The sequence below is a fragment of the Centropristis striata genome, chromosome 15, assembly GCF_030273125.1.
Source record: "Centropristis striata isolate RG_2023a ecotype Rhode Island chromosome 15, C.striata_1.0, whole genome shotgun sequence".
Classification (NCBI taxonomy): Eukaryota; Metazoa; Chordata; class Actinopteri; order Perciformes; family Serranidae; genus Centropristis; species Centropristis striata.
In genome coordinates, this window is record NC_081531.1 from 12,246,094 (window position 1) to 12,516,084 (window position 269,991).

Below are 269,991 nucleotides of genomic sequence, written 5' to 3' on the forward strand. Positions count from 1 at the left end.
TTGTGTCACCTGGACTGTGTCTGAGACATGAGAGAAAACAGGAAGAGGAGGACAACGCCGCCTTCATGATGCGATTACAGGAAACGCTCGCCTCCCTCAATCACTCTCACTCTGTCTCTCCGTTCCTCTCCTTCAACCTTTTAAGGCTCTCTTTTGCTTTTTTTATAAAGTGATGAAGCAAGCCAGGGAATCAGATCTGGACAGAGGCCAGGCAGAGGCTCCACGTGATCCAACTTGTTTTCAGGCTGAACATCACTTCGGTTCTTCCGTTGTGAAAATAATTTCCAGATGGCAATGATGTAACATTCACCTGAAATCAGTGCAAGACCCAACAACAAAATAAACAACACGTGGACGCAGCGAAGGGCAGAGAAGACTCGCGGTAATGGTTTTACTTCCTGCTGGAAATGTTGCAAGAGTCTGCGAGTCTATCAAAGATAAGCAACAGTTACAATCCACAAGTGGAACACGAGAACCACTTTCCCTCAAGCTGTTGAAAGACATTCATATTAACACCCTGCATTCAGTCGGCTAGTCAAACAAATGTCCAGAAGCCAAACGATTTAAATCTCTCCGCTCGAGGAACAAGAATGCAGCCAGCCCTGTCTCTCTGTCCGTCTGTCTTGGACCGTCTGCTCCCTCAAAAGCTTATCCAAAAAGCAATCAAGCCAATTTTAAAGCCACAATGTCAATGTAATCTCAACCTCCTGAAGGGTAGAGATCTCAGAGCAGCAGTGGCTGTCATGAAGTCTGTCTCGTCAAATGGAAAAGTAGTAGGAAGCAGCAGTGCTACTGTACAACTGTATGTCTCGATGTTATCATTAGTAGACAGAGGTGCAATAGAGCCAGGCTATAGCCCACATCTGGAATGTGAGAGGGAGAAGGAAAGCGAAAGACACAGCAGTGCAAAGCCACAAGAGGAATGTAAGGCCTACCCACTCGCAGTCTTTCCTAAGAACAGGACCCCGGAGAAAAATGTAGCGTTACGGGATATGAGAGGGTAGTTTGCGTCCACAGGGACCTTCGGACGAAGCTGCTTCTGGGAATGATGTCAAAAGTCCAAACGCTGACCCAGTGCAGACGTGTGGGAGGAGAGAGTGAACCTGTGCATGTTTGAGTTCGGGGAAGATTGCTTCACTTTACCCAAAACATTGTTGATTCATGCATGTGTCATTAAAAGGATACTTCATCTTTAACATGCCCAACGTCACACAGAAGCCAGGTCAGCTTCTTTTAAAAAAAAGTAGGATCAGATCAACTTCCTCTCATTAAAGATCAACATCTGTTGTTGGTGCATCCGCAGAGGTAAACTAGCCAATTAGATTCCCACAAATACAACAAGGCCCCTCTTATGTAGTGAGTCAGTCACCTACCTGTGAGAGCGTCATGTGACAGTGCCCCTGGTGAGCCAGCATGTCCTCCTCTTTTCCTCGTTTTTTGACTCAGATTTGTGCCAAACTTTCTTCCTCTTTCCTCCAGCAGAGAAGTGTCGGGGCCTAAGTATGTCTGTATTTGTACCCCATCTCCCCCCTCCTCAACTCACCACCCTTCCAGCAACGTCAGAGGACTCATTTTAACAGGCCAACGTCAGGACTAAAATTACTGCATTGGAATAGAGACTGAGAGGGAGAGAGAGAGAGAGAGAGAGAGAGAGAGAGACTGAGACGAAGTGACGCAAGTGTCCAGGCCATGGGATCCAGCCAGAGCCTGGAAATGAGCTCTGCTGTCTGTCTGACTGAGTGCTGATACATTCTTAAAGCGGTGTCCTCCTGGAGACACTGGTGAGCAACACAATATAAACATTTATAAAAGACACATAGAGGATGACTTCAGTTTCCAGACTTAATCTTACATAATGCCAGGATCTCTGCTGTCCCTGCTGCTGAGACGCTCAGCATAAGGGTGACTGTGCAGAGGTCACATTACTGCAGGTCAACAGGACTTGGTTCACATTCCTGCAAACATGTCGTCATCAAAAGTATCCCAAAAATATCTCACATACGGTAAATGTCCTCAATACATAAATGCAGGTACAGCTGTAAGAGGCATGACATGGAAGGGGACAATGGTGTTTGATTAAATATGGAAGAGGATTAGAGCCATTTAGGAGAAAATTATGAATAAAGTCAACTTTTTGAGTTCTGTAAAGTTGGAAAGATGTTCACAGATTCTCTGTTCCTGTGTCAGTACGTCATCAGAGGAACATTGTTTTAGAGAAACAAACATCTATCCGAACAGTTACTGCAAGCTACAAACTGATTTTCATCAATGTCGTAAAACGATTAATAAACATAATATTTAAGGGTGTAGTAGGACTAAAATCCCCCTACACATTAATGGGATATTCTTGGTAACAGGTTACTACAACTATTGTTTTGGGAAAATCAGCTTTTATGTAATTTATGTGATTTTTTTTAGACATATATTAGACATATTGAGGAAAATCAGGTTGTAGCTCGCAGTCTACTTTGCTGAACTCAAAAGGCACGTTTCCATTAGGTTGTATAGGTGTGTAGGTTGTATGCATATCTGTGTTTCTCAAGCCTGAGACCTGCCTTTGCCCAGTACCTAACCAGTCCCCATCTCAGCTCGCTGGAATGACAAAAATCGATAACATAACGGTTGCTATGGAGACAACCTTACTAGGCCCCGGACAGCAGCAGACAGTCAACAGGTGTCTGTGGGAGGTTGAGGGGGGGCAGGGGAAGTAGAGTCTCGCTGCAGTGCTCATCCAGGAGAATTTATCCAGAACAGCCTTGAGCCAGGGCTGTTTAGGGGTAGATAAGGGTTGCCAGATTAGATTGGAATTTGGGCTTAGGCGAAAGTGGCATCATGCAATTTCCTGCTACCCAGCTTGTCCATATTGTCCATACTGGTCTCCTGATCGATCCAGTCGATTTTCCAGGGCCGTCAGTTTTTCAATGAGTCTTTCCACAGTCTGAGTGCTGACAGCTCTGCCCATCGCATCAATCATCACAGGCAGCCTTATGGGGCTTTGGAAAGCTGTCACCATTGCCAATGCCTAATCCAATCAACAAAAGACCTGTTATCAAGGTTCCGAATAGATAGAGATCTTCAATATCCTCCACAGAAAGAACCGCCAGGCACACGACACGCCACCGCTCCCATGTGTCCATCGTGTAGCCAGCTGCAAATTTCCCGGCAGGGCAGGTGGGCTCCCCCGAACCCAGGCTTCTCGTCGAGAAAATGGTGTCAATTGCCTTGGGAAACCAGTTGATCAAATCCATGATTTTTTAGTGTGGAGAGCAGTGTAGAGAGAGTCTTCCAAAGTATAACACAGAAGACAAGACGGGACAAAAAAGGAGCGAAGCAGGAAAAATAGGGGAGGGAGAGAGGAAAGAAACGTGTGATGGCCTCCTTACAGAGCCAGAGAAGAAGCCGCTATGGGTGTGGCTTGGTAGAGAGGATCCGCCCAACTTCAGCGGTTCTTTCTGAGCCGCTACTAGTCCAACGCTGATTGGATACAGTTGAGGCGGGATATGACGTGTTAAGAACTCGACACGACCACAACATAACAGCGCCATTTTAAAAAAAGATAAACAGAACAGACTGAGACAAGAGAATCGAGAACAAGAAACCAAGAGAAAACCAAGAGAAGATAATGGTCAAAGGGATAAGAAAGGCCGCCGACTGTTTGGACTTGCATCACGGTCAAAATTGTCGCTGAATAGTCACGTAAGTGTCGCATTCGTTAGCCGATATAAGTACCTGTATGGGAACAGAGGCCGAGGGGAACTTACTAGTGGGCGTAGCCAAAACAGCCATTTTCCAAAAAGTACTCATTGCAAACACGCCTAAAGAATTGACTTTATTCTCTACATTTCAACTTTTTTCTCAACATTGTATTTTAACTTTATTCTCATCATTTCGACTGGATAATGAATTTTCTTTTTCCTCCTCTCATTTTTCTTTTTTTTCTTCACAAAATGGCATTATGTTCATCTACACAGAGAGGAGTCTCCTAATAAATAAATACATCCAAATTTGAGCCAAATTCACAGTAAACTCACATTTTCACGTTATCAGTCTAAATATGTAAAGACAGGGGCCTACTGGTTGAAGAACATGCCTTTCTTTACAATGTGTTATGCTGTAACTTTTTTCCGTTGAGTACACTTTTATTAACCTGTTTCTCCACTGATGCAGGGTAAGTGGCAGTGGGTTGAACCAAGATAAAGTTATCATCTTTTTTGCAACCAATTAATATGCAACAAGTAAACCTTTCTTTTTTCCATAGCTCGATTTTCTATCTTCTAAGTGTCACTCTGCCACTCAGATTACAGTTTTGTATCTGTGGCCCCAACAGGAATGAGCACTCTTTCCAGAAAGTTTCTGTCTGTAAACAAAGATACAGGATTGCCTTAAGACTCACACCTAAACACATCCTGACAAGAAAAAGCCAAAGAGATAGCAGTATTGGTGTACGAAGAACGAGAAGACAAACCTAATACTGTGATCACAGACTCACTTTATGGAAGATAAATGATGGCAGTGGTTTAGAATTCATAATTATGCAGGACACACCAAAAGCATTTTCCCCAAACCCTGCCATCTAGATTGTGATAACTTTCAAGATGAACGCACTCAGCTGGAAAATGTATATTTAGATTGGTACTTTGGGGTGTAGACATTTCTCAAAATGGTGAAAATGTCTTTCCTGGATGCATTAATCTTACTATCTATTTTTGCACGCTTTCTGTCTGTCTCGCACTAGCACGACAATAAGCATCAGTGGTGTGCAGGCCGGGTGAATTATTCACCGTGTTGGCCTCGCCTCTGTCTTCTTTTAATGGATACTTCAACCTCGTGTCTCTATAATTCATTCCATACAGCAAATTTACATTTTCCAACCACTCAGACTGTTAAGTGGTAAGAGACGTAAGACTATGTAGAGAATGTGCAGTGAAACAGAGAAAAAGTGGAGAGCATGACCTACTTTTCCCTCACCTGTTCAGCACTGAACTTCTTAGGCCTTTTTTAAAATTATTTTTTTTAAATAGCTGCTTTACCTCTATGTACCAGGAGATGGCAGAATAGGTCAACTATCAGTATACAATGATCTGTTTGGATGCTTTTTGTAGTAACCTTAACACAAGTTATGGTGAAAAACTGAAAAGTGTAAAATTCCTTTGGCACTTTAGTTGGAAAATGCATGAAAACATTGTTATTTTACCATTGTTATGGAGCTGTGAGACACCCCCTCATTATTAAGGTGAAATAATAATAATAATAATTATAATTAAAGTATGCTTTATACACAGACACTTGATACACAACGATGATGTTGTATCACCTTGTAAAAAAAATTATATTGAAAGTGCTAGCATGCCCGCATGTGGAGTCCACTCTCCTTATGACACTGTTTCGCTCTGCACAACATGTGTATGTGACAGGAGTCACTCATTCCACAGAGAGTTATAAAAAGACTTTGCTGCAGTTATCTCAATTGGAATAAACCATGTTGAACTGAGAAGAGGGGTGATACACTGTGTTGTGATAGATTTGCTTTACTGCTTATTGTTTTATTTGATTTGTTCTGTCTTTCAGCTTTTTGTTGTATTCTGTAAAATGATACTTGAGATATAAGTAACTTTTTTCTTTCCGAAGTTGCTCTTTATATTTCAGTGGGGGAAAAAACATAATTGACATGCAGGGGTGGAAGAATTATTCAGATCTCTTAGTTAAGTAAAAGTACTAATACCACACTGTGAAATCACTCCACTACAAGTAAAAAGTCCTGCATTAAAAACTTACTGAGGTAAAAGTACAACAGTATCAGCATCAAATTGTACTTAAAATACCAAAAGTAAAAGTACTTGTTATGCAGAATGGACTCACTCAGGTTGTTTTATATATTCTAAATATATTATTACATTATTTGTATTGATGCTTTTATGTAAGCAGTGTTTTAATTTTGTAAAGAAGGGGCTCATTTAACTACTTAATATACTGTTATAAGATTTAATAAAATAAAAAAAGTCACTTTAAATTGATCGTGTTTTTTTATGTTAAATCTTAAACGTGAAAAGTAACTGAAGCTGATTAAATCTAGTAGAGTAAGAAGTACAACATTTGCCTATAAATGTAGTGAAGTAGAAATAAAAAGTGACATAAAATTGAAATATTCAAGTAAAGTACAAGTACCTCAAAACTGTCCTTAAGTACAGTACTAAAGTAAATGTACTGAGTTAGTTTCCACCACTGTTGGCATGTCTGTGTCAGTCATTATGACTCCTGAAATGTTTAAAAGTACATGGGATGATTTGGAAATATAAATAGGATGAATTATATGCTTGTGTTATATCAATTTGATGTTTTTTAAGTCAAACAAAAATGCAAATGAACCTAAGTGAGAAAATACAATATTTGCCCAATTTAACATGACTTCTGGTATAAACATACTAGTTTCCAGTCTTCTATCCAAATCAGATTCTGAAACATGTAATGAAGTTGCTGTACACCTCAGATACTCCAGTACTTTAATATTGCTGCAGATTATTCATATATTCACTTTTTTAATCATAAGTATATATGAAGAGCTGGACAATATGTTGCTGACTGGGTTTAACAAGCTGTGTCAACCAACTTTGTTGCCTCAGGCTTTATCTTCTGATTATAAGTTTGGACCCGAAATAGCTCTACTAGCACCTGATGTTTGAGATAAATAGCTAATTAACTTTAGTCTAATCTAATCAACTTAGCATATCATTGCAGTCAGCCAGTGTCCTTTTGTTAACAACAGTCCACTTAAATGTTTACAGCCACATTGCATTCAGTGAATAAATGTCATATGTCTTCATGTTAATGCTAGGGCTGGGCGATATGGACCAAAAGTCACATCCCGATATATTCAGGCTGAATATTGATATACGATATTTATCTCAATATTTTTATTGCAAAGTGAGAGCAAACGTTCAGTCAAGGCCAAATATGAGTTTAACTGAACATAAATACTGTATAACAACAGGAGTACCTTTTTTTTTTTTTTTAAGTCAAAGCTCCATGAAGGGCAGATTTAAATAAAAATACATCTTAAATAAAATAGCCTATAAAATAAAATAGGCATTTTTTTTTCTGAAATAGATATATTTATATGAGAAAAGAATATCAAACATTACAAAAGAACTAAATATGACAAACCCTAGTAAGGGCAGCATTTATATATAAAAAAAGAAACTATATCGATATATGCGATATGGTCTAATTCCATATCACATTTAAAAATATATTGTTTTATCTTTCATATTGATATATCGTCCAGCCCTAGTCAATACTCAGCTTGACTATATTTAGGCGTCATTGTCATTCAGTGCAATCATGGTGGTATCTACTGCCTCTACTTATTAATAATCAGTGACATATCTTCCAAAAAACATATCTAATCAGCTTAATTTCCAAAGTATGTCGGTACACAGAAGGAATTTGACTCTGCTGTCCAGTGGCTCTGAATATCCTCCTTCCATACAAACATACAGGAATCCACTCTGCATATTTCAAGACAGATTGCTCCTACAATGATTGTGCTCATTGCAGCGACAGGATATTGTGCTCAGAAATAGTGTAAACCAGACAGTGCCAGTGTCCTGTTTTTATCACTGTAGACCGACTCAGCCAAAGTGCTTTGGGGAGAAGGACATCCTCTGACTCACCATATAGAGGAAACACTTCTGGCTGAGGCACAGGTTGGTCTCTGGCCTTGCTATCTTCCTGTGGGAAGAAGAGGAGAGAGAAAGTAATGAAAGGTTGATTGAAAACTTGAAAAAACTGTGAATCAAGTCTATGAGGAGGAGAGAGATTGGTGTGAACTGTAACAGACCCACACTGCCCTACAAAGCAAAAAGGCAGTAACTACGTAACTAGTAACTACTACGAGTGCAGAACTGAGAAAAATGACTTTAAAGTTATCCTGTAATCTAGCCTAAGTAGTTGTAGGTAGATTATTGGACAAGTGGCTGTTTTGTTACTTTATATTAGCTTATTCTTTGTACATATCAATCCTCATATTTCATTTTATATTTTAACCCTATTTTGCAGTTACTGTATTCTTTCTTTGTATTACTTACCAAAAACGTGGCACCATACCAAGTAAAAAGGCAGTAGATTCTCCAAAATAAAACAAACAATAAACAAAATAATTTTTCGTGAGGATGCCGCGAAATCAGCTGTGTGTGTTCACCATGGAAACAGTAACTTCATTGCGCAGCAACACGGTTATTTTTTTGTTAGGTAAAACATAACAAGAATACAATAATGGATGTTACTGTACTCTTGCTTTGTTTCACTAGGGCTTTTTGCAGTTACTGTACAAACGACTACCATTTTTCTCCAAAACGACACACATTTGAGATAAGATGTTTTGTCACATAACAAAGGATGCCTTGAATGTCATGAAAATGATAATAACTCATTTTTGACCAAAAATGCAGTTACTGCCTTTTTGCTTTGTAGGGCAGCACTGGCAACTGCTTTAAAGCTGCAGATCTATATTTTAGATTCCAGCCTAGATATCTGAATGTCCAGTTGAACCAGAATATATTGTGCTACAGAGAATGCAAACTTGATCTAAAATGTGAAAAACATCCTCTAACTTTACGATGACTTAAGTTTGTCAGCTGTCATTTCCTTTGTGTTTCTAAAGAGGAAATGGAAATATGCATATTTTTAGCTGTCGATAATAAGGTTACTGTTCTCTTAGCAGGAAGCTTTCTGTGGGAGAGGTTGATGAAGAGGATGCAATTAGAATGGGAATAGAAAATCTAATTGACAGCAAGTTGATGGTCATAAAGCATCTTAGCAGTGAATCTGATTAAAGCCATCATCTTTAAATACATTCAGTGACACTAATGTGAATGGAAAGCCTTTCTTTAGTTTACCCCTCTTCAGAGACAAGCCAGATGTCAGTGACATTTAAAGAAACAGCTAAAACTATGCTCTAATAAATGCACTTAGTTTCTGTAAACACTGGCCTCATTGCAGACTCCTTTTATGTTGTAGGATTGGGAAGAAAAATTCTAACATAGATCAACTTTATGAACTCACAGAGGGACAAAGAGTGTGTGATGAACAGAAATTTGACATACGTTTTGATTTTATAGTTTAGAGATTTTGTAAGGCCAGCTATCACTTTTGTTTTTAGTGGGTATTTGACTAATCCAGTTCATTCTGGTTTTGGAGCTCGCCCCTTGCATCTTAGACTTCATACACAAACAACAACAGACCATGACTTCCTGTCAATGGCTATCTCTGTACACCACACTGTGACAGATGGAGAAATGAGCAGGCAAACAGATGCTGTGCTGTGCTTTTGGCAGAGGAAGCAAATCTGAGCTGTTTTCACACAATGACCACAAACACAGCCTGTTTCAATGACATGCATGTAAAAATGCCATCATTCCTTCTTAGTTAGTCTTGAGGAATCTGACACGTCGAGAAAAATAAGTTGTTTGTGGCTTTCCTTTCCCATAACAAGTAAAAACAATGTTTTTTCCTAAGTAAAACATGAAGTACAATCATTTTTGAGGAAAGAAGTTAATAAAAGTTGACCAAACAAATAAAAACGTGTTGCGGTGCAACATGGTACCAACAGAGGGCGCCAGAGAGTAATAGCGGCTTTAATCCAAGGGAGATACCGCTGCACAGAAATCCCCCGCTCTGGTTGAAATGACATCAGCGGCCCCTCCCACCAACCAGGCTCCCGGCCCGCTGCATGCACAGGTTGTGTATGCTCTCAAAGATGTGTCACTCTGCAGATATTTGGCCATACTCATTGACATGCATGCACTCTTCTTCTCTCCTCATTCAGTCTGTGGTCGGGCCTACCTCTTGACCATGCAGCTGCTGACTGGGGAGATCCCCATCACACTGTCACATACACAGCTACATACAAATGTGTAACCCACTTGTATGTGTTTAAAGTATTTGTTTACATTTATATAGGATGCTGATTTCAGCTCGACTTCCACTAGACATTCCTTTACATTTGCTTTTTCCCCGTTTAATGGGGCAGCATCATCAGCTTATAAAATGATCTTCTGAGGCAGAGCTAAAATCTTTCCCCGAAACAATTCTGACTTTATTCTCAGAATTTTGACTAGTATAGATTTAGGCTATCACACCCTCTTCCATATGGAGCCCTGTGATTGACAACATAGCCAGTCAAACTGCCTTTAGGTTGGTTTTAGTGGCATCATCCCTTGGTCAGAGTTGAGCAAAGAGACTTGTGTTCAATCTGATTGGGGACATTCATTGCATGTCATCCATAATTCATCTTATTTTTGGTTATTTTTTTAGCCAACATGACTGTATTGCAATGTCAGTCTGCTGGTCAATACAGCACTTATGTTTAAAAGTGAATATCTTATACATCTAGATTGGCCGTGACATTTTGTGGAGACATTTATGGTGCACAGAGGATGAATCACTCTGAAATTGGACTTCCTATCTTTTTGTGCCACTATGAGACTTTTTGGTTTTAAGTGCAATATCTGGATGGCTATGAATTGCCAGATCCAGGCTAAAGGAGATGAAATGACTACCCTGACTTTTAATTTAGCACCATCAAAATTTTGGTTTGCCCCATGTACCTTTTGACCAAATGCACCAAAATAATGACATTCCTGTCAGCCACAGCTGTACTTTGTGATTAGTGCTAAGAGTGAACTATTAACATGCTAACAGGCTAATATTGCCTGCTTCAGCACTGTCATTGTGAGTGTGTAAGCATGCTGATGTTAGCATTTAGCAACACCTTCACAGAGCTGCTAACGGACTGTAAACTGTATTTGAGTTTGTTGTGTAGCCTCCTTACTAGTGCTGGAATTTACATACTTTTACTATATTAACTGTACTAAAGTAAAGTTTTGTGGTACTTGGAGCCTACTTTAGACTACTTGAGTCTTAAATTTTAAAAGTTGCTGCTTTATACGTTTACTCTGTTACATTTATGAAGTACTTTTAGCTGCACTACTTTTTATATAATCCTGGGCTGACCCACTAAACAAGTATCAAAAAATAGGCTCTACATTAACGAACTACTGCAATAAAATGCTCTTATGTTAGTATTAAAAACATAATAATATAATATTACTATGACTTTTGATACAATAACCATACAATACTGAGGAAACATTTAAGATTCAATACTTTTACTTATAATGGAGTATTTGGATTGTGGAAGCCTCATTTCTACATTGACTTTTGTACTTTTTCTTTCACCACTGGTAATAACATTATATAGCACTAACAGAAGGATCCTTTAGAACAGGGATGGGCAACTTAAATGCTGGAGGGGGCCACAATTTTTCATCGACACTACCACAGGGCCACATATAGGACCATGCACTTAACCAGATATGATGAAACTTCAATTTTAAATATGTTTTCAGTGCAGTAACTTAACATAGTTAATGCTCAAATGCATGTTTAACAGTATAAATAGGAATATCAAAGGTTTGAAGCAAATAAAAAATAACTTACTGTCATTTCTTTTTTTTCAGTGCAAGAACAGCAGACCAACATTAATTGCAAGACGTAATTTTGTGCGTTTTTACACTGCACTTTTAAGATTTCATGCTCAAATGCATGTAGTTATACTGAGGGCCACTTCAAGTGAGAGTGCGGGCCTTTTGCGGCCCCTGGGCCTCCAGTTGCCCATCCCTGCTTTTGAATAAGACGCCTAGTTGAATTGCAAAATTTGAAAGATGCTGCACCTGATGGGACGGAGCAGCCCAAACTCTTTCCAGGAACACCGTCCCAAGAAACGGCATCAGAGTGAGACCTCTTCTCTTTTTACCCTATCTCTGTTTTTAGAGTAGCTCGCCGCACGCCCGCCCCCCGAAAGGGTCAGCTCCCCAGCGCGGCCCTCTCATTGGCCGAGCGAGCCGTCAATCAGAGGATTATCCGTGTCCGGGTAGGTTGATTACGGTCTGCAGCGCTGAGCAGAGCGGGGCTGTGGAGTAGCCGTGCATTTAAAACCGCCCAGGGAAGACACCGCATTTACGAGGCTAGTTTAGTGTTTTTTTGCTGCCTCCGTCCCTCCCTCCTCGCCCCGGCTTCACTCTCTGCGGTCCACAATGAGTTGGTCGAGAGGAATGCAGCACCGGTTTACCTGAGCAAGTGTGTTTCTGTGAAGCCCACCACTACACACTTACTCTGCTGTGACTTTTTATTGCATTTAATTGGATGCCGCGTCGGGCTGTTGCTGCCACCCTGAGAGAAATAGGAGGACTCTTGCTTGTGTCAACTTGAGTGTTTGCCTTTAACTAAAGAATAGGTTATGTAGGTAGGCATTGCTTTTGGATACATCTCCGCCCCGTTGTTTACATGTTGTAATTGGATTTTCCATCATTTCAAGCAGCAGCAGCAGCAGCAGCAGTAGTAGCAGCTCAGAGTTTTCCCTCCTCCTCCTCCTCCTCTTGTTCCTCCGTCTCCTGTGTGGAGCTTTTTTTGTCGGGTCGTCCAGGTTGTGTGAGAAGAAGATGGGACTACCTGCCCTGGAGTTCAGCGACTGCTACCTGGACAGCCCGCAGTTCAGGGACAGACTCAAGTCCCACGAGCTGGAGCTGGACAAGACCAACAAGTTCATCAAGGAGCTGATCAAAGACGGCAAGGCGCTCATCCAGGCTTTAAAAAGTAAGTGATGGTGGGAATGTGTTTGTGTTAATTAACGGACATCTATCCATGCTGTGCATAGTGACAAAAATCTGCCCTGTTGCATGTGGATTTTTCAGAATAAGTCACAGAAGGGTTTGACAAAGTTGAGATGCCTTCAAGGAAAGAGATTTCTCAGAAAGCCTTATCTCAGTTACATTGGCATCACATGAAAAGCTTACACAGTGTGTGTGTGTGTGTGTGTGTGTGTGTGTGTGAGACTGATAAAGCACATAACAGAAGTTCAGAGGCATGGCGGGTGAATTTGAGTGAGCCCTGAAGCTGTCAGCACATTTGTTCCCATCAGCTTACATTATGAAGCATTTAGAGGCAGAGGGAGTTTGCGGTTTACTTTATACTCACACTGTACTGTGTCAAAGGCTGTGATGTTGTTTAATGTTGATAAGGGCTTTCATTACAAGAACGTCCATCCTACCAAACAGTTGTTATAACTGAGGAGGTGGTGACAGGTTTGGGTCTTTTGGTGATGTGAAATGAAAACCAGGACAGGTGGGTGGGTACCAGGCTTCTGAGCAGAGACGCTACATGGAAGGCTAGGTTCCAGCATGAAACTCTTATTGGTTTTATTGTGGTATAATGAGACGAGATATGTTTCAGCAGTTAAATGTGGGGCTGGCACTCATTGTGGGATAATCCAGCTGAACTGGACGTTATCACACTATTAAATAGGCTTTTATCACCGCTTATCATTCTAATGTACGGGCAAGTAGGAGCCTATTCTACCTCCTAGTAGGTTGTTATCAGCCCATCTAATAGCTGGTCGCATTTTTGTTACAATTCACTTTCAGTTTTGTTAGGTTTAGGCACTGAAAAAGACCACAATTTTGTTTGGTTTAGGTTACAAAACTCCTTCTCTGAGGTTTAGGTAAAAGTTCCTGTTTAGGCATTATAAAAGTTGGTTAAAAAGTAAAATAAATGTGCCAAAATTTAAGTTGTTAGACATATCAGGTAATGGCAGAAGTGACATAGTTGTTGTAGTACTCCTGGGTTTGTTTGACCCATCCAACAATAACCCAACCGTACCCTAACAACGACTTTTCATGCTTTATATTACATGACTTCACTGCCCTCTTTGCTTTCACACTGTAACTTCACTTCCGCCTCTGCGTAGTTCATAATAACTATGGTCACTAGAGGGCGCCGCCAACAATACACGTTAATTTAGCAGCCTATTGTAAGAGTGGAAAACAACCTGCTGGACCTACTAGTAGGTAGAGTATTTATGGAATGATAACGGCCGATAAATGGCAATTCAAATGTCTAACGACAGAATATTATGGATTATCATACGCAACTCTGAGGATATGATGACACTTCCCTACAGTGGCCACATTGCAAAGTACGAAAGTTATATCATAACTTACCACAAGGTCTGTATAGTAGCTGTTCTGGTCTTGGAGACTGTATAAAATAAAATTGAAATACATGATTTTTCATGGATTAGAAGTTCTTCAAGTGCTAAGAAAATAGGAAAACAGTGCTTAAGTTGACTTATGGTGAGGTTGTTCTGTCAAAATAAATTGTATTGATCAAGGTTAAGACCTAACATTCAATCTTATTATCAAATTTGATATTTGATACCAGCTACTCAACATCCTCCGGCTAGTTGAAGTTGATTTGTGTGTTTTGACTTTTGCAGCTGAATATGGATATGGTTGACATCTTTCTATGGAACTTGTTTTGGCATGAAAATAGACAGGTGAATATATGTTAAAATGATTTTATCCATGTACTCTATCTATATTAATTGGAACAGGAACTAAACTGGCAGCTGTTTCAGCTCTGTGTGTTAATTTGCATAGTGCCACGCTGTACACACACTCCTGCTACTATTGTATTTATAGTGTATTGTTCACTCTGCTCATACTAACATAGTCAAATCCTGTCAAGTCTGCAGCCTGCTGCTTAACCTGAACTTTCCACCCCTGTATTATTGGCTGTACCTTTTTAAAAACAAAGTTGCTCAGTCCTCTGTCATCACAAAGCTGGGTCAGCTGATGCGTGGCTATAAAGACAATTCTGCTTTTGTCCATTGGTGAGATCTAGAAATCAAACAGCTCGGCCTGGTTCGCTGCTGCTGCGATGAGAGTGAGAGTCATTTGCTTGTTCTGTGCCATTGTAACAGGGTGCTGCAAGTCAGCAGCTTTTCCTAGTTAATCTTTTTATACCTGTACTAAACGGCATCGTTGCCCTTTGCTGGCCCATGAGATGAATCAGTTGCAAAAGGTCTTGTCTAACAGCACTTTGTAGTTGTCGATGCAGCCGCTCTGTAAATCTTCTCTGCTGCATCTTTCAGCACTCCTCTGCTTGTGTGGAGGCATTGGGAGGATGTGTGACTGTCCTGGGAAGCCTCTCAAGTTGTGTTAGTTACTAATTGCTGCTGGAGGAGGAAAGTCTCCTGACAGCTTTCACATGTGTTTCTCTTGTAATGACTACATGCATGTTACCACAGACTGAGAGAGTGCAACATTTAAAACATGCTGTTCACAACTGGAACAGTGCTACTGGTGACTCATTAAAGCCTGTTGTTCTGCTGCTGCCTTCTCTGTGTTTTCAATAATCACCGGTAAAGGGTTGGGCGATAAAACGATATACACCGATGAGACAAAAGGATTTTGACTGTTGTCTGTCAGGTTTTTTTATATCCTGTTATACCAAGTTCTCTGTCTCTTAATGTCTTTGGTTCTCATATGATTGCTTTATAGACATAATCGGTTTGCAGGATTTTTGCATTCATTTAATGAGGTATGTTGAGTTGAGTTGTCAGAAACTCCTTTTTAATTTGTTTTGTTCATGCCAGAAACAAACATTACTTTTCCTATTCTTTAAACAGCTGACTTAATTGAATTTACTGTAAATCAATGTAAAATTACATGCATTTTTTTTTGCATATGTAATTGTTATTGACATGAACACTTAGTGGCCAGAGGCCGAACCAAATCTTTCTGTTATCTGGTTTCACTAAACTTAATTCTACAAAGGTCACACCAAGATGCTTATCAACTCGGTAGGTCAACCCAGATTGGCCCGATCTGTAATGAGGCGGTTCATGTAGGAGAAATGGTGTTTACAGCATGTCTACTGGCAGCGGAGTGGTATGTTTCAAACACAACGAGCAAACTTTCATATTGGAGAATTACAGGAATGTTAAACATGTAATCCAGGCAAATGGTGCTTTCAATTCAGACTTTTTACACATCTCCATCATCACCTGCTTCAGAGCATGTTAGATGTGCAGAATGAGTAACCATGGCAATGTCACCCGATAAGAAGTAAGAAGTTTTTTTTTACCAGACTGTTGTATTAGACTGCATTAGTTTTAGCGAAGTGTATCTAGTAACTATACTGAGTGTATATCCATATTGCCCATTCCTAGACTGTACAGCACATTTCTGTTATTAATTATTTTATAACAGGTTTGTTGCTGATGTTGGTTTCTATAACTAATGATGGTTGCCAAGTACAGAGAGCATGGTAATATATTGCATAAACTGCACTTATGTATGTAATGTATTATAATCAAACAACAGTAAGAGGAAATAACATCAAATGTTGTTTAAAAAGTAATAATTCAGAATAACATCTTAGAATAAAAATACAAATAAGTTCTTTTTGTGATACTTTTTTAGTTTTATTTTTACTGATACTGATATCTGTGATAAGCTCGCTTCTCTTTTCTGTTCTTATTCAACATGCCATTGCTCATAATTGTTATTTATTAAATAGAGAAAGGCTTCACACTCTGGCAGGTTTAAAGCAGCTCCATCCTGTTTGTTGGTGTCTGACTGGTTTAAGTCGCAATTCAACATGTAGACACACACAGTTTCGGTATAGACTTTGAAAACCACAAAGTCTCCGTTGAATAAACATACTTTTGACACTCACAAAAGTTGGGATGTTGTCGGGAACATGAAAAAACAGAATGCAGTAATTTGCTAATCCTGACATATTTTCAATTAAACTGTCAAAATTCTTTTTTTAACTGATGTATTTTTAGTTGTGTTTTAACCACATGCAAAGCAAGCACAGCTGCTTAAACTAGAAGACGTTACCTTTCAAATGAAGCGTGCATACCTACATGTATTTTGGACCTATGGTTCTTCTGTGGCTTCAGTTTGTTTTTGTTCTAATCCTAACCCTCCCATACCCCTAAACCTATCCGGGCAGGTGGGTTTTAATGGGTTAACATTCAAACTGTTTTGTAGATATACTCTGTATTCTGAATTTGATCCATTCTGCTTTTATTTATGTTTTACACAGCCTCCTAACTTCTTTGGAATCTGGCTTGTACACACAGACACAAATGTGTATATGTGTGTTAGCCAGATGTCATTTAAGGGCAGATCTAGCTTGTTATTACGGAGCCTGTAGAAATGTTTGGTTCTCTGCTCCACCTCTGACATGACACGGCTCAATCAGCCAAACAAACCCTAATTGCCAGCTTGGCGTTCACTGGTGCTGTGAGGGGAAACGAGACACCGTGTTTAGACAGTTTATGTGACACCGACACATGATGTTACCATGTTTTCAGCTCAAAGTGTAAAGAGCAATAGGACTGTTTTTAACTTTATGTCACGTGACCAAGGAGAGTAAGTTTCCTGTCATCAAAACATGGGTCTGGTTCAGCCTCCGGCCCACTTTAACATCAGACCTATGTCTTTATGCAGCCTCTCTTTTTATTTACCATATATCATCATATCACCAAGACATCTTGCAGAAAGCAATGTGTAAGATTACCAACAAGATCTGTTGTGTGGTGAAGTCACTCAAACAGCCCTGTAGCTTTCAAACAAAAAAAATGGGTTTATTATGAGGTTGCATATATTATCATTACCATAGCATACGATTCATTCATCCACCCATCCATCCATCCATCCATCCATCCATCCATCCACCCATCCATCCATCCATCCATCCATCCATCCATGTTTGGGTTATTCTACGTTTCAGTGGTGTTAAATTACTAATTTCAGGATAAAAGACAGATTTATTATGATTAATGGATTTTTTCCAGACATAAAATACACACATTTTAGGCAGGGGATATTTAGTTCATGTGTGGACACCTGTTTTAAACACAGAAATACTGAACAAGAAGCAGCTTACAACCCCCCTTAACAGAGTTCAACCTAAAGTCAAGCAGCAGTGACATGTCCGTAGATCATTTACTCAAAAATATCATATAAACAATCCATGATTGTGGTCATAAAACAATGCTAGAACCCTTAACGATACATATCAAATGCCTATTACTAGCTCGGAAGGCTCAGCCGTCATGGACTAGTTTCTCACAATGAGGTCATCGTCCGCTGCACTGACAGAGCTGCTTCCTGGAGTAGGGATGTTTTAGTCTGAGAGTCATTGTACCATTAAGACACGTTATGATCACACTGTCATGCACACACACACACACATACACGGACACACACACAACAAACACGCATACACACGTGTTACAGAAGGCATGACATATCATTTTACCATATAGATCGTTTTTCTTAACAGTTTAATAGAGCTTTTAGGGCCCGGAGGCCTGAAACATGAGAGAGCACAGCTGCTTAGTTAGAATCCCTTGTTAGTGTTGGCTGTGAATGTGTGGATGTGTGGTTTTATATTTGTGCACGTATGATGAGACTGTGGGTACAGTGCATTCCTTAACAAGTATTTTCATGGCCTAGTGACCTCTTAGTGCACTGAATAGCCTGCAGTGTGCAATCTGAGAGTGCGTGTCTCCTGACCTTCAACCAGCTGATGAGATGATGCTAATTGATGGTGGCTTAACATGTCAGGAGGACAGATACACTGTCATAAAGAGATGTACAAGGACAAGACAGGGGCAAAGATACAAATGGTGGACAGCCTAAGACAGCATATAATAACCATGAGTCTAACAGATTTATTCTTAAAGGGATAATTCTGGATTTTGACATTAAGTTGTATTAAATATTTGCCAGTAGTGTAGCGATGCAAAGCTAATAGCTAACTTTACCGAGCTCTGATGTTGAAGTAATATTACTACCCACTGTCATTGTATTTACTGGCTTTTTCATTAAACAAAATGGTGCCAAGTGAAGTTTCTGATATGCACAAGGACTGTTGTTTTATGATGTAAAATCACAAGATGTTTGTGGTGTAAAACCTTGTAGTTTCGTGACCCTGCCAGCTTGCAGAAACTATCTATTCTACGATCGGAACGGACAGAAATATTGGCACTCGGCAGGTAAGCTTTACATCCACTACACTACTGGCAAATATTTCATACAACTTAATGTCCAATATCCCACACTTTCATATTCGGCAATTGTTTTATATTTTGAATTTTTCCTAGCCACAAAATAATTTTCAAGTGGCCCATACCTGTTGTAGAAGTTGTGTGCGTTTTGGATTGTATATTTGATTACTTTGAAGCAATTTAAAGTTTGAAAATCTCATAAATGATAAATTATAAAGTAAGAGAAAGTTAAGATAAGGATATATTATAATATTCTTGCATGAGTCCCAGTGTCTGCTTTAACATATCATTTGTCAAATGTTTGGAAGCACACCATCTCAACTTTGCGCTAAAACCAGCATGTTGATAAATGTTGAAAAGAACCTTTAGCTATATGAATATTCATACCAACATTTGGTTTAAACTTGATAGATATCTTTTAGTAGTGAAATAGTCAAATGTTGTAAGTTTTAAGGTATTGCATAAATTATTATTTAAGCATAAAACAAAGTAAACTTGAAAGTTTTTCAATTTATCAATAGCTAAGGCTTGCAGTCTGTCTTGGTTTTGAACAAAATGGGCATGCTGAACTGTAAAATTTCCAGCGACTATTTTAGCCCATATGTAATTGTCCATATTCAGCCAATAAAGCATTGCCTGTAGCCATTTGGATGAATAGTTGATGCCTAAACTTTTATAAAAACATCCCACAGCTAAAATTACTCTCCAAGAACCACTGCTATATGAAAATGACATGGTAAACTAGTTTTTCTTGCACTAAAAAATACAGTATATACATCAAAGGCTTGACCCTGAAAGCACACACATTGTTGAGGCATGTGTGCTGAGTCCTGTGCGGCCTGTTGCTGGTTAAAAACAGCTCTCCGCCCATTAGCACTGTCTTGATAATGGCTTCGTTTTCAGGCGTTCACCCTGGCTTCAAATCGAACCATTAACTGCCCCTAGCAACCTCACAAACAAGCCAAGAGCTTGTGTGTGAATGTCCCAGAGAAGGAGAGCGGGAATTCTCTGCAACCAACCTCCGCTGTTGCAATCTATATCTCCCTCAATCTTCTTCTGTTTTTACCTTCCGTCTTTGTTTTTCTGCAGCCACACACTGTGCTGTTGGTGAGTAATAAGAAGGGTAATAGCCGTCATTGGGTGGCTCGGCTGTCAACGGTGCTGATAGATGAGGGTCACACACACACAAATGCACTGCACACCATAACTAATTCTCAATTATGGCTGATGGAGGGAGTGAACCTTCTTTTAAAAGGGTCCAGAGCAAAGGAAGGGTTTGCGCCGAGGGGCAGAAGAGAGAAAAAGAGTGTGCGTGAGAGAAGGAAGAGGTGGGGGTGTTGTCCTCTTTCACAATGGTGTTTAAAAGCCGACATGGCCTTATTTTCTACCCGCCTAGAGAAGCACAGCGATCTAGGCTGTGGAGAGAGGAAGGAGAGAAGGGGAAGGGGTAGAGGATGGAGGAGGAGAGAACCGGGGAGAGGAAAGCAGGACGGGGTGCCACCGTCTGAAGACATTCCTCTGCAGACATCACATGGGAACAAAAGAGGAGACAAGTGTATGTGTATGTGTGTTTTTATGCATGCAGCATATTGTCTGCAGTTATTAATATTCTGGATTTGCACATACATGTGGGTTTCCCATTCTAAATGTACATTTCTGCTTGTAAGAAGATGTGTGTGTGCTCAGTGAACAGGCACATGTGTGTGTGTGTGTGTGTGTGTGTGTGTGTATGTGTGCTGCCACTGCAGTACAGCACAGTGGGGGTTGGGGGTCTTCCTCAAGCAGTGACGTAGCGTGGAGGAGAGGGAAATTAGGGCACGGCGGAGCCCAACTCTGGTTCTATTGTTGCCTCGCTTTTGTCAGAGCAGACTGTCTGAAACACACACACCCATACTCTCACCCACACACACAGTCACTGACTTTTATTATCATACTGGATCAAAATTAAGCTTATTTGTCCTTATAAAACAGAAGACAACACCCACATTCAGGATTTTGCAATAGAACACATTATTTGTGTAACTGATCATCTGTTGCAAAACACTGGATTTCTGTTCAAGAAAAAGCTTAAACTTAAAGTCACCCACAGACAGGTGTAAAAGTATGTAAAACATACACTGCTACACTTGTACTACACATATTTTGATTAGCATAGTTTTGTAGTTAACCTTGAGAATGGGCTGGAAGCACATCTTCTCTTCTTCACTCACTGAGAAATTCTGTATCTGTCCTTGCTGGCGCCTCGCCCACCATCGCTGCTCACACTAAGCTGAAGAGTGAAAGATCAGTGCAAACCAGGTGTGGCTCATGATCTGCAGGCTGCAGAGGTAGTGTTGGCATTTGGTTGATATTCTCCATTAGAGAAAACATCGGTGGGCCTCAAGACTCGAATGTGGAGCACAGAAATAGTGGACTAGCAAATATATCAGAATGCTAAGTGTAATTAGCATCCTGATGTTGAGGGCTGGATATTGTCTACAACCTCACCAAACAATACGCATCACAACATCCGCAGTCATGGTTTCTCATGCCACTGTTACGCCAATGACACCCAGCTATTCCTGTCCAACTGACCCTTACGGTTCATGTGGCCACAATTGCCAGATCAGACCCTACCTGACCAAAGTTGGTACAGGCCCTCATGGTGTCACAAATAGACTAAGATGAATATTATTGACTTTATTAATCCCACAACCTCTGCATTTAACCCATCCTTTTTTACACACAAGTGAACAACCATGCAAGGAGCAGTGGGCAGCACATTACTGCGCCCGGGGAGGTTGGGTGCCTTGCTCAATGGCACTGAAGTCCATGACTTGTCAGTCCTGGGATTTGAATAGACAACCCTCCGGTTACAAGCCAGATTCCTAACCTCTAGGCCATGGACTGCCTGACTACTGCAACTCTCTAGTGGCAGGGAGACCTGTGTGCAACCTCTGCAGATGATCCAGAATGTGGTGGCACGTTTGGTCTTCAGCTACAGCTCCTGCCTACCTGAGCTCCTTTATTCAGGTCCACAAACCCTCCTGCTCACTATGCGCCTCCAGCAAAAGACTTCTGGCTCCTCCGCCACTGCAGGGCCCTACGTCCCAAACTAGACTCTTCTCCTCTGTAGTTCCCCTGTGGTGGAAAGAACCTCCAAACTCCATCCAATCTGCTGAGTCCCTCTCAATCTTTAAGAAGAGTCTAAAGACCCAGCTCTTTACTACTACTCTTTACACCTTCACTATAATCTATATGAATGGGGAAAAATAGTACTATTTGCACTGCCTGATAGCACCTATGTCCTTCTTTAAATGTACGTCCCTTTGGATAAAAGACGCTGCTAAAATGACATTGTAAAATACATGTAGATTTTAAATTATTTTGATGCTCAACACAGAATTTACTACAACAGCTGTTTTTCTTTAGCTTTATTATTCTGTGTAACAGCGATCACACAACCAAAACATTTAAAATTCTGGCCTATGCATTATGTTGCATCATACATGAACACACATATATACTTCTTTGGTTAAGGTTGGATTATGGGAAAACTCCCATAAGTTCCATCAACAGGTTGCATTCATTAAGGACAGCTATGTTGCCTCATACATGTATAATTGATAAACTCATTAAAAATCTATTGGGGTCATAAATCGGGTCATGTGACTGTGTTTTAAAATGCACTTCTAAGCAAACAGATATGTTGCAGAAATGGCATGTGTATAAACACAGATCGAAAAGCTTGCAGAGCTCATAAGAATCACCACAGAAGTAGATCTTCAGCCAGTGCGCCGTTTCATGACATTAGCTGAATCTTTGATGTGGCGTATCGGCCCTGGACTCCAGCTGGACTGAAGCTGGTAAATATTTTAGCTCTGGGGCTTATTTAGTTGCACTGCTCGGCAATGATACACTGACTCAGCCCATGGATGCACTATGGTATTACTTACTTGTGTGTTTTATCTTGTGACAATATGGGACTTATTTTGGTGGTATGTAACCTCCACTATAGGCCCCAAAGATGCATGCAGATGTGACAAGATGACATGTTTCCTGTTTTCTAGGCATCTATTGCTGCTGCAGCTCCTTGCCCCTAGTTTACTTTGGCTTCAGATAATCTTTTGTTTGGCAATTGTTTGATTGCATATGAAATGTACAGTATGTCTTTGGACAGAGGCGAGAGGAATTGAGATAAACAAAAACCTTTAGTAACATTTAAGAGATTTACAGGATTTAGTAGTAAAATGTGTCATCAGGGGAACTGAAAGAGGAACTGCAATTTTTTTTCTTCTCATGGCATAGGTATAAATACACTAGTGCAATGATTTAATTTAAATGGCAACATTTAAGAGTACATGAAACTGTAAAGAAGGAAGTGGGATTCACACCTACACGAGTATGTTTAAAATTTGAATCTGTTAACGCTTCAGCACATAGAAACACATCCCCGTCTCTGATGGAAATGTTCCTGTGACACTTACAGCTAATTGCAGAACTGTAAGAGGCATCTGTGGTAGATGTACATAGATGACTCATATCTGCTCAACCACAAGGTTACAGTTTTGTTTTAAGAGAATACAGAAGACATTTTAATTTCTTTAAAGCTGATCTTGACTGAAATAGACTGTGCTTTACCTACAGAATAGAACTGGCTTAACCAAAATGCACATACAATATAAAAAGCTTTTTTTGTAGCACTGGCGCCAATAAAGTAACGCTCTTCTGTTTGCACAAATACATTCCTTGTGATCATCTTATTATCTGAAAAGTAATTTATGTAGAACATCTTAAACTGACAGTTGAGGTGAGCAGAGTTAATCTGTCTCTTTCAGCAGATGAATGTGCAAACAGCCTTCCAGTGTCAAACTCTGCACATGCATCATCCTGCACAGAGCAGGTCAAACAGTCAAGTGAGGAAACAATGAGCAAAACACATTTTGAGAGAGAGAGGAGAGTTTAAGGAGAAGCCATGTCTGCGTGCATGGAAAAAAACAGTCTACCTGTTTTGTTAAAACATATAAATGATTCCTACACATTAACCTACAATTGTGAAATGTAAAGAAAAGCGAGAAAATAATAAAAATCCTCCATTGCTGAGTAACTGTGGGGGAAATAAAATGTGTGTCTAACTTAAGATCATTTACAACTGTATCCTGACATGAATGTGTGCACTTTGAGCCTCTGCAGCTGTACGTAAGAGACACCCATCTTCACAAGTTACAGTGATGTGTTCAAATACACACTCAGCTCAGTCCTGAAGCAGTTGAGGTGAGATAATGTCTTCTGTAATCCAATGAAAACCAACTTGATTCAAGAATGTTCCTGATTCAAGCTTCAGTTTCTTCCTGCTGCTGCAGCTGTTGACCTTGTTCGCCCTTAAACATAGAAATATTTCCTAAAAACATCAAAACTTGAACAAATGTGATTGATTTTTAGACAGAATATCACTCCAGTAATACATTTGTTGCTTAGGGACAAGCACAGTTTTGCTGCCTACACATGAATTTGATCAAATTAGTGTACTCTGAAGATCATAAAGCACCAGGGGTGAAGCAGGAAGAGAGGAGGGAAAATGAACTCTGAGGAATGCTCTTTAACTTTCTGCACATGGCTACCTGATCGCTGCTGTCTGGTCATAAAAGAGACAGCTGCGCTTTTCACAGCTGCTTAAAAACCTGCTTTTACTGCAGGTGGTTATGGACGCAAATTGTTTGATTGGAACTGGTTTGATAACAGATGGAAAGCGGTGAATCATCTGACACCCCACCTTCAACTTCCTGCACAACAGAAGCTTCACAGAATCAAGTTTGCTTCTTACTTTAAAATTAATGACAATTGGAACAAAGAAAAAGGGTGTTATCTGGTTCTGGAAGCAGGATTTGTTACCATTGATATGCACTCAATAAAATGGAAAAAAATATATTTATCCATCTATGTTTTCCTGGCTACAACTCTGGACTTTTCCAGAGGAGTTGAAAGAATTAGAGCTTCAGGAAATGTTTTGGGATGTGTTTTAATTTGACTGCCAGCAGGCCCCCAAGAAGGGTCAAGGGTCACATAAATACCGTTTCTGTATTTGAGTACATCCGTATGTGCTGACTCTATAGATCTGACCTATCAAGGCAGTTTTTCTTATTGTTTTAGTGGCAATAAACCTTATCTTCAGTGTCGCATCTCACAGCTGGATGATACATAAAGTGTCACAAGACCTGAAAGACTTTGCAGAATTATATGATTGTTGAAAAAGGAGAATATGCTTCAGTATAATAGTGCCATGACTATCTAAACAGGAAGCTTCTGACAAAGGTTAATTATGGAATACCCTGGGAAAGAAATGCAGGTTTTCCTATCCTACAGGGAAAAGAAATGTCAGAAGAAGACAGGGAGATTTATCTGAAGCTTTTAAACTTGGATCTTCACCCTGAGGTAATCATTAACTCCTTAGCCTGCAGTGTTGAGCTGTCAGTCCCGAATTCAAGACGTGTGTGATAATGAACTCTCAGCCTGCAGTGGAGTGAAGGTGTGGCTGGGAGTCGCTACCCTTGAACAAGAAACCTTAGCCTGCTGCCCAGATCTGTTTCCAGACACACAAGGAGGTGAGTTTGCCTGGCAGGTGTGGCTTAAATTGGGCAGAAATACACAAATACTCCCACACAGATATACACGCACATGCTGACACATGTTATTGATAAAATAGCTATTTTCCTCCCACATCAAAGCTCTTAAAGTGAGTCAGAGCGGAGGGAGAAGAGGCAGTGTGTTACAAGTGAGAGGCTGGCATGGTATCCAGCCTCCTTTCAGGGATCTGTGGGTCTGGACGTTAGAAGGTGAAAGCAGGTTGTTGTTGTCCAGGAGGGACGATACTGTCTTCGGTGCAGGAGAGAACAATCCTTCATTGTTGGGTTTAAGAAGCAACTCAGATTTTATGTGAAGCTCCAGGGTTTCAGTGTTTCGATTCATTGTGGGAATAAAGGGAAAAAATATTTTTTCTTCTCCCTGGCTACTTGACATTATGCTGAATTCATTCACTGAAGTACTGAAATTAACAACTGTTCTTAAGTACCAATTTTAGGTACATATATTTTACCTTAGCACTCTTGCCTCACAGCAAGAGGGTCACCGGTTCGACTCCAGCCTGGAGCTCTTCTGTGTGGAGTTTGCATGTTCTCCCTGTTTCAACCTGAGTTCTCTCCGGGTCCTCCAGCTTCCTCCCACAGTCCAAAAACATGCAGCTTAGGTTTAATTGGTGACTCTAAATTGCCCGTAGGAGTGAATGAGAGCATCTCTGTTTCTGTCCTGTGATAGTCTGGCGACTAGAGGGTGTACACCACCTCTTGCCCAATGGCAGCGGGAATCGGCTTCAGCCCCCCGCAACCCAAGTTCAGATAAACGGTTAAGGATAATGAATAAATTAATTACAAACTATGATCTTGCATACAAAACATCAAATGAGCTTCTAAAATATGTGAAGCTAAACTTTAAAATGACATCCTCCGTTCCGTTCAAGATGGGTGGGTGGAATGGTTGATGGGTGTAACAAACCACAGACCTTCACCCAAGAGACTGGTGTTTGTGTCCCGTGTGAAACTGTTCTTCTTTTACCCTAACCTTAGTGAAGTGGTTTTATTGTCTAAAGCCCACAGTTTCCTGTGATAGCCACTGCGCATGTAACTATCACAATGTGACACACTGTCCCTGACATGTTCAAAACTGATTCAAAAGGTGCCTTGTGTGTGACAAGAAATCTGTATATAACAAGTTACGATTGATCAAATACATCACTGAGAATCATTGTATCCTATTTCCCCTGAACAAGAGTCCAGAGTTCAATGCAGCCACAAAAAATATTGTTTTCTTGACTAACAGAAAGAAGAAGGAAGAAGGCTTTCTGGGAAATGTAGGATACAGAAATATACAAAGTAGCTTGAGGGCCACACCAAAAAGATCAGCCTCAAATCTCCAACATGGATAATCCATTAGATATTCATAAAACAAACAGCAGTATTGAAGATTCAAACCGATGGAACGAAGGTCATGTTCTGATCTCAATCAGTTGTAAGATTGCGGTTAGCGCCTGCTGCCTGCTGAGCTCTCAGGACACCCTTTAATACAAGCCTTCTTTGTTGGATTTCTTCCTTATTTCACTCTTGGTGTTTTTCGTTGTAAATCCATTTCCATGGACCATGAGTTTAAAACTCTTTTTTTTTTTACGTGTCTTGCCTGAAGAAAGTTTATGTGTCCATGGAGGAAGATTGATAAAAATGATCCCTATCTGCACAATAAACAGACTGATTGTTGGGTTTTGGAAAACAAATAACAACATGGAACATTTTGTTGCCTTCTCAGGGAAAGGTGAACCCACAGCCTTCCTTTCAGTGGTTATCAAGGACAATCAGGAGTTTGTTGTTGGATGAGGGATGATCCGTGTGAAAAAAATCTCTCATTTCATGGGGTGTTAGAAACCTGATATATGACTGTACTTATACAGAAGCTTGATGTTCTATTATAGCTCATGTTTCTGGGAACGGTTTATTTCAGAAGGCGTTTGATTTCAGTCGCAGTTTCATCTTAGATGTTTCTTTCTGGCAACGATATCACATCCTTTTATCCCTCCTCTACCTTCCATAAATGTTTTAGATGGAGGCATTGAAGCATGGTGTTAAAGGGGGTAATGATTAACTTGTAAAATGAAATGTCAACATCCTTCTCCACCTTGAGAATGCTCTTTATCACCGTTTAATCTGCCCCCAGGATACTCATGAATGAAAGGCGAACAAGTCTTTAAAGGTCTCATTGTTCGACTGGACTGACACTGAAGGAGACAGTTGACCTTCCCAAACAATGATTCTACTTTCTCCTCCTCTTCCTCTTCCTCTTGCTTCCCATTTCCTCTTCCGTCATACACACACATTTCCACATATAAACCTCACCCTCCTTCACCTTCTTCTCCTCATCCTCCTGTCCCTCCTCATTTCCTTTTGTCAACCTGACATGGAAATGCCTGTTAGCCTTCTTCTCATCCTGCTTCCCCTCTCTCACGTAACTCTGTTTTGCGTTATTAAAATAGGATAAGTGCTTGCAGAGAAAACCTGACTTGGCCTTTATTGGAAAAGTCGTGGCAGTTGAGCGAAGGCGTATTAAATGAAGTGCAGGAGCCTCTAACTCTCTCCATCGCTCCCATTGTTTCATTTAGTACCGTGGCAGTCGTGACCGCTCGCTGGCCGGGGCCTTGTGATGCGTTTTTTTGCCAGAGGTTGTGTTATTTTTACAACAACGAGACATGAGCAAACCCCCGCTGTGGTGAAGTAATCATACCGGGCATCAGTCCGAAGCAAACACAGAAGGCTAGTGTAATGATGTGATTCAGAAAACTACTAGCAGTCGCTAGATTGTTAGTTGTTCACCACATTTCTGATTCCGAAACACACTTTGAAAAGTGTATTTCCATGTGTGATCACACGCAGTCAGACATTTTCTATTTATATAACTGTAATATACTGTATGGGATTCTGTGCTGGAGATTAATACAAAATGGTTTTAAACAGGAGCGGATGCACTGAATTATTGAACACAATTCAGTGACCCGAGCTGAGGCGCGCCCTCTCTGTCACTATTGCTGTCCTGGTGTGCACTAGTGGAGAGTCAGCAGTCTTTGCCGTGGAGGCAATGGAGAGATGGAAACTGCAACAACAAGAGAGCAAGTAGATAAAGAGTCAGTAGTCTTATTCTACTGTATGCTCAAAGTGAATACAGAAAAGTATGTGGTACAAATGTATGAAAAGCTGGTGGAAGAAGGCAAAGTGTCAGGTTTCAAGGCATTGAAATGGATCCGACTTAACTCATGGTTGTGCTGACTAAGGTACAGATGTGCTTACTCTTAAAAAAACAAACAAAGCAGCTGAGGACTGTATCCTTGTGTTGGAGACTTCTTTTCATCCATTTTATTGAGCTGCAGAGGAAATGTGTCTGTTTGGTACCATGGTCCAAATTAGACAGCAGAGTTGTGTAAATGGGTACAAATAAAAAAAAAGGACTGGGAGTTATGATTTTTGTAATTATCGATTTAATCTGGCTATCTGGCAATCGTTTGGTCTAAGAAACATCAGAAAATTGGGAAAAATGTCCCTCCGTCAACGGTGCCGCCTGCCACCATCAGGAATTCATTCACACACTGATGAACGCAGCATCAGGAGCATTTGGGTTCAGTATCGTTCCCAAGGATACTTTGACATGTATTTCAATGCTCTACCATCTGAGCCTCAGCCGCTCTTTAAAATCCAAGGTGATGTCTTTACACAAACCTCTATTCTCCTGGGTGAAAGTCTGCCATTTGTTCGACCTCCCTCCTGCCCCGAGTGTGATATCCGCCATTTAGGTTGAATCCCGTTACCACCCCTTACCCCTACCTCTCTGTCTGAGTCTTCCCCTTGCCCCTCAATACAGAGGTGATGTTGTTAGGGTTAAAAACATTCCCCTAAGAAATGAAACACCCCTCCATCATCATCATCATTGACGCTTGCGGACTGTTACGCCAACAGAAGTGGCAATTTTAGTCACAGACGTAATGATTTAAGCCGCATCAACACAATCCAGAATTACTCGTCATGTCAAGGGTTATCGGATAACTTATCTCAACAAATAGCGATAGCAGCTAGCTAGCCACCTACACGAAAGGAGCACCGGAATATTAGCATCGGCTACGACTAACTAGTGATTAAAAAAAAACTTGATTAGTGATTCACAACAAACTTAACAAATTAAAAAACGCTTGAACATAGTATCATTACACGACTGCTGTGATCAAAATGCTGAAATACTTACATCTGTGTGTCTCCTTGGCTCGAGCCATCGCTGCCTAAAAGTTTGCCGGCCGGCTTTAAACTTCGGTGACAGGTTATGCAGAGGATGCTGAGAAATTCCTTAAGCCTTTCCTTTCAAGTGTGGTCCTTCGGAAGCTTCATTTCAAGGGATACGTAGTCCTACGCCTTGGCCCTAGCCCTTAACCCAAATTAGAATTGAGAACGCCCAAAAACAAGGCGGAGGGGGAAGGGGTTAGGGGTATGGGATGGTAATGGGATTCGGCCTTAACTCTGCATCGCTGTCAACCACTACTACTAAGTGGCAACGGAGGAAAGTCAAAAACGTCAATGTGAGATGTATTTACACAGAGGTGACCCACCTACTGTTACTGTACCTGCCCATATACATGACTATTTATGACTATTTACTATTTATTATCATCCTTTCATCTACCTCCACTGCTGCTTTACTATACATTCTTTACTGTATATATTTCTATAACATATTCATTCACTGTATATATCCTATAGCATATTTGATTCATGCCTGCACTATATTTATATACTCTGTATATGTTCATACCCTTTCACTTTACTACTCTGCACTTCTGGTTAGATGCTAAACTGCATTTCATTGTCCTAGTACTTGTTACTTCAATGACAATAAAGTTGAATCTAAATTTTTTTTTTAGGGGAGACTAGTCTGAACTGCAGCAACCGAAAGGAGAGTAAATATTTGACCAGGTGGAGCGAACCACTGTTGCAAATGAATAACTTGTTAAGAAGGGGGTTTTGTCTGTTTTTTATACTACTTTTAACAGTGGTTTGGTTTTACTTGTGTAGTTTCTTTTGATACATTTCTTTAGTAGGTTACTGTTTCCATCTCAGCACCAAAGCACTTGTGCAGTGTTTGTCAAGGAAAGGAAGCGTGCTACTGCTCAACTTCCACCACCTACATTTTCCCAGCTGGCTGAGGGATTTGAACTGGCAGCCCTCCAGTCACAACCTATTATATACATGTAATGAACTGATTTAATACATTGTCACACTGCCCCACTTTCCCCCTTATTGATGTTCACCTCATATTGATGTTTAGGTCTGCAGAATAATTTAGCAGCAAGTAACTCACTCTCTATCTGTGTGTAAGAGACGGAGCATGTGCAAGGGTGGGCTGAGGGGAAGACTCGTCTCACTGCTGCCCAAAGCCAACCCAAACAAACCACAGTCCACTGGCATGAAGAGCGAGGAAGTGTGTGTGTGTGTGTGACAGTGTTCGTGTCTGCGTTCAGCTCCCATCCTGCTCCAAAAATAACCCCCTGCTAAGAATATTTAATCCCCAGGTTAGCGCTCTCTCTTCCCCTTTTGCCCTGTTCTTTATCACACCCTCACACATTTGATGTGGATACTGTACACACACTTGGTCACACACACATGCACGCAGGGGCGGTGTGTGTGTGTGTGTGTGGGGGTGGGGGGTGGGGGGGGGGGTTCTCCTCTGGTGTAAAGCCAGCCAAAACTCAGGCTTAGTGAGGGTAATCTGTTAGATGTGTGCTTGTTGTATTCTGCCTGTTTTCATGCGTCTGGTGTCATTGTTGGGGCTAAATTGGTCGGCATGCTGGTGTCTGGCTCTGGCTTTGGCCTGGAGGATGAGGGAATCTCTGTTATTTATGTGTTTAGTATTTTTTTTCCTTAGAATTTGAGAACTACATTTTTATTTTTAATGATATTTTAGATTCCTGATCACATCCTGCAGGGACACTGATGGGACTCGGGGTCAGGAGGGCAAGCCTAGATTAATGCTAGAGATGTGGGGGGGAGAGGATTGAGTTTATGAGTTTAGGGGGGCAGGGATTTATATCCATCTCTGCGGGAAATTATAGCAAACACAGTCCATTGATGGTGTGGCCTGTGGTTGATGCTGGTAGCGGCGGGCGGGGCTGTCCAAAAGTGTTTTTGTAGTTCAAACATTTCACTCATATTTGCAGAAGTTTGACTGTCGAGTTACTATTTCAGGATGTCAGTTGTTATATTCAGAAATTACAGATATGAAGGGAGGGGCAGTGTGCCTCACTTTTTGGTCACAATAAATCTTGCGTAATGATTTCTTCCAAACGCTGAATATATTTCCACATTCTGAGTTAGATGAGATTTTCTGCAAAGAGAGAGTAAAGGTGGTGAGGTGTGCTTCCTGCCTGTCATGTGGATGATGTGTGGTGTGGTTTCTGCAGGGTTCAAGGTCTTATCTGACCTGCAAGTTAAAAAAATTCAACTGTTAAATCAGACTCTCTGCACTGTTAGATCTACTGAACTAGGAACATGAGTGTGCAGTATTAAAGGAGCGTGTGTTTGTATTATTTTCTAAGTTAACAGTAATGGGTTGTCGTGCTGTAAATTTATGAGGTTTGTGGTTTATGCAGGTGTTAGTGACCGACAGCTAAATCTCAGAGGTACTCTTTCAGTATCAAGGCAAAGTGACGGAATATCTGTTTTCCCTCTCCACAAAGGTGATAACTTTTTTTTTTTAAATGTCAAACTGCTTTTGTCTAAATTCCCCTGGCTAATATAGTGAGTCATCATTTTAATTTTGCATTACTTTTAATCTTTACCAACTGAAATATGTCATTTTAAAAATGAAAATAATATATACTACTGCGCAAAAGTTTTAGGCAGGTGTGAAAAAAATGCTGTAAAATAAGAATGCTTTCTAAAATAGAAATGTTAAGTTTTTCTTTTTTTTATCAATTAACAAAATGCAAAGTGGGTGAACAGAAAAAAAATCTAAATAAAATCAATATTTGGTGTGACCACCCTTTGCCTTCAAACCAGCATCAATTCTTCTAGACATTTTTTCAACACCTGACTTTTGCACAGTACTCTGTGTATATATATATATATATATATATATGTGTGTGTGTGTGTGTGTGTATATATATATATTATTTTTTTTATAAATAATATAAAGGAGCCCAGGCACCACCACCACCACCAGATAAAGAAAGGTACTGTAGACAGCATAAAAACCGTCTGCAGCGTCTATTTCTGAATCATTAGCTTCAGTCAAGTCTATCTAACTCAGCAGTTACTACTTGAGCAGCATTCAAGACTGTTGCTGACTTGTAAGGTGAAATTGAGGTCAAAGAAGATTCACTAGTCTAGATATAAAGCTGACTTTAGTCTGTCTGCTGAGCTGACTCAGTCTGAAGCAGGCTTTTGTTTGCCTGAGCAATAATAGCTGAATAATCGCCGTCTCTCTCCGTCTTGTGCAAACGTCCTTTTGGTATCAAGGATGAACTGATTTTGGTGGTCGAAGGTCAATGGACGAGGTCACTGTGACCTCACAAATTTTCACACAAATATCTATCAGGATGAACTGATGAAGTGATGTCAAAGCCTAGTTTCGCTGTGGCATCCAAGAAGTTCTCCAACATTAACGGCACAGGAGGTCATGTGTCAGTACCAGAAATTACGACGCATAGGTGCGTATCGCGGCTCGCTGTACAATGGCGCGTTCTAAAAATAGCACATGTACGGCCCGCGGTTGTAAAAAAAAAAGGCTGCAGTTTGTGAGGATTTATGTTGTGAAACCACTGACCTTAGGTTTAGGATAAAAGAGTTCTGGAAAGGCCTTATAAAAGACAGTTTAAACAGTAAATAAATGTACGTAAATGAAGTACTTACAAGGGTCCCATGACCGCAGCAAGTTACGTAAAAAACGTAAGTTACGTTCTTAAACATGATTCATGTAACTTACGCAAGCAACGTAACTTAAGTTAAAAAGGTTTACTTTTGTTTTCACACGAGACGCAAACCCCGCCCTCCTGGGTGAAAGTCTGCTGTTTGTTTGACCCATAAACCAACCCTACCTCCAACCAAAACACGGGAATCCGCCCATTTCGCTTGGCTGTCAATCACTACTACGTCAGCAAGATGGCGGCGGATGCAATGCAGCAAAAGATGCAATATGGACACATAACTTGTTTTTCGCTGCCTGTACTTGTGACCTAAACAAACGTTATTGACGAGAGAACAGGCTGTGGCATCATAATGCTCTGAAAAAAACACTTTTTTGACCATTATTAATGCCATAACTCAGGAACAGAAGGGGAGATTGTGATCATATTTCACTTTGGGTTACATGCTTTTGTTGACACTGAATATAGTGATTGTATATTTTGTCTTCTGTGCTGCTGGGTTTAAAATGTGTGTGAAGCCTTCATGTTTTACAATGTGTAGGTTCTCTGCAGCAACATCCATATTTAAGACATTGTCTCCTGTGATGGCTGTATATGAGTCTGGACAGACGGAGTAAACTGCTTCTTGGCTGGTTGGTGGAGGTATACAACTTCAAAGAGATTATAGAGCGTCATCATATCTAAAAGCATTAAGATGTATGAGGCTGGATGTTTCCTTTATCACTCTAGATATTGGGCTGACACAGAAAGCCAGATTGTCTGTTTTTCATTGTCATGACAGCACAAAGAAAATTCTTCTCTAGTTTAAATTTAGACCCTTTATATAAACTGACAGAATCTTTCCAAAAGTGAATTGTTCTGTTGTGGCTCCTTTTTTGAAGAGGGAAAAAAGGGGCACAAGCCAAGCAAGCCTCAGACAAAATGTAAATAAATACAATAGAGGAGTAAGCAGCAAAAAATGAAGAATGAATAGAAGCTGCCATGACTCCAATAGTACACATTTCTTAAGGTCTCGTATTAATTGTGATTGTCTTCATACCAGCATTCAAATTAAATCATTTAAACATCCTCATTAACTGATTTTGAGATGCAGCAATTTATACTGACATTTTCATTTGTACCGGGGAACGTAATGTAATCATACAGTAAACCATCACCATCACTCCTGATTCACACAGCTGGAAAAGAAATTCAGAAATCATCGTTCAAATTGAAGAAGACGCACTGAGAGCCGTCCGATGGAAATGAATCCCGCCCTGCAGGAACTGCGGAGGATCATATGGTGCTAAAAGCAAATTTTCTGGCCCACAACTGAAACACCAAAACCACAATAATGTAAAGCTCATTTGTCTTGCTTTACGCTTTCGGTCCCACAAAGTCAGCAGACCATCACATGTTGGACTCATTATCCGACTTCTAGCTAATTTTAGTTCTTCACATTCCTTTAAGTGGATATTGATTAGACTGTTCTCAATTAAAGGAATAACATGTTGAAATGGTAAATTGAGTGGAATTCCTCTTTCAGCTTCTCTGTAAACCAGTCCTCCGTCTTTTTCGTAGGTTGTCCAGTGTGATTTCACAGACTGACACTGAAGCCTTAAACTGTGCTGTATCACTCTTTCAGCTTCCATTTAAAAACACTCCATTTAGCAGTAATTATGTGTGATGCTGTTATAATGGCTACAGGTAATTGTTTGAATAAGATAAGAGGATTTCTTTGCTTTATTTGCACCCACGACTTCAGAGTTTGTGCTTCAGCGTAGTAATGTTTCATTCAGCATTGGCAAAAGAGCCCGACCAATATGGGAGTTTTGAGACTGAAAATTCATCGATAACTTTTTTGAGCTGGAATGTTTTTATGTTTATTGTGCACCGATTTTTCACCACACTTCAAAGGTACCGAGAAAGCTACTTTATAGAACATAAAACTGTATTAAAGGTAAATTAAATAACATTCTCAGCAATGCTTTAAATGATAACTGAGGAAATAAAGAAGAAATAGTTATAAAATAAATAGCTAAATAAACATCATTACTGTTCATTTTCAGTCAATTGATAACTATAAAAAAAGACTTATGTCGATAGATGTGATATGGTCTTATTCTATATCGCATTTAAAGATATATTCATATGTTTATATATATATATATATACATATATATATACACCATTGTGTTGATGCTATTTGCCACTATAATTCTGCTATCAATTGCCTACCATCCCTACTTACATGCAGAGCAGATGCTAGTAATGTTCTGTTTTTCACTATTTTGGATTAAAGTGGTTTGTTTGACTGCTCAGCATATATATAATGCCAGCTCATAAAGACGAGACAGACATTTTCAGGACATGAACCTGCCCAAACAGCAGAAAGGAGTTATTCATAATACACAGTTTTGCTGCCTCGAGGCAAAAAGCATATATCAAGTCTTCAAAGTTAAACTTCCAGCTCCAAATTCTGTGTGAGTGTGTTAGCAGGACGGTAGTTTCATTCATCGTCTTGCTCTGGTTTGAACCCCCAACCCTATCATGTATTGTGTCTCTCTCATTTCTGTCTCTCTGTGTGTCACGCCGGCCTCAGAGGAAGGACTTAAAACTGACAAGCCACCGAGCAGCAGCCACTCGGCCGCAAATCCCCCAGGCTGCTGTGATCCGTCCTGACAGAAAGAGAGACATGGAGAGAAACAGGGTAAAGAGAGGCGAACAGAGAGAGAGAATTAGAGTAATGGCTACACTAACAAAAGACTGTACCAGACTCAGATGACAGAACATGCTCTCTCTCTTTATCTGTGCTATCTGTGCACAATTATAATAGCCGCTGCACAGAAAATGAGGCTTTGTGCGTGTGCTGTTGGCTGCTAATAAAGCGTATGATGGTGCCTTCAGGGCTGCTTTTAGTTTCCTACTGGGAGAAGAATGAGGGGAAGGCGGGGTGGAGTGTTCAGCTTCTGTATTTTCTGTAATAAAATCAGACGTGTATATAAAAGAAGAGGCTCGTGCTTTTATTACCATCACTGTGTTGTGCTTTAATCTTTTGTATTGTAGTTTTGTATTTGCTCTCTTTCAGTTCTTCTGTCTTCTGTATTTCTGTTTTCTCTTTGCTATACAGGCCTCATGATTATAAAAGCAAATTTATGCACTATTTGGTTGGTTGAGTCAGAAAATTTAGAATTTAAATGCAGACATGTTGTTATCCAGACTGTGGGAATAACATTATAATAATGATTTGACCCAGAATTATTGCAAATTACTGACCTTTATTATCACTTGGTCACATTAAATTTAAAGGTACTTTCCACTGCATCATGAAATGGCTTTTCAAAGATCTTTGTGAGATTTGGCACATGGCATTTGGTTGAATTTGCAGTTATGTTGTAATTAACTTTAAATTCTTTATTTTAGTTTTTTGTACTGTATAACCCAGATTCCAAAAAAATTGGGACACTGCGTAAAACATAAATCGAAACAGAATGCATCAAATTCAGAGTGAGTTTATATTTAAAATAATAAAAATTCCAGTTTTGAGCATTAGTTATTTTGTTTCCTGCAATGTTTAATTAAACATGGGTTGCAAGGGATTTGCAAATCTTTGCAAATTTGCAGATCTTACATTCTGTTTATAATATATAAATATATAAATTGGGGGGTTTTCTACAGTGTTCCAGCATTTTCTGGAATCTGGGTTGTATCCATTAGGATTTTGCACCATTTGGCCAACTTCCCTTAGAGAGAAAGAGTGTGATTGAACAGACGGACAAGAGACAAAAATAGAGACACAAAGTGTAAAAACATGGTGAAGAGTAAGACAGCACTGGGGGATATTCTTGCATGCTTTTTAAAACATGTAAAATTGTGAAGAACAAAGGAAACACAGCCTTGTTTCCATTTGATGCATATGTATTTGAGTGTGTTTTAAACAGCACAGAGATTGATCCACACATTGATCCAATTTGGTATTGAAGTAAAGTTCAAATGGTGTTTCATGCTGTGTGTGTCCAGCAGGAAGCCCAACTCTACACGCTATCTTTGCACTTATCCCCCAAACATTCTGTCCTCCTTCTGACCAGCCTCTACTATACTCTCTCAAAAATGCTTGTTGGACAGCCAAATAGCTTCAGAACCCTCACCTTTCCCTTTTCCCATTGGAGGAAGTTTTCAGAATTACCTTTATTGTCGTTGTTCAGAGTAACAAGTACCATTACAGCGAAATTAGCCATCATCCTGTCCAAACGTCCAACACACACAAACGATAAGACAGAGGTGAACAGGACAGGGAGGAAGAGAGAGAAATTCAGCACACGTGAGGAGAGGAAAGGAGAAAAAAACAATGAAAAAAACCTCAGCAACATAAGCATAATTCACTTTCACAACATGAACAGACTTATGACATGCCACAGGGGAGTGGGCCCAGCATAGCCAGGCAGCCATCCGCCTATCTAACTATCTGAATGTGAAAATTCTGCCTTCCCATGTTTTAGCTATGAATGACACCCAGGAGATACTGTGTGAAAAAATGTGTGCCATAATCCCCCTATTTAAATGGTTTAACCCTATAAGTAACATAACATCCTTATGTTAATGCAACATTGCTGGGCCATTATGTATTGACTTGGCTCCTGGCCTTTCTTAACCCTGCAGCAGCTTGCCCGAGGCTGCAGCAGGTGTCAGAGACAGCTTGCTCACACATGCATGCGTACGCACAGCAGCATGAACTCATGCGCGCTCAGACACACACTTGCACCATTAAGTTTGCCTGGTAGCTATGGCCACACAAAATTCCGCTCCTCCACGCATTTGCAAACGACACCCTGAGGTTTCTCCTCGCTCTAGTAAAGATGCATATTGAGAAACGATGCTCAAGCGGGTTAAATTCAGCGCTTAAAGCTAAAGTGAATTAATAGGATTGCCCTGATAACCTGGTAACATCTTGACAAGGTAAGGAGCAAACAGGAGGAGGGATTAGCGATGGAAGAAGAGAGGAAAGGGAGATTACAGCTGGGAGGTGCTATGGGGTTTGGCTCGCCAAAGGTTGAGGTTTCAGTGCCGGGATGATGGGGGGTTGGGTGTTTGAAAGGAATGACTTCGAGGCTCATTCATGGAGCTCAAAGAATATTAATTTGAAGGCATATTTCTGTGCCTCTAGGGAGAGGAAAGAAGAGGGAGTTGAGAATAATGCATAGTGAGAGAGAGGTTTAAAAAAAAAAAGACATGGCTAGACTTCACATCAAGATCAAAGTGCAAATTCTTATTCCGTCTTCCGGATTCTGTTTGAAGCTGGATTTCTCCAAAAACCTCCAACACCTCCAGCAAATTTTCTGCTGCCTGCCACAATACATAAAAGGCAGCGAGGTGCAGGGAGGGAGGGAGGGGGCAGGGTTGCTAGGCTGGCTGGCGAATGTCAGATGGCATTGGATACACAACGAGATGACTTCTCTGTATCTGCTCAGTGGATGACTGGTGCTTGGCCAAGTTAAAGGTTGCCATGTGGTGGCCATTCAGAATGTGTGTATGTGCTCACTGACTCAGAAAAATAAATGGGATCACAGTTTTTTTTTTTTTTTCCACAAACCGATATGGTGACATTTGCAGCCCCTGGTTCCAAGCAGCACATCCAGGCTGTGTTTTTTGATTTTCTGGTGGCTTTGAATTTGTCTGCTCTATGAATATTACATAGAAAGAAATCTAATAGTTGATACGATATCCTTTTATTCTTTTGTTTCTTTTGAAATGAACTGTAAAAGTTATATTCAGATATTATACAAGCCTTGATAGCAATAAGTAGTCAATCAATGTATTTCTAGGATGCCTACAATTCCAATGAATTACTTTTCATTGGAAATCATACTAACCCTTCATTAGGGAAACCTCAGAAGATTCCTTGTTTTGAATTCTAAACACTAGTGCAGTGCCCATAGGAAGTATGTATTGTATAGTGCGAGATTGTATTTTGTTGGTAATGCTAATGCCTCTTCCTAGTGTAACCTTAAATAACACAGAAACTATATCTTTCCGTCCGTATTATGCTTAGCTGTAAGTTAATAAAGTTTTGTTTTTACTGTTTTCAGTGGATCAAACTGATGCGGAAGAAAGGGCTTAAATCTCCGCTTAGCATGCTAATCGTGAGATAGCACATTACGTAGTATGCTGCACTTAAAGTACATTAACATGAACCCAATTAGCTGATATACTATATTGCATGTAAGTATCTCATATGAAATGATTATGGGCATTACGCTAAACAACATGAATTACGAGCTAATCGCGCTACAACAACGTCAACTACAGCAAGTCCATAAAACACTTTTCATAAGGTGCGCATACCATCCAGCACATACACATTGAACATTGATATTCACTGGAAACTATTCAAATCTTATTGGAAAATCGAACCTTGTAGCGCACTTTAAAACTCCGAAAGATGTATGTAGGCTAAAAAGACTTACAGATGAGATGAGTCAGGCGTGGAAATCCAGAGTGAATTGTGTTACTGACCAGGTGTAGGCCTATCACACAATGGGGCGGAGCTCCACTAAAAGGCGTCCGATCGGAAACAGTGCAATGCCGCAACACATCCTACGTAAATAATATTTTAAAAAATGATTATGCGCAAGACACATACGAAATCTGAGTCTGACTAACGGTCAGCGAGATATGCCCTAGACACACACACACACACACACACACACACACACACACACACACACAGACGCTTCCTGCTTTATAGATAGATTTGCAGTTTCTTGTTCCTCAAGATTTGATGATTTCCTGTGTCTATTTTTCTGTCTTTTCTGTTATATATTGTTGTAAAATGAATATCTTTAGGGTTGTGTTGACAATCATTTGACATAAAATATAATTCAAAATCACTATATTAAAATTAGTGAGGCACCAATACCGATATCCGATATTGGGCCGTAGTAGTAGTAGTTGACAGTGGGGCATATCTGTTCAATTAAATTCTGTTCATATACAGAACAGTTCACCCCAAACAGGTGGCCAGACTATCACAGGGCTAATAACAAGTCAGTATATTTATATTAACATTAATTGTTACATTTTGTTTTACAAAGTTAGCAGGTCAGTCAAGCCTGATGTTGTCTTACACAGAAAATAATGGTTCCAGTCACTTCCACATGATGAGGAATACAGTTAATTAATAACTGGTATCAGATCGCTGCATCCCCAAGTTAAAATCAGTTGTACATGTTGTCAGACAAGCATCACTTGTACAGACGTGAACCTGCCCACACAGAGCACATGACATATTTCCTGTGCTATAATATAACAGATTGTTCCCAGGTCAGCGTTTGGGTTGAGTTTTTCTGGCTGGAAAACAGTGGATGGAGAACCCAGTTCCTCTTCCTGTTCTTGTTTGGCACTTCCTGTGTCAAACTTCCCAGAGCTACGACAAAGAAAGTCGCTGTAAGCCTGGGAAAACTTTTAGTATGAACAACATGCACTGCTCTACTACTTTGTAATAGCTACGTGTACTGTGTGTATGAATATTTTGACAACATATTAAGTGCTGCAAGGCATTTTTTATTAATTTGTTGATTTTCCCTCAATCAATATGTCAATTATTTTGCTTATAAAATGTAAGCAAAAATGTATTTAGTGCATTTATTTAGCCCATTTAGTGTCTAAAAAATCGTGTTTTGTCCAATCAGCATTTGAAAACACTAAAATATTTAGTACATTTTTATATTGGGCAAAGAACAGCAGTAAATCCTTATATTTGAGCACCGAGCACAAGTGAATATTTGTAATTTAATATTGTAATTTTATTTATTTCAAAACAGGGACGGCGCACAGTAAGACATTAATCTTCTACAACAAGAGAATATACATTGTGCCAGGTTCCATCAGATTTCTATTTTCCACCTATAGTTCCCGGGAAGGATGATGGAATAATACATAGAAAATTAGTATAGAAAATGACAATTATTAAGTGAAATTACAGAACAGGGCAAAGAGACAATAATAAAATAGATAAATAGAAACATGAAAGCATTTTTCAACAGGAGAGAAAACAATTATTGCTGTTTAATTTTGACTTTAAAGGTCGAGGCATACCAACATGTACCGTATCAGAGTGTCAAAGTATTATTCCAATAATTAAATTATTATCCATACTTCAACAGTGTGAATGGAGTTTGAATGGTTAATCATGTGATCTTAGTATGGAACTTCAGTCACTCCGTCCTCTGATGGATATGCGCTGATAGCTCAGTTAAAAAATGAGAATAAGCTACTTAGAACTTGAGTTCGTCTCTTGAGCCATTTAATCTTTGTTCCCACTGCTTTTTTCCCTTTTTACCACAATGATACTGTAACAAGGCTTACTGATTTAAAGCAGCCGTTTTATGAGCACTAGCCACATTGTAAATTCCTCCTCCCAATTTTCACTATTTTACAAGCCATTATAATTTGGAATTTGAATAAAAACTAAAGTAGGGCAGGACTTCCAGTGATTTACCTGCCACACTGGCTGGATTAGACAAAGTCGCAAACAACCAAAAATATTAATGATTGATTTTACACACAAGTTAAAAGAAACTTTCCCATTTTCTTTCAGTTATGACTTTCACTCTTTTATGGCTTCTCCCTTAATCCCTTCCCTCCGTCTGTCCCTGAAGAGTTGAAGGAATGAGGTCAGGGAGGATTTCAGCCAATCCTGTTAGAGACCGCTGATTTATTTCCTGGTGAATGTCGCACAGAATCCGTGTTCAGAGTTGCTCTCCTGTGTCATCTTAGGTGGAGAAGACTGGCTTTCTTACAAAAACATCTTCAGTACCGTCAGCATTGGCACTCACATGGCATGTTGGCAGCTAATTCACTGGCATTTCATCCAAGCATTCAGTTGTAAGTGCGGCTGGCATCCATAGAAGGAGAGTTGCTACGCTGTGGAGCTGGCATCTAAAGGAAAGCTTACTCCATTAACCATGTAATGTGTTTAAGACTGGCGTGGCAGACATAATAGCTATTATAGTTGTAATACATTTCACTTATGTAGGTCAACATGATATATCTGAGTAAGCCTTCTTATTTTTGAGGCCTTTATTGAAACTTGAAGACTTTCTGTACTTTTTATTGACCAGTGCTGGCACAAACATATCGCGTCGTTGATTATACATCATAAACAGTTGTTGAACTGAAGTTATTAAGACGGGTGGGAAATTTTTGATACTGTGCATCAATAGGAAATGCCGAACATAAAGATAGAATTAAATTTTGAAAGTCAAACAAGTTTAGTTTGTTAGATAAGAAAATATAAGATATGACTTTATTAATTTGGTTGTCACAGCTGCTCAAGATACAGACACATACGTAGATATAGAAGACATAATAAACAATATAAAAAATAAGATAATATACATACATTGTATACCCATTATATACGGGATATACATACGTATCTGCTATTTGGCATTTATTATTAATATTTTTTTTCTGTGTTTGTTTGTTTTCCTGAAAGTACTTTGCATTTTTACAGATATTGCACATTGGACAAAAACACATTTTAGCATGTTAAATAGGTTAAATAGGTTGTTGCATGTAGTAGTATGGACATCAATGAATAAATATATAAGTGGTATATGACATGATATAGAAGCGGTTACAGAAGGCCTAATATAGGCCTAATGAGGTCAGATGTAAACAGAGATGGTGCAAATAAAGCAGTAAAGTGCCCTGCTGGAACATATGAGTGCTGTATTATGTGGTGCTACTGGTAAACAGTCTGATTGCAGCTGGTATGAACGACCTGCGGAAGCTGCATTTAATATTGTCCCTGATATGAATGCACCACATACTCAACTCAGTTAGACTTAGTTACCAAAATAAAATAAGGACGTAGGGTAAGTTTCAGCTTTAAAGCAACCATCAGTAAACAGTTGGTTAGCTCACAGGGTCAGAGTTAAGCTCTCAGGCAGTGTTTTGCTGTGTGTTTGTGTTGTCTGGAACAGAGGTCAGGTTTGTGTCGGGCGTAGGGGAGGAAGTGGACGAAGGCTATTTGGAGACTGGCGCTAATCTGGTTAGTGTGGTTTCCACCCTCTCTCCTTTCTCTTTCTCCTATCACCACTCTTACCAAACCAGTCTGATGCACTATGTGCCCAGCAGTCCTGTTTGCACGAGATGCTGAACTTAACGTCAAGTGCTTGAATTGTTTTTACTGCCTTCTGAGTTTTTGGGCAAAGCTGGTGGAAAAAGTGTGAACAAAGTTGCCTCCGCATTGTTGCTTTAATATGATTTATTCACAACCTCCTGACATGGTGATGAAGACTTAATGTTCTTTTTCCACTGTTTGTGTTGGAATGGCATTTAGTTTGTCTTGTACCAGCGATGACCTCAAATGGGACAACAGAGTCTCCCAGGCAGCTCAGACCAGCTACAGCAAGCCACAACAGCAGGGAAACTACTCTGTCATCCTCGGGCTCTTGTTTCCTCCTCTCACTGTGTTTCTCACCTTGTCTATGACAGTGTGTGTTATGTGCGTGTATCTTGGTGTTTTTTTCTAGCATGTTGTCCGCACTCGCTGTCAGCTCTGTGTAAAAGGAAGGTCATATATTCTCTAACATTTCCTGTTTTGTAGAGGAGGCCTGAGCTCCGTTTTAAGTCATGGCCGTCATATCAGAGAATGCTATTAGATGAGTAGCACAGGTCACGTTTAGGGCTGCATGAATATGATTTCCATTAGCAACTGAAGGGGATCTATTTTGCTTTTCCTTATTCTCTGTCATGTTCATAATGTTCTGTCTGCTCTGAACACTCTTTCATCAGGTAAACATGTGATCTTGGTTGCTGATGTTGTTAATCCCAATTTCTGATCCAGCCTGTTCCCCCGTCAAAAATGTCAATTTAGGTTGTGTGTACAGGCAGCGAAAAATGAGTTATGTCTACGTACTTCACCTGCTGATTGACAGCCAAGTGAAGTTAAAAAGGGCAGATTTCCGGGGTTGTGGATGGGTCAAACAAGCGGAGGACTTTCACCGATCACAGATCAGGGTTCTCGTCCCGTGTGAAATCAAAAGTAAATCTTTTTTAACTTAAGTTACGTTGTTTACTCAAGTTACGTGTATCACATAAAGTAAATAAAAATGTTTTATGTAACTTGCGGCAGTCACGTGACCCTGGTAGCTACTTCACTTCCGGCATTTACCTTCATTTATTCACTGTTTAAACTGTCTTTTAAAACGCCTTTCCAGAAGTTTTTTCGCCCTAAACCTAGGTCAGTGGTTTTACAACATAAATCCACAGAAACTGCTTTTTTTGACTGTACTTGTGTGCTATTTTAAGAATGTGCCATTGTACTGCCATTTATGTTGGAGTACTTATTGTCTGATCACATTCCTGCTGGAACATTTTTGATTGTAAAGTTTTTGGTTTAGAAGCTTTTATTGGTCATATTCACTGTAAAACGTGGTGCTGTACTCCATGACAGTCATTTGTCCGGTTACAATGGGTGCAAAGACACAGAGAGCACAGATACAGAATACCCTGAGACACTGACCAATCAGAGCAGACCGGGCTTTTTAGGGAGGGGGGGTTTAAAATCTCAGACGGAGGCAGTATGAGAAGAAAAAGTGTTTTTTCAATTAGAGACCCAAAATACTAGTATGAGGCGGAAAATTCTGTTGACTATCACAAATGACAAATGAAAGCAGCTCAAATATCTGTTTGCGATCAGCAAGTATCAAAATAGTTGATAACATTTGTGTTGATTGACAAAATCCATTCATTGTTTATCATTTCAGCTCAAGTCAGCTTATCTTATCTTATGACATGACGAGTGCTTTATCATACAATACACTGAGGGACTGTTGGTGATTAATGTTATCTCAAAAGTGAGACAAAAAGAAATACTAGACGCTTTTAAAAAAGATGTTTATCAGCAAAGTGTGACAGTTTGCGGTAATATATTTTAACAAGTTATGACAGTCTAAAAATAAGTTTTTAAAAATGAGGAATTACTTTACAGGGCTACATCTAATGATTATTTGTATTATCAATGAATCTGTTGAACCTCACATTTGAGAAGCCTGAAGCAGTCATTCATCAGGCAACAATGCAAACAATAATTGGGGTCAAATGGGGTCAGCAATATGGCAAGAAAAGTTTGTATCATCGTACAATAATGGTAAAATGTTAAAAATAAGAAATTAATGAAATTAAGAAATGGTTTTAAAACATTTGATTTTCTTATTTTATTTAACTTTCCCCAGGCTACAAACAAAAACAGCTAAAACAGTAACACTAAAATCCTTTCAAAATAAAAGCTTTAAGGTTCCTGATTAAATTATTTCAAATGTTACAGATCATGAGTATTCCTGCCGAGGTGGAAACTGTTTTGTCAAATTTCTACTGATGAGCACATCTCTATTATCACACAATATATACGTCATATTGCCAAAACATGGTGTCAAACTTTTCAGCAAGTACTTTTCATGTGTATGAACTAAACATTGTTTCTTCTTCTTTCACAGAAACAATCATGAGTAAAATAAATAAATAAATAAAAATAAGTGCACAGTGGACAATACTGTGCTTACCCACCGGATGTAAATGAATATGTAATATATATATTCTGAATTAGCTTTGCCAATTTAATCCTCACTTTTCTTTAGCTTCCAGTCCCTGTTGCAGACAGTCTCAGCTTCATGAATGCAGCTCTGTAGAGGAAATGCTACTGGGTACACATGGATACTTGTGGTGTCTGTGTTCTCCTCACATCACAAGAATATTATAAAGCTGGCTGAAAACTTGGTGTTTTCCTTTAAATTACGAGGTCACTTTTAGCCAGAGCAGGGCATTTCTGGCCCCGTGTCCTCGCTCGGATTCCAAGTCAGATTGTCCTACATTCCTGCTGCGGATTTTTCCAGCGGCAGCCGGCGGTCCACAGGATGATTTCACCCCACAGACACTCTTTCTTTCTTTTTTTTAAAGGGAGAGGAAAACCTCCCCGGTTGTCTCTGTTCGCTGTGTCAGCAACAGGCGTGGCAGTGCCAAAATCAGAGCGAGAGAGAGGTTGAAACAGGGTTACAGAGTGAGGGAGGGAGAGAGAGGAGGGGAAGAGTGTGACAGAGCATAAAAGTGATAAACAGAAACATTACGAACAAGTGAGAGGAAAGGATTGAAATAAATAAAGCTGATGGTCGCAGACAGAGAGAGAAATACTGTACGAGAGAGAGGGGGGAGAGAAAAAAAGCGACAGACAGAGAAAGTGAACTTTCAGCTCCTTGTGGTGGCCTGGCTTCTTTGTGTCTGTTGCTAGGATACGATAGCTATGTGGCCCGGGACATGAGGAGGGAGACAGTGAAAGGCTCACTGATGTACAGTGTTTCTGCACAACATTTCCAACTCAATTATACAATTATATAGTTAGCGATATTATTTGACCCACAGACTCTGGAAAGTGATGTTCAATGTGTCATTGTCTCAGACATATTGTAACAATTAAACTTAATGTATAGAGCTGATATTTTTTGTCCCAGGATGACCAATGCTGGACATTGAGGTGGATATGATTTCAATATTTGGGCATAGTGCTGAAACAGACAAAACGGAAAAATGGACTGAATGCTCAAGAAACTGTGATATATAATCAATCATTTGATTCACTTAGCAAGCAGAAATGTCATTTATTGGCTCTGAAATATGACAATTTGCATATTTTCTCTGTTTAACCCTCCTGTTATGTTAATTTCTTAGGAACAGCAATAATGTTCCTGGGTCACTTTGACCCAGGGCATGTTTAATTATCCAAAAGTGTCAGAAACTAAAAAATCCCAATAAACATTGTTTATATTTAATTAATAACTCCATAACTAACCATTTCAATCAATATTTAGTGCAATGGCGTTCTTTACCTTTCACAAGTCATGGTTTGGGGTCAGTTTGACCCGCAACATAAAAGGAGGGTTAAATCATTTTTATTTATTTATTTTTTTAAATTTATTAGGTTTTGGACTAATAATGGAACATGAAATCAATTTGAAGATGATGACCTTGACTGGGAAATCTTGAGACATTTAAGGCAATTATCAATTAATAAAAAGAATAATCAATAGATAGACTGATGCCGAGACTAATCATATTTGTAATCCTACTTGAGAAAAAAAAAATCTGCAAACTATATTTAACATACAGACAGAAAAAACAAAGAAAATCATAAATGCATGGAACACCTGAGCGGATGCCTTGAAAGTAGTGCAATGCAATGCAACCAATATTCTTGAAAACACTTGCATGTGTGTTTCTTTAAGGTTTGAAAAGTGCTTGACATGAAACATTGTTGTGTTTTAATTTGTCACCCGTCTGCAGAATGCTGCCAGGAAACATAATTTTAGCTGTTTATAGCAAAATAGCTAATTAAATGTGATGAAAAAGTGAAATAATCAGCACACTGTATGCATTGTATGTTTGAGCTTGCAAATGCACTTTGGAAATGCTTCAGAGGTGCTTAAATTTGTCTTTGAAAAGGTGTAGAAACCCTTAAGTATGTTTTTTCTTTCCTTAATAAAACCCTAACCCTTTAAAATTGTTTTGAACCCTCTTTTTCTCTGATGTCTTCAATCCAACCAGAAACAGCCTCACATCTCGTTGTTGCACAGCTGTTTCTCAGCTCAGCTCCCTCCGTCCCTCACTAAAACTATATGACTTTCTTCCTCTTGCTTCTCCCTGTTTCCCCTCAACTCTTCCTGCCCCCTCTGCACCATCTGACACTCAGTTCATTCTAGTCGGGACTCTGTGTGTCATTGTTGGGCTCTTTTTGTTGCCGGGCTTCATTTAGCCATTGTTAATCACTTTGCTGGCCTCCGACCACCATTCAGCCAGTTTGTGATGAGCAAAGAACTATTACAGGGCAAAGAAAAGCCCAGAGCTTCACTGACTTTATGATCTCTGTCAGAATAGGAGGGGATGATTTCATTTAGTTTTTCTTTGCTTTTCTTCTTTAAATTCCTTCCATGGGATCCCACTTTGGGATGGGCAGTTTGACACTCATTAAACAGGAATGAAGATGCAAGTGGGGTGTGTGCAAGTGTGTGTTCTATATTGTTTAGCGCCATGAAAGGCCAGACCTACTGTACTGTACTGTACTGTATGAGGAAAATGAAAAGGTTCTCAGCTAATTATAGTGAACTTTTTACAGTACACACACACACACACACACACACACACACACACACACACACACACACACACACACACACACACACACACACACACACACTCTTTTACACACAAACACTTGTCCCCTCAGTCGCAGCACTGAAACATTCAGATGTGATGAAAGCCATCTGCTGAGATAGACAAAGGGAGTGTTTCCAGTGTGTGTGTGTGTGTGTGTGTGTGTGTGTGTGTGTGTGTGTGCTTTGTCAACCTCAGTGCTGTGTCATGTGTTGGCCCATGTTTGCTTTTATAAGTGGTTCCAAATGTGGGCGAGTGTGTGCCCCTGTGTGTGTGTGTGTGTGTCCCTGTGTGTGTGTGTGCGTGTGTGCCCCTGTGTGTGTGTGTGTGTGCGTGTGCCCCTGTGTGTGTGTGTGTGTGTTTACCGTCATGACTCCCACATGCGAGGGAGTTCCATCGTGGTGTTTATGGTCCACAGGGCTGCTGCTGGCAAACACACAAAGGTTTTCACAACATTATCTTAGTAAATATAGAAACAAATGTTTGTAATCTGTTCAAGAACTTGGACATATAAACAAAACATATTTGTCACCACGTTGCACATGTTTTAGGATTTATGAAATGGATTATGCAAGTCTTTAAACAGATTAGAGTTGTAAACTGAAATGAAGCATTTTGGCTTAATCCAGTTTACTAAAACAAATGACATATATTACTTAATACACTGGAAAAACTAACAATTTCATTCACTGTTTTAAAACGTGGAAAAATATTTAAAACCAGTGTCAAATTTAAGTACTAAATTGCGGCTTTAATATTACCTCATTTCCTTCTTCATTGCCCTCTGTGGTTAAAAATAAAACTGACTGGCAGCCGTTTGGTTGGTGGGGGGTCTGTGTGTCAGCCTGCAGTTTAACCACCGGCAGGAATATTTATACAAGTGGCGGCAATTAGTGCGTGATTGAGAGGTATGTAGAGACTCTGTGTGAGCGTGTGTGCACAGATGTGCGTGTGTGTTTTGGAGCAGCAGTAGTGGATGTGGTAGAGTACGTTTTGGATTACCCTGGAGAACGTTCATGGGCACCATGCTGGTAATAGGACGTGTAGTGCCAGACTGATATAATGTTGTCCGATAATGCAAAAAAAAGCTATTATCAGCGATGTCAACCCCATCATGTCATTCAACACAGAGGACAATAGCTCAAAGTCGCTGTAGCAAAATATATCTGGTGTCAAGAAAGTCATATTTCCACTGTGGAACATAAAAACAGCAAACTTAACAAATTGCTTTCCCCATTCTGTGTCTGTACAAGAATATTGGCTGATATATTGTTATCTGAATTTTTGACCTTCTATTATTGGTGTCAACATCACCACCAAAAAAGTCTGTCCAGTGTTAGTTTGGCTTTAGCTCAAATAAGGAAGAACATATGGAAATTATGTTTAGTACATTAAGTTTGCTGAATTTAAAACAGTTGGTAAATTTTATTTTATAAATGCATGTTTAAAATATAATGCATTTATATACATTGCCATTACCTAATTTATGAAGTTTTGGTCAAAGATGCATCAAATGCCTTGAATTCCCAATTAAGTATCTGAATAAAAACACGTATGGATGGATTTTTAGCACTGACAGTGTTCATGTGGCCACCAGCTTTTACTTAGTAAATGATTAATATGTTCCTATCAGTTATCATAAATTTGATTAGATTTGTAGATCAATAGATTGGTCGACTGCTCCTTTTAGCACAGGTATTGGTGAAAATTCCTTCATCAAGTTTCAAGCAGTGCTGCCATTTCGTACACACCTTTTGACCTGCATCTACTAAAAATTGACCAGTCTTGAAAACCTTTTTATTGATGGTTGTGCAATTTTACACACACATTTGTAATCCCCAGAGGATGAAGCCTGGTGACCTGACTTGTTGATTTTTTCCTGTCACAATCAAGAGACTAAGCTGTGCGTTTTGGAGGACATGCTAAAACAACTGCTGGATAAATTACAATGACATTTGGTAAAAAAATCTGGCCTGGTGTATTTTATTATAATTTTTTTTTTTATAGTTTCATAGGGTTGGGTGATATGATTATCATCAAAACAATATAAAAATGTCTGTCATATCAATTATTCCATATCCATTCTGATGGTTTGGAAAACCAGTGCCTGATTTGTTTGTTTAATTTTTACTTTTGACAACCGTGACAGAACTGTTACACCCTCAGATTAACTAGCATGGCTATATAATCTTCATGTATACAACTTGATAATGTATTCATAATGGTATGATATCAGTATTAAAAAAAATCGTATTTAACCATTGGTGGCGTGCATATGTATGCTCGTGTTCATATATGAATGCATGTGTCTCCTGCATGTGTGCCTGGGTGTTTGTGTGAAGAGTTAGCGTCAGCCTGGAGGTTGTCTCCAGCATCTTGGCAGCAGCTTGTCCTGATGACATACGTACTGTACAGGCAGCCAGCTGAGCCGCTGGAAGGTGATGAGATAAAATATAACTCTGAGCTGTTTTTCCTCTCTTTCTCCCCATTCCGCTGCCAATCTCTCACTCTTTCTTTCAACCTCTGAAGTGACGTTATCGCTGCTGCATCCAACTCAAACTGAACAGTGCTGAAACATATGATTTCTCTTGTGGCGTAACAAAACATTTAAAATGTAACTTTCTTGTTTTGCACAGTTGGAATACACACTTGTAGAGTTAACTCAATGCAAGCCACAATATTATAATAAGTTTAGAGGCTGAATTAGATTGTACTGCGATTAGTAATGCACCTTTAACCTCTCACCATTAACCTACTTTACGCAGCCTGCAGGGACACTATGACAAGCTATTAGATGGTATATACATAATGTTACTGGACAGTGGTGAGCTTTTTTCTCCTGTTCTCCAGCTGTTTTAGTGGATCGTATTACAGCTGGATGATGACCTGAAATGTGGGTCTGTAACAGGATCTACATTCATGGCCAGATTTGACCTTAATCACCCGTATATGCTCCACTGTGGGCACAGGGAGAGTGATGAGACAGTATATGTTGTGCTGGCCCAGTCTGCTTCCCATAAAGCTGACTGAGCAGAATGGACAGACGAAGGCTGACCTTTGACCCTTGCTTCCCCCCTCAACCTGCACTCACCATGGCAACTCCTGAAAGAAGCCACTTCCTTGCCTTTTCTCTCTCTCACACTTTCCCTGTTTCTGGGGGCTTATTGTTGCCGTGAAAGTAGCGTTTCCTCCCCGTTAAATGTCAAACTGACCTTATGTTCTCTGTCCAACAGGAAAGCCATGTACAATGTTTGATACTTCAATCAGCATTCTTTGTGTCGTTTTATTTTTTTCATTTAAAAGTTGATCTTCGGCCACTCCTGCTGTATTGTTGGAGAAGCAGAGGGGCTGGGCAGAGATTCCTTTAGATTCAAACTCACAAGGTTTCAATTAGATGCATTTGTTTCAGCATAAAGCTCCCAGGATGCCATAGTAATGGTATTTAGATTTGACAGTTGTGACCTTTCTGTTGTCAGCTATTACCTCTCTGTGTATGTTGCTTCTCTGTCTCTTATACATAGCCATACACACAGAACTAGGTGTACAAGAAAATAAGGGTATTTAGCCAAGGATGAGGTCGTTGGCTGTCAAATATTTGGGTCAGTTTACAGGATTTGGTTGCTTGCTTAACTCTACTGTGTTTTGTTCACCCCAGCTTGCTTTTGTTGCAGCGCTGTTCTCCTAACATTAGATTTCTAACATTACACTTTAAGATTGTTTTCTCACACATTCTTAACACTAGATCTGTTTCCATTAGTGTTGAATTGAATTTTGAAGCGAATTATGAAATGTCGCATTAAAGAAAATGTGAATTAGGGACGATTCCATCAACTGGTTTGGATCAAATAAACAAAGCTGCATAAACATACTTTAGCCAGAAGATGGCAGTGTAATGTATTGCTGTAGGCTAAACCATCAGTAAACAGTAGAAGAAGAAGAGACTTTGGCCACACATGAGAGAAAATATGTCTTCAGGAATTAGATTAAATTGGGCAACTTATAATTGTTCTTTCATGTCAGCTCGTCTTGACCTGCAGGGTGTATATCGTTATCGACATATGAAATGATCTGTACCAGGATAGAAGATTTTGGCCGTGTTATCCAGCTGTAAGATATGAGCTTATCACCAGTATATTGGTTTCAGTGTGGAAGTTGGTTGATCGGTAACAGAAATGAAACAGATTAATTTGAAGTAATTTGAATGAAAACAATAGAAAAAAAGGTTCCACTGAGTACTTATTTAACAATCAGATTTCTACCTTCCATTTTAAAATGTTTGTTATTTGTTCATGGTTAAAAGAAAATGTAATTGCCCTATGTAGAGGTTTCTAGATTTAAAAAAACTTTATTATTTATATCAGTATTGTCCTCAATAATCAGTTGAGCTCAGAGTAGAACCAAGCATCTTTAATAATAGAGTGCAGAACTGTATTTGTTTATATGACTATTAAAATGAAATGATAAGCCAACGTACAATATGTAATAAACATGGCATTAAGAATGTATTGGATTGTGCCTTCTGGCTGTTTTGGGAACCACAATGGACCTCATTATTTAAATTCAATGCAGCTTCAAATAGTCTATTATACAGTCCATATTCCTCCCAAAGGACATAATGTAGTTACTGTGCATATAATAAAACATGATAACCATTTTTTGGCGGTTACAAAACTTTATTAAAAATTCTTCTCACCCACAGGGCTGGAACTCAACTGATATAAAACAGTGGCGCTAGAACAGCACTAACGAATATTACATTTATATCAGCTTAGCAAAATGCTCTCTGAAGCCACATGTGGAATTAAAATAAATTAAATTAAAATGCCTCATATTTCTGCTGGTTATGGAACCAAGGCAACCAAAAAGAAACATTTACCCTGTGACATTAATGTATTTAAGATCAGAACAGAAGTGTCTCATTTATCATTGTATCTTCACTTATAAATAGGTCAATCTCTTCATATTTTGATTTAGGATTAGATTTTATGAGAAGCAGATAAATGGTGCCACTTCTCTGTGTAGTATGATTTTACAGTCTTGTCACAAATTCCTCTCCTTGGCTGCTGGGTCATGTAAAGGCACTGAAATCTGTCTTTGTCTCCACAGATGAATGCTGTGCATGTGTGTGTACTGTGTGTGAGTGTTTGTCCCACTTGATGAATAGGGTTTCTATTCACATGCTTGCGGAACAAAGCTACTGCAGAGTTCAAGCTACTGCTGGATATCCTGTTGATATCACACAGGCCCATTCTTTCGACTGTGTATGTGTGTGTTTGCGAGTTAATACACATAGCAGCCGTTGTACAGTGCTGCTGCATGGCTGTGGTTAATTACAGATTCCTTTTGTGTAGCTTACAGTGCTGTCAAAGTGTGTGTGAGTGTGTGTGTGTGTGTGTGCTTTTGTGAGAATGATGCCTCATTCCAGTAGCATCCAAAACCAATGTCTTTCAAATGTCATTGTCAAACTGCAGACAGAGCATGTGACTGTCATGGAAGACTGACAGGATTCCCTGCACCAGTATTCATAGTCATGTGACATTTCATATTCACATGACAAGTAAACCCTCTATTAGGAATATCCCTGTGACACTTCAGAAGCTAGACTGGCTAGATGAAACTGACTGACTTATCCAAACTTTAACACCGTCCGACCAAGGTCAATGCCCTATCTAGGCCCTATCTCGAAAATGTTACAGAAATTAATTAATTAATTGCTATACAGGTGCATCTCTATCCATTAGAATATCATGGTAAAGTCAATTTCCAGTAGTTTAAGTCAAATAGTCCAAAGCAAAAGTATTGAGTCATATAGATGGACATACTTTTCAGAGGCCAACATTTCCATATTAAACACATTTTTTAAAATTGGTCTTTTGTTTTATTCCCATTTTTTGAGACACGGAATTTTAGGTCTTCATTAAATGTAAGCCATAATCATTATAATTAGAAGAAATTAAATAAATTAAGACATGAATGATGTTTCATTCGGTGTGTTATGTCACTTCCGGAATTCGCTTCATGGTGGAGCAGCTCTCTGTCAACATGTTCGAGGCCAACCTGAAATACCCAGATCATCCGCTACACAAAACCTTTATGGACCAAAAAAACATCAGTGGACGACTCCTCTCTCTCTGTTGCAGGACGGAGAGATACAAAAGATCCTTTGCTCCTACAGAGGCTGTCTCATTCTTCCAGAGATTCTACCAGACTAACTGAATTTCCCCTCGGGGATAAATAAAATCATTTTGATTTGCTTTGATTTTGATTATTTCCTCTTTTTGTATTGAATTACTGACATAAATCAACTTCTCTTTGATATTATAATTTATTGAGATACACCTATAGACATAGATCCGCTTCAATTGTCAATATGTTGGTCCTTTATTCATGCTACATCCTTCCACAAAGTTTCATGAAAATCAGGCCTGTAGTTTTTCTTTAATCCTGCTGACAAACAAACAAACCTGAACCAAAAACGTAATCTCCTTGGCTGAGGTAAAGATGATATTCTCTAAGGGTAACTTTGACATTAAATAATAAGTTGATCTACAAAAGTGCAGTTGTTACTTGTGTTTATTCTTATAAAAGTCTTAAGTTCATGTGTTATAATCACTTGACACAGTTTGTTTATTTGTATATGTCCCCACTGGGCTTTGTCATGAGCTCAGGAGGGAGTGAAAGGAAGAAGAATGGGGGGAATTCTGTGGTACAAGTGTGAAGGAAGAGGGGAAGAGGACAGAGAGGCGAGTGTCACCAGGGCCACTTATTTTTAGCTGGAACTGTCCTCAGTTGTCCTTCCTGCCTGGAGAGACACACATACATTGACACGCAAGCACTAATTAACAGTGACACCATCATACATGCGTCTTACATCTGGTGACCCCCAACAATGTGGCTTTTTTTCCACCTTCAGCTTCAAATCTCATATTCAAGACATTTCAGTTATTTTCCACCCGATGTTTGATTTTTATCACTTTAACAACAGACCTACGCAGCAATGCCAATGATGGAATGCTGCCGGAGCAGCAGGGGCAACATCACATATCATTAAATTCAGTTTGGTGGTTTATTTGCATGGGCTTTGCACATTAATGAGTGTAATCTAAATGGGCCAAAGTTAAACCAAAATAGCCAATGTCAGGGCGGCACACTAACCTAAGGGTTAAGACAACAACTGTGAACTTCAATGTCCTCATTTCCTATAATCTCTCCTCCACTGTGTACAATAAAGGCTAAAAATGCCCTAAAAAGTCAGTTTAAAAAAAATGTATTTCACCAAAATTTTCGTTAAAAAATTCACAAGAACTTCACAAGTTCTGCTTTTTGCTTGCCACGAAGATCACAATTTATTTACTTTAGCATTTTTATTTTATTTTACACTTACAACTTAAACACAAATGACTGCAGCAAATAATCAAGTGCACATTTCAGGGATGATCAGCCCTATTTAAAAGTTGATAGTCTATGCTCTAAAGTGCATGTCACAAGTGCATTAAGTGGTGTCCAACAACAATTTCTCAACTCGTTAAACGGCACATAATCTTGGTACAAAGTAAGGCACATGGATCAAAGGGGTGGTAGTGCATCTCTTAATTATTCATAGTTGGTTTATAGGTGTAACATGAATTAAAGCAGTGTTTGTCATCTGTCATTCCCTTTAAGTCAGGTTTGCCTGCCCCTGCTGCATCGCTATTTAATAGCAAAGTGTAGATGTTTCTCTCTCTTCCTCAGCAGTCTCCTAATCCTTCGTCCCATCAACAACTCCATTAAACTTCACATGAGCAAATGCAATCTATTTCATTGAGAAGAAGGAGTTCTGCTAAGCATCCCTGTGTGTGTAACAGCAGAGCGTACTCACGTTGTGAATCCAGCTATGTAGGTGCATCTTACAATCTGAATAATCTGTTCTTGAAATAGCAGGAAGATACTGCGCCATTGACTTTAGACCAGTTTTTTGTTGGCCAATGGTTTCCACTGCCTCAAGATAGCAGTGCACCAACCATGTGCCCAATCACACCTTATTTTAAGACCAACACACCCATGGGTGCACGGGTACATTTGCTACCTGCACAGCATGGGTGTAAAAATGGCAACAGCATCTTTCTGAAACTAGCAATGACATTTGTGCTGTGCTGTGCAAACTTCCGACGTTCCTTCTATCTACATGTTGGGGAAGTATCTTTCTACCTGGGGCTGGGGCTTGGGAATCACTGCACTGAAATAGCTACAGTACCATAAATGGTAAAGCATCAGTGCTCGCTACATCTGTAAGTAGAAGAAAAGTAGAAGAAAAACCTCTCTTGACAATGTACTTGTTGTGGCATGTAATTCCGCCTTTGTTTTGTAGTAATTGATTTGTGTTGGCAAGAACTTACAGAATGATATGGGCCAACAATGTGTTTCTGATTTAAAACATAGTCAGAGTGAGCTGAGAGCCCTGCTTTGAGTTGATGTGTGCTTATGTACAGATGTATGAACGTATATGTGTTTGAATGTGCTAATGTTGCCAGCATCTATTGGGAACACAGCTACGGGGAGCAATATGACATGCATGATGTATCTGCATATATGAGCCAGAAAAAAATTCCTACCTTACCTCATCACATTGTTTGCCAAAATGTACAGTGAGACATCCTCCAAGGGCGAGTAAGCTAAACACTCATGCATGCTGGCGAGTTTGTTTCTCATCACAGTTTTGAGTGACGCAACCTGAACTCATTGTTTGCAAAGTAGAATAAAGTCATACCTCACAGTCTCCAGGATATTTACTCAGTGTGCCGGCACAAAGAGAAATAAACAGTGAAAGGACTCATGGCATGTAAATACAAGTTAGACCTTGTAAAATGAGAAAATGTATTATTCCATAAGCAACTTTGACAAGTAACTGACAAACAATAATAGGAACAACTAGAAGGGCACTTGGAGAACACGGACCAATATTGAAAGGGTTCTTCCTAAAGGCCCATGCTACACCCTTCCTCCAGATTCTGTGAGAAAAACCCCCAAAACATAACAAGCATAACTTCCTTAACGGCAGTTATAATACAATCATAATAGTTTCTGTAGATATTGCAATATACTATGGGTCCTATTGCTGAACTCTTGCAATGATCTGAATATTTCCCACTGTGCAGAATGTGTTCTGAACACATTTCCAGCCTCTAATCTCCTCAGCGAATGTATAAATTACTAAAAAGTTATATATTTTTATTTTTCTCATAGGATAATGTGGATATTAAATGGTCAGTTATAAGAAGGCACATTTTACTGTTTATTTCCCAGCCTTAGAAACAAAGTTATCTCACTTTAAGACATCACAATTACACAATTATTTATTTATTTATTTTGTACACTTAAGACTATTCCAGGGTTTTTTTTGTGTGTGTGAAAGTGACACTCAAAAGTCACCACAGTATGCACAATACTGAAAGCAACTCCCTTCTCCAGGATCACCAGATCACCATATGACTCTTCACCTAAATAGAATTCGACTGTAACTCCTAATGCCTTAAAGGTGTTAAACACTTCTTTTCAGAATCAATGTGAACCTTTTGCTTATTTTACTGGTGCATAAACTGTGGTGAGTGCTGCACTTTTTAATGCTCGCATAAAATATAATGGTCAATGGCTCTGCCAGCATTTAGTGTAAGAGGTTAGAGGCCACTCCACCAGGCAACATCTATTAAAAATGTTTTTATAATGTTTTAGTGCGCTGCTTGAGGTGCATTTAAATTAACGACAGCTTAAAGAAACACATAAAGTTAAGCTTGATGCTAAATTAAAGGATTTTCTTTTATTAAGTTGAAAAAACGTGGTTAAGGATGACTCAGCTGTTCAACTATGAACTGACTACATCCAGGTTAGCCTTATGTTTGTTCTCAATAGTCTAGAAACACGAGAAATGTAAAATGTTTTTTTGTAAGTATGTCTTAGATTTCTAGAAGTGACTGTTCAACGCCTTCAGTGTTTTCTGTTCTGATAAGAAAACACAAAATAGGAAGTAAAGCTTTCAGTTAATCGAAGCGGTTTCATTTCCGTAGCAACTAAACCATGGACTAATCAGATCATCAGGCTGTTTGTGGTGAGCATAAATTCCTACTGATTGAAAATCTACCCTAAAGCACTTGAGTTTTCTTGAAAAAGTCACTGCTGTCACTGAAGCACTTATTCCTTTGGTGCCTTCAGGGTCTAAAACCATCATGGGTTTTTGGGTGAGATTCAGAGGAGAGCTTCTCTCAAAACACACTGTTCTGCAGGGACGTTTGAAAGTCATACAGGAAGAAATTCATCACAGGAGACATTCATCCACTCACAGTCAAGCAGCAGTCACCAAGTCTGAGTGCTGGGGATAGTGTGGAAGATCCTAAAAATGCAGTTTCTGTTTTCGCACAAGATTCTGTTTTGACTAAAACAAATATAAAAAACACATGTCTGGTTTTCCAAGACATGTTAATACATTTATGTACTATAAACAAACCTCTTATCCTCCTATTTCATTTTTGTACATCAGAAATTAGAGGATAGGCAACTAATTCTATGTCTTCTGATTCAGGCTCTGGTGGCAATTGTGTAAATCATTGTTCCATGCGTAATTAAGGCTTAAGTGCTCCAGACATGAGTGTTATCTCAAGTGCTACATGCCCTTTTCTGTAGCCTCTTTTACAGATGTAATGAAAGATTCACCCTTTTTTTACACTGAACCAAACAACGGCAGCATAATGCCACCTCAGTGTGTGATTTTAGATAGCAACGCCAGAATTCCTGGAGCAAAGAGACATGACGTGTAACACTTAAGCATCAGTCACTTGGGTGAGTGAGACAATCCACGGCGCCCAACCCACAAAAGTATAATAATCAACCAAGCAAACACAACCTCAACCTGTAAACCGCCAGAATTAAAGGGAAGGGAGGGGGGACTGTTGCACATCATGTTTTTTATGAATAATTTACTCTGAATGCTGCTTTGTCACTTTTTGACCCATTTGCGGGTTGACCTGTGCATCACTAGATTTCCAACAAGCTCTCCAACCTAAATGACAAGTAAACATTTGTCCATACCACCCATAATGCCACGTATGAGCGTTTGTCAAAAAGATCATGGTACCGTGAAACATTGTTGAAATAGCATACAAAAAAGGCTGCAATTTAGGTGAATTTAGGCTACAAAACCACTGACCTAGGTTTAGGGCAAAAAACTTCCTGGTGAGGCGTTTTAAAAGACAGTTTAAAAGGTTCATAAATGCCGGAAGTGAAGTAGTTACAAGGGTGACGTGAGCCACAGAAGTTACTTAAAAAAGAAAAAAAAATTCCTTTTGTTTTCACACGGGACACAGACCCCTTTCTCCTGGGTGAAAGTCCACCATTTGTTCGTTTGCCTTCATAATTTTTATAAAGACAGTAAGGCAGAATGAAGGTAGGGCTGGGCAATATATAGATATAAAAGAGAAACCATATTGCATATATAGATAGATAATTTTTCTTCTTTTTTTATATATAAATGCTGCCCTTACTAGGGTTTGTATATTTAGTTATTTTGTAATGTTTGTTATTCTTTTCTCATATAAATATAATTATTTCGGAAAAAGATTGGCCTATTTTATTTAAGAGGCTATTTTTATTTAAGATATTTTTTTAATATTAATGTGCACTTTATGGAGCTTTGATTTTTTTTTTAAAAGGTACTCCTGTTGTTATACAGTATTTTTGTTCACTTTAACAAAAAGTTTCAATAAAACTACTTGTGACATGTCATATTTGGCTTTGACTTTGACTGAACATTTGCTCTCACTTTGCAATAAAAATATTGGGATATATATCGTATATCGATATTCAGCCTTAATATATTGGGATATGATTTTTGCTCCATATTGCCCAGCCCTAAATGAACCATTTCCGCCATGAACAGGAGGAAATGGTGCACCCCACTTTCACAGCAGACTTATTATATCAGAAAGCAACATCACATGTTTTATGGAAGGACTGGAAACACTCAACTACTTGCTCTCTCCCCACCAACAGTTCCTCCTGACTCTCTTTGATTTCTCCAAAGAAATTCTGGCAAACAGCCTCTGCCTTCACCATGAGTGTAGGTGCACAGCTATGGGAGCTAAACACACTTCCAGTAAAAGCTGAAAACAGTTGCTCAAATGAACGGTTGAGGCTGAGTCCACAAACACAAATAGGTTACTTACCATACACCCTGGTGAAATGTTGGAAAGGTAGCCTAATTGTGTCAGCAACACATGACCATCAGGCAGCTAATACAGTGGCTGAAAGTAGGCTGATTATATAAAGACTTAATTCTACTTAATCACAAAAAAGCTGTAATAAAAAAACACTCATAGATAAAGCTCCAACTAGTGCGTATGAGGATTAAATAAAAGATGCCTGACAAAATGATGGATGTCTATGAAACGGTGCCAGCAGCAGTTGCCACTAGCAACTGAGTGTTTAACTGAAACCTACTTCTGGCAGAACAAAATGTATGAAACGGTAAAAAGAAGTAGAAGTGTATGACCGGTCCAAATCTAACAGTGTAAGTGTATCTGAGGCTGTACTTTTAAATGCCCTTCTGTTTTCCTACTCCTTGGTCTGTGGCTGGGTTTGATGTTTATGGAGGGGAGCACGTGGAGTGTGGCCGGTGCCAGAGTGGAGAAATTAACAACGACAGGCATGTTTCACTCACAAGGTGCTGAGAGGAACTGTCAGTGGCAGAAAGGAGAGGAGGCCAAAAATAAATAGAGAGCAGAGAAGCGAGAATGAGGAGCGCCGTGTAGAAAGAGAGATAGTTTGTGAAGTTCAGTGACACTCCCAGGTTAGAGAAAAATGTGTGTTAGAAAACAGGCATTCCAATAGCATCACATGTGGAAAGTTTGATGCTGTTAGTATTGTGTTGTTCTGTATATAACCAATGATTGAAATAATGATTCCCTCCCTACTCTTTAGTCTTGAATATTTTTTTCCTGCAGCAAAATAATCACTTACAATGAATTTTTAACACCTCCGGTACAATAACACTGTGATATGTGTGCAGAGATTTCTCTGGCTTGTTGAGTCACTGCTAGGATCTCGCAGATGACTTTGCCAGGTGCTGACATTTCTGGCTTTCAAAGCTGTGGATGCACACAGCAGCTTCAAAGAGTTCTGCTTTTAAAACAGAAACACCATGATGCCTCAGACCTAAATACATTTTCATATGGTCCACAGTGAGGAACATCTATGTGTCAGATTTAATACCTTTTTATAAAAACAGTCAATGAACAGGTGATTGTTGCTATTTATGTTATTCATTTAGCAGATGTGGCACTTTTTTTTCTTTTTTTCTTTTTTCTTTTTTTATACAAATAAACTAATTTGTCTTAAACTAAGCCTTAAGGTGTCACAGACAACTACAAGTATGCCAGTGTTTCATTGATTAAGATAAGAACATTTTCTGAATATAAATTTTGCTGATCCAACGTTGGAGAAATTCAATTGTTAAAAAAAAATAATAATGATGGAGAAAAAAAAGTAATAAATGAAAATGAAACAAGGTAAAAACCAAAATACAAATAAAAACAAATACAATTGCAATAGTTATATAAACTTTATACAAGATAAAAACAGAAAATAAATTAAAATAGTTATATACACGATATACATGATAAAACAAGAAAAAAAAACTAATAAAAAATAGTTATATACACTATATACATGATAAAACAAGAAAAAACTAATACAATTTTTTTATATACACTATATCATGATACAACAAGAAAAAACAAACAAATAAAATAAAATAGTTATATACACTATATACATGATAAACAAGAAAAAAAACAAATAAAATAAAATAGTTATATATGCTATATACATGATAAAACAAGAAAAAAACCCAAATAAAATAGTTATATACACTACATACATGATAAAACAAGAAAAAACAAACAAATGAAAAATAGTTATATACACTATATACATGATAAAAACAAGAAAAAATACAAATAAAATATTTTGGTTATATATACTGTATACAAGATAAAAACAAGAAAAAAACAAAACCAAATAAAACAACTTTATACTCTACATAAAGATAAAAACAAGACAAAAATACAAATGAAATAACTCTATGTATGTATGTAGAGTATGTAATGTACTCTTTTGCCCTAACATATGTGTTCATGATGGATAATTGCACAGTATATATGTAATATAGGCATGGTGTGCAGCCTTGTACAAAAAAATATACAGTACAAATGTAATTGAACAGGACATGAGCAGGGATAATGATAATATACAGGTTATTAGGAAACTACTGGAATAACAAAAGTTTGTCTTTACTGTATATGACAGTGGCACTGTCAAACCACAGTTTATCTTGCAAGGTCAGAGTGTGGTCTCAGTCTGGTCATACTTTAGTTATTTTGACGCTACGGAGCCACTGTGACTGTGTGTTTTACTGAGTCTATCCCAGGAGAGGTGTGTGTGTGTGTGTGTGTGTGTGTGTGTGTGTGATACTGATTAAGTTTTTTTGATTTATCGTCACTGATCTTAATATTTGATAAGCTAATGCACCTTTGTGTGTGTGTGTGTGTGTTTCTGGCAGCACATGCAGGAGCTCCTCGGTCTGTGTTTCATTTTCGCCGACTGGCAAGCTGCAGCAGATCTTTCCAAACTCTCTCTCACACACACACACACACACACACACACACACACACACACACACACACAGATATCTGCATGGTGTGGTATGAACATGGTCAATTAGACTCTGCCTGTCTTCTCTCTGTCCTTTCCCTGACTCCCATCTGTCTTTCCATGAGACTCTCAATCTATCCTGTCTTCTTTTCCTCTTTATTTCCCAGCATCCATGTCTTCATTTTAACTTCTATCAGTAGTTTACAAAAACTCCTCTGCAATACATATTGGCTTGTGTATGTTTTGCATAGTTTCTGTCCTCCTTTCCTTGAAAAAAGTTGGAGATCGCTGCAGGGGTTCACCACAACATACTTTTTTTCTTTCGTCTTTGACCATGAAAGTAATGAAATAACTAGCCAATGAAAAGAGATTGCAGTTCCTGGTAAGAGTGTGTTGTTCCTCAATATATGCAGTTTCTAAGAAACCTATGAGAAGTGCTTCTTTCTTTCCGGTGCTGTATATGTTGCTGACCTCAGCCAGTGCAGCAACAGGAATTACTGTTGTGAAGGTGACCCTGCCTTGAGTTTAAATGAACATGAAGCCAATCGTGAGCGTCTGTCTCCTAGGAGCTCTTAGCGCCTCATGTATTATTTGAAAGGCATCCATCTGTCCGGGGCTTTTCACCGCCTCACTTGGCTAATGTGACTTAAGTTTAATGGAACTTTTTGCGCTTCTCAGCACGTACACACACACACACACACACACACACACACACGCACCGCCACAAAAACCTCCACATGAATGTAGGAGCTGTCAACCTTCATCGCTGACACCACTGGGGATCCACTCACAGTATCCGCTTGTCTGCCTTTAAACTCTCCACTCACTCTCACTTACAGTAACCATGTAATAAAAAAAAATCAGGGCAAGAAAGTGATATTCTCTTCCAGGGGTGTATTACATGATTTTAGGCCAGGTAACCAAAGATAAAGTAAGAATGTGATGTTTTATATTGTTCTTTAACCAAACTGTCTTCTCTCTTCTCTCAGGTCTGTCAACGGCCAAGAGGAAGTTTGCCGACTCTCTCAACGAGTTTAAATTCCAGTGTATTGGAGACGCCGAGACGGACGATGAGATATGCATAGGTGAGCTGGAAGTGGGCGATATATATCGTCTACACTGATATCGTAAACGTTGTTTTGACAATGTGCAATTTTACTTTCGAGTATCTACAATATATCTGAAAAAGAAAACAAACGAAAGGCGTATAGACGGTAGAGGAGAGGTGCATGAAGTCACTTTGTTAATTATATTAAGAAATGATAATGTGCCACTTATTTTCTCATGCTTGTATGCTGCACAATTCACCTCAGAAGAGAGAACAGCTTTTTTTTTTGATAAAGAAATCGCATTTTGAAGGATATCATCAGATTATCATTGTAGGAAAAATAAATAATCTTTTTTTGTTTTTTTTGCTCATATCGCCCACCCCTAAGGTGAGCTCGCTGATATGAAATCCAATATTTATTCCCTGTAGCAGCAGAGGAAAGCCTGAACATCGAAGGTAGACAATGTGTTGTCATTTTTTATTTGCTGAAATAGAAGAAGGCTGGGTCGGTTTTCAGTGCTGTTATATATAGAAAGCTGTGCTCTCATCAAAGCCACCAGACTCCTTTGACAAATAAATGTAACTTTGTCTTGCAGAACACAGGAGTTGCTCATCTACTGCTGCTTAGTTTGGTTGTTACTGTGTGACTTTTTTAAACGGTTAGTTTGGATCCACCAAAGTCACACAGTAACAACCAAACTAAGCGATTGAGGTAGCAGTAGACCAGCATCTCCTCCAGCTTTTTTCAAGGTAAAATTCCTCTGAAAATATGAATATGAAAATGAATATTCTAAATATAGCATACACTTAAACTGATATTGCTTTTACTTCCAGTCCGTCCCTTGATTTTAGTGCCTTAATAACAAGAAAAAACTTCACATTTAAAGCCTTTGACCAGCCAACCTGGGACTTATTATACATTGGCTATAAAGCTTACTGTGACCATTCTTTTATCTAAAAAGCATCATTTAGTTTCCATGTTGGAATCTTTAAAGCGTATAAGGTACCTGGACATGGTCTCTTCTCTGGATTTGGGAAAAATACAGAAGGTGAATCCAGTCAAATAGTGGAAAAGCCTTTTCCTCTCTCCTCACCTTCATGTGTCTATCATTATGTGATGTGCTAACAATCAATAAGTTGATATTACCAGCGGCATCAGGCACATCTGTGGTGCAGATAAAAACAGATCTTACAGTCCAGTTTACAGCGAGTAGATATCTGCTCATTCTGCACAATAAAAGCTTCATTTACAGACGATATACAGTCGTTATTACAATGTTGACTTAACCTCTATAATAAAAACATGATAAAGTATTCTGCTTGAAGCAACATGTTTCACAGCTCTTGCTTAAGCCTGCTGTGCAAATCCTGTTGTTTTTAAATGTAGTTCATGTCTCGTGCTATCCTCTCTCTCCCCTACAACCAGTGTTATAAACATGCCGACCTATACATACAGTACAGGCCAAAAGTTTGGACACACCTTCTCATTCAATGTTTTTCCTTTATTTTCATGACTATTGACATTGTAAATTCATCAAAACTATAAATGAACGCATGTGGAATTATATACTACGAAATAACTGAAAACATGTCTTATATTCTAGTAAGCAAAGGGTGGCTACGTTGAGGATTTTGAGAATCTGAAATACAAGACATGTTTTCAGTTATTTCACACTTTTTTTGTTAAGTACATAATTCCATATGTGTTTATTCATAGTTTTGATGCCTTCAGTGAGAATCTACAATGTAAATAGTCATGAAAATAAAGAAAAACACATTGAATGAGATGGGTGTGTCCAAACTTTTGGCCTGTACTGTACATGAGAATATTGTGTAAATTGGTAACTTGAACTCGTCCAGGCCTTGTAGTGCTCGTTCTGTAGCTGTCCGAGCAGCCTGCTGTGTAGTGTTCAGCAGTCACCACACCCTCCCATGCTGCCTGGCTCTGTCTGTGCAGGCAGCAGCTTCTCACTGGCCTGACCCACCCACTGCTGTTGTTTAACTAACCCTAGCTATCTTTCCTGAACAGCTTGCTGCAGCTCAACTGGGCTGCACCACGGCCCTGTTGTTCTTAGGATATTCATAGTCATACTCATGTCAAAACTCATTTCTATTCTCTGATACAGTGATGATTTCCCTCCTAATGGATCTACAGCGTATTAATTATAAGAAATACATTTTATTAAGTAAAAAAAACACAGACACAGCAATGGAAAAGTAGCCCATAAATAGCCTCTGTTAGTTTTATTGGGTCTCTATCTTATATTTATTGTCTCAGTATCACATTTTTCCTATCCCGTGTGATTGATTACGAGTGTGTGATTGAGTTTACTCAAAGGTTTCACTGCTTTTATGAGCTTTATGAAAGGATTGCACTGTTTTCTAATGCATTCCTCACATAGTCCTGAAGTTCTGCTCCCTTTTAGTTGGATCTAACTTCCAAGAGCTGAATCCTGTCTGATGTTGAAAAGCAAAATGAGTGCTCAGTGTGCGTGTGTTGTGATGATTAAGGAATAAACTTGGGCTCCACTGTCCCTGTGCATGCTTGTGATTTGTACATGCCAGTGCACATGCTGCACGTGCTCAGTATGTATATGTGTGCTTACAAGTGCGTGCGTGTGAAGTGTTGGACAGGGATGCAGGCAACTGAAGTGGAAACTCTGACCTGAAACAATGTAGCCAGTCCTCTCCTGTCAGCGAGCAGGGAAACAAGCAGTGAGCCGTGCTCGCTGTGAAAGCACCATAGAAACAAGCCGTCTAAATTGCGGTTTCATTTCCAGTTAATTACTCTGCTGTGTCATGACTTTAGAAACATTTGTAAGAAGTCCAAGAGCAGAAGCTTCATCCCCACCACCTCCTGCCAACTCTCTTCAAACACTCTGTTTCTGCCTCTACTTGTGTCTCTCTTTAATACTATTTGAAATAACAACTTTATATCTTTCATGTCTATTTCTCTGTCTACCAACATGGCCGTTCTCAGCCAAGTCTCTTCAGGAGTTTGCTGCGGTGCTACAGAACCTGGAGGATGAGAGGACCCGCATGGTGAGTGACCTTACAAGTTTTATGGAATATTATAAATGGTTTATGAGAACGAGTGTATTTTGCACATAAAGCTTGTCATTACTAAGCAGATATTTTGACAGTGATAGGATGGGTTCCTACGCAGAGAAGTCCAGTTCCAGTTTAGATATAAAAAAAAGAAAAGAGAGTATTGGAAAATGCTTGTTTTTCCTGGCTATTGTACCTATTCTGTTTCCAAAAATGAATATCTACAAAAAAAAAAAAACTGAAAAAAACTCAGATATGCCCTATCTAAGTGCCTTATTACTGTATTAAATCCATCCATTTGCAACCAAATTAGTATGGAAAAAATGCGGCAATTTCCATGAATATTTATGAATATACAGTCATGGAAAAATTATTAGAGCATTGTTTTCAATTGTACAACTAAAGGTACATTTGTTTGGACAAATATAGTGATAACAACAAACAATGATATCATACTTTATTCAATATGATAATACAAGTAAAGGAGGCACCAGTTAGAGATGCTTGTTTGCCAATTCATTTTCAAAATAGCATACATAGTCAGAATATAACATACGTGTTAATAGGAGGATTTCACAACCATTTATTTACACAGTAAACATCTAGCTATTTGTACAGAGATATCAAAGTAAAAAGAGGAAAAATCGATCAAGAAGTTTGCAAGAGTATGGAAAATGTGGAACCCTGGATAAGGCTGACACATCAAACTCTATTAGTTGAATGGACAAAGAGGATAGATAATGGATGTTTTCCTTTAAATGATGTTACATCTGGCATCATATAATATTCATAAACAGGCTTTGGCTTTGGTTTATGTGTTTCAGGCTATTTTACAGTAGATAATGTGAGCAATCATCACAATATAACAGAAAATGATGAGTTACCCTTGTAATCTGACATGTGTCAGTAATACAGTAATGTATATTTGGTTGTGTGTGATGTTATTTGTTTGTTTTCCCCCAGATCGAGAATGCCAACGATGTTCTGATTATGCCTCTGGAGCGGTTCAGAAAAGAACAGATCAGTGCAGCAAAGGTAAGAAGGGGACAGTGTACAGCCACAGGACTTTAGCTCCACCTGTACTGTGGCTGCATCAGTGAAACATAAATCAGTGAATCAATAAAAAAACCTTTTAGTGCTTCTGCAGCTCTTAGAAGGGTAGTAGCACCCACCAAAACACACTGCTGATAACAACATACAGCAGAAGAGTTTGGAACTGGGCTTTATGTTGATGACTGGTAGACTTCAGTAGAAATGTCAGCCCAGTGGAGGTGGTAATTGATGTGCGACCTTTGACACTTTGATGGAGGGCTGCAGAAGAATTTGCAGCCTTAGCAATATTGGCACCTCAACACCACCTCCACATTACAATCACCTTTTAGACATTGCAGCAGTTATTTTCTTTATTTTATCTATACATCTGTGTAAAACTACCCATATTAGTTCAGTAGCTCCATAAAACTGTCACTTCTACTTCTATTCTTGACTTTTTAAAAACAAGTTTTACACATTTGAGTTCCAGGGAGATCTTCCTTATCCCTCTGAACCCATCAAACTGCTGAAAACCATGTTTCCTTCAAATAAATCACCACAATTACACCATTTATCATAACTAGAAAGTGTAAAAAAACAAAATTATTGTCAGATTTTCAAAATAATCTGCATGTATTTGTCAGGAAACCAAACTGAATTGAAGCGTAAAATTGTTATATTTCATTGAAATCACTTTATTGTACATGTCTCATTTAAAGTGTCAACAAAATTGAACAGTTCACACCTGTGAAAACATTACATTTTTAACATCTCAGTGGATCTGGGATGATATGAATGACATGGTTGAAACCAACAGTCACCTGAAGAAATTAAGTGAAACTCTGCCTAAAGTGCAGGCTGTTTACACAGATCAGAGAGGAGAGGGCAAGAGAGGTTGGAAGTAGAGTTTGTAAAAATAGTTCACTGTGTACTATGGAGCTCCCCCCTTTTTCCCAATATTGGTTCACTTTTGGATACTTTTAGAATATTATACATATGTATTACATTGTATTACAATGTTTCTAAAATAAATGGTCAAAGAAATATGATGTTAAAAACAGTAAAATGTGCATTTTTTCTTCTTGAAGTTCACCATCTCAGTCACAGTGCAGCCACACATTAACCTTGTACTGAGAGAATATGAGACAGTGAGACTTGTAATAAAAAGCTATAGTATAAATACATATACATAACAATGCATGTCTCAGGGTCTCCCTCCTGCTACTGATTATCCTTGAATCAAGGTCTGAACCATCACTCCATGACCTGGATAGGAGATTAGAGGAATACATAATCCTGCTATAAATCTGTGGGGGGTCTCGGAGGCAGCAGGGCTCCCTAATGTCACGGCTGGTGTTGTCTTAGAGTTACAGTGTGCATAAATCTTTGACTGAATGTACAGGAGGATATGGAAACACTGAACATGTGAAGTATGTGTGGGTAACCAGGAGTATGTTTACATTTACTGCACAAATGTTAACTTTACATTTTAATTTATTGGACAGCTGACTCTCTCACATTAAAGAATAAGTACCTTACTGTACATGTTTGGGTAATCTCCTGCCCTGTGTTTTAAATATGCCATGCTTCAATGTTCAAATCTCCTTACAGCAGGTCATGGTGCACTTACCCCATACAGTCATTAGCCAGGGGACTTTCAGTAAAGGATGGCCACGGGGGGTTCCTCTGATACATGCTGTATTTAACATGTGGTCAGTGTTTATTCTGCTAATCCATCCCCTTTACTTATATCAGGTCATTGTTTGATTGTACGTGGTGGCCAGATTAAGAAGTGAACGCATAATCTGCGTGGTTAGGTCATCATGAGCGATGTACTAATCCCAGTTTAGCCCTAAAAGAACTGACAGCATCTTCTCCTGGCACAGTTTTACCTTGTCCTGAAGCTCCAGGAATGTTTCATGAGGAATAAAGTGAGTGGAGTGTTTATTTAAAGAAAACTCAGGTCCTGATCGTAATCTTATTCTGTGTGGAATTCACGCAAATCAAATTGCGGCAAAGTCTCAAAAAAGGCATCACACAAGTAATTAAATCCTGCTTTAAGACTAACCTGAGGCTGCCCTCTTGTACTCTAAAGGACATAGATCCTGTAATGTGAGGGCCATGTTTGTGTGAAAACAAATATGTCAGTCCTGCAACAACAATATTAACCTTTCAAAAATCTCACAATAACAAGTATTTCCTTTCTTTCCATGTGACATCTATATTCATATGCAATAACCACTTCGTAGTGATGTGTAGCCTGTGAGCGAGTCGGTTCCTTTAACTGATCAATGGGAACTGGTTCCCATCTGAGAGCCGTGCTTTTTATAGCGTATTTGTTAAATAATTTTAAAAAATGATTGATGAGCAGTTCTTTTGAATGCTTCTTGGAAAATAATGGAACCATATGAGCCACGTTACTTGAAAGAGCCTTAATTCATTATGAACAATACTTGACAACATTTATGGATACAGAGCAGATACATCACAGAAAAGGAAGTTGGGAAATAATAATAATAAATGATTACTGGTAAACAACACGAATGTTAAGGAAAAATAAAAATAATTAATGAATAAAAAACAATCACAATACCAAGTATTTCCTGTTTTTCTGTGTAATATCCACATTTAATAACCACTTGGACCAGTACTTAGGATACTATTTTCAATTTCAGTTTCCACTGATAATTCAACCACGATTCAAAAATAGTTTCAAAAGTAGCATTCTGAATTTGAAAAATTATGTTTTTATTTCCTTTATACACAGCTTCCCGACTCCTTTAGAATTAAATCAAAACAATATTCTGATTTGGCCATTTTGGCAATAAATACGTGCATCTGCAATACATTGACAAGTTTCAGTTGACATATTTACATTTTAACAAATGGATGTAATGAGAGTATGCCAGTCACTTTAAGGCCCTTATGCTGCTTCTGTGAAGGGTTTTTTTTTTTTTCAAATAATACAGTGTTTTACTGTTCAACTTAAAGGAGAAAGCAGCAATAAAGTGAATGTTTACAGAAAGTTTAATGCCATGTGCCATATGACTCTGAAACAGGCTGCAGTGATGATGTACTGACTGACTTCATGTTTCAGTGGGACCTCCCAGTAATTGTTGGCATGACAGAGCAGTGGAGTGAGGAGAAATGCCTGATTGTAGCTGTGATGAGTCAATCTGGTATCAGAGCAGGACCCTGTATCAAAACATTTCCTTTCACTTTACTCTTATGGAAAAAAAAAAAAACAGTTGTTAGAGAAGTAGTTAGAAATTATACTGGGAGAAGAGTGCCACCTGCTGGCGGAGGATGGAACTAACTTAAATTAAACCAGCTTAAATGCCTCTAACTTTTTACTAATATAATAAGAAAAGAGTAATTAATAGATAATTTAACATTGAAACTGTCTGTGTAATATGTCTTCACTCACACTTCTTTCAAAAAGGAAGTCAGATACTCCGGCCCTATGCAGTCCGTTTTTTAAATGTATTTTTAGTTAGAATTATGTCATAAAATCCATAATGAGGGAGACGCTGCAGAGTGGTGCAACAGCAGTCATTTCAGACATGATTTCCACAGTGAATATGAAAAAGTCAAAGAGGCAGACTTTGAACAGAGGCCTTGTTGTTTAGAGGAATGTTCTTCATCTCTGATGGGTTCTGCAGCTGCTGTCTGTTCCTCCTCTGGCCCTCAGGACTCTTCTTGTTGTTGAAACTGGCTTGGCACTGAAACACCTGCGTCACATGACTGCAACAAGGATTGACATCACAGCATCGCTGACGTTATTGACTATGATGTGATGTGGAAGTTTTATTTCCCTGGTAAATACATTTCCCAGAGGCGTTGGAAAAAGTAATTCACACAAGCACAAAATGACCAGACAGGAAGACAGGCGAGTTCAGCAAATGAAATACATGACGGATGAATATAATTCATCGTAAAAACCCTATAAACCCCCAAATGTCATAAAACAGTGTCTTCAGTGATTTTCTACAGTGCCCCCAACAGGCATTTTTTATAGCAGACACTTGGCTTGAATCATTTGAAAATACAGCCCAAGCTGTAAATATCTGTCAGCCAATTCTATCAGCTGAAAGTGGCCTTTCACAGACATACTGGTATCGGTCAGTATACATGTACATGTTTTCTAATTTGATCTGATATCACTACCCTTTTTTTGAAAGAACATTTAATGCTCATTTCGGGGATAATGGGATGATTTAAAAATGGTGTCATATAGTTGCATTTTATTTCTTTTCTTTTCCTTTCCTTTCCTTTCCTTTCCTCTCTTCTCCTTTCCTTTCCTTTCCTTTTCTTTCCTTTCCTTTCTTTTCCTTTCCTCTCTTCTCCTTTCCTTTCCTTTCCTTTTCTTTCCTTTCCTTTCTTTTCCTTTCTTCTCTTCTCCTTTCCTTTCCTTTTCTTTCCTTTCCTTTCCTTTTATTTTATTTCCTTTTATTTCATTTCATTTCATGTCATTTCATATTATTTTATTTTATTTTATTTTATTTTATTTTTTCTTTCATTTCATTTCCTTTTGATTTATTTAATTTTATTTAATTCTATTTCATTTCTATGGTCAGTAATGGACTGTTCCTAAACATACAGTACTATTTAGCTTTTTTAAATTTTTGTTTATTCATTTAATTTAGATGATCAGCAGTCGACTCATCCTATGCAATTTAATGAGTTTAAGTGTTTTTTTAAGTGTTCAGAAACTCAGAATTTGTTGAAAGTGTTATACATTGAATATATAATATATTATATTAAAGGATTGTTTAATAAAGTTATTGTTGAATGTCCATAATCCAGATAGAACAGGCATCAGTAAAATTGAATTCTCTATGGTGTGCATGCTTAGAGTTTATTTGTTCCTGCAAGACAGAATATGGCATAGATTATTTTGGTGATAAAATTAGTGTATCTGTCAGTTTGAATAACAATAACACAACACAACATGGATGCTGGTTTAGCCTGGCATTACAAACTTTTATTTCCATCAGTGTTTGTTTTGCCTATCAACCAATTATCTAAATGAAGTGTAAGTGTAGAATAAAGGATACTTCTTTTTTACAGCTTGAAGAGCTGGAACCAGTCCATGTTTTATCATTTTTACTTGATATATTACTTAATTGACTAATATAATAGTGAATTTCTTTTAACTGATTAGCTTGATTATGTGTTTTTTTTCATGCCAAATCAACAGCACCAAATGCTCTGAATCTGCTTGGTTGTCCCATGTTTTTGAGCTTCTTTCTGAAGCTCCAGTCCTGTCATGTTATGAATGTAGGATAAAGAGAAGCCACAATGTTAACTGGCTTGGACAGATGTACAGTTATAACACCCCAGGGCCTCTCTGACAGAGGGAGACCCACCCTGATCTGCCCCTCCTCAGTTTGTACATCTTCTCTTCTCTTGTTTCCCTCTGTGGCTCCTTTTACTGATAAATACTATAAAGTAAGCTTCAAAGATCCTAATGTGACCCTTAGAACATGGACATAAAAGATATACAAAAAACAAGGGGTGCATTCTTTTTCCTTCATGTTTCCTTGATCTTCATGGAGATTTTTTTTTCAGCCCAGCAATCTTAGGAAACACACACCCTGCTCTATCCGTCCCTGGTTTATCATCCATCTAACTGTGTGTCTCTTATGTCAATGATGTCATCTCTGATGAAACAGTCTGTTGTTTAATAAGCAGCTGTGCTCCCTGGAAGAACAATCTTATACTGTACCCCCTGAAAAAAGAAAAATATTTAAGAAAGCAAAACTAAAAATTAAAAACTAATTTTCCCCCCACTGCACAAGTTGATTATGGTTGATTGCAGATGGCAGCCACTGATTAAATTACTTGTGAAGACCATGCTAATATGATGAGGATTATAATAGATGGTTGGTCTATTGAGTTAGCCGTAATGAAGCTTGATTATTGTGACTGTCACCAAAATAAAAGTTTTTTGTCTTTTAATCTGTTGCAGGAGGCCAAGAAAAAATATGACAAAGAGACAGAGAAGTACTGTGCAGTGCTGGAGAAGCACCTCAGCCTGTCAGCCAGGAAGAAAGAGTCACATCTACATGAGGTAAAAGGCTGTCTGAGTTTATATCTGTCTTCTTCCACCCACCTGATCAGTCATATTTCTCACATTTTTTCACAAATACCAGCCTGTCAGTTTTAATGTCCTGTCCCTCTTGTAGGCGGACAACCAGGTAGATAACGTTCGGCAGCACTTCTATGAGGTTTCTCTGGAGTACGTCTTCAAGGTGCAGGAGGTCCAAGAGAGAAAGATGTTTGACTTCGTGGAGCCTGTAAGACATTTGGTTTTTCTCTCTTTCATGTCCTTGTTTTTAAATTCTTCTCCACCAAAGTTGTTGTGCACACATATTGTTTTCAGCAGTATCACATTTACTCACTTTGACAAACCCACACCCAGCAGCTGCTCAACACAATCACACTCCTCTTTTGTGAATAAACAGCAGTTTGGTGGTTTTGGTGCTTTGCCCTAGGGCGTCCCACTGGTAGTTGCTGAGGAAATACACAACCATTTGTTGCACACACATATCACCCAAAAAGACTTTTACTATTTACAAAGTAAGTCAAATTCACAACTGTTGTTTTTTGTCGCATGAAAACATTATATAATTATATTTTTGCTACAACCCTGATTCCAAAAAGTTTGGATGTTGTCATAAACTTAAATAAAACATGTGTGACATATATTAAATTAACAATGATTAAAGGCAATATGTTTAAACTTTATTGTTTCTTGTAAATTCATATATACACTCATACTTTCTATGCAGTCCTTATATCTGTGCAAGTTACCCATGATGCCATGGGCTGTAAAACACCCATACCATTACGGATTGTAGTGGTTTGACAGTGCCGGGCTGCCAGTCAGAGTTATTCTGACAATTTTTTGTATTTTGATTAGTCAAATCTACACAGGACTCATGCCTGCCCATGCATGGTCCCTGCTAACAACAAAAACAGTGTATGACCATTTTTCAAAGGAGACCCAGAAACACAAAACACATGCCAGAATTTGCAGTTCAATACAGAGTATTGTACAGTTTAGTGCCCAATAACCAACCACTACAGTCATGGAAAAAAAAAATTAGAGAACCCTTTTACTTAAATTTCTTATTTATTTTAATGCCTGGTACAACTAAAGGTAGATTTGTTTGGACAAATATAATGATAACAACAAAAATAGCTCATAAGAGTTTAATTTAAGAGCTGAAATCTAGCCATTTTCCATGGTTTTCTTGATAATGATTTTGTTATCAAGAAAAATAAGGAATTGAAGAAAACAAGGGTGGTCTAATAAGTTTTTCCATGACTGTAGTTCAAATAACTAAAAACAAAAAAAAAATGTGTCTCTTTTTTCAAACCAAAAAATAGTCATCTTTGGATACCCATTCAATAAACAAAATAATCTTTTTTTTTTTGGAAATAAAAGATGGTCAACCAAAACCAAACTGGCGTCTAATAGACCAGCTTTGTTACCTCCCGGTTGCCAGCAGACGTTGGAGAATGACCACAGGGTCAATACCAGGAGTTGTCAGGAGCACACCTTTTTCACTTTCTTCCAAATCCTCGACCTTGTCCTCGTTCTCCACGTTCCTCTTTTTGGCTCATTCATTATCTTTGTCCCTTCCACTTTTCTCACCACATACTTCACTTTCTCTCCGTTTTTTGTTTCCCCACAGCTGTTAGCGTTCCTCCAAGGCCTGTTCACCTACTATCACCATGGATATGAGCTGGCAAAGGACTTCAACCACTTCAAGACTGATCTCACCATCAGCATACAGAATGTATGGTCACACAGAAACAAAGCACGAGGTCACAGCAAAACCTTAAGCACTGCACATGGATGTACAATTATGCAATAAAGAATACCTGACCTTAGAAATAAAAGACGGTTAAAAAACTATGCTTTATTTGCATTGAACAAAGAGAAAAAATCTTCCTTATATGAAGCAAGATTAAGGCTTAAAGGAATTCAGAGGTCAAACTGTTGAAATAAGAGTAATCTCATATTGCAATTTTGATAGAAAGGACATTTAAAAACCAGAAGACTACAGTGTGAACTAGACGCTAAGGACAAAAAGAAGAAAAAAGGAAAACATTTCGAGTTTAGCAATGAGTATTTCTTGTGTTTATCTTGTAATAGAGTGTTTGTTTTTTATGTATTTATTATTTTGCTGAAAAATAGGATTGTATAAGTTACACTGTTGTTGCACTCAGGATCAGATATTCAATGAAAGGCCTAAGGTGGTGCTCCTCTGTGCTTGTGTTGACAGACGAGGAACCGTTTTGAGAGCACGCGGTCGGAGGTGGAGAGTCTCATGAGGAAGATGAAGGAGAATCCACACGAACACAAGAGTGTCAGCCAGCACACCATGGAGGGATACCTGTTTGTGCAGGAGAAACGTACGTATCGCCTCCTTTCTGTGTTTGTGTGTGTGTCACAGACTGTATATAAAGATAGACAACAAGTGTCTACTCCCTCCAAATGTATAAAAATGAAGTCAGAATATTCCAGATACGGGCACTGTTATCAGCTCTAATGACATCATTTGGAGACAGAGTCTGCACAGTAAGGATCAGCTGGAGGGGCCACAGTGTCGAGGTTCCACCAATTAACCCACTCAACCAATCACAAGTCAATCACAGATGTCAATCACAACATCACACGCCCTTTTCAAAGCATATACAATAACTAATTTAACCAAACGTTTCTTATAAATGAACACTTAAACCCACATCAACATGATAAGAACAACCTAAAATTACAAAAGCCATCTTTAGGAAAAACAGTTTTGAAGTGTCGATATTTTAGTTTGGACCATGTCCCGTCTGCTAACATGTAGGGGGCGGGGTTTACGACCTCTACTGTCACCAGGGGGCGATAAAGATGTTTTGGCTTCAATTTTTGGTACTGACATTTACTTTATATACAGTCTATATGTGTGTTTGTGTATATTGGGCACCATTGAACAACAATGTACATGTTGCAGTGCCATTGTAACATTAATGAGTATGTGTGTATGTGTATGCAGACACAGTACGTGTGTGTTAGGGGCATGTTGTTTGTCTCACACACATGCATACATAAACACACACACACACACACACACACACACACACACACACACACACACACACACACACACACACACACACAGACTGACAGAGCAGCAGGACAAACAAACCTTAATGAACCAACGGTTGACGAAGTCAAGTCTGATCTGTTGGGGACGTGACAGCAGCTCCGACCACATACAGTTACCATGGCAACCTATCTAGCACTAATGCAGACATAACTAAGACTCCTTCCTTTTCCATCCTTTTATAAAAAAATGTAACCCTGTAACCCCCTGTCGGCCTGTCTTTGTTTTTTGATATCACTATTTTCTGTTTTAATCCCTCGTGGTTTTGTTTCAACCTTTCCATTTCTCTCTCTTTCTCTCTCCCTCAGGCTCTTTTGTTTCCACCTGGGTAAAGTACTACTGTACGTACCATCGTGAGCCCAAGAGGGTCACCATGGTCCTGTTTGACCCGAAATCAGGAGGGAAGACGGTGAGTAGTTTTGGCCGTTTAAAAACAAAAATAAGGTTACAATACCACTAATAATCCAGGTTTTACACCTTTATATTAACCTGAATGTTTATCTGTATTTAAAAAAGGGATGCACAGTCACTCAAATTTTTTATTTATTTCTTATAATATTGAATTTATCGCAATTTTTCTTACAATACCTTTCTGAATTGAATATTTTGCTGCAGACATGTGTCGTCCTTCAAATTGTATTCTTTAGACCTTGTACGTTTAAAGATCATTGCAAAAAATCCTCTCTATTGGTGGTTTTCGACCAGTGGCCGGTGCCCGGCTGGTTCAGAGTCGGTGCTCCTGTGGTTCGTAGTTAGTTCAACTTGTGAACCAGCTCTGAACCGCTTTGCTTTTCCACAGGCTCTAGAGCCATGTCATTGCGTAACTGCTAACGTAATGTCTGTATGTGTATATGTCTCCGCCTTCTCAGCAAGTATAATAACAGCAGACTACATGTCTCTACAACACTTCTGTGCTGCTCATCTTCATCACTATGGACGCCGAATACATTCTTATTAACACTGAATGCAAGATGTTAATGTTGGACTTTGTTGTAAGCTAGCGGGCTAGCACGTTAGCCTGTATCAATCACATTGCAGTTAAAGAAATCAAATGAATGAATGATACATATTTTAGTTGATCTCTCTCAATGGCACCGAGTTGGTCTTGGTCTTGCTAGACGCTAACGCTTGCACGATATCAAATGCCAGCTAACGTTAACACGCTATGATCAGCCGCTAATGTTAGTACGCTAGTGCTAGCCCGTATCAATCACATTGCAGTTAAACAAATCAAATAAATGTTGATACATGTTTTAGTTGGTCTTTCAGTGGCACTGAGTTGGTCTTGTTGGTCAGATAGCCCTGCCCCCAGGTCCTGATATAGCGTTTGCGGTTCAAGACCAGCAAAGACTTGGTGCCGATGTGGAACCCGTTTTCCCAGCCGGGAGCCCGCTCTTTGTTGGTGAAAAATCCAAAGAACAGTTCACAGTTGGGCACTGGCTGTGCGGAGGCGGTGGAAAAACCCTATATAATGACTTTATATATAATTTTCAATAAAAATTAGATGAATTAATTCAAAAGTGATCATTCTCTCCAGTATTTTTAACACTATCTCATTTGCATCAGATCAGATATTTTTTTTAAATGGTTCAGCCCTGTTATATATGTACCTAAATGTTCCACATGCTGAGACGCACAGTCACTCTTATATATAGACGGACGAGTGTCACTTCTTCATCATGATGCCACTGGGCTGCTCTCCAACACAACAGACTCTCCCTGGCTGCTTCCCTTCCCAATGCAAAACATCATGTAACTGGATATTTTCAGGGAAGCTATAATAAAAAAAAAGTTTTGCATTCAGAATTTGTTTTGACTAATTGAAATCAACTGGAAATGTCAAGTTCTGCGTCAGTTCTTCAGCACCTATGAGAAGCGTTTGTGACGCATGGTGCCATTTTACACCAGCATTCAGTCATCCTGGGAAATATCAGTTCTAGAAGAGACATAATTTCTCCTACATCCGCAGCATCAATAGATGAGAGTGCAGCTTCGCCAGTGATGTTTTGAGTAAGCAGCATGACTCCAACTATTTTTTGTCTAAGTGCAATCTGTTATCACTCTCTCCACCTACACACTGCACAAGCCAAAGCTGATGCAAGTTCAGGCCTGTTTTCTGAGGGTTCTCACGGAGGGTTTTGAGTGGTTAACTGAAGGAAATGTAGAAACACTGAACATCATACAGAGCATTTAATCTCCCACACAGTAAGGCAGCAAGTACAGAGATAAGACAAGATAATAACATCAGCCCTGGCACCATCAGTGTTTCACAGGAAGAAAATCAAATCTGACTGAAATGTAATGTATAAATAAAATAAAATCTATATAAAAAGACACCTTATGATACCAACATGTTTTGAAAGGGGAAGAGCCTGAGCATTTTTAGAAATTAACACACCCTTGTATACTAAATACCAGTGCTTTTTGGCCATAAATTTCAGATAAAAATGAATTTGAACAAGTTTTAATATATGTTTTTGTGACTTACAGTGATTGTGATTGGCTGTAGTGTCAGTACACTTATAAGGAATCTGATTCTGGTGTGTTTTGCATTGCTAAATGAACAGAAATAGACAGAAACTGACAAAGAAGCAAAACAAAACTAAAATAAAGGGGAATAAATAGACAGGACGTTATGCACAAAACTATTCGATCTGCAGTATGGAACATTTGGTGCATTTAAACTGTAGAATTATAACCTATTATACACGATCGCCCATAAAGTTTGAATAATTTTGTTTTCAGACACAATCCACTGTTAATTGTGGTTTCATTTTCATTGTGATATCTTTGGTAGAGATTGATTAATAAAGTTTCGAGAATAAATCACATTGTCACAATCATTTCATGGAAAAAGGTAAAAAATATTTCATTCCAATTTAATGTGCGACCGTGTAGAATCAGTGGCTAAGACCAGAATTTGTCCATGTGGATGTAACCTTAACCCCATTAGTGAAGAGACTAACATTACATCAGACAGCCTTGTACACAATACAAGTGCGTTACAACCCAAAGAGTTTCATATGAATAAAAGCTTTAATCAGATAATAAAATTGTTGCTGATGTGCCTGCAACAAAGATACATCAGTGTCCCTTGAACAGCGTGTGACGAGACAATGCTCTAATTGTTTTAATTGATTCTATTTGTCTAAAAGTGTGCTTCTAAATGGAAGTTAAGGATTTTGTAAAACTGTTTGTAGCTTCAGTTGCGAGTGAGTCATCATCATTAAAAACGTAAAAAAAAAACAAAGCCAAACTTTTCAAATGCATGCATTCAATGCATACTGATCCACTGAAAGATCCAAGATACAATATTATTACCATATCACCACACCATATTAGTGAGCTCACAAGGACAAAGAAAGACAGAAACAGTAAAACCACCCACTTATAACTAAATTAAGTATTAAATCTGTTTTATAAAACAGATTTAATTATAACATCAGGATATTAAAAAAAATAAAAATTAAATCCAACACATAAGCATACAGTAGATCAAACAATAGCACCTGCAGCACCATCTCAATGACCCAGTACATAAAGTGCTCCAGATGCTTTAAAACATCTGCCCTATTGCACAGTAATGTAACCTGCAGATCGGCCTGCACACAGCTTCAGGATATGTGCTGATCTTAAACCTGAATGATGCAATCTTTGTGCTTCTAAATCTTTTGTAAGAAGGAAGAAAGGTAATGTTTTTTTCTATTTTACTCTCTCTGTCAGGGAGAAGAGGACAGCTTCACCTTGAAGTCGTGCACCAGGAGGAAGACAGACTCGATAGAAAAGAGGTTCTGCTTTGACGTGGAGGCTGTGGACAGGTCAGTCAGAGTGTGATTGACTTCTCTGTCTCTTGTTCCAATTGATCAGACTCAAATGGACTTAACACAATCTTTCTTCCCACTTCCAACCAGTTCCTTCTCCACATTATTTAACTTTATCTCTTACCAGTACAATATATTGATTGATTGATATATTGATTGACTATTAATGGTGCAAACTATGACTTTATTGGCCATAATCAGTGAAGTGCAGCAGCCACGCCTTCTTGTTTCTGGTTTTAAGGCATTTTATTTACAGCTTTACCATTAAATTATGGTTTGTGCCGCAGGAAAAATCAAGAAGTTCCAATAATTATTTGGGAAGGAAGATCGTGCTTCTGACTTTTTTAAAGAAAGCCTTGAAACCATCACGGAATTTGAGACCTACATGGTGTAACTACAGCTAACAGACACAGGGGGGTGCTCAGCTAATTTAGACTTGAGGAGAGACGTTGTGGCTGCTTGTCCTTTCATGCTCGGCCTCCTGCTGTGCTTCTCTTCTTACACTTCTCCTGCCCTCTCTCTCTCTCTCTCTCTCTCTCTCTCTGCCTCTCCTCAACTTCAACCCTCCTCCACTGAATCAACTCACCTTGCCTTTATTTATATAACTGTTATGTTGTGTGCATTTGGTGATTTGTATGTTTGTGCAACAGCAAGACACAAGTTATGTGTACATTTGAGGAAATACCTAGAGACAGACTGTTATAAATATGTTTGAAAAATTCAGTTTTGCTATTTATGTTTTTCTTTTCATGGATTTATGTGTGTGTATGAATCTCTGTGCAGAATGTGCACATGCAGGTGAGTGTGATTGTGCTCTGAGTTGTGTGTCCTGTTGAAGGGCAGTGCATCGATTGGTTTATATGGAGGAAGTTGTAGTGCAGCGGTGGTGACAGGTCAAGGTGAGCATACTGCCAGTGACAGACTGTAAAGGGCTGATTGGAAACCTTAGAAGGCTGGGATGGACCTGACCATGGAGGCTGTGTGTGTGCACGCTGAAGGTTGATATATTGTAGCTGCTTCATCAAATGAATCCTCTGTGAATTTTCTGGCTTAATTCTTTGCCTTTCTTTGAACCTTTTATGGTAAAAAAGGCTTTTCATCATCGTTTATTTTTTATTTTTTTGGAAGGTGATTCAGTAGTCATACCTCTGGCACAGACAGATGAATGTGCTTTCCTCTCGAATAAGAAGATTTGCATGCAGAGATCTTTCCACACAGCTGTGTTCATCTGAGGCAACAATATATCACTAATATTGTTCATGCTAGTTAGTTCCAAAAGAATTCCTGTGTAATGTTATGATTTATACTGATTACGTTTTTTTGATTTATCGTCACTGATCTTAATATTTGATAAGCTAATGTACCTGTGTGTGTGTGTGTGTGTGTGTGTGTGTGTGTGTGTGTGTGTGTGTGTATGTGTATGTGTATGTGTATGTGTATGTGTATGTGTATGTGTGTGTGTGTGTGTGTGTGTGTGTGAAGGCCGGGAGTAATCACCATGCAGGCTCTGTCAGAAGAGGACCGCAGGTTGTGGATGGAGGCCATGGATGGGAGAGAACCGGTAGGTTACCACGGTTACTGCTCTGTACCTACGTGGCAAATGAGTTAGGAGAGAGAGAGGGAGAGGGACAACGTGTCTGCTAAGCATAACAAGTGCTCCAACGCTGAAAATAATTTTTGTAGCATTGGTCCGACTGTAGCAGCCTTCCCTCTATACATGCTGCCAGTAATGTGACGTTACCTGCTGACAATCAGGACATCTGAGGAGTCCCAAAAAAGGAGGAGAAACCCCTTACTCTAATCTTTGTCTTGTCTGTTATTGGGATAAGGATTTTATCTGGGGTCCATACAAAATATAACAACATGACAACACACTTGCAAACAAAACAGCCAAATTATATTAAAGTCAGAAAAGTATAACTAACAGTATTTTCTTGAAGACATACTACTGTGCTTATTATTTTTCATATCCATCAATAAATATCAATAGATACTAAATTCATTGAAATACACTGTTGCTCATCAAGTTGGAACAAAATAATTTTTTTCCATGAAATGATTGTGACAATGTGATGTTATTAAACAGATGATTGTGTCTGAAAACAAAAATATTCCAACTTTATGGAATTATTTAATATTATGCCTATATTTAACATATGCCTATAGATTAAAAAAAATGACCTCTGATGCCATGTCTAGTGGAGTATACTGTATATATACTAGTGCAGTGTCCGTAGGAAGTATGTATTTGCACATTACATGCAGACCACTACAACGTCTGCAACTGCATAAAACACTTACTTTTCATAAGGTACGCACACCATCCAGCACATACACATTGAACATTGATATTCGCTGGAAACTATTAGAATATTATTGGAAAATTGAACCTTGTAGCGCACTTTAAAACTCAGAAAGATAGGTAGGCTAAATAGACTCACAGATGAGATGAGTTAAGTGTGGAAATCCAGAGTGAATTGTGTTACTGACCAGGTGTAGGCCTATCACACAATGGGGCGGAGCTCCCCTAAAAGGCGTCCAATCAGAAACAGTGAAATGCCGCTACACGTCCTAAGTAAATAATGATATTTTGAAAAATGAATTCAAAAACCTTCAAAATCGAGGATGCACACCTTCATGCCATGCGCAAGCCACATACGAAATCTTAGGTCAGTCTGACTAACGGTCAGCGAGATATGCTCGAGACACATACACACACACACACACACACACGCTTCTTGCTTTTAAAGATATATAACTGCAGAGTTAAATGTGAGATGAGGATAGAAACCATGAGGAATTTTGAGAACATTAATGTTTCTGACAAAAACAATGACTGATGCCGTCAGCCTCTCTTTTTTTCCAGGAGAGATTGACATGCATTTTGTTTACATTAGATTTTAATGTAGATGAGCTGCTCAGTCTAAGTCAACTGCAGTTTTACTAGATCCTTCTTTTCAGTGTCTGACTGCCTCTGAGCAGTAATGTAGATGTGATAGATTGGGGTAGAGGGGAAGTCGGCACAACTTGGTGTTAGAAAAGCAGAGGACCTCTTTATAACAGATTTTTTACTTCCAGGATAGTTTACAATCAAAAACACACTTACTTTTAAAACTATTTTATACATGTATAATATTCTATCATCAACATACATGGACACACACTTTTAGTCTTATTTTTAGCAAGTTTTATCTATCTTTTTATCTTTTTATCTATTTATTTATTTATTCATTTGTTGTCTTATGCTGCCTTATTTAAGATAGCGTTTCCTCAGTTCTTGTTTTTATTATTGCTCTTGTTTTGAACTGCTAACCAACATATACATTTTTGACCGATTAATACTATCAATTACAATTTAAAATATATATTATTCCATTTTTTTCATTTTCTTAAAGTAAATGCTGTGTGACACATGCCACTATAGATGAGGACTGCTGGGTTAAATTGGCCGTCCTACTAACACGGCCTGGCAAACACACAGCTGACGACTTGCAGCTAAATTAGCGGTAAAACTTGGGCATGTGGGCGCATGTTTCCACCACAATGCCAGGGCATCTTCCCTGCAGTATTTGTTAACAAAGGTTGGCTATCATTCAGAAAAAAAGACATTCCTAACGTCTGAAAAACCAATTGAGAAAACTCTTTGTATTCTGTTAGAAATACTGGAGAATTTACCTCTTTTTGACCTTTGACAATGAAACAATCAGTCTTGGGTGGAGCCGTAGACTGATTGTTTCATTTCCTAATATGAAAGTTTACTTACAGCAAGTTTACCCAAAGTTTACTTTATTGCCTTCACAGCTTTTTTTGCCATCAGGCTGGAAGCGTGTTAGTTCTTCTTTCCACACTCTCATTTAGTCACGTTCATGTCCCAACACCTCCCTCATCCTCGTGCCTACATTCAATTGTGCAGAGGTAATCACCATCAATAATGCCACCGCAAGCTCCAACAAGCAGTCACAGAGCTCTGGCAATCTGTTATCAAACAAGAAATGTTCATGTTCATGTTTCATTTAAGCTCGTCCTACCTTTGTTGTTAAGGTGGAGTTAAGACTTCCCTATTCTTCCAACTTAACCACTGACCTCAGCTGCATGATTCAACATCACACAAGGCTGTGATTAGCTTAGGGGTCACAACAGTTGATTTTATATATGTATATAGTATTGTAGTATTGTAGTTGTGTAGTATAGTAGAAGCGTTCAAAAAGGAACATTCACTCTCCAATATGCTGCAGTATTTCAAAGAAGAATATAGAAAAGTAGACAAATGGGGATCTCAATTTTCTAGAGACAACTCAACAGATTTCTCTCTGTCTTCAAAATAAAAGTATTCCGGTTAACACAATTTCATATTAATGCTAAATTACTAACTTGTATATGTAAATGCAAGTAGCATGTTTCAATATGTCCTTTTAAACTGTTTTAACTAAACAACATACATGACATTTAGTTATCTTTAACTTGAATTCAAACTACACAATTCACAACAATACAGAGAGATCGAGTTTTAAAAAATGGTCTCACTACAATGAAATGTGTGTGTACAAAACTATGGGGACTAACATCATGAATGCCGTGGATCTTGGTCGTCCCAAGATGGGAATGCTCCTCTCCTGGTCCACTATACACTCACCATCACTACTGGCCAATGTGGTTCCTCCCAGAACTCCTGCTCCTCTCTGTCTCTCTCTCAACCGTCTCTCTCTATCCTCCCTCCCTCTCCCCCTTCAACCTCTATCTACTCTGTTGATCTGTCCTGTACAACGACATCTATTGCACGTCTGTCCGTCCTGGGAGATGGATCCCTCCTCTGTCTCTCCCTGAGGTTTCTTCTTCTTTTTCCCCTGTTAAAAGGGTTTTTTTGAGGAGTTTTTCCCTGGCTGATGTGAGGGTCTAAGGACCGAGGGAGTCGTACCATGTACAGTCTGTAAAGCCCTTTGAGGCAAATCTGAGATTTGTGATTTTGGGCTATATAAATAAAATTGACTTGACTTGACTTGACTTGACTTGAATAAAATTGGATTCATAGGTTATACCTGATTCAAATCCCAAAACCCCAGTATGCAGAAATATTCAAATATAATAGATAAAAATAACTTATTTTTGCTGCAAGAGAACAACATGATTTTTACCCCAAACTGGTATGTCTGGGCGTCACTCAGCCCTCTCTCCAACAAGGTATCACAACATTGGATGGGAATAATTAATCGATGATCGATTAATGGTCATTTGATCGATCACATTGAATTTTTAATTGATCTGTGTATTTTTTTATTTTAATTTTACCTATGACTTCGTATCAGTACTCACTGAACTGTGACATGGCAGAGCGTTCATTTCTGCAGCCGTATGTCAATAAGCCAATGAACTGAACATTAAGTTGGATAAAGCTACAGTTTGCAAACTGAAAGTTGCAATAACAAAAACACAGTATTAATTTGAGCAAAAACTAGCTTACTGTATCAAACCTTGCTAGCGTGAATAACTAGGTTTAATTTGATCCAAAACTTATTAAAACACATTTAAATATGCAAGATTACTGTAAAAACTAACCCCATACCTCTTCGGGGGCAAAAACATAAAACATTGAACTTCTTGACATTATCTTTACAGTATAATCTCAGTTGAGTTAATTTTTATGATAGACAGGATCAAGTCTCTTTTCATCCTTTCAAAATAAGAGCATCCGTTATTAAAACAGGCTTTTGCATAATAATGTATATATATCTTTTATTTTGCCCATGTATGCATGTTTTATGCATACTGGAGTATGTAAAAACATAGCGATTAATTGATTGTAATGTTATAGATAATTGAGTTGGCAGTTTCCTTCCAAACGCCCATCCCTAGTTGGTACCAATGGATTCCTTACATCTTCTAGTTTCATTTAGCTGCTATAGAGACAAAGAAAAAAAAGCTCAGGCATTAAGGTGTTTACAGAATCTTACCGTAAACATAGTATTTTAACCATTACCATGGGAACTGAAGTTATGCAGATTATAGAATAGCCAACAATAAATGAGACATTTTTATGCGTTTTTCAATACGCTAACATAACCCAGATAATGTATTCAGGTTTTCTCATTGCAACAAGCGGCATTCACGAGCAAATATCCAAAACCTAGTAGGCACACAAAGAAAAAAGAACATAATCATGAATGATTTTTTTTTTTTTTTTGCAGGTGTACAATCTGAACAAAGACAACCAGGCTGAAGGCCGTAAGTAGCTTTAATTGATGTCAGTTAACTGGTTATTCTGTATTTACAGGTTTAATATATGAATTTTCAAAATACTCTGTAAGTGTTGTTTTTCAAGTTTGTGTCATTTTGGAAATCACAGCAAATGTAAATCATAAATCTTTTCTATTTTCTGACTCTGTGTTCATTCTGTTCATCAGTGGCCCAGCTGGATGTGACTGGGTTCAACGTGATGAAAAAGTTTATTTATGCAGTGGAAACTCGAGGTAAAACTTAGATTCTTGTGTTAATCTTTTCCTTCTGTGGATTAATGCTTCTTTAGTGTGATGCACTCTACACTTCAGTTTGATTTAGGTCAGATCTGCACTTGTATGTCCCAACACAGTGGTACAGACCAATATCTGCAGTACTCAATAAAATTTAAAATATACTACTCCACACATATTATACATTACATACCACATATTCTTTTTAATTACTTTTAATACATTCGCTCCTCCATACATATAATTTCTTCCCCATACAAACTCATGTCATCATACAATATTAATAAAGCCAAACAGATGGCATACTGTAATGTAAGCTTATAAGTCCAATACCAATATTTTGCAGAGAGATAAGAGAGAAAAAAATATAAAAAATAACAAAAGTAATTAAATCAACCAGTATAAAAGAAAAAAGAAAATCATTAAAATAATAATAATTGTATGCAATAAATAATATAATAAGATAAGTAGCTACCAGTTAAAAGGTAGATTGCAGAACAGTAATAGATAGTAGTAATAGTTAATTCTGAGACGAGAGAGGGAAAAACATTTTTCTCTTAAAAAAAAAAAAAAAAAAAATTATATGAATCATGGATAGATGCCTGCTAATTTTCTAAATGAGGAAGAGCTGAAATGATTGCCAGAAAATTACAAGTTGGCAGCTATTCTAATGATAGTTAAAGACATTTTTCAAGCAACAATACCAAATATTTTAAGATGTGGATTTAGATTCTCAGCTGTGATGCTTTGCTACTGCCTGTGACTCATGTGATGGTGGATTCATGAGTTTTCTTTTTTGATCATTAAAATGATTTGAAGAGGTCAACTTGGGCCTGAGGATATTGTAATCAGTATTTTTAACTTTTATTTGACATTTTGCAGACCAAAAGATCAAAGACCAAAAAAATCAATAATTGTAGCCCGAAATGAACACTATGAATCAGAAACTGTGAAACCTTGTGTGGTGTAGACAGAATCTGTGAGGAGAGAACTCAAAAGCAACAATTTTTTGCACAATACTCCCTTTGATATAGGAGCACTCTGTCTGTATGTATGCTAAATAACCAAACATCAAATATTAAAAATCGTCACCCTTAGTTTAAAAGTTCATATGAAAACAGCCATTAATTATGAGTAGAAAAATGCAATATGTTATGGAAGAGGATTAGGGCCAGGTAGGAGAAAAAAAATGAGAGGAAGAAAATACATTTTTATCATGCACTTCAAGAAAGAAGTCGATATTACAAAAAAAAGTCCAAATATCAAGAAATTTTTAAGTTTTGGTAAAGTAGACCGCAAGCTACAACCTGATTTTCATCAATATGTCTAATATATGACTAAATAAATTACACATACACGTAAATTACATAAAAGGAGATTTTCCCAAAACAATACCTTACATTACATATAATAAAATACATTACCTCAGTACCAAGAATAGCTCATTTATCATTTCCTTAAAACAATGTTCCTCTTATGACTTTTTGACACGGGAACAATGAGTCTGAATATCTTTCCAACTTTACCGAACTCAAAAAGTTGACTTTATTCTCATAATTTCTACTTTTTTTTCTCAAATTGCATAATTAAAAAAAACGTCCTCCTCTCATTATTTTTTTTCCTCCTACCTGGCCCTTCAATCCTCTTCCATAGTATATTGACTTGGATGTATTAGCAAATTATTCATGACTTTGCTGAGCTCATTAGGTGAATATGAGGACATTTGGAATGTTACGAAGACATAAAATGACAGCAACACACATACGGTATTCAACTGACTGAAAAATGTTAATGTCCCATCTACAGTCATGGAAAAAATTATTAGACCACCCCTTTTCTTCAATTTCTTCTTTCAGTGCCTGGTACAACTAAAGGAACATTTGTTTGTAGAAATATAATAGCAACACTAGGACTGCGCGCAGTACTGAACGGGCCCTCGCAGTCCACGCGTGTCGGGGCATGCTGCTGTCGGGGTTTGTGCGTTACAGGGGCCAGTCTATACCACCCCTATGAATTTCATTGCCTTAAGTGTTATGGTCTGGGCACAGTGGTATTTATTAAATTAAACTGCCGCCAGCGCGCCACCTAGGGGCCGATCAATAAAACCTTCAAGGGTTATCCTCAGGAGGTCATTGACAATAAGTATACCAAGTTTTGTGTTAATCTGACCAACCGATTTGGAGATATAAATTACTTCAATTTAAAGAGCGCCACCTAGCGGTCATCGGCCAAAATTTTGCACAGAGTCTCAGGGGCTCATGGGGAAGTAGCAACCTGAGTTTCATGTCATTCAGACACACCAATGTGGAGATATGCAACACTTTGTGTTTTGTGTTGAAAATAGCGCCACCTGCAGGAAGTTGTTATTTAATAACTTGAGTATTCTTTGGGTAATCAAAATTCTTTTAATAACTTTTTGTCATGAGGGTCCATAGATGCTGTGTGCAAAGTTTGGTGCAGAACGATGAAATTACCTAGGAGGAGTTCGAAAAAGTAGGTTTGCGACATTTCGCGAATTTGCGAAAAAAAACGGTAGGCGAAAATGGGAGTGGCCTATATCACGAGATTCAGCACAACTCAGTGAACGCGTTTTTTGAATGTGCGATAAAGTATGTGGGAGTTATTAGCCTAAACGCGCTTTCCTTTATTATAGCGCCACCTAGTGGTGGAAATTCAGGATAACAATAGATTATAAAATTTTTCACCAGGTGTGACTTATATTTAAAGTTTCATGAGTTTTGGGGTATGTTCAGGCAGTGAAATATGCGATCATTTGGGTACGAGAAAAATAAAAATAATAATAATAATAAAAAGAATAAACATTCGAAATACAATAGGGACCTCGCAGGTCGTTGCCTGCTCGGGCCCTAAAAAATAGCTCATAAGAGTTTAATTAAAGAGTTGATATCTAGCCATTTTCCATGGTTATCTTGATAATAACCAAATCATTATCAAGAAAACCATGAAAAAATGTCTATCAACTCTTAAATTAAACTCTTATGAGCTATTTTTGTTGCTATCATTATATTTGTCCAAACAAATGTACCTTTAGTTGTACCAGGCATCAAAATGAACAATAAATTGAAGAAAACAAGGGTGGTCTAATAATTTTTTCCCATGACTGTATGTATGCAGCATGTATATATATACTATTATTAGGGCCCGAGCAGGCAACGACCTGCGAGGTCCCTATTGTATTTCGAATGATTATTATTTTTTTTTTTTATTATTCTCGTACCCAAATGATCGCATATTTCACTGCCTGAATATACCCCAAAACTCATGAAACTTTGAATATAAGTCACACCTGGCGAAAAATTTTATAATCTATTGTCATCCTGAATTTCCACCACTAGGTGGCGCTATAATAAAGGAAAGCGCGTTTTGGCTAATAACTCCCACATACTCTGTCGCACATTCAAAAAACGTATATCCACGCGTTCACTGAGTTGTGCTGAATCTCGTGATATAGGCCACGCCCATTTTCGCCTACCGTTTTTTTTCGCAAATTCGCGAAATGTCGCAAACCTACTTTTTCGAACTCCTCCTAGGCAATTTCATCGTTTTGCACCAAACTTTGCACACAGCATCTATGGACCCTCATGACAAAAAGTTATTAAAAGAATTTTGATTACCCAAAGAATACTCAAGTTATTAAGTAACAACTTCCTGCAGGTGGCACTATTATCAAGACAAAACACGAAGTGTTGCATATCTCCACACTGGTGTGTCTGAATGACATGAAACTCAGGTTACTACTTCCCCATGAGCCCCTGAGGCTCTCTGCAAAATTTTGGCCGATTACCACTAGGTGGCGCTCTTTAAATTGAAGTATTTTATATCTCTATATCGGTTGATCGGATTAACACCAAACTTGGTATACTTATTGTCAATGCCTTCCTGAGGATAACCCTTGAAGATTTTATTGATCGGCCCCTAGGTGGCGCTCTGGCGGCAGTTTATTTTAATAAGTGACACTGTGCCCAGACCATAAGACGTAAGGCAATGAAATTCATAGGGGTGGTATAGACTGGCCCCTGTAACGCACAAACCCCGACGGCAGCATGCCCCGACACGCGTGTACTGCGAGGGCCCGTTCAGTACTGCGCGCAGTCCTAGTTTACATTGTGCTTTATGTCAGGAAGAGGCAAAGAATCACCAGCGGTTTAATTTCAATTCAGTCTCTCTCTACTGACTTTCTTCCGAAATGTCACAGTAAAGGTTCACATGAGCACTATCACTCCCTTTTCCTTTCACAGGCTTTTTGCCTTTTTATCACTTGGCATTTCCATGTAAATGGTATATAATGACAGCTCTTGTGTTTCCAATATGTCAGGTTGTTCTCTTACATGAGCGACATGCACAAAAAAAGCAATTGACCATAAATTGAACGTTGATAAATCAAGTGTCAATTCAAATACGTGTACTTAGATGCAAAATTTACTTGGATGGAACCCAAGCACTTTTTTCATTACAGTGACCCTTGCTCACTGCTCTGCTCCTGTCTCTACACCTGTCATGATACATACTCTCCTCTCCAGGTATCGATGATCAGGGCTTGTACAGAATCGTTGGCGTCAACTCCAGAGTCCAAAAACTACTGAGTCTTGCGATGGGTAAACACAGAAACACACAAAAACATATTTTATAGAAACTTATATAGTCATGGAAAAAATTAGCAGACCAACCCTAGTTTTCTCTAATTTTTAATACCTGGTACAACTAAAGGTACATTTGTTTGGACAAATATAATGATAACAACAAAAAAAGCTCATAAGAGTTTAAATTAAGAACTGATATCTAATTATTTTCAATGGTTTTCTTGCTCATGATTATGGTTATTATCAAGAAAACTTTAGAAAATGGCTAGATATCAGCTCTTAAATTAAAGGTTTTTTTTAAACAAAAAATGTGTTGTGATCATTATATTTGTCCAAACAAATGTACCTTTAGTTGTACCAGGCATTAAAATAAACAAGAAATTAAAGTAAAAACAATGGTCTAATATTTCTTTCCATGACTGTATATATACTTCTGTAATTTAACTGGTCTTTTTTTATCTTCCAAATTCTTGTCCACCAGATCCTAAGACGTGTGCTGATGTGGAGCTGGAAAACCCAGAGTGGGAGATCAAGACTATCACAAGTGCCATCAAGCACTATCTCAGGTTTGTGTGAAAAAGCTAACAGAAATTGAAATACAAGGTAAAAAGAACAGCTGTTTTAGTCGCTATCATTAAAATTTCCCTTCTGTTGTGTCCCACTTTTCAAAGATAAAGAGTGGCTTTTAACCTCAGAGATCTATACTAAATAGATTGATGGCTCTTTTCAGGATCCTTTCTGAAATTGCAGCATTTTTCTGCTCTTTTCACTCAGTACTTGAATATATGCATATTGCTTCTTTGAGTCTCTGCCTCTCAGATTTCTGGCCTGGATCCAAATTGATAATGTTTCTGTTTTTCCATGTAGTATTTGCTGTTTTCACCTGTAAAGCCTGTTTTCTCCCTTCAAGAAACTGTTATATTCCCACTAGGGGGATGGTTCTAGCACAGTTTTTTCTACTTTGTATTCACACAATCATATGTGCCCAGTACATCCCCAGCTGATCAATATAGTAGTTAATGGTTGCTTTCTTTATAACAGCTATTAGTGAGGGAATGATCAAGATTGTGGGAGGCCAGAAAAGTAGACCAGTAGAAGGAGAAACAAATGAAGGTAAAGAGGGGAGAAATGGTGTTCAAGCTGTGCTAAATCTGCAGTGCTTGAGTCAATGTGCACTGTGCACAACACACAGGTAACAGGTAACAAACACACATAGACACACTGATGCACATACACACACATGCATTTCATTTGCACATAAACGGGCAGCTTGACAAAAAGACCGACAATCCACAAACAACACATATCCACATTATGCCTCATTGAGAACCAGCAGGAATCATTACGCTCCTCAGGCAGAAGTGATAAACTGATGTCCAGCTGTGCAAGCCGGCATGGTGGAGATAAAAGACAGGAAGGAGAACGTAGCTATAGCTGAGTGCTCACTCGGAACTGTTCAGATTTAATGATTTTTTTCTGCAAAGCTCCATTGTCCAAGCTGATATTCTGCACCTGTCTTTCCCGTCTCCTGTGTTTTTAGAGTGCTGCCCGCACCTCTCATGACGTACCAGTACCAGAGGAGCTTCATCAAAGCTGCCAGTGAGTTTTTACTTTTATGTTTTATGGGTGTCTCCCAAAGCCCTTATTTTATGTCTCCTCTATCCTCTATCCTCTATCCTCTATCCTCGCTTGAACCGGAAGATCTTTGTATGCGCCATCTTTATGACCATCCCAAAGCTCTTATTTGTGCTCAGAGGATAGAGGACGGAGGAGGGAAATTGGAGGAGCCATTAGCGAGGATACATGAGAGCATCCTATGCGGAAGTCTTTTAGCGGTGGCCCCGCCCCCTTACTGGACATTGGTTATTGACTAGACGCTGCAGCTGATCAGACTGATTTTATACATCGCAACATCACTGTAGTTTCCTACCAGAGTGAAGACGGATAACAGACTAAACTCAAGTGTGTCACTCACAACTTTTATATTTTATTTATTTGATTCTCCATGTAGTTAAAAATGTTATTGTGGGTCTAAAAAACAAAAAGACCACAAGCGTAATGTAAAGAAATATCGTTCTAGAAGATTAATTTCCTTTCATGATCTGTTATTTCCCCCATTCAGATTCATTATGGATACTATCTATCTATCTATCTATCTATCTATCTATCTATCTATCTATCTATCTATCTATCTATCTATCTATCTATCTATCTATCTATCTATCTATCTATCTATCTATCTATCTATCTATCTATCTATCTATCTATCTATCTATCAATCAAAAAAAGCAAGACATACTGTGTGTGTGTGTGTCTAGGGCATATCTTGCTGACCGTTAGTCAGACTGACCTAAGATTGTGTATGTGGCTTGCGCATGGCACAAATGTGTGCATCCTCGATTTTAAAGATTTTTGAATAATTTTTCCAAACATCATTATTTACGTAGGACGTGTTGCGGCATTGCACTGTTTCTGATCGAATGCCTTTTAGGAGAGCTCCGCTCCATTGTGTGTAAATGTTTTATGGAGATGCAGACGTTGTAGTGGTCTGCATGTAATGTGCAAATTCTAAGCTAAGTGAAGATTTAGCTTTATTCACTTCTTATGTTGCATTACTATGTAATTCAGGGATGATGATTCATGTTGCTTAGCGTAATGCCCATAATCATTTGATATGAGATACTTACATGTAATATAGTATAGCTGCATGGATTTGTTTGGCCAAATGGAAAACAGCACACAATGTACAATATGTGCTTATTAGTGTTACCGATATTCACATGAAAATGTAAATAGTATGATATATTTATAGCAGTAAGCAGATGATAGTTGATTTTACATAAATATCTGTATCTACAGTATTTATGCTCACAAGTGTTATCAATATTGGAAACAAAAACGGGGGCGTTATACATATCAAACTATTTACACTTTTATAACCTGTATTTGCACTTTGTTGGTCTCAGCCAAATAATTAGTGGCTTCTCAGTTGTGCCGAGGAGCCCAAGATTGAATTATTTTTACAGCATCTGCACAAACTGTTTATTTTTGTAGAATAAAGTGATTATGATAAAATCTCACAATTTTAAGCTCACATTTGGTACATTTCCTAAGGGAAGCGATCATCACACATGATTCATTCAAGGACCGTCGGGAAGCTGAAAATGCATTGAGTCTGTTTTTACAGTTTCTGGCTGTGACTGTGATACAGTTTATTGTTTCTGAATATGATCGCCACTACTAATTGGCCTCTTATAATGGCTGTTTATTTTGAGTATTTGATGAGTATTTGCATTACTCATACTTTTTTTAAATCTTTGATCTTGACTTTGGCTTGACAAACTGTGTCATATTGGCAATTCTTTTTTCTTTTTTCAAAGAAAACGTGCTTTTTAAACCTATCTTCAGGTTTCAGGGTTCAGGTGGTTTAGTAACTTTTGTTTGTTCTTGACTTGCTGAAGGCTGAAATCCCTTGACTCATGTGAAGTCAATGAAGAATATGAAGAATGTACAGTGTATGAATGGATTAGGTTGAAGAGGTTTTCCTTTTTTCATTTTTGTAAAATAGATTCTTTTCATCTTCTTTCTTTTCCCAGTGAAATTCTCTTTGAAGCAATTTGTTTCCTCTTTGGTTTAATTTGGAGAATGAAAACACATCTTGTAAGTGAGGTCAGCATGACTTGCTACGTAGCCAATTGCAGATGGATGGTTCACCTACTGAGATAACAGGGCGCCCACTGAGCCCTTGGAGCTGAGCGTCCTGACTGTGGCTTTATGTTGTGCTTGGCACACAGTATGCTACTGACCTGCTGTGTTTAGTGTTTTCACACAGTAATTATATGATATTCAACTTCCTAATTAAGAGGAAAAGCCTGGGGAGCTGATTTAAAAAATGTAAAACTCAGTGTTTGAGGTTTGTTTGCTGCATAAGCAGCTGCAAAATCGTACTTATTTATTTTTCACCAGCACCTGATGGGTGTGGGGTGTTGCATCAGGATGCATAATTTCATTTTCAGAAAACACTCAGCTGCATTGAAGGAGATTACCTAACTTCTCCAACAGTCGCTACAATCATTCCAGGGTAATTGATTCTTCTCATGTGGCTCCTGGACTCCAAAATAAACTTACATGCCCTAATTGATTTAGACCGCAAAATAGGGACTGTACATGAGGACTCTTCACAGCAGCATGTCAAAGATTCGACTCCTGGGCTTGTTTCAGCCTTTTTAAAAAAAAAATTGTTTAGTTCGGCCTGATAAACCTGGTGTTGTATGATTTGTTCATGTATCTGCCTTTTATTCAATCTTAAATAACTGTGTTATTGTAGTGAGCCCAGGTGCAGTTAAATGTAATCTGGTCCAGCCTGGTCTGGTCTGTCACAGGGCGTGTCAGTGACCTGTTTTCTTTGTTTGTTGGTAGCTAAGACTAAAGAAAGCTGCGCTGACAGGGGAAGGAACTCTTTGGCTGCGCATCCAGGAAATGGCTCGATCGCAAGGCCAACTGGAGAGAAAAGCACAAATTGTGTAGTAGGAGAAAGCAGGAGTGTACACTAACTTGGACCACACATGCTTTAATGTATGTATATATGGTTTTGTAATAATCATAAAATACAACACATCCTTGCCAACTATTTAAGATTTATATCTCTGATCCTTTCCCAGTTCTTTCCCTCTGTTTAACTGCTCCCCTCTCTTCTTCTTCTGCTATGCATCAGTGTCAGTTTATGTGGGTGTCTGCATTTGCAAGTCATGAATTTGTGTGTGAATTCATATGTGCAGAATGCGTGTCTGCTTTTGTGTTTTTTCCAAAGCAGAATTTTGCAGAAGCAGCGGGGTGGTCTGAGGACAGCGTCCTCGGTTGAACTCTCTCTCATTCAGCTCTTCCCTTTCCTCCTCCTCTCTTTTTTACGTGTCCTCACCGGCTCCTCCCACCGCCCTGCTCACGAGCCTTATCTTCCTCCTCCTCCTCCTCTGGTTTCGTCTCGGCTTACTCTTTCCCATCCCGTGCTAATCTGGTTTTAAATATCCGGTTTAAATGGGGAGCTTAGTGTTCTGAGGTTTGTTGGGTCGAACAGCAGCTGCAGAACTTTCCTTTTTTTAATTTTGTTTTTACCAGCACCTGATGGGTGCGGTGTATTGAGTCAGGATGAATAATTTCATTTTCAAAAAATACTCAATGTCTTGATGACGGATTGCCTAAACTCTCCAACAGTCACTGCAATGATTTCAGTGCGTTAGATTTTTCTCATGTGGCTCCTAGGCTACGAAATAATATTTTGGGAGCGCTAACTGATTTAGACCATAAAATACAGATCTGGAGAGAAAGAAGAAGAGGAAGGAGGGTGGAGCGCCACGTGGATTTCAGATACCTGCCTTAGGCATTTGCGAGCAAGAAAACACACATACACATACACATACACATACACACACACACACACACACACACACACACACACACACACACACACACACACACACACACACACAGTAATTATTCTGTCTCCAGTTATTCAGTTTTGCTTGCAGTATCTTTTTCTCCCACTTCATCAATTTTCTCCTCCTATTTCACCTCTATTCTTTTTATTTCCATAGTCCTGTCCCATGTTTTCACTTGTATGAATTGCCTGAATTCCTAACGTTCGCTTTTCAACGGGCTTTTTTTTTCACTTTCGCAAGGTGAAAGTTTGGCCCATACATTATTCTCTTTTATAAGCATTATAATTATTGCTTCATAACCTAGTACATAAAAGAAAATGATGAAAGGACGAGCGATGACACAGGGGGGGTGAGAGATGATGACTGTGAGTTGAATTTAAAGATAACGTACAGTTTGACACTGAGAGTCTAACCTGCATGCCACATATTTCACAGGCTTCAAAAGACCTTATTCCTCTTTTTCAAAGCAGCCGAGCTGACAGAGTCTCTTTCTGCATCACCACTATATGTGGTTTAACTTCTTCTGAAGGTTCTGAAGGGACTCACATGGCTTCAGTGAGGAAGAGGAGCGATGGTCAGATAGAAAATGTCAGTGGAAATCGTCTTTGGAAGCAAGGCATACATATGATGATGCTTCAGCAAACACCACAGTAAGAGTCAGAGCTGAACAGAAATATCCTCCCACCTAGCAGAAAACCTGCTGGCAAACGATGAAAAATCACTATTGTCAAATATTTAGTTGTGTTGCTCCTGGTGAAGTGGTGCAGTTCCAATTTCGTCTCGAGCACTGGCCCAACATGATTTTTGGCATAATAATTCTGGTATTTTCTGATGGCCAGGGAGCTCCCAGCATGTCTTTCAGCTTGACGAGGAACAGATAGAACAGAACAGAAAACGTGAGATTTTCTAAAAGACATAGACAAACACCTCTTGTTTACCTCGATGTCACATCTCCTGCTCCTGATTTTGTTTACACATTTTTGACGTTAAATCCATAAAGTGCTTGCTTTACATGCAAAGCTTGCTGTCAATAAACACCTTTAGTTTACCTGCAGCAGTTCAGAGTAATGGATCATGTTGGAAACTGTCTAGAGGATTTAAGGTAGCCTTTACTTGCCAGTTTAGAATTAAACTAAATCTTTATTTTTCTCCCATGTATCTATGAACAATTGTCTCTTAGGGTGCTTTCACACCGGAGCTGTTTGGGAACTGTGGTGCGTTTTGTTGGATAGTCCGTCTGTTTTTTGCTGGTGTGAATGCTCAAAATAAGTTTGGTGTGGACCAAAGAACTGAACTAGAAGTTTGCTTCCAAGTGCACCAGAGTTCAGTTCGCTGCAGGTGAGAACGCAGTCCAAACCAAAGGAAGGAAGTAAACCAAAACACAATTTGAGTTTGGGTGAAAATTTGAGAATCAACACCAGATAAGGTAGTAGCAGGCTTGAAAAATGTCTCGTGGACAGACGTGGTCTAATGATGAAGTAAAGGCCTTTATCCAAATATGGTGAGACGATTACAGAACACTTTGCTTGTGGCTACACACAAAACAACAAAATCTTCAAATTATTTAGCAACAAAATGGTGGATAATGGATTATATCGCACATCTGATCAATGGCCAAAAAATCCCCAACAATACATTACAGTCTGTGACTGGCCTCAAAATAGTGTCAGCTCTTTCCCTCACATATTCTGTCCAATAGATGAATAACAACGTCAACAGGGTTTGTTTACAATGCTTGCTGCACTTGATAAAGCAGTGTGAAAGTAAACCAAACCAAATGAAAAATGCAACAATGTTGTAACTTCACCACTGAATCGCACCAGACTTTATATGGTAGTACAGTAAATAAGTATCAGAATGTCTTTTGCATGTGTACTTGCAACCCAGTCTCATGGCAGTTTGTGAAACTAACTAATTTGTGCTCCCCAAATTTATCTAACTAATTTGTGCTCTAATTTTTTTTTCTCGTGCTGATCAGGATGACTTTAAAACTAATGTATTTCAATAGGAAGCATCTTTCGTGCTTGCACCATGTATTTTACAGCTGTGCAGTCATGGTTTTGATGATCACATTTATGTGCTTTTAATTTCTTAATTGATGTTTAAAATTCTATATCTTGTCTTTCTGTAATTTATAGGTCCAGGAAGTGCAGTGTTTTCATGCACAGGCAGCACATCAGAATAAAATAAATGTATACTGACCATTAACGATACTGCAGATTTGTGTAGTGGCCATTGTTGAGAGATATTTATGCTTCTTTTCCGAGAAATATTGTAATTAAAAACACATAAATGCAATCATGAAAAAACAATGACCGCACAGTTGTAAAATACATGGTGCAAGCACGATAGATGCTTCCTATTGAAATACATTAGTTTTAAAGTCGTCCTGAACAGCACGAAAAAAAAATTAAAAATATTTTCAATGAGCACGAATAAGATTTAATTTCTTGACAGTTTCACAAGCTGCTATGAGACTGGGTTGGCACTTAAAGCAGTATTGATTGATTAATTGGCCAGTTGGGAGAAGCAGAGCATGCTGTTAGTACAGCATTGACATATTGTCCAGTGATAATTCTCTGTTGGTTTGTCACTATAAGCATTTGCTTTCACATTACATGTAATCATTTGAACCATTGAACCATTTGAATTATTGTATTAACCATAATTGAGTGCAGCTTTAAAGATAATGCATACATTCACAGTAGATCTTTAGAAATACTCAGAAAGATGCAGCTTTTTAAATAAAGACCTTCTGCTCCTTATTTCATCAGTCATGGTCAAGATAAATTGCATTCATGTGGTCTCTTGTTCAGACTTTGCAGCAAATTATCTCAAATATGAAACATCTGAATTCATATACAGGACCCCCCTTTTAAATTAAGTTACCACAGCAATTTGGTTGTAAATGAAAATCACAATGTATCTTGTTAAACTGTAGATGTTTTTATATTTTTGCAGTTTTTTCTATGGTGTGCAGCTCATCACTGTGTGATGCAAATATTGCATGGACCAGGAGATGTCCAGGATGAATTATGAATGATAGGAAAGTAGAACAGGTGGTGGTGCTGGAGTTTAAGAATCAGCCGCTGGTCAGCAGATGTGGAAAGCTTCTTGAAGTAATGCACACTCCATTTACTGTTTGCTTTCCTGACTGATTGTAAAAGTATGTAGTCCATACATAATGAAAATCCCCTCTTACTTATGAGATGCACAGATGTGTTTTTTATGTGTCACACAGGCTGTAAGAAGCTGTAAGGAAGGTGGTATTTCATGCAAATCTACGCTTTCATGTCTGCATTCAAGTTTTTTTAAGTCTTTAAAACTGGCAACACTCTGAATGAACTATTAGAATATTATTGATATTCTATTATAGAGATATGCCCTAGACACACACACACACACACACACACACACACACACACACACACACACACACACATAGAGACGCTTCTTGCTTTTATAGATACAATTATTGTTTTTCAGACCACAAATGAGACTAGAATTAGCGAGGGTAAATTAAAAACCTCATTATTAACTCCAATCATGTAAGCACATGGTAGTGTGCATATAGCCAGTGGCAACCTTTTTTTATCTGTCCACTTAAGATACAGTGTCCATGCTGCCTGTTCTTTTTTGGTCGTATATGCTCTGTTCAAAGTACATTTACACTTGCATACAGGGGGCACAATTCATATGGAGAGAAAAAAAACAGGTTTCATCCGATCTAAAGTGACATTACTCCTCTTGTTTAAATATTTTATGAGACAAAACTCAAATATATCTTTTTTTTAAATTGCTAAATTATTATGGAATTTAGTGGCTGGCAGAAAATTATGTTGTACCTAAATTCACATTGGTGTGGATCAGTGGTGGAGAAAGTATTTAGATCCCTTACTTGAGTGAAAATACTAATAGCACACTGTGAAATTACTCCACTACAAGTAAAAGTCCTGCATTCAAAACATACTTAAGTATCAGCATCAAAATGTACTTAAAGTATCAAAAGTAAAAGTACTCATTATACAGAATGAAACCACTCAGACTGTCAGATATTATTCAAAATATATTATTAGATTATTTGTATTGATGCATTTATGCAAACAGCTTTTTCATTTAGTAAAGATAGGGCTTATTTTAACTACTTAAATTAAAATTTGACTTGAAAAGTAACTAAAGCTGTGGGCTTAATGTAGTGGAGCAAATAGTAACATTTTTGTAGTGAAGTAGAATTATAAAGTTACAAATGTGGAAATACTCAAATAAAGTACAGTACTTGAGTCAATGTGGTGTGGACATGCAAACGTGTGTATAAAAAGAAACACACTGCAAAAAAAGAAAAGTTGGGTAAACTCAAAATTTCAAGGCAACAAACTTCGATAAAATTTTAAGTTGGACAATTAAACTAAATATTTTAAGTTTTGTTTTTGAGTTTGCTCAAAATTCAGATTTTTGTCAACTTAACTGTAAGTTGTACTAACTTATAATTTTACATTGTAATAACTTTTAATCCTTACTTCTGCTAACTTCTGCAATGTGCTGAATTGGCACGATTGTAACGCTGCTATGAAATGTCAGCTAATGTTGCGACCACAATTTTGAGTTAGCTTTGATACGCTAATGGCTACTCTTGTAGCTGTAACAAGCAGCGCCGCAAGCATCAGTTAGCCGCTAGCTTTCGCTAACGACCAAATTTCACAGCTTTCCCGCATTTCACAACAAAGAAATGAGAGTTAGCAGAACTATTGTCCCTTGTTGTGAACCCCAACTTAAAGATATAAGTAACAACAACTCACAAACTTGTTTTTGAGCAGACAACTGGCTTCCTTTGTTGTGCTAACTTACACTATTGCCCTAAATGTCAATAATTTATATTTCCAAGTTTTACCAACTTAAATCGCTGTTTTAGGCCAAAAAATACAACTTGGCTTTTTTGCAGTGCAGAGGATATGGATGAATTCTGATTCGGACACTGCCTTTGTTTGTGTGTGTATGTGTGTTTGTGTGTGTATGTGGCTACATACATCATTGTGTGCAGGTGTCGCTGTAGTCAGATACATGCACCCGCACAGTATCTTAAAAGACAAAACATGAACATAATTTATTTATTCATTTGACTGAAAGGATGAAATTCAAGGTGGGAGAGAAAAAATGGCTTTAAAAGGTCTTCGTCTGTTAACTGATGGATGAGATGGAGGCTGCGATGATGACGTCAGCTTAATGTAATCACTTGTGACTCAGCTACTAAAAACAGTGTCACATCATTCAGTGTCCCAATCAGCCTACGTTCGGTGTCCTTTGTTTTGTGCTATGACTCATAACAGCTGGCTGTGTGTGCATTTACAGTGTGCATGTGGATGTGTGTGTCTGTAGAAAAAAGTACAACTAGTTTTTTGTATTTTATTGTGATGCAGCTAAAAATCAACTAACTACCTCCTGGCGGCTGCAGGCACACACAGATTGATAAATAATTTCTCTGCATTACAGTGAATAAACATATATTTCTAAAAGGTTAAACTAATTCAGAATATCAAAAGGAAATGTCTGGGCCGGTTTATATAATTATAGACAAATGATCTGTTTCTGTATGACTGACATGTTCCTCTGCATACTGATCTTTGTTCATCACACCAAATTGTAACTGTAATTTTCTTGCCTGCAATTAATGAGACAAGTTGATACCAAGTAAATGGAATTTACCTGATGGGGGAAGCCTATTCAATTTGCCTGTTCATGTCCCTCCTGAGCATTTAGTAGGCGTTAGTCTGAGTTCATTTCGAGTTCTAGTGTGATTGGATGAATAATAAAATGATAAAAACAAGTTGATTTTTGCTTTAAATTCACATTTGGCCAGAATTAAAACATTCCAACAGTTGTTAACTTGGTTTCCCCAAACCCTGCTCTGCATGCATGTGGCATGTTAGGTTAAAGGAGGAGTGTGTGCTTCAGCATAATGTGTGTGAAGTATTGGACACCAGAGATTGCATAATGGGGAGCAATGAGTTGCAGTTTTCATGTGCATGAATCTGTTTGGAGGAATGTACGGGTGCAGTGGACGTGTACATGCATGTGTATGTTGTGGGGATTTGAGTTGATGTGTATGTGTGTCACTGACATTTTTTTTTTTTTTTTATTGTTTCTGCGTGCATCTGCTTAATTATACTCTCTGCATGTGTGTGCAAGTAAATATTTGGTCTATATCTACTGTATATTTGAGTTTTCAGCTCTAGCAAGAAAATGTGTGTATGTGTGTGTGTGTGTGTGTATGTGTGTGCAATTTGCAAGTGTATTGCTGGGCGCTGACAGCCGGGGCCCAGGGGTTGATTTAGTGCGAGTCTGCTGTCATCTCTCAATCGACTAGTTCTGCAGCCGTGACTTGTTATTGTCATTTATCAAAGCAGGTCTCTCTGCCTGTCGGCCCTGCATGTCTTCCTGTTAATCACCAGGTCACACAGCTTTCCCGCTTTGCAGCAGAGTTAAAGATATGATATGTCACAACTGTCGGTTGGTGTTTGCGTTAAAAGTTGTCCCCTCCTCCCAGACTCAACAAGCAGGTGGTGGTCGAGCGAGCTAGAGTGTGAATGAAGAGAGGGAGCGACTTTAGTGAGAAAAAAGCTGTCATGAGAAAAATAAAACAGTATTTTATAATTGTTTCAAGTCGTTAAAGTAGAACTGCAAATTAACACACATGCACCCCTCTGCTCAACCCTACAGGAAAGGTGTCGGGCGGCTTGGTTTTGTGTGAGTGCGGATATCCAACCTGTCGATGCATATGTGTGTGTCAGCCGAACAGACACACCAACAGCACTGAAACACTGAAGCATATGTTATTTTGTTAAGGATTATTTGTAGTGAAGGATTAATACACATTTAGTGCTCTAGCAAGTATTTCGGGCAGCATGGAGGTATATGCTGGATTAATTTATAACAACATACAGTGTCTGTGTTAATTATACTAGCGCAGTGCCCGTAGGAAGTATGTATTCGTACATAACATGCCACACTAGAACGTCTGCAACTCCATAAAACACTTACTTTTCATAAGGTACGCGCACCATCCAGCACATACACATTGAACATCGATATTTGCTGGAAACTATTCTAATATTATTGGAAAATCAAACCTTGTTACGCACATTAAAACTCTAAAAATATAGGTAGGCTAAATAGACTTACAGATGAGATGAGTCACGCACGCACGCACGCACGCACGCACGCACACGCACGCACGCACACACACACACACACACACACACACACACACACACACACACACACACACACACACACACACAGATGCTTCTTGCTTTATAGATAGATTGAAGTGACATGTTAGCCAGTGCAGTGCTGAGATGTGCTGGTGTGTTTTTAATAGTTTCCAGACAGCATTCAACACGGGAATAAGTTACAACAGGCTTGTTGGTGAGATCAATTAATTGTTTGGTGATTTCATGAGATTTATTGACAATAAAAAAAGAAAAAAGGAATAATGACAGCCTAGTCTTTCCTGCCTAGAGTGATGACATTGGTTCTGTGTAATGGTGTAGCAGATCCACTGAATGTGAGTGGCATTTTTTGCTAAAAAAGATTGGAGTACGTACTCTTAGAAAAGTGATTAAAAAGTGATATGTGTGTGCATCAAGGTTTTTGTAATGTATGTATGTATGTATGAAATCACCACTTGTCACAACATGTGTGAACTTTGTAATAAAGACAGGCTGGGATATTCCACTAGTAGACCCTCAAGTTGTTTCTGTTCCTTCCAGGTATGTGTCAATAAAGAAGTAATCAAATGTGGCACTCTGAAGTCTTTAACAGTCTCTCTATCTGTCTTTGTTCAGAGTTGGACAACCAAGAGGCCAGAGTGACAGAGATCCATGCCCTGGTGCACCGGCTACCGGAGAAGAACAGACAGATGCTGGAGCTGCTGATGAAACACCTGGCCACGTAGGTGGAGATATCACACATACAGACAACTTCAGTCAGTTGTTATACTGTATCAAACATAATGCATCTCCAAAAACAGTATAGTTTCTGCAGTTATTATGTTGTGAATAGGGAAAGCTCTTTTCTTCCTCCACCCACGCTGCTGTAATGCTCCTTATCTTGATTGTTGTAGTTGTCCATCCTCGAGGAGGATTAGGGCTCTGTAATCTTTTGACCACACGCATTAAGGCAGTGTGTTCTGAAAATAGAAACTCTTCCAACGGCCATCAGGCCAAATCTATTTCCAGTCTTTTTACTTGAAGGGAGAGAAATGTAAAAGCTGCCGTTGTTGCAGCCCACTAAGCACTAATTTGGCAATTTTGAGGTCAAAAGATGTCCCCATGTCTGAACGGTCAATTTTTTTGATACATTTTGTTTCCTTACTTCACAATAGAATAAAGTCAACTGATGCTGATTAACACTACAGATTAAGTTCAACAAATCAGTCGTGAGACTCCTGCAAAGATCTCCTTTATACTTATGTAGGCCTTCCGCTTACAATTGCCTCTTCTTTCATTTCTCCCAGGTCTTTAAATTCCACCTTTGCCTTCATAGTTTGGGTGTTTTTATTAGAGCAAGACTGTTATATTGTATGTACAATTTATAATAATGTATAATACTGTTAAATATTCTTTAAGAAAGATATTTGTTTAAGAAAGCAGCCTCCTGAGTACCTTTGGTTCATATTAGTGCAATATGAGTCCACATGGAAAATGTCTATTTTCATTCCACCTGAAAAATTAATTATATTGACCACCATTTTGGTAATCAGTGAATTTCCCCTGCTAAATTGGTATCGGTATCTGCCTCAAAAATCCAATATCCCTCAGGCTCTAGTTTTTTAATTTGACATGTGCCACAATATCTTGTACAGACAGGGAATTTTGTAAATCAAGCCGGTTGTCTGCAGATTACATAACCACATGCTGCTGCAGCCTATAAGCTAAAAAGCAGGGCATGGCACACTTGGCTTATGTGTAATTATTCCTCTTATGCAGCTGACATTGTGTTTTCACAGCAAACCCCTCCCATCTAAGCCCTCTGACTTTTATGGGGCTTTTCTTCACCACCACCAGCAGAATGATATAACCTGCAGCAAATGGGGCATGAACCATGTTTATACAGCATGTAGACAAGTGTGGAAGCAGGTATTCTGAAGACGTGCACATCTTTACCTGTGCCTGATGGATAATACCCGTCCATGGTCATCGAATCATCACTGGCTTATAGGTTGAATCAGAGTTAGGGCTGCAAAGGGGTGGCAAATTTCCAGAAACTTTCCAGATGGGAAAATATTCCAAATCGGAAACTTCCCATGGCAATTTTGGGAATTTATGGGAATTAACTGTGAATTGGGAGTAATTTAAATAAACTGCATCATATCCAAACATAAATATAAACATTTTGTTTTGTCATAAGCAGATATCAATGCAAAATAATACAATTAAAAAACATTTCAACAGATTTATTTATAAGTAGAACTTCATAATTTTTTATTTTATAGAACAATCAATTATTTAATCAACAACAAAAACATGAATGTTGAATGAAGAGAGCCCTGTCCCTCCAAAAAAAAATGTTGAATTGAACATGTGATGGAGGAATGCACAGTGCATGTAGGGGGCGTGGTCTCAGCAGTAAGCAGTGTGTTATGTGCATGTATAGCAAATATTCAAGTGTGTTTGCATGAAATCTGGTTGTTTGTGTTCAAAATTTGGCTACAATATATTCTCTAAAGTCCCATGGAAAGTTACCGACTTTGAACTTTTGCAATCATAATCATAATAATTTTTATTGCCAAGTAAGTTTTCACATACAAGAAACTTGCTGTTCTGTATTGGTGCATAAGAACAAACAAAACGAAGTACTAAAATATAGATAAAGGTTAAGGCAAATACTTCAGTCAGAAAACAGCAGTTTAAATAGAAATTATAGAATCGAAAAAGTCAACATACAAAATATATTAAAAAACATCTAAAAATAGTAGAAACAATACTGTAAAACAGTAGTAGAAACAATATGTACAGAAACAATATGTAGTAGAAACAGTAGTAGAAACAATATGTACAGATATAGAATTACAAACAAATCAAGAAAAAACTATGTGCACCAACAGCATGTTGGCTGTATGTCTGGAGCACAGTAGACACGCCTCACCTCTTCTCCCTACACTAATATAAATCCTGCCTTCACTGCAAAAAAAGAAAAGTTGGGTGAACTCAAAATTTCAAGGCAACAGCTTTGATAAAATTTTAAATTGGACAATTTAACAAAATATTTTGAGTTTTGTTTTTGAGTTTGCTCAACTCTGAATTCAGATTTTTGTCAACTCAACTGTAAGTTGTACTAACTTACAATTTTACATTGTAATAACTTTTAATTCTTACTTCTGCTAAGTTCTGCTATGTGCTGAATTGGCACGATTGTAACGCCGCTATGAAATGTCAGCTAATGTTGCGACCACAATTTTGAGTTAGCATTGATACGCTAATGGCTACTCTTGTAGCTGTAACAAGCAGCGCCGCTAGCATCAGTTAGCCGCTAGCATCAGTTAGCCACTAGCATCAGTTAGCTGCTAGCATCAGTTAACCGCTAGCATCAATTAGCCGCTAGCATCAATCAGCCGCTAGCATCAGTTAGCCGCTAGCTTTCGCTAATGAATTTCACCGCTTTCCTGCATTTCACAACAAAGAAATAAGAGTTAGCAGAACTATTGTCCCTTGTTTTGAACCCCAACTTAAAGATATAAGTAACAACAACTCACAAACTTGTTTTTGAGCAGACAACTGGCTTCCTTCGTTGTGCTAACTTACATTATTGCCCTAAATGTCAATAATTTATGTTTCCAAGTTTTACCAACTTAAATCACTGTTTTAGGCCAAAAAATACAAGTTGGCTTTTTTGCAGTGTTCATAAAGTTATAATAGTAAGTCTTTGTTGAAACCAAGTTCATCTGATTTGATGGATTCAACCAGATTCAGTTAAATTTTTCTTGACACTCTTCTTTTTTTTTTTTAGCAAGCTCATTTTAATATGATCTGGACCAACTAACTCTCTGTCTACAGCGTGGCCAGTCACCACCAGCAGAACCTGATGACCATCGCCAATCTGGGTGTGGTCTTCGGGCCAACTCTGCTCCGCCCACAGGAGGAGACGGTGGCAGCCATCATGGACATCAAGTTCCAGAACATTGTAGTCGAGATCCTCATAGAGCACCATGAGAAGGTAAGAGGGAGTGTGTATCTATGTATACAAATAAATAACATAAGCAACAGAGTTTGGTTGAGGATTAAATTAATCCCTTTGCATTGTCAAGGGGATAAATGTAGCCTATGTGTAATTGTGCCTTTAAACAACAATTAATGCACCTGACCATATCTGAAAGAGCACCTGCTTCACACACCATAACTATATATACGTGCTTCAAAGCCTCTTTCCCTTTTCGATTGATCCAGCTTATTGCCAGGCCAAGCTGCTTACAGATGTCACCATGGCAACAGACAAATCAACATGACTGCTTTAGACCCCAGCATTGTGCACACATAGTTTTTTTAGCCAGTGAAGAAAACAAACAATCAGACACTTGCTGAAAAGTAACACATATCACACAAGTCATGTACTGTACATGCATGATTCTGTCGACTGACAGGATAAGTGTGTTTTGACACACACAGCCCTGTCCATCATCCAGACTTTGCAGTCAACAGTTGTCTCCAGTGCAGTGTGCAAAAACAAAACGAATGGAGTATGCATGCTGTGACAGAACCGCTCTGAGTCCCAAAAGAGATCTCATTGTCCTTGTGTCACAATCTTATGTTGTACACCTGTAGAATAATGGCAGTCTGTACTTTACATATCTGCCCTCCTTCCTCAAATAACTGGATGATCAGGTCCATTTTTTCGACATGTTGTGCAATTTGTCTGCTTATTTTAAGCCTGGAGCTTGTGTGAAGTGCTTATGATTCTCTTTTCTTGACAATCAAAGCTTTCCAATTATTTTTTTCCTGAAGCATTTGTAGGTTTCATGTGATCCTGCTTATTTTTTTAAACTTTTCTGCAAACAAAAAAATCTAATCTAGTGCTCTAAAATGAGTTCTCCAGCACTCCAATTTGTTTTTTCTCCATTTCTTTTCTTCCTTCCTGAGTGGAGCTCTGGGTGTGGAGCTGGCAGAAGAAGCAGAAGAAAGACGATGACAGATGAATGGATGTTCAGATGATTACTTTAAACTGAGGCTGAAATAACAGACTAATACAAGCAGAGCAGCATTAGTGGAAAAAACTTAAGTTTAAAAAAAGAAATGCGTAATTGTTTTGGAGCATAAAAACTTGAAACACAGTGCAGGGTATTTTTATCACAGCGTGAGACTTTTTATCTTGCATACTTAGTAGCCATAAATTTCAGCACACAAATCCACAAATCGCAGACTAAAGCTTGCAATGTCCCCTGTTTTTAAGTTTCTGCAGATGTAATTATTTCCAGTTAAAATAAGATTTATACACAACAGCAGGCAGCGTTGCTTGTTAACCAGAGTCTGAGCTGCAACAGTTGCTTTCAGTGGGATAAATCCAGAATTTAATATTAGACTGTGTCCGCTCACCTGTTAGACCATCACTTTTTTTCAGCAGAGAGCATGATAGCCCGAATTAATGAGGCACAAAATGAGTCATTGGTGATGTAGCAGAACTTATATTGTGTCTAATTGTTTTTTCTGTTTTTTTCAAATCAAAATATCGAATGTGTGTTCATGCAATTTAATCTGATCACTGTCTGTGCTTTAAATTTAATAAAATAAGACACATTTCTCTGCAGTTACGAGATACATTTCTTGACCATAGACTGTATAAAATAAAGATGTGGTGTCTATGACTTCATCTAAAAGTTCCTGAAGTGCCTCTGTGGAGCTCAGTGAGGTGACTCCGGCCTTTGCCATATTGAACAGTGCCAGGGTTTGCCTAACTTTGTGCTCCAGTGTGACCGTTTTTGTCATACATGCACCTAGTCAAATAAGAAAATGTCACACCTTTACTGATTTTAAAGTAAGAACACAATCATGGTTAAAAACAACCCAATCATGTACACATCAAACATAAAAACTCACACCTGAAGCATCCTAATGTCTCTCTGTTGTTTAATGAATATGAACGGCTCACAATTGTATTTTATTCTACTATATTTCTACAACCTTTTATATAACTTGTGCTTTTATTATATTTTGTATTGTGCATTTTCTGTTATTCTTTGTTTCCTACCCAGGGACTTTGTAAGACAAGATTCACAAATAAATAATAACAATGACACAACCATAAAACCTACCGGTAATTCAAAATAAGGAGCTGTTTGTTGTTTTTTTGTTCTCTTGTTAAGACAAATGCTGCTCAGCCCGCTACACCCGCCCAAAGCCCCACCCCAGCAAAAGTTGATTTTGGTTCTACTCACACATTACTGTTTTCTTGTTTGTGCAGATATTCCGGGACGTGCCGATTTCTGTAAGCGGCCCGACCAACTTGCAGCTCAACCTGTCTAGGAGGAGAAGCACCGAGAGCAAAGCTCCGTCCTGCAGTGAGAGGCCGCTCACGCTCTTCCACACACCAACACACTCCCAGAAAGGTGAGCTGAACCACATCATTATCCTGATAAAAAAGTAACATTTATTGAGTGTAACAAACATAACTATAATCACCAATTTTTTTTCAAACCCTTTAACATTATGCTGTCAGTTGTCAGTAAGCTTACAATCACAAAGATGTAATGGTTGAACAGAACAGAAAATGGCATATAATTGGGAAGTATAGAAGTGGCAGCTTTCAGAAATTGACTGCATTTTTGAATGACAACACCAAAGAACCTGTAAATGTATCTTTATTCTTGTAGGTGAAAAGAAGAACAGTCTGGTCAACGCTACAGTGGCTGAGCTGCAGCAGCCGGTTTCTTCCTCTGCCAACTGTAACAGCAGCAGCAGTAGCAGCAGCAGCAGCCAAGGCCGGACCCCCAGACACAGCCTGACCAGCAACGACGGAGAGCAGGACACCCGGCAGATCCGGCCCAGCTCACTGTGAGTGAATCTGAACATGCATCTGAATTTCCCTTGCATAGTTCCCCGTAGATACTATGGTTCCTATTTTTTTTTTTTATGTTGAAATTCAAAAATAATGTCAGAACAGTCACTGACTGAATGATGATGATATAGAAAGAATTCAAATATTTAAAACTAATGACACATAACCCAGATTGAAAGTCTGTTTTTAAAATGAACATTTGTAGTGCAGATTTACTGCAGTTTAACCATCTATGGTTAAGTTAACAAACAGAAACCTTTTCTGGGCTATTGATGTTTCTCTGTACACTTCAGAAAAGGCTTCTTTGCATATGCGTCATACATCAGTGTGCTCTCCAGATGGAGGGCACAGTAGAGGCAGGATCTCAGACAATGACAACTAACACTGCACAAATGCCTTATAATTTGCACCGTTTACAGCTGTTCCAATCAATCAGATATAGGGAAAGAGCTACTGTTTAGTCCTGTAATAGCAGTACATAAAGGGGAGAGAAACAGCAGCTGGTGTAGTGAAAATAGTAACTAAATACCTTTTATATAACAGCAATATTAAAAGACGGTAATTCTCAAGCACATTAAGTCACCTCGCCAAAACCAAGACAGCAATCATTCAATACTGCTGTGGTTCTAATGCCAACCCAGCACAAAATAGTAATATAGTGGAAACAGTTTTCAGTAAGCAGTGATGCAGTGTATAGGCCATGGGCTTTTATTGTGAAAGGTAAGAACAGAAGATGAAGTGAAGCTATTGTTGAGACAATAGTTTAGACCACAGAGCCTCTGGTTTAAAATTTTAATAGCTTCATGCATACAGGTGCATGATTTGTGCTTTAAATCTGCTTATAGGGAACCAATCTAAACACAGACGGTGTCATTAATCTATAGCCATTGCATAGTGCAACATTCACTTCATGATAATTGAAAGAAAAAACTTTGTTTATTGTCACATTTAGAGGAAACACAAGAAAAGCAAAAATAGATGAAAGCTTTGCAGATATTTGTGAGTGAGTTGTGAATGACTGGCAGAGATATTGGACTTGTTGTAATATTTAAAGAGACGTACTGCACATGCAAACATGAACCTCAAATACAGTCATAAACACATGGGTTCAAGAATGTACACACCCCCTTTTTTCACTCACATAGAAAATCACAGGAATGCATGAGCACATAGACACACGTTAGCACACACACACATGTAGATGTGGCAGCTAAAGGCTTAGAGCAGCAGTCTCGTGACTGGCAGGTTGTAGGTTTCAATCCTTAAAGCATCTGGGAAACATTTGTAGAAAGGAACTGACCTCCATCTGCACCACCAAAAGAAGGCTGCATCTGCTTCCACTGAATGGGGGAAATTTGAGATAAAAACAAGTACACAAAATCCCATTCACATGCACACACATAAATGTAACACGTAGCCGCTACATAATCTACACAAATAAATTTTGGATACATTCAAGTACCTGGCATGTATGTCTTGGATTTATCTTACTCGGCGTCCGCTGGGAAGCATGAAAAATATTTTCACACCATATAAACACTGGACACACCCATGCTGAGGTTATTAACGGGTGAACACACAGGCCTGCATATGGAATTCACAGCGACGTGAGTACACACTGACACACATACATACAGGCTGTCAACATGGGAGTGCCTGTCCCATCACGTTGTTTCTTCAGGCCACTTTAGCTTTGACATATTTGCTAGATAAAGAGAATATACAGACTGCCAATCATCTCATTTACTGACTTCAGAGAGACAGACCTTTAAGTAAAGCCTGTCACTGAGGAGATGCACTTTGACATATTATACAGTCTGGTTGTCACCCATTACTTTTCTCCTTCTGTCTGCCGGCTAGCACAATTTTCTCCTTTTTTTACCGTCCTTTATCCTCGTTCATTTATTTTTTTCATTCACAGACAGTTCTGTCTGTTTACTCACCTCCAGTTGTGAACTCTGTGCCACTTTTCTTTGCTCTGTGCTCAGTAATGAGCTCCTCCTCAGGAAATTTGCTCTGTCACTGATGAGGATTTTAGATCATAATCTGAAGACATGATCAATTAAAGACACAGTTCAGTTGAAGTAATTCGGGTAGTGAAAGTGAACATATCTAATCCTGCAAAATACCTTTATTCGAGAGCAAAATAAGACTCGCATGTACAGTAGTGTTAAACTAGAAAATTTCCTCTGGGGAAATTTTGAAAGGGCCACGGGGGCTACTGCCGGTGTGTGTACACTATCATGAGATTCTTCAGAGATTTAAAACTATGCCCTTTAACCTCAAAGTGTGTGTGTGTGTGTGTGTGTGTGAGAGAGAGAGAGAGAAACATGTATGTGGAGGAGTGTGCGCGCATACGTGCGCATTTGTGTGTGTGTGTGTGTGTGTGTGTGTGTGTGTGTGTGTGTGTGTGTGTGTGTGTGTGTGTGTGTGTGTGTGTGTGTGTGTGTGTGTGTGTGTGTGTGTGTGTGTGTGTGTGTGTGTGTGTGTGTGTGTGTGTGTGTAGCGAAAATCGCATAAAGTTACCTGTGTGTGTAATTAAAATCACAAAGTTACCTGTGTGTGCGTGTTTGAAGCAGGTGTATGCATGTGTGAGGAGTATGTGCACTTACGCACATGTGTGTGTGTGTGTGTATCTGTAACTGTAATCACATCAAAGATCAAAGGCAATCAGATCAAAGCAATCAACTGAATTAACTGACACCACCTGTTAAAGTTCCGAAAGAGTGACAGCAGCCAGAGGTGGACTGGAATTTCTTGCCTCGAACAGAAAGCATTTTTGGCAAAACCATAATACCTATCATTGATTCGACTTCACTTTGAGCGTCCTGAGTTCTGAGGACCAGTGCTCCAATCAGCTCCAGGATGATCAAAGACAGTCTGGAGTTACCTGTAAGTGCTGTGACAGCTAGAAGACGTCTGTGTGAAACTAATCTATTTACAACAATCCCCCGCAAAGTCCCTCTGTTAAAAAAATAAAAAGGCATGTGCAGAAGAGGTTACAATTTGCCAAAGAACACATCATGGACCTGCACTTATATAGCGCTTTTCTAGTTGATTTGCGACCACTCAAAGCGCTTTACACTACAGACTGCGCTCATTCACCCATTCACACACACATTCATACTGGTGGCAGAGGCTACCCTAAACGGTGCCACCTGCTACCATTGGGAATTCATTCTCACACCGACGAACGTAGCATCAGGAGCAATTTGGGGTTCAGTATCTTGCTCAAGGGTACTTCGACATGTAGGCTGCCATGGTCAGAGATCAAACCACCAACCCTCCGATCGGTGGGCAACCCGATCTACCAACTGAGCCACAGCTCCCCCGAAATGACTAATAGAGACAACAATTCAAAAAATTGCTTGAGTATTGAGCGCAATCGCTGCAGACGAAAAATGGGCTGCAAAGGCAACTGTGCACTATCAGTGTTCATCCACATCAACTGGCCTAAATAGAAATGGAGGAACATTTTGTGGACTGATGAGAGAAAAATTGTTCTTTTTGAGTCAAAGAGCCGCAGACAGTTTGTGAGACGAGCCCCCAAACTCTGAATTCAAGCCACAGTACACAGTGAAGACAGTGAAGCATGGTGATGCAAGCATCATGATATGGGCATGTTTCTCCTACTATGGTGTTGGGCCTATTTATCATATACCAGGGATCATGGATCAGTTTGCATGTGTCAAAATACTTGAAGAGGTCATGTTGCCTTATGCTGAAGAGGACATGCCCTTGAAATGGGTGTTTCAACAAGACAATGAGCCCAAACACACTAGTAAACCAGCAAAATCTTGGTTCCAAACCAACAACATTGATGTTATGGAGTGGCCAGCCCAATCCCCGGACCTTAATCCAATTGAGAATTTGTGGGATGACATCAAAAATGCTGTTTCTGAAGCAAAATCAATGATAAATGGTTTGTGGAATGTTGTTAAAAAATCTTGGAGCTGAAAGGTGCCACAAGTTGGTTGACTAATAAATAAATAAAAATAATAATAAATAATAAAAAATTGTGGTCAGATTGCTAAATCCTAGAAACAAAAAAGTTTGTACAAAATAGTTTTGAGTTTGTAAAGTCAACGACAGACACTGCTATTTTTTTGAACACACCCTTTTCAACTAATTGCCCAATTGCACAGCCTTAAGAGTGTGCATATCATGAATGCTGGGTCTTGTTGGTTTTCTGAGAATCTACTGCACCTACTGGTACATTTTTTGCCATGTAGCAATAAAAAATATACTAAAAACCTAAAATGTAACTTCCATTTCTTACGTAACTTCCGTTTTTTATGTGTCTTCCGTAGCTCACGTCACCCTCGTAACTACTTCACTTCCAGCATTTACGTACATTTATTTGCTTTTTAAACTGTCTTTTACGCCTAACCAATAAATAACGCCTAAACCAAGGTGGTTTTGTAGCCTAAATTCACAGAAACTGCAGTTACTTTACAGCCACGAAAGGTCTATTCTATCCTTTAGGTTGGAGATCTTGTTGCTTTACTCTCACATAATAGTTGCATATTGCTTTTTTTTCTGCCTTTAATGTGTGAATAACATTGTGTGTACACTGAATAGTAGGTTATGATCCTTGGGGAAACACATTGGGGACTTGATCGCGCTCTAGATCAGATCTAATTACAAAAGCCACATGAATTATAATACAAACACAAAGCAAACATATTATACAGGACTGTATGAACAATATTTTGGATCATTATGTCCGTAGCCCTTTAATAGTGGGATTTGGAAACACTGAAAACACCATGTAATCATGGATTTTGTGTGTAAACACCACAGACTGACAACTTGATCATATCTTAAAAGGAAGGACCACAGACCACAACTGTACATGTGCATACAGCTGCTTTTACTATAACTGCTGATTTACAGCTGCTGCTATATCACACATCTGATAAGTAAGGGAATGATCATATAACCCCCTTGATTGGCAGCTTTATACTCTAATGTTGTGGAGTCATGGTCCTTTCAAAATTAAATGTATGTTTGAAGTGGGTACTTGATAGAGAAAAAGCACACACACTATAAATGCCAGGTATAAATAGAATGCAGCTAATGAATATTTTCTGTTACATTGGAAACCTTTTACAGTGATGATGCCAATCCTGGTCAAATTAAGATTTGTTTATTTATGTCATTATACTAAATTAGAATGAAAAGGAAAGCTTCTCTCTTTACTGAATTTCATTGACTTTCAAAAATACACAACAGCTGTTTCAAATAGTTTCCAAGTCACAGTACAAATTAATTACTGTACTGTATGTAATTAAAATATATTATAATACAGTGCTATATAAAAAAATAAAGCCTACTGTGGTTCACATTATAATTAGGCTGTAGCCTTAAAAATAATTGTGCTGTTTACAAATACAATACAATAGAAAACAGTCATGTCAAATAGGCTACGAAGCCACAGCTTGGCACTGGTTTCAGTGCATTTTTACATTTTTAACAGGCTGGAAGATAAGCTGTAGACAACTGTCGACTAAAGGAGGCAGAACTTGAAATACAGACTGATTACTGTGAGGGAAAATGAACACTGTATGCAGACTACTCAATTACTGTATACCATTTAAACAGCATTGTATATTAATTAGTTAGGACATGTGCTTTATATACATTTTTCATGTTTATTTAACCAACAAAAGCCAAAAAATCTTATGCAAAGCTAAGAGATATGCCATGATAGGGCAACTTATGATGCATGCTGAGTTTGACACACAGCAGAGGATTTTATTTTCGATTTAAAGATTGAGCTGTTGAGTGATTTTAGCCTCTCAACAACCAATCACAATAAGAGCAACACAGAAGTAGAAAGGTACTTGTAGAGTGCAGACCTCTGCCAAGGCCCTGCCTTCTCTCCCAGAGATGATGAACTGATTTCAGGGTGTCTTCACATGAATTTTCACTGTTGGAGGCACATTTTTCTGATTATTCAGATCATTGCCCTGTAAAATCATTACTTTATATATCTTGTGACTTGGCTTCACTGTAAAATAAAATAAAAATAGGTCCCATGCTACACCCTTCCATTAACTTTCATGAAAATCAGGTCAGTAGTGTTTCTGTAATCCTACTGCCAGACAAACAAACAAACAAGCAAGCTGAAAACATAACCACCTTGGCAGAGGTACGGAGGTAATATGCTAAGAGACGGTTAATTTCCAATGCAGTCTGGCTGGAGTAGACCGTGAAGTGTGAATCTCAAAGGAGCTGCCAAGGCCGAGATGGATTCAGTAAGATCTTAAGATTGTGCCAGCTTGGGCTTTTAAAGCAACAGTGCCACATTGACTGTTTCCTCTAACTCAGAATCAAATTAGAGGTTGAAGATAATAATCAATAATCATCCTGGCACAAAGACTGAAAGGAAAACCAAAGAGTAATAAAATCAGTCTAACTTTAAGGCAAAGGAACCGACATCTCAGACAAATTGCCCTGGGAAGTAATAACACTATTATTATTTTCAATGTTGGTCCATGCAATAAGCCACACTCTCATATGTATTCTGCTACTCATTCATTGCTGAATGGTGACAAAATGAACATTTATGGTTTTATATTTGAATCAAAATAGCTGACGATAGGTCAAACAAAAATGCCTTAGTACATGCATGCTGTCTGAGCAGTATAATGAAAATAGTAATTTGGCAAAATGTTCTTTACAATGATGGCAATCCTCCTGTTAGCTGATACAACTGATTCAACAATATATAACTCCCTCTTATTTACCCTTTCAATCTAGCAAACATGAAAGAGATGGGTTATGGGGATAAAAGAAGCTCTATCTGTGGCCTCAGGATGTTCTATGTGATCTAGACCTGCTGGTCACAGATTATTGGATTGCTATTTTTGTTAAGTAGTGCTTTGAAGACATGCTTACACACACAAAGACTCTGTCATAGCAGGAACTATAATTCCATTCTTCTGTAGTGGAAATAAGAGGAATATGAACACATGACATCTATTAATAGTCATTTATGACAAAGTACACAGTTCAAATTTTCTAAAGATATTTTGATAAGCATTATTTTAAATAGAGGTTTATACTGTAATGGAAATGCTACAAAATTACAGGAGTATCACATCAAATCCCTGCAAAAGAACCCATTTTATTTACAAAATTGACGACCAGTTGGTCTCCTTTGAACAAGCAAGTGTCTGCAAAAGTACAAATTCCCAAGATCAGATAAATTAAAGCTCATGCTCAGCATAAAATACCTTCATCAGCAAATCTGGGGTACTTGACTCGGATACTATACCATGTTTTCTCAGTCTCACAGAGCCAGACATCATGGATTTCCAAGAAAAGCCAGCCTGCACCCTCATCACAGAAAAGAGAGAAGTGCAAAGGTCAGATTTTAACAACTAGACCTTCGAAAGCTCCACATTCCCCTGAGGCACATGCTATTTTCAGTTTCAGTACCTTGAATACTAGTCAGGTTTTTTTTTTTGACACATTCTTTAACTAAAGATTGTTTTCAGGTGGGAAATGCCTTGAAGGCTCATACCTCTTTCTCAATATCTATTTTACGATCTCTCAAAGACATGTCAAAACCCAGGACTCTTTCTAGTAATTCTTGGAAAAAGAAAAAAAAAAGAGGTCAAATTGGCAGTATTGAACACACACTATGTGTGATTAATATGCCTGCTGATTTGTTGGACCTTGGACCTGATGTACTAAGGTAAAATTGTAAAATGGCAACATGTCTCTTTCTGTCCCCTGGGGAAAGTCACATAATTTGTATTTATTCCTCCAGTCTCTTTGGCATTTAAGAGAAAAGGCAAAAAAAAAGGGCAAAATAGAAGAGCAAGCTGGAGTAGAAGCAAGAGAAGTTGAGCTGTAAAACTGAATACGCCCCATTAAAAATAACCCCATGCACACCAAGGGTGAAAAGCTGGAAAAAAATCTAAATTCTTATTCTAAATATTTCCACACAGACTCACACACATGCAGTATCAGTCACCAGGTTACATGGCTCAGCTTCTGCTGATGAGCTGCTTTTTCATATTTTCTCACATTCCAGTTTTCTATTTTTTCTTTTTTTTGCCTTTAGCACAATACAGACATAATATGTCTCCCTCTCACGCTCTTTAATCTTCAGATATTACACTGAGCACTGGCAGTCGCTCTTAGGGGATTCAACTTAAGTTTGAAATGGGTTTTAAAGCTACAACCCTTATAACGCTGAATATTTTCAATTTTGCTCAAGGAATTAAGATCAGAAAAAGTTCTTGGTAGGTTTCCTTTTTCTGACATTTTCTGTTCTCAGCCTTCTTCAGTGGCTTGCCCTCCCGTCTGCAGCACTGTAAATAAATTATTATCAGCTCTGAGTTGCTGAAATACCAACTACTATCTCAAGCTGCACAGTGGTTACAAGTTAGAACTTGATCTGTTTGGATGATGATCATTATGATGATGATGAAAACTCTGGAACAGCAGTGAAAATGATGATAATAAAACAGGGAGATTCATGAACAAGTGAGTTAACCTCATTATTCCAACTGAATGAGGATTAAACAGCTACTTTTGCTCCTTTGTTTGTTTTACTGTAAATTCTCATATAAAAGCCAGTGTTTCCACTTTTCTGCTCTTGAATTTCTATTTTCAACAGAGAAACCAGTTGTAGGGTTGGGCCGGTGTACAAATGTACAACCCGTTTTTATATTATAAATCAGATTTTACCACTAGGTGTCGTACTTGGCTGAGCAGCTCCTCCAGAGTGGAACATAATGAGACTGATGACTCCAGTCAACATGGTGGTGGCAATGAACCTCTAAGGACCTGTGTGCATGTAGGAAAAACCCATATATTTTCATGCGGTTTGGCCTTTCATTTACACCAAAACAGAGGTTTTATCACTGAAAACGGTAATTTCTGAAAACTCCGGCCAAAGTGGAGATTTGTGAAAATGCTAGTTTCCTGTTTGCGTATGTACTGGGTGTAATGGAATTTTAGGTTTCCAAATGTCTCAGTATGCGACAGAAGTTACATTTGCGCCATGTGTGCACCATGTTTACCCTTGAAAGGAACAGGAAGTCACTCTTGTCATTGGTTGTTGTTAATTCTGAGGATTCTGATTGGCCGGTATGGCTTTAGGTTTAGGTTTGGCATCATGCTCAACAGCATATTTAATTTTAATAAAAACATTTTTTAGGACGATCTGTTTTTTTCACGTTATTATTGAAAACGGAGGGGGGGGATATTTGTTTCTGTAAATACCTGGCTATGTGTAAATGTGGCCTAAGTCTGTAAGTCAATAGAGTGAAGGCATTGCTCTATAAATTCCTCTATAGCTGGAGGTCCGCCCAAGTATAGTCTACATGTTTAAATCTCTGAGAATAGACCAGACTGGAAAAAAACAGGCCTTTACACACGATTTGATTGCAAGATTGCTATTTTCTGTGCTTTTGCACTGTGAGTAAAGGCGACAACCATTCATAGGTTTCCACAATGCTTAGCATTATTGGGAAGGTTTGAAGACTTTTAATGTGAAAAATCTGCTGGTGTTAAGTTGCTTTTATTGATCAGTAAAAATTAATTAACTGAAAATAATTGGTGAATGAAAGCAATATTTCTGTTAGAAAAGAGGAACTCAGAGCAGCAGAGTGATGAGTATGATGTGACTGTTGCACTGATGGAATAAGTACTGTGGAAATGGACATTGCTCATACTGAAATGATCCTGACAACAGGTCAACATGGAGTCAGTGAGGTTGCATCAATTGGAAAGCAGGGAAATGGAAAAATGAAAGGGCAAATACAGTGTTCAGCTGTGCAGGAAGAAGATGAGAAAGGCTTCCCAGCAACCTCATATTCATGTCACAATCCATACTGATGAAGTACACACTGAGGCAAGAAACAGCACAGTTTATTAACCAACCAAACTTGTCAAACTTCTTTCCTTGTCTAGCATCTTGTGACAACATAGAGATAATGTTGGGCTCAATGCTGGCTCTGTGACAGCAGCACAAAGTCAAATTTATGATGCTCATTATTGAAATATATGAGAGCTGGTTGCACCCTTGTGTTTCTTTTGGAGTCCAAACTTGATATTTGCAGGTCATGCATATTTAGTTTACAAACATTCTTTAAATAGACAAACCATACTTAGTGACTCTTCCAAGGGTATACTAAACTGTATTTATCCCTCTTAAAGAACATTTGTCACTGTAAAAAGAGATACAATCAACAAGAATACTTGCATACTGCATACAGGTACAGACATATTGGTGGCTAAAACATTCTTTCACTTTAATGGGGGATAATGCACTTACATGCATTGTCTATACATTCTAAATACATGCTGCCATTGTTGACAACTTCCATACTGTATGTGTCTTTGCATTCGCTTTAATGTGACAGAAGTGTGAATTTACATGTCTGTCTTTGCAGCGAGTGTGTGGGTGTGTTGTAGCACAGTGAATTGATTGCCTGTTAGGCAGAGACAGGAGATGGGTTTAATTAAATTAGCTGTCAAATATGCTCTGAGTTTGATAGGGGGGACTATATTCAATTGAAACAAGTTTACTGACTTTGTAACCTGGAAATGTATCATTTTGTCGTGCACATTGCTAGCAAATATGTCTTATCAGAGAGAGAGAGAAAGAAAAGCCATATTGATTTATATATTCAATCAAAATATATTGATTGTCAGCTGGAAATCATTCCTCCTTGTCTCTTTCACAACAGCTGTGCTGGAGGGAGGGGGAGACGAAGAATGGCTTGGAGGGAGATAGATAGGACGGAAAGAAATTGAAACAGAGTAAACAGATGAGAGAGAGTGCATTGAAAGACAGCAGTGAGTGACAAAGGGAGAGAGAAGGTGGATTGTTGAGATGGTCACTCAAACTCAGATAGTTTTATAAATGACTAAATAAATAAAAAATACAAGGTATTCCTCTTATCTATATTGTTATTTATCAGTCTAGATTGTTTGGATGCGAGTAGAGTGTCTGAGATCTTAGCCATAGAGGTTTCTGCCTTCTCTTGAATATAATGGAACTAGATGGCACTCAACTTGTAGCGCTGAAAGAGACCCCCAAAAAACATTTCAAAAACTCAACAGTAATGTCTCTTTTTAGAAATATGACCCACTTACTCACTCCGCAGATCTTGTTGTAAGTGGTTTCATGTAGAAACTATTTTCTGTCTTGAAAAATACACCCAGTAGACATTGCTGTTGAGTTTTTTGGTATTTTTTGTCCCTGTAAGCACCACAAGTCCAGCGTCATGTTGTTCCATTACAGTGGAGAAGCAAACATCGCTACAACTGATATCTCAGACACTCTGAAATACACAAAACAATCTAGATGATAAATAGCACTACAGGTAAGAGGAAAAATAATAATTCCAGTAATGACACATAACTAAAGAAATAAAATTGAGTGATGTATGGTTAATGATGTATGATCAGATAAGATCTACAGGCTACAGCTACATTGGTAAAATGACTTGTATATGCTGGATTGAGCTTGTTTATTCCGCCTTTATTTGTACTTAACAACATGCATCATCCTGTTAGTTATTTCTACTGCAGCTCATGTGCCAATGTTGCAATCCGTCAAGTGCAAAATAAACCAACAAGTCAGTTTCCCAGAGTATCGCTGAATTAAAAGGATTTCACTTCCTGTTCTGATTCCAATCCATTTTGGAAATCAGTCAGAGCTCCATCTGCTTAACGCTCAATTAAACATTCAAATAGTTGAGAATTTTGAACTAAAAGATTAATTTCACAAAGTCAGCTTACAATGTCGATAGTTTTTCCAAGATTCACAAAATGCTGCCAGCAGAAACATCCAGCATGTGCCAATGAGTGGACCATGTGGGGGAATAGTTTTGATACTGCTGTTTCCAAGGTCAAGAATTAACTTTTTACCTCAAATCCATCACTTTGTCTGTATTTGTCACATGGCGACATATGATTCCACTAAGGAGTTATAGCCAATATTATCTACTGGAGTGCATTGTTGGCACCAGCAGACGGACTCTTGTACATTTATCACTTCTCCCCTTTGCCTTATTGAACCAGTCATAGTATTAACGGTGGTTATTGAAGTGGAACATGAATTTGTTGCTAGAGAGACAGACCATGATTATACCAAATCTAGCCTGCGTATATAGCTGTGTCACTATGACAACCACATTTCACGTCATCGAAAAAGGGTCTAGTCTATGCTCTAAATAAAAAGGGGGTTGCTGTTGAGTTGAGGCTGTGTGGGAGATAAGAGGAAAAAAAGCATGATTGCCCTTACTTACCTATATACCAATAAAGGTTGAGGTTTATTCATTTATTTGCACGGTTAGAATTTCATAAAATAACAAAGATAACAAATAGTGTAAAGTGCAGGGAGAGGCAGAAAACCCAGATGGGCTTGTTTAAAGCCTCCACCTAAAATGTCATAGTTATAAGAGAGTAATAACAAACTGATAATAGGAAAAACACTTGTATAACATCAACAGCAAGTTACAATAACAAAAATAACAATATAAAACCAAAAATATGAACATGATATAAAAGTGTATTTGTGTGTGAATTAGACATTAGATATTTTTTAAAACACCAGTTAAATGGGCTTTTAGACATCTTTTGAAACATTTTATAGAGATGGTATTCTTTGCCAGATGGGAAAAGGTATTCCATAATTTGGTGCCCCTAAATTTTACAATAAATCTAAAGGTTGATGCGTTGGATAACAGTGAACCTGAGAATTACATTTAAAATATAGGGAGTAAACTGCCTGACGCTGGAGGAAGAATTTAATCATATTCTGCCTTTGCTGTTCCAATCACTGTTTAATATTAACAATGAATGAAATTATTATGTATAATGTGAAAGGAGTCACCCATGGTGTGTGATTGCACAAATCCAGCTGCAACGTAATTACTGGTCCGGAACGGCTCCAAACAAACTTCATGACTAGCTGGTGAAGCTAGTGGAGCATTTAGCTGCTAGAGAGACATATGCTTTCATCATTGGTTGGTGCAGCCAAAACCAGAGCTAAAACAAGATTTAGTATTGGACTTGTGTTCATCAGGTGACCTGAAACTCGACTCCAAATGATTGCTAATGTTGCCCTTTAGCTGCTGGATATGTAAATGAGCAGCTGTTTGTGAGAACATACTGTAAGGTCAAAAAAAAAAAAAAAGTAGCCAAAAAATACATTTCTACTCAACTCGTCAGTCTCCCCAAAAATCACCATGTGAAGTTAGAAATAAGAAAATATTATACATTTTCACAATATCACATTCTGTATCTGTAGGATTCTCATTGAAACTCTATGCTGAAATATTCAAACAAATATTGTTTTTTCTTTCACTATTACATCAAACAGAAATATGGATTTTCAAAACTCTAACAGAGACTGACATGTTTTGTATCATTGGGAACTTAAAATAAAGTTTGGTTTGAAACTCCAATCTATGTGGCTCCAGCAGTGTTTAAGGCAACATTCTTCATAATTAGCATTAGCACTGGAAGACACAACGCCCAATAAAAGTAAAGTGTCTTGGTGTGGTTACACGGGTGTGCTCTGCTCTTGAAAACCTTTTTTGTTCCAGACTTTCTCTTGCCTAAACCCTGAAGTAAATACAACTGAAAGTCGGCGCTTTGAGCTTCAGTAGCACCATTTAGCTCAGTTGTTGCCACAAAATGTCAGTGATTACAGAGCTAAGTGTATGTTAAACTCATGAGACTGATCAGGTAGGAACCCTGTTGATTTTACAACTTATATCCAGTGGTTCAACGAATCCTTTACACAATGGAGGCAAATTATCTTTAACAGCCTGCAGACTGGAAGAAAATTCTAATCATGTCCCATAAGAGGTTATTAAAATCAGGCAAGTGACTCCATCTATACATATAATGTTCACTGTTATGTCCAGCCTTTGTGCAGTCTGAATAGAAATAATTCTGAAAAAGCCTCAGCGGGATGAAGTGTTTAAGCAGAGGTGGCAGAAAACCTTCTCATTTAACCTGGAACACATGCAGTCAGTCGTGATGCACAACAGCCTGGCTGAGTGGTGGGTGTTCTCTTTCCGTCATGACTCTGCTGGCCTTGTTTGACAGATTTTTCTGCCTTAGCTGCACACAGAAAATTATGTCAAAGCATGTTACAAAACCCGATCTTGCTTTTACATAAGTTGATTGACTATTAATACATTTTCTTTGCTTTCTCCCTTAAATACTCCTACCTTTTTCCTCAGTCTGTGTACTTTTAAAAAGCACAAAAAACAAATAATTGGCTGCAAAGTATACAGACCTTCATCACTCCACTCTTCAACAGGCCTCTCTGTCTGTGTCCTTTACCTTCTCTCCCTCTAGACCATCATTTATCCTTAAGGGCAGCCTGTGATGGATAGCGACCTGCGTGTCGCTTCTGAGTAACTCAGACTTGAGTGATCAGCATGGTTGATGTGTTTGTGTGTGTGTGTGTGTGCACGAGATTAGATTAGATTAGATGACAAATGGATTGATGAAGGCACACAGCTTAGTTAGATAGAAAGATACATCATCATGTCATCTGCCAATTTGGAAATTAGATTAAATAAATGTAGATACACAATCTCCCCTAAGCTTGGAAAAAGCCCCGCAAGAATTATGTGTAATTATAGTAGGGAGATAAACCTAATCATGATATTAATTTGGTCTGTAACCATGTTAGTCCTGTCCATTTGATGTGACGTGTGTGTCCCTGCTGACTGTAAAATGCAGCAATTACACTGAGCAGGTACCAGAGTGATGTCGGGACTAAGTGAAGTCAGCTAAATCTTCCATTTGTTTTCACTCTGGAAGCTCACCAAATGTACTGTTTTTATTCATCACGGCTATTAGCCTTCATTTAGGCCTACGGTTGTTATTTTAGTCAGGGCTGGAGCACATTAAGCGACTCACATCACCCATTGAGAGCTATTAAGGAGTCAGTTTCTCCTTCCAGCTAAATATTTTGGCTTTTATTTAACCTTTTTTTGTGTGAAGCAAGCTGGGGGGTCCTTGTCATTTGTTCCTTGTGTGCTGGAGAGCTTATGCATGTAACATAATCTCTCATGAGACATAATGTCTGAATTAATGTCAGTTTGGTTAAAATGGCTTTCCTTTGTTTTTACAAGTCCAGAAACATTTAGTACTTAACCTTATGGCTCATTCATTAGGATGGATTACTTCATCTTGGTTTTTATTTCATCTTGTTTTTCCAGGCTGAACCCAAAGAGTCGTGGCAGCATACCAACTAGGTAAGACAAACCCGTCTTTGATTCACATTGGCTGCAGCAGATAAAAAGGTATATTTTTTAATCAGTGTAATACTTTTAATGCTATAAACTGCACGTTTTGTGTGTCCATCAGCGCGATGTCTCCCAGCCCCACCTCGCCACGCTCTCCCTCCTGGCCGATGTTCTCAGCCCCGTCGAGTCCTCAGCCGGCCTCCTCCGCCTCCAGTGACTCCTCCCCTGTCAGGTTGGTCCACATTCTTTGTGTTATGATTTAATCACAGCTTGTCATTAATGACAGTGAAGAATTAGTCATTGTAGGGCGAAACGTTTTGTTTTTTTCTCAGCAGCAAAGGTGTGTGAAAGAGAACAGGGTGCAAATAATTGTTACATCTTACATTCTACTTATTAAGTTGTTGAAGCATCTAGAAAAAGCACTTCAGTAAATGATTAGCAACATGCTAATGTGCTATTATGTACTGAAGCAGCTCTTCAGAAATCATCTTGCCACATGTTGCTAGTTTATTTTGAAAGCATAAGAACAGCAAATTAATTAAAGAATAAACTTTTGAACCCAAAGGCTTACTGTCCCAACTGTTTCTAAATCACCCCAAATATCATTCTACAACGTTATACAGTCTGTAAAAAGTTCTGATATTGGACAATATATACACTGATACCTATGGATACCAGTATATGTGATCAGCCAATATAGCCCGATATCAGTCAGGTTCTACCCATAACCAATAGGATTCCTAAAAAACTGTCACCTCTCATGTACAATTTGAGCTTCAAGTGTCCTGGTGCTGCTGCAGATACTGCTTCTTGCCACTTCTTTGCACCCTATAAACCCCATAAACTGCCATGCAGAGGGTCTGCATGGCAGTTAGCAGATTCTATGGCAGACACTGGTTCTGTAAAAGCTACAGGAATATAATAGAATGACGTGTAAAAGTAGTCTTAAATGTGAAATATATGGCCATTATGTGTCCAATAAAAAGGCAAACACTAGAAAAGGAGATCCATAACTGTCCAAAAGAGCTCATCATGCTAGAAAACCTTTATCTTTTATGGCTATAGCCACTTGGTACGTATAAAACAGTTCGTATAAAGTAATGACCTGTGTGTGGTTTGAGGTGTCTAAATTAGGTTTCAAACTGAAAGCTGTCTGTGTTTTTTCCCTATTGTCTCACTCTCCCTCTCTGATTGTCTGCAGTATTACAGGCAGGAAGGCTCGAGCGCTGTATGCCTGCAAGGCGGAGCATAACTCAGAGCTGTCCTTCATCGCCGGTACCATCTTTGAGAATGGTGAGTCAGGCTCTGGACTTGACAGCAGAGAGGAAAAGGGAAAGAATGTGGGCTGATGTTTAGAGAAAAAAAAGAATCAATTACTGTCAAAGCGAAAAAGTAAGCGTTGGGAGTTTGCTGGATTTCAGTTAGATATGGTGTTGGATTCCATTGTTGGGGTTTGAATTGTGTTTAAATGTATTCAAGTAGTTAAGGGATTTTTACCAAAAAACTACAGCTGTAACACCATTTTCCTTTAGCTACCACTTTTATAATACTATTAAAAGGTCCACTGTCATTTCTCCCCAAAGTTTTCCTTTAGAAGTCATGTTGGTGGGAATGAGAAAGGCACACTGGGAAACAAGCTCTTGGCACCTCTGCAGTTAATTACTGTGAGCTTGAATCCATAGGGTGTGATATATTTTTCACTCTTACTGAAAGTGTATTTTTATCCAACACCTGGCTTTAAAATAAGCTTGGATGTGCACTTGCTCTTGTTACACACTTCTCCAGAGAATATAAGAGGCTTGCAAGCATACCGGAGTGTAACACATTCAGTTATGTGCATTGCATTGCTTTTGAATGCAGCCAAGCACTTAATATCACAATCGGAGGGGGTCATTTGCTTTTGATTGGGTAAAAACAAGTATGTATTATATAAAAGTAACCCTCCACTCACACATAGGAAAACTATTAGGAGTATTGTAAGTATGAAAAATGTTATTTCTATTTTCAATGGCTTCCTTTTCCCTCTGCACAGGAATCTCAATACAGACAGTCTCCTGGTCCAGTCTAATTTCAGCTCCTACACCCTCAAGCCCAAAACTATAAATCACATTTATCTCCTCATAGTTCTCTTTGACTCAGCTCTCCCAATGAAGACCAGATTTGCACAAATTTAAGGGTGATAAAACTACTTAGGCAGTACTTATGCAGCTTCACTCGTTATCAAGCAGAATAACAACTGAACTTAATAGTTATCATGGTAAGTTGTAAATCCCTGCAGGGGAACAGACACACACATGCTGACGAATGGCAGGGATTCACTTTTTAGGTCATGCCAGTGGACACATGGTCCCTTAAACCCCCAGACCCTAAATAGAGCTGCAGCATTGAGGCCATTGAGGGTTATGTAATAGAGCAATGTCATCAGAGCCCTTTGGGTCAAAATGTGACCTTGGGGACATGCAGTCCCAGCAGTGGTATCCTAACACCCCACTCTGCTTATGGACAGCCAAGCTGTGTTTCCACAGGGAGCTCAAACTGCAGACTCATAAAATATTGTTACCATGTTCATGTGTTTATCTCAGCTGTCATACAGAATATTATAGCACTTTTGATTTCATACACATACAGCTGATTTTTTTTTAAAAGGCAGATCATGCAGATCCATGAAAATTAAAATCTCATGTTAAGTTCTCATGTGGTGTCTTTGATGTAAGCTTACTGTGTGGTCAGCAGCATTTGTAAATTTAGATTTCCTGTGAGGACAAAATGTGGTTAACACAATTTACGCAGCGATGTTCCCTTTAACTTCCTGTGTTTTAGCCATTTCTTGCTAGATTCTTTCTATTTCAATGGATCTTTAACCAAAATATTACAATATACTGCATGCAACAGCAACTATGCTGCTTCCTTTTAGTGTAACGCATGTTTTCACGCATGTTTAGCCCTGCAGTATTGTCAAGATAGCTGTTGGATGTGTATACCCTCAAATCAAAACCAGCTTTTCAGCTGGATATCTTTTTATAAGGTCAACTGCAGCCTATATTTACAGGTTGCACCTACCATTATGTTGACATCCTGTCTGCCTGCCTTTGTTGATAGAAACACACTACTGTATGCTACCTGCACAGCACTAAATAGCAAGTTATTAGCTGGGAAAAATGGCAAAGGATTTAGCTGGGAATGAGCCCGATTTTTTCTCAGGAGGTGGTGGAGACAGAAATGGAGCTAAAAGGAGAAGGGATATATGACATCCATCTGTCAGGTGGTCAGAAACAAGACTCCAATGCTAATGTTGCTCTATTGCTAGATGTGTGAATAGACAATTGCCTATATGTTGACCATATAAACTATATAAGGCCATAATATTTCATTGTTTTGTGTACAGCTTTTGTCTCCAATTAATTAATTCATACTTTTTTGTCATATTTGTTGAAACTGTCATTATATCCTGACAGTAATACATGAAACAGATTATCTGAAAAAATCATGTTGCTCCACCTCCTCATAATGCTCTTAATGGCATTTGCAAATAGTCAACTAGAGAAGTAGCCTCGAATGCAGCTGTCAATCATGTCAATTATGTGATGCATTGCCTTTTTCTCATATATGATTTTTCAAAAGCATATTTTAGTGTACTGCTAAGCTGCAGAATGTTTGTGACCTGGCTGCAGTTTTAAATCAGTTGAACAAATGAGATGGGACTGGGAGAGGCGGTCTCACTCTACTTCAAATTCTGGAGGCTTTTGCCTATTTTGAAACCTGAATCCACGGGGTGTGATCATCACTTCTATCAAAATATTATTTAAGTACTTACATAAAGTAGTTGATACTGTTGGAACAGGAGTCTGGAGTTCACACCTCTCACCCAGACACATATTTCATCCTCACTTATTAGCAGCTATTGCTGTGTGATGTTTCTGCCAGAGATGTCCGCTCAAAATATTTAGATATGAAGCACTTTGATAATGAGGAACATGTGAAATTGTTGACTTTCCTGTTCTCAGTTATTGGCATCTGTCTTCTTTACTCTTTCTCTCACACACTGTCTGCACATGTGTCTGTCCATGTGTTCAAGTGATACATATTTCTGGATATTTTTCCATCTATCTTGAGATGTTTAAACCAAACCAATGTTTCTGTCTCTCTTTCTATCCAGTTCATGCCTCCAGGGAGCCCGGCTGGCTGGAAGGGACTCTGGAAGGCCGAACAGGGTTGATACCAGAAAACTATGTGGAGTTTTTATAGTCCAGGGCCGAGAAAAAGACTTGAACTGGACAATACTGGACTGGAGTTGACCAAACTGGACTGGAGAGGACTATATCTGCACAATATTGAACAGACTCTATTAGATTGTATACTATAATGGACTGGACCATTGTTGATAAGGCCTCTTTTGTCTTGGCTGGACTGGGAATTGAAACTGGACCAAGCAGAAACATAGAATGGTATGATGCAGGACCGAAGGAGAGACCCAAGAATTGCACTGGAAAAAAAAAAAGATGAGTCCCACTGTGTTTCCCAACTGTTGGATTAGTGTGGATGGCTTCCCAAGTCCTGGAGAAGAGAATGTGGTAATGAACCTGGAATGTGTGTGAGAGAAAAGAGTGTGGAAATCACATGTATAAATGAGTTGACATTTCTGAGCTGTAAGGTTTTCAGCCCTTGCTTTATGACTTTAAACTGCACTGCCATTGCTTCAGAATCTCCTCTTTTTGTCAGCCAGAAATAGAAGAAATCTCCCTGTGGATATGATGGAAATGATGACAGGGAACAAGATAAAAAGCAAGTGGCCTTTAACTTGCGGACTTGCAAGTTCACTTCCTCACTGTGCGCTGTTTGAATGATTGCTAATCCCATTTGGGGGGACCGGAGCTTTTAAAGCCGATTTATATGACTGGGTTTTAGTTGTACGGCTGTAAATGTGTTTGTGAGCACTTGCTGTGGCGGTCTGGTAATTCCCTAGGTCAAGACTCAACCTGGCGAATGCTTTAGAGCTCCAGTTGAGCAGCAGGAGCCCCAGGGCAGATCAGCACAGGATGAGGTCGTCTTCAAAACAATTCGTCAAAAGGTCACCGTCAGGTTTATCCTTGTTTATAATGCCTCTCCCTGCAGAGCCCTCACAAAAAAATGTAAAATAAAAAATTCAAACAAGCTCCACAAGCAGATCAGCGATTTACAATGTAGAGTAACAACTGGTTCCTGCTGGTAAAAACAAGCCAAGCTGTGAGGCTTCGTTCGGCTTTCCCAGCTTATTTTTTGATTGTTGGAAATAATTGGATCCAATTTTGTATAATGTTGAATTATGTTGTATTTTTCACATCCCAGAGCCCCTTGTTTTTACCATCATGCAGATTCAACCTTTACTGTAAATGCTTTAATCTTGAGCCAACAACTAAAGTAATTTCACATTCAAAATATGAGTTGTGTAATAATGACCCAGCACAAGGGTGTTTTTCTGCTTTGTGGAGAATCACAAAGACGATGCTAATAATGTAATTATCTGAGGACGGACATTTACATTTGGAGCTGGTGCTTAAAGCCAACGCTGTCATTTACAATTAAATGAAATGCAGAAGTGTGTTTTTAAAAAAAAGCTCCAACATTTGAAGAAAGGAGAAATAAATAATTTTTAATAATTGCTCCTATATCTATTTGATAAGCTGGTCTGCTTTGGGGCTCCGGTCAATGTCCTCATTTAATGAATGGAAGCTAAACCTTTTCCTCAAACCACTTGGTGAACGTCTGTATCAAAGCTTTTTGTTAAACTCAATTATTTTCTTTTAGGACAAATATTGAAAGACAATTTTAGCATTTTTAACATGAAAATTAAATGGGAGAGTAAAAAAAAACTTAAATGTGAAATGAGACTACTTTGTTCATATCTGAACTTGTTATTTATCAGAGTTTCTTAAAGACTCAATCCTGAACTGTATTCATTTTGAGGTGTTTTGTTGACATTGTAAATAAATACACAGCATTTGATAAGGTATAATTTTTTTAAGTATGAAATTTTATATTTTGTATTTTTAGCATACTAACTTAATTCTTTAATTCCATATTTGTTGCCCAGATTTTTTTTTTTTAATCATTTAAGTCTATCTACAGCCTTAAATATTCTTTCAGATGTTTTGGTGAATTGACAGTGCAGAATTAAAGATAAATGTTCAACAGCTGCAGCCGGTGTCTTGTGTTTTTTTTTGGTTCTCGTGCATGGATATTCATACTATGGCTGTATTCACACATGTTCATGTGCTTCCTTTTTATTTGAATGTGTTGAAGTTAACAGTGACATTTTGGACCAAAATTATGTATTTTTTATTGCAATCACAGCAATCGATTAACTACGTGTTTCTCTAATCTCCTATTCATGACACTTTATAGGCATACTAACAATTTTATGACAAATGACCTATACTATGTCAACTATACTGTGACTTTCAAGCATTTTAAAGGCTGACTAACGTTTTTATCATTTCTAGCATTTTTAGGCATTTTAAAATTTGACCTTTTTAAACAAAAATCAACATGTTACAGTATGACTTTTTTTTGAGGGTGTTATTCTTGGACATTCCATAATATGGTATTTTTGTTGTTGCTATTTTTAGAAAAAATTAAACTACCACATGTATCAACAGACTATAATTGACCCATTTCTAGTATTTTTAGAGTTTTAAAAATTTGAACATTTTTGACAAAAACCGACATTGACTTTTTTTTTAGGGCGTCATTTTTGAACATCCCATAATATGGCGTTTTTCTCTAATTTCTGGTCATATTATGCTCTAAAATGTATCAACAGAACATAATTGACCCATTTTAAGCATTTTAAGGCATTTTAAAACTACACCATTTTTGACAAAAATCGTCATACTGACTTTTTTTTTGAGGGGGTTATTTTTGGATATCCCACAATATGGTGTTTTTTCTTTGCTAATTTTAGACAAACTATACTACTACATGTATCAACAAACTACCATTGACTCATTTTAAGCATTTTATGATTTCGACCATTTTTGACAAATATCGACATACTATAGTATGACTTTTTTTGAGGTTTTTTTTTTTTTTTTGGACATCCCTTAGTGGCATTTTACCACTATTTTTGGACAAACTATACTACCACATGCATCAGCAGACTATAATAGATACATTTCTAGCATTTTAAAATTTGACCTTTTTGACTAAAATAGACACATGTACTATAGTATGACTTTTTTTGAGGGTGTCATTTTTGGACATATAATATGGTGGGGTTTTTTTTGCTATTTTTAGACAAACTGTACTACCACATGCATCAACAGAATAATTGACTCATTTAAAGCATTTTTAGGCACTTCGAAATTTCACGTTTTTCTTCTACTGTACTATAACCTTTTTTTTAAATGAAATTTTGATGACACTAATGGCATTTTAACACACTATACTATGGCTTTTTTTTAAATTACATTTTTATACATTTTTTATAACCTACTATTTCATGAGTTTTTATAGCATTTTCCATGGCATACAGTACTTCCCTATGCGTTTTTTTTTTAGTCATTTGTTCTGACATAAAATAAGGCTAAACTAGTCAACAAATGTATTTCTTAAAATGCAGAATTACTTCTTGAAATGATCTGTTTTAATACATATAATTCACATTTACAGGTAAAGTTAAACCACTTGAGATTTGAGAGAAAAAAACCACTGGAGCTGAGCATTGAAAAACAGGAAACTTTATTGTGTAAGATGTTTGAACTAAAGAGAAATCAGTTCTTCCGAATCTTCACTTTCAACCAGTGATGACAAAAACATCATCCAAGTTGTTGCCAACGCGATGCTAAATCCAATGTCAAAGAACAACACAGATAACTTAATTCAACATTTAATCAAATAGGTGAAAATATCGACACTGACTACAGAGTAGGTGTAATACAGAAGTAAAACAAACTATTGTTTTTTTAAACAAACATTTTATATTTTTTGTTTGTTTTTACATTGGATTACATTTACATAAATGAAATACGAACAAAACAGACTTCAATGAAAGCTATAGCCATATGTACCAGTGAAACATGATCTGCCCTTAATCTTTAAAGATAATATTTGCATGTAGTTTATACAAAATAGACTTTATCAACCAGTATGAGGGTAGTGCAATTCCGTCAGGCTCTGGTAGATTTACTTTCACACGGAGATTCAACTTTTTTTTTTTCTTTCATTTTCTATTTTAAAGTGACCAGTAAATCCTCACAGCAATATACATGGTCCACAGCCTGGACCTTTACAAAATATACCTTTCAAATAAAATGAGAAGTACTAGAAGTTGGATAATAAGTGCTACTTAAAATGTAACTGCTTGAATACTTCTTTTTGTTTGTTAAATCTTTTTTTTTTCTCCTCTGCTTTGGTCACTCTTATATAACGCAAAAACCTCCTCCAGTACATCTCACCTTCCATCCCTCCCTCTCCCTCGTTTCCTTAGAACTTTAAAACACAGTGAGCATTCACATAGACTTTCCCATTGACTCGTAGAATTTACATTTACTTCACAAGACAAACATGTTTAACACTTCCTAATGTATTCAACACGTCTACCTTTATCAAACACAAACCAACAAACAGAAAAATATTTACTTTCTTGACTCGTTCAATGTACAAAAAGGATTGGGTAAAATTATTCATATCAAAGACGATCAAGCTGATGTATTCAAAATCGCAGAAAATATTTTTTTTTGTTTTTGTTTTTTACAATAGATCAATCTCCAAAAGCATTGATATTTGTTAAGGGTTTCTCTATTTCCTGATTTGAAATTGTATTTCTATGGCTCTCTGTCTCCCTTTCGCAAGGCCTTTACATGTAGTTGAAAGGTAAAAGAGAAAAATGTATAGGAGTATAGCGGTTATGTCCATGTAAAAATATTTTGTAATAATAGACACTGTTTACATTGCACTGGATATGTCGGCGCTGCTATATACACCTATGGCCATTCAGAAATGAGCAGGGATATGATTACATCTACACGTTAAAGCTGGTTTTCTGAAGCACCACCACCACCTGGAAACAACTGTAATACTGTATGCAAAAGTCACCCAAACAAATAAACAGTTTCATCAATTTCCCCAGAATAATCAACATTGACATGAGCGATGCCAAGCCCGTGTTCTGCACAACTCAAGGCCACAAGACCGAGTGAAGCTGAAAGCCTGCGTGAAAAACCCTGCTGTGAGTGACCATCCTTTGGCAGCATGGCTGATTAAAAACATATTGGCTCTTATTGAATAGTAGCTTTTATGCGTCCAGAGTCTGCTGTGCCGTTAGCTATAAGTAACACACAAATGACTGGTCTCTATGGCAACCTGCTACCTGGTCTGTTAACGGCCATTGAGAGTTATGCGCTGCGAAGGGATGAGTACCATTCAGAATAAATGTCTGAAAATCTCTATGGTCAACCTTTTAGCCAGAGAGGCCTGGCAGTTACAGGAAACACTTAGGGGTATAGAAGGGGGGGGGGGGGGGGTTTGCGCTTCCAGCTGAAGCCAATGTGTACAACAGCACTATTAATGCATTTTGCTTTGGCCATACAGTAAGCTGGTACAAATGTTGTTTTTACATTAAAAATGTACCAAATGCTGACCACTACCTGTTTGAGAACAATAGATATTACTGCTTACTTTGCAATTTCAAAAATACAATATTTTGTGCATCTCCAAAATAAGCCTATCATATCATACACTCAACTTGGATGATAACAATCAGTACTTTTAAGCTGGTGTAGGTGTGACACTGAACTAAGATCTCTTTCATAAATGAGCACCCTCGAGCAAAATTACAAAACCATATAGTCCCGACTGAATAATCTTTCACATCTCCAGGAAAATACATACAAAAACTAGATTTCTTTTACGTTTGGCACTAATGGAAAACATCCAAGAGATGTATTTACTCATAGCCTGAGCTTTGATTCACAAATTATTTGGACCAAACTGCATCGTCTTCCAAAAATATGTAGAGGTGAAATCCTGTGCTGAGATCAGAGGTTCCATCGATTATGAGTGTCTCTATTTTTACATCTTATATACAAAACAAATATATATATTTATATATATATATGATATAGATAGATAGCTCTAATTACCTTTTCAGACACGTTTAGCTCAACAACTTAATGAGAACCCCACTTCATGTTTGTGCAAATAATTTGAGATGAAGCTGATTAAAGGGTATATTTAATTTAAAATGGTATTTTTTAGTGAAATGCAATACACATGTCCCAAATAATATGCTTTTGTTTACCTATCAGGAGTACTATAAGGTGAAGTTTATAAGGTCTGGACACAGTGTCAGTAAATACAATCTGAAGTATTTAGAAGGGCTGTACCAAATTTGATTTTTTTTTTACTTTATAGTGCTCTGAAGTTATTAGAGATGTTTGGATCCCATGGATCTTTATCTGCAGCTGTGCAGAACTACCTGGTTTAAACAAAATTAATAGACATGCAAAGAAAAAAGAAGAAGCTGTGCAGCATTTTATGCAGCATTATTAATAAAGCTTCTAACTATTCAGTACAGCCTCAGTATTAAGAAGTTTGAAAATTGTCTCGCTCTTACTGTGTTGGTGGTACCTTATTTTGAAAATCCAACCTGTCTAGTACTCCTGTCAGGTTACAACACACACCATGAAATGACTGCTATTTGGCCTTACTGTGACTTCTGAGGTGGGAACAGACTGTCTGGCCAGGTAAGTCCATGAAACCACATTTTTGAATAAAGTTGTATGAAACCATTGACTAAACTAGAACCTCAGTGTGACTGCAGCCGGCAATGAAAGGACGGTTTTGACTTCAAGACAGGTTTGCTTGGATCATTATGGCTATTTACTAAAACACAGACGCCTTGGATGTTTCTTTCCAAGGCAATTTAGTTATAAAAATCTCACTTGTGTGATTGCATCTGAATAAATTACAAAGATTTGTAAACAAATTTGATTCCAATCAACAACTCGCTGATCCACTGACTCATTGATTCCAAAATCTAAACTCTAATGTTTAAGTCAGTAGTGCCTTGTTTAATTCCAGTGGTGTCCATTTAGCACCAGTGTGGCTGCAACTTCTCAAAGGCTTGTTATAGTGTATATTCAATATTCTTATCTGTTGATATAATATGGGTACTGTAACTTTGTGTAACAATGTGATACTGATTGGGAGATGCCGTATATTTCTCTGATATACTTTCCATTGGTGAAGAAACACACATTAAAAATGTGTCTTTTTTTCTGGGATTCTGTGACTTTTTAAGACCTAAAACATTAAGATTTCATATTTAATATTTCATACTGCTCTATGCATTGTTAATCTATACCATAGGCTTCTTCCTTATGTACATGTCTGGGGATAAGAACAGAAAGAGCTGCCCACATTAAAAAACACCAAAAACGGCTGCTTGGAAAGAAAACGAAAACAGAAAAAATATGTCTGTAATGGTTAGATGCAAAAAAAAATAAAAAAACACGGTTTAGAGCGGATGGCTATGAAGAGCTTTAAAAGCTAAAAGGCACTGTTTTTCCCTTCTCAGATACATCCTGTGTAAACATTTCGCTGAGTGAATGTGTCTACGAATAATTTGTGTGTTTGTGTGTGTAAGCGTGACTTTTGCGTGTGTACAGAGATGCATGTCTGCATAAAATAATCCTCGATCTGTGTTTTTTCTTCCATTGGTCAGGTATATAAATCTGATTCCTATCATTTCAGAAGTGATGACTGATCCACAGCTGAAAACAGTTCGTCCTCAATATCCACGGGTCCAGAAGAAAAAAAAGGAGAAGTTCTCTCATTTCAGAGAATGTTTCTCATTTCTCTGTCTTTTTGTTTATCCCCTTTCATCGCCAAAAGTCCTCTGGAAACCACAACAAGTGAACACTCACTACATTCTCTGCGCAGTGGAGCTGGGAAGGGCAAACATAGACAAGCTGGGCAGGTGAGCAGAGGAACAGCAGGCTTAAACTTGAAGGGAGCTTCAACAGGCTGCTCATCCGGCGAGTTGGATATTAGGGTGTCATGTCGAGGGTGGAAAAGGTGTTTCTAGGTGTTGGCTTGTCAGTAAAAACAGCAATAAAACACTGGAGGCAGGAGAGTAAGAGGCAGGCGGTCAACAAAAGAAACAGCATTAGAAAACCTGAGGACAGGGTCGTGGACGGAGGAGGGGGTGGGTGAAGGGGCTGGGAAAAAAAATAGATTGCCCAAAATGCATCCTGCCCATGATACATTCAGAGCCAACTTATTTCCCCTGGAGGACAATTTTTTTCTTGCTTAGCCAAGAGGAAGGGCTACACATCGGTTGGTAGAGTGTCCCACTGTAGTTTGGCCCAACCTGGGACCATAATAAGAGGCGTGAGGCCGCAGGTATTGTGCTCCGAGATAAGGCTGAATGGTTGAGGCTTGGAGGGGTGTGGCAGAATTCCTAGAAGGGGCCTGGGAAAAACGAGGAATCGAATTATCCGAGTGATGTGAGAGGCAGGACAAGCAAAGGCTTAGGGCGAAAGCTTGGGGCCCCGGAGAGGTACACGGGCAGGGCAGGATTTAAGGCATTGCTTCACAGTTTAAGGCAGTCATTTCTGATGAAACAGAAGAGGCTTGACGCTCCCGTCTTTGAATTTTGGTATCTGGTTGGTGATGATCTCTGCCAGCATCTCCGGAAATTCCACACTGAGGGTTTTATTCACAAAGGTGTAGAAACAGATCTGGAGAAGACCCTCGACCATCTGGAGGAGACAGACAGATTAGTGAGACTTTATTAGATATAAAAATATAAAAAACAATAAAATTACATTAAATAACTTAAATTGACCTTCTAAAGAGGCTTAAAATGAAGGTTGAAGGTGTGGTAACCCGTGTCTGTAATGCATTATGAACATACTTATATTTCATTATGATTGCTTATATCGCTGTATAATTTAAGTTATAAGCCCTCATGAACATTTTCAATGCTTTAAAGCAATGATTATAACACTTATAAAACATTTTATAATGACTAAAAAGGATAAGTATCATAATACTTCATAACTGCAGACATTCACTGTTATAATGCATTGTAATGTGATCTGGGGTTAGGCTACGATGCATTATACGTTTATAAATGCATTATAAACATAGGCTTGCAAAACCAATGTTAGTGAGTGAACAGCAATTATAAAGTATTATGACACTTGGCCTTATAAGTCATAAGATGATAATATAATAAGAATAATTATGAGTTCTTATAACTTTATTATACAGTGTTAAAAGCACGTACACATTATAAGTATGTTCATAAGGCATCATAGACATGCTATATAAAAAGGATAATTGAGAATACTTCTACTTCTTCTACTACTCATAGATTTGACTAGAATATACAGTAATGCACTTAGTCCGATCTATGGGTGTATTCTTCAGGGTTTTGAACCCTGCATGGTGCAGGGAACTTAAAAGCTATAAATGCACTTAAACTGTAAGACATGGGGAAAAAAAGCCCAGCGAGCATTAAAAAAGATGGAAAAAGGAAGCCATGGGACACTTGTAAATGCTAAAGATACAACTGCCACAAAATATAATATGTAGGAAATTATACACAGAACAAAGGAGAGGAAAGACATAAAGAATGCATTATATAGCTGTGTGTGTGTGTGTGTGTGTGTGTGTGTGTGTGTGTGTGTGTGTGCTTCTCTAACCTCCTGCATGGAGTCCAGTAGCTTAGTTAGCTGATAGAAACGTTGCCAGTTCTGACTAGTGTTCTCCTCTCTCTTGACGATGGCTTTCCCCAGCTCCTTGATGTATGTCATCCTGATCTCGTCAAACACCGCCTGGCTCTTCAGACCATCTTTCGGTACTACACAAACACACAAACAAACACAGACACAGAAACATCAACACAAACCCAAATATCGTCAGATACATTAGTGTGAAAGTTAGAAAAAATTATGTGTAGCTGGATCCCCTCAGTGGATCCCTGGTCACATAAAATGAACTAGTTTAAAATCCTATTAGGATATTGCTGTTATATTTGGCTTTGCATGTCAAGAACTCCTGAAAGGTCGTTGTTAGACCAAGATCAGAACTTTTACACCATGTCTTATAAGATGAGTTGTTAATTTCTGTCTTTACTGCTGCTGGAGGAGCTAAAAGTGAGAACTCATATGGGCTAGTAGATATTTTTCAGGTTCATCTTCACTAGATAAAACATTTTTTTCAACTGCAATGAATACCTAACAATGTACCCTCATTGTATGTGTGTGTATATATATATATATATATATATATATATATATATATATATGCTCTGCCATCTGGACAGCTGGTGATGTGAACAGCTGGTTATGCATCTGTCTCAAACTGAAAATCCATCAGTATGTGGCTATTTGTCTTGGTCTGTTTTCCCTGTTCTCTGCTGCAACAACCAGCACAGGACATTAATAATTCATTAAATCTTACTGTGTGGGACCCAAACAAGGACCCTTAGGAGACACTGGCCAAACACACATAGATGCATGCGTGCACTTCCTAATCAGAGTGCTGAAGGCAGTGGAAAATATGCAAAGCTGAAGGTAACATCAATTGCTACTGTGTGGTGTGTCCCTGAACCAGTGTGGCATGCAAGCAGAACCACAAACTCTGCAGTTACAATGGGGTTTAAAGAACACACAGTGAAGAGTTTGACTATTCTGGTCGGTGCAAAAAAAAAGGGAGCTAAAAACAATAGATGGCAGAGAAAAATCAATATGAAGTTGTCATAACAACCATGTCAACATATCACAGACTCCTTGTCAGTCTGGGGCCTGGCGCTGGGCCCACGAAAAGCCACAGTAGCTGGCGGAGAGATTATGCAAAGCCACAGAGGGCAGGGTCGGGGTGAAATACTGTCCGATTTACATAATCAGATAAATGGGAGATACCACAGTGCAAGTGCTATCTGGCCCTTTTCATTATGCATGCTCAGGTTTGGCCTAGAGCACAAGAGTAAAAACTGCCTGCCTTTCCTGCTCTCTGCTCTGGAGTATTAAGTATAAAATAACTGAATGTGTCTTTTTATTTAACAGAATCTTAGTAGAAAAGAGCTACTATGATCTGTGTGGGTTTAAAAAAAACAAAAAACTATTGTGAAAATTCTGTGGTGCAGCTGTTCACTCTGCTGATAGTGAAGACGGCCTCCTGCACCTAACACATATGTTCAACCGTAAATCACATTCTCCCATAGGGTGATTTTAATTTCAACTCTCTTGCACAAAAAAACAGTTTGACCTCCTCTTCCCTGAAGGGAACAGATGGAAACGGCTCTCAGGTATAAAAATGCACGCAGGACTCAGTATGGAAATGTCATTTCCTCTGCATAACGAGCACATAGCCTCTAAAGTGCATCCTTTCCCTGCCATTCACTGAGAGTGAGGCGGAAGGAAGAATGGTCACCTCCTCAGCAAAGAGTAATTTACATAATGGGCAAAAAAAGTTTGATGTAGTAATATGTTTGCCATGCTGTGTGGTGTTTTTATGGAGATCTTTAAGGGGGGTAATTACATAGCTGGACTGGTAGCCTATTATTATTTTACCTCTTAAAAGGGAGAAAAAGTGAGGTCTGTTGCGCTTTTTGTCCTTCTGTTGTACCTTGTCAGGATTGGCCCTCTAATGACCTTCAATTTGTACATTTCGAAGCCAACAATTCAAAATGCATTCAGAATAAATTTAGAATATGAGAACACATTTCTGCTGAATCTCATTTCCACTTTCTCCAATTAACAAAATTGGACAAAATGGGTTTGTTATAATGATGTTTTTCATTATGTCCTCTTATGCAATTTAGGCAATTAACAACTGTGATGATTTTATAGCAAGCCAAACAGCAAGTGGTATTTTATACTTTAACATAAGAAACAGAAAAGTTGAACTCATTGAACTCTGAGCTCAACACGTTGTACATTTTACAGCTTTCAAAGAAACTACTGAAGTAAATATGTGGTGGTTACAAGACAGAGCTGCTTTATGTTAAAGGAGAAAAAAAAGGCCTGTCTACATAGATCAAGTACTTAATGGACACTTGAAGATATTTTCAACTGAGACAGTGACTACAGAAGAACACACTGTACTTTCACGGGAAAGTTTTTCAAGGGAGACCTTAGAAAGCTGGATGGGTACGAAAAGCGCCTGAAGGAAAACAAATAAAAACCAGCTTTCTGACATAGACAGATCAGCTACAGATCATCAATCTTAAGTGTAATGATGTGTTGTTATCCACCTTTTTTTTTAAAGTATCAAAGCACACTTATTACCGCAGGTTTTGACAAATTAACCGAGAAGTAAATCATCTGTGTTATACCTCAAACATTAAGGAATACTTCACTCTTAAAATGACCTTTTGTATATGAATTACTCCTCCTGTGTTACTTTAATTTCCTTGAACTCTGTTTTTCTCACATGCCTCCACAGTGAGCAGAGAATATAATAACAGAGTAAATCTTTAGAAAATGGAAGTACATGTAGGCCTCGTTAAACAACAAAAAAAATTAATCACAATATGGTTTGGCATGATTCCAAAAAAAGTTGGGATGTTGTCCAAAATGTAAATAAAACAGAATGTACTCATTTGCTAATCCTTTGTGACATATAAAAAATTAATTGAAAACCAGACAAGGTCGATATATTTTATGTTCAAGCAGATAAAGTTGTAAATTCCTAATTTGATGTGTCGGTTTGTACAAATTTGCACACAGCTCATACAGTATATACAGTATATTCCCAGTGTCATTCCACCCAAACATGCTTTATTGCCAAACTTAAACTAGGTGCGCTACAGGTCTAGACTCGCACGTGCAAAGGTTTTCATGAAAATGCATGTGTGTGTTAAGTACTGAGTATATAGCTGGATGAATGGGATTTGGATTATACTGCACGAGTTGTGTGTGAGTATGTAATAAGGTGTTTTTAAAAACAATATTGTCTTGAACATTTTCTAAAATGTAATTTTCTAATCCTTTGTGACTGTACAAAGATGGTACATTTTATGTTTACAATTTAACCTTTTTTTGTTAAAATAATCTAAAGTGAATTATGAATGTGATGCGCTCTGTTTTTATTTACATTTCTCACAGCTCTCCAGCTAAAATCAGGGTTGTAGTCGTTTTGCTGTTGCTAAATGAGGCCTCCATTTATTTCAATTCATCAAGTATTTACTCTATCTTTGGCTCCTCTGTTCACCACAAGTGAGAACAAGTTTTCTTCAAGAATTCAAGGTAACACAAAGTGACTAATTTGCATGCCAATAATTTCAAGGGTGAGGTATTCCTTTAAGTTTCATAAAGAAGAAAAATAGAGTTGAAAACACTTCTGTATATTTTTGCAAAACTCACAAAGCTAAAGTAGCCACATAACACCAACATAAAAAAGCAATGCTGTGACTTTAAATCCGTGGCTTAGTGTGCATGTGTTGATTAAAATCCTCTGTGTATGCACGTGAAATTTTTTTATAGAGTTTGTAATATAGTTTTGATCATCAAAGGTATTTAAAATGACTCCATTAGGTACTGACTATTAGCACGCACAGATTCACCCAATCACAGCTTTGCTATCTGCAGGCACTACAAGATGAAGTCATGTCTGCAGACAGCACAATAAACCAGATGTATTCACTCATCCATCCTCATAAATACTGCTGGAATATGCGTAGAAATTCAATTCAACTCAATAAACTAACCCTGCTGGCCTTACACTAAAATGAAAAGGCTGCAGTGTTGATACAACATAAAAGTGATTTGGAGATCTGTGTTAATCCCAGAATAATTGCATGTTCCTGAAGTTTAAAAAACGCCGCTGTGACTTTGTAATAAGAAGTGTGTGTCATTACCTGTACTAAGCAGTAACAGGACCTTCATGCACAGGTACTCTTCATAGGACACCTGCAGTCTGACAAACTCATTACAGATCTTCAGCATCTGCTCGCACTGGTCGTTCATGAAGGGCAGCTTCATACGATCTCTGAAAGGAGGGAGACGGAAGGAAAGGCCAAAGGAGAAAGTAGAGGTGGGGACAGCGGGGGAATAAACAAAAAGAAAAACAGACATATGGATTAGAGGTGAAGTTCTTTCAGTCATACTGTTATTCAATTCTCAACATACAGCCTCAGCTGCAGGAGAAAACCGGACTGTGAAATCAGTTCTGATGGATTTTCACAGCCCACCTCCACCAACACACAGCCCACATCACTGTCTACCTCTAAAATCAATACAGCGCATTCTCCAGATACGCAGCCTTGGCTTTAGAGGCATCTATTCATTCTGACCAACAGCAGTCTTCACCTTTCATATCTATTTTTACCCCTCTCTGGTTAGACGTGTCCTTTGAGGGCAGCTATTCACAAATATTTTCAATGAAGAGGATGAGATGTTCGTAAGCTGTCACTAAGCCAAGAGCTTAGTGTTTGTTGCACTCTTGCTACTTATGACAAAGTGAAAAACATTTACACTATTAGGCACATGAACACCGCACCCTCAAGCAAGTTCCAAATGGTCACATCAGAGTCAGTGGTTACTTAAAAAGAGCCGAGACCAGAACCCCCACCAAGTATTTAGCAAATGGAAGTGATCAAGATATGTGTCAATAGCAATGGATTAATAGTTATTGTTCAAATGTTGTTCACTGATGAAACATTTCCTGACTGAAATCACAGTACTTCGTTACATTTTATGCAGCGTTTTATTCAAAGGGCTGAATAACGAAAACAATGCAGTGTCGAAAAACTGCGGTTCCGCAAATGGCCACTTGAGGCTGGCTCAAAGAACGAGTCAATCCCTACTGACCAAATATTAAAACAATAGATCGTAGTATGAAATTTGGATGCAGTCTCTGTGACGTCATCCACAGGCTTCTGAAGAGGTGAAATAAGGCTTAAAGCACCATGGCAGTGCCTCACTCTCCCTATCTCCAGGATAATACAAAAACAGAGCAAAAAGGTGGAGCAGGGGTGAGCTGAGGTGGGCTGAATGCAGCACTGAGCCAGCTGTCACTCAAAGCAGCCATGCCCTTAATTTATGTATGAATTTATGCATTAACCCTTGTGTTGTCTTGGGGGGGAAATTACCCTATTTAACAGCGGAGGAAACCTCAATTCACCTTAATTATCTTTTTTTAAACTTGAAATTCAATGACTTTTCCTAGAATGACCCCAAAAGTAAAACATTGCCTTTGTTCATATTTCCATGAAATAAACACGTTAATTATGTGGGGTTGTTTATACACGGCCACCCATAAAGTTGGAATACAATATTTTTTTTACCTCTTTCCATGAAATGATTGTGAAAATGTGATTCGTTCTTGACAGATAAAGTGTATATCTTCTCAAAATTTTATGAATCAATCTCTTCCAAACATATCATGAAATAAAACCACAATTCACAGAGGATTGTGTCTGAAAACAAAATCATTCCAACTTCATGGTTGACCGTGTATAAATAACCTCCCTTGGCACTGCCAAGATGGTGACAGCCGGAGCCACCACAGTGTGCTTCACAATGGCTCCTCAAAACCCTTTGTAGGACATCACACCTCCATATGTTTACATTTCTCCGAGTGAGGTAAATATACAGTCCTGAGTACTGAAACTAAGATGTTGTATCACATTGAAATAGATATTAAATATTTTCAAAGATGATACCCATCGCCACATGGAAGCTGTAGTTGTTGAATGTGAACAAAATAATACAATTCTCTAAGATAAAAAGATTAGGTGGTCAAATTAAAAAGTATAATATGTAGAAGGTTGGTGTTGAAACACAGCATTGTGTTTATTTGTTTTAAAGCACAACTAAACAAACTCAACCCGTTCTACAACCCTGCAGGAAGGTGCCACATTCTCTGATTTTGTGTGAATAAGAGCTTGATGTTGTGCCCGCATGTGTATATCGATTAACCCGACACTGCAACGACACAGCAGCACTCTGCACACAGCCTTGGAAAGAACATGGAACAGGGGAAACAACCTGTTCTTTGTAAAAAAAAAAAACACCTGTTCGTATCATATCAGACACTGAAGACATAACATAATATAATCTATTTCAAAACAGCAAAAATACAACACCATGGAGAGGGAGAAAGCCTGGTTAAAAAATAGTCTGATAGTGGTAAAAAAAAATATAAGAAAAACCCACCAATGGTGTAAAGTGCTTTGACGGATTAATATTAAAGATAATAAAGTGGGACACTGGTTCAGCTACCCGAGTATTTAAAATCTGATGTTCAAAAGATAGAAACAGTGCTGTAGGATCAGACAAACTAACGGGAGCTGAACCGTTTTATCTTGTGTCCTCCAGGGATGACAAAGACTGTTGTAAGGACAGAGACCTCTAAGCATAATCAATTTCTACAACCAGTGGTCCTTTAAGTACTGTGGCAGTGCAATTAACATACTGCAGTGGTACCTGAACTCTTAGTCCGTGGCATCTAGGTAGCACAAAATGTTTACTGTATGGTTAAGCATGCACTCTGTTCTGCCTCTGTGAGGAATATGCTTGTCTGGTTTTGCTTTGTTGTGTGCATTACAGAACATGAGGTATTCTTCCCTATAATTATCCTCTCGATATATCCCCATGAATACTCTTTAGAATTATTGTAAAAAGTTGATTCATTTCAATGCTGCAACATAAAACTCACATATTGCGATAATACCAAAAAATGTTAATAACGAATTTCATTATCAGGGATTTTGGTTTTGGTGATATTTGAGTCGTAGTATTAAAGTAAAATTATACAAATGTCTGAATTAAAACTCTTGTTTTTGTCCCTTAAACTTAAGGGATATAATAGCAACATTTTTGGTAAAATGGGAAAGGTTTCGGATGGGATTTAATTTAATTGTTCACATTACAGAAAACTTTACTTGTTGCTAAAGTTTGCAAGAGCTTCGGAAAATAAAAGGCTGCAAGGCAATTTTTTTTTTTGCTATTGGACTAGTAATATTACCTGACTTGCTATATCTTGTCTTGCTGTACTCGCTTGATATTTGGCTGTGTTAGCAAAGTGGTTAATTAGGTTTTGATCATAAATAATGTAATCAAAACAAATGTTGCTTTAAAAGTGCTTGTAGTTAGAACAGTTATTCAGCTAATCTTGTTCTGTCAAAACAAGATTATCTGATTAAGTTTCCCACTGGTTCCAGTTTTTCTGCTCAGATAGCTCTATGCCTAGTGGCAAATAAACCTTCATTTGTACCAACTCATGACAAACATGAGTGCAATTGGCTGCTTCTTTTCACCTGATTTAACAACTTGTCACACGGAAACTGCCAATTATCAGTCAGCCAATGAGCTGATTTCTATTCTAGCCAAGTTGAATCATAAATCATGAATCATGAACCGATGGGGCGAGTGTATAAGCCAAGTAATGAAGTGAGATGACACCCTGAAATGAGCAAATGTGAAACAAAATTGGCAGATTAAATGTCATGACGAAGATAGGACTGTACCCATATACACATGGTTACATACTTGTTGATGACGAGATCAGGGGCGAAGCAGAGCATGCTACCGTTGCACTGCTCGTACGACCTCCAACCAAGACTGAAAGACATGAGGAAGAGCCAGGAGCACTGCAGCAATGTCATCTGGTCATCCAGGTGCAGGTTGCGGAAGCCTAAGACAGTCAGATAAAGTGGACACAGACACAGTCATATATATAATCACACACATAATGTGGAGCTAAAAAAAGGGCTCTAACTTCGGAGGATTTAGTTGTTCTTTAGGCATGATCGGTGGACAGAGTATTCATTATTATACTGAGATGAGAGGTACAGAAACAGCACACAAAAGAAAAAGCTAATCGCTCAATATATAATTAAAACAAAATTAGAAAGCCAGTTTACACAAAGCAACAGAACAGGATCTAGTTAAGTCAATGTTCCAATTGGAAAATAAATTGCAGTTAATTTGTTTCAACGCTGTCATAACTATAAAAGTAAAATGAAATGTTCTTTCAAATTACATGTGCTTTAAACCACAGCTTTGTTATATAAGAGCACCCCCTCCCTACAGTAAGAGCTTCCCCTCACTATCACCTTGGCCGGCTGCCAGCTGTGGACAATGCACACTGAAAGATTGGAGCAAGATTTGTCCCTCATCATACTGTCACCCAAAAAAAAAAAAGATGCCGTTATGGTTTTGTTGAGTTTTTTTCTTATCAATATATGATCTTAAATATTTGGTGTGACCAATAGCAACGATTACAGTGAGAAGAGAAAATCTCCAAGCAAATACTTGGAGTGATTACCAAGTCATGTGCCTTCTTTCTCATGATTAGAAACTAGCATGGGGGGGGGGGGGGATTCCAAACTCTTTGCCTCTCTTTTTGTTCCTCTGGAAATGAAACATGGTAGTAATTAAATCCAGTAATAACCTTTTATGTGATATTTATAGTATGAATTTATTTGGGGCAACAGAAAAAGGTTATATGCATATACTGTACCTTACCCTTAAAAAAGTCAAGATCATGCTGACAATAAATGCAGCAATTTAAAGTGCTTTCAGATAAGGGGAAACATCCAGTCGCTTTGCAGAGATAATGATTTTAGCAGATTGTAGAAATATTATCTTTATTCACATTCCCAAAGACATTAACCTTGGTCATGACCGGATCTAAATGAAAGTACTCTGAAAAGGCTGGATTTCTAAAGTGAATTATTCTTTCATAAGCCACCATTATATTCCTTTTCCGTCTGTAATTACGGATTCAGCCCTTACAGAGGTCACACTTTTTTATGACACAGTTGCTGAACATCTGTTGTTCTTTGGCTACACAGCCAAGGGGAATTGTGTGGGGGGAAAAGATCCTGTACAATCTTAAAAACATCCACAATGGCCACAACTGCAACAATTTAGATAACCAACGGTCTACCAGCCTAAATCAACTACACAATGGCTTCTTTTTTTCTTATTATTAACTGTTTGATCCCACTTAATCAGCTGGAAGCTGCAACCTAAATCTGTCGAGCTTCGTAACCATTATTCATCTGGCTAGAGGAATGTCTTAACACTTGTTCTAACCACTCGAAGGAACACTGTGACGTTTGAATTATGTTTCTTCACTGGAAGAATCACATATTTTGTTTTATTACACAGGTTAACTTGCAGCTACTTGTGTGTTTTAGTTTCACTGAGAAAAATTCTGACAAGCACACGCTCAGTTAACTGGAGGGCAAAAGTGAAAGCTATGACATTGTGTTAAAATCTCTTGTTAAACTGCAAATTTTCCATTTGATCGAAAAGTGATGCAATTTCCTTTGCCAGCTGCATGTATTAAAAGTAACAAATGACTTCATTTTCCTTCAGTTCTTGGCCCGCTTCACTACACATTAGTTTCAGTTACAAGCTGGAAACTCTCCCAATGACACACTTTGCCTGAACAGTGATCTGCATCGACATGGTAAGGAGCTTCTTGTTACCTGGCAGTGACTTGGCCCACTTGACCGCAGAGATGACCTGCTGACCCCCCAGCCTGTTCAGAGTGGTCATGAGCCGTGAGGAGGTGTCAGGCAGTGTGCTGTCGTAGCCCGAGTAGATGATCTCCGGCTCGATGGCCTTGAGCACTGACAGCATGGTGGGCACGAGTTGGGGCATGCACCTGGGGATGACTGGAACGGGCAAGTTTGGCTCTGACGATCCAGGTGGCCGATGCACTTTCATCTTGGTCAGCTTCTTGTTTTTCCTCGCTGGAAGGCAGGGCGGGACAGAGGAGATGAAAGGGAGGAAAGAGACATAAAAAAGAGAACGAGTGAGTCTGACTTTTTAGGTATAAAAAAGAGAGTTAACGCTTTATAATAAGGTCCTTAATAACCAGTAATTAACAAGTAATAAGGCATTGTTCTCGCTTTCGATCCGGTAGTTGCAAAAAGCATAGTTAACTTATAGTTAACTTATAATAGATGAGCAATAAAGTATATTTTAATATCAATAAGCAAACAAAATAAGATTAATAAAGGCATGGCAAAGACATAATGGGTGGGTCATGGGTGTTTGTAATGCCATTATTAACACTTATATAAGCTTATAAACACACAATAATGTTAATAAGCATCTTGTAAGGACTTACAAGGGTCTTATTACTTGTTTATTACTTATTACAAGGACCTTAATATAAAGCGTTACCAAAAGAGACGCTCCTGCATCTTAAACATTATGATTTTTATTTTATAACCAACAACATCTCAGCAACCAGACACTAAAACAAGTTCAAGATCCAAACAACAAGTTGCTTGTTGTAGTGTCAGGATACACTTAGATTATGGCCGCCACCAGCATTAATTTGATAAAGAGTCATGTGTTTTCTCCAGAGAGGCATGTGCTGCATTATACAAATGTAAAGGCTGTGTTTTTAGGTTTAATTCATTGGTTTTTACATGATTCATTAATACATGATACTTTTATTTGTTGATTTGTAACACTTTATTATTGTTATTTTTAGTCTTGCAAAATCTGATTTATTGTTGTTTATTTCTTGCTTCTTTTTTTGGTCTGTGTTGTTTCTATTTTGCTTTGTAAAGCATTTTTGCCTTTATGTTTGTTTGAAAGGTGCAATATAAATTAAGTTGAGCTAAAAATTCAGGCTACAGCGGTAGTGGGTGGACACTATCGGCTCACAGAAAGAGGGTCGCTGGTTCGACTCCAGCCAGTAGCTCTTCTGTGTGGAGTTTGCATGTTCTCCCCTGTTCTTTCATGTCCTGATTTGCTGTCATAAAACAGTATAAAACACCACATTTTAGAAGTTGCTATTAATGTTCTGTCCATCAGCTCAGTCGTTAACTGACCAATCCTATTGGATCCTGGCTCTAAACATCGCTAAATTACGAAATAAATAGCGTTTTAACACACCAAGTGAAATAAAAATCCTTTCCCTGTTTGAATGATGCAACTCTGTGTATTAAATCAATCAACACCAAGACTCAACTGGCAAGTTGATGTACACAGGATGTGTGAAACAACAAATCTACAGGTAAAGTACTAATTAAAGCTGCTGCACACAATTAACACAGTTTTCTTTCAATCTTCAGACTGACAACATTACACCTCATTGTGGCAAACAATTGTTAACACATATATATCACATATATTATTAAATGCAAGTATTTGGAAAGTATTTCATCAATTTATTCCCAGTTCACACTAAACTAAACTGTGTATTTTACACTTTAAAACAGATTCATTTTACACTTACTGAATGAGACTATTCTAGAAGCCAGTCTGCAGGTATCTTAAAATGCATCCATCAATACATTACAATATTAAAGGGGACCTATTATGATCATTTTCAGGTTCGTTTTATATTTTGGGGTTCTACTAGAAAATGTTAACATCCTTTAATGTTCAAAAAAAATGTTTTTTTCTTGTACTGTCCAGAAAAAGCCCAGTCTGCTATGGTGAGTCAGCATGGGAGAGGTTACGCCCTCAGAGCGTTTTGCCAAAAAGTCCTTTGTGGCAGGAATCTGTCAAACTCTAAAATGGAGAGCAAGAGGTTTCTGTGATGAGCAGTGATGCATATGTGCCTCCTCAGCCAAACTGTAGCCTGCAAGAGATTAGGTAAGGCTTTTTTTTAGCTTAGCCACATTGCTGTAAATGCCTTTGCTATGTAACTGAAGCAGTTGTCGATGTTTTGCAGCCACTACCGGTGGGTGGAGAGGAGCGAGGAGTCAGCAGTCAATAACGATATACAACAATCAATAAAAGAGGTTTATCATTTTTTTTATAAATCACCGCAACCATCAGAGGTCCTCAAGCAGACTGTCATAAATGTATAAAACAAATATAAGGCTGATTGGTCCAGCAGTATGAGAGATTAGCTGCGGATATACAGACAGTCAGACTGACAGACATGCTGCCAGATGCTTAATCTCTGCCAGGCGTAATAAGTCATCTAAGTCTAAAAGCTGTTCTCCTGGGTGAAAGTCCTGTGTTTGACCCGGTCATCCACCACAACCTTTGCACTGTAAGTACTTCATTGCTCTTTATACTGTTTCTACTAAAAGTTTACCAGAACTTGAAAGCCATATTTTCCTTGTGATCAAACTCTGGGTGGAGATAAGCAGAGGGGTGGGTGGTTCATTCTAATGAGTCTGCAAAAGACACAGATGTGGAGTCAAACCAAAGCGGCTTGTGGAATCACATGTTTTCTAATTTAGGCATCCCACAAAGAACTGACTGAATGGTAGGCACTCCAGATTCCCCAATAGAAATTAGAATAAATACGGAATGCTTCTTCCTTTTTAAAGAGCGACAAAAACACTCCTTGCTCTAAATACTCCTTACTTCAGCCTAGACTCACCTACTTAAGCTCCTACCTTCACTTTTTTTTATTTTAAGCCTAGATAAAATAAATAAAATGGGCAAACAAGAGGTCAGTTTAATTGAATGACCACTGACTTAAATTAAACTAGTTATATTGTGTAATCCCTTTAAATAAAAAAAATTCAGACCAGTGAAAGGTCAGAGTAATTCAAAACTCTGTTTCTTTTCCCAAGTAATAATGCAAAAAAGTCTATAAAACCATTTTTCTTCTCAGCGGAACATTATTTGCATTTTCTCTTGTGTGCATCAACATGAGTGTCAAATTGCTGCTGTGCACATGTAGGCTATCTGTTTTTACATTTCCTCCCATTACATGTGCAAAACATGTCAGGGGTTGAGAGGTTACCAGGAAAAAAACATGTTTTTTTCCCCTATTCTGTACCTTTTTTAATTTCCTCTCCTGGTGTTTCTATGGCAACTAAGAGCTTTTCTGGTGGGAGTCTTTCTGCTGATGCGCTGACGTCCATCAAATCCCTCTCCATGTCTTTCTGTCTCTCCCTATATGAAACTACTTTCACGTCTGTCTGGCTGGTACACACAGCTCTGTTCACATGTAACCTTACTTAACACTGACTGCCATTTCATGCCTCAAGGAAGCATCTGCTGAAAAAGACAAACAACAAAGTTCCAAACTATTTAGCAGTAGTTGTGCTTCACCTGTTGCTTGTCCATCTTCCTACACCTCGACCTGCTTCATTGTTGCTTATTTAACCCTTAAAGCAGAAGCATGAAAGATAACCAGATGATCCAAGGCATGGACTTCTGACTTAATAATGGATGATGCATTGATCAATGAGGCGACGCTTTAATACTGCCTCGCCCGCATACCATTACATGTGTACATGTATACAATAAAACATGCTCACAGCTGTTTCATATTGCAGCCTGAACATTATTGGTCCTCTTAACGAAATTGTAGCTTTCGAAATTGTGTGACATTTTTGCTCACATTGAAGGCTTTCCTTGAGAAGATGCACTGGATTTTCCACAAAGCAACAGCACATTTATGAGTACTGGCACTGTTCGAGACTATAATTTTTATTTTGACTTTCTCAAATCCACAAACCTCTCCACCATCGAAACCACAAATTCCAAAAGGATTCTGTTTCTATCACATGAACTGCCAGCAACTTGAAAAACAAAGCATTTTCTTTAAATGAGAGAAATAACAATATTCCTATGGCAACAGAATTATTATAAAAGTGGTAAAAGATGGAAGAAAAAGGAAAAAGACCTTTTCGGATGAGAAACAAAAATGGGAGGTTAGGAGAGAAATATGAAAGTAGTAATGTACACAGAATGAGTTAATTTGAGGTTGTATGCTCAAAATAATGGTCATGTGTTAGTCCATATTCAATGTCTGTATGTTTCCCCCTCTATGTATAAATGTATTATTCAATTAGTGTAATATGATGCATCTGGCTGCTAATTTATGTTAAGACGGCACATTTAATTGAGTGTCATGTTACCATAGTGACATACGACTCAATCTTACTCTTAAAAAAAAATACTTCCTTTACCAATTTCCTCCCAACATAAATATTTAGTGCACATGGTATAAATTTAAGCCAAACACAAGACCCAAGAATAAAATCAAAGTTTAATCAGCACATTGGATGATATGTTAGACAGCTATATCCTTGGTGTTCATAATATTTGAAACGCCACAATAACAAATAATATGTAAGTGTTCATGGTTGGAATACTGTCTTAAGTACCATTCAGTATACTGTAAGTGTTGAGCTACAAGGATGTTTTTTTAAATGATGCATGTCCTTAGTTATAAAATTTCTCATGGGAATTTCTCAGAAAATCTTTTAAACAGCAGGTGTTGTTCCATGACACATTCAAACTGATGTGAATTGCCTATTTTCTGCAAGCTTGGTGATGATGGTTTAAGTAGAAACCAGATATACTGGAGGCCATAGTGGAAAGAGTGGGTGGAAGTGTTACACCACCAATGACATCTACCATGAGTCACTTTAACAATGTGTTCTGAACACCACAGGATGGTGACCACTCAAGCTGTACAATGTCCCTCTGAACTTCGAAGTGATCATCTCCATCCCTTTAGCTATCAAACTGAGCGACGTCTTGCTTAAAACTTTAGATTGTGATTGCAAAATGCATGAAAATATGAACTAATGGTGTAAATATTTTTTCTTTAGAAAGTGACCAAGGTATAAGTGTATGGAAGAGGATTGGGGCCAGGTAGGAGAAAAAAATAATGAGATGAGGGGGAAAAAAAATAATTTGAAAAAAGTCGAAATGACGAAAATGAAGTTGAAATACAATGTCGAGAAAAAAAGTTGAAATACAATGTTGAGAAATGTCGAGAATAAAGTCAACTTTTTGAGTTTAGTAAAGTAGACTGCAAGCTTTTGCAAGATTTTCCTCATTACGTCTAATTATGTCTAAAAAATTCACATAAACTACAAAAGCTGATTTTCCAAAAACAATAGTATCTCATTTATGTGTAGGGAGATTTTAGTCCTACTACACCCTTAAATATTGTGGTTATTGCTCATTTTATGACATTGATGAAAATCAGGTTGTAGCTTGCAGTCTACTTAACTGTTCAGATAGTTTCTCTAAAACAATGTTCCTCTGATGACCTATTTATACAGGAACAAAGAATCTGTGAATATCTTTCCAACTTTACAGAACACAAAAAGTTGACTTTATTCACAACATTTGTACATTCCTGGGAGGGTTGAGTGAACCCCAGCATCATATAACGACACACTTAACTGTTAGTTGTAGTAGCTAGCAAACAACAACAGCATTTGGCATAAATGTAGATGTCTCATTTTTTATTTCTCCCTTTCTCCGCCTAATTTACTGAAATTGGCAAGAGAGGTGTGAGTAGAAGCCAACAGACCTCTACGGCAAGTATTGCCCTGGATTGGCTAAGCCACGCCCCTTTTTGAGTGATCCAATCAAATCTGCAGGATCAAATCCCTGTGGTACTGTAACCATACCCTACCCACATAATCTGTTTTAGTTGGAAATACCTCACATTACGAAAGCTAAATCCAATTTAACTGTTGTTTCACTGTGACTTTAAAGTCAGTTTCTATGGAGTCTGGCCTGATTTAACATTTAACTGTTTACCTTCCAAGTTCATTCCGGCTTGAAGACATTTCCTGAAGCGGCAGGCTGGACAGTTCTTCCTCCGGATCTTATCAATGATGCAGTCGTTTCTCCCTGCACACAGGTAGTTGTGCTGGCCTGCAAAGAGGAGAGGGAGAACAACATGAGGGAAAAGGGCAGACATATTAGCTAGCTAAGAAGGTTTGAGAAGGATTAACCTGAGCAGTATGTATTATGACCACCCTAACCACCTGATGATTCTATAGTAAGCCTGGAAAGCCTATAGAAGTCCTGTGGTGTTGACAGCTTCACTTCTTGAAATCTGCATTTGGAACATAAGGCACAGGCCAGGACTGTGTACAGAGCTGTTTCAGCCTAGCAGACTTGGTCCACGTTCATTGTGGCCCTTTCAGAAGAGTCTAAATGGCCCACATTTCTTTCCTGAACACTTTTTCTTAATAACTCCTTTCTCCTTTTCTCATAATAACTTACTTGCTACCAGAGCATGAAAGCAGTGCATGATTAGGATGATTAAGATATGGAAAAACACATGAACCTGGAATAAGATTAATTTAATCTGACAAATAGGACAAAAAAGGATATTGGAAATTATGTGTCAACTCCATTATATATTTTTTAGAAAAAATTATATGCGAGCAAAACTATTCATGCGACACAGGCACGACTTTGACTTTAATAGTTGGAAACGACCAAAGCCAGCAGTGAGTCTCTCAATACTCTTGTTTTTCTAACCCTGTCTGAACCCCCGAGCCCATTTGCTACGACTGAACACATCTTTATAAACAAAATAACAATAATAACACAATATGTTGTTTGTACAGCAGCTTATTAATACCTATATTAAAGTTGAATTGTTGTTGTTATAAATAACAACAAAATAGAGGTGTGGATGGTTCAAACAAACAAAGAAAACTGTTGTTTGTCTTCAGTGTGAAATTTAAAGTCAGTGTTGTTATTTTAAATCAGGTATGTCATTTAACTTCTCACCTTGCTACATTGTTTTCTGTCACATTTTATATCACCTACATAACTAACATAACTACCTCACGGCACCAGCAGTTACTTTAGTTGGAAAAAGGTTGCTCTGTAGGCCAAATGAGACCATTGATGAAAATGTGTTGGGAGCTCTTCAACAGACAAAAAAAACTGGATAAACCAGGAAAGTAATCCAGGCTCTTAAATACATAAGAAAAAATCTTAAAAAACCTGATAAAGATCTATGTTGGCCTTTTTAACGATTTAGCCTCTACAGTATATTCAGCCTTTCTAACATTTTTTTCCTTGTTGAATGATGTCTCTTATATTTTAGAGTGTCAGGATTGCCTTCCTAGTCATCCTCGTAGTTAATTTACACCTTTTTTCTGTGCCTCACCATGTAATGTTTGTTGCCGAAACCAAACCTAATTGCAACCGTTTAACAAAGTGAACCAAGGGACTTGTGGATCTGATGCTACTTAAAGGGGCGCTAATTTAGGTAATGCTCCTATGAGTCTCATTAGCGGATAGGAACAAAGGAAATATGTGGTCGCATAGTTTGGAAGACTTGCTGTTACAAAAGTGGTAACAAATGTATAATTTTTACTAAAAGGCTCAGAAATTTCTGATAACAGCTGAGCACTGTAGTTTTTAGCAAACATTAATCAAAGAATGGTTCAAATTTGGTGCAAGTGGGTATTTACACAGGTTTCACACTGATACACTTTCTTCATATTTGTCTGATATCTGACTCCAGTGGTGTTGCCATCTCAAATATCTTAAATCTTGATGAGATAGTTGGACACAAAAACATCCAGTGTATTTGTAAAGAGGGTAAAATATCACTAAGGACAGCTTTTACAGGCTTTTTTTTCTTTTATCAATACTGCCTCTTAAATACACAAATGGTACTTTTAATTGTATGTGTGATGTGATGTTACCATGTCAGTTCAGTAGCATAAGCCTGGGCCACTGTGCAACAGCATCCTGCTCTAATCACATACAGTACTTGGCATGGCAGAGCCTGAGGAGTGTCACATGAATCTTATCTTTCCAGCATAAACACATTCTTTTGAGTTCAGACTGAGGCATAATCAATCTAATAAACAAAATTAATAAGTGGGCGTCCCATGACATCATGCCAAGCATACTATGGTCAGCTTTTTAAGTTTCACTATGACAGTCCTTCTATGAAATCCAACTGTCATGATTAACTGCAATCACCTCTGATGTGCTAGATGAGTCACTAACCCAACAAAGACCTTCACATCTGCTGCTGAGATCATGAAACACTGTGGAAAACAGGCGTAGGCAGCAGACTCTGAGACTCTAAGGTCTTACAGATAGCTTCATACTCTTGTTGTGACCTGTATTAAATGATCCTGGTCCAGCAGAGAAACACTGGGCACACTGAAGATGCTACAGCACTGCAAAAAAGGGTGTCTAAAAACAAGATAAAAACACTAAGTCTGAGGGAAATGATCTTGCTGCATGGACAGATAATTTCACTTGACAAGATGTCTTTAATTAAGATTGTTAAATCTAGAAATAAGCGTGTTGAACACTTAAAATATATATATTTTTTATCTTGGTAAGAAACAAATAATTTACAGTGAGGATTGAGATGAAAGACAGCCACAAAAAGGAGAATTGTCAGGAATGTAAATATGTTTTTCACTTGTAGTCACTAACTGGTTACCATATTGACAGGTGATCTGCACTTTATCCAACCTACAATTGAACTATTTGCAACTTTTCCAGCTCATGCAGTAATAATGTGCATTCTTCCACTGACAAACGTTAAGCATCTGCTATTAAAGAGGCCTAAGCCACGTCTGGGTGACTGAATATAGCATATTCCACCATCTGCAATTACTGTAGTTATGTAGAGGTAAGGTGGAAGGTCTGCTGCTTAATAGTCACCCCTGGTATAATAGTATTACTTATTATAAAGCAGATCAACACAGCTATCACACTGTGAAGAGTGTCAGGAGGAGAGAATACCATAAAATAACCGAAAACCCAATAATGTGCAGTCTTTTCAAATTACAGAAACTAGCACTGTATTGTAAATTCATGACAAAATCATCCTACAGGAAGATTAAATGAAATATTTCACTTGCGTTCTCTCTCTACGTCCCTCCATAAACCCTTCATTCATCATACATAACTTTCTGCATGACCGCAAAAAAACATCATTGGCTGAAACACAGAATAAACCGTGCCTTGATGAAATGCCCTTTGGGACCAAAACATTGTTACTGATCTTTGAAATATCATGTGTTTGAAGCTGTTTGAACTAAAGGGCATTCAATAATACCACTGGCACCATATCATAGACTGTCAAAATATTATTATATAGTGTGTAATTGGTTTTTCTGTATTACTATACCCTAGAGGCACATTAACATGATAACACATATTGTGCTATATATATATATATATATATATATATATATAGCAGAATAAAATATTCAGACTAGACTCTGCATTCAGAAAAGCCGTACACCTCATTTTATTTATATTCAAGCCAGTTTTGAACACTGTTCAGCTATGTGCAACAAATCTGTTTCATAGAGCGGTCTTATGATGCTTATAACCAAGCAGAACAATAATTAAACCAACAAATCACAAGTTTGCTGATCATTCATTCTAGATTCAACACCGTTCTTCACATCCGGCAGTCAGTGTTATTGTTGTCAATGAAAAACTATGATGAAAAATATTTGCTGGCCAGCATCTTTTTCATGATGAAAATGAGATGAGAAACAGGTATTATACATGATTGCCCATAAAGTAGGATTTTTTTTTCAGACACAGTCCTCTGTTTATTGTGGTTTCATTTTCATTGTGATATGTTTGGAAAAGATTGATTAATAACGTTTTGAGAAGTTATTCACTAAAAAATATTTTATTCCAACTCCGTAGGTTACCATGTATTTAGAACAACAATTAAAATCTACTGAGAACTATGGTAATATAGCATAAAATAGACATGTTAACAAATGATATGTTGTTATGATAACAAAGGGTATTTTTCTTATCCTGACTTACTTCTTAAATATCTATCTTACTATCTGACATCTCTTCAAAAGCTGGTAACCTACTTGACCTGATGTACCAGCTCGCAATGTCAGATGACACATTTTTCTACCGATTTCATCTACATTGCCACTGAAGATAAATCAAATGTTGACCTGACGCTGCCAGATGGTTTGTTACACAGCACCATCTGAGAAGCTGTCAATGACAACTGTTGAAAAGGGCAGACACTTGGCAGACAGGTGATTAGATCATCTGTCAATCACGTCTATGTCAACATTGACATTGTTGTTTGTAATGTCGCCTCATGACATTACCAATCACTAAGATGCCAACAACATGAATTTGTGATTTTGTGGTCCAGCAGATTGCATGATCTTGTGAAGCCAACAGTAGTTTAGTGAGTGAATCACTAAAGGTACAATAATGCCCATGATGCCAAGTGAGTACTGGCTATGTTAACCAGAGCTTTCAATCACACCTACAACACTGTGTGTATGTTATCATACAGGTGCATCTCAATAAAATAGAATATCATAGAAAAGTTTATTTATGTCAGCAATTCAAATCAATAGGTGGAAATAACACATTATATAGAGCCATTACACACAGAATGAAACATTTCATGTTTAAATTTATTTAATTTATTCTAATCAAAATGATTATGGCTTACATTTAATTAAGACCTAAAATTCAGTGTCTAAAAATGTAAATATTACAAAAGATAGTATGTTTAATATGGAAATGTTGGCCTCTGAAAAGTATTTCCATCTAGGTATATGCACTTGGTTTGGCGTATTTGACTTGAACAACTGGAAATGGACTTTTCCATCATATTCTAATGCAATGAGATGTACCTGCAATCTACTATAAATAGATAGAAAGTGCCTAAAAATAAAACACACTTTTGTCTAAAACTAAATCAAAATCTGGCGACTTAACTTCAGAAAGCATCCTTAAAAAATTCTTTCAAACTATTCAAATAAATGAACAGGATGAAGGAGAGCCATTTTAGATGACCAGGCAGTGTTTTGTCATTGCTGGAACAGCGTTTTATGCTTCTGACACCAAATTACAGCACGTATCCCTGCAGAAAAGTGCAAGAGCTCCAGATTTGTGACTGTCATGATCATTTTTATTGAAGCTGAAGTAGTCAGCAAACTGTAAAAGGCAAAAAACATGCCAGAATTTCAAGTTGTAGCTCTCCCCTTCCCCTCTCTGCTAGGAACATTTGCTTGACTATTTTCAAAATGGCGGGATTTTACGGCAATATGGTAGCTAAAATATGTTTCTGAAAATATCTGATGCGAGAATAGTCAATGAAGTAACAGAATTTTGATTCATATTTGATCAGCGTTGCCTAGTTTGAACACGGTTTGCGAGCAGTCATTGACATGATTGACAGCTGCGTTCGAGACTCCTCAGCTCTGATTAGTTTAGTTTGTTAAGGCGCAGGGGGATTATCACAAATGCTAGGAGCACTAGGAGGAGGCAGAGCAACATGAGGTTTTTCACAGATTATCTGTCCCATGTATATACTGTAACAGTTTCAACAAATATGCCAAAAAGGTATTTATGTAAAAGTTGCCAACTGTAGCTTTAAGTCCGAGTAATACAGTTCATTTCAATGTTAAGACTTTAAGATTATTGGTAAGACATTTATGTCTGAGTATCAACTGTCCATTCACTTTTTAATAACCTTTGTAACAGTCAGTCAGCTCATATTTATTTTCCTTCATCACCCATTGCTTTACATTATTTTGCCCTTCTCCTGTCTGCTCACAAATGAGTGAATACTGAGGTTATTACAGCAGCCTAAATGCATGTACTATGAGCACCAGCAAACACTGATTCTGGGGCATCAAGCAAATGATTAGCTAACCTAATGATGTTTCAGAACAGCAGCGCCCTATGTCGGTGGAGGCTGGAGCTAAATGATGTCTGTAATCAAGATGGAGCACACCAGTTTCTGTATATGCTCTGTACTTTAACATAGTGGTGTCAGACTAAAGGTCACAGTATGGACTACTCCTTCGGTAAGTTGTTGTTAATTACACAACACTCATATAGTAATTATGATTGTATTCGTTAGTGGAAAAGGTCTCTCTGTGTTTATCAAAAACCCAGGGAAAAAACACCTTTGAAACTTACAAATAATCATGCTTCACGTGGACTGGAAATTAATCTGCAGGGTTGTTGGTGTGACAACAAGATAGCAGCCTGGGAGCTGCCAGTTGCAGCCATCAGTGATATCACAGGAACTCACTGCAAACAATATTGTAAACAGCCATCTGTGGTGTCAAAAGTGCCAGCTGAATCAAACTGATATCCTCTCTCCCTTATCCAGGCCTAATCTGCTAACAAGGGCCTGGCAATACCCATCAGCTCTGGTTGGGAAAGCCTCTGCCTGGGTTCATAGCCAACACTAGCATGCAGGGCTGCAGCTAATGAGTGTTTGCTCAGTGTGCCAATGGTTAGCACTGTCAGCTCTCAGCAATGAGGTGCTGTGTTTAAATCTGACCTGTTCCTTTCAGATCAGCATTAACCACTTATACCGGTTACTTAATCGGATCCTCTGTTAAGAAAAAGAAAGTTGTGACTCGCAAAAGTCCTTAATAATCAACCAAAATAATAAAATTATAATCCGATCACATGAAAATTAAGTAAAAACACTAAATTTTTGCCATGCAGTGATCCCAAACAAATACAAGTTTAGAGAGCAGTATTTGGTAACACTTTCTATGAAACCCATGTCTATATTGATTTGTAACATACATATTGACAATGCATTGTATTCTGCTTATTAAAATATTTTAATACGCACTTATAAATATTCATAGTGCCTTATAACAATAATCACAGCACATTGTAAATAATTTTATAATGACTGGTCAAGTATCATAGTACTTGCAGGTCACTCACTGACATTATTTTGCAGGCCCATGCCCATAACACTGATTATACTACATTATAAAAGTGGTACAATGAATTACAACTATAAGTATTATAATACATAATGATCCTTGCAAAAAAGTCTGTAAGCGATTAGCAGTAATGAAATATAATGATACTGGACCTTATATGTCGTTATAAAATGCTTGATTATATGTTACTGTCATTGCTATAAAGTAGTATGCATATGTATGACCGCTTATTACTATAATTATACAGTGCTGTACGGAGATTATAATGCATTATAGCAATGGACATCAGAGATAGTGGTAGCTTTATTTTTTGCCTCAGAGCAATATGGTTTCATCACCTTTCTAGAATAGAAATAGAATCAGTCTAGAATAGGAACTAATTTATGTTGTGCTATCTCACCCATACATAAAGTTAGATGACATGCAGGAAAAACAAAGATGAGGATTGTGATAAGTATGTTTTACTATAAAAAATAGTTCAATCGTCCATAAATTTAAATTTAAAGATGATTTCATGATAATTTTTCTTTGGAAAAACCTAAGAAAACTAAAAGTGCAGCAGAAAGTTAAAAAAAACTACAGTTTGCAGAATACCTAGACTTAAATGTTTTCCCTTATTTATTTACAATATTGCTATTATGTGAAGGCTGTGTTTATTATTCCATATTCTAAAAATGAAAAAAAAAAATTTTCTTGTATTTAAGATGGGTCTGACTCATTGCAGAAACACATTATAAACTTTTACCAACTGCTACAAACAGACATTAAACATTTTTAGATAAACTTAAGGATAAAGTAATCATTTGGAGTAACTGGATTTTCTGACAAAATGCAGAGTCAAAGCTGAAAACAAGGCTTCTTAACACACTTGACGTTTTGGAGATGCATGATTTTTACGGGACAATGATGTTAAGTTGCTGTAGACTGCAACTGGCATTTGAAGTCAAACTATATTGCTATCAGTTGAAAATCAATCCAGCAGGTATTTTTAAAAGCAGACACCTGGACGTTGACTTAATACAGTTATCAACATAAACAAAGAAACACACACTGAGCAAATAAAACACATGAACAGCACAAGGGAGGAAAAAAAATTGAGGTGATTTTTTTTTTTTCTTCAGATGGGTGAATTTGGGTCATGTGCAAAAGAAAAAGCCTATCAAGAGACAGGGTGTGATTGCAATTATTGGCTCTACCACCTTTGAGGATGATGAGGTGAAACATTCAGAAACTGAAGGACACAATCACTCACAGGCAATTAACGCTGACTAGAATTATCATATGAGAACATTTGCATGCATTAACAGTTAGTTGGCTAAAGAGGCTATATGCATGTGTCTAGGCAGATTGGTCAGATTTCAGTGCTGAAGGAATACAGGGACATGGGCAAATCAAAAGTCATAGTATTATCATCATCATCATAATTGTAATTATTATTTATTTATGTATGATTAAAAGTGCATTTATTTACCATCTGTGTTTTGTCGTGCTCTCCATCCTTCACCATAGAGACAACGACCGGAGAATGGAGAGTGGGGGGAGAGAAACAAAAATAACAGATATAACTTTCTCAGTGCTACTGCAGGCAGCTCTTTTCAAAATAAAACTTCAGTTTTAGTTTCAGTTTCAGTGAGTGCTCGGCATTTACACCAGCACCACATCTTAAGAAGCTGATATGCTTTATAACAGTCAACAATCATACAACTCAACAAAGTAACTGTAGCAGATTGTCCAGATCAAATGAAGTGTTCAGCTTTAAAATGTCACAAGTCATCTGTATTTTTTAAAATTTTTGTACACATATTTTTTAGGAAAAGGCTAACAAATGGCTTCAATAATCAACCACCATCAACGTTTTAGTCCTGAGCTGTTGCAACAGTCAAATAATCTATGTTTATTCACTATTATATCAGTAGCAGCATTAGTTAGAGATGTAGAGGGAGCCGACAGATGAAGATAGCGAACATAGGCACAGAATGACAGAAAAGAACAAGACTGCCGGCCTGCCAATTGGGACTTGAAAACAAAGGATTAGTTTTGCTCAATTGTCTGCATTTAGTAGCAGTGTTGGGCCAATAATAAATAAGAGAGTGGATTAGTTATTGTTCACCTGGCCAGTACCACTCCAGTGTTGATGAATGCAGTATTAAATTAACAGTAACACAATCGCAAGAAAGCCTTTGCAAACTAATGACACATCTGTACAGACTGCTTTAGAAAGACAGGAAATGGAGAAACAGAAACAGAGAGAAGCAGAGGGAGATGGAATGCATTGCAGAAATCCTTTAACATAAATTACTCTGTGTTTGTCAGATGCATTCCTGCCCCTCCCATCTCAAGATTTCGTCAAGGCAATTGGATTCAAGACAAGCGTCCTGATGCACAAACTGCCTGACACAGACTGTATCAGAAGATATCAAATGTTCACCAAGCAAAGCAGAAGAACGGCTGTCTTACAAGCTTGTTTTAATATTTTCTTGTTTTCAGTGATAATTACTTCTAAGTCATCCCTGCTTTGACACAGGACAAACAGGAAAGGCAAGAGAAGCATAGCAGTGACATGCAAGGTCAGGACTAAGACTCAAACCCACCAAAAGATCACACTATCATTCAACTCTGGCCCTGGATTTTTGGGAAATAATTACATTTTCTTGCTGCCTAAGAAACGAGACACAGCAGAGATGTTTCACTGCTGTGCAACAGCTTCAACAGTTGATTAACTTAAATTAAGGAGAATCTTTAGGACAAAATGTACAAAGGTAATGGACGCTAACTGTCGCTATTAGCGGCACATGTACACGGTTGTGGCTGCTTAATATAGAATACACGGACATGAATATGCAAATCTAATTACAGCCTGTTGTAAATGTGGCCACAACTCATTGGCTCAGAACGTAAAAAGATTTAAATGAAAGCACATTTTTTAATTATTTACACACAAACCTTTATCTGACAAAGATTTGTGTTAAACAAATTTAGTTTTTTGGCATTAACATGTGACATGTGTGAGTGACTGAGTGAGTGGATGCAGGTGTGTGAGACCAACCTTCGACAGCCCTCTTGAAGAAGACCTTGCAGCTGCCACAGGTAACAACCCCATAGTGGCATCCCGAGGCCTCGTCTGAACACACCAAACAGATTTTATGTGTCTGCCCACTGGGCTTGGATGAGCCCGGCACCGTAGAACTGCTGGTCTCTCCCGCTCTGGGTGACGAGCTGAAATGCATTGAGAGGGAGGGAGAAAAGAGAAGATTATGTAAAGATGAGTGAGCAGCGAAGATGCTTGTGATAAATCGAAGGCAGGTTGCTCGAGGGCTGGTTTATGGGTAGAGACAGCTTGAATGGTATGCTGTACTGTTGCTAGGAGACATGAAAACCCTGTGGCCAAATCCGATAGACTCAGAGAAATATGTGAAGACAGATAAATGTTTCAATTGGTGATCTGGACTTGGCTTGAATATTCAGAATGATGGTGATATTGCTTAAAAAATGAAACAATAATGTACAGGCATGTGCAGCAGTTCTTGCAAAATTACAGGACATTGATGCAAATCTAATTCTGTGTTCAGACTACAAGCAACAATGTTACAAAACAGACAAGCATGGCCAGCTACGCTGACGCCAAGTGGTTTAAGTCTTGCACAAGCGCTCATTGACGTGGTTATTTCATCATTGGCAAACATGGGCGGTCAGTTGAGAGAATCACATATCATTGCACAGAAAGCTAGCATAGCGTTAGCTAACTAAACTAAACTAAACAGCACAGTATCAAAGCTAATGTTAACCGTGACGTTACTTCGTTACTAATAACTGGTGAAACAAAAACATGATTGATTGGCTTTTCATCGTGTCACTGTAGTGCTACAATCCCAGCGGATTTGTATTGCAAATTGTACATTTGAAGTGTTGAGTACCAGGGCATAGGGCTAGATAAGTATTTTTTAGTTCAGCCTACTCCCTTTTTTTTGGACCAAAATGATATAGGGAACTACCTAGTGAATATTGAGTTAACTGGTTCTTATATCTATCGTATTACTTAGACGGTGCAGATGCATGTATATGTATAGTTGTTGTTTATTTTTTGGTTCGAAAAGAAGAATTAATAAAAATAAAAATAAATTTAATACCACTGAAAATGACTTGTCCCTGGTTGTCATTGTTTCTACTTTCATACCCTACAGTTGGTGGTTACTTAGGAAAATCTCAACAAGCAGGCGACACTGAACACATGTTCAGACTGTAACTGGCTACATTTCACTTCCACTGTATTCAATGAAACTGGCTGCACAGACTTGGCTATTCTGCCTCCTGCTTGGCTGATGAGCTGTGTTTTTTCTAGCCTCCATTAGTGATAATTGTACATGTAAGAAATGTACTTTATTTGCTGTCTTGCAGGGAAGGCTTCATGAATTGGAAGCACAGCTCTGCACCGTCGAAACTCAATCTTTAACATTGGCAGCTATAGTTAGCCAGCCCCCAGTAGCTGGTGCAGGCCGATCTAATGCAGCTCCTGTAGCCACCCCCCGGCTGATTCAGAGCAGCTGGGAAACCAGGGAGGTTGGGTAACTGTCCGAAAGAAACATAGCCCAACAGGGGACTCATTTCCTGCTAATTAACAGGGCTCAGTGGGCTGAATGCACAGTCGGACACAGATTCCAGAGATTATCTTAGTAACACTTTCTATGATTCCCATGTGATTGATATGATTCCAAGAAATTATAAAGTATTATACTACTTGACCTTATATGTATAAAGCATTACAAATATTTGAGTGCTCATAATAATAATTATACAGAGTGATAAACAGATTATACTGTATGTATTTATAATGCATTATAGACATGGGCTTAATAACATCTCAGTTTCGATAGAAGGAAAGAAAATTTGCTTAAGAGGAAAAAAGTCTAATGTTCAGAGTGACTTTAAGAAGCATTGATTACAGTATAAAAGACTGGGAGCTTGTCCTCAGATGAAGCTCTCTGACTTAAGTGTGATATAGCTGATGGTTTGTTAATTTCAATGAGCTCACTGACCGTTTTCTCATTAACGCTTAATGTGTAAGCAAATTAGTCAGTCTCAGCAATGAGGCCTATCACCGGCGAGAGTTCTTCTGTGCAGTAACTAAGCTCTAAATCTCACTCCAAGCCTCCAATTGTGTTACGATGCACATTAAAGCCTTGTTTAAATCTCCTGAGAAACTTGCCTGCACACACACAAAGTAACTGAGACACCTGAACTGCAGTGAGAAGCTTAACTAGGCACCAACACCAATTTTTTCAATGTGTTGACGGCAAAGTGCCAGCATGTGCACTGAGAGTATGTCAGGTTAAAGAAGTGAAACAGCCAAACGGCTCCAAACTAGCGTAAGACTGACACTGCTGTGTAATCCATGACAGGAATGTAACAGCATTAGAAGGGCTTAAATCTTTTCTCCCTTGTTTGTTTTGGCAGCACTCTCTTGGAATGTATATGAGCGTCACATAACAGAGTTGGCTTGCTAAGCTTGATAATGACTTTTCATACAGGCAGGCCTAAAGAAACCTCAGTGCTGTTACTGGATCATAATGTTACAATTGTTGTGTCTACCTAATTTCTCTCTATGACTTTAAAGACATACAGTCAAGTTTGCATGACAGGAGTGGAGAGTGGAGATAGTATATAAATGGAGCTTCTAAGTATCTGTCTCAAAGACATGGAGCCATCCCCGGCAATCTCCCCAAACAAGCCTGACCTAAATTCACAGAGCTTCATGGTCATTGGAAAGACGACACTCGCTTATGTAATTTGGACTGTGACCAAAGGGAGTAAAGGTGGTGTATCTTGGAAGTCGTCCAGGTAAGAAATTTAGCCGTAGCTTAACACTGAACTAGCCAAGATCGTTCCCAACACATGCAGATGGTTTCAAATAGTTTCCCGGGATTCAGAAAGTGATGCCATCTTAACTTTTGGCAGTCATCTAAAAAATAGACAATCACACCATTTTGCAGATGGCTTAAAGGAGCAGGGAGAGCTTTTCCACGGTCGAGAAGAGGGAGTGTGACCTTTACAGTGTTAATTATCTGCTGTATGTGCATTCTCAGAGCTAAAACACATTATCTAACTAAAACTACAAAAAGCAGAGCAAGCTGCTGCTGCAATAACTATTAAAATGGAATTAACTTTGTTCACTAAAAAAAAAAAATGAAATAGTTAATTCAAACATGAAACACATACCTCAACCACAGACGTAGCAGGCTGTATGACTAACACCTAAATGACTATGTATAGCTCATTCTGAAACTTATCAAACCCACAACTAAACTGTTGTTTAGTCTTTGTAAAAGTACAGTACTCAATCTCACCAAAACTTACATACAACATACATATGACCCAAATCCTATACGCAAGCCGTACCAGCCATTTTCACATTTAATGCAAACGATCCTCGCTGTTAAACTCTTGCCATTCCACCCCATTTTTAGAGAGGTGTGTCTATGTTTGATTTGGCATCACACTCTTGAAGGCATAGTAGAAAAGTATATTGTGATTACTTCTGTTCTCAAACTGCTGTGATACCTCCTTGCTCTCAATATACCTATGAAAACCATAAACCTGAATGCCCTCTGTGTGTAGTTTGTGGTTGTAAAGTTTTATGAGGTTTTGATTATCCTAGAGGTCACAACAGGTCGTTTTATGCAGTGAGGTCAAGCTTAAAAAGTGGTCTCGCGAAAATGTAATGGCTACTATGCTGACTAACATCATCACATATGAATAAAACTGGGCTCCACAAGAGTCTTAGTCCACAAATAACGCGATTCCAAGACTGTTTAAGGACTCCATATGCAGAAATATTAATACAAAGCTAAAAATAACACACAAACTGCATGTTTTTGGCTCCGAACTGCATGGGGCCAGTATAAAGTGGGCATGCATGTAAAGGGAAGACTCCTGGGTCCCCATATAACCCATTTTTATTTCGATATCTTGAAGTCAGAGGTCAAGGGAGCCCTTTGAAAATGACCATGTCGACAACATATCACAACATGGTTGGTACCAAAAGGATCTTAAGGTGTTTTTGTTTCAAATGAAACCCGTATCAATAAAACTGATCTCACTTCAGTCTCTAGAAGACTGAAAGTCAGCCAGGCCAGCAATCTGGTTGTTAAGGGGTTAAAACAGTATGATCATCAAGTGTCTATGTCATACAAGGCTCCAGCTCATATGCAAAATAAATTGTGTTGTTAATAAAGCTTTTCATAATACTTTTAAGATTTACTAGGGCTGGGCGATATGGACGAAAAGTAATATCCTGATATATTTAGGCTGTATATCGATATACGATATATATCCCAATATTTTTATTGCAAAGTGGGAGAAATGTTCAGTCAAAGTCAAAGCCAAATGTGACATGTCATAAGTAGTTTTATTGAAACCGTTTATTTAAGTGAACATAAATACTGTATAACAACAGGAGTACCTTTTTTTTTTTCTTTAAATCAAAGCTCCATAAAGTGCACATTTATATAGAAAAATATCTTAAATAAAAATAGCCTATGAAATAAAATAGGCCAATCTTTTTCTGAAATATATATATTTATATGAGGAAAGAATAACAAACATTACAAAATAACTAAATATGAAAAGCCTAGTAAGTGCAGCATTTATATATAAAGAAAGACATTTTTTTTAACTTTATCGATATATGCAATATGGTCTAATTCTATATCACTTTAAAAAATATATCGATATATTTTTATATTGATATATTGCCCAGCCCTAGAATTTACCACAGTCATGTTGTTGCTTGATGAAGGCGTTATCTAATTCAGCTCACCCTTAACCTGACCTGTACACACCAAGGATAGAGTGTATGTGCTACACTGGCAACAAATTTTGGCAGATGCTTTCCAATATGTACTGGTCTTAACTCTGGATCGTCAGTCTGGCAGTAGTGGGGTATTTATAGAAAGGCCCTCTTTGAACCTCCGTTATGAGGAGTATGGTGTCCTGTTATGTGCTCATCTTTCTGGCTCTCTCATTACTTGTCAACTTAAAGCAGCTATGGCAAGAGTGGAGTGAAGATGCTGTGAACACTAATTATCAGCAGTGCTTGACCTGTGATGGCTCTCTTGGGATTGCTCAGTCATTGTCAAAAATGAAAGACTGCCAGTTAAGTGGGAGATCACATGACACCAATCGACCAAGTGAAGCACATAAGCATTACCCCGCTATGTGCTTTTCATTTTTCAGATCATTAGAGTTGTTATTAGTAGTAACAGCGCTTCAAGGCTTGATCTGCTGTATATTAATTTATATTACACGGTCGCCCATAAAATTGGAATCATTTTGTTTTCAGACACAATCTGATAATTGTGGTTTCATTTTCATTATGATATGTATGGAAGAGATTGATTAATACATTTTTGAGAAGATATACACTTTACCTATCAATAATAAATCACATTGTCACATGGAAAGAGGTAAAAAAAAGATTTTATTCCAACTTTATTCGCGACTGTATTATTATTATTATTATTACTTATAATACTAATATTTTGTTATCTTTTTGTTCCACTTTTTATTTTTAATATTTTATCGTGCATTTAAGAGCAAAAACAAAAGGTGTGTGTATACATATATGTGATTACCTTCAATAGGAATTCTAATTTTTGAAAATAAAATGTCAAATAAATTTTACTTTAAACAAAAAAAAAATGTTTTTGTCCAAAACATCATGCCATATATTGTGCTGTTTCCATAGAGGTGAAGGAATTATTTATTGCAGTGAGAAGAAGTGAAGAATAAAATAGAGAAAAAGAAGTGAAGAATAAAATAGAGAAAAACTGCCTCAAACTGCTTAGGGTTCAGAGAGTTAAAATGCTGTTAATGTAAAATGACCACAGGGTGGTGTTTGAATTAAAAATTTACAACCCCCCTACTCCTGCTGAAACGCACATGCTCCTCCCATCTCTGAGTCAACAAGTGTGGCTCTGAGCCATGCAGCAGAGATTCAAGCCTCATTAGGAACGCCTCTATACTGGACCAAAGAGCAATAAACATGTGCGTGTACTCAGTCACACACACACTGAAAAAATTAATTGTGTGTGCTGATAAATATGAGCACATCATAAACAAAATGTACACAGTTGTTCACACACAAACAAATAGTGTGGCACACATACACAGGAAATGGAAGCGATATAATCAAACAAACACCCCCACACACAATCAACAATACTTTCAGCAAGGACTTCAGCAAAATATGAGTATAAAGTAGGTTGTAGTTCAGAGCTATTTTCTGCTCTTTTATGTGTGTCACTGGAAAGAATTGATAGTTCCAGTCAAGTACAGGGTCTGAAAATTGATAAACAAAAATCTGAGCAGGCTGAACAGTGTGTACACTCCCTCACTATTATACTTCTACCTACAAACACCTTTTTCTTGTGTGTGAACACATGCTCACAATATGTGTCAATACTGCGCGGGGGCTGCGCAGAAATATTTGAGGGCCAACAACACTCCAGAAAAAAAACAAGAAATGAAATCCTGCTGCAGCTGTCTGTTTTTTTCCAGAATCTCAGAAAAGTATTAAGTGCAAACTGATAACCAACTTTGTCTACTCTGCTCAGCAACTCAGTTTGGACTCAAACAGTGCCTCCATTGTATAGTTGTTGATAAGTACAACTCAATAACCAGGATATTGATGCAGATGAAAATGCCAACTGTTAATTTAATTCACATCAGAATCAATCTAGACAAGTTATAAATGTGTTATACATTTCTTAATGATATAATGTCACATGAAGAGGCGGTGGAAAGCACTATGACAGTCCACAACAAACAAAGCGTCTGTTACGACTATGCAGGGAGACTGTCTGAACTGGGCTGACCTGCTGTGTCACTGGGGAATCATATATCAGTGACTACAGTGGGAACTGACGAGAGGATTGTTTTTTCCATTAAGATCAAAGCTTTTTTTAAGGCAGAAAGAATGAAATGGGCGGTGTGGGAGTGATGCAGAATATGAGAACATTCACAGTCTGAGACGCAAACATGGAAACTGACCAGTCGGCCAAACAAATTATAGTACACATTTGGGAAAACTAATGTAAGCATCAGTTGCTTTTACTGATATGTTACATATCAATGTGAAAATCTTGTAACTGTTCTTTATGATGAAGTAAAAACCATTAGACAATGTTAAAAAAACAAGGCTGAAATCTAGTATATGGTTGCACTGTGTCTGGTTGATGTGGAAAATTGTGGCAAAATTGTCACAGTTAGTCAGTAGGGTTAGGAACAGAAACCTTATATCAGATTAGGGTTGTCATAAGTATCGATACTCAAAAAAGTAGCGATAATAAAACGTATCCGGATACGATACTCATTTTCAAAAGTATCGAGTATCTGAAGCTTGTTATCATAGTTGCAGTTTCTTTTTGCACAACTGTTTTTTATTATAAATATTTAACCTGTGGTTCTGTTCATTTTTACATGTTGCATTTTTCTTGTTAATAAAAATGTTTCTGTTAAATTTTGGGGTCTTTGTTTTTATCCTTGTGGTATCAAAAATGGTATCGAGTATCGAATATTTTCCTGAGTAGAGTTGAAAATGTTAGTATTGTGACAACCCTATATCAGATATCAGCTGTAAAAAAAAACACTACACATTGGCGCTCTTCCTGTTCTCACTCTTCCTGGCAAAGTGAAACATTTTGGTTGTTTAGTAAGGCGCCACAGTGTCGTCTTCTCTCTCTCATACACTCGCTGCACACACAGTTCACACACTGATATGCCCTGATTGCCATATACCTATAACACCAGTCATCATTCTCAACCCAGCTGCATGTTTTCTCCGAGATCTAATAAATGTTCTTTTGCATTTTGACTCATCCATTAAGTAAACAGGTCGCCCTGTATCTTTCTTCATGCGGTAGGCTTTACTCACATCCCCAGGACAGTGAGACAGACACAAGAGAGTACACCGGATGTAGTAGCATCATTCATGAAGCAATGTCTGAAAAATGAGAAGACATTTTTTCCCTTTTTTTGGCCTGACCTATGTTGGACATTTTGTTGTTACAGTTACATTGAATTAGCTACATTCAAGACGAATAATTGAGGACTGTTCGACTAAACAAATCCAACAATGTAGTTTTGCTATTGTATTCTAGATAACTCATTTAAAGTTTTATTGTGTAAGAAATACCTGTAATTATGTTTCGTTATAAAACATACGAGACGTAGGTTGATACAGGTAGGTCAGTTATGACTGTGCCCACAGCCTCAAATGTTGTCCTGAGGAGCTGCAGCTGCATTAATTCATGAACAAACAGAAACCTACACTCTACTAAATTTACTACCACCTGACAACTTTATAGTAGGCTATTTTTTCTCCTCTTCTCAGATGACCACCCGCCTGCTCTCTCTTCAGTTGGTGCACCGATGTAAAAACCTCCGCCGAAAACTGAAAGTAAAACTTTAATAAAGTTCTGGCATGGTTTCCTCGTGCTACTTTCGGATTATTCTGTTATTCAGATAGAAGGTTTTTATTTGTCCTAATGTGTACTTATTTCTGTTATTAGAGTAGTTTATCTTCTCTCAGTTTTTAACTCAAGCATAATAAAAGGCTGCACACAGACACCAAGCTGAACTTCTTTCCATTCAGCGAGTAAGTATCTTATTGTAAGTCGCTTTGGACAAAAGCGTCTGCTAAATGACATGTAATGTAATGTAAGTAATATTAGCTGGCTTGCTATGCTTTGTGTTGTTGCAGTTGCTTGCTTTGTGGCTGTTCGTAAAGTTGTCAACTAGTTAGTACTGTAATCGTAACAAATGCACGTGTATAGCTGTTCATATTTACTATAGCGGTGTGTCAGTACATTGCTCTTAGAAACTGCAGGGGAGTTAAATTGCAAGAAAATAGAAATTCTACGAAATGTTGCTATAAACCTGTTATGCAGCTTTAAATGACTCACATAAGTGTTGTTTGGATAGCAATCTATTGTTTCTTTTTATAATATGCAGTTCTTTTTAATTCCAAGAAGCCTGCGTGGGCAATGCTAAATGCTAAATATTAAGTTCTATCTATTTTATTGCAACCTTGGCACATAAAGAACATCCATGCTCTGCGGCCTCTGATGAAGTGAGTTCCCTGAAAGGCCATCTATTATTGCAGACCCATAAAGGTTCGCGGGATGTGGGTGTGGGATGACGTGATGTTGCTTGTCTTCATGTTCATTTGATTCAGTCAGGGAAATTAAATAGATGTTTTTTAGGTAAATCATTATAACATATACAGTCATGGAAAAATTATAAGACCACCCTTTTTCTTAATTTATTGTTCATTATTGCCTGGTACAACTAAAGGTACATTTGTTTGGACAAATATAATGATAACAACAATAATTGTCTAATAATAATGGTCTAATAATTTTTCCATGATTGTAATATTATCAAAACTGCCCTTCCCAAGGCAATGTCCCAGAAAACCTTGTTTTGCCCGAACAAGGCTGAAAGATTCAGTATACAACATATAAAACAGAAAAAAACAGCAAGTCCTCACATTAAAGCAGCTGGAACATGCACATATCAATTATCAAAAGATGTGCTTGTTAATTGTCTAGCAAACAACTAATGGACTAATAGATGAGGCTTTATGGCAGTTTTGATACAGGTTCAGGTAAAGACAAAAAAAGGACATTTGTTGTTTTATTTCTCTACAAATGAGCCTTGGATTGTCCCAGGACACCAGCAGACACCAGCCATTGTGACGAAGCACCACATGTCATTATGATTATTATTAATATTATTAATCCTTAAATTCTGTGCTGAATTGAATGTGCAACAGCTCTTCACTTAAAGTTAAAAGTGGAGTGCGCATGTAGCACAACATATGCCTATTAAAAAAACACAAAAAGGCATATAATTTCCTTTTTTATAAAAAAATGTTGCAAAATAAATGCATTGCAATTATTTGTTAATAATGTGTAGCCCTGTTGCATGCATCATCAAATCAGTATGTTTAAAAAAAAATCAGTTCTGCAAATTTCTAATTTATTGTGTAATTTGACTGTTTTACTGTACTTTTCCCTTCCTGCCTTTCCCTTCTCTCACTTCCTCTCTCTCTATCACATCCGTCTCTCTCACCGGCTCTCGTCCTCTCTCATTATTCACTCCCCCTCTTCCTCCTTCCTCTTCCCCTCACCCCGCCTCATCTGCCAAGGTTATATAATATTTGTATTACTGCTGCTGGGGCAGCCTCCTCCCCTCTGCGCTCAGCCTCCCAGCCAATCGGGTGTCACTACTGGCAGGAAGTATGGAGGAGGTCAGGCGAGTCATGGGATTATCCAACTCACCTACCCGGAGACAAGCGTACACAGCGTATATGTTTGTGTGTGTGTGTTGCAAATGGGAAGCTAGTGTGTGTGTATGTGTATTAATTTGGTCTTTGAATTAGTGAGTGGAGCCTTTGGTTGCTGGAGACGAGCACGGTGATAAAGCTACCCTTGTTTCAGAAATCATCATGTGATTGTGTGATGGCTCCCTCTTTTATTCTCTCTCTTCCTCCCGCTTAACTCCACTCACCCACCCACCCCTCCTCACATCTAAGAGTCTACATCTCCTACACAGAGCTGTCACTTCAATCATCATTTCGCAGCATCGACCTATTCTTTCTTTCCCCCCACGTTTCTCGAACGTTTTTTCTTATCAACTCTACACATACAACGCATTTTCTCCAACACTCAGGAGATGGCACTTAGCTCAAACTCTATGTTTGCCTGACCTAAAAGGACCTTGTGGCCATGCATTTTATGACTGTTGTCTGTCTGTCATAAACAAAAGACAGAAGATGGGTTATAATCCTACAGAGCAGCAGAACCTGTTACCGAGCAAGTCGGAGGTTGATGGATGAGTCAACAAGTGGTGCAAGTCGGGCACACTTGTTCTCATCCATCTCTGACCTAAGAGTAAACATCGGTTTCTTATAACCGCTCTATAGTCTTTCTGCTTACACGTAAGTCTGAATGTAACCATAGCAGTGGCAACTGCCACAAAACAACTGACAAACAATGTTGTCATGCCAGTAGGTGCATCAGATAAGAATACACTCATATGGGTTTATTACAAAGGCAATGACAAACTTACAGTACCGGTAGTCTGTCATTTAGTTTGGAGGGCTTGTTGATTGAGGCAGTGAAATCCCTCGTTTCTATTGTGTTTGACTTTATTTTGGTTTTACCCATTTGGAGGCAGGAAGATAACACTTGAAGAGTTAATTTGCAAAAAATCCTTTTTTTAACTGAATGAACAACGCCATTCTGATTTATTTCCCCTTGAGTGCACAATAGAAATACGCGTTTCACCAAATTAAAATGAAAAATTGTCTTGTCTTATCAAAACAACCCATTAGCAGTTTGATTGATTTTCCCTTGACTGCACCCAATAAAAAATATGATTTAGAAAAAATAGATCAAAACAGAGATGTCACTTTCTGCAAATTAACTCGCTTCCCTTCAATTTTGATTGCTGGGAATCGTTCAGAGAACAGATGTAAATTGAGTCCTTTAATGGAAATGATTTTGGCATGAAAAGAAACCTTTTCATCCTAAGCAGCGAATTGTCCGCTGGCTGTGTTTCCGAGCTGATGTGAGTCAGAACGCAGAAGAAGTGAAAGCTGAAATAGGAAAAAAAACAAGTTTATAATTCAGCTAAGCACTGTGACTTCCTCTCAAACACAGAGTGACAGTTGATGTTTGTGTCATCCCACCATTGTTTGTTATTTTCCCATTTCTCTCTCTCTGTCTCTGTCTCTGTCTCTCTGTCTCTGTCTCTGTCTCTCTCTCTCTCTCATTTTGTGTTTTAAAACACTGTCACAGATGCTCATTAAGAATCATTAGTAAACGTTGACGTCTCATTAACAGTCATTTCCAGTGTGACTGGCAGTGAACCGGAGAGCTTTTCATACAGATTCTGAAATAAATCGCTTACCGTCTGCTCTGCCTGCTTCTTTTCATCAGGCCTAACCGCAAATATCCTCTATTTAATACAGCTAATGTGTTGTGTGTTCACAGTGGAATGCTCAGAGAGCTTACTCAAGTGTCTTGACAACAAATACAAAGAGGATAAAAACATTACACATCAAGATGAAAATGTGCAGCTGAGTAGTAAGGCTTTGCAGTGTTGTAGCCTCCAAAATTGCCTTACATTTGCATTTACATTTGCTTTTGTGTAAATGTAGAAGTGCCACTAGACATGTACATAAACAACAGAGATATACAAACTGCTCCAGGAATTCAATGTGTTGTTGTTTTTCTGGAAGCAGACAAGAATGGGAGAAAATTAGGTTTCTAAACTGTCAGTGACCTGGCCTCGAGGCTGCAATTCAATACCTCTATTTATTTTCTTTCAGTAGAATCATATTGTGATTATCAGGGGATATTGTGGATATTGTGATCCATGATTATCTTGACAAAACATAGTGTATTGTGTATGAAAATGGTAAAAAAAAAAAAGAAAAAGAAAAAAAAAAGGGTATTCAAACATGAGGAACACGCGAGGATTGCTCGTCCTTACTGGATGTTATCTTACGGTTTTATATGATGTGCATAAATTTGATTATTTATCAAGTCCTTTTTTCTCACGTTTATGATAAAAATTGTTATTTTGATACTGATTCCAGACGTGGAGCATCACTCAGCAAAGTCCAGCAGGAGGCTCATCTCTTTACAGCAGCTTCGGTTATATATAGAGAGCTCAACACAAGAGTGTGTGTAGGCAGAGCAGAGCGGCCCGGAAAAGAACAGATCAGAGTAAAGAGACAAGTGAAAAGTGTGTTAATGGGACAGACAGTAAGGGCTGTTTCTGTGACTTTGATGTACAAGACAATGTCCCGAACACAAGAGAGCAGTTGAAAGGAGCTAAATGGGAAACACAACTTGCACTGTTCCTGTCTGAGAAGGGTACGGTTTAGGCTAGATAAGGTCACATGTTAAATCCCTGGAGCGTAGCTATGCTGTATTGGAATGTGGAGCTTTACAGGAAATTGGGCCACATGGTGTAGGCCACAGGGAGCAGTGTGAAGTAGAAATGGCACAATCTTTCAAAATGTATCTCTGATATATCAGTATGGGTTCTGTTCTGCAACGCTATTAGAGTTGTCAGCTTAGGAAGATATACAGTAGATGACCTATTCAGTCAAACTGATAACATTTTCAGAAAACAAGGACGTTGTGTGTCTTCTGAAACTGAAGTACATGTCCTGTGGATACCTCAAATGGTTGTGTGTGGTGTTTACATTCATACTGTTTTTGTGCTGTATACTTTTACCAAAATACCACTGTGGTTTTGGACTGAAAGAGGATTGTTGTGAGTAGGTGGATATTCTGGGGTTTAGGGTAACACTGAACTGAAATTTAAAGTAAAAAAAACAACAACAATTTGCTACAAAGTGTAAACTGCAGCAAGAACTGAAATGATTAGTAATTCAAAAAGTTGATAAAAATAAAATATACTGGCAGCTTATGATAATCGATGAAATTTACTTTTGTAGAAAATGTTTTTATGCATCCTTTCCTGCATCAATGTATGTGTCTATATTTATACAATGGAAAATTCTGGCACCATGTGACAGTTGTGGGTATAAAAATATAATAAAATATGTCCAAATACAGTGAGGCCCTCAGGCATTATATTGCTTTCACAAATGTATTTAAGAGGTGCAAATGAATGCACCATGAAGTCCCTATCTGGGCACACTATTTTACCACTTCCACAAAGTGCATGGGTGACTTCAGTTCTACAACAATTAACAGAAAGACATTCATCCCTGACAAAAATAAGCAACTAAGACATACAGAAAATATACACTCATCAAAACCTGCTCATCATTTTTGGCGGGCCACCACTCCAAAAACTCATATCAGTGACCCAACAGCCACAGAGCCTAACTGGGTGATTAGGGATGTCAGTTTCAGTTTAGTCTCACATTGTCAGACCCACCAGCTTGTTAGGATTTCTTCAAACAATTCACAATTATCTTGTTTAGCACTAAGTCAAGGATGCAGCAACGATTACCCTGCATAATAGATAGTGGAAATAGTGGAAAGGGGAAGAGAATACAGACAACCAGCCTGTTAAACTTACAAATAAAAAGATAAATAAAAATCGCCACAATAGTCAGCTTCTCTGTGAGGTTGTCTTTCATATTGAGATGAAATCTAGCAGTCAGTGGTCAGTGCTATTTTACTAGCTTTTAGTTCATCCACCGTCTAGGTGTTTTTCAATGCGTTTATTCACAATAGTTCTCAATGGACTAACCTTCTCTGGCTTAATGTACTGAACCAGCTCTTTGAGTCTCTCACCCTCTTAATGTGGTACAGCACAGAGCTAGTACTTCTATTAAACTGAGGCATGGCATCACACAATTTACATGTGACTTTTTCCCTTTCTGGATGAAATGGTCCCACACAAAGTTTTGTATGGTGCGTTCCTATTTGTTTCCTTGTGAAAAAAAAATCCTAAGTCTGCTAACTAGTAGGCATATTTGCATGTTAACCAACAGACCAACAAGAGTAACCGGTCAAAAATGTTTTTGGAGGTTAAAGGGTAACTGTTGACATCCTTTGGTCCTTATCCGCCACCTAAGAGGATGAGGCAACACTGCTGTAAGAAAGGCTCTGTAGGAGTGTGTGTGTGTGTGTGTGTGTATCTGGATGTGTTTGTGTTAAGGGAACCTTCAATTGCTCCCTGCAGATTCGATTTGCTGCTGACACATTGTGTGTCTTAAATCAGATAGATAGCCAGGGCCTGAGGGCACAGAGCACCCATTTCCCCTAGTGCCCTTATGTAATTAGCTTTCATTTAAAACCTTAATGCTTTGCCCGCACCACCCCCCCCCCCCCCCCCCCCCCACACACACACACACATATCACCCCCTTTCCCCCCTTTTTTCCTCTTTTCCTCTGTCTCTTCCTATTTCTCATTCACGACATCAGGCTGAAAGACAATACCACTTTCTTACCACAAATCCATTGCAATGAAAAACATCCTCATAATGATATTCAAAGTAAAACTGTGCCTATGTAGCAGTGTTACTGAATTGTCACTTTCTTTATTTGTGGCTGTGAACAAGCAACAGTGACAAGCAGCATGTAAGCCAACCGTGATTACATAACAGAGAGCTTACCACTGCATTATAAATATTTAGCAAGGCCATAAACATAAATAATAACTCTATCAACATCCTGCTGTTGCAGGGGAAAGACTTCTACCTAAAAATTCAAGTCTCGGCTAAAACTCATATCCTAGCATGAAACGGGGGAAAACTTCAATGAAAGAGGACAGAAATTTAAAAACACTTGGTTATCTGCCATGGTGGCTGAATAGAGAAAAGGGAGTGGAAACAATTGGTTTTGCTGTGGTGTGGTGAGAAAAGGAAGACAAATTCCACAAACCATTCCACAGGTTGACCTAAAACATATTAGGGTTGTAAAAAGTATCGAACACTTTAGCTAAGTTGTTTTTTTTTTTTTATCAATCTTGCCTAATATTGTGCACAGCATACAACCTCAAAATATTGTTATAATTGTTATTGTTTATTGTATTTATTTATTTTTTTGCACTACCTCAGACCTGAAGCTTGTTATCATAGTTGCAGTTTCTTTTTGAACAACTGTTTTTTATTATAAATATTCAACCTGTGGTTCTATTAATTTTTACAAGTTGCATTTTTCTTGTTAATAAAAATATTTCTGTTGAATTTTGGGGTCTTTGTTTTTATCCTTGTAGTATCGAAAATGGTATTGAGTATCGAGTTAAAAATTTTAGTATCGTGACAACCCTAAAACATATAAAAGGTTTAAACATAAAACAGAAGAAGAAGAAGAAGAAGAAGAAGGAGGAGGAGGAGGAGGAGGAGGAGGAGGAGGAGGAGGAGGAGGAGATTGGGGCAGAGCAAGTGTTGAATGTCAGCCCACTATACAAAATACAGTATAATCTGAAACTCGATATGTGCCCACAGTATCGCCCTCGAGCCCTGGTGTGACACAGCTTGTGAAAATAAGTGTTTGTTTCTGGGGAAATGGAGACGGCAGCTAGCTAACATTACTGGCGACTAGCATTGAATGAACAGACGCCATTGACGCCTTTTATTCAATTGACATTATATCACTGCCCGCCAGCAACCGGTGACTAGATTTAGCAATAACAACAACCATAGCATGGTGGCTTAAAAATTTATCTTGTTCCCCTGTACTGTATCTCTGCTGGGATTATGTACTTTAATGCTGTTACATTCCTGCTATTCCCATTGGGGTCAGTGTGTGGACAGACATAGCCTTCAGCGTTTTGACAGCTTTTCATTAAAACATTGAATTGACAGTGAGGCAATCTGCACAACCCATAAGTGTGCCGCTAAGAGATGAGTCCGCTGAACCTCACTGTAGTCTGTATTTTGGTCTCTGCTGCCAGAAGGCTGAGTGATAATGGAAAGCAGGTCACACATACAGACAGGAAGGCATGCAGTCACAGCTAGTAGGCAGGAATGCAGAGAAAATGTTCACAACAGCAGCAGCATGAGTACAGAAGAGCGGTGGTGACGTCTTATGTGAACTAATCAAGGGTTAAAATGTACATACACCCACTTTCTCTGGCTGCAAAAAAAGATTAATGAAGTTGAAGATGCAAAGTGAATACTGCTGAAAGACCAGAGACAGGAGAGATCTCAATGGGAACTTATTCCAAATGTAAAGAGTCACAGATTTGTTAAGGAATCAGTTTTGCTTATTCTATAGCTAGTGATGCATGCAGCAGGCCATATGTGCTATGGAAGGCCAGCGGTATCGCTTACAAGTGGATCCAAGCTATGTACAGTGCTACTGTGCAACGTAATCACTTTGCCACATTAGTTTCCTGTCATGGAGAAGTCTGTCTGAGATGACAGAGCTTCAACTGCAGCAGGAATGAGAATGCAGAGTCACATGCAGACAAACTGCCCCGGGCAGTTCATCCCTGCATGCCCAGGTGTGCATGACATGACATGACATGTCAACATGACAATTTTTATTATTTTACCTCACGAAATACCTCATCACCTTGGACCACTGACTTATGGTTATGGCAGACAAACACATTTTTATTTAAGCATATTTTGGTAATCAAATAAAATTGAATCAGAACCAGGGCTGACAGGTGCATCTCAATAAATCAGAATATCATAGAAAAGTTTATTTATCTCAGTAATTAACTTTAAAAAAGTGGAAATAACACATTATATAGATCCATTGCACATAGATTGACACATTTCATGTCTTAATTTATTTAATTTCTTCTAATTATAATGATTATGGCTTACATTAATGAAGACCTAAAATTCAGTGTCTCAAAAAAAATGTAATATTACAAATGAACAATTTTAAAAAGTATGTTTAATATGGAAATGTTGGCCTCTGAAAAGTATGTCCATCTATATGCACTCAGTAGTTGGGGTTATTTGATTTGAACTACTGGAATTGGACTTTTCCATGATATTCTTTTTTACTGAGATACACCTGTAATTCAAATTTTCAGAATAGAAATCAGATTAAAATCAGAATGTCCAAAATCTAAAAAAGAAACAGCATAGCACTCAGGAGTATAAGACATAGAATACAACATTTGTGTATTCTCCTTTCTTCCAGAGTCTGCAGGGAAATGTTGAAAGTGCAGACTCATCAACAGATCTCTGTGACCGATGCTTTAACATTCAGCTGTAGTTTGGAATATGTATTTCCTTTCTCTATCTCATTTCTTCTGAATTGGTTATCAGAGGTTAGCATCTTCATGCAATGTATTTTAGCAGCCAGCTCTCAAGTGCTGGTTTACTGTAAATATGAACAGTACATTTAACATACAAGGGCTGGCAATTGATAAAAATATTTAATTGCAATTAATTGTCACTAAATATAGCTCATAACCAGACCCAAACTGATTTTCAAACATTTTGCTTCATAATAGAAGTGTATGTTCTCTTTCGACCAAGAAGGATTTAAGTTCATGTGCAGGTTTCGTGCATTCAAGTGCACAAAATAAAATAAACACTCAGGGATTTCTTCATCTAATGATGATGAAATATAAAGCTCTACTGTGGTTCAGGCTTCAGTAAAAGGCATCATGACAGGAAATTAAGCCAACATGGCTGACATGAAACCGACAGGAGCTTCCATTGAACCTTAAAATCCTAACTTTGGCAACATGTTGGCTTTCCTAACAGAAACAGCTTCTGCACTGCTGCAGCGTTTCATATCTGTAATGGCGCGCTGCAGGAATACAACTTATCTATGTAACTGCCTGCTGACACGGTGTTCTCACTGAGGTGTAACTAGGTGGTGGTTAGTTGTGTAATTGTGTTGCTAGCTCGTTTGGCCAAAAAAAAACACCTCAAAGTCCACCTCAGTACACCCTTACAGTCAAGTTGAAACTTTTGGATAAATACTGATATGTATGCTTCGGTAATATTAAATATTTAGATCCTTTGTATCTTAAATGTAGTGTAGTAAGAGAATAGAAATTAAGAGAGGAGATTTATTTAACAATTATATTAAGTGTGATACATCTGCCATATATTTCTGGAATGTACCCCACTAAGGCCAAAGATTTCAATTTTCTATTTCTCTGATCCTGCTTTTAACAAGGATGTTAAAAAAAAAGTTTAAATCGTGACATCCCTAGTATAGGATCAATATACAGTCATGGAAAAATTATTAGAACACCAATTTTTTTATCTTCAATTTCTTGTTCATTTTAATGTTTGGTACAACTAAAGTACATTTGTTTGGAAACATATAATGATAACAACAAAAATAACTCATAAGAGTTTAATTTAAGAGATGATATGTAGCCATTTTCCATGGTTTTCTTGATAATTATTTTGGTTATTATTTGGTTATTATTATGGTCTAATCATTTTTTTCCATGACTGTATGTTAGCAGTCATCCGAAAAAAATCTTGATTGTGTTTTCGTTCGTGTTTCTTCAGGTAACTGTGTTTTCATGACGAATCATGACTTATTTTTACTGTTACCTCATCTGTAACAGACTTATTATAGCAACAGTAATATAGGGCAGAGTGGCTACATTGTAGAACCATAACAGAGAAAAAAACTAACCAACTCTGCACAGCTCACCAAGCCTGCAGGCGAAGCTGCTCAGCAGAAATAAAAACACTGATGAAACAGAAAAAAATGTGTTTAAAAAAAAGATAAAGCTGTGTACACACAGATTACCTGGGGTTGCTCTTCTCTTAGAATTATATAACCTTCGTTGGACTACAAGGCATGAATATTAATGCATGCATGTGTATTTGATTTGACTCGTACCTGGCCCATGGTGCACTGAAAACAGTAACAGTCCTCTGTGTTACAATCCAGCTCAGTTATATATTTATCATTTTTTGCAAAACTGAAGGTGAACTGAAAGTGTCTGCAAAGTTGAAGCAAGGCCCAAGTGACGTTTTCTAATTGAGTCTCGTTTGTGTCTTTACTAGATTTGAGAGCAAAACTATTGACATTTCAATCAAAAAATGTATTATTAAAGATAAAAAAAATCAAAAGGTTTTTCTTTATTAATCCAAAGGTTTTCTTTTTTTGCAAATCCCCAAATTTGGTTTACAAATCCAAAAGTATTGCAATTTAAACCAAAAGTTGTTTGCCAAGCTGTCACTCTTACTTTTTTCAGTGAAGGTCCTGCCCACCAGATTCAACTCAACAGCAAACAATACAACACAATATAATATAATACAATATATAATATAATATAATATAATATAACAACAATAACCAAAAATGTTTGATCAGCAAAAATGTATTTTTAAATTCAAATGTATTGGATTTGCAATCAAATATTTTTTCTGATTGCAGTGTGGAAAGTTTTTCTCTCAAACCTATTTTGTTTTACTGCATCATAAACACTCAAATGTCATCCCATATTTTCTTGGCCAGGATTTAACTAATTGAAAACCAATAGTGTTATACTTTTCTAAAATATAGCACATAATGACTCCATAACTGAAAATAAAATGTTTCAGATATGCACACATAAATCCAAGCCCATAATAAAAAATAATAATCTCATAATATTTTTGCAAACTAATTCCCCTTTTATGGATTTTGAGTTTGATCCCAGCTGCCTGCAGCCCCTTCTTCAACAACTTTACTCTTCTGCCATATTTCTGTGTGTGACATCAAAGAGGCACAGCAGACTTTCACCCTGAGTCCATAAGGGCACAACACTACTTTTATTTGGCTTTCATGGTTTTAATGCATGTAAGGTTGCTCTCTCCCCCTCTATCACAAACACACACACACACACACACACACACACACAAACACACATACACACACACACACGATGCCAATCATTAACCCGTACAAGAACGAAGAACATCTCTTCATGAAACCTCTTATCCATTCCTCCCTTAGGTGAAATACGAGGCGCGGTGTGATCTGAGTGTTTCCACGAAAGGAGGGGAGAAAGAGTGAAGGGAGATATGACGCGAAGAGCAGAGGGGAGATGAGAGGAAGGCGTACATAAAATAAAGCATATTAAGATAAGATTAGATAAATAAATGAGTAGGAGGAGAAGATTGCACACATTTTTTCCCAGATTTCTCAATAAAATTTTCCATAAACAGTCCTCCCTGTTACGACCCATGGGCAGGAAAGGGAAACAAAGAAGGAAGACATGAAAAAGAAGGAGGACATGAATCAATCGCAATGCATTTCTCAACAGAGATCATTGATCCCCTCACCAACATTTCAGTTTCCAGTGCATGAGCTTTAGTGCTGGTCTTTGGCCCTGCCTGAGGGAGAGAGGGATCCTCCAGATGTTTCTTTCACAGGTGAACTCATTGACTGGTATATAAAAAAGAAAAGAGCAGGGAGGGATAAAGAGCTTGATAAGAGCTCTGGAGAGGTGATTCAGTTTGCTCTGCTTCTACAGTATTATTGTAATCCAAACAAGTACAGATATAGCAGAGCCGACAACAAGCTCACAGCATGGAAGGAGGAAATTACCTCTGCCTTTGTCAACAGTGCTGACAGTAATGCATGTTTGCTGCAACAGAATAAAAACATTACTGATTTGTTATTATTTTCCCAAAGGTTGGTGCTTGCTCAAGAAACTAATGACAAAAGCTTTTTATTTTGCAGGAATATTAATGAAGCAAGTGGTTTAAAATTTGCTGCAGTATGGAGAGGCAGGAAGCTTGGAAAATAATGTAAAAAGGAAGTATTAGCAACACGTGGATCTCAACAAATATCACCCGCTGGCACAGGGGCGGTAAAAGCGTCATCAGCAGCACTGATTTAATGGAGGTAAACAAAACCATTAGTGGTAAAAGTAACATTTTTCACCGGGGGTCAACATTAATGGTGCAACCACAATAAAGCATAGACTCCAGAAAGCAGTGCATCAGAGGTAAGCTCTGGAGAGCATGTGTGTGCGTGTTATTTCAGCCTACATGTATACACACTAACACACACTTATTCCTCCAAGCTTTCTAAACTGATCTCCCCAGGTGCTCCAGCCCACGAAACCATTGTTCAGCTGATCTTACAGGTCCTGCAGTCTTTTCACTTTAAAGCATGGTCAAGACAAGTCAACAGCCAGGCAAAGATCTTTTCAGGACAGACCTCCCACTCCACTCCACTACTGCACTGTATTGGAGAACTGTCCTGAGAACTCACAAGCTCTAGGTTATCGTTTTATAATTCCTTTTTCCTTAATGCGTAACAGGTGGGATGGAAGTTAAGATAATTTTTCTTCTCTCAAACTCCACTGCATTTTCTGATGGCAGATCACCGCAGTGGGGGCCCGTGGGTGTTGGGTTGCAGGTTTTTTTTTTTTAGGATAATACTGTACCATTAAAAATAGATCACAAAGCAGCCACACAGCAGTTTAAAAGATAAACAACTAATGCATGCCATATGTTGAAGACCAGACAAAATCATTATAGTTCACTGAGGCAGTATCTGTGTTCCGAATTCAAAGAGTGTGCCCGGATAATCCTAAGATTTAGGAAAATCTATAAATGTTTCCTTTCATTTAAAAAATAAAAGCCTGCAGCTTATCTACTGACTGCAATGACTCCAAGGTGCTGCGGCTGACTGATACAGACTTATCTTTGATAATGTGGAGGTGTTAGGATCAGGCTACTGATAGTTAGTTGGTAATCAACAGCCTGTGCAGATCCAACAACAGTGCTAAAAACACTGACATGAGAGTGAAATAAAAATGAATGGATCCCGTTTTCACACTTCCATCAAAAAGCTATTTTCCAAGCCATTAATCCGGTCCAAAACTGATAAAAATTATCCCCCACAGTGAAAGAAGCAATGACATGTGCCTAAGTATGATGCCATGTCTATCAATCAACTTGTTCAGGGTGAGTTGACATTTTCAAAGTCAATCATTTATTTATATGTATACAGCTCATGCTAAAGTGCAGCTCAAAGTGCTATAGAACATGCATTACATAATAAAACACAAATATAGTTTGGCACTGAGATATTATTTCTGTGAATGGAAACTGCAGATGGAAACAAAGGATTTGTTGTAATGTCACTTGGATATTTGATCCCACTTATCAAGGTCATTAGATATCGTTAATATCAATGTCTTGTGGTATTCAGACGCTTCCTAAAATAAGGCTGCCGCCACTCCTCACATCTGGCAAGCTCCAGATAAGACGCCTCTCTCCTTACATTACTTGGCAGACACATCTGCCAAAAAATGTTCTTACTCAAAAAGGAAATGAAAGGTATCAGCTACAGAAAGCTTGGTGATTTGTTTAACACAGGCACAGAGCCTGTTCCAATACTAACTGAGAACACCCAAACTTGGTATTTTTCCAAATTCCAATTTAGTGAAGCTGTTAAACGATACGCAAGAACATGAGCCGACTGCATTTTAAAAAAAATGTAAAAAGAAACCTTCGGCTAAAACAACAATCTTGGAGAACTTCCAATGCTTGGATGGATAGAAAACTCTCACGAATCATTAGTCCAAAAGATAAGTGAGTGTATAGAATTTCTTTGATAAAAGGTACAGGCTTGTATACACACACACAAGCAGAGAAACTATTCCCAAGGTACATTTGTGCTATGTTTGCTAAACAGAGGCTATCTATCGTGCATGCATTTTATAAACAGACAACATGATTTGAAATTTAAATGAATTTACTTTGGAATTCTCGGTTAATTTTGGACGCATCCAGGAACTATAGAGCTCTGGGGGTCATGCTTTTGTTTACAGCGCCATATTGGCAGGAAAAGCGTGAGCAAAAACGAATGGCGTCAGTTAGCAGCAATTTGCCCAGCAATACTTCCGCTCTCCTGCCAATATGGTGGTGTGTTTATTGGGACTGTTGAATGGTGGATTGCATGATGTCAGTGTTTTATTTGCTACAGCTATGACTCAAGCACACTGCAGCCAAGGTTCATGTGGTATTAGAGCTCTACAAATTCTCCAACCTAAACAACAGAATAGTGATGTGAGCGGAAGTTAGGTTAAAAAAAAAAAAAAAAGCAAGTTACGTAAAAAAACAAAACAACCAAAGATGGCGTGGAGGACAGTCTAAAACATCAATGTGAGTCGTATTTTGCTGCATCAACAAAATATACTGACGTTTTTTAAGGGGAGACCAGTCTCCTATTTACATTGGGCAATCCCCTGGCCAGTTTGGGCCTCTCTCGTTGGGTTTTGTTGTTGTTAGCATGGATTTTCTCCTGGTTCTCCTCCCACAGTCCAAAGACATGCAGGTCAAGTTAATTGTCATAGGTGTGAATGGGAACATGATTGGTTTTCTGTCACTATGTGTCAGCTGTGCGATAGTCTGGCAACCTGTCCAGGGTTTTACCCCGCCCTTGCTGAGTGCCAGCCCCCACCCCCTACGACCCTGAAAAGGAAGAGCAGTTGCAGTTAACATAAATGAAGAGATGGATGGAATTTGCAATGGGGAAACAATTTTTGACACCAGCTCCTTCCATTTTGTAACACTATAGTGACCTTTAACATTTTGTCAAACACCTGTTAGCTTACAGCCGTCTGTATGGTCGAGCCACCCAAGCACTGAAGGTTATTTAAGGTGAATCAGTGGGCCACATTCATAATGTCGACAGCTGACTGACTTTGGTTGCTGGCTTGCACCAGTAGCCCTGTTTCCTCCTCAGAGATAAGAAATATTCTCTAATCAATCTTCCATTTTGGACAGTTCGCTGCTCACTTCAGCTCAACATGCATCAGATTTCAGAATAATAGTGAAAAACGTGACCCTGGAGTTCAGCTCCATGGAAACGGCACTGAGGGAACAGCATGACTAAGTGCAGTGAAGCTGTCTCACTCACTGTGTTATGTTTTACACCAGCATCAGCCTGCAGACATCCAGCAGTCTGTAAGCAATGTGATAAATGACTGTTGACTATTCATTCCGAGAGGTTTGGCTGGGATTATGTAGATTATGGAAAAGTGCATTTGATTATGTATCTGGGATTTCATAAATCACACTTTATTCTTGTCAAATAAAGCAGAATAACAAAAATATTTTCAACCGTAACACCCACCACAATAGAAAGCTTCAGTAAACAGCTTTCACTGACAACTTGCTTTTGATTTTCATGAAATAAAACATGTTTGACTTTAGTAATAACATGTCATTGGCTAAAAACTCAAAGAATACAACTGACTGCCAATGTATTCTGACAAACACCATTTACCACTTCAGTGCAAAAAGGAGGTGCTGAGAAAGAGTGACAAAACAGTGTTGAAAGAGATTAAAAGGAAGAAGGAGGAGAAAGTATAGCGGAAAGCAGATTGAGGAAAAAGGGAGAGACTGTCAGCTGTAATTAATGGATAAAAGGCTGATCTACCAGTGAGTGTAATGTGTGGAAGAGAGGGAACAGCAGGCATTAGGCATTAGAACTAGGCCTTTGACTGTCACAGAAGGAGTTTTTTTTTTTTTTTTTAACTCATTTCATGTGCAAAGGCAGAGGAGAGAATGCAGCAGCTGAGCAGGCGCAGCATTAATTATGCCGAGACACAGAAAGAAAACTTTAAAAAGTGAAACACTGGTAAGGACGTTTGAATAATGTGCATTTCTATAAAAAGGAGGAATGATGAAGTTGTAAAGAGTTGCATAGCATATGTACATTATGACATCTAGTCCCACCATTTGCTTTTACTGTTGATCTGAAAAAGACATACTTCTATAATTGTATCAGTTGTGGGAAGTTTGCATGTGAAGACTTGCTGCTTTACTGTTTCATAATCTTGAAATTTTAATATCATGCTGTAAACACTCAACCCTTCTCCAAACCACAAAATATGTTGTATGTGAGCGTTTCTGAACCGCTGAAACCTGTTTTCATTGTGTTATTATGACAACCAGTGCTTTACACATGCTGCAGACATGTGCAACTACAACACGTTGGTAATGCAAAACGTATAAATATATAAATTATTCATAGGGCTGGGCGACATATCGATATAAAAAATATATCAATATGTTTTTAAAAGTGATATGGTGATATAGTGATATATTTTTTCTTTCTTTATATATAAATGCTGCCCTTACTCAGGTTTGTCATATTTAGTTATTTTGTAATATTTGTTATTCTGTTCTCATATAAATATATTTCTTTCAGAAAAAGATTGGCCTATTTCTATTTAAGATATTTTTTTATTATAATGTGCACTTAATGGAGCTTTGATTTTTAAAAAAGGTACTCCTGTTGGTATTAACGGTTTCAATAAAACTACTTGTGACATCATATCATATTTGGCTTTGACTTTGACTGAACTTTTGCTCTCACTTTACGATAAAAAAAAAAAATCAGGATATATATAACGCATATCGATATTCAGCCTAAATATATCGGGATATGACTTTTGGTCCATATCGCCCAGCCCTAATCTTGACCATATAATGTTGAGAGCCATGCAGGCAATCGATATGCTCTGAATTCTCGTAAAGTAAAGCACTTGGTTAAGGTTAGGTCAAAAGAACAGGTTTAGGGTCCATTCTAAACACGAAACACAAAAACAACAAGACCGCCGGTCTCCCAGGTCCTGGGTTGGTTCGTGCCAGCCATCGTTCCTCCTACCTGCCCAATGACAGACCTATGTGGTTTTAGCATCATATTGCTTTGTTACCAGAAAAAAAAGTCAGATCTATATATATATTTGTGGTTTGCAGAAACTTAAAAACACTTTTTGTTTTTGTTTTGTTCAACTAGGCTGCAATACCTATTCTAGCAAATATTTTTAACAATACCCATCTCTACCCCTACGAACTGTTAATTTGACCAAACCAGTCATTTGGATTCAGGGAAATTGTGGAACACATTTTTACTATTATTACTATTATTGTTTGCTGCTCTTCTGTGTAGGGTTTGCATGTTTTCCCCGTGTCAGTGTGCTCATTTGGCTTCCTATGTTCAAAAAAATGCAGCTTAGGTTTAATTGGTGACTCTAAATTGCCCATAGAAGTGAATGAGACGTGAATGGTTGTATCTATGTGTATATGTGTTTCTACTGATCCTTCTGAACCAATAATGCTCTTTCTTGGCCCTTCTTTTAACTGTTAGGGATGAGAAAATGCATCGTCTTTCCTTTTGTCTTTGCAAGATCTGAGAAGAAACGTATGATGTAACTGTGGCTAATATGAAGCTTGTCAGGAATTTCAGTGCAGTGAGAGTAACGCAGGTCTGCAGCTTTAGAACAATACCAAAGTTAGAGCAGACTCTAAAACAACATGAACACAGAACGCAAACAGAGCTGAGCCTTCCAGAAGGCGGGTTTGGCTGACTTTCAGCTACTGAGGGGACAGAGAAAACAAAGTCCAATAAAAGGGTACGGCTAGTTTCAGAGAAAATTATGCTTGCTGCAAACAAACTGAAATGACATTGGAGAAACAGAAAAACAAAGAGTATTAGAGGGCAGTTAAAGAGGTGGGGAAAGAGTGAGAAATAGGAAAGAGTGAGAGAAAGCATCAGGGAGAAAGCTCCAGTGTTGCCAGACCTCGTGAGAAAAACAAGCAACCAGGTCTATGGAAACAAGCCCAAAGGAGGTGATCAAAAAAAGAAGATCAAAACACTTTGCCTCCCAAAACGTGACACAGATTTGATCATATTTATAATATATGTATGAGATAATTTTAAATTTCATAATCAACCATTAAGAATACTGCTATTTGTATTTTTTTTTATATTTTTCTGTTAAACTCAACAAAAAATGAGGAAGGAGTTAAAACCAACTTGCTTATGTAAAACTGGAAAAACAATTCTATTAGAGAAGACTTTTTAAACAATCAATAAAAAAATTACACCTCCTGGGCCTTTGACTGATTATTTCAGTTAATAAAAACTATGTTGAGTGGTGCTGCATTTTCTTTAATGTTTAATAGTGCTGGAATTTTAAACAAGATCTGCATGAAGTGTATGTACTTCACACTGCCTTTTAATCATCCCCCAGTTAAGGTCAAATACAGTTAGTGAATCCCCCACTCTTTGCTCTATTTGTTTTTGTATAGTCACAAATGAAACTCCACCAGTTCTGATTTGAATAACTGTCTCTCTGAGTCACCTCATTGTGGTGTGTATGTGGGAAGGGGAGGCCAAGAGAGGATGAGGTTTGAGAACAAATCCTAAAACAGGATAAACTTGACAGTTTTAATGGACAGAGACAGGATACAAATAAAGAGCAAGCCCAAATAAGCAACTACACATTACAAATAAGCCCAAAAAAAGTCCTGCAACCCGCGACTACCAATATTTGTTAGCGACTGTACAGAAAAGAAAATTGTTTTTAATAAGCGGACTTGGCAACCCTTACTGCAGACACAGACAGATATAGAGAGAGGCTTTGGCCCAGCTGGGCTATGGCCCATTTACAGTAGAGCTTCTTGAGCTGCTCCTCCTCCTCCAGCTTCTCCTCCTCCTCCTCCTCCTCCTCCTCCTCCTCCTCCTCCTCCTCCTCCTCCTCCCCTCCAACCAACAACAGTCAAGGAACGGACAAGGGAGAATTTGTCTTGGTTGGAGCCAGAAAGGAGTCAGCAAACTGTAACCACTGGCTGGATCACGTATGTGTAAGCATGTATAGCGCATATAATCATATCTATATATATATATGATTATATATACTCTACATATGATATATATGCATATGATTATACATATGATATTCATGGTTAGACCCTATAGATCTAAGCCCTGAGATGATTTCTTAAAAAACCAGCAGCCCCTGTGCCCCTTTAAATATTTTTTTTTCTTTTATAATAAAAGCTGAAGAGATGGGGGTTGATGGCAGCTACATCACCATTACCATCTGAAGTAACTTGTTTCCTATTTCTACTTCCTGCTGCTGCACTTCAAAGACTGGTGACCCCACCATGCCACTAACAGCCCTGTGGTTTCCTACATAGAAATTGTAGTCCCTTTATCGCATCATATACTTGATAATACCAAGTATATGCTGCTGTCAAGTTGATATCAGCATCACTGTGAAGATGATGCTTCTTTTTCCCACACAAGTCCCATGATCCACCTCTCATACACAGCTGAACCCACATGATCTCTACAATGAGAAAATGTACGTAATGTGTGTGATTGATTAGTGTTCATTATCCATGATGATACTGAGATCACGCACAGCCAAACAGTATTCTTCTAATGTGTTCACTAGGTCTTAAAGCCTTGCAACAGTAAGCATGTGACAGAAAGCAAATTAAGTAGCCTAACATGGTTTTATTTACCATAAAAGGGCTTCAGACAGCTGACTTCAGCATACTTGAACATTGTTTTTCAAGCCACATTAGATAACAGCATACTTTAGTTGAAATCATTCAAGTGTTACAGAAGGGAAGCATAAAACTATCTTAAATTAACAAGAGATGATCACATTTTTATCATATCTAATTAACAGATAAGTAAATGTGTTATACTATGGGTATTTATTGAGTGTAATAAGTTAAATGAGCCATAATTATCTGTATTTAACCTCATTTTGTCCTGAGCGAACTTGCTTAAACTTTTAAACTCCTTGCTACAGTGAAGATACTGGCATATAAGTGCATTATTTTCGCCCATTTATCAAATATTTCTGCCTGGCATTGCATGAATTCCAGTTGCATACATTGGGTATGACTGTAAAGCCAAGACTCAATGAGGCCTATTGTATTCATGCGTGATAATATTAGTCCCCATATTAGCTATTTCAATGTAGTGAGACCATTTTTTTAAACTTGACCTCACTGCGATTCTTACAGAAATGTTTTGATACCAAATAACAGTGAGAATTTTGATGATTTGTTTGAATTCTTGAGTAGTAAAAATTGTAAGAATTGGTATCGACTCAAAGATTACCGCAACAACTTATGAGACATCATAAAGTTCCACCATTGTCTAATAAAATGTGACACCCTGACCTTGGAGAACCTTATGCAAATAACTTAACAATCTGAGTACACATGAAGGCAAACTCTTAACTGCCATCACTCACATCCATATAACAATTCACTGTGATTACAGCCTATAACTCACTTCAACCTTCATAGTCAATGTACATTATCCAACTGCTAATGTTTATCTATGATCTAAGTATCTTTTTGTGCTAAAGGGAACCACCCAGGTCTCTGAACAGCTTCATAATGACCGTGTGTGGTGCATTTGAGGTATTCCTGACAGGCTGACGCCAGACCTCCAAAAATGTGCTGCTACAGTCTGCTGAAATACAGCTGTGAAACTTGTTACGTAACAGTGCTGGCCAACATCCAGGTCTGAGCAAAGGGACATGAAGAACCAGCTATGGAGGGGCAGTTAATTACCTGTGACCGAATTCTTAGCAAACAAATCCGGCAAATCAGCAAGTAAGGCTGGATGCTCTTTGTCAGTGTCCTGAATCAAAGAGCCCAGAGTGATAGGAGCTTTCTGTAAAAGTTTTTTAGCCATGAATAAGATAGATGAATAAAAACAGCTACTTTTATATTTGAATGAGTACCCACTTCCAAATTGTTTTTGCTCCAGTTGTATCTTTCTGTTACCACGAGGATAATATGGCAGTAAGACGAGAGGAGATCAGACCTAAGCCTCTAAGTTAAGGAAGCTGCCAAAACAGTTAGCCCAGGCCCTTGTGTAAGCAGACTGCTACTGGTGCAGGACTAAAAGCACAAGTGCACTTTTGCAGCATGTAGTGGCATGCATGGCGCATCTGCAAATTGATTTCCAAGCATTTAAGTGTAAGCATACACTTCTCCCTGCACCGTCTAAACTCCCATAAGCAACACATCTTGCAAAAAAAAAAGACTGATACTTGTATTCAAGCTGCTGCTAAGCTACATTTTAGGGTGCAAATGATTCACAGCTAAATAACATTACATATTACTGCACCAGGGTCTTTCACTCTAAATGAACAGCTGACATTCTGGGGCGAATGGGGTCCCTTGGGGTCACCAGCTATGCAAAGTAACCAGTGTCAGTCTAGCTGCTGGATGCCTCACATGTGCCAGGGTCTTACAACACAAGGCAGCACGGGGCTGCAATCTAAAACCAGGATACCCTCCCAAAAGAGAGCAAGCAAGGACAAAGGGATAGAAAATGGCAATAAGAGAGAAAGAGAAAGAGGGGGAGTTCATTCACTGCTGCTGTGTTGTAATTAAATAATTGGAATCACAATGTCTAAGAAAATGAGGCTGCTATTAAGGGCGAAGTCTAAGATTAAAGCTGATGACTGATGTAGTGATTAGAATGATGGCTACAATGATGTATGGCTCTTCCTGTTGCAGTGACCTGGCACTACTTCAAAGCAGCTATATATATATACATACTCTCATTCAAACCATTCACACAGCAGCTTCACTGTATGCATAACTGTACCAATAAACAGTATATGTATATAACATTTTCTCATTTTGGAAATAAAACATATCGACAGGGAAATTAGGCTGATCCACTGTTGGATATCTGACCCAAAAATCCCATTTTGAGTTGTGTCCTACTTAAAAGTCCTCTACAACTTTCTCTAACACACGCCTACCCTCCTCTTCTTGTCATGTGAAATTAGTTGAAGGAAGCAAAAAGGGTGGGGAGGGCAAATTGTCTGTACCTTACTGCTGCAGTAAAAGTCAAGCGGTTGATTTATTGCCTGCAGTCATTGAACCTGTTCAGCATGTTTGACAGAAATAAAGTATGAGTGGTGAATGAACTCGTCCCTGCTGCTGTCATTGTCTCCTGCAGTGCATCGAACCTGCTTCAGATTTTTTATTTTATTTGGCCCATCTCATTTTAACACTGTAGATGAATAAGACTCATATAGGCAAGGGCATGGGTGCTATGCTCTTCTGTTGACTGCGAGCAATGGAGGATTTATAGTGCTCCGTGTTGACTGAACAGAGAGATACTTGAAGAGGCAAAAGAGACTTGTTTTTCAGGAGACATCAAAGAAGGAAGAGAGTCTGGAGGAAGAGGAAGAGGGTAAGGTGTGTGGGTGGGTGTTGTTACAGATCTCTACACTTTTGTTAATCATCGTGGGTTTCTAACAAGCACAGAACTAAAATATTCTTCAGCCCAGGGTAGGAGCAGAGGATGTGGTACATAATTCTCTAATCCTAAAATGATTTGCCTAAAACTTGGAACAGCTTGTCGGTAATATTTAGAGCTAAAGTAAGTCAGTATGAACCAGGGCTGAGACAAACAATTACCCTTAATCAATTCAATTAAATTATTCTTTTTCAGTTGAAGAAGATTAAATGTCAGGCTTGTGAAATGTCAAAAATAATGACATGAGCCCACCACACATTAATAGAGCCATATTTTTTCCTAACAACCATTTAACAAGAGTCTGCCTTTCCATCCAGTAGATCAGGTGTGTCATCATCATCAACATCTACCGGCCAAAGGGTCCAATCGGCCCACTGTAGGATACTGCAAATTATGAAAAATGCAGAGAAGTCATTCATTCCAATTAAAAATAAATAAATTGCTGTCCTAATTTGTCTACTGGGGTCTACGTTGTCCTAATCAGAGTAGCAGGCCCTATGTAGGCCTATAACACATGATAACACATTTTTCAGGACGATATATTTTCCCAGAAATTATCACGATAAACGATAGTATCGTTGTATTGATGTTGTTTTAGTTTTATAACAATATTAGAGCATAAAAAGTACATCCTTTTCCACAGCAATTAATTTTTAAATCTCAAGAATATTAAACATTGAAAAGAAATATTAAAATGTCCTAGATAAATAAAACATAAATAAATAAACTACAACCAAAACAAATAAAATAGACTTTCAGGCTCTGTTAACAAAACATTGCAAAGAGATAGTCATTATGTATTATTTCATTTTATTATTAATATAAACAGCTGGAATGGCTGCTTGGGAAATATAGGTGTTTTTTCTGGTAATTCTGTCAGACATTTGCAGCATTACTTTTAACACGACACAAAAAAGCACAAAAAGTCAATATATTGAGACCAGAATTTTTTTTTATATATATCGAACAATAAGTCGATATTGTAATTAATGTGACAGGCCTAGCCCTACGCTGGATACATTATTATAGATCCCATGTGTATACCTATAGGTGTGTAAGCTACTGTTGTGCAGGGGCCGCTGCTGGAAAGTGAAAACATATTTTTGATATTGCACTCATTTTCTCTGGCTGTTCGACATGGGTTGTGCAATAAAAATGTTGATTGTGAAAATTCTAGAACTGTTGTTGTTTATAGGTTATTATGCAATGGCTTTGACCCGTGAACTAAAACGATTTTGACGGCCCTGCAGCAGATGTTGGTGAAATATTTAAAAGCAATCCATCGACCGCTTGATGAGATATTACAGTGCATTGGTGCACCCCCTTGATCCCAACTTTAATTTACAACAGTGTCACATAGAAAAATTATTTGATATACAACTTGAATTATTGCTTATTACAACTGTTATTAAGTAATTGACTCCAGATAACCTAATACATCAAATGTCAAATTGCTTTGAGCACTTCTAGTGAATAATTAGGGCTGGGCGATATGGACCAAAAGTCATATCCCGATATATTTAGGCTGCATATCAATATACAATATATATCCCGATATTTTTATTGCAAAGTGAGAGCAAATGTTCAGTCAAAGTCAAAGCCTAATGTGACATGTCACAAGTAGTTTTATTGAAACCGTTTATTTAAGTGAACATAAATAAAAAATAAAAAAACTAATTCAAACCAAATTCCTACAGCCATAACAATGCTGTAAGATGACGCAGCTCTATGGCGACCTGAGAAATTTTAATAAAACAAAGCTGGAGGAAAACAAGCCTCACAATGATGGTTTATCTTGCTTAGAAACAAACAGCTCTGACCTCAGCTCCACTGCAGCGATCAGGGGCAACCCTAACAACAACCTAAAAGCAGCACAAGCTTTAAACGCACACAGCGTTATCCCCAAACTTGAATCATTGCCACCTCATGTCAATAAATAATAAGCAATAAATATCCTCCGGCTGACACACCTTCTTGCGCCAATCGGGTATTTTTCCAACACACAAAATTTGGCACACTGTAACTCATGTCGAAGCTTTATCATGATAAGCTAAAGCAGCTTTAAAAATAGCAGTTTGGCCCTAGCACTAGCTGCGCTGAAAATAGACAAGCTGCAGACACAGAGGGACTTCTATTTTTAATAATGACCGCATGGTGGCTGAGAGGTGGGTCAATATTCCCCAACAAATGAACCAGTCTAAGTAGCAAGAAGTACCAGGGTCAATTTACTTTCACTTAACTATGTGGAGGGACTAAAAGCTCTTCAAGCAAAAGAACATCTTCCTGTAGTTATAATGTCAAAATATGAGATCACCCAGCATAAGAGCTCCACCGCTGTAGTAGATTGAGCCGATATTTCTTTTTTTTCTTTTGATGCGGCTGAAATTTTACTGGTCTGAACTCTGGTGGTGGTTTAATACAAATAATAAGAAAAAAAATAAGCAGACAAGAAGAGGAAAAGGACCAAGAGAGACAGATGTAGCAGCGTATCGCTCCTGCAGCTCACCCCATGTGTCCTGCACAGACACCAGTGAGTGATAAACACAGCCACCAGCCAGCCTGTCAGCCAGCTGCTTGCTTAGTCGGGATGATAAACACAGTCTACGCCTGTTCTACCTCAGGCAGTGTTGATACTGATGCATGCTGGACCAGCATGACACCACCCATCCAGACTAATGGAGCAGTGCAAACTATACACTAACACACGCTGCACCTACCACAGTGCTGGAATGTAACTAAGTACAATTACTTAAGTGCTGTAACTAAATACAAGTCTGAGGTACTTTTAATTTATTGGGTGCATGAAAATATTGTACTTTTTACTCTATTACATTTTTTGGCAAGCTTTAGTTACTTTTTATGCTTTTTTATTTTGTTAATAAAAATAATAAGTCATGAATTCTGATATATTGTTGTAGATTAAGCTACCAGGCACTTTATAAAGTTTGTCCCATGATAACATCTGCAACATGCAACACATTAATACATCACTACAATCCAGTAATATCATACATTTTTCTGAAATTGCCTTTTTGCATAATGAGTATTTCATTTTTTGCACTTTAACGGTATATCTGTACTTTTATTTTTGTACATTTTAGATTTTAAATGCAGGACTTTCACTTGTAACAGTGTATTTTTTCTCAGATCTGAATACTTCTTGTATCACTGATCCAAGGTCTGCATTCTCATAAAATTCCTTCTTTAACAAAGCAGCGTCTGTGTCATTCTGTATGACTTGTAAAAAAATAATCCACTTTTTGTTACCCCTCACTTTTGCAGCATGTTTTTTTCTTCGGTGTGTTCTTTCTTTTGTTGCTATTTATATGGCAGACGGATTTAGTGGACACTGTAATATACAGTCACTGGAGGCGCACAGTGCTTTAAAAGCTTGGGGGAAATTAGAATGTTCTTTCACAGCAAACCACAACATCTCAAGAGCTTCCCAATGTTGACTTTAGAAAACCAAAATGTTAGATTGTGAATGGACTGCTCCCTGGGTGTACAGTACCGGCTTGGGCAAGGCCATAAGTCAAGTGCTTAGTGATGGCAAATTCAAGCCGTCCCAACACCAGAGATATTAATAGAGTTTGCACAACTTTTGAACCAAAAATATAAATGTAGGGTCTGGTGAAGTCACTGTGTAATATGCAGCAACTCTACTAGGAGCACTGTTGACAACTCTGACAGTTTACTATCTGCTCCAGCTGAACGGACCCTGCCATGAGCTTTAAATAGCAGTGTATTTCAATTTCTGGAGGGAGCTTGATTTAAGTGCGCAGCAGCAGCTCAGCAAACATACAGCGAGAAGTGGGTCACCTCAGACCATCCAGGCTGGACCCGCGCTGAATCTCATTAACAGTGTTTAGACCTAAAAGGCAAAATGAGGCCATTATTGAGTTTTCCTTCAAACAATCTGTCAGGGATCAGAAGATTACACAATGTGTAAGTCTAAAGGGGGTGAATGTTTGCCTCCACATGTACTGTAACCTTGGTCAGGTAAATCATTGATCAGACCGTGGCACAAGGTCCTCTGCGTTGTCTGGTGACAGCCTATGACATAGCCAGCTGTGCACAGGCAGCAATAGGGGCCATGTTGGCGGTGGCTGTGTGTGTGTGTGTGTGTGTGTGTGTCTGTGTGGGTGCATATCTACACATGCTCAGGAGAAAAAAAAATCTGATGCATATCTGGTCTGATGCAATAAAATGCATTTCTGTCTGATATTATACAAATTAATACATTAGACTAGTCATTTTCAAGCAAATTGTATTCATCTGAACTTGCCAGCATAGCAATCCACCCACTTCACATCATTAGCATTCATAACTGAAAAGACCGCCTCCAGCCCCCTGAGTCTTCAAGGACGAGTGTCATCTTACACCAGCTGACAAAGCTCAATAACAAATACTTTATAAGTAAATCATAAATAAATAGCTAAACGTATCATTAACTGACAATTTGTTGAGGCTTTGCTATATGGGCTGTGTTTAGACTTAATGTAGAGATTTTCAAGATATGACACAAGTCTCAGAAAATATAATCGTATCACAGTATTACACAATTATTACTATTATTTTTATTATTACTGTTGCTTGATTAAATGCATTATCATAATTGAAACTTGAAATAATTGTTCTAATGGAAGTATGTGTAAAAAGCCTTTAGAAAATAAATAAAACTGTTTGATCAAAAGAGAAATTGTAAGTAAAGAAGAACAAGACCTTTAATGAACTAAACTTTCTTCAGAAATAAAATCAATTATCACTACGTGTGATATGACAAGTCTGATAGAGCAAAAGAGGAAATCAGATGCACATAAGTTGCTTTTGCAAGTAGATAAGCAGATATACACATTATGATAACTGTCAATTTCTATGTGCCGTTATATCTTAAAACTGGTATTTCGCAAACCCTATCATGGCTTAGTCGGGTGTTTAAGAGCCATAAAATCATTTAGAGACATCTGCATTAAAAAAAGTGAAAACAGTTCCAAGGGGGCAATATCTATATACGATGGCTCATGAAATATTTTTTTACCTCTTTCCATTAAATGATTGTGACAATGTGATTTATTCTTGACAGATAAAGTGTATATCTTCTCAAGACCTTATTAATTAATCTCTTCCAAACATAACACAATGAAAATGAAACCACAATTAACAGAGGATTGTGTCTGAAAAAAAAATTATTCCAACTTTATGGGCGACCGTGTATAAATTGGCAAAAAACAATATAAAGATGTCTATTAATGTACATCCTTCTCTCGCAATGTAAAAAAAAATGGAGCTGCATTTTGGAAAATTCATATAATTTGGATAATGCTCCTTGGACTGACTTCATGTGTTTTTCATTTATTTATTGACTTACCAGAAAAAATGCTTTATCATGATGTATATCTTTAATGAGATATATTTTGGGCTGTTGCCCTGCCGTAGCTCTAAGGTGTCTTCAAATCTCCCTCCATTGAGGCTGAAAGGATCACTTACATTTTTTTTAATTTCTTAACTTTGTAAAGACAAGAAAAACTTCCATTTCTAACACCAGCTTTGAAAACATTCTAGGCAGGAAAAATGTCTCACATTTCAAGCTGTTCAACAATTCCAAACACAATTCCAAAACCTTAAATAAATGATATCCAGGCTTCAAAAGCTGCCAGGTCGGTGCCACTGTACATAAGCTGGAACTAAATGACTCTCAGCAAATCAAAAGAATTGCAGCCCTGGACCTGGAGAGATTCATCAAGTTGCTCACACTTCATCAGGCTGGACGCCTGCTGACGGAGGGGTCTCAACCTGCGGCCTCCTGCTGACTGTCTCCCTGGTTACTCTGCCACCCTGCTGACACTGATCAGGTGAAGGGAAACTCCTCCTTGTCTCTTGAAAAATAACCCAGCAGAGGAGCAAAGGAATCACACATTCACTGCACTTTAAAGCCCTATTTGTACAGGCTTCTATTCACTTTATACTTTATGTAGTCGAGATCCTTGATCCTAAAAATATCATGAAATATTATATTGAATGGTAGACCTGCATCAGAATCCAAACTCCCTTTCAAGGTGTTTGTTTGTGGGGAAGATAAACATGAACTAACAGTGATCCCTGAACTCTGTCAATCAAACCCAGACGCGCCCACAACACTTTCCCTTTAGTCTAATAAGTAATCTGCATGAGGTGATGGACGTGCAGACAGAAGCGTGTGTGCAGATTAAGGGCATTCACCTCCTTGCTGACTGGAGAAGGAGGGATTAAAGTTGATCGCATCTGTGTTAGACTAGAGAAGAAGAAGCACACATTCAGGCAGACGGGCAGCACCATGCAAACAGAGCATTAAAATCTCTCACATTAAAGTGGTAAAAAGCACGGAGTGGCTCTGCGCCCAACTGCTCTGAGGGTTTTTACACTAACAGGCCATTGCTGGAAAAGCAGTCAGGAAATTCCACCGACTTGATTCATTGATCAGAAAACAAGCCGTGACACATCAAACTTGTGAAAGCCAAACAATAAAGTCCTGCTATAATTACATTCCATAGAGTCATAAAGACAACATTCATCACCAGTTTTGTGCTTGTTTACAAAAACACAGATATTGAAATACATTCTTCACACAAAGAGATGAACACTGCTGATGATGGCGGAGGGGGAAACGCAAGACTAACAGTGAGGAGTGTGGAATTCAAAATCATGAAAAAATATATAAAAAAGTTATCTTGGATTTTTATTGCACACAAACGAGGGATTTGATTGCATTCAACTAGTATCACAAAAAACAAAAGTATATAACTATACCAGCAACGAAAATATTGGCGAAACCATTGTTGGATGCAGAGATTTCTGCTAGGGTTGGGCAATCGCTTATGCTTTCAGATGATCCAATCATGGTTACTCAAGGTGGCTCAGAGCCGATCAGATCATCATTACATTAACAGCCAGGGGGGAAAGTGCTGCTGTTGCCAAGCCAAATGTCTCAGTGGATCCTGAGAGAAGCATCAGGATCTGTCTGAGTCAGCATCTCAATCTGGAACAAAGAGATTAAACTAGGGCTGGGCGATATATCGATATAAAAGATATATCGATATATTTTTAAATGTGATATGGAATTAGACAATATCGCATATATCGATATAGTTTTTTTTTATTCATTATATATAAATGCTGACCTTACTAGGGTTTATCATATTTAGTTTTTTGTAATCTTCGTTATGCTTTTCTCAAATAAATATATTTATTTCAGAAAAATATTGGCCTATTTTATTTCATAGGCTATTTTTTATTTAAGATATGTTTTTATTTAAATGTGCACTTTATGGAGCATTGATTTTTTTTAAAGGTAACAAATTAAAGGGAAAATGTGAATGAATGCCTGGAGACCATCGTCATTGGCACCATCACCAGTAAGCTTTGAAAATTTTCAGCCAAATGTAGTGTATGTTCAAATGTGGGGGACATTTTTGCATATGCACGCTGAAGACAAAGGTGGAGCCTTTTGTTTTCTTTCTTTTTTTGGTGTTGGTGGTGGGGGCATAGCTTACCACTAACCAGCTTCCTGGGGAAAACCCTGAGATGTGTTCCACTGTACATGGTTTATGCAAATTTTAAGCACCTTTTTGTTTGTTTTTGGTTTTTTATGCATACTTTTCTTTCATTTTTCAGTAGATTCTGAAGAGTTTTTCAGGGATTTTCAAAAAAAAAAATGTATTTCTGCCAGGTACCACATTTAACAAAAAAGTGGATTATACATGACAATCAGACACAATTTATGAGAAAGGCACCTACATAATAATAAAAACAACAATGCCTCTAATAAAAAAGTTTGACCTATTTTTTTTTTTTTTTTAACCCTAAATGGCACTTGGCCCAGAGAGGGCAAAGAGGGCAGCAGCCTGAGCCATTCTAACTGCTAGACACCACACTTCCTGTTTCCTGATAGGGTTGTTGCCAAACATAACAGGCACAATCCTGTGTTTATAAAGAACAGTGAGGCAGCTCAGTCAGGGCTATATTTATGCTCACTCCTGACATATCTGAGCACAGGTTGCCCAACAAGTTTCATGTAAATTATTATTTATAATTAATATTACTTTAAGGCAGTTAATTTCTAGTCCAACTGTTGCAACCTGAGCTAGGTTACACTGGTAAATAAGAGACATCAGGAGGCATATGCACTCACAGTGCTGATGGCCATCACATAATTCATTAGAGGATGGGTTTGGAAAAAATCTTGCTGAAGTCATCCAAGAAGGATCTCGTACGCTATTCTGAGTATTGGTAATCTACACCGAGAGATGCCTCCCAGCTTTCTCAGCCAACCATGCACAGCAATCACATGATGGGCAATGAGGCATTTATGACTGCATATGTTTGTCTGTTCATAGTGCACAGTATGTGGGTGTAATGTGCATACATTACATACAGCAGATGTGTGTTTGGAAATAACACAGGATTTAAGTAAATGAAAGCACAAGTGGCAACTTCTACACACACAGATACTGTTTAACTGACTTTTCTAACAACACAAAGTGATATAATATAGTTTTTGTTTAATGGGGTTTGGCTTAGTTCTTGATGGAGGTTTTTTTTTTTTTTTTTTTTTTAAGTTTAAATCTCTGGAAAATGAGTTTGTTTACAACAGATTCAGACTTTTCATTCAGTTTAAAAAAAATTCACACTTATCACAGAGTATGCATAATTCTTTACATTTTGCACAATAACGACCTGCACATGCCTTTTTTTTGTTGATTTTCAGTTAAATATAATACTATTCTCAACTCCTAGACATTATTTTCTAGCAAAAAGATCCATCAAATTATCAAAATCTGTCAGATATGCAAGTGTATAAGATAAATGTCTGCTTAATTGGCAAATAACGGGTGGCAGTAATGAACTAATAGCAGTCAATAAGAGCTGTTCACCAAGAAGATAAGAACTTGTAGCATAAGAAGGTAAAACTTTTTTAGTTTACAGTTCTACCACAGGATATCATTTTGTGGCCGTTTTCTCTTCACTGTATATGACTTTACATGGAAGATCAAAAGTAAATACTTTGTTAGCAGTTCATTTAAAACATTGCCACACAAATACAGTTATTGTATACATGAAAATGTGCATATCATATTTATGTGTACTACAGTATTGTACAGCATTGACTTTTCCTCATAAACTCTTGTAGAAATCGGAATCTAAAAACCTCAGTGTGATGCACACAAAAAACATCCAGCTTGACAAAACTGGCATTCTTGTACCGTACAGCAAGCAGTCAGTGTAAGCAAAAAAGATCAAAACAGACATTTGTATATCGGAAACATTTCCAAGGTTGACTGCCGTGGTGAAAAACATCTAAACATTTTTCCCAGTGCGGCTCACACTATGACAAAACTCATTTGAAATAAACTGAAATGTTTTGGGTGAGTTGCTAGTTGTGATGTGTCATGTAACAGCAGTGACAATGGCACTTACAGTTTGGACTGTTTCAACAAATAAACATAGCCAAAGCTATTGCTCTGCATGCAAAAATGCTGCAGAACGGGAAGCCTTAGAGGTGTTATTCTCTTCACTTGGTCTAGGAGAGGGTTTCAGCTGTTCATGAGACTAAAACTCAATGTTTCACGAGCTATCTCCATGACATTTGAGCAAATTACATCTTTTTCAGAACTTGGGATTTGGTTCAAAGCTCTAGAAAAAAAGCTTGGACCAATAGAGCTTGAGTTTCTCCAAGATCAAGAATGAACATTAAACACACCTGCCAAGTCAATTTAATAATAATGTGCATTCAAACTGCTACGATTCTCTTTGGAGAATTATTATTACGTAACAGGACACAGAAAATATTCAGAAATTAACTCATGATTGGATACCTTTTTAAGAAGCTTAGCAAAAGCAACACCCATTGAACAGTTGCTCTATGCATAACTGTGTTTTGGCAATCGGCATTTCTTGTGATATTTCTGTGAATAAAAAGTCAAGCTTTGTGCTGCAAAAAAAGAGGTTAAATGAATCATGAGGTCTGTTGCATGGGCCTGAGATATGTTCACAACACCTAACACCAATGTCAAAATGCCAGCAGCCAACAAAATGGCCTTAATAAAGTAACAGCTTGGCTGCTAAGAGGCCTAGACCTCATTTGGCTCACTGCACTACAGTGACCCCAACCGAAGCCTACATCAAAGACCGGGCACAATAGAGCTCCAGAGAGGGACTGAGGCAGACGAGTGACGAGATTGACTGAATGAAAAACTGAATGGAAATGCGTCTTGGCTGATGATCAGAGCTGACATGTCCGCGGTGAGCTGAGGCCACATGTATAAAGCCTCTTTAAGGAGATCTGGAATCAGTTTGATCTTTCAGTTCCACAATGGGGACCAAGTTAGAGACACTGATTTTAAAAATCTGACTATACAGAGGCCTGTCACGATAACACATTTTGGTAACGCTTTATATTAAGGTCCTTGTAATAACCATTAATTAACAAGTAATAAGGCCCTTGTAAGTCCTTACAAGATGCTTATTAACATTATTGTGTGTTTATAAGCTTATATAAGTGTTAATAATGGCATTACAAACACCCATCACCCACCCATTATGTCTTTGCCATGCCTTTATTAATCTTATTTTGTTTGCTTATTGATATTAAAATATACTTTATTGCTCATCTATTATAAGTTAACTATAAGTCAACTATGCTTTTTGCAACTACCGGATCTAAAGTGAGAACAATGCCTTATTACTTGTTAATTAATGGTTATTAAGGACCTTATTATAAAGCATTACCCACATTTTTTACGACGATATATTTTCCCAGAAACTATCACGGTAAACAATAGTATCGTTGTATTGATGTTGTTTTAGTTTTATAACGATATAAGAGCATAATAAGTACATCCTTTTCCAAGGCAATTAATTTTTAAATCTCAAGAATATTAAACATTGGGATTGAAATGTGAAAAAGAAATATATATATATATATAAATATATATATATATATATATATATATATAGAACATAAATAAATAAACTTCAACCAAAACAAATAACATAGATGTTGCAATGAGATAATCATTATGTATTATATTATTTTGTTATTAATATTAACAGCTGGAATGGCTGCTTGGGAAATATAGGTGTTTTTTTTGGCAATTCTTACTGTCTGTCAAACATTTGCAGCATTACTTTAAACACAAAAAAGCACAAAAAGTCAATATATTGACAACTATCGTGTCCATTTTTATGTATCGAACAATAAATCGATATAGTTATTATCGTGACAGGCCTAACTATACACAAGCAGAGAGGATTCACGAATATGTAGCAAAATCCAGCAGGCTTCAGAGTAAGATTTCCCAACTCCGAGATAACAGTAATACCATTATGGTATCACAGCATACCACAGTAATGCAAGGCTTCGCAGCACATTTCCACACTCAACTACAAGTAGCATCCTATATGAACATGTAAGGTCTGAATGACTGATGGGAGAAAAACAAACTAACTAGAAACTGAGACATTCAGACATTCAGATGCAGTGAAAGGTAGCCTTGCATACAGCAAAGGTTATCAGTAAGCCTATTAAGCAAGAGGAACTCAAACAAACACTGTGGATTGAGGTTGGCATAATCTTTGAGATTACAAACCCAGGAAACTGAGTCGACAGACATGAGTCTGACCTAGTTTGGCTTTGGTTCGTTTATCTGCCTGTTGTGAAATGACTATCAAGGACACTTACAGTAGGACTTGAAATTCCATGTGCATGCGAGGCAGGTCGAGACAAAAGCAGGACTGGCTTTGAATCATCGATCATATCTGTTTCTATCGGTATCAAATGTCTTCTTATATGGGCTGAAATTAAACTTTTTTTCTCTTTTACAGAACACATTAAAAAAACTCAGGGTGATATAGAAATGGTGTTTGCTTTTCATCTTATTCATTATTTATTTTACTTTTGTTTGTCTTTATTTTCTGGGTATTCATCTCTAGAAGAGGTTGACATTGTAAAACATTGCGTATATACAATGTATAACAATCAGTGATGGAATGTAACTAAGTACATTTACTCAAGTACTGTACTTAAGTACAATTTTAAGGTACTTGTACTTTACTTAAGTATTTCCATTTGATGTAACTTTATACTTCTACTCTGCTACTACTTTGAGCCAAATATTCTACTTCTTACTTCACTACATTTAGCTGCCAGTTTTAGTTACTTTTCAGGTCTTATTTAGCATGAAAACATGATTAATTTAAAGTGATGGGACATTTTTTTAATTAAACCTCATAAAAGTATTTTAAGTTGTTAAAATGAGCCCTACATTGAGAAAAGTAAACACTGCTCACATAAAAATACCAAAACTAGTTATCCAATAATATATTGGAAAATATTTAACAATCTGGTGGGTCCGTTCTGCATAACGAGTACTTCTACTTGTGATACTTTTACTGAAGTAAGTTTTGAATGCAGGACTTTTACTTGTAATGGAGTAATTGCACAGGGTGGTACAAGTACTTTTACTTAAGTAAGGGATCTGAATACTTTTTCCACCACTGATAATAATGTATAATAATGTTAATATTTTAAGTAATTTGTATAAAAAAGCAGCCACCTGAGTACCCTTGAATTGATATATTAGCTCAAAATTGGTGCACAATCATACCACACATCATCAGGAATCACTGAGCTTTAGCGCTCTGAAATCGATGTGTGTTTGGGTCTCAAGAATGTAAATAATCAAATTATGTCCCGTGCAATAAACTGTGTTCCGTTGTTGTTAATAACATCAGACAAAAGTCTACGGAAATAAAGAAAAAATGATTTTGTTCATTTGCTAATTGTTGGAATTATCATGTGCATAACAGAGTTATGTTAGATTATGATAATCCTCCATGCAATTAACTACTGGGGTGTAAGAAAACATTAATTAACGTTAACGTTCATGTGTAGCACACAGATAGTAGTGCTACAATGTTGGCTGGGACTGATGAATGCAAATGCAGGTCCCTACAAGTACAATTAAAGAAATAGCAATATATTACCTTGCTTACACAATATATTGCAATAAAATGAATCAGAGTTCCTGCTATCATCATATGTATCATATTGCCAGAGGCTTGTGAATCCACAGCCCCATTAATCAAAATGTTAAAATGTCACCAAGACCTCACACGTTATCTCATGATTTCTAGATATGAAAGGTTCACGAATGCTGATGTAAACGATGCAATTCATTCAATCCAGTCACCCAATTTATTGTAGGGTGTTATGACTTTAGTAAATTAATAGCAACAAAAAACCCTGTAATGCAACGCAATGCCCGATAACAACAAAATAATATATCTGTCATCAGTTTCAACAAGCAACAACATGTAGAAAAATGCAGCTGTTATAATAAATTAAGCAGTGCACACAACATCAAATATTCAAACCAAGAGTTGGGTGTAGTTAATTATAACAGTAAACATCATTAACTTGATTATTCTTATTAATGGCATACGCCCAGCCCTCACGTAAGCCAGTGTTTACATTTAAGCTGCAAAAAGTTTCCCTTCTGTGGATCTGTCCTCAAAACCGTGAAGACCATCTACTTTGTTCTGAAGTCTTATTCTGAAACTTCTATCCAGGAAGACCAGACGTCTCTCAGACTGTGATCGGCCTGCAGGAGCCGTTGGCTGCAGATAAACATGAAAGTCAGGTTGTTCTGCTTTTTTCTTTCCCTGAATAGTAAACATTTCCCTTTGGAATGAAACGCCACATAAAATATCATTAAAATAATGTGCAGTGAAACAAAATACCAAACAAATTTTTTGCACCATAGAACACGATGTGCAAAGCATTGCTGCAGAACCTGCTGTGGCCACTTTCATGTGCTTTGTTGCTGCTAACATTAAAGGACCTAATGTGCTAAGATGCCTCCATCAACTTCAGGTTAGGCTTTGTATAAAAAGTTTTTCTATGCACCAGGAGGACATCAAATATTTATTTTATAAAGCATTTGCAAAAATGATTCATTTGGCATTCAAAACTCATTTTAACACCCTCAAAACTTTGAACAAAGGCACGATTTTCATCTCTTAAAAAAGATGCATATGCATGTGGGTGAGTGTTTCCTTTGACATCCTGAATCTGCAGCACACCTCGAACATAAGAGCGTGTGTGTGTGTGTGTGTGTGTGTGTTTGCATGACCTCTTCATGTATACAGCTTTTACATGCCTGTGTGAAATATGCAGAGTTCTGAGAGGCCAACCAGGGGTGAATAGGTGAGAAGATAAAAGTGACAGTTTAAGCAAAGAAAGGCCGCAGCATACCAGAGCAGCTCTGTACACGTGGCCTTCCAGCATCCCTGTGTGTACACACACATACACACACAGGCACAGTCTGTCTAGCTCTGGCACACACCGACGCATGCAGCACAGCAACAGAAAACAATTTACATCAAGTCTTTTTACTGTAGTATGCGTCAGCATGACTCACACATTTTAAGATAAAAAGATTATTAGGTTAAATATACAGAAAGTTGTGTGCTTTACATAAACAATCCAAACTGCATGTAAAGAAAATGTGATGCAGCACACACAAAAATGAAATGAAAAAAAGATCCAATCTCCTTGGAAGGAGTATCATGCTGTATCTTAAACAATGAATCTTAAACAATGTTTCAATGGCCTCATTTCACCCTCTGCATGAAGCAAACAGCATTTGTCCATTTGATTGTCAGTTACATAACAAGAGGCTTGAGCCAAACAACGTGAATGAGCCAAATTGTGCTGCAAATTCCCATAGAACAGCTAGGTGGGCTCAGTGATATGCAGTACATGGAGCCGGTTGCTATGCTGACTCAAATAATGCAACAAAATATTGTATCAGCTTAATGTAATGTGAGGTATGTAGCACACAGCAGTGGATGCTGGTGCTGTAGCTTGTTATTGTATGTTGAATTACATAATCTTGTGAACAGCCCCTTTATATTATGTAATCACATGCACAACAATAATTCCCAGTACTAAGAGGCACCTTGAGCTACCAAACACATTAAGTTTCAGGCAGAGCTGAAACAATTATTCTTGCAATTATATATATATATATATATATATATATATATATATATATATATATATATATATATATATATATATATATATATATTCATCATTACAGACATATCTATTTCTATTTGTATCATATGTTTTTTTAGACTTTTTTTTTTACAGAAAATACATGAAAAACATGTTTGGGATGATTTACAAATGGTGTGCAGTTTTTATTGTACTTTTATTTCTTATTTGTTTAAATGATCAGCAATTGACTGATACGGATACTTATAGTACTGATGTTTATTTAGCTATTTATACAAACATAGGTCCTTTTTCAAGCAAAAATTAAATTAAATTATGACTACTTGCAACATAAGCATGACAAAGATTCAGATTTAATTTTGAAATCCCGCACCTTGTGCAAAAACTGCATCTAATTTCATCAAGTTCTGCTGAACTTAAACTGAACTGTGTTGCAATATGTATGATGAGGATGTATGATGACATGTCATATAATCTAATTCTGTGCAATATATTTGGTAAATCTAGAAAGTTTACTATTTTGATAATCTATGCAGCATAATCATTTCAGAGAATATGATCAGTAAGAAATAAGAAAATGAGAACACTCAATTGTTGCCAGTTGTTTGGACCTTGCAGAGTGTCTGTGTCCTGCACCACAGTATGAAAACACACACCATGCTGGCACAAATTTTTGGCATTACGATTTTGAGTTGATGTTACGCGCTGTTGTTTGATTGAATTGTGATAAAACACTTATTGCCACATCTCGTCTGTCCAGAAAAGCAGAAAAACAACAAAAACACATCATGAAATGGTTCAAATAGAAGCTTATTAAGATGCTATCTTTGCCTTTTTACAAAGCTTTGTCATAATTGCTTGTGGTAGCAATCAAGTCCACAATTATATACATAAAAAGGACATAAAAACAATCTCTTGGTCCTGATGAACCATGACAAAGAGACTTTTCCACAGTTTAAAATGGTCAACAGCCAACAAGCCAGGAGCATATCAGTGTGACAGCAGTGTGATAACAGAAGCTGATACCCGTGTTCATCTTTGACTTGTTTATAAAGCAGCCCGAGCCAAACAACCTAAAAGGCTCTTTGAGAGGACGCCACTGCTCACTTTATTACCCCAGCATTAATCAAACACATCTTGTGATATGCCCATTCAAGCCACAATCACGAAAAAAAACCCCTCATGAAACAGTGAATAAATCTCTCTCTTTCAAAGTTCTACTCGCAGCCAATTCAGCTATCAGATCCGAGCTGAAGTGCAGGCGCGCCCACCAGACACTTCTCCCTCCTCCCTGTGCTGCACTTACATGACTTCTCTCAGAACTCATTTCCCTCGCATTAAACATGACATCCTCAGAAATGCACACATCAATGAATCATTTCCTGTAGGAATGACACATTTATGTAACCCAGTGATATCTTTATAACAAGCGTTGCAACACAAATTTGGAAAAACACCAAAAGGCGGAGAATGAACGGAAGAACTATTTCGACAATTGTGCCCAAAAATATACAGATTTTCAACATCTGACAAAAAGGAAACTGCTCCAGGTTATAGAATCACCAAAGCTGCAAAACACACCTGATTAAAAATTTCAACACTGACGATATTTTCAGGGTAAATGTCACCAACTCAACTAATTATATTCAAGTCCTTATTCCTTGTAACCTGGCAACTAACTGATCACCTTTTCTGCCACCTCTGACAGCATTCAGGTAAATAAAGAAGAATTTAGACCTAAAGTTTATTTTTCATGGCATTCCTTAAATGTGATGTGATGTGGATGAATTGGAGGAATGTGTGTCCTGCTGTGTCTGCCTATTGGCGGAGATGAGTGCCAGATGCCCTCTACCCCAGGGGTGCTAGCACACAAAAAAATGGGAGCGACAAACATATAACAACACCTGAGTACTCTTTTCTGGGTTTATTGAAGTGATGTTTCTTTTGTGCTGAAATCACACAGGAAGACTCAGGCTTAAATGCTGTGAAATACACCGGCCGCTTTCATTTCCCAAATGCACACTCAAAGTGTCCTGCAGGGAACTAAAGTGCCCTGCTACATCCTTCTGAGCTTAATATGATTTCAGTAGCATCAACAGAGGCCAGATATTTTCTGTGATTGCAGGTAATAAAGTGTAAAGAGATTTTTTTTCTTTTTGAGGAGAAAACTATCTACACTTTCTATCAACAATTCTTGCTTATGACTCAGATTATAAAAACAGCATCTAAGAGTATTTTAAGTCCTTTAGGGTCACACTATTATCTGTTGTGAATATCTGAATATTTTTTTCTGATAGTGTTTGGCTGTAGAAAAGGTGGCAAAGAGGTCACAAAATGGGCATTTCACAGTCAAGGCTGCAGTACAGTATAAATAATCGACATCTGAAATTTGCAGTGGAATTTGTACGTAATTTTAAAGCACAGGAAATACTTGAACTTTTTATACCATAAATGAAAACAAACCGCCACAGACACAGAAGTAAACAGAGCAGGTTGAAGTGATTTCCTGAGACTTACCTGGTGAAGTTGACGGAAAAACTTGCCAAGGCCGTGGTGGAGGGGAGCCCATCGTCACCCCTCTGTAACCCGGACTCTCCAAACCTGTTCCCCCTGCCCCAGGCCTCGCCCACCAGAGGCAGGTTTGCGAACATGCTATAAGGCTCCTGGTCTTGTAGGCCCACTGTAGAGGACGGGTTGGCTCTGTAGTGGTAGCTAGTTCCTGCACCGACACCGATCGGCGAGGACATGGCGCCCCCTCCGTGGAGAGAGCTCATGCTGCTCTGGAGACACTGCGGCTGGCAGAAACCAGCGCCGTCCTCCTTCTCCTGTTTCACAACACCGGAAGTACGGATGTGGATGAACGAGTCGTCTGGATCCTTCTCTACCTTGACCATAACGCTGGAGAGAAGCGTCGCAGGCGCCGGCTGTTGATGGTGAAGCGGATGCTGCTGGTGCTGTAGAAGGTGGTGCTGCTGCTGCTGATGGTGTATGGTCTGGTGCTGCCGGTTGGTGCCATTCACATTGGTACAGTTTACTCCGTTACCCACGAGAGGTTTTGTTTCCTTTTCCAAGCCACTGACTGGACCGCCACCACCCCTGTTGTCAAGTAGGATGTTATCCAAGTGTGCCACTTCTGAATCCAACTCAAAAGCACTGATTTCTGGCAGAGAATTAGGAAGGTCCAGGCCTTGCCAAATCTCGTTATCCTCGAGTAGGCGAATGCTGTTGCCATCCAAGTCGCACGGACCACCACTCGTGTGTCCGCTGTAGGTTTCCAAGTCTTTATCCAGAGAAAAACTCCCCTCCTGCTTGATGTTCTGGGGAAACAGGTCTGGCAGAGGGCGGTTACCAAGGACAGAGGAGACCGAGGTGTTGATGACAGAGGTGGACGTCTGGTCCAGATCGGAAATACTCGGTTTCAACAACGGCAAGTTGTCCTCCATGCCGAACACACCGATATCCTGGTGTTGTTTCTGCATTCTGATGATTTTACCTTCCTCCATGTCTGACCCCTCGCGGAGGACATGATGCTGAGGGGACTCAAAGAGGCCACCAAGATCCCCCTGGTCTTTGGTTCCACCCCGTCCATTTGGGGCCACCGCGGGCTGGGGCAGAGACCCGAGGCCGGGCAGGTGAGACACAGACTGGAGACGTGAAGCAGATGTGTCACCTGTATCTCTGCCTACTCTGGCTGCTGTCTCCCCAAATGTCAGGCTGTCGTCTCGATTACCGTTGCGCTTGAGTCCACCCTGATCCATTTCTTTATCCTGACAGGACGGTGAGGGTGAGTCAAAAGTGCACAACACACACAGAGTGAGAGAGAGGGAAGGCACAAGGTTAGGCACAGTGCAGTGTAAATACACAAATATTTGTATACACACAGAAATATTCACTTGCACAGTGATAGGGGTCTTAAAACATCTGCATTAAAATTTGTCATGGTGCAGTTTAAAAGCAGTGGCCATGCAAGGCTCACATATTGCCTCTGCCTATGACATTTTCTGATTTATTAAATTTCTCAAGAAATGACAGCAGTCATATGAAACAGGCCATTTCCTTTCTCTCACACCCACACTGGAGCAATATGGCAAAGGCACAAACAGTAGATAGAAACTCAGGGATAATAGAAAAAATGAGACCACAGCCATTACATAACATAACTGACTATAATGCTCATGTTATTTCTTTGAACTATGCCCTCCACTCAACTCAAGCAGTGTAAAACATGTCCAGGCATAACTTGTGTAACAGGCAGTGCCACTGACAGCCCCACATGTGTGCAACAACATACATCTGTCGAAAGAGATTAACCCACTGTGGGCCTCTGGGCATCTGCAGCCCTCACCAATAACTGTCTGTCTCCATTTGCAAGAGAGAGAGAGAGAGCAAAATTAACATTTCAGGCAAAACTCCATTTAAAAAAGCAGACATTTAGATAAAATTAAATGAATGCGTGTAAAATCATGTGGCAGCAAGATCTGCAAAGAGAAGCTTTATGCATGTAGCTCACTAACTGTTGATCATTAACAAAGATAACTCCCATATCTGTAAGGGTAGAAAACAACTAACCAAGAGGGCTGACAGTGCCTCTGATGTATTTTTTTTTTCTAAACAGGCTTGCCATTTACATGCAGTAAATGTCAAACAGAATAACTATTACCTAGAAATAACGCATTGCTGCGCAGTTAGAGAGGACTGTGTAATTTCCTGAGAATATCTTGATAAATGCAGTGGAGCCGGATTGGCTCTATTTTATCGGTTTGTTGCCTCAATCAGCGGGTCGTGACATTCTCCCTAAGAAGACTACATACATACATGCGGCACATTGAGTATGGTGCCATATAGGCAGCGGTTTACAGCACTTCCTCTGTACATATATTACTGCTCTGTCGTGTGAAAAGTCACGTCCGCGGAATTTTTCATGGTCCTGTGTGTGTTTCAGTGGTTCCCAAACAAACACAAAGAGTGGGTTGTCATTTATGTCACACTCTCTGGTGGAGAATTTGTAAAGATTTTTGTTTTGGTCGCAGGTTTCACTACTTCCCCCGCCCACAGCAGCTGTAATATCGGCTGTGTACCGCAATCAATACTGCATTCAATTATTGACACAATTTTCAAAGAGAGGCGATACATTTTAGAGAAGACAAGTATAATCCTTAGAATATCAACGTAGAAAAGAAAAAGTTTGGTTTCCTGGCTTGCTGTACTGTACTTTTCCCAACAAACAGCATTAGTGCAACCTGTTGGCTGCGTTGGGAAACTGCACTGATCACACGCCTACAGCCGGAGAAGCTGATAAGCTGCCGTTCCGTTGAAGTTTGAGCAACATTTTTTCTTTCTTAAAAAAAAATAAGACGTTTCCTCCGAGCGCTGGTGTTGATAATGTGAGCGGGTGGCACGGTGCAGAGCTGTCAGTGCGCCTACCACGCAGCACCGGGGACGCTCATCGTCGGCCTACCTCTGGATTCGCCCTCTCTTTTAGTTTCCCAGCGACAAAATAAGAAGACAAGTGTTTGCATTAGAAGCAGACCGTACCTGTAGTGAAAGAAAGATGCGCTCCGCCGGTTAGGTCATCTCCTGTCAGTCCAAGTTGGAGAAAAAAAAACGTGAGAAATAACGCAATGTCCACAACCGGTCAGGCTCTCGAATAAAACCCCTTCCTTGCAGTAATGTTGCGTGGTGAAATGTCAACTGGATTTATTGCCGCCTCGCTCCCCGTACAGCATGAAAACATCGTCCGCAATATCAACTATTTTATAACTAAAGTCAACAACGTTGCTGACCTAGCTGGAGCTTGGCGAGATCCTCCGTGTGCGCCGTTTCACCGATCTGTCGATAACTTTTAGCGCACGTCGCCGGTAGGAGGAAAAAAAAGTGATCGATCACTCGCTCGCTCACGATTTTCAGGATGATTCCGCAATGGATCCACAGATCTGCGGCACGATTTGCTGCTCTTTCGCCATTAAACCCGTGAGTACATTAAAGTTATATAATATAGCCGTGCTGCCCTGGCGCACTCAACTGCAAACTCAGGCAGGGCAGGGCGGACAGTTAGTGAAACGCTGTCAAGCTAAAGGGAATGAGTAGAGCGCTTCCGCTTTGTTCTTTCAGTATAAAAGCGTTCTGATTTCAGCAGTCAGAATAATCGTTACATAATAACATATTTGTGAAAAAGTGAACGTTTTAAGCTATTTTAAAATACATGTAGTCACCGTAATTGCATTTTTTGCCAAAACATACGTTATAGTATATATTCTTTCGGTTCTGTTTTTATAGGGCACTTTTTTTTGCTTTTATTTCAAATCGGAAGAATCCAGCTTCCGGTCCCCTTCTGTCTCTCTGTGCACATTTACCGCAGCTGTTAGTTTGACACTTGCCGGTGAACGCCCCTTTCCCTACTGAAACTCTCTCTGCCGAGGAATCTGTCAAAACGTGTCTCCGTAGGCCACCGCTAACCTCCAGACACGAAGGGAGCCAGCTATAGGTAGTAATTTATGTTCCACTGCCGACTCTTAAGACACAGATCCAAGGACTACACATCCCTTTATAGCTTTCAGTTTCCATAGAGTTAATGTCCCTATAGGGGGGTCCTTTTAAGGGTCAAATAAGGTGAGCAAAAAGAAGGGCGGTCCATTGTTCCTCCAAAGGAAAGAATGTATAGGATAATCACATTAGAAGGGCTTTATAATCCTCCTTAAATATTCTTTTTAAGTCTTTTTTTTTTTTTTTTTAATCTTCACAGGAATGGAGTCCTTATTTTTATTATAATTGGGGCTCTCACAATATCTACGAACGAAAATAATTCACAGTAATGTAATAAATTGTTGCTTTATCCGATTAAATTTTGAATAAAAAATATATCTTCAGTTAAATTCATATTTAACCTTTTTTTTTTAATGAATTACACTCAATGTATGACTGTAGGGAGATGAAGAGAGAATATGTTTCCATAACTACGTCAAAGGGGGAAAAATGAGCTAAAAGTTGCTGGAATATTTACACAGTGTAACCATATGCATGTTATTGGCATTTAATATATATATATATATATATATATATATATATATGTATATATATATAATTTCTACTTTTTCTACTTTATCTTGACACCGATAATTTCAGTTAACTTGTTTTTGTTCATGTTCAGTCTTGATCTATCAAGTCCAACCCAGACTGCTGACAATGCTGGTTTTGAAAATACATAATGAAAGTAAATTGTATGAAACCGGTTTATTATGACACCTTGAAGGCCTATTTTAATTCCAGTGTCGTTCATCTCGATTTGTTCCAAGGCCAAAAGACAAATGAGGTGAAAATCATACTGATACTGAGAGACAAGAAGCACCTTGGGAGCTAAAAGAAACGAGGTAGCACACCCAGTATACAGAGTTAAACTCTACGTCCTGTCAATGCAACAAGAACAACCTCCTAACAAAAAACATCTTTGGCACTTTCACATTAAGGAAATTAATCATCCCCCAAGGCCAGCTCTTTCTCCACTATAATAAAGCAGAGATGTAAATGAGGGGCTCAAACACTAGAGCAGAAAGAAAGGGGTGAAAGGCCCATAGCCTGATTTATAATCTTTTACATGGTAACCTACACAAATAATCTCTAGGTAGACAAGACTTTTGTAAATATAATACATTTAAAATGGCATAAAACACAGAGAAGTAGCACAATCTAATATCTAAGCAACTGTGAGCTGCAATGGTTTTGCCTTTTTTCAAATATTAAATTAATTAACATAATTGCATGGTTGCCCATGAAGTTGGAATACAATTTTTTTTTACCTCTTTCCATGAAATGATTGTGACAATGTGATTTATCTTGACATATTAAGTGTATATCTTCTCAAAACTGTATTAATCATTCTCTTACAAACATATCACAGTGAAACTGAAACCACAATTAACTGAGGAGTGTGTCTGAAAACAAAATTATCCCAAATTTATTCCAACTTCAGGACTATAAAATGCAAAAACCAAAGAGGCCTCAAGAGGAACAACATTGTTATGATCTTTTAAGATAGTCCAAATCCTTTTAATATATTTAAAGGGCCCACTTGAACAAAACATAAACTGACAAGTGACCTTTCAGTGACAATAACACTATTATACAATCCTGTTAGTCACCTTCACAAGACAGTTAGTTTCCTGATTTTACCTCAGTGGACCGGAACAAGGACTAATTTGAGTTATCGGGTCTGCAGAGTCAACGTAAGGTAAAGAAGAAGAAGAGAGGAGAGGAAGAGAAGTGGACAGTCCAGGCTGTGCAGACAAGCGCAGATGGCCATGCTGTTCCATCTGCAAGAAAAGGATAGGCAGACGCAAACCAACAGGCCCTTAGAAGAAAGAAGAAAAAGGAAAAGGGGCAGGGGGAAAGAGGGGGGGCAGGTGTGGCCCTCCATGCAAGTCATTCGATTAGAAGGAGCAGAGTGTGTCCTGTGCATGTGGATGTCTCATTAAGAACTAGTGTGGCTGGAGAGAGGCAGGAGCTCCCCAGGGCCTGAGAAAACCACACTGTTCTCAAAACATCTCAGGGAACACTGTGAGTTTTTAAAGGCTGGCTAACAATGGGCGATCCTATTTACTGATGTATAATGAAAACACTGGACGTGTGGTGCTTCATGTGCATGTACGTATGTGCAACTGGGAATTCATGGAGAAGTATGTTACTGTGGCTGTGTAATACATCTTGATCTGTATGCATAGTAGGTTACACTAGTTTAATTGAAGGTGCTGCTCCAGAGACATCTTCATGCAGATATTTATTGATGAACGTACACTCACATGTGCTGGTGCAGTGTGCTCTCCCCGAAAAATCACATTCCCATGCGACAATACTGCATTGTCGATTTCGTTTCAAAACGGGAAACAGATTTTCTCCCGTGTTATGTTTGTTGATGACGTATTACAAAAATATTTCTAATCAAAGTCTGTGGTTTTTCTGTAGTTGGAGACACCTGTTCACGTCCAAAGTAATTCAAAAAGTCAACAATGACTTCTTTAAGTAACAAAAACACTTAATTTAACCCAAATTAAGTCTTTTACTGAACCCAACCAAGTTATTATGTAGCCTAAACCTAATCAATGTGGCATATTACTTTTCTGCGTTGAATCTCTACATTTTTGACCCACGAATAATCTGAATGTGAATGCTTTTGATGCGACCCATTCTCATTGTGACATATGACACTTGACTGCTGTACCCGTTGAAAACCTTTGGCGAATACTGTTTTAAACACTTTAAAAACACTGTGGCTACAATACACGGTTGCTCATGAAGTTTGAATAAAATATTTTTTAACTCTTTATATGAAATAATTGTGACAATGTGATTTATTCTTCCTAGATAAAGTGTATATATTGTCAAAACTTTATCAATCAATCTCTTCTAAACATATCACAATGAAAATGAAACCACAATTAACAGAGGATTGTGTCTGAAAACAAAATTATTCCAACTTTATGGGCGACTGTGTAACTATAAGGAACGTTTAACTGGTTATTATACAGTTAAACTGTGTAATAACCTGCTGGAAAGCTCCGAAGCTGGCAGCAGCAGCCTCTTCCCCAGCCAGCAACATCAACATCGACACCACGCTACTGGAGGCCCACGTCTTTTTGCTGCACTCCTGCCTGCCCGACAGTGGACCTACAAGCTCATTAACATAATTTCAGAGTATCATATCTGAAGTTTGCAGAAATGTAAAAAGGCAACATTTTTTCTGTCAACTGAGCTGCCTGTTGAACTTTGGTTTTGTTTGAAATGTGAAATGTCCACGTTCGAAACTACAATTGTAATACAGAAGAAGATATGTTGACCTCGAAACATGATTGACAATGGCTGCTCATCTGCTTTTAATGTGTTGGTATGTGACTAAATTGCAGGCAAAAGGTGTGTTTGACAGTCAGGTAATTCAAATCACAAACAGGAGTTGCTTGTGGTATGTTTGTGGTATGTTCGTGGCTGATGAAACCCTTTGGCTTAATATCCTGAGGTTTGAGGTATCTGTCTCCACCCAAATACAATGGAAGTGCTCACAATATTAAAACATTTCCTAATAACAAACTAAACTGCAAGGTTCCCCAAGAAACCATGTCCCATTTACTCTGAATAAAACTCAAATGTTGCTGTCAATGTCAATTTTTTTTATAGTCAACTATTGAACATAAAATCAGGAAATGGGGGGGGGGGGGGGGGGGGGACACATGGGAAATGACATGCAACAAATGTCGTGTGCTGGTTTGAACTTTGGATGCAGAGCATCTCTTCCTCAGTGTAATCCAAAAGGGCACATTTCCAATTCTTTGAGCTTTTTAGTTTAATGTCAATGGAAGTAGTAAAAGAGAGCAGAGAGCAAATGCACTCTGTTAGTGGCTGGAAACAGATTTGTTTTAGTTCCTACTTCTGCCAAAATCTCTAACCTTGTTGGCTAACTTGCCAAACTCTGTCCAATGAACAAGCAACTGGTGAGACCTCAGGCCTTTTGTTCAGTCCCCAATAGGTAATTGGGCTGAGTGAGTTTTGAGGCTCGAGCTATTACCACTTTTTCTTCCATAAATTGCCACTCTAGAGCAAATTAATGCAAAAGTACATTGTAAGTACCATTATGATAGTCGTTGCTGCTGCAGTGGTTATTATTAAGTTAGAATTGTGAAGCAAACCTGCTGGGTTACTGATGAATGAACAATTATCAGTTATCCTCAGTGTTGGCAGTCATTACCTTAAGACGATGTGTTTGGTTTCTCCCTCAGCACCTGTTTTCTTTGTGCACAAATTAACACGTTGTGGTTGATTTGGTTGCCCTTTATCATTAGTTGATTTCCTGAGCAGCTATGATGGATCTGCATGTTCAAAACCAATGTTAAATCAGTGTCTTTTAACAATTAAGGAGGAGATAAGGTGCGCAGAGTCAGTAACTTCTTTTAAATCACTCCTTAAAAGCCACTTTAATAGATTTGCTTTTATGCAATTCTTTCTATCTTGCTACTCCTTTTTACTTTTACGCCTTTTACCTTCTAATTCTGTGTATCTGAGAATGTTTTGTGATTGTTCCTACACTGTCTTTTATTGTTTTCTTTTAATGCAAGAATTGCTTTCAGCCTAATGGCATCATTCTCCTTGTAATTAACTGCTCTCTGTCAAAGCACTTTGTAAGCTGTTGTTTTTAAAAGGTGTTATATAAATAAAGTTATTATTATTCATTAATCTTAAAACTGTTTTTGATGTTTTGGCCCATGTTTCATCATAACTGACTAATTATTAACTGTGATAAAAGCAGCGTTGAATAAAGCTCCATATTTAGCTCTCTAGAGCAGATATATGTCTTGTTTTTTTATTGAACCATTAAATGTCAGCGCATGAAGCTGCACAAGCCAATTATTACAGTGCAACACAGGTCAACTTTAAGGTCAAGATGGGATTCAAAGAAAAAATAGTCCCTTACATAACAATTTAGTTATGTCAGACATCGAGGTGGAAGCGAACTGAGGAAGGAAGAATTTCGTTTGAGATGGAAGTAGAGGAAGGAAGGAAGGAAGGAAGGAAGGAAGGAAGAAAGGAAGGAAGGCAGGATTTCTTTTTAAAGTTGAACAAGCATCTCACACCCATTGGTATTTCTTCTCTGACACAGGAACGTTGAGCAAGACAATGAGTAGGAAACGTCTACAGTAGGAAGGATGAAAATGACACAACGAGGAAGGATTTCTAGACTGGCAAACAAGTTGTTGCTCAGCGTGACATGTGGGTCTGTGAGTTTGTGTGCACAAAACGGCCAAACAACTTTGAAGCAGAAACAGCTGCAGTCATCCAAAGAGATCTTAAACTGAAATATCTGGAACTCATCTGACCCGAATATTATCAAGGCCTTATGAGAGCTGATCCATGTACCGAGCTGTTATTTATACTGGATTTTGTCCAGCACATGTTTGATTTAATGCGAATGGAGACATGTACCAAGGCTTTGAACTAGGTATAATAAAGCACACTTCCAAAAAACACACTAACGAGTGTCATTTATAAGTGAAAATGATGTTAAAATGTCTTTACTATAGTTCTTATATAGTCAAACATGGCTACACTGGCCCTATGTGACAGGAAATCTGGATGATAGCTTTCCATTCTTGGATGGGAATTGGCACATGTCCATTATTCTGCCTTGCTGCACAAAAAAAGTGTACTTATGGCTTACATAAGTGCTTAAGTGCTTACAAACACACCTCCACGCCTACAGGAAGTGCCTTACCATATTATCTGGATTAAGCTCTTGTTGTTAAAAGTTTTTTTAATGATTTGTGAAGCAAAGATGGATGAGGGTGAAATGGGTGTGGCAAACTCAAAAGAAAAACACAGTGAGAGCCACAAAGGTTGGACAATCACAGGAAATTATTTCAAGTCAAAGTCATGTCAAAAGGTTAGATTAAAAGGTCGAATTATTCCAGCTATTTCTAAAAAAGAGAAAAAAGTTTTTAATAAAAATGTTAAAAATATATGAATTTATTAATAAATTAATGAATTCAAGTATATTTTTTAAAATCATGGTTACTCTGCTCACAGTCTAATTTTGGTGGCATCTTTCCAACTCTTGAGCATGTGCCAGATTTTTTTCATACAGCACAACACTTGCCCTTTGTACGGTTTAACCTATTTTATCTGATCAGAAAATTAAGAGTAAACATACGAGATTTAAGAAAATGTCGCCGCTTTAAATGCCTGCACAGCATCATTTAATTTTGTTATGTCACAGATTGTATTGATTCCAGACACATAAAAGCTGGTTAGTACACTTCATGAAATCACAGGAAACAACTCAATCATTATTATTCACAGCTTATGTCCAGTTCCTGCTTCAAGTTAAAGTAAGAGAAATACAATTTAATACACAGTTAAAACAGTGTGATATGTAAAACCATATATAATACAAAAAAAATAGAGTCAGTTTAGAAAATGCTATTGCCTACACAAAAAAATCAATTTCATAACGCAGGAGCAAAAACAGGGGCTACACAGCAGCTCTTCTGTGTGGAGTTTGCATGTTCTCCCCGTGTCAGTGTGGGTTCTCACCGGGTACTCCGGATAATCGGTTAACGATAATGGATGGATGGAGCAAGAACAATACAAGCATGTTTTCAGGTTGCAGCATGGAACATTTAATACATTTTCATCTGGAGAATATGTGTTTTAAAATTGAGAAATTTAGGAGGAATCAAATAATGACTGGAATTTATTTAGACTGGAAAAGATCGCAACCTGATGTCTTAAATGTATTGACACTAAATATAAAGAGTAGAGGGCTGGAGTAGTGAGTGAAAAAATATGATAAAATGGGTTGTTATTATCAAGGCAGGAGGAAACTTCTTACATTTATATTGCCACTGTATCACTTTTTGAAGCATACTTTTCATTCTTTTCATGCACACTTTACAACACATTTAGAATACATATGGATTTGTATGCTTCATGTTTAATATGTGCATTTTTAATGGAAGAACTTGATCCTTGCAATAACATATTTAGGCCTGTCTCTGTTTAAATGATGACTGTTAGGAATTTATTGCAATCAAACATAAGAACACAAAAAGCCTTTGCCTTTTCTCTCATCTTATTTCAACCATAAATCAGTTTTATATATCAATCCCACAGCTGTTTAAATAGGACAAAAGGATATATTCTTGGTTGAAATTATGTTTCATGTCAATCTACAGCTCTAGAACTACTGTACTTCAAAACAACATAGGGCTGACACATAGAGACATACAACCAGTCACACTGTCATACATACAGGCAATTAAAACTATAAGCAGCATGTTTTTGCAGTGTGGGAAACCTATGCTGACATGTGAAGAAGATGTAAACTCCACACTGAAGAGCCACAAGCCGTATTTGAGCCTGTGACCCTCATAGGCATAGACTGTATACGAATAGTGGACGTAGTCACTGCCACGTCACCCATTGGTTTGTGGACTACCTGTGTGAAGCATCGAGTTTGGCATTATGGCCATCGCCATTTTTGTTTCTTGAAATGGGAAGAAGCCATATTTGGACTGGGGAGTAGTGAGGGGTGGATCTGGCTGAAAACCAAGGACATTGCACTAGCGACCTGTCAATCACAAGGTAGCCACGCCCCTAATCATACCCTGCTTTATCATGAATTATCTTCTATATTGGACCATTATTTACACAATTAACATCATATTGTCTTGAAGAAGACTTGAAATTTGCAATTGAGACATTAATCTTACCACTAGCATTTTACTGAGGTAATAAATTAAGTGAGAGGTAGTCTCATTTTGTATTGAGATAGATAGGATGGGACCTCTTTTGCAAGACCAGGAGGTTGCTGCCTAGCTGTGAGGCGAAAAAGCTAACCACTCAGTCTGCCAATTGTTGTAATTGTCTACAATTACAATATTAAAAATAAAAGACAGTATGATTGGAAACCTGTTCATATTCTGCATATTCAGATCTTGAGTTTCAGTATCTGCTTTGAATAGAGAGCAAGGCATGAAGCTATAACCTGCAAGTCAATTGCCCACAGTGACCTTTGGATTCAATAGCTGACAAGCAATATGATCTATTAGCTGCAAAAACAGGGTTTTAGAAGAGATCAGCCTTACAAACACCAATTAGCTGACAACAAAGTGGCTGCAGAGTAGACTGGTTTGCCATGCACAGACTGCATTGCCAGCATTTTGCTTTAAGCTGCTCTAAAACTCTGCAACTTCATGATAAAAATTGTCATCTGCTTTACATGATTCCTCACAAGGGGGATGATAAATCTTATAAAATGTTCTTATTAACCGATTTTATGCCTGCTGTTTGAATCCAGGTCAGTGTGGAAACTATATTGACCTGCAGTGTATTAAGGACATACTGTTCTATGTCTAAGCTGAACTGTGGCCACTGATTTTGTGCTGTTGAGTTTTTGATGTTTTTTTATTAGCATGAAGCTATATTTCCTGTACCTCCTATACCCAAAAAGAAAAACCCTAAAAAAAAGGGGGGACTAAAAAGTTCGTCTTCACATGTTTCATCAGGACACCATATCATTGAGTTCACTGCAACCACAGAGGGTTGATCTGGGGTGAAAATGTTGTTTACATTCCCCACGAGCAAACCATAGATTTCACTTACAGTGTATCCTCAAATCAGATATACTGTAGAGCCATAAAGAAACAAAGAGTGTGATGGTTCAAAAAAGTACAGAGAGGCAGCAATATGAAGAAAAATTGGGTTCACTCTCAGTGTAACCTGAGTGTCACGTCTGCATCATTTTGTTGGTAGCAGTTAGTGACAGAGCAGGGGAGCATATTACTGCTGGCATTCCCAGTAAGAACTCAAGTGATGACTGTTTCCATACCACAGGAAGCCAGCTTTTGAAGAGTTACATTTACACAAGTGCAAGATCAGAACAGACTGTACTCTTATTCTGTTATTAAACTAGAACACTCAATTTGGATTTTGGGATTGTTTATGTTAGGATGGAAACTTTTTTCATGTGATTTTGTTAGTATGTTTGTGTTCCTCTTTTTCTAATCAGAGCATTTTTTTTTCAGCCTGAATCCACCCCCTACCTTTGTACCAGTTCTCGCCTACATCTGCCCAATCATTTGGCATCTTGACATCAATTTAAACAACAACAACAAACCTGCACACGGATATGACACAAGGCTGATATGAACAAACACCCGCTGGGGTTTGAGACAGAACAGTACAAGTGAGAGTAGGTAAACACATAAAAGGTAGGAATGAGTCTGGTATACTCACTCTACATCATAAACATCTGCAGGGGAAAAACAATCAACTGCCGCGAGCGCTGTACATTCAAAACAGTTGTGCTGAGTAAGAAGCTGTAGTTTCCCTGATGTTTCTTGTTGTGGTGAGATCAGATGACAGGCAATGCTGCAGTTAGACTTTATTAAGATGCATTGTCATTAAAAGACAACTCAACAGATTTAGCATTCCACTCCTTAACCATTGGCAAACACATATCGTATCTTTATTCCATTCATTCTCCTTCCATGTCAAAACGTGGCTCCTTCATTACCACAATGGAAATTCAGGCAGATTGAGATGTGTTATGCTCACAGACAGTGGCGGCCTCAGGCTGGGGCAAAAAATCTAAATAAAAAAGGCACGAGCTGCATGTGGTGGGGCATCAGTGCACAGCTTTCAAGCATTTAGGCCAGCCTGTATGGCACTAAATTACGTCTTCTTAATTTCAATGCCACCTTAGAACCGTTTGGTAAGGACGCACTAGGGGGCACCTCATCACGTTTTCTCCACCAGAAGGACGCCCTGGGGGCAGTTCATCACGTTTTATCTACAATGGAGCAATCCCAGATGACACTTTTAATAATAATACATTTCATTTATATAGCTCTTTTCTAAACAATCAAAGACGCTTAACAGGCAGCTCTGCCCACCGCTTCAATCAAGTTGGGCAGCCTTACTGGGCTTTGGACACCTGTCACAGTTTTCTGTATTCCTTGAGAAACCAGAGCAATGCCTAATCCAATCAGCAAAAGACCTGTTATCATGGTTGTGAATAGGTAGATGTCTTCAGTGTCTTTCATGGAAAGAGCCGCCAGGCAAAAGACCTGGCACCTCTCTCACGCGTCCATCGTGTAGCCAGCTGTAAATGTCCCGGCAGGACAGGTGGGCTCCCCAAACCCAGGCTTCTCATCAAGGAGATGGTGTCAATGGCGCTGAGAGACCAGTTGATAAAATCCATGATTAGACAAGACGAGAGGAGTGAAGCAGGGAAGATAAGGTATTGGAGAACGAGAAAAATAAAAATGCGTCCGCCTTTGTTGAGAGCCAAAGTAAAAAGAAAAAGCAGCATTCTTTTTAAAACATGGGGAAAACAAATTGAGCGGTCCTCCTGAGGAATCCATCAGTTCCTACAGACTGTACGAAAGATGCGGATGTAGCCACCGTGATATCACCCATTGGTTTGTGAACTACCATCTTGATGCCTTAGGATCGGCATTTTGGCCATTGCTATCTTGTTCTGTATTTTAGGGCCATAAGTGGACATATTTGAACAAGAGGGTGGACTGGGAAGTAGCTAGGGGTGGATCTAACCGAGAACTTGAGGACACTCCATGCATGCCAGACTTGTCAATCACAAGGCAACCACACCCTAAAGTATACCCTGCTTTATCTTTCATTTTCATCTAAATAAGGCCATAATTTACAAGAAGAACACCATGCTGTATTGAATGAGACTTGAACTAGTGGTGAGACCTTAAACACATTGAGAAAAATGTAGGTAATTCATCAGTCGAGTGGTCATTTTTTCTTACACAATCTCAACAATTCTTTTTGCACCCAGTAGAGTCGCCCCCTGCTGGCCATTGGAAAGAATGCAGGTTTTACAGCGCTTCTGCATTGGCTTCACTTTTCAGACCCTGAATGCTCTGCCCACTTCTTTTATACAGTCTGTGGTGTAAAGCTGCAAGCTAGCATCAAAAAGATACGTTTTTCTAGTGGACTTTAAAAGCTTGCCTGCACGCACTCCAACGCAGTCAAGGTTGAGGTTAAAATCCCTTGATATTCATTTTAATCATCCATTTGCTTCATCTCCTCCATATCTATACATCTTCTGAAGGAGCTATAAAGGTGCTTTAAAGTGGCCCCATCAGGGAGCATACAGTTCATCCGGAAAGATCTCTGTGACTCTTCTCATTAAAAGTATCTGACAATTATTAATTGAGATTCAAATCTTTAGAGTAGTAAATGCACAAAATTATAAGATGGCTTTGGAATCAGCTGTACTTTCTGGCAAGAAAAAAGACCCTTTCCACTTAAAATGCTGCTGAGAATGATGAGGGACTGTAGTATTCCCACAGTTTGCCAAGCTATTGTGAGTATACACCAAAACAAAAACACACCAAGCACACAAAAAAGAGCAACAGAACGCAAAAAACTACATTCACCCTCACACATTCATGCAGCTGCCAGATCACAGCCGGCGGGTCGTGACAGTATATGAACTACATTCAGGCTTTAAGTAATTACAGAGTCAATAAACGTTATACAAGCTAAATAGATGTAGGTCTATTTTTAAACTAATGTACACATAGAAAGGAAAATGAGACAAGTGATGCATTTTATATATTTGATGATAAACGTTCACTTATGACCAGATAAGCTCTTGATGACAGGTATGCTGAGTTTTTATGGCCTGGGTGGGAATACTGGCGTGTAAATATTCAGACTGGTTATCTGATCTGATCTTCTATGTTGTAGCTTAAAGCTCTGTGTGATCAACAATGAATGAAGCAATGAAACCTGATGTAACTCTAACCCTCTTTGAATTTCTGCCTTATTGTAAAGCTTCTGTAACTTTATACTTCTGGAGTTCCTTTACTTGACCTGATAATCTATTCGGGTCAGACGTTCTGAGAGAAAACTGAAATACTTACTAATTTCTTTAGTTTACACTTTGACTGCTTGGTAGAACCTTTACATTATTATTAATTTATGTTTGGCCAGCACAAAATGATCAAACCAAAAATCCCTTGAGTCATCCAGAGAAATGGAAATCTAAAGACAACTAAATCTCACAGCAACCACCGCTCGTTTAGTGGAAAAATACAACAATATCTGAACATTGGGAGTTAATGCAGTGCAGGTTTTGCTTGAACAAGTTCAGGTTTTCAGTGTTTTATACCAGTTACAGTCTCAACAGGTTTTACGATGCCTTCATTACCACAACACGACATGAAAGCGAAACTAACAGTTTGGCATTGTGGCAACTGGCCCATCAGCCAGCTCACTAACCCAAAACAAACGATGTGTTTCATGTGTCAATAGTCAGTTATAATTATGCTGCCACTTTATGGAAACTCCCAAGCCAAATCCAGCTCTGCTCAGTACCCTTCTCACTATAAAAATGTGTTTTATTACCTCAGTGTTTGTTGGAGATAAACCTGGGTGATAATTTGATGTTATTATTTTTTATTGGCTTCCATGTAATGGTTTCCTTTTATTAAATGTTGTCTATTTTTTATGTCTAATCCAAGACTTAGACTATTACTAAAAACTAACAAAATGGTTAGCTGAAGTTTTTGGTTGCAGCTTTTGATTTGAGCCCATTACAGGTACAGGTATTTCTATGCTGGACAAATGTGCAAGTAGAAAGGCCAGAGGTTAAAATAAGAAAGAAGACGCTCACAACATTTGGTACAAGGACTTAGAGATAAAATACACAGAAAATCTCATCTCATCCTTAAACGCTTATCTGAACTCGGGTCGGCGGGGTACACCCTGGACAGGTCCATGAAGCTGGAGGATCTGTTGCAATATTTAATATTATTATATTTTTATTTCTTAAATATGGAGTATGTATTACTTTTAATATGTGTGATGTAATTTTTTATAAAATACTTCCAATGTAGGATCCATCTGAAAATCCAGAGGAAGAGGAACCTTGATCTGCTTGTACAGCCTTTTTAGCTTTTTTTTTTACAATACAGTACAGTAAAAACAAAAATACAGGTCTTCATACAGAAAAATAAACACAACTATTTTGGTAATTGTGTCAAGCCAAGGTCCTGGGTATTAAATACTCATACTGAATTAATTGGCTTTCAGTCACAATAGCCATGTATTTTTTAATGCTGTTTTATAAGCCAGGTTTTCTGTTATGAAAGCAGCTTTCATCAGTAAAATATCAACCTATATCAGGTCAGAAAGGAAATATGGATGTTGATGATTTTGATGACCCTGTCTTATTTGTGTAACCCTCATTAGGTTATTTAATTGTTTTGTTTTTAGGGTTTAGCCAGCTGTTGTTTTCACAGCTAATATGTGGCACACAGATGTTCTATTTAACAGGGTGAGTCATTCACCTGGCAATCAGAGTGTCAGACGGACAGAAAGAGAGAGAGACAGAGAGAGAGAGACAGAGAGAGAGAGAGAGAGAGAGAGAGAGAGAGAGAGAGAGAGAGAGAGAGAGAGAGAGAGAGAGAGAGAGAGAGACATATCCCACTCTCTTCTTCTTTTATGCAAGAGAGAAAAAGAGTGAAACAGGATCGGGTGACAAATCCTCTGTTCGATGTAAATGGATTATAGAGGTTTCACAGCCTCTGCATCTAAAAAAAGACCAACCTTTTAAAACACCTACCTCAAAAATGGCGGGGAAGGGACACACTTGTTAGAGAGTATAGCCTTTGGATGAAGATGTACCATTTAACAGGTTTTGTCGAGAGCTTGTGCTTGTGTGCATGCTTCAAAATAAATTATTAATAAAAAAGGGAAAAACTGACTGAACTGTTAAATCCAGTGCATAGCAACTCTTACTGATAATCGTGTGTCTGTGTAAACACTATTGCCTTCAATTATTATAATCCACAATGTTTTGCCCTTGTGGCAGGGTGATTTTGTTGGCATGAGATAAATTATTTCTTCTTTGTGTATTGATACAACACATTTATTTGTTTTTACGATATGGCATAAACAGAGGCAGTTTCATATGACAGAAAGGATTGTGATCCAGACTCAGTAAGGAGAGCTGGTTCATGTATTAACGTGTTGATTGGTGAGGTACAGTTCAACAATTGTCAATTATCTATTAAAAAAAATAATGAATTTGCATGGGAAGTGAAGACATATCTTTATACAATCTACTTTTTCACTTTTCATTAGACTAAATTAAATCTAGACATGAACATTTTACAAACATTCATTTTTCTCAGCTTTTATGTATGTTTGGAAGAAAACCCTTTAAATGACAATTTGTTCTCATAGTTACATCATGTTTTTATAATGCCTTAAAATAACGGTTGTCATCATAGGGTTAATGTAGGGGTTAAGGCTAATCCTGACCCCATAATACATTAGGCCTATCTAGATTTATACCATATAGACATGTCAGTAATCACAAGTTATACTAGCATGGTACTTGATCTTATCAGTCATTATAAAGTGCTGTATAATGTGCTACGATTATGGTTATGAAGCATTATAAATATTTATTGGTGCTTATAACTATAGTCCCTTTCAGACTGCCATTTCAAGGCACAATATTTGGGCCTCTGTGACACTTGGACATCAATCTGAACGTCCCAGAGGCGTGTTGGGGCGTCCAAGTGATGGCTCTTATCTGTACCGCCTTCAGAGGTAGTAAAAGAGGCGTTAAATTGGTGAGACTGTTCGAATCGGGACACATGTGAACCGTCTGAGCCGGCAAGACGGAAAGTATGTGACGCAAGTTATTTGTGTGACCAACACTTGAGTAATAAGAAAGGAAGTGGACCATGTATCATCAGAAACTTGCCTCTCACTTGAGTCCAAGAGAAATCGAATCATGTTAAGAAAAATGCAGAACGACTTTGCTTGAGTCTGTAGAAGCTCTACAGGGAGGAACAGCATGATGATAGGCAGTTATTCCGCCATTATTGTCTTGAATTCACTCGCTGCTGCCGTCGCTTATTAATGCAGCTGCTCTGTTACACGCCACAACCGTCTTCTCTCACTTTGCACCAGGATGCCAGATTGTTATGTGAATAGATGTCAGAGTTTGTGTTAAACTTACCTGTTTATTTATATAAAGGCTTAAAGTTAGGCAGAGTCAGTCCATGAACTGGATTCTTGACACACATGATTATACTGCACAAGTTGGGTTTTCTGCTTTAACTACCCTGCAAAGAAAAGAGCAATTGAAAAAGTATTTGTTTGCATTTCTTATTCCCTTTGGTCAATAATAAACAAAATAAAAAAAATAATTCACAGACACCACGGTTATTTAAATATTAGCCTCTACCAAATGGTTGAGATGTTGCTTCATGGTCAAAGTACCTAAATTGCTACAAATACCAGAAACAGTACAAAAATCATATATAATGTTAACTTATAAAGAAATAAACAACAAAAAATGTTATTTGGGCATTGGATCCACTTCATTTCAGGTAGTATGCCACAAAAAAATTGCTGTTTTTCATTTTAACAGAGGAAAATATTGCAACAAGTAAGAAACATTGCATTTCTAACATTTTCATCCTGACCTCCTCCTTCCTTGAGGTGGAACAGCACAAAAAACTCAAGTTATATCCACTTCTAATTGCATGCTACATGGAAATACATTATGTTATGCATCGAGAAGCTGAAAAAAAAGCAAAAACGTGCAAAACAGGGGAAAAAAATGCATGACATATCTCAACAGACGTCTTCTGTGTGGCGGTGCAACAGCACAAATGCTTTTTGAAATGCAAGATCCACATTGGTGTGTATACTATGCAGCATTGCTAGTTTGCAATAAAACATTTGAAAACAATGCAACAGGAAAATGTTGCAAAAATACACAACATTACACATCTTTTACCTCAAGACACCTCTGCAGTGTGGTCGTGCAACAGCACAAATGCTTCTTGAGCAAAGGCTCCAACTTATTTTTGGAGGTATGGTACAAAGCATTCCTAGTTTGTGTTTAAACAGGGAAAACATTGCATTTCTGACATTTCCATCTTGATACATCCTTTGGACAAAGGTTGCATTGGCACCGCTTGGCGATCTTTGCCTTGGACTCTTTTATATCCATCTAGTAATTGTAAAACAAATTAAAACAATTTAATTATAAACCAACTTCTCTTACAATGGTAAAAAAAATATTAGTATACGAGCATTTGTCATTTTGTTGAAATGGAATTAGTCGTGATAGTCATGATTTCCACGTATTTATTCCATAAATTTACCATATTTACTTGGGAATTATCTCAGAAAGTGACAAAAACTACATACTTAATTGATCATTTCAGCATATTTATGATGGAATAACATTAAATGTTTAATATTTACAGCAAATAATGATTAGAAGTTATGATTTCATCACACATAGTTCATTATATTGACATATATCAGCACCCTCTCCATCACACAATAGAAAGACAGCGGAGTACCTTCTCTCACAGGCTGCTCCAGCTCTGCTGTCAAAGGGACAGATATAGAAAATCTTTCCTGCCACATGCCATCACACTGTACAGCTAAAAGTCTGGTAAGAACATACAGTCGCTATGCACTTTATGTGTTTTGCTCACTGTTCACTGCACCTTGTTTTTTTCACGGCACCTATATTTTTATACTGTGTATTTATATTTTATTCTGTACTACAATCATTACTCTTTCTTTTAGACATTTTTATTTTTATTGTATTTTATTTATTGAATATGCCTAGGTTGTTCTTTTTATTTTTATTCTATCTATCTATCTATCTATCTATCTATCTATCTATCTATCTATCTATCTATCTATCTATCTATCTATCTATCTATCTATCTATCTATCTATCTATCTATCTATCTATCTATCTATCTATCTATCTATCTATCCATCCATCCATCCATCCATCCATCCATCCATCCATCCATCCATCCATCTATCTATCTATCTATAACATTATTCTGTTCAGTAAGGCATCTGACCATATGATATGTCAAACAAATCTTACTTTAATTTTACTAAAAAAAACAGGCCAAACGTCTGGAGTGATTTTCTTGTTTCTGATTTCCTGGTTGGAGGCGGGACTAAGAGGCATACTATTTAAAGACACAGTGACAACTAGCAGATTGTTTTTTTTAGAAAAACATTCCTCAGCCAAGTGGTAGAGATGGCTCAATCAGGTGGATTTGAGTCAAGCACTCCTTTCATTGAGATATGGTTACTCAAAATGTGCTCTACCATATGGCAGGCAGTGTATGCTGACTCAGAAAATCAATCAAGGTAACACATTAATTGGTATACAAAAAGTCATTTCAAGGGTGAAGTATTCCTTAAAGGATTGGGACCTTGAAGACTAAAAAGCTGATGAAAACTGTTGAAAACATAAAGCACTGCAAAAGCAAGCTTGAAAAACGAGACTCCATCTTTTTCTTTCTGTCTCAACCATTTATAGTATTTATCAAGTCTGATGGCTAGGCTCACCCAGTTGCTACGATCACAAACAGGAACAGCGAAATCATTTTTGAATAAGAGGTTTATGGAGAAGAGTTGACAAGTATTTTCAATTACCAAAGTCTATAAAAAACTATGTGGATATGAAGCGGATGATGTCTCCCTCCGCTCTGTGTAGCTCAGTGAGAATAAAAGTGAAGAATAAATAGAGGACCTGAGCTGGGTCTTCAGCTTCAACTACCTTTTCTTTCATTCTTACTTCCTCCATCTTTGCCTTAACTCATTCTCCTCCATTGTTTCCAACATGCTCCTGACAGCAATGTGTGTGCATATGTTTGTGTGTTTATTAGGTTGCACACGTAGATAGGCTGATTTACTTCAGTTTGCAGTTCTGATCCCTGCTCGTTTTTCTACTGACAAAGCTGTCACCATGGATACTTGCTGTGTTGTGACCTTTTGGGGTCGACCTATCATGTGCTAAGTGATTGGTGTACACTAAGCACTGAGGACACGGCTTAGTGTAGAGTTGTGTTCACACAAAAGAACACACACCCACGAACACACACTTGCTCACACACCCGAAGTGCTACACACGCATGCACAGACAGGCCAAACCATCATCATGTTTTGTCTTTGCTTACAAATTCAAGTCATGAAACTGCAGCAGCAACCTGGCAATAAATTGTCATCCTTGTATTCTAAAATGTTTCCAGTTAAAACTGTAGGAAGCAACAGGATGTTATCTGAAAAAACAGTCAATGCTGTTTCCGAAGCATCAACCGTAGGTTTCACGGCAAAATGACATACAATATAACGACTGTTTCCAACCAAAGGATCAGAGTCGACTGCATTCTGCCAGAGGCGCTTGTCCCTGCTCTCTGAATCACAAATCACTGGCTGCCAAATGCGGCCTACTGCTTCACAAGAACCAAAAAAGAAACCAGCAAGAAGAACCTTTTAGTGAGATAAATAGTGGGAGAGGTGTATGTGCACATGAGCTGACTCGCTGTTAATAATTCTTAATGCCTGTAGGTGTTTTGAGTTGAATGCTCAGCCTCGACTCACGGATACAAACAATGCACCTGAGGATGAACCCTTAGTTACGACACCATATTACTAACATACAGATTCATGATTTAGCTTATGTGAGTAGCGTCAGACTGAGAGTTGCACTTCAATAATAATGCTGAAATCATTAGTCAATAAACTGATTAGCAGATCTACTTTCAAAAACAGTTTTGATCGTAAATTAATCATTTATGTGAATGCTGGACTTCCATTCATCAAGTGGCCAGAACAACACATCCGCATACCTTTACCAAAACGTTTGCCCTTTGGCAATGACTCCAAAATATATATAATGATTGGTAGTTAGCATTGTGAATCAGATGCAGTTTTATATGGTTATCACTGTGAAATGGTTGCAGTTTTGCTAGGCTTAGGAAACAGCACTACTTGGTTAGGTTTAGGAAAAGATTGTGGACTAACACAAATAAGTTTTCTCGTAACTTAAGTTAAGTAATTTGTTTCGTCCTTCCATCCACCCCTTTCTCCTCCCTCCATGGACTTTGTTGCTCTTTATACCACATCACACATTACAGCCACTAGAACTTTACCACTTTAGATGAAACTAAAGAAAAACATGTAAATATGAGTCATAATGAGCTGCGAATTGTCCATAGACACAACTTCAAATGACTTTTGATTATGTTGCTCCGTGTCTATTGGATTTGTAAATCTTCCATTTATACTAGTCTAATTGCGTTGTTTTTCACTGGCTGTTGCTATATTCTCCACTACATCACTGCCTACTTCTAATGCCTGGAGGATGACAGGCAGTTGAAAGAGTTCGTGGCAATTGAAGGATCCATTGAAAGAAATGAGGTGGGTGTTCACACAGCTTCAAAAGGTATTAATGAGTCAGACTTCATCTCAGCAGTGCATTCAAATGCTGTAAGAGAAAAAGCTTTAGAAACATATACGGCAGCAGTCATTTTTATGTGCTTTAAATGCACTCTTTACTTCTTGTTACATTTCTTTAATTATATTTTAATTGGAGTGCATTTAAAAAAAGACTTGTATTGATTCATATTCACCTGAATGAACTCAGATAATTCATAATCCCACTTTTAAATGATATAATGTCAGTTGGGTAAAGTAGGTTCCAGGAATCATTACTAAAGCCATAATGACATCTTTACACATTCATGCTGCAGAGAAAATGTTTTTGTTCTATGTTTGTCTGAATTTTTCCTGTCTGTGTCCATGCTATCTGTTGTATTATAAATGTGCAGATCTCATATATTAGTCATCAAAGAGTGAGTGAGATTGATGCTGGTGGGAGGGGTTGGTGGTGAGGGTGACACAAATAGGCAGACTCACACATGCACACACCCGAATGGGAAAACTGTATTCTGGGATGATGGTGATGTGATGGGATGAGTCACGTTACGGCAGACCCACCCCAACTGAAACTTTACACTGCAATTTCCATCATCCTACAAACCACATAATGATATTTCAGCCTGAGTTTGAAAATTTCTTTGAGTTTCATATGGTCTTTAAAATGTATCCTTTGTTCGTTGTATGTTCACTTTTTTTTAGTTATGGAATTTGGACATCATTTGGATTGTTTTTGTTTTGTTAATTCACCACAAACAGCCAGTATAGGCCTACATAATGAGAGAAATTCAGCTTCAAAACTAATTAGGAACTTTCAAGCTTTCCCTTTAAACCCTATGTTTTCTCCTTCTCTCCTTACATTACAGTCACAAAGTGTCAAGTTAACCACAACATTTGCTAAAGTTGAAAATTTTTAATTTTTATATTAACTTTATACATTTAGGTCAACACACTTCTACATCTGTGGCATATACAGGTGCATCTCAATACATTAGAATGTCATAGAAAAGTTTATTTATGTCAGTAATTCAATTCAAAGTAGAACATTTCATGTCTCAATTTATTTAATTTCTTCTAATCATAATGGTTAACCTAAAATTCAGTGTCTCAAAAAATATATATATTACAAAAGACCAATTTTAAAAAGTATGTTTAATATGGAAATGTTGGCCTCTGAAAAGTATGTCCATCTATTTGCACTCAATATTTAGTTGGAGCTATTTAAATGGAACTACTGGAAATGGAGTTTTCCATTATATTCTAATTTATTGAGATGCACCTGTATATGTATGCTTCATACTTCCTTCACTTATATATCTGCTAGTGTTTTATATTCCTTAAAAACATATTTTCATGAAAAAAACAAACAAACAAACAAAAACAAACAAAACCACCAGCTGCATCCTGCAGTTTAGAGAGAGAACTGACTTTTCACAGGGTCACGGGAATGCATGCATAATTAATAAATATATACAGTGATATCCAAATTGCTTGCCTCAGGGTCATTGAACAATCAAGCAGAGGTATTTTGATACACCCACAATAATAAACATGAAAGATAATTTCCAAAAGAACGGAAAACAACCCCATCAGGATGTCACATGAAGATGATTGTGTGGGCTTCTGTGATGATAATGACTTGTTGTGTTGATGCACATAGTTACAGTGGAGCAGCTCTAAGAAACACACTGTGCAGGATAAACACTCAATCAGTGCAGTCTGTAGGCAGTGTTCACATGCTACACTGATGACAAACAACACTTTCACACATTTTGTTGTTCCATAGAGCCAAGAGTGAATTTACAAGTATTATTTGACGTTTGGCATTTTGGATTGTCGCAATCTTGGTTTTTAGCCTTCGGGGTACTTTTGGAACCAGAAGGGAACATATTTGCTTAAGTTTTCAGCTATTGCTGGTTAGTTGCCATGATCTTTTGGCTTTATTTGCAGCTTTTCAGAAGTCAATGGAATGCTATTATTTATTTGGTAGAGGCAAAGTATTCTGTCAACATAACATATAACTAAAGAACACTTAGTATGATTTATCTAACAAGAGAAAGGTCAATCACAGCTTACTATCTGTCTTAGCACATATCACCAGCAGTCAGGTCATATTTGAAAAAAAATGAACAAACAGAAAATGTTGCTGATACGCCTGTGGACTTTCAAGCCTGCAAAATCAAGTAGTTATTATTAAGTCTATGTATTTGAAATGGTCTTGAAGATAGACTTTAGTGTGAGCACGAGCTCCTAGAGGTGCAAAGAACCCCACAAGCAAGTAAACAGCCTCTTCTTCAAAATAAAAGTCCGTTACAGGGGACATTTTCCTCATGCGCCCTTTGTTCAGAGATGTCCCTGTTTCCTAAGTATTTTATCTGAACTGTCCCTTCCCTTTTTATCATTTATGACATTGAGAAGTCATCCAAAAACAAGGGTTTCATTACCTGGCTAATTGCTGCACTAATGAGAAGCTTGTTTATCTAAGAGGAGTAATTAGTTGTGTTGATTAGCATCCATTAGACCCATAGTGTTTTAATCTGCCATTAGGATGCAGCCAGAGAGAATGTTCCCATGCCTACTCCAGGTTGGACACAGCTATTATGAAGGATGTGTTGCACAATTTGCCCCAAGATAGAAGGATGAGTGCTTCTAATCTGAGTGTTAAGTGGACGGAGAGGATATTGTAGTCCAAATATTAACAGAGAAAAGGTTTGAATGTATTGTGAATACAGAATATAATGTGTATAGAGTTGATATTTGCTCTTCGGTGTTCTGACCTCGTCACTCCCAGCAACACTCACATGATACCAAGAATAAGCTAGCGTCTTGAAAAAAACATTAAATGCAGAGCCTAACTCCTGCTATTACATGAAATGGACTATGTGAGCTGAACATAGCCACCGTATGGCCAGTCCCCAACAAAGAACATCTAACAATGGTTTGGAGAATACTGTTACACCGAAGGGAAAGGACATATCCACTTTCTCATATTTATATCACATGATCATGTGTTTTAGCAGACAGTCTCTTCTTATGGAGTGTTACGTCACACAGAGTGTAAATGTGAGTATCTGTCATTGTGTGACTTTCCAAGAGTCCAAGACAGCTGCCATGTTAATGTTTCCAATAAACCAATATACAGCATTAAAATGATAATGTGCTTTTTTCATATAGCTTTTTATATGTACTGTGTTATTAGATTAGTTCAAACGTTTCTGACAGACAAAAAACTGAAAACTTACAGTGCAATTACAGAATACAATAAATACAATGTGATAAAGAAATAGAATAAGAATAAATGAAAAAAAAGTAAGAATAAAAAGCTGACTAAAAGCTTTATCAAAAAAAAAAGAGATTTAAAAAAAGAAAGGCTAATCCAGAGTTGTTGTACCTCTATGTTACCCTCTGATAGAAAGCTCATGAGCCAATTGCAGCCACCAACATTAAAATAATGGCAACACAGAAGTGGGAAATAGATCTCAAAAGATTTCAGACCATGTGTCATGTAACGCTCCATCATTAGGATTCATATTTCACCGTAATATCAATGAGAAAAATATGCATGAAGCGAGGAATGAAGCAACCCCGTCTCCTAAAAATGACATTCCCATACAATGAAACTACGTTCCCAGTTGCATACTGAGGAAAAAAAAATTTCCTCCCATATAATTGATCACAGTTTTGAAGACATGGTTAGCGTTCTGGTTTGAAACAAAACTACAGGTTCAGATATCAAAACATATTATGTTTTTTGTACACAGGACTGAACTCTGGTGCCTTATGAGAAATTCCAGTGTTTGTTTGAGCCATCTATCCACACCAACCTCCTCCTAACGCAGACATACAAAAAATTTGATCGAAAACATTTTAATGTGATATGTCAAGAACAAACAAACAAAACAAACAAAAATTCTTTCAAAATGCTATGTAGTTTAGTTGCATGGGAATGTAATTTTTCAGGCTGTCCCCACAAACAGTTCATACTTGTATTTTGGGATTCTTCTGGAACCTGTTTACATGCTTCAATGTTAAAAAACATATTTTTCTCATTCTGTCCATCGGAATATACATATATTCATCCTCTGTCTGAAACGTTTCATTATACTGACTGTCTCTTTAAGCCCCCTCCCCAAAAAATACCCAGTCTGCTCTGATTGGTCAGTATTGCTGGGTCTTCTTTATCTGCCATATTGGTATCTCTGCACCATCATTGTAGCCAGGAGACTGGTGATTGTGTCCCACTGTTGTGTCGAGAGCATAGACTGTATATAAATAATGGATGTAGTCACCGTGACGTCACCCATTGGTTTGTGGCCCGTTGGAAGCATCGAGTTCAGCGTTACACTCGTCGCCATCTTGCGTCGATAGCTTGTTTCCGATACGGGAGCAGACCATATTTGGACTGTGGAGGAGTGAGAGGGATGTGACGACACTGACTACACGCCTCTCTACACCTCAACCTGACTGAGCGAAGTCGCTGCTAATTCATGTTAGCATTAACTGGGATGTTCATTTTGGCTAATAAAAAATAAAAACAAAACTTATGTTATTTACCTCAGAAAACTGAGCAGCGACTACTTGGAGTGTCTGTTAGTCCAACCAAACGCTGAACAAGACATTATTAATGAACAAAACATTCAAATAAACTGTCATTAAGTGAAAATACAGTGAAAAGGTCAAATGTATGGGACCAAACCAGTAAACGTCCTTTTTTATATCTATATAACGTTATATATAACTTTATTGACACGTTGCCGTGGATACGCATTGTTCTGCTTCTCTCCTGATGACGGCTCGCCTTGTTAGCCACCTGTCAATCAAAGGTAGCCAAGCCCCAAATCATATGATTCTTTATCTTCTATTTTCTGCTAAATGGGGCCATTATTTGAACTATTAATATCAAATTGTCTTGAAGAAGATTTTTTTTCCTGGTGAGTGAGACTATAGTGTTGTCCTAAAAAAAAATTCTGAGGTAATACATCAAGTGAGAAGTTTTTCTCATTTTGCATTGAAATAAATGGACAGAAATCTTTCTGCAGCCAAACTTAGCACCCCCTTAGTTTTTTTTTTAAGCCTAACCCTGTTCTTTTTCCTTAACCTTAAGTTGTTTTGGTTACTAACATGTTCAAAACTGCAATCGTGATATAGTCCACAACAAGTCGTCACATGTCAACAATGAATTGCATTCATGTGTCAGCAAAGTGTTGAACAGTGCTCAACACATATCACATTTCAAAGGAAATCATATGAGTCGCCCTACAAAGGTTTATGTATTAATTCATATAAATATCATCATGAGGATATACGTTCAATTTTTAGGAGACCAGGCGAAATGAAGACAGCAGAGCACAAGAGCCAAAGACAACAAAACTATGCCAAGCACACCAACACAATTAAACAGAGCCAGCACATTGATTCATATTATGCATAACACACCAACTGATAGTAGCTTGGTGAGTTGCAGCATTGGTCTTTAGGGACTCCAGAATTGTCCAAAATTGCCAACAGAAAAGCAGTAAAACTAAGCTTTGCGTTGCTTGAAGAGGCATTTGAGGCCAACAGCTGATACGACAGACAGAGTTGCAAAGCCAAACTATTTCCTCGACAACTCCTTCCTGTGGCAACATCACACTGTAGACTGAGCTTGCTGATGAAATGCAACAAGTATTCAGTAAGTGTGACAGCAGAACTACCATGCCATAGCAGCACAGCATGGCAGAGCTAATGACTTGGCAGGGCCTGAACATGATTATTAGCCAGCCTTATAGTGAAGTCACAAAAAGTAGAATTTTCATGTGTAACTGGAGCAATGGACTGAACCTAAACTGGCTCCCAGGCTTCCATCCATCCAGGATCAATAAAAAATATCAGTAAAAGTGTTAAAAAGTTCATCAAATCAAAGTTTGACGATGCAGTGACAGTACAACATGGCCTACTGTCCATCACCCCGGTGCCATGACACATGTAATAGCCTACTATGCTCCTAGAAAGGCAGTAGCTCTCTGCTCAGTGTAATTAGTACCCTAACAATCAGAGCACAATGATCTAATTTGACATTAAGCTGTGCATCATGCATGCATGGCTGAAGACAGAGAGAGGCACTGCCTGTACAGTACTGTGAGGGGAGAGCAGAGAGAGACAGGGATAATGATGTGGAAGTGAAACAGTCAAATGATTGACATAATTGCATTTATGTATTATGATAAATACCGAGAACAACCTAAATGTCTCGTTATTTCATTCATTATGCAAGTAGTGAGCCCGAACAAGCATCACAATGCTGGTAGTAAATGTTTTCTGAAGCAAATGTTCAACTTTGTGAAATTACACTTTAGGGTACCAACTCATTACTTTTATAACTACTTTAATAATAACTACATTGCTACTAGTCTGTGCATGCTGGTTTTGCTGGTATGCAATTTGGAAAGATCAAGTCAAAGAAAAAAAGTTTTCACAGTGGCTAAAGGCTTCATGTAAAACTAGTGTACTATTATGTGAATAGCTAATCAGTTTCAGATCAGTTTTAAGACAGCTGGATAGATCGCTAAATAGGAAAAACGATGGATTACATTTTTAAATACAAGCTTTATTTTGGTTGTGACTGTGGTAAAATATGCATTTGCTTGACTACAACTATATAACCAGCTATACTGGTTATATAGTTGTGTGGATGTGTTGTCCCATCTTCTGTTTTCTAAAATATGTAACATTCACAATAAAATTTAGACAGATCGTAAAAGGTGTAAAGCATGTTGGCTTTATCAGTGTTGCATAACTAAAACTATTTGCACACCTCTTGCCAAGACACTGAAAAGCCTGTAAGTGGCTGCACAAAAATTAAAATTAGTTTGTATTGCAGAACATCATAATACTCAGTGAATATCAGGGATACATTCAGTGCTGTCTCTCCACATTAATTAGTGGCCTTGCACTGTCTCTCACAGGTTGAGTGGAATGCAGGGAGAAGAATAACTCATTGTGAGGAGAAAGCTGTGCAATTTGTTTAATGACAAGAGTTTTTTAATTTGTATCACTGAGCTAACTATTGAGTGTTCATGAGTCTATATTCACACACAACAGAAAGGGGGTCTGTATCGACATTTTATATAGGCCAACACACTGCGCACATATAGCAATGACTAAGAATTTTGCAGGTCGGTTAATTAAATAAAGTAAGTTTGTTCACAAATTCTTCATCTAAACTGCATTATGATGAATTCTATTCCTTTTCTTAACAATACATGCCCTGGATAGGATTCAAACACTAGATATTGCAAGGTATTAATACTCAAACAAGGAACTGGCACCTTATTTGTTTAGCTCCTGTCCCCTGACCAATGGGCTATCCAGACCTTAGCCACTCGAGGTCAATGCCTCCTCTTAACCAATCAGGCTGCTCCACAGGGCGGGTACTGCCAAGAGAGGGAGTGGGATTCATAAGGCATTTGAAATGAATGCCAGCTTTCTGGCACAGTGAGCCGTTTCCACTACAGCCTGGAAACTTTCCATTCATTGTGCAGTATCTACTGATCACAGAGCACATACTTTGATTGGTGGTCATATTTGGATACCTAACACCCCCTGCTTCACTGGAAACAAAAAGCTATTTGCATTTCCCTATGAGGTTTCCTGGAATTAAAAAAACAAGGAAACAGATAGATTCTAATGGGAATATGTAACAATAGGAGTTGTGCAGCCTATTTGGTTTTATCTGCAACAATGTCATATGAGACACATGTCATATTGCAGAGTATGCCAGCAAGACTTAGCACAGTCTGGACTAAGGACCCCAGTGCAATGACCAATAAGATAAGGCTTTATAGAAATTGTATATAATCAGACTAAATAAAAAAAATTGAGTTCCAGCTGATCAGATTGTAACACCTCCCCATGTCTGACTGCCCAGGTGTTGGTCTAAGCCTGCCATTGGCTGCTTATTTCAGGTGATATTCTCCACCTCTTTCAATGTCTCTGCTATATATTTAGCAAGGTCACCACTTTTGCATACTGGGCTTAGCGCCACCACACCATGATTGTGATTAGTTTAAATAAATACAGCATTTTCCCCCTTATTATGAAATGACAATGAGTGCTGCCAAGCCCATCACCACAGCGCTGCGTATGCGAGACTACACTTTTCTTAAAAAAAGACACTGTATGGTGCCAGCAAAAGTTTCATGCAGAAAAGGTGCAAAAACAAGCAGCAACATCCAGGGCTGAAAACGAAAGTCAATGCAGAAGTGCCAAAATATGCAATTCCTCAACGGGCCACTTAAGGAAATACAGCAAAAGTTAAGATGCTTACAGCCCGGTACAAAAACTGTTTTGGTCTTTACAACAAACTCCCCCTTTCATGACAACTGTGAGGGAGAATAGTTTTCTTTAATTCACTCATTTGATTAATATTAAGGCTTAAAGGTATACATAATTAACGGCATGGTCGCTTTGAGTGACAGGGGGCTGGCCTCACAGGTGGCTCACTGCCTGATTCAACCCGCCTCAGCTCACCCCGCTTCAGCTTTTTGCCTCTTGGAATAACTGGGAGTTAGGATGAGTTAGGATGGGTCAGGCTAAGATGGCGACAGCTGGAGCCATCCACTTTTAGTTTTCTTTTGGCTCTTCAGAAACCTATGGGTGCTATCACTGGGACTAAGTCCATATTTTATATAGTGTATGGAAGAAATAGCAGTGATGAGAGGTCTATCCAATGAGAGGAGGACGTTGCAGCGTCTCTATACGAGCCATCTACCTTGGATTTTTTTTTTTTTTTTTCTGGCAGTAGGCTGTAGACAATAATGTCCCATCTGCCAATCTCATTTTCTTTGTCTTTTTCTCTGTGGCTTGTCCTTGGTCCAGCGAATCAAATCAAGCATTGTGTTTTCCGCTGGCCATTTTATAAATAGTTAAAGGCACAAGGTATATACAATCCTGCAGGCCCTGTCAGGATTCCTTTCTTCTGCTTGAGCTCTTCCATTTGAGTTGCAATAAGGTCCATATATCCCTCCACAGCTCCCCGACATGCTGCCAATTACTTCCAGGATCGTGGAGGGAGTGGTTCAAACTATAGCTGCTGCCACTGCATGTGCTACTTTTAACTGCTGAGCTGATGACTCCTGAAATAATCATGATGTTATCCTTACCCCACTGAGCAGTATAGAATAAATCTGACTGCTGTGTGATGGGTAGGCTGTGGCAAAAAAAAGTGATAGAAAAATAGAATTTCAGTAACATCTTGGGGAAGAAAATAATTCATCCAGAAAATAACAAAATCTGATGTGCTATTGTGCTTTTTACTGCAGCACATGAAATGCATAGATTATACATATACGTTTTCTATGTGTGTATGTGCATGTTTGCATGATTTAGTCAGAAAATGTGGCCAGATTTAAATAATGGAATAATGGAAGCTACATGTACATGTAGCTGAAATAGTAACTAAAAAAATGCATGTTTTGATGTATTCTTTTAATTATTGGCTTAGTTAAAGTCAGGTTGGATAAAGAAAGTGAGCCTTTGGTTTTCATATTTTGTAGCAGTGACCTCAATCAAATGTTTCAAGCATTTCATGATCACTTTGCCACATCGGCTAGAGGAAACATTTCCCTGTACAACAATATTCTATTATACTGATATTTCAGGAGCATCTTATACATAAATGACTCTTTTCATTTCATGTCACAGAATCTCAATTGATTTGAAGGATAAATCTCAGCCATGCTGAAACATTACTCACATTACTTTTTTTTTGTTTTTTTTAATTACTGTCACATTCCTGGCAGCATAGACTACTGTCTATTTCTGTTCTATTTGTACCTTTGTCAATTTTTTTGAGACCCATATTTTTAATTAATTATCACAGTACACAGTACATGTACATGATGTCTACCTGTTCAATATTTTATCTGCATCCCAATAAGGTTTAAGAATGAATTCCTCCACCACAGCTCTTCTAAAATGTACTAATGATGTATTCTCATCCTTTGATAAAGGCAAACTATTCTAAGGCTTTTGGTTTGGTTGATCACTACATCCTCCTTGATAAGCTCTATTCTAAAGAGCTGTTGGTTAAAATCAGAATGATATGGTTTAATACATGTGGTCAAAGTAGATGTCAATGTCTTTCAGGGCTGTCAGAACGTCATCCATTTGTTTTAAAGGAGAACTGCGATTTCCTTCAGGGTGCCTTTAGTATCATTGTCTCCTCCTGATTCTTTATTTTTTAATCCTGACACATAAATTGTAACCTCAGTAACTTTCAGATACTTAGACAGGTCCTTAACTGTACATATGAATGAGGGACTATTCACAATTGAGTGTCAGTGATCAATACAATTCAATTCCATGTGTTTATGGATCTTCGACCCATTGACAGGAAAATCTGACTCATAATAGATTTTTCAGAGGTCCTTTATGGGTTTGCATACTACAGCCATGGAAAAAAATATATTAGACCACCCTTGTTTTCTTCAATTTCTAATTCATTTTAATGCCTGGTATTATTTTGGTTATTATCAAGAAAACCATGGAAAATGTCTAGATTGCAATTCTAAAATTAAACTAAAACATAAACAAGGAATTGAAGAAAACAATGGTATAATAATTGTTTATTAAAAATTTGAATATTGAGATTTTCTAATAAATATTGCAATTACAGAAAACAACAAATACTCACTGTCTTATATAGTATTTATATTTTAATTATAAATGTATTGTTGTTTATTTGACAATTCCTACTGGCTGACCTTCTTTTTTTCTTGGCATTGTATTTTGCTGCTCATTCTTGCCTCTGTGCATTTATCTGAGATCTTGATCGTTCAGCTGTAATGTTATGGGGCTGTTACATAAGTTACAGAAAAAGACAGCCATGTCTATAAATAGGGCGCAATAGCTTTCATTAATAAATAAATAGGGAGGGTGATTAAGTAAATTTATATTTTATTACGTTGGGTTCTGCAAGTAAAAAGAGACACTGGCATAAATAATGCCAACATTTGTGGTTTATAAAATTAAAATATGGATGAGCAATGCTAGGTTCTTGAGAGGAAGTCCATTATACACAATATGTACAGAATGAGGTAGATTCTTATGTGCAGCACTAATTATCATACAAATCGGCCCACTTATTACCATTAATGTTAGGGGGAAAACACAAGAATGGAACAGAATCGATGAGTCACATTTCTATTAATAAAAGCACAAACATGGGATGAACTGAACGGAGTTGCTGCTTGCTGTGGTATGCTGATGTTAGGAATGATTATGCTTATGTCATGCATATTGAATAAGAACGCCCCCAGGAAGACCAGATGGGTTTCCAGTCTTTGTAGCTGCTCTAATCTAAAGCTGCATACAATTTCACTGCCCAAAGAGAACAGTAAAAAGCCATTAATGACAGGCTGAACAAAGAGGAGGGAGAATTATTGTCCTTCATACTCAATTGTTGGTATTATGTATGTCATAGTTATGGATAAAACTATTACATCATAATAGAATAGAAGTAAATATTATCATTATTATTATAAATATTATTCCCTCTTCATTCACTCAGCATCAGGTGAATTTGTCTCTTTTTTTATTCTTCTGTTTAAATGTCATGAGACATTCTCAATGTGTTCTTGTTCCTTCGTAATGCTTTCTTTTTCTGAGAACACTTCCCCCACAAACAACAACAATTTTTCGAAAAACCAAGAGTAGGCAGAGGAGATGTTGTTTTCAAGTATCGACAGAAAAAAACAAGTAGAAAAGACAAGTGTCTTGTCTCCAATACTGAAGTAGGTCTTTCCTGGCAGCACAGGGAGCTGAAAGTACTTTTTCTGTCTGAGAAAGAGAACGGTGTCTCATTTTGATTCTGATACATTTTTATTTCTTCCTCCAACTGTTCCCAGATTTCATATGGTGTATACAACTTTCATGTGGCATTGAATATTGACCTGCTATCTCCCCCTAAATATCACCTGTCAAAAAGTCAAAATGGGTCTATGTTGGTGTCTCAGGTTAATTGAATGAATTTCAGGTTTTGTTTGGATGAATTAGCTGCACAAACTATTCCCCAATCATTCAGAGTAAATCCTTAAAATCAGTTCACAATCAGACACTACTCAAAAGAATAAAACAACTAGTGGTGTATATGTTGCTTTCTGTTTAGATGAAGTTGTGGCGAATCAGTAATCACGTAATCAATAATTCATATTTTGTGCTTCCAACAACAATTCAGTTTTTTATAGTTGTCTGTTGAAAGTACGATTTTCTCTTAATGTTTTTCCCACGATGCTTATAATGCAGTATGAAGTGTTGTAGCTCTTTTTTTATATAAAACATTTTAAACTGTCATGCAGAATGCCAGGGCCCTCCCTGAAACTCCATTAATGAAATTATCATTATCATATTGGTATGTCTGTTTTTCCTGTTATGACACATCACGCTCTCTGGGCCTACAGGCAACATCCACTTTTGTGTTCTGATTTGTTCTTAAGTTTGTTGAGTTAATCTACATAGAAAAAAACCTGGGAAAAAATATATATCTGCACCATTTCCTCTCTGCCCATTCAGAAATACAGTCATGCACATTGCACATATGGACGTTTTTGTTCCTAAACATCCATCAGTGAAAATAATGGAGAGTGCAGCTGTAATTAGAGTAACATGATGGCTGGCTACAGTGGTCGGGTGCATGCAACTGCACAGTAATGTTCTGAAATCAATGGGGCTTGACCATAATTGTGCTTTTTATAGATCATTTTGTATGTGTGTCTGCAAATGCATGCCTGTTTCTGTGTGTATGGATGTGGAAATGTGTTATATACATATATGTGAATTTGTCTGTGTCTCTTTGTGTTTTTACACACTGCAATAAGGATGTCAAGCTGAGCATTATTATTTCCTGTGTGCATCACCCCAGAAACACACAGACATATGTAGACAGAATGTAATGCTTGCAGCAGTACATGCACAAACAGTACTGCCCATGAATACACATGAGCATGCATTCATGTACACACACACACACACACACACACACGCACACAGGTTTCCTTAGCTGGACTCTGCTGTCCGTCCCTTGCAGTATTTGTGTTGGTTCATTGAGTTCTGAATCAACTGTTAGAAGAGGCCGCAGTGCAATGAAAGGGGACAATTAGCCTAATGAAGTGCAGGACCAAATCACACTCAGTGCTGTGCTAACAGTTGCTCAGTGAATATTCATGTGCTGTTGGCTTTGCAGATGCATTAAAAGGCGGCGCTGCGTTGCTGAATACCAATCGTTACATTTCCACCTGTCGCTCGTCTGCTCCCTCAGTGAAGATAACATCCTAATCAGCCTCATTGCTGTGAAGCCTTTTGGAGCGCATCACGTACACAGACCGCACTTATTATGCTACCCAGCTACATCTGCTGCTGTCTGTCAGTTAAAAACAGAAACACCTTCTCACCTTTTCCAAAATAATGAAGACACATCTACAGTACTTAGGACAGAGGACATGATGTCAGACTGTGAAGCTTTTCATCTCAAGTTATTGTATACTTTACTCCAGTTGAGATTATTTTAATGATGCATTTGGAAAGTAACCAAGGGCTTATGGGTAAAATGAGCATTTTTTTTGTCTCTTATGCTTTTTCTGTTATAATTTAAAAATGAGACAATCCCATTTAAAATATCGTTTAGATTTGTTTTTTTACAAAAACATCTTCACAATCTTACAGATAGTGGGCAAGTCAATATATTAAGTCTCGCTCTCTCTTTTATAAACATTGTGATTGAGAATTTTCTATGCTTAGAGAATATCGCTGCTCAAGCTAACCAAAAAACATTTCCTTCCGTTTATTCTAAACAAATGGCTGCATTCATACTTTTGCCACTTGGAGGCAGAGGAACATGCTTCAAGGTGCAACACCAGATTTCATATGGTGTATACAACTTTCATGTGGCATTGAATATTGACCTGCTATCTCCCCTTAAATATCACCTGTCAAAAAGTCAAAATGGGTCTATGTTTGTGTCTCAGGTTAACTGAATGAATTTCAGGTTTTGTTTGGATAAACTAGCTGCACAAATTATTCCCCAATCGTTCCCCAAAAACCAATTTATTCTGCTTATTCTAAAGAAATGGCTGCATTCATATTTTTTACCACTTGGAGGCATAGGAACAAGCTTCAAGGTGCAACATCTGGCTGGAAACAAGATTGATGAGAGTGGAGTTTGAAAAAACAACAACACAACAACAAGTTAAATAGGAAAAATAATAAACCATATAGATGTGAAACAATGTAGAGTTGGTTGATACTCCCCAGTGTGTTTGTCAATTCTAGTGACAGCTTTCACTTTAAACACAAGTGGCAACTCATGTGAAAGTGCCTTAAACCTGCGTTCTTTCCAGTGGCCAATTTGGGCGATTCCACTGGTTGAAAAAAAGAGTTAGATTGTATAGAAGTTTATGAGAAAATTACCCTAGTTCTCATTTAGGTAATTTCCTCAAAAACATTTTCCTAATTAGTTTATGGTCTCAGCCAATAGCTTTAAGTCTTCAGCAGTGCAGCATGATGTTCATTTTGGAAATTATAGTCACGTTTAAATAAAACAGTCAGGATAAAACTTCTGGTTACTTCTGACCCTAAAAAAACAAGATGACAGTGGCTAAAATGCCAAACTTGAGGCTTGAGAACAGTAGTGCACAAACTGATTGGTGATGTCATGGTGGCTACATTCACTTCTTATATACAGTCTATGATTAAACATAGTAAATATATTAATTATCATAGAACTAATATTGATCGGTGCTGTTTTCAAAAATATTCAAGCCCTTACCAATAGTGTTATGCATGCATTCGGTACATTTAAAAAAATGCTTTGAGTGGATCTAAAGACCTGTAAATATTGTCTAAATTACATATTTCAAAAATCACAATGGAAGTAAAACAAAGCATGGCTTGCCTATAACAATGTAATCAATAAATCTTTTTAAAGATATGTATTTATGATGAAGTGGGAAGATGATATAGCAAAACAGAAAGAAGAAATATAGCAAAGTAATTTCATATTTAAATGCATATTGTTGCCTTTACTTGAACAAGAGCTTGATTTTAAACTCATGAATAGTTTATAAGCTCACATAAAAACAAGTAATTTAAATGAATTATGGCGCTGTGAAGACTTGTAGCCATATAACCTGCTCATGCCAGATTTACAATGTATTTGTGCAAATCTTATTTTATGCTGTTTTGTAACCAAGAATGTAGGTTGTGTGTTTTGGCTTCTCTCTCTCTTTCTTTTCTCTTTTAGTATTTAGTGAAACTCCCGTCTGTTCCCTTCTCTACTGTTTCCTGCCTCCATCCCTACAGCTTGTCTCGCTCCATGCATTTTTTTCTAGCAGAGCAGAGGATGCTTTCATCACTGGCTGCAACTCACCAGCTGGGCCAGCTTGCTGGGCGGACCAGACTGTGACTCAGTCCGGCCAGATGGAGGTGAGATTATCCTCCATTAGATAACATAATGGTACGGTGGCCCTTATTCCCCCCCAGACAAACAGACCAGTCAACTAGTCTGCTCCTCCTAAAGCAGCTTGTAGGTGAAGATGAGGACGCTCATGAGGATTTTCTTCCGAATAGTTTTGTTTAAGTATAAAGAGTATAAGAAGCAGGTAGAGCCTGACTGATACCTGGCCTGATACAGACTGTATTAAAGGACATTAGCGTATATATGTGCCAATATAAATTTTCTGTTACACAACATATGATGCAGAAAATTACTTGGGGTGATTTATATATACATATGGTTTAAGCTATTAATTTGTGATTCTCTGTTTTCTCAGTTTTCATCTTTAGAATTGGTTGAAAATGTATTTCATTTATGTTAAATATAATTCAATTAAGTTTTCTTTTTAGGATATAAGCCTTCAGGCTACCTTTGCATAGTCATATTGGTACATAAACATTTGTCCTCAACCCACATACAAAAGTCTATTTTCATCCCAGCTCAAAAATTCACTTTAGCAACCATCATATAGGTAATCGGATAATTTTTCCCCTCTTAAACTGGCATTGGTATCTGCCTCAAAAATGCCATGTAGGTGGGACTTTAGTGTGAGGAGCATTATGGTATGCTACTTATATGATATTTTTGTTACAGTGATGACTAACATTTATATAACTTTCTTTCCAGGACTTAAAAAAATACAAACAGAACTTCATAGTGTTACAGAAATATTGGTTTTATATTTGAAGTTATTAAAAGTTTTCAATTTAAAGTAATTATAGTAACAGTAATGGTGTTATATTGTGCAAGAGGTGTTTAGAGAGACAAAATTAGGGACTGTTTTTCTAGGACTGATTTCTCCGGGCCCACCCATGGTAAAAGTACAGTATGTGTATTCAAGATACTTGCGGCATTTTAAAAAAAAACGTGTCCAACAAATGGTACGTTCCACTACGGTATGTTATGTAAGATGAGATAACCCTAAAAACTAAGCAACCACACAAGTAGCCAACCAAACACATGTGTAGACAAAAAAAACCCTAAACAATCAGAGTAGTGAGATTGGGTCCTTCTATGTGCTAATCTAATGCAGAGTGAGCCATAGATGTCCAGATAATGACTGTAAGGAAGTTTTCCAAATAGATGAGGGGATGTAGTCATTGCTCCAGGGGAAATGTCAGGCTGCAGCCAATGAACACAGCAAAAACAACATTCAATCAGCCAAGAAGACAGACTATATGTAACTCAACACTGTCATCTAGAGGCACTGGAGTGTAAATGTTTCAGGAGGTGACGAAAACAGGAAGACACCTCTTATCTGCATTTGTATTGATTCTTTCAACAGCCATCTGGCTCCCATCAACATTTCCATAACTTTTAGTAAAGTAAATACAAAACAAGAAAAGGAATGAATATCCAAAAACAGTCTGAGGTTAATTTTCTGGCTTTAAGCTTCTATTATTGCATCCACTAGGATGTTAAAACAATACATCTTTGACTCATCATCTGTTATCAAAGTGTATGCGCCATTAAATCCAGCTACCAAGGAGAAAAATAACCCAAGTATCAGCTATAATATTGTAAACACACTGTTGATAGGAAGTCCGGGCAGCTGCTGCAGCCTGACTCTCAGCAACTTCTGAAACCATATCATGGAATGATAAAATACTAAAATAGAGCAGAACAGGTGCAAACATGAGTTATCAATCTTCTCTACTGAAACTGACATTTGCTTATCATATATTGCACTTCTTTTCCTTCTGTTCAGAAGATGTAGCACAAGATGTAGCACAACACTTATCTGTACATACAGTAATGAAGGGATTATTGTGCATGGGCCAAGTCAGTGCGTCTAAAGTAGTTCAGTATATCTTTGGTTGCATCATAAATTTGACTGAAAGCTACTGCATGTTGTAAAATTAGGTATCTGTAGTTGCTGTAAGACATTTTCTACTCACCCTGGACTATAGAATTGTCTCTGAGTAGAACTTGTTTACAGGGATCCTGTGAGGGTTGTCTGTCAAAGCAACTTTTGTGGGGAATTTTTAATTGAAACAAAAAGACATTCATAGCCTAGCCTCCTCTCTTGTTGCCCTTAGTTTTTAAGTCTTAATGACTGTTTTTATTGAATCTTTTTTTATCCTGCATCCTGTATTCATTCTTGAAACTGTTAGTCTCTTTTACATTTTGTGCATTTTTATTCTTGTTAAATCAATAACAATCAACAATCTATTTGTCAACGACATATATCTATATCTATTTGTCAACAACAACACTTTTAATTACCATGGACTGATGTGCAATAACTGCATAATGCACTTTATATTATCCATTTTGAAGCACTTTATTAAATTATTCCATTTTTTATATGTGTGTGGGAGACAGAAATTGCATTGTATGTGAACATGCAGTGACAATTAATGCAAGTCCGAACCTGAATAAAGTTTAGCTGAGCACCGAATTATGCGAGAAGAAACCAAATGTCCATAATTGAATGTAAGCATACACTGTGTGAATTAATTGTCCCCCCTTTTTGTCTTTAAATGAGAAGCCTTAACAGTAATGTAACAATTTCTTAATATACAACTTGTTTTATCCAGAATGTGGAACTTTCCTTGTGCCAAGCCTCATCAGCTGATATTTAAAAGCTTCTGAAAACAGAAATGGCTGATCAAACTTGTGTAATCATCATGACGTGTAATCATCAGCTAAGAACTATTTTACACAAATTAAATGAGTCACAATAGCTTCTTTCCTTGAACATAGGAATGCACAAGGTACATTTTCCATAACTTCATTTTAGCACCTACTGAAAAGTATGTAAATCCCATGGATTGGAAAATCCGATGATTAAATAAAGACTAGATTAAAGGAAAACAATTTGCAGTGAACTCCTTCTCTAGGCCCAAGAGAGAAAATGTGAGAATGTGAGACACCCGTGAGTGAATCCAGATGCAAGATATTGAAACCCGACTGCAAACTGGCTGAAACCAGATACTGTACATAAACAAAGGGTGCATGAATGTCAACATCCTGCTCACTTCTATCGTGCCCACAACGTCTTCAGCTGATTCTCACATCCCCAGAGCTGAGAAGAGGCAGAGCTGCAGAATAATTTGAAGCACTTCAGACACTCACCAGTGTGTGTGTGCATAAAATGAGTTGAAAAGGCACTTCAAGATACAAACAAGTAATGCTCCATTTAAAAAGAAACCAACGAAAACTCCATAGAGGTGTCACACTGAAGCCTTTTATATAGTAAATCTAATTGACACTAAAATACAGGTTGATGACGGGAAGATGCATATAAACACATGGCCATATGAAGGAGCAGACGGCTCCTATTAGGTTTGCATGAAATGCAAAGCATCTCCTCGATGTTGAGTTTGTTGGAATAGAAAAATCCATTTTCATTTTTGAATTATTCATCCCTTCTAAGTGGGTTAACGTCCATTTAAGGAGCTCCTGTGTGTATATGTTTTGTGTATGTTAGTGCAAGAAAAACCCCAGAAGGGAGTGGAAGTGAGGTTTGTGTTCTTACCATAAAATGCAATATTTCTTCTTGTCATCCTTCTGTTTAGATAAGGCCAAGTCTTGCAATTTAAAGCTTTACTCCCCCCCCCCCCGTAGGATGACTACAGAAACTGCTCGACACACCAGCACATTAACAGTTGGAGAAGTGGCTTCTAACCCCTCGAGAGCATGTGGTTTCACTGATGAAGATGACAAAATTAGACACATTTTATACATTTTTAAATGTAATCAGTTAGATTTTCTTGTGTGCTCTGTTTAAAAGCTGATTTCCTGGTGCTACGTTAAAAAGGCAACACTCAAAGTGGCAGAAAAAACATACAGTGGTGTATCATATTTACAGCATTATAGCAAAATCCTGCCATTTAGGTTGTACAATATCAGGATTCTATGTCAGTTTGTGAAAGCACAGCTTAAGCATCAAGGGATTAAATGTGATATTTTTACTGACAAGCAAGCTGCACTTGTCAGTAACTACTGCCGAGCAAATGTAAAACAAAAACATGATGTGTAGTTAACACTGCCCTCATCTGACAAAACTTTAGCACTGAAGGTGTAAACATGTCTATAGAGAAATGTTTGCACTCACATTTCATACAATTGCAAAGTTTGTTTTAAACCTTGAAGGTCTTTCAGACCTATGAGGCAGCAGAAAAGAAAATGGTGTGGATCAAAGCAGGCAGATTATTTCATTTGATCTACCAACCAGCTGTTAAAAATATCTCCCAGCTTTCTGCTGCCAAACAGCAAACAGCTACTGATCAAAGTCCACAAAAAAACACCCATTTTCAGTCTCTCTTTCAAGGAGCTACAAGTAACTCTTAACTGGTTTAAACACTCTCGATTTCATATTGGTGCCTCCAGCTCAACACAAAATAAAAGTTTCATACATATTAAAATATTCATCTTGACCAAACAATGTACCTGTTAATATCACAAGGCGGATAACTTTCAAAGACAACTTTAATGTGCATTAGAAGACATGAACAACAGATGACACATCAAAGCATACAGAGTGAATAAAGATTTAAAAATGGAAAGGATGCAACTTATAGCAACAACCTATAGAATCATGTTTGAATCTAGAAATATACAGTATCACCTAGACTGTTAATTCTCAGCATTTGATCACGTTTTTAAGGTTTTGAAATCTAGAGTAATGCTTCTGTGCAAAATGTGTTTTTGTCTTGAAAGGCATCAAAATTCTAATGAATTTCAAGAGAATATAATAAAAATAATACAAGAGAAGATATAGCAGAGCTGCTGTTTTTACATCAAAGATCAGATCACTGCTGGGATGAGCAGATATAGGATTCATGACTCCTCAGTCCTAGGGAAAAGAAGATACAAAGAGGGAGATCCCCAATTTTCTCCACCTTTCCAGAGTGAAGAAGTAGAATGAGCGAACAGTCTTCTGCAGAAGGAAAGTGGGTGTTTCCCTTGAGTCTCGCAGCTGTAGAATCTATCAGGGTTTGCCAGAAAAAGAGGAAAAATCACAATGTTTTTACTGGCTGCAGAGTTTGCTGAGGGTTTGTTTGGTTGGTTGGTTATCAGTCCATCTTGGAAATAGAGAACCTTTTCCCCGTCAGTGTCCAAATTAAATTGTCTCCTCGGGTTTCCATTGTGTGAACTAATTGCTCACTTCCTTCCCCTTCATGTCCTCAAAATCATAGGACTGTACTCGGCCGCTCAAGGCTCAAAATGGTCCACAGAAGAGTTATTTTTCTACCAGGTTTAATTGACAGTCCTCTCCTTTGAGATGTATGAGGGGAACAAAGTGGGTGAGACGATACACTCCAGCCCGCAGATGGTCAAGTCGGAATGTAGTGAGAGGTGGAGGCGTGTAAAAAGAAAAAAAAATGCCTTGGTGCCGTTTCAGATGGGAGCTCCCATTGTTCTGCAATAACAGTGTAATTGGCAAATAATTACACTGATGCTAATTAGACTGAAATTACAGAAACTGTGGAGCGGTTATTTTAAACTGTTACTAAATTTTTTAGAAGACGGAAATGAGTGCAAAGACTCCATATAAGAGAGCGCATGGGTATGCAACCAACAGCTGCTGCCCATCCATGGCCAACGCTGAGATGAAGATCTTTGAGGCTGAGAAACTGCACCAGCCAATGATTGCTGCCGTTAGTATAATTCCCACCATTCCCCTAAAGAGGACAAGAAGGAAGCGGAAAGTTACCTTTCATTGTTCCAATAGTTAACTGAAGTAAAGCGGCGTTGATACAGTTTTGTAAAATATATAGCTATTAGATATTGACTAGTAATGATGTTACAATTAAATTACCATTCAGAAACCTTACTGATTTCTGGTTTACTCACTGTAAAGAGAGGAGGACTCCGAAGCTGGAGAGGAGGATCATGGGAAGGAGGCAGTATCCCAGCACGCTGGCGACACAGCCGAAGGAGACGCCCGTCATGCTCATTAGGTTGAGTAGGCAGTACATGCCGAGGCAGCCAATTGCACTGATACCATACACGTAGCCAAACTGGATTTTACCAGACTGTTAACAGAAAAGGGAAAAAAAAGCACATTCACATAGTCAGATACAGATATATGTACAGATGTTTGTATCAGTTTTTAAGAATTATTATTCACAAATATTAACCAAATGATTTACCAGGAGAAGTGTTGCTCCGAAGGCCAAACAGAAGACCATGGGGCCAGCCAGGTCTGTCTCATTCATGATACTGCCGTCTGCTACCTTCAGTGGATGGAGCACCGTCAGAGTTTTCTGCCAGATGTGGTCAAAGTTGATTCCTAATTCTAAGACAGAGAAAACACACATCAGAAACACTGGATACTAGAACTGTGATCAAATATAATTGGTAGGACAAAAATGTATTATACAACAGTTGTATAGGAACTTCAAATGTATTTTTATAAATATACACTCAGACTTCTGAAATTTTATTATCAACCATAAAGGACTTAATTTACTCACTTACTATATAACCACTAGGCCTTTACAGTAACAAACGAAGAAACGTCTCTCTTATAGAAAAACTCTAGACTTTTCAGTCAGCACTTTGCATGAGAAAGTAGACAGAGAATAGATGTGTGTGATTTCATCTCAAAATAGCCTTCAGGTGTGTCTTCACCTTTCTAGGTCACACTCATTTTAGTCTAAAGGCTGAGTTTTGTTTGAGCGATCATCAACTTATTTCATGTATCATAGCCCAGCTGTTAATCTGACACTGAGACATAGCTGTGTGGTATCACACACGTACAGAATATACACGCACAGGAATGAACACAATGAGAGCAACAGAGATTGACATTTGCAATAGAGATTGCAACTATGTGTCAGCATATATACTAATGAAAGGTCTTCCAATGTGTGTAACAACAGGAAAATACGGCTTAATTTTGGAGAAGTCAGATCTGACAGTTCTGCAGACACTTTGTCCAGTATCCAGCCTTTGATCAGTCAGTACTTTCTATTCTGTCAAAACAATCTTGCAGCTATGAGGTTCTCAGGCTCTGCTCTGCTCTCAACTGCAACTAGCAAATTAAACTTTAATATTTAATATCACACCTTAAAAAACAGATATCAGGGTCATGTCCTGGAAGAGATACTGCAGACCAATTTTAACAAGATCACTATTATTTTATGTTTTATCTAATTAACTAAGACTACTGTAAAAGTATTTAAAATAATTCCAAAAACTCCAAACTGTGCAATGATGGTTTTCATTGTATTATTCTCCAATTTAATCCAAATTCCAGACTCCAACAAAGCTATTCACTTTGCAGTTTCAAAAGCCCCGACAGACTCCGAATCATTTTTTTTATCCATTATTAAACCAGCAATAGCAATCAATCACAATGACAATTGATAAAATAATAATGTTTGTCTTTTTGACTGTCAAACTGTGTTGTCTCGTCAGTTCCTGTGCAAAATCACTGCACATCTGAATGAGAAATATTATAAAAGAAGAGAGAAGCTGTGTCAGAGCCAAACAAGCAGTTAGAAATCATAACCTACAGGTTGTGGTTCACCTACCCTCTAGCAGTGGCGGCTCGTCATCAAAGCTGTTACTGTACATGGATTGTGATGAGGATGGTGTGTAGGTCTGAGTGGGCTGGAAGATTTGTCCTGTGTATGGCTGCTGGGGCTGCATCATCCCTGGGGAAGTGTAGCCCATTTGCTGAGAGTAGTCGTACTGACCACCGTATGGCCTGGAAACACATAAGGATAATGCTGAGCAATACTCTTCCACTGAAAGCTCATTCAATAACTTCTTAAAATTACATGATGCTTCCCAAGAGTGTTTTGTCTCAACGAACCAGTATTACATATGTTAGAAGCATTATAACACTGCAAACTTGCCATTCACCTCAATCACAAAAACATATAAAATATGTCAAATAATGTCCACCAAATGTCAGGTAACTGATATTGAATATGCAATAATAAAGTTGAGTTTGACTTTCTTTACTTACTTGTAGGGGTTTTCTGCTCCGCTGTAGCCATGGCCTGCCTGGTTTTGGTCATCAACACTGTAGCTGGACTGGTAAAAGTCTGTGTTGAAACTGTCAAACCCCGACATCTCTCACTCTGTTAGAAACACAAGGGCAGAAACACGGGCACCACTCGTCAAGTACTATTATATTTAACACCTGTGCTCTGCCATAGATAGTCCAGGTGGCGATAATAATAAATATACAAAATCTAGAAAAAAAACATTTTAAAAACCCCCATCTTGGATCAGTCATCAGTCTATCATGGCTTTTATTTCGGTGCGGAGAACAACAGATAACCAAAACAACAATCACTCTTCCACATGTTTAAACAGACGGCATAGTTCACATCAGTCTCTCAGTTTAGTTGCTGGGCCAACGAGGCTACATGAGATTGTCTGAGGTAACACTGCTATTACTGAAACCGCGACGAGACGCTTAACAACAAAGTCTAAACGTCTATGGATATATAAGTGAAATCACGCTATAACCTTAACATACATGAAGAACAGTTACATCTTGTAAACGTATGGGCCGTGCCAAAAGTTTTGTTTAAAACCAACGTTAACTAGGTTATGTGATAGAAGTCGTTGTCCCTTTAACCCATTTAAATGTTGTATATATCCAGCATAACTCCAAGCCAGCTAACATGGCTAACTGTCGCTCAGGAGAGTTGTATTATTTACTGCACTGCCTGGCTACAAACTGTTAACGGTACCTCCGTATTTACATTTAATACTGTGAGCTAGAGTGGCTAGCTAACGTAGTACGCTTCACACACAAAACCGAAATAAAATGTGTCTGTTGTTAGTCTATTATTATTAGTTCCCGTATGGCGAAATAGTTACAGCCACCTAAAAGGGTAAGTGAACTATTTTTTTAATCAAAATATAACAAAAGCTACTTATCTTTGGGTGGCTAATGTACCGTTAACACTGCTGCTAGTTGGTTAGCTGATGCTAGCTACAAATGTGCAGACCTAGCGTGCGTATTTTGCGCATAATGTCAACGTTGGCTTTAATATTCCATTTCAGTTTTCGTATATAATCTTTATTCTGAACCAATCAAATATCGCAAATGCTAACACTTACCTGTGATGTTTGACAAATCTACCCAGAGCCCTGCCAACTTGGTTGCGGCTGCTACGTGTCAGGAGAAAGGTAAGTCTTCCGGGATGAAACGTAGCCGACCGGAAGCCGTGAGGGAAGCGAATTGCCCTTTGCATAAAAAGTAGCGCCATCTACAGGCGCCTGGTGACATTACACACAAGTTAAAAACATTTAACTTGTATGCTGCGTAATTCCTGCAGTGCTGAATGTTATGGACCTGTACTTAAAAAGTCCTTATGCAGTCCTCTTATGCAAATTATGTTTTTATACAGTGAATGAGGAGACAATTTGAAAGCAGAAATATTTTACCTCTAAGGTAAAAGTACTTGGACTTTCCTGTGATGGATTATCCTCATGAAAAATAAACATCTGCAGCCTATTATTGTAACATATATTTTACAAGGCCCTAGACTCTGTGCAAGAATTACAAGGCTATTTAGTGGCTTTGATGCTTACACAATGGTTCAAAGTACCAATAAAAGAATAAAAGGTCACTTGCTGGGGTTATCTGGTGGCTCACTGGCAGAGCACATACCACTAAGGCTGAGTCCTTGTTGAAGTGGGTTTGAATCCAGCCTGAGGTCCATTTTCTGCATGTCTTAATAGTAATAATAATTGACTGGATTTATATAGCACTTTTAAAGATACTCAAATTCGCTGAGTTGATTTTTGAAATAGTAGAGTGAGTCTGAATTTTGGATGTTTGGAGGGTTGGGCCATGGTGCGGTGCTTGGTCCTGGTGATGGGGGTCAGAAGGTTGGCGTTGTAAGATCTGAGAAAGCGGGTGGGGAGTGACGTCGGAGGAGGTCTGTAAGGTATGCGGGTGTGGTGATTGAGAGCCTTGTAGTTGATAAATGGAATCTTGAAGTGGATTTGTTCCTGGACAGGGAGCCAGTGACAGTGTTGAAGAATGGGTGTGATGTGTTCTCAGGAGTGGGAGAGCAACTGGGCAGCTGAGTTCTGGACATATTGAAGTTTTTGGAGGTCGGTGGAGGGGAGGTCATAAAGAATGCTGTTGCAATAGTCCAGTCTGGAGGTTATGAAGGCATGAATTAGTGTCTCTGCAGCAGAGGAGGAGAGGGTAGGACGAAGGAGAGGGACGAAGATGTGCGATGTTGCTGAGGTGGAAGTGGCTGGATTCTTTCCCTTCCATTCTCTCTGTCACAATAAACTAAAGAATGAAAATGCCAGTCAAATCAAATCTTGATCACAGACATATAGAGACAGACAATCATGCTCTCATTCACACCTATGGGCAATTTAGAGTCACCAATTAGTCACCTAAGTGCATGTTTTTGGACTGTAGGAGGAAGCTAGAGTACCTGGTGAGAACCCACACTGACACGGGTAGAACATGCAAATTTGACACAGAAGAGCTGCAGGCTAGAGTCGAACTGGTGACCCTCTTGCTGTGAGGTAAGAATGCTAACCACTACACCACCATGTAGCCCCACTTGCTAGTTCTCTGTGCAGAAATAAGTCCTTATTACAAACAGTCAGACTTTCTTTTGTGCATCATTAATCAACACCTCCAAGTCTTCATGTTGAATTTATAAAGTGATATGGCAAGACATCTCAAATGACTTCCTGTTTTACCCACCACAGGAAGGTATGAGATCCTACTGGGTTCTGATCGATAGCTTGTGAAAACAGGGTCTAATGGTAACAAATAGAGATAGAGTTTGGAAGATGATTTAACAGGACAAGCACTGAGCTTCTGGCAAGAACAAAGGTAGCCCCTTTCATCAGGATGCAGAGGAGCAGATCAATCACTCTGCCAGTGCAGGGGAACTGCACCGCTACCAAATTCTGAGGGTGGATCCGTCCTGTTTGATGATGACAGATAATGTAAAATAATAGGCTGATGACCTCTGCTGAGAGGAAATAGGGAGGAGAGGGAATGAGAGGCAGACAGCATGACAAATGCTGGTATGACCTTTAATGAATGAAAGACTCCAAATGAGGAACAGAAAGAGAGAAAAAAGAAATACGTTTTAATATTTAAATTTTAAAATAGACATTGACAAAGAGAGAAAAATAATTACATGACAAAGACATATGGTAAATATAAAGTGATCAGTGACTTTTTGTGATACTGGAAAACTAGGAAATCCATACTAATGTCCTTCTGACACATCTGTGAAAAACTACTATCCTGGCCTCATACCCAGGGCTTATTAAAACTAGATTATTTCAGCCTCAGTGGTGAAACAAAAACACCTCTGGCATCCATAACAAAAATGTTTGACTTTTAGCCATAGATTAGCTGGTGCAATGGGAAGAGGAACTAAATTATACAGACTTGGCTCTGCTCCTAGCCTGGAGTTACAGAATTTTTCAACAGAATGAGAAATGGGGAAAATAATACACTGGAAAAAGGCATGGAGGAAAACTTTTTTCATTATTCAGAGGAGACATATTGAGCCTCTTCCGCCTTTGACAGTGAAACTTTGATTGAGTTATGGTTCTCAGGGCCACAATACATACAGAAACCTTTTGGTTAGCGCCTCACAAAGCAGTTGCCTCGGCAATTTTGCATTATATTCAAGGACATTTCCCTGCCAGGAAACTTTGTGACCATTTGTCAAGTTTTGTTTCCTGTTAAAGGCAATGCTGGCAACTAGTTTAGAGGGTTTCTTTTTATGTTAAATCGCTTGTTCCAAGATAGCCTCATGACAGGTCATGACACGTGAAAAGTGGAGTTGGATGAGAAAAAAACAAAACAAACAAAGCTTAAAAACCCCCATTAAAAAACCTTTCAGCTACACAGGCCCGACATGGATCATTCCTCAGCCTCATGATGAATAAAATCAATTTGATGCGGGAAACATGAATTCCTACAGCAAACCCCCATGACTAATCAAGCAGAAATTAGTCTCCTCCCCCCCACTGCCTCTCATCTTCCTTTAGACTTTTAATAATTTCTAAACTTGAAGAACATGTCTTTCTTCTTAATCCACTTAATGAAAGGAAATTGAAAAGTGCTAGAGAGGGTAATTGAATTTAGGGCAGTGTATTGCCATATGCTGTCATAATTGGCTTCTTTTATAAAGTCTCTGCTGTAATCCTGCTGTCACTGCCTGGGTGTATGAGTGGATTAAAACTACTGAATATCCTCTTCTGCAGCAACCCCTCGTCTCCATACACCTACTGTACCCTCAATTAAGGGTTCTCTCCCCGCCTCACAAGGAGAGGAGAAAGTAAGAGATCTTATTATATGTGCTTTTGGACAAAAATGTATGCAGATAGGAGCTAATTTTTTCCCTTCTGCATTCACACATGCACAGCTCTATTTTTAGCAGAAATGGATGCACACATTTCCTCAGAACATTTACAAGATTAAATTAATTTCATTAAATTACCTAATCTTACTTCCTGCTGCCCCACTGACATGAGTGCTGAACAGATGATACATTAGTAGGCGTCTGGTACTTGCAGGGTCCTTTCTCTGAAGCAGCCTTGTTCAATCTGTGTGTGAGCTACTGAGAACTAAAATAACAATCACCAGCTGAAGACTGGGTTGTTCCAAAATGAGATTTCCACCCACTCGAGATTTTAGTGTCTCCGACAAAATGATAGTCAAAAAGAAAATACATTTTATTTTGAAATATACTGGCGGTAACCTATTATATTTAATATTTTATTGTATTATTGCACCTTTCTTATATTCTGTTGTTTGTATTTTTGCACTTTTTGTTTATTTTGTTGGTTCTCTATGCTGCTATAACAACTATCTATCTATCTATCTATCTATCTATCTATCTATCTATCTATCTATCTATCTATCTATCTATCTATCTATCTATCTATCTATCTATCTATCTATCTATCTGTCCGTCCGTCCGTCCGTCCGTCTGTCCGTCCGTCCGTCTCAAATTCAGAATCAACAAACAAACAAAAGTTTATCTGTTCGAACATTTCACCAAATTGGTGCCATCAGCATGTCTTTTCAGCACTGTCTCTAATAACACATGTTTACCAATTCAAAATATGTAATGGTCAATCTCAGGCCATTTCATTTTATTTTTGATAAGGTTTTCTACCACAAGCATTAGCAAATATATGACATGCATCCTCATGACATCAATGCTAATAACATAAACCACCTTCAAGTGGTTCACCATAACTATACTTTAAGAAAAAAAAAACATAAAAACATCCTTGAAATAATTTAGGTCACAGGTCTAAATATTACGGCAAGAGGACATTTATTTTGGTCTCCCAATAACGTTTAGGAGACTCAAATGATTCCTACTTCCAGTTGATCATTTGACTTGTTTTATCCCAAATTTTTAGAAGGGGGAAGGTGTGAATGTAACAGGACTGAGCTAAAAACCTGGGGCCATGACTAAAATGTGTACTTTAATTAAAATATTATAAGAGAGTATATAGAAAGAAATCATTATATTTTGTGGTGAAGTGTGGTGTAAGAGAGTGGGACAGTTTTAGAGTAGTTTTTATTAAGTGTATACATAATTTATCTTTAATTGCAATCATGATTAAGAGCAGAACACCTTTCTTGGTAATGTAATGTATTATGCAGATACCTGTCATAGATATTTATGTATGTACTGTCCTGGGGATGGAATAGGTAATGATTTGGTAGGATGACTGTCTTTGTGCAGTTTTCAATTAAATTCATGTCAAAAAGGTTCCCCAAATGAAGATTCTGATTTATTTAAATTTTATACAACATTCTAACATTTTCTAAATCAGGGTTGTATTGAATGTTATTTTGGAAATCACAAACCAGGTAATAATTGTTCTTCAAAATGATTTTCTTTTTCAGGAATCAAATTATTTCGAGCAATGTTGAATAGGGTGCTCAGAAGAGACAAAACAAGCATAATTATAAACATAGGTTTCACAGTAATGCCATTGCATCCCTTCTTAGACTACATGAACATGCTCCAATAGATATGTGTCATTTTATTTAAACCTTTTCAATCTGAAATGGTGGGTAAGTCGTGATACAGGGTTCATGCTTTATGAGTGTACTGTGGAGTTTTGCCATCCTTTTCTTATCTGGGTCTGGTTGGCTTTAGGGACAGCACCAGTCAACCCACGAGTGTTCTACATGTCAAAACAGATTTAGAGGCTTCGAGAAACACGTCTCATATTATAAACAGTAGCATGGCCTTGGTTCTCCTTCTTCCATCCCACCCTAACAGCCACTCTGCCAAGTTTCGCTTCCAACTTGCCTCAACTTTTGTTACAAAGTTTGGCCATACTGATTCTATTCCCTGCAAGATATGTCATGCTGGACATAAATTAGCTTTGGCCCAGTGGGTCAACACTGCAGTATTTTGTTATTGCAGATCAAATGAAAGAAAGTCAATATTTTTTCCACTTGACAGCATCTTGGGAGTTGTTGTTTATAGCACGTCCAGAGTGCAGAATCAACATTTTACAATTAAAATCTCATGTCATTAAGTTCTTAAGTTGCAAGGATCAATTGAGATTGATGTTGTGTTGATGTGCATCAAAGTTGATGACAAGATCAATTTGTTTGGACACAGTACTGCTCATAAGCAATATTCTGTGTGAATATATAATATCTTTAAAGCAACAATACTCACAAGGTTTCACTTTTAATACGACTCTAAGTTAATCTGCTTTTGCTGCTAATGTGATTAGGAATATATATATCACATTTTCATGCACACTTAATTATATAAATGCATATTTAATCTCAAGAGGCTGACAGAAGGCCTATACAATCAGTCCAATTCTAAAGCTCATCGAAAATGTTCCTCTTCAAGTGTATTTTTCTGTCTAAGTGAAAGTAATGACTTGACAGAGGTAAGAGTGGGTCTAAGACTGAGAGGCAGATATTTCTTTTGGGACTCCAGTAGAATTGCCAACTTACATTATGTGATCATCAGTCTGGCCACTAAGTGCCAGAAAATCCTCCCTCAGATGCTCTCGCATGGTTTTATATGATCAGTTTATAATGTTTAATGTATTCAGAAGTCTCAGAAGTTATGATGAAGTGTTGCAATCTCTTTCTCTCTTTTTTTGTAGACACACACACTTTCCCTCAAACTGTCTTCTCCATTTCTACTTCATCCTATATTTCCCAGAATGCCTTTTGAAAATCCTTTGAGAGCAGGTATGATCTTGTTGCCTTCAGCTGTGTTTTCTTCTCCTGGCTGGACGTCAGTTAAGGAAAAAACGGCAGCCACGGGTTTCTTTCTCTGGATGCACAGTGCCTTGAGGCTCTGTTGCACTGTTGCAATATTAAAGCTACTGTCAATGGAGAAAGTATAAGTATGTGTCCCTTTTGATGGATTCCTCTCTGCATGTCACTGCTCTAGGATCATTCTGCTCTTGCTAAGATTTTATTGGCCAGAGAAAAAAAAAAAAGTTTGCTATTTTTTGAAAGATTTTCTTCTCATAAACCAACATAATATAATGAAGAGTTCCTATCAAAGCTTATGACAATGCATGCAGAGTGGTTCATATT

General features: G+C 38.1%; 4 protein-coding genes across 9 annotated transcripts in view; 1 reads left to right on the plus strand and 3 right to left on the minus strand.

Annotated features, from left to right (window-relative positions):
- The window catches only part of LOC131987285 (putative fibroblast growth factor 1), a 6,069-nt gene extending 5,000 nt beyond the window's left edge, over positions 1 to 1,069 (minus strand). Inside the window, exons 1-2 of one of the 5 annotated variants that reach the window (XM_059352487.1) lie at positions 940 to 1,069; positions 1 to 20 (exon numbers count right to left, since the gene is read on the minus strand). The exon at positions 1 to 20 is cut by the window's left edge and continues 252 nt beyond it. Coding sequence is in view for 1 of the 5 variants with exons in the window: in XM_059352483.1 (XP_059208466.1) it covers positions 1 to 67 (67 nt within the window). In the remaining 4 variants the exon portion in view is untranslated. Of the gene's footprint in view, positions 637 to 935 lie in introns of those variants that run through there. The other 4 variants (XM_059352485.1, XM_059352484.1, XM_059352488.1 and 1 more) reach the window with 4 other exon arrangements.
- Positions 1,070 to 11,829: 10,760 nt separating this feature from the next.
- On the plus strand, positions 11,830 to 132,563 carry LOC131987276 (rho GTPase-activating protein 26-like). The gene is made up of 24 exons (XM_059352472.1): positions 11,830 to 12,651; positions 64,250 to 64,345; positions 67,289 to 67,350; positions 68,320 to 68,391; positions 74,360 to 74,461; positions 74,577 to 74,687; positions 76,092 to 76,196; positions 76,686 to 76,815; positions 77,864 to 77,964; positions 81,279 to 81,373; positions 82,859 to 82,937; positions 87,559 to 87,595; positions 87,775 to 87,840; positions 92,382 to 92,456; positions 92,923 to 93,007; positions 93,982 to 94,040; positions 105,718 to 105,823; positions 108,928 to 109,087; positions 111,326 to 111,470; positions 111,735 to 111,915; positions 127,135 to 127,170; positions 127,283 to 127,393; positions 128,363 to 128,454; positions 131,318 to 132,563. The coding sequence occupies exons 1-24, from the start codon at positions 12,498 to 12,500 to the stop codon at positions 131,404 to 131,406; spliced, it is 2,349 nt and encodes a 782-aa protein (XP_059208455.1). The 5' UTR covers positions 11,830 to 12,497; the 3' UTR covers positions 131,407 to 132,563.
- A 2,291-nt stretch (positions 132,564 to 134,854) lies between these two features.
- On the minus strand, positions 134,855 to 219,715 carry LOC131987275 (glucocorticoid receptor-like). Of its 2 annotated transcripts, XM_059352470.1 has the most exons (10): positions 218,681 to 219,715; positions 215,663 to 216,912; positions 166,590 to 166,759; positions 165,015 to 165,041; positions 156,603 to 156,719; positions 150,593 to 150,859; positions 148,644 to 148,788; positions 145,010 to 145,140; positions 140,850 to 141,007; positions 134,855 to 139,901 (listed from the first exon to the last, which is right to left on the minus strand). In XM_059352470.1, the coding sequence occupies exons 2-10, from the start codon at positions 216,901 to 216,903 to the stop codon at positions 139,749 to 139,751; spliced, it is 2,409 nt and encodes an 802-aa protein (XP_059208453.1). In that variant the 5' UTR covers positions 216,904 to 216,912; positions 218,681 to 219,715; the 3' UTR covers positions 134,855 to 139,748. The 2 variants fall into 2 exon arrangements, with proteins under 2 accessions (XP_059208453.1, XP_059208454.1); XM_059352471.1 differs by lacking the exon at positions 165,015 to 165,041.
- Positions 219,716 to 258,887: 39,172 nt separating this feature from the next.
- Positions 258,888 to 263,596, minus strand: yipf5 (Yip1 domain family, member 5). The gene is made up of 6 exons (XM_059352405.1): positions 263,508 to 263,596; positions 262,399 to 262,513; positions 261,959 to 262,134; positions 260,573 to 260,718; positions 260,274 to 260,455; positions 258,888 to 260,101 (listed from the first exon to the last, which is right to left on the minus strand). Exons 2-6 carry the CDS (start codon positions 262,503 to 262,505, stop codon positions 259,939 to 259,941), a joined length of 774 nt encoding a protein of 257 aa, XP_059208388.1. The 5' UTR covers positions 262,506 to 262,513; positions 263,508 to 263,596; the 3' UTR covers positions 258,888 to 259,938.
- Between the last annotated feature and the right edge of the window lie 6,395 nt (positions 263,597 to 269,991).

What these genes read in the sequence shown, in the direction of transcription:
- LOC131987276 (XM_059352472.1), top strand. Translation starts at nt 12,498, where the DNA reads ATGGGACTACCTGCCCTGGAGTTCAGCGACTGCTACCTGGACAGCCCG. An exon ending in CGAAATCAGGAGGGAAGACG is followed by an intron (nt 77,965 to 81,278) that starts GTGAGTAGTTTT and finishes TCTCTCTGTCAG; the next exon opens with GGAGAAGAGGACAGCTTCAC. An exon ending in GACGTGGAGGCTGTGGACAG is followed by an intron (nt 81,374 to 82,858) that starts GTCAGTCAGAGT and finishes GTGTGTGTGAAG; the next exon opens with GCCGGGAGTAATCACCATGC.
- LOC131987275 (XM_059352470.1), bottom strand. Translation starts at nt 216,903, where the DNA reads ATGGATCAGGGTGGACTCAAGCGCAACGGTAATCGAGACGACAGCCTG. An exon ending in GTGGGCCAAGTCACTGCCAG is followed by an intron (nt 148,789 to 150,592) that starts GTAACAAGAAGC and finishes TGACTGTCTTAG; the next exon opens with GCTTCCGCAACCTGCACCTG. An exon ending in CCTGATCTCGTCATCAACAA is followed by an intron (nt 145,141 to 148,643) that starts GTATGTAACCAT and finishes CCCTCCTTTCAG; the next exon opens with AGATCGTATGAAGCTGCCCT.
- yipf5 (XM_059352405.1), bottom strand. Translation starts at nt 262,505, where the DNA reads ATGTCGGGGTTTGACAGTTTCAACACAGACTTTTACCAGTCCAGCTAC. An exon ending in GGAGCAGAAAACCCCTACAA is followed by an intron (nt 262,135 to 262,398) that starts GTAAGTAAAGAA and finishes ATGTGTTTCCAG; the next exon opens with GCCATACGGTGGTCAGTACG. An exon ending in TCGGAGCAACACTTCTCCTG is followed by an intron (nt 260,456 to 260,572) that starts GTAAATCATTTG and finishes TTCTGTTAACAG; the next exon opens with TCTGGTAAAATCCAGTTTGG.